The sequence below is a fragment of the Heloderma suspectum genome, chromosome 6, assembly GCF_057233095.1.
Source record: "Heloderma suspectum isolate Gila_16-S chromosome 6, 16-S_ref, whole genome shotgun sequence".
NCBI classification, from domain to species: Eukaryota; Metazoa; Chordata; class Lepidosauria; order Squamata; family Helodermatidae; genus Heloderma; species Heloderma suspectum.
In genome coordinates this window covers 50166323-50454680 of record NC_139463.1, presented here as the reverse complement: position 1 = coordinate 50454680, position 288358 = coordinate 50166323, and the positions used below count along the sequence as shown (strand labels likewise).

General features: G+C 49.2%; 1 protein-coding gene across 1 annotated transcript; it reads right to left on the bottom strand.

Moving 5' to 3' along the window:
- Window positions 1-150503: 150503 nt before the first annotated feature.
- On the bottom strand, window positions 150504-276354 carry GFRA2 (GDNF family receptor alpha 2). The gene is made up of 9 exons (XM_084804253.1): window positions 275904-276354; window positions 262026-262340; window positions 259970-260053; window positions 230875-231223; window positions 176460-176569; window positions 169403-169543; window positions 167695-167873; window positions 157141-157194; window positions 150504-151934 (listed from the first exon to the last, which is right to left on the bottom strand). Exons 1-9 carry the CDS (start codon window positions 275941-275943, stop codon window positions 151806-151808), a joined length of 1401 nt encoding a protein of 466 aa, XP_084660379.1. The 5' UTR covers window positions 275944-276354; the 3' UTR covers window positions 150504-151805.
- Window positions 276355-288358: the final 12004 nt, after the last annotated feature.

Below are 288358 nucleotides of genomic sequence, written 5' to 3'. Positions count from 1 at the left end.
CTGGGAAACGGGGCTCAGCGCTTGGGCCGCCAGAGGCTTCCCGGCTCGGCCCTCCGGGAAAGGCCAGGGGCGACGAAGCCTCCCCCCGTGGGAGCTGCTGCCTCCGGGTGCCCGGAGCATCGCGGGATGGCGCTCCCACGCAACCGCCCCCTTTGCCGCTGCTCAGTTATTTCCAGGGCAGCGGGGGGGGGGGGCTGCTCTGCCTCTGGGCTCCCGCCCGCCCTGCGCAGCGCGGAGGCAACGCGGTGCGGTCGGGGAGGGGAGCGCGCCGCCACACCATTTCTCGCTGCGCCGGGAGCAGGGAGCCCGGCCTCGCCCAGCGCAGGAGCCAAAGGAGGCGGGGGCGTCCGCGTTTTGGCCTCAGCCACCTTTTCCTCGGCTGCCCACTTTTGTTTGGCCCCACTCGCTAGCGGTATGCAGCCCCCACCGCTTACTCCTGAGGGATGCGGCCTTTGGGGAAAGCGTGGCCCCCACCCCGGGTATATTCTTGAGCTATCTTCGGTGTAAATAAAAAACAATATAGTATGTGAAGTGACCCCGAGTTCTTCAGAGGAAAGGCAAAGAAGGCAAGACACAGGACTGAGGTACATTCGGGCAACATTTATTCAACCTTAACACAGATCTGCAGCAGCAGACAGCGTGGGCTTCGCTGAGGGCAGGGGCGAGCGAGCCCCCTCCCCGCAGTCAGGCCACCTGGTTGGGCGAGCCCCAGCCCCAGTCCACAGGCAATGCGTTAGCTGCCCTCTGCCTGGCTGGACCCGCGCTTAGGTGCTGAGGGAGGCCCCTCCGCGCGCAATCCTCCGCGCTCATGCCTTTAGACGCGTGATCAGATAAGGCCTGAATGGGGGGGTCCTTTCCCGAACCAATGGGCCCTACAGTGCTGAGGGGCCAGCCCCATAGATCCCTCCCCCTGCAGGTGCCTCGGGCCTGGGACACTCCCCCTCTCCCTCAAGCTGACCATTTCCTGCTCTGTGCGCCCACTGCAAAGGACCGGTCTCACCCCTGAGCAGTGATGTGGGGCAGAACATTTTCCAAAACAGATTTTTTTCCAGTGTATTAGGCCCTGCTGCAGATCTCTTAAAGCCGGGGGTGGGCAGAAGGTAGATTTCCAGATGTGTTTGGACTTTAACTCCCAGAAGCCTCTGCCAGCATGGCCAATGGTTAGGAATGCTGGGAGTTGAAGTGCAAAGTGCCAGGAGATCTACTTTCTTCCCACCTGGGTCTTCTGGAAGATGTTGTTCCCTAAGTCAGGTAAATGGATCCATCCTGTCAGCCCTGAAAAGCTTGTTATGATCAAGGCTGATCTCTCAGTAGGTGATCCCACTCCCTAGCCCTTGGCCTTAGCAATGCGAAGTTCCCAGTTATCTTTCTCACATGTGCTGTTGAGGCAGCAAGATCCCCCCTCCTGGCACCACACGCTCTTGGGCAGGAGCGCCACCAAATTCTGCGCTACGGTCTGCCAAGCCCTGAAGCAGCCATGCGTTTCCTGGCCAAGGCCATCCCCTTCCGAGTGCACTGCTGGCGCAGCAAAGGACCTTCGGAGATCCGTCCTTCCCCTGCTCTGCCCTGGGAGAGACTCCCTTTCTCACTGCCTAGCAAGGGCCGGCGGGGAGCGGAAGCGCTCATCTCCCAGTGGCTGGCGGAGAGGCTGGGGCCGGGGAGGAAGCTGCTGAGTGATTCTGGCAGAGGCTTGTCCTGCTTCCTTCTGAGCAGATGTGCTTCCTACTGTAAATGGGTACCAATGGAGGGGGGAGGTATCTTTCAGCCCACTTTTTGCTTGTGGCTGCTTTTATCTTTGGCCCACCCACCTTGGGATATGGCCCTCAAGAGCTTCTTCAAATTGGAATCCAGTCATCGGACCAAAAAAGACTCCCCACCCCTGCTTTGGTGCTTTTGCTGGTGGTGCTACTGGTTAGGGCTCAGGGCTAATCGGAGGGTCTTCGCTTTCCCCCCACTGGTCTGTTTTGGCCCTTCACAAGCTGGGGTGGATGCCACTCCTGCAAGGTGTATGCCACTATGCTCCAGAACACGGCCTGCCATTCTTAGACCCTGCCACCCATTCACTGACTGCCCCCCCATGCAACAGGCGTGGCTGCATGGGACATCTGTCCTACAAGTTCTAAACAGCAGGTGGACCCGCAGTGGCACAGCAGGCCTCAGCGTCTTGGGCAATACGAGCCCCTTTTGTCTTGTCGATGTCCACACTCTCCAGCCCAGCCCACTATCCTTCTGCATACCTGGAAATAAGCCATCACCTCCTCATACCCCCGCGCCATTCGAAGGGATGCCACAGCTGACCACCTGCTGTCCACTGATCTGTGGGCTAAGCCCTCCTGCCACAGTGACGGACAGATCTGCATCAGATGTGCCACTAGGCCAGGCCAGGTGCCCTGCAATGCCATCTGGGCCCTGCGTAACTGGAAGCCCCTCCTGGCCCTGGCGTGACTCACCTGCAGCAACCTGGCTGTGGCCCTCTGTGCTTTGCTCCTCTGATCAGCCGCAACTCAGCTAATGTGGCCTCGCCTCTGCCTCCGCTCCAGCCAGGTGGTGAAGCCGCTCCCTCTGGCTGTGAGGCAGGGCATCGGCAATGCTGTTGTCCAGGCCAGGGGCATGCTGGGCAAGGAGGACTTTGGTGAAAGGCAGGCACCGCAATATAAAGACCCTTGCTAACCTCACTATTCTCTAGGATTTTGATGCCAAGGCATGAATCATGTAGACAATAGTGTAGCCAGAGTGTCATACCAATATTGCCAGCTGAGTTTGTCAACTCAGGAACCCAGCCCCGTGCAGCCACTGCAGTTGGGCAAGACTCTGAAGCCATGCGTGAGATCTCCAGCCCGAGGACCAGCACTCTGCACACCACTGTCAACCGCAATGTGTTCCAAGCTGTGGGCCCCTGCCATGTCAGGACTGACCTGCACGCTTGCCTCTGTTCTGGCATCCTTTCGCCAGAAGGAAACCCACTGTACTGGCCTAGGAATTCCTGCCACGCATGTCCACTGGCTTTCATACCCTGGGCAAGCCTAATTCTGTGGTGGGGCTTCTCCCCCTGTTTGGTGGCCTCACATGAGCAGCATAAAAATGCTCGCCCCACTTTGCATGTGACACTGAGATGCCCCAACGACATCTGTGGGCCCCTTTGGGTGAAACAAACTCTGCTACTGTTTGCCACAGGGCCTTAATTTTACCATCAGGCAACCTAAAGAGCTGGACCCCATATCCATTTCAATGCCCAGAAAATCGGACTCAAAGAGTGCTTATCAATGGGACCTTCTCAAACTGGGGAGAGGTAACGAGTGGGGTACCGCAGGGCTCAGTCCTGTGCCCAGTGCTCTTCAACATTTTTATTAATGACTTGGAGGAGGAGGTGCAGGGAATGCTGATCAAATGTGCAGATGACACAAATGATCTGGATAGACTGGAGCGCTGGGCAGAAAACAACAGAATGACATTTAATAGGGATAAATGCCAAGTTCTGCACCTAGGAAAAAGAGACCAAATGCACAGTTACAAGATGGGGGATACGTGGCTCAACCACACTACAAGCGAGAAGGATCTTGGAATTGTTGTCGATCACAAGCTGAATATGAGCCAACAATGTGATGTGGCTGCAAAAAAGGCAAATGCTATTTTGGGCTGCATTCATAGAAGCATCGCTTCCAAAGCCCGGGAAGTACTAGTTCCCCTCTACTCAGCACTGGTTAGGCCTCATCTGGAGTACTGTGTCCAGTTCTGGGCACCACACTTGAAGAAGGATGCAGACAAACTGGAGAGGGTTCAGAGGAGGGCAACAAAGATGATCAGGGGACTGGAAACAAAGCCCTATGAAGAGAGACTGAAAGAACTGGGCATGTTTAGCCTTGAGAAGAGAAGACTGAGGGGAGATATGATAGCACTCTTCAAGTACTTGAAAGGTTGTCACAGAGAAGAAGGCCAGGATCTCTTCTTGATCATCCCAGAGTGCAGGACACGGAATAATGGGCTCAAGTGACAGGAAGCCAGATTCCGGCTGAACATCAGGAAAAACTTCCTGACTGTAAGAGCAATACGACAATGGAACCAATTACCTGGGGAGGTGGTGGGCTCTCCCACACTGGAGGCCTTCAAGATGAGGCTGGACAGCCATTTGTCAGGGATGCTCTGACTTGGATTCCTGCATTGAGCAGGGGGTTGGACTCAATGGCCTTGTAGGCCCCTTCCAACCCTACTATTCTATGATTCTATGACCAGCGACTAAGCAAGGAACAGCAGAGTAGCCTATGCTCCGGGTTAGGCAGTTGGTCCCCGTTTGAAAGAGAATCACTTGCAGACCCTGAACTAATGGGCTAGGGAGAGATCCTCCCTCTTTCCCTTGGGTCCATGGGACACGACCGTTGCTTGCGCGCCAAACGGGCACTATGCCTCCTTTCCGCGCCCTCCATCGCTCGTCGCTCCTTGCATCTACGTTAAGCGTTCAGCAAGCCCCCCTCCACTGCTCTCTCACTGCCAGGGTCACTATGTCTCTCAGGAATGCCAGCAGGAAGAATCTCTGCCAGCTGCTGTGCCTGTGAGGGATGAGCGGGCTCCTCTCCCACGGATTGCTGTTCCTCCTCAGAATCAGAACTACTCTGGGGCTCTGTCGGCTCAGTTTCCACCCTGACAGTTCCATCAGTCCATAAACTTCCATTAATTCATAATGTGGCTGCCACAGTTTGCCAGGGGTCAGTAGGTCATATCATGCCAATCCTTCTTCAAAGGTGCTCAAAGCCAGACTATTTCCAGGGTCAATTCAAGATGCTGGCTTTGACCTTTAAAGTCCTGAATGTCCATGGCCACAGGAAGGAACTTCTCCCAATCTGCCTCAGTAAGAACTTTACTTCTGAGGGTTTCTCTTGGTTCCCCCTCTGATGGATGTCAGGCAGAAGGGTACCAGAGGGAGGGCTTCTCTGGTTTTGGCCCACAGATATGCAGTGGCCTCCAAGAGAGGTTATGGGTGCTTCCTTCATTGCCTGTTTTTAGGCCAGCTTTGAGGGAAGTCATTTCCCAGCCAGCAATTTTCTAGCCAGCCTTTTAATGTGCTTTTATTATGCTGGTTTTATTGACTTAAATTGTTTGATATGTTGTTTTTATTGTGTATAGTATTTGACTGTGAACTGCACTGAGCATATTTTAAAATAGAAGGGTGGCATATAATTTATAGAAATAAAACATTGTTGAGATCTTACTTTCAGCTCTCCTTGTTCTTGGCCTCCAGTTACAATAAAAATGGTTGGATAATGTAGAGAACTTGAAATTTCTGGTATAACTTTCAAAAGCTCTTTGGAATGGCTTTGATGATGCCTCTTGTATACAAGTGCACCATCTGGAATACAACATGAAAGAAACAGTCTGTTTTCCACCATGGCAGAATTTGGAACCCACACACTAGTCCAGAAAAGCTCTTGCTTCCTAAAGGAAACGAATCCCCCTCCTCTTTGGTGCCTGAGACCAACTTCAAAACAACCCCACTAAGGGAATTTCAAGCAGCTCCCTGCAAGTCTCCCAGACATCAAGCTCCTGGCCCAGAATAGCTCAACTGATTGGCACATCTTCATTAGCAATTCTCTAGCAATTAATTCCTCTCATGATGGCATCCGGTCATTTTCTACACAAGGGGTCTCTTGCTGATCTCACTCACTACCTCCTTCAATAAACAACCAAACATTTCATTGCAATGAAGAGACTGAGCAAACATCGGACCTGTGTGGGCCCCGGGAGGGCACAAAGGGGGCACATGAGCCCTCCAGTGTAGGACCACAGGGGGCAGCTCAGAAGACGCTTCTGCTCGTCCTGAATTGCTTCCTGTTCTAAATGCTTCAGTTGGGGCCGTTGGACACAGGAAGAATATTCTCTTGGAGCGGGTGGGGTGGGGAAGATGACTCATGAATGCACAGGCCCATATCTGGGCAGCAGACTGGACTGGAGGGCGCTGTGGTCTGTTCAGTTCTCTGATCCTATAACCACAAATCTGGTCTGCTGCTGGCTAATTTTATATATTATAATTTCCCATACACACCCCTACATTGCTGGCTCCACAACGCCTCCCTCCTCCCTCACATGAAATTAGCATTTTGTGATCAGTTTCACACACCCAGCTACTATCTTGTGTCAGGCTCCTGTTGATGAACTCTGAGGATCTAGCAGCAAACAAAAGTAGATCATACAAACTGAAGTGGCTAATGCATGATCTAAAGAAGGGATCATAGAATCATAGAATAGTAGGGTTGGAAGGGGCCTACAAGGCCATCGAGTCCAACCCCCTGCTCAATGCAGGAATCCAAGTCAGAGCATCCCTGACAAATGGCTGTCCAGCCTCGTCTTGAAGGCCTCCAGTGTGGGAGAGCCCACCACCTCCCCAGGAAATTGGTTCCATTGTCGTATTGCTCTGACACTCAGGAGGTTTTTCCTGATGTTCAGCCGGAATCTGGCTTCCTGTAACTTGAGCCCATTATTCCGTGTCCTGCACTCTGGGATGATCAAGAAGAGATCCTGGCCTTCTTCTCTTTGACAACCTTTCAAGTACTTGAAGAGTGCTATCATATCTCCCCTCAGTCTTCTCTTCTCAAGGCTCAACATGCCCAGTTCTTTCAGTCTCTCTTCATAGGGCTTTGTTTCCAGTCCCCTGATCATCTTTGTTGCCCTCCTCTGAACCCTCTCCAGTTTGTCTGCATCCTTCTTAAAGTGTGGTGCCCAGAACTGGACACAGTACTCCAGATGAGGCCTAACCAGTGCTGAGTAGAGGGGAACTAGTACTTCCCGAGATTTGGAAGCGATGCTTCTATGAATGCAGCCCAAAAGAGCATTTGCCTTTTTTGCAGCCACATCACATTGTTGGCTCATATTCAGCTTGTGATCGACAACAATTCCAAGATCCTTCTCGCTTGTAGTGTGGTTGAGCCACGTATCCCCCATCTTGTAACTGTGCATTTGGTTTCTTTTTCCTAGGTGCAGAACTTGGCATTTGTCCCTATTAAATACCATTCTGTTGTTTTCTGCCCAGCGCTCCAGTCTATCCAGATCACTTTGAATTGTGTTTCTGTCTTCCAAAGTATTAGCTATCCCGCCCAATTTTGTGTCATCTGCAAATTTGATCAGCATTCCCTGCACCTCCTCCTCCAAGTCATTAATAAAAATGTTGAAGAGCACTGGGCCCAGGACTGAGCCCTGCGGTACCCCACTCGTTACCTCTCCCCAGCTTGAGAAGGTCCCATTGATAAGCACTCTTTGAGTCCAGTTCTGTAGCCAACTGTGGATCCACCGGATCGTTGTTTCATCTAGCCCACTTCGAGCTAGTTTGCTCATCAGGAGATCATGGGGCACTTTGTCGAAAGCTTTGCTGAAGTCGAGGTATATGATGTCTACAGCATTCCCACGGTCTACAAGGGAGGTGACTTGATCAAAAAATGAGATCAGATTTGTCTGGCAGGACTTGTTTTTGACAAATCCATGTTGGCTTCGAGTAATCACGGCATTGTTGTCAAGGTGCTTCCAGATGGATTGCTTTATGATCTGCTCCAGAATTTTCCCAGGGATTGATGTCAGACTGACTGGTCGGTAGTTCCCAGGTTCCTCCTTTTTACCCTTTTTGAAGATAGGGACAACGTTAGCCCTCCTCCAGTCATCTGGCACTTCCCCCGTCCTCCATGATTTCTCAAAGAGAATAGACAGCGGTTCTGAGAGTTCTTCTGCCAGTTCCTTTATGACTCTAGGATGCAGTTCATGTGGCCCTGGAGATTTGAACTCATTCAAAGTAATGAGTGTTCCTTGACCGTATGCCGGTCGATCTCAAGTTTCAATCTGCCCCTTCAGCCTGTACTTTGCCTTTGCCAGGGGGGTCATAGACCCTCTTTTGGGAGAAGACTGAGCCAAAGTAGGAATTGAGCACCTCTGCCTTTTCTTTGTCATCTGTTATCATTTTGCCATCCTTATTTAATAGCTGAACAACCATTTCTTTCCTCTGCCTTTTACTATGCACATAGCTGAAGAAAGCCTTTTTGTTGCTTTTGGCATCCCTCTCTAACCTCAGCTCATTCACAGCTTTAGCCTTCTGACGCCATCCCTGCAATTCTGTGCTACCTGCCTGTACTCTTCCTTTGTTACTTGGCCTTCTTTCCACTTCCTATATGTGTCCTTTTTTGTTTTCAGGTCATCCCTAAGCTTTTTGTGAATATGTTGTGTGTCTACTGTTGATTATAAGATAGAATTCTTAATAGTTTTCCCCCCCACTCCATATTTTGATGCAGTTGATTGCATTTAGATTCCTATTTACATATTTAAAATAGGCACCCCTTGACCACCTTACTTGCAGGTCACAGCCAGGTCACAGTGGCACGCCCAGGATTTAATGCGGGGGGAAAGAGCACACTGCTGCCGAACCTCTCCAGAGCCACATCTAAGAAAAACAACAGAGTAAAAGGACTTTCTGAAAATGCACATTTTTGAGCTGGATGCTGCAGGATGGCAGCGGTTTGGTGACAGCATCGTCTGTCACAAACAACCCCAATGTGCTCTACCACTGCATTTATTAGGTCTTGTAGATTGGCCCCAGGACTATCTGATAACCAGGGGATATCTGTCCATGGCTTGAGGGCACTGCCTAGGTAGATTGTGCAACATACAGTTCAGTGACGCGCCACGTGCGGCAGCCAGACACAGATCCCAAGACCATCCATTTGAGTCCTGAAATCTCCTGATGACAGCCTACAGACAGCACTTACCAACAGAGCTTTTACAGATGGAACTTTCCTCATGTCGTTTAAAGCTGCAGTTCAACCAAGAAAGAACTTTACATGTGATTTTGTGACAAAATTGGATGGGACCCTAATGAAAGACATTTCTTGTAAAAATTGTCTGATGTTGCATTCTGTTAGAACTTGTCTCTGGGGTGGTTCTCCCAATCTCTCTCTCTCTTCTCTATTCTTGGATCATTTTGAAATATAAGCAATGAAGTCACCTAGCGCAGGATTGTCCCCTACCTGGCAGTGCTTTCCAGGTGCTCGGGTAGTGTGGGCTTTCCCCAGTAATGATGCCTGAGGCCTTTTTGAAGTTTCAAGCTCGGATCAGGGTGTGCTCCAACACTGAGCTTTTATTCACCCACTGTACTTCTATTTGGCCATTCGCATGTATTCTTTTGATCCTCTTCTAGATCCTGTGGGGGGTTGTTGCTGTGAAAGATGAACCAATTTAGATCCTGTCCCTCCCATTCTGCTCCTGGCCTGGCAATTCCAAAATTAGGAGATGCTTCTAGGAAAATGTGCAATGGGAGAGTTCTGAGGAGTCTAACATAATGTTCATGCTCTCCTTCCTTCTCCCAATCACTTTCATCCCAGCCAACTTTTCTGGCCAACTTATATAGCAGTTCAACATATCTTCTGTGTGCAATAAATGTTATTTTCTTGCTCACCTAAGATCAATTTATTTTCCTGTCAAGGAGAATCAGAGAGAGAGGAAGCAGCAGCAGCAAAAAACCACTTATTGCTTACATACAGCAAAAGGGATAGCATTTCCATACTCTCTCTCTGTCTCTCTCCCCCCCCCTCTCTCTCTCACACACACACACACCCCTACACCTGTTTCCTTGTTTAATCAAGTTGAAACAGGGATTATATGAGGTGGAAAAAAAGCGACCTTGTTCAACACAGTAATACCTTTGTTCTGTCCAGAGCTATAAAACCCTTAGTAATTATTATCTTTTTCATAAACTTTTATTGAATCTGATGTTACAAGGGCCATAGAATACAACTCAATTAAACTTCTGCATAATCCCATTCTGAACCCCAGTGAGCTACACTGATGGGAGATTAAAAACTAATAAAGATGACATGTGTGAGCCAACAAACCAGGCAGTCATAAGGGGAGGGGAAGCTGGGGTGAGAGGCAGTAAGAGGCACCAATTGCTGGCTTTGATTATATGCATCACAAACCCCACTAAACTCACTTTGAGTGCAGAGTATATACTGCATTGCACAGGGTCACTTGAACCTTCAAGAAAGACCTAAAACCCACTGCAGCTGCCCTCCCTCTGTGCCCCTCTGCCCTGGACCCACTGAAGTTTTGCTTCCAGCTAGGAAAAGTTGGTTGGGAAAGAAAGAAAGAAAGAAAGAAAGAAAGAAAGAAAGAACTAGACTTAGCACTTTGTTCAACTTCCCCTGGAGGAGGAAAGAAGGGTAATTTCTCTCTTTAACATAAAATTAATAGTTTATTTGGCCTCTTTTATTCCCTAAAACCTTTTGTTTCTTAAATTATCCAAATGATGACCCCCTTGGGAACTCAAGTGTGTGTGTGGGTGTGCGCACGTGCGTGCGTTTAAAAACAGTTCTGAGTGTGCAGGACAAGGTGGGCTAAAATATCAATAAATAACCCCAACAGCACTCAGCAGTCAAAATAAGAATGTAAGAGCTATGCTGGATTAGACCAAGGAAGGATCCATCTACTCCAGCATTCTGTTCACGCAGTGGCCAACCAGCTCCCCACAGAAATCCCACAAGTAGGACATGAGTGCAACAGCAGTCTCCTGCCCATGTTCCCAACAACTGGTGTATGTAGGCATACTGCCTTTGATACTGGACGTAGCATATAGCCATCAGGACTAGTAGCCATTGATAGCCTTCTCCAGGAATTTGTCTAACCCCTTTTTAAAGCCACCTGAATTTGTGGCCATCACTATGACTTGTGGTAGCGAATTCCATAGTTTGACTACGTACTGTATGAAGAAGTCCTTCCTTTTATCTGTCTGGAATCTCCCACCACTCAGCCTCATGGGATGACCCCTTTGGGTTCTAGTATTTTGACAGAGGGAGAACAATGTCTCCCTATCCACTTTCTCCTCATAATTTTGTACACCTCCATCATGTCTCCCCTTACTCGCCTTTTTTGTAAGCAAACCATAGAATCATAGAATAGTAGGGTTGGAAGGGGCCTACAAGGCTATCGAGTCCAACCCCCTGCTCAATGCAGGAATCCAAGTCAGAGCATCCCTGACAGATGGCTGTCCAGCCTCGTCTTGAACGCCTCCAGTGTGGGAGAGCCCACCACCTCCCCAGGGAATCAGTTCCATTGTCGTATTGCTCTCACAGTCAGGAAGTTTTTCCTGATGTTCAGCCGGAATCTGGCTTCCTGTCACTTGAGCCCATTATTCCGTGTCCAAGAAGAGATCCTGGCCTTCTTCTCTGTGACAACCTTTCAAGTACTTGAAGAGCGCTATCTTCCCTCTCCAGTAATGGAGGATCAGATCTGATGAGCGTTCAGGCGGGCATCAAGACACAAAGAAATGGTTAAGGGAGACTTTGCAGTTTGAACTGGGACAGAGTCGGACAAAGAGAGCTGTGAGATTGTGGCTTGGGAGGGTAAAGCTGACCATTTCTCTTTGGGACTCTGATGGGAGGGCAGCCGATGCGCGGCCTTCAGCAGCCTGTTTGCTTCTGTTAGGCTCTTCATGTGTATTTCCAAATAAAACAATTTCAAAGGCCCCATCCAGCTCCGGTGCAACACTAAGCGCTACAGTGCTGTCCCTGAGATGTCTCAGTGCTCAGGGAACGGGGAAGCACTTGACAATATGCTCAACTAAATCATTGGGTTGGATGTAGATCTGTGTGATGCCATTTGAGCTGGGGTGAATTGTTTGAGCTGGGGTGAATTGTTTGGTGCATTCCCCATTCATCCTCTGTTTCATATTACCTTTTTGTTTAAGGGCCAAACTACATAGAATCACAGAATAGTAGGGTTGGAAGGGGCCTACAAGGCCATCGAGTCCAACCCCCTGCTCAGTGCAGGAATCCAAGTCAGAGCATCCCTGACAGATGGCTGTCCAGCCTCGTCTTGAACGCCTCCAGTGTGGGAGAGCCCACCACCTCCCTAGGTCATGGGTTCCATTGTCGTGTTGCTCTAACAGTCAGGACGTTTTTCCTGATGTTCAGCTGGAATCTGGCTTCCTGTCACTTGAGCCCATTATTCTGTGTCCTGCACTCTGGGATGATCAAGAAGAGATCCTGGCCTTCCTCTCTGTGACAACCTTTCAAGTACTTGAAGAGCGCTATCTTATCTCCCCTCAGTCTTCTCTTCTCAAGGCTCAACATGCCCAGTTCTGTCAGTCTCTCTTCATAGGGCTTTGTTTCCAGTCCCCTGATCATCTTGGTTGCCCTCCTCTGAACCCTCTCCAGTTTGTCTGCATCCTTCTTAAAGTATGATGCCCAGAACTGGACACAGTACTCCAGATGAGGCCTAACCAGTGCTGAGCAGAGGGGAACTAGTACTTCCCGGGATTTGGAAGCTATGCTTCTATTAATGCAGCCCCAAATAGCATTTGCCTTTTTTGCAGCCACATCACATTGTTGGCTCATATTCAGCTTGTGATCAACATCAATTCCAAGATCCTTCTCGCTTGTCGTGTTGTTGAGTCATGTATCCCCCATCTTGTAACTATGCATTTGGTTTCTTTTTCCCAGGTGCAGAACTTGGCATTTATCCCTATTAAATGTCATTCTGTTGTTTTCTGCCCAGCGCTCCAGTCTATCCAGATCACTTTGAATTGTGTTTCTGTCTTCCAAAGTATTAGCTATCCCGCCCAATTTTGTGTCATCTGCAAATTTGATCAGCATTCCCTGCACCTCCTCCTCCAAGGCATTAATACAAATGTTGAAGAGCGCTGGGCCCAGGACTGAGCCCTGCGGTACCCCACTCGTTACCTCTCCCCAGTTTGAGAAGGTCCCATTGATAAGCACTCTTTGAGTCCGATTCTGCAGCCAACTGTGGAACCACCGGATCGTTGTTTCATCTAGCCCACTTTGAGCTAGTTTGCTCATCAGGAGATCATGGGGCACTTTGTTGAAAGCTTTGCTGAAGTCGAGGTATATGATGTCTACAGCATTCCCACGGTCCACAAAGGAGGTTACTTGATCAAAAAATGAGATCAGATTTGTCTGGCAGGACTTGTTTTTGACAAATCCATGTTGGCTTCGACAATCCCAGCTGTTGTAACCTTCCCTCATAGAGGAGATGCTCCAGCACCTTAATTGTTTTACTTGCCCTTCTCTGCATCTTTTTTCAGCTCCACAGTGCCTTTCTAATGAAGCTGTTGTTCAGGCTGCTGTGCGCTTCTAAGCCAGATTTAGCTGGAGCCACTCGGCAGCAGGCAACAACAAGTTCCCAGTTGTGGCAGGTAAGTTAGGTACAAGTTCCAGCCAACAGAAGTAGGATGAAACAGCAGACCATGTAGGAACTCCCAGGAAAGGCAGATGCTCCTGGCTCAGTGTCCTCTTATTTATTTATTTATTTATTTATTTATTTCATTTCTATACCGCCCAATAGCCGAAGCTCTCTGGGCGGTTCACAAAAATTAAAACCAAACAACACACAATAAAACAATTTAAAATATATAGAACATTAAAACCACAATATAACAATACAACCACAATAAAACCTAGCAGCAGTTTTTGGGCCTTGCCCACCACACTGACCATTCTGACCCATCACTAGGAACTTAAAGTCTTCTTGTCACATAACATGGGGTCAACTCATCTGGAATCAGGAATAGGGGTTTGGACTCGATGGCCTTGTAGGCCCCTTCCAACCCTACTATTCTATGATTCTACTATTCTATGATTCTATGAATCAGAAGAAAGTGTCCCTAGAGAGATACTGAGACACCTAGGGGCCCATCTATATGGGAGGCTTTCTTCGATGTTACTGTGGCTTAAAATCATTAGGGACACATGACATCATGGCCACTCTGCAGCCACCCCGGAGTTTACCTGAGGGGAAGCCACATTTTTGCAGAGTACTTTTACTCTGTTGTTTTTCTTTAACTTGGTTCTCCTGCAGTTCAGCTGTTGTGTACCCATCCCTCCGCTTTAAATTCAGTATGATCAGGGCGTTCCTAGGGAGGTGTCTTTCACCTGGCCATGCCCTCAGTAACCTAGGTAACTAGAATAACTAGCCTGCTTTTCCAACACATCAAAGTGCTGGAGTGCTCTTTTGAGGCTTCAAAATCCCACTGCATTTCCTTTTTGCCAGTGGGAGTAATTAGCTTCCATGATTATGCACTTCTCTGATGTTTGCGTTACTTAGCTTCTGTGATGTTGTGTGAAGCTGCTTCTTTGATGTCTCATAACTTCGCTTCTCTGTGATGCTTGCAGTAAAGGCTTAATGGTATGATCCCTTATACACATAAGGACTTAATCACAGTAGCGATCTACTACCATCTCAGGATCATGGGAGCAGAGAAGCCTGTCATTGCAAGCAGGGAGAAGTGCCCAGGGAAGGAGAAAGGGGAGTTGGAAGCTATAACTCTGTGACAGTTTGCTGGAATGGGGCAAAATTGGGAGGTGGGGTGCTCTCATAGGGGCCTTCAGATGCTGCACTGGAGAATCGGGGATTTTGGCTTCTTCATGAAAAAGTGTGCACATTGGGGAAAGGGGAAGAGCTCTAACTCTCTGACAGTTTGCTGGAATGGAATTGTGAATTCGTTACTCTCCATTCATAATAATGTCGTAGCAGGGGGGAGCCTGGACAAGGGTGGGGAAACAAGCCTCTCTCATTGGTTGACCAGCCCCTGCCAGGTTGATAACATTCAGTTCTACTCCCCCCAACCCAGCTCGGAAGTATGTTATTTTCAAGTGCTGTGTGACCTGTGGAAACCAGATTTTAAAGGTGTGGTACACTCAGCTTTTCTTGCTTGCTGTGTCCCTGATGGACCAAAGCCAATTCCATGAAAATCAGGATAATTCTCCAAAGTGCTTCTCATTCCGTTGTCGTGAAAATTCCCCACACTCCTCAGGCCTTCTTTATAGGGCTGAATGGTCAGATGGCTGCAGGGAGGAAGTCTTATCCTCAGGTAAATTCTGATGCACCCATGATTAGGTGGCTGTGCTTGCCACACCACCTTCTTGGACAAAGGTGGCTTCCCATTTAGATGGCTCACCCTCCTTTTCTGCTGGGCTTCTCTATCCAACCCACCAGAAAGCAAACACTGCTGTCCATGCATTGATGGATGCTGGTTCACATTTAGCATCACAATGAGTTTTTTAAAAGTGTTAAAAACAAAGGAGATATAAAGCTGTGGAGCATGCTAGAGGGCAGTACAGTCAATGTGTGCGGAGGGGGGATTATGCCCCTTCTGTGCATTCAGCATAACTTGTGAAAGAAACTATGTGCATGAGTGATTATAGACATTTGCACAAGTTCTGCTGAACAAAGGTTGGAGGGAGTAAACTCACCTTTCCCTCTATGCAGAATGAATGTACACATATGTGACATGCACACAGTCCTAGGATTAAACAAGAAGCCCACAATGAAAATGGAAATGGAAGACAAGTTCAAAATATTTCATCAATATGAAAATCAAGGCGTACAGTGTGAAGGAGTCCGCCCACATCTCTCATGCCATCAGATAATATTCAACCTGTCCATGGAATTCTTTTCATCTGTCTTCACTGCAGAAGATATAGGACAGATATCTGTGCCTGAATGGATGTTTTCAGGAAGGAAATCTGAGGAACTGAGGCAAACGGTAGTGACAAAAGATGAAGTTCTCAACCTTACTGACAAATAAAAAGTTAAAAAATCACTAGGCCCAGATGGTATCCATCCTAGACTTCTTAAAGAACTCAGATAGGAAATTGCTGATCTTCTAACCAAAATATGCAACATGTCCCTAAGGTCAGCTTCTGTACCAGAGGACTGGAAGATGGCCAATGTAACACCAATTTTTAAAAAAGGGATCTGGGAAATTACTGGATGGTTAACTAAACATCTGTTCTGGGTAAATTGGTTGAAAGCATTATTAAAGATAAAATTAGTAAGCATATAGAAGGACAAGCCCTTCTGATAAAGAATCAACAGGGCTTCTGCAAAAGTAAGTCCTGTCTCACCAGCCTTTTAGAATTCTTTGAGAGTGTCCATAAACATGTGGACAGGGGTGATCTGGTAGACACTGTTGTCAGAGCCCAGCTTCAGCACTGCAGTGGGCCTTGTAGGTTATAGCTAAGACTTGATTAGAAGTAGCCTAGAAGGGCCTGGGCCTATTCAGCCTCTGGGATGTCAGTCTGTGTGACCTTCTCTCTGTCAGTGTCCTCAGAGCAGAGCCAGGGGGAGTCACCCCACTCCCTGTCCGCCTGCTGGTCTGGCCTTGGCAGGCAGGGAGGCTGGAAGCTGCCTGTGAGAACCTGGCAGAGGTGGGGTGGGGTTTGCAGAAGGGTTGGCCAGGGTGAAGCATCACTGCTGCAGAGCTGAGCAGTGATGCCCTGTTCAGACAGGGGCCTTGCTGAAAGGCCAAAAGCCCTTGTCTGTCAAGGGATCTGGAGGAGGTGTCTTACAGTCACGCCTTCGCCTTTGCATCAGCTTAAAAGGAAAGAGCCTTTGCTAGGAACATCTCATCTTCATTGCCCAAAGCCTTCTCTGTTTGGTTCCATCATTGTCTGGGCTTTTGGAGGCACTCTGCACATGGACTCTCCCTTAACTGGAACTTTGGATTGCTAAAGACTTGCCATGAAAAGTACTGTGAGGCTTTTCATAGACATAGGCTGGACAGCCATCTGTCAGGGATGCTCTGACATGGATTCCTGCACTGAGCAGGGGGTTGGACTTGATGGTCTTACAGGCCCCTTCCAACCCTAGTATTGTATGATTCTATGACTTCAACTCTCATTTGCTGTGGATTGTGTCTCTTTTCATGTTGTCAGCTTAGCGTACTGGCAGGCTGAGTTTGACCTACGACTTTTGGGCTTTCCTCTGCCTGGATGCGTGCAGTGTGGAGTTACCAATGCGAAAGCGGTGGCACGGATCTCCTTGCATGTCTGGGTTTACCCTTTCCTTGATCTTGATAGGCCTTGACCATGTAACCTGGAGTTATCAACAAAAGATTCAAAGTTGGACTCTCCATGGGTGTGGTTTTGTTTAGGCCTTTCAAGAATTTATCCCTTGATTGCCTGATGGGGTCATTCCAGGAATCATTCCTATTCCTTGTCCAGGGTTGGAACCCTGTGTATGGATTCTCTGGGTTAGATACACCAGGAATCCTGAGTCCCTTCCTTAGTGTTCAGAACCGTGGAGATGGCAACGTGGAAACCACATTGATGAGGATCTCAGTCATGGTAGCAGTGTTTAGTTTTGGACTATTCTGGAATTACATAGAGTATAGCTACTGACCATCAGCTATATGATTTCTGATATATGATTTCTGCAGGATTTCCTGTAATAAAGAAATCTCACTGATTTGGGTGTCCGGTGTCAGATTGCCTGAGCATGTGCACTGGGGGAATTGGGAAATGTGATCATTGTTTACTTGGACTTCCAAAAGGCTTTTGACAAAATCCCTCACCAAAGACTCCTGAGCAAACTTAGCAGTCATGGAATAAGAGGAGGGGTCCTCTTATGGATCAGTAACTGGTTAAAAAACAGAAAGCAGAGAGTAAGAATGGTTAATTCTCTCAATGGAGGGATGTAAACAATGGGGTCCCACAGGGATCTGTACTGGGACCAATGCTTTTCAACTGTTCATAAATGATCTGGAATTAGAAGTGAGCAGTGAAGTGGCCAAGTTTGCTAAAACACCAAATTATTTAGGGTAGTTAAAACAAAACGGGATTGAAAGGAGCTCTAAAAGGATCTCACCAAGCTGGGAGAATGGGCATCAGAATGGTAAATGCAGTTCTGAGTAAGCAGGTATAAAGTGATGCACATTGGGTCAAAAGATCCCAACCAAGTATAAGCTGATGGGATCTGAGCTAGCGGTGACCGACCAAGATAGAGATCTGAGGGATGTGGTAGACAGCTCATTGAAAATGTCAACCCAGTTGAGGCGGCTGTGAAAAAGGCAAATTCCATGTTAAGTATAATTAGAAAAAAAATTCAGAATAAAACTGCCAAGATCATCCTGCCCTTATACAAAACCTGTGGTGCGACCACACTTGGAACACTGTGTACAGTTCTGGTCACCACACCTAAAAAGGTTATTGTAGAGTTCGAAGAAATGCAGAAAAGAGCAACTAAAATGATCAAGGGGCTGGAGCAACTCCCCTATGAGGGAAGGTTACAGCAGCTGGGATTGTTGAGCTTGGGAAAAAGGCGATTAACGCAATTAATTATCGCGATTAGCAATAATTAGGTTGAATTGCACAAGCAAGGCAGCTTCTAAAAAGCAAGAATTCTTCAAATCTGTGTATTTTTGGAGCTTCTCATGTGAAGATCATTCTCATTAATGGAGCTACTCTCAGCTCTGCTTTCAGAAGCTCCACAGACAGACAAAAGCTTTCCAAGAGAGGATACTAACTGGAGCAGATAAATGGTTTGAGCTGAACTTTGATGCTGTATGAAAGAAACAGAATTTCTACTCAGATCCTCAAAAACTCTGCCAATACAATAGTAGAATCATGCAACTGGAAGGAGCCCTTTGGGCTATCCAGTCCAACCCCCTGCACAGTGCAGGAATCCAGTTTAAAGCATCCAGTCTCTGCTTGAATAACTCCAGCGGCGGAGAGCCCGCCACCTTCCTAGGCAGTTGGTGCCATTGTCTGACTGCTGTGGCTGTTAGGAAGTTTTTCCTGATGTTTAACCAAAATCTGCCATGCTGTAACTTATGCCATTTATTGCTCATTCGCTCGCCTTAGTGAGCCTTGTGCTGCTGAAGTGCTTGGGGGACACTCCACACATTACATTATATTGTGTGGCTGAAATGCTTTAGTTGATTAATCACTTTAAATCCATTTGATCAGTCCAAAGGTTAATTAATCAAGCCACAATTTATTATTAATATTAATATTTGTAGAAACATATAAAACTTGTGGTCACCTGGCCCTATTTTAGAATCTTCAGCTCAACACACTGCCCTGAGTACTCACATGGCCCTGCAATAGGCCAACATCATCATAGCTGACAGAATGATGCTCCAGCCCTCTGGACCTCCAGCTCCAACCCCCAAAAGCTGCTTCTCTGCCCTTATCATCTGGAAACATAGACAGGAGGCCCTGGAGAAGTTCCACCAAGACTTTCACCCCACCATCAACCTGAGCTTAAACCAGCTTGCGCAGCAGGTTCACTTTCTGGACACAACTGTGCAACTCCATAATGTATATATAAGCACTTTGTTGTTGTTCAGTCATTCAGTCGTGTCTGACTCTTCATGACCCCGTGGACCACAGCACGCCAGGCCTTCCTGTCCTCCACTCTCTCCCGGAGTGTGCTCAAGTTCATATTCATTGCATCGGTGATGCTATCTAGCCATCTCATCCTCTGCCGTCCCCTTCTCCTTTTGCCTTCAATCCTTCCCAGCATCAGGGTCTTTTCCAGAGAGTTTTCTCTTCGCATTAGGTGGCCAAAATATTGAGCTTCAGCTTCAGTATCTCTCCTTCCAAGGAGCACTCAGGGTTGATTTCCTTTAGGACTGACTGATTTGACCTTGCAGTCCAGGGGACTCGTAAGCGTCTTCTCCAGCACCACAGTTCGAAAGCATCGATACTTCGGCGCTCAGCCCTCCTTATAGTCTAGCTCTCACAGCCATACATTACTACTGGGAAAACCATTATGCAGACCTTTGTCGGCAAGGTGATGTCTCTGCTTCTGACTATGCTGTCTAGGTTTGCCATAGCTTTCCTCCCAAGGAGCAAGCGTCTTGTAATTTCATGGCTACAGTCACCGTCATGGCTACAGTCACGGTCTGCTATTTGCGTTCCCCTTATTTTCGCCGTAGTCTATGTAAATGTTTACGTAGACTACACATGCCAAAATAAGGAACGCAAATGGCGGCGCCCATGGGCACCGCCATTTGCATACGCGCAGTTTGTTTTTTTTCCACTCAGCCGTGATAGGCTATGTTTTTTAAAAATCTAGCCGTGATAGGCTACGTAAAGATTTACGTAGCCTATCACGTGTTTTTTTTTTTTACTTGGAAATGGCGGCGGCAGCCGGTCGGAAGATCGGCCGCCGCCACCGAACCGCCGCCAAACCGCCACCAAACCACTGCCGAACCGCTGCCGGAGCCGCTGCCGCCAGGGACATTCGCACAAGGTAAGTCCCGTCCTGGGGGGGGCGGGGGGCAGACCGTTTCTCCACCAATTTCAGGGGGCCGAATGCGCTGGCATTCGGCCTCCCCGAGATTCGCGGAGAAATTCTCTGACATCCCTAGCAGGGCGACAGTATGCAGCCTTGTCGTACTCCTTTCCCAATTTTGAACCAATCGGTTGTTCCATGTCCGGTTCTTATTGTTGCTTCTTGGCCCTCGTACAGGTTTCTCAGGAGACAGGTAAGGTGGTCTGGTACTCCCATCTCTTTAAGAATTTGCCACAGTTTGTTGTTATCCACACAGTCAAAGGCTTTAGCATAGTCAATGAAGCAGAAATAGACGTTTTTCTGGAATTCTCTTGCTTTCTCCATGATCCAGCAAATGTTGGCGATTTGATCTCTAGTTCCTCCGCCTCTTCAGAACCCAGCTTGTACTTCCGGTAGTTCTCGGTTCACATGCTGTTGAAACCTAGCTTGTAGGATTTTGAGCATAACCTTGCTGGCATGTGAAATGAGCGCAATTGTGCGGTAGTTTGAACACTCTTTGGCGTTGCCCTTCTTTGGAATTGGAATGTAAACTGACCTTTTCCAGTCTTGTGGCCACTGTTGAGTGTTCCAAATGTGTTGGCATATTGAGTGCAGCACTTTAATAGCATCATCTTTTAGGATTTTAAATAGCTCAGCTGCTATTTAAATACTGTCATCTCCGCTAGCTTTGTTGTTAGTAATGCTTCCTAAGGCCCACTTGACTTCACTCTCGAGGATGTCCAGCTCAAGTTCAGTGACTGCACTATCATGGCTATTGGGGACATTCAGATCTTTCCTGTATAGTTCTTCTGTGTATTCTTGCCACCTCTTCTTAATCTCATCTGCTTCTGTTAGGTCCCTGCCTTCTTTGCCTTTAACATGCCCATCTTTGCACAAAATGTTCCCTTGAGAGCTCCGATTTTCTTGAAAAGATCTCCAGTCTTTCCCATTCTGTTGTTTTCCTTGATTTCTTTGCATTGTTTATTTAAGAAGGCCTTCTTGTCTCTCCTTGCTATTCTCTGGAACTCTGCATTCAGTTGGATATATCTTCCCCTTTCTCCCTTGCTTTTCGCTTCCCTTCTTTCCTCAGCTACTTATAAAGCCTCATCAGACAGCCACTTGGCTTTTTTGCATTTCTTTTTCTTTGGGATGGATTAAGTTGCTGCCTCCTGAACAATGTTACGGACCTCCGTCCATAGTTCCTCAGGCATTCTGTCTATCAGCTCTAATCCCTTAAATCTATTCGTCACCTCCACTGTATATTCATAAGGGATATGATTTAGGTCATACCTGAATGGTTTAGTGGTTTGCCCTACGTTCTTCAATTTAAGCTGAAATTTTGCAAGAAGCAGCTCATGATCTGAGCCACAGTCAGCTCCAGGTCTTGTTTTGACTGACTGTATGGAGCTTCTCCATCTTTGGCTGCAAAGTACATAATCAATCTGATTTCAATATTGACCATCTGGTGATGTCCATGTGTAGAGTTGCCTCTTGTGCTGTTGGAAAAGAGTGTTTGCTATGATCAGCGTGTTCTCTTGGCAAAACTCTATTAGCCTTTGTCCTGCTTCATTTTGTACACCAAGGCCATGCTTGCCTGTTATCCCGGTGATTTCTGGACTTCCTACTTTAGCATTCCAATCCACTATGATGAGGAGGGCATCTTTTTTTGGTGTTAGTTCTAGAAGGTGTTGTAGGTCTTCAAAGAACCGATCAACCTCAGCTTCTTCGGCCTCAGTGGTTGGGGCATAGACTTGAATTACTGTGATGTTGAATGGTTTACCTTGGATTCGTACTGAGATCATTCTATCGTTTTTGAGATTGTACCCCAGTACTGCTTTTCCCACCCTTCTGTTGACTATGAGTGCTACTCCATTTCTTCTAAGGGATTCTTGCCCACAGTAGTAGATATAATGGCCACCTGAATTACATTTGCCCATGCTTGTCCATTTTAATTTGCTGATTCCCAAAATGTCAATGTTCAGTCTTGCCATCTCATGTTTGACCACCTCCAGCTTACCTTGATTCATTGATCTTACATTCCAGGTTCCTAAACAATATTGTTCTTTACAGCATCGGACTTTCTTTTCACCACCAGACACATCCACAGCTGAGTGTCCTTTCGGGTTTGGCCCAGCTGCTTCTCTCTTTCTGGCGCTACTTGGAAATTCCCTCTGCTCTTCCCCAGTAGTATATTGGACACCTTCCGACCTGAGGGGCTCATCTTACAGCGTTATATCTTTTAGCCTTGTGATATGTTCCATGGGGTTTTCTTGGCAAGAATCCTGGAGTGGGTTGCCATTTCCTTCTCCAGTGGACCACATTTTGTCAGAACTCTCCACCATGACCTGTCCATCTTGGGTGGCCCTGCATGGCATAGCTTATGGCTTCACTGATATAAAGCACTACTTTATATCAAAAACCTACTGCCCACTACACCTACTTACATGCTTCCAGCTTCCACCAAGAACATTCTACAACATCAATTCTCTACAAGTAGCCGTGCAGAGAAATCCCTGACCATTACCCATGCTATATGGAACTGATGGGAGTTGGAGTCTAACAACATTTGGAGGACCACTGGGCCACCCCCGCTTTACAACCACATCACTTTAGACTCCTTGAACAGAGATTCACAGCTGAAGGATTCCCAAACTAAAATACCCACCCAACTAAGGGGGGAAAGCCAGATCAACAGGGTCAGACTGGTACCCAAGAATAATCTACTACACGGAGACTCAGAAGAGAAAAGAACACAAGGCCACTTGTTGTCACCTATAGTTCACAGTGATGACCACTCAAACATATCATCAGGAATCTACAGCCCCTCCTGGACAATGAGACAACACGGGCTTATCTTCCAATGGGATCTGTGCTCTCCTTTGCCAGCAATGCCCTTCTGCATTCTACATGGGACAAAGTGACCAGTCTGTACATAAAAGAATACACAATAGACTCAAATTGGACATCAGAAATGGCAATATTCAAAAATCAGCTGGGTGAACACTTCAGCCTCCCAGGACACTCTGTCACTGACCTCAAACATTGCCGTTCTTGAACAAAGGAACTCCAAAGACAGATTTCAGTGCAAATCTGTAATCTTTGAGAATTCCCGGAAAGCAGTTGAGGTTCTGGAAGACTGGAGACAGGCAAAAGTTCTCCCCCTCTTCTGAAAGGGGAAGAAGCTGGATCCAGGAAATTATAAACCAGTCAGCCTGATGTCAGTAACAGGCAAAATCCTTGAACAGATGGTTAAGCATCTAGGCAATAATGCACTGATTAGTAGGGGCCAACATAGTTGTCAGGAATGTCATGCCAAATGAACCTTATCTCCTTTTTTGATAGAGTTGTTAGTTTAGTGGATTGTGGAAATGCTGTGGACAAGGTATATAGATCTGACAAGGTTTCCCATGTCATCCTTGTTGACAAGATGGTAAAATTTGGATTGGGTGCTACTACTGTTGGGCAGATCAACAGCTGGTTGAGCAACCACACTCAGTGGGTGCTCATTAATGGCTCTGCATCCTCTTGGTGGGAGGTTTCAAGTGGAGTGCTGCAGGGCTCTGTCTTCTAGGCTCTGTGATGTACAACATTTGTATAAATGAACTGGATGAGGGTGTAGAGGGGCTGCTCATCAAATTTGCAATGACACAAAGCTAGGAGGGATAGCCAACCCCACAGAAGTCAGAATCAAAAGAGGATCTTGATAGGCTGGAACTCGGGGCTGAAACTATCAGGATGGAATTCTGGCTTGCCTGGCTTGGCAACAACATATGTGAAAAGGACTTCAGTGTCTGAGTGGGTCAGAAACTGAGTATGGGCCAGCAGTGCGATATGGCTGCTGAAAAAGGCAATGCAGTCTTAGGCTCCACTGACAGAAGCATCATGTCATGTCCACATTGCTGGTGGTAATTGTTTGTTTGTTTTATATCCCACCTTTCCCGAAAATATGGTTCTCAAGGCAGCTAACAATGATCTGGATTGTCTAAAAATCAGATTAAAAGATTAAAAACAAAATCATAATTAAAACGCAACAATAAAAGAAATGGACAGCCTCCAACCCACTAAAAACCCCTTCAGCAACAGACCAGCAAATCCGCCAAAGGCTTCCTGGGTAAAAATACGTTTGCCTGCCACAGGAAGCGCAACAAAGAAGGGGCCAGCCGACCCAAGTTCCCAAACAGTTTTCAGAGGCAGCCGCACACAGAGCACACTGCAGCGGTCCAAATGGGATGCGACGGAGGCCTGGGTGGCCACGGCCAGATCAGAGATCTCCAGGGATGGGTGCAGTAGGCGCACTAGCCTCAGCTGTGTACCCCCCCCCCGGCCACCGCGGGCACCTGGGGCTGAATCCAGCAGGGCACACTGAGCGTGAGCCTGAGAACACACTGAAGCTTCAGCGAGACGAACAGAGGCGCTCCTGGTTCGTTGAAATGCAGACCAAGGAACTGGAATTCAATCTGTGCCGCATCACCCTGAATTCTTTCAACGAACCAGGAGCGCCTCTGTTCGTCTCGCTTAAGCTTCAGTGTGTTCGCCCTCATCCAGTCCATTACCAACATCAGACACCGATTTAGAACTAGAACAGTTTCCTTGGATTCAGATGGAAAGGAGAGACAGAGTTGGATATCATTCGCATACTGATAGCACTGAGCCCCCAAACTCTGGAAAGCTTTCCCCACGGTTTCATATATATGTGAAATAGCATGGGGGACAAAACGGAATGCTGAGGGATCCCACAGGCCAATGGCCATGGCCTCAGGCAGGAATCCTCCAGCAGGGTGGGATTGGCATCACAGGCAAGCAGAAAGGGAACTTTATGAGGAAGGAGGAATGCAATGACACTGGATTGGGAGCGGCTGCCTCTAACTCCCTCCCGCCGCTGGCTGGCTCAGGCTGTATTCCCCAGCTCCCTGACACTAAATGCTTGTTGAATGGCGCTCCAGTTTAACAAAGCTGTTTTGATGCACTAAGTAAATATCCATTGAGTGCTGTTTTTAAAAAGGACTTCTTTGAGGGGCTTAGTGTGCATGAGGCAGCTGCAGGTTTGTAGTCTTGGCTCTGAAACACAGTCTTTGTTCAAGCAACTGTCCATAAAACATTTATTTGACAATCACTTGGTCATCAGGCATGCTGCACACAACAGCTCTCTTTAGCACGCATTAACTAAGTCCAAGAATATCCTATTCATCCAAATGGAGGCCTGCCTGAGGCACAGCTCTAGGGGTGGAAGGGTCTTCTTGAGCACACTGTGGATGAGTTTGGGGAACAGAAGCGAAGATCATTTGTCCCACTTCATTCACTTGGAGCAAATGCAGCCTGGTGTGTACTGGAGACCAGAGACCAGCTGCCTCTGCAGGGTTACACCACATCAGGCACTGGTCCAGGCAGAGCGGCACCCAGAGCTTTGATCCTACAGGAATTGCATGAATTTTGAGGGGTCTTTCAGTGTGGAGATGTCATGAGGAATGGGAGTGGGTCACGCAGGAATAGCCATCTTAAGGGGCACTGATGTCAGTTATTTTTATCAGAGCCAATATCTTATTGTAACTGTCTTAGCTGTTTACATTGTTTAATTTTTGTATGTTGAAGATTTTATATTATATTTTTATTATCTTGCATTTGTATTTGTAGTTTGTAATTTTTGTGAACCGCCCAGACAGCTTTAGCTATTGGGCAGTATAGAAATGAAATGAAATGAAATGAAATAAATACATAAATAATAAGGGAATGGCTTGGATGGAGTTCCTTCCCCGAACTGACTTTGCATCTTACAGTGGGCGTGTTGTAGGTGTGTGTAGTGCCTGCATCACTTTGTGATGCCCCTTTACTCCCCCATCCCTTCTCAGCTGCACAGTTACAGAGCGGCGTTTTCATTTATTTAATCACACTTTCGCACATTTTTGCAGCTTCATATCTTCGCAATGGTTGCTTTTGGACTCAGTGCCCAAGGGCTGGGGAGGGTCTTGGGGGAAGGAACAACATTGCTCCGGGCACCATTTCGGAGTGATGGCTAGGCACATAGCGCTCACACTTGTGAGTGTGAACCATCACGAGAGACTCAGGCTGGGGAACTAACAAACTGATGGTGTGGAAATGAAGGAGCACAGAACACCCATTTTTTACCTAAAACAGGGTCAGAAGACACAGCAGAGCCCCTGAAATACAAAACAGCCACTGAAGTGTCGCACCCCACACTCACAGGACTGCACAGCTGCGCATTTCAGTATAATGGCAAAAAAAGGGCATGGCGAGTCTCTTAGGGAAGTGCACAGTACATCGCAGGGCATGCTGATTCGAAGCCACATTGCTGCGCAGTTGCAACGGGGTGGGGGGTCAAAGCAGTGTCATATAGATGGGGCCCTGGGGTGCTTTTTAAATTTGCATTATTTACAAAGGTATAAGCAGAGTATAACTGGAGGGAGAGAGGTAGTCCCATCATGCAGCAAGTCTGCTCCTCCATGCCAGACCCCCCCACCCCTGGGAAAGATCGATATCTGCCCTGCAATGTATCTTCAGTCTCTTTTCTCAGCTAACCCTTTTCTCTCTGCCCCTCTCTCTCTATCCATCTCTTCCAAACAGGAAAACTGCTGTTTTTCACACGTGCATGCAAGTGGCAGTGCCAGGTTTGAGGGGTCCCTGGGCAAGATGCCATGGGGGGATGTCACCTCTCCTCTAGGGAGGGGGGAACTAGGGGCACTTGAGCTCACTGGAATTCACCGAACATCACTTCAGAGCTCGGCTTGCTCCATTAATTTCTCTTTGAAGTCCATGTTCTGTGAATGTGAATGCAAGCTTGGGAAGTTGCAAACATTTTCAGAGAACACACACCCTGTTCACATTCGCCTTCAGGGTTGCGAAGGGGGCATTGTTTTGTGGACTGAAGGGAAATGATTGTACATCCCTGCTCTCCTCCAACACTACTCTGGACTTTTTCTTTTTTCCTCTCCTCCCACGTAAAAAAAGCAAAGAGAAAGGGCTCAGAGGCACTCTGGGAAATGGAGCTAGCGGGTACAACTTTCTGGAGCTTTGCTCTGCAGTGAGCCACGTACCCGCCATGAAAAAAGGTCGAATGAATGAATGAATCAATGAACAGGAAAGAAATTGCAGTGGCAGCTGCTGCTGCTGCTTTTTTCCCACCAACGACCTGGCAAGCGGGGGGGGGGGGGCAGGGAGAGAAAGCGTGATCCATCAGGTGGTGCCACATGAAAGGACTGAGCAGGTCCTTCTTTCCTCATTTCCCAACTTTTTACACAGATTGTCGGATGCACTCTTACTAGTAGGAGGAAACAAATGGGTGCCTTTTTCTTTCTTCTGTTAAAAGAAAAGGGACAGGTCTGTTCCCTCCCCACCCCTGCTTACCAGGTAGCAAAAAAGGGAACAAACAGGCCCCGTTCTCTTTGATTGTTATTATTTTTAGTGGTGGAAGTGAGTGAGATACCAGTGTGGCAGAGGGGAAGGTGAGGCACACCCCCAGAGGGCACTTCAGTCAGGGCCCCTTCAAACCCGGCAGTGCCACTATTAGGGGCAGTCTGAAAGGTGGACCTGTGGGGAAGTGCATGGCTGCCAGGGTGTGCAATAGTGGTGCGCGAAGCAAAATTTGTGGCACCAAAGTTGTAATTGTAATGTGTCTAGCTGTGAGTTCTGGGCCACTATACAGTACATCTGCCTTGCTAGATTAGGCATGTTATGTTTGAATCCTTATTTAAGGAACATGTCAAGTGAGTTGCCCATTTAGCACTTGTAAATTTGGTCCTGTTTAACTTCAGAACCTACAACAAATGGGTTCTAACACCCCAGTGGGTAATCAAGCTAATCCGAACAAACATCACTGCAGACAATATTGTAAAATGAAAGCTATTTAATGCTTTCCTCAAGATTTCCCTTATGAACTGGGCCCCTTGAGCAACTCCTTAAGGATCTCTTGCTTCCTGAAGAGTCCCACCTTCCTTCTTTTACCTTCCTCTTTCCAGTAACGTGGGGTTTAGGCTGTAGACGTGGGGTGACTGACACTCTAGACGCAGGGTTTAGCCACAACAGTTTGCTGATAAATTAAAGCAAGCAAACACAACTAAAGGTATTTACACAATAGAGCTGAGTGATACAAAAGGCACTAGAAGAAAATAAAATTTGCGAAATGTAAGTTCATTTACCCTAGCTGTCCTTAGACTTTTCTAGGCTGCTTCTTCCTGCTCTTACTCTTCAGACTCTGCTCTCACTTCAGGCTCTGGCTGCCTCTCTGCTCTTACTCTGGCTGCAGCCTGGTCTTTCTGACTCTTACTGTCTCTCTCCCTCTCTTTCTGTACCCTCCTCCCTCAAAACCAAAAGTACCGCTTCAAACCTGAAGAGAGGAAACTTAGGGCGCAATGCTATGGCTGCTAGATGGCCATAGAATTGTCTGGTTCCTGGGAACTGACCTAGGAGCCTGAGCTCCAAGGTTGGTTCCTGGAAAACTGCCTGCCTGGCCCCTCCCCCACTGTCTCGTGGTGCTGCAGATTGTCCCCGTGCAGGGTGGAGCAGGGTGGAGCAGGGCAAAAGGGGGGGTTCCCAGGGTGGGGAGGGGAGTGCGGAAGCGCCAGCATGATGCTTCCTATGTGTCATCTGGTGCTCAGCCGACCCTGGATTGGATAGGCAGTCGCCTCCGAATTCGGAGGCGGACACCTATCCCAATAGGATTGCTCCCTTAAGTGGACACTTAATAGGAGAAATGAAACTACTCCTCTCAGGGTTACCCATTCCCACAGAAAACTCCAGGCCTCTAAGCCTGACCATTTTTCCCTTTGCCTCTGTAGGCCTCAAACCTTCACATCTCTCACCCCGCTCCCCACTTCTTTTAAAGTGGAACCATTTTTCTTGACCAAGAAGAACTGTGAAACGTCCAACTTAACAGAAGGCAACTAAACAGTCTTTACTTCCAAGAAAGAGCATTGGTGATGACATTCTCTCTCCCTGGAACATGTTCAATTCTCATCTGTAATTCCTGTAACTTCCAGGACCACCTCTGGAGCTTTGAGCTGGTATTTTGCATAGTCTGTATCCCTTGCAAGGCCTGGTGATCAGTCCATAAAGTAAATTCTTATCCAAGAATATAGGGTTTGAGCTTCTCCAGAGCCCACACCACTGCCAAACATTCTTTTTGGATGGTGGACAAGTTTCTTTCTCTTGGCAAGAGTTTCCTACTCAGGTAAGCTATTGGGTGTTTGACAGAGTCATGTTCCTGTAGCAGCACAGCTCCAATGCCGGGTTCTTAAGCATCCGTGGTTACAATAATTGTCTTTTCAAAGTCAGGAGCCTTCAACAGTGGCCTTGAAATTAAAATGTCTTTCAGTTCTCAAAAGCTTTCTGACATTCAGCAGTCCACACAAGCTTATCAGGTTTACATTTCTTTGTTAAATCAAACAAAGGACCAGCAAGTTCACCAAAATGTGGTACAAATCTCCTATAATACCCAGCAAGTCCCAGGTATTGATCTAACCTGTTTCTTGGTTCAAGGTCTGTCCCAGCTTTTAATAGCCTCAACCTTGTCCCATAGTGGAGTTATATAGCCATTTCCCACTTCTTGCTCCACATTTTCATCAGGTCCCCTGGGTACCTGTAAAACCACACCACCACTTGTATCGTACAGCTTTATCATATTTACGTGCACCACTTTGGGCTTTTTCTCAGACCTTTCCTTCACCACCACACATGTCAAGTCATCCAATTTGTCTCCAATTACATAGGGGCCTCTCCAAGCAGCTTTGAGGTGGGGGATCAAGTAATGATCTTTCTTCCCCTGCACAAAGACAAGCTCAAACACTCTGGAGCATGCAGTTTGATCATACCAGAACTTTTGCACCTCCTGGGCAATCGTTACATTTGTTTGAACCAGTTTACAGAGAGTATTTAGGGTCTGTCTGAGATTCAGCATGCACTCCACCACAGAAGTTTTGCTTTCCTCCAGTCTACCTTGGTGCCCTGCTTTCCCCACATGCTGACAGGTTTCACAAGACCTGCAATATTCAGCTACCTGTTTGGCAATACCAGGCCAGAAGAAATTTGCCATTAACCTTTGTTTAGCCTTGCTTTTCCCAAATGCTCTGCACATGGCACATCATGGGCCAGTTCCAGTAACTTTAGCTGGAATTTTTGAGGTACCACCAGTTGCTTTAGGAGCTCCCAGTTTAGCTCTTGGGTTTGGGGCAACCAGAGTCTATACAGCAATGCTTTGTCCCAAATAACCTGCTCCTTTTTTCCCCTCAGAAAAAGGCACCGTCTTGAGGGAGAGCAATTATTTTTAAAGGTTCCAAACTAAGGATCACTGAGGGCTTCCTGCTTGAACTACTCCATTCCTCTGAAATCAAAAACTTGGGTCTCCAGGACCTTCTCCTCTGCAGAACCACGTGCCTCAGTTACTTGACTGGGGTTACAGCCAGCAGATTCTTTGGGCAGCAGATTCATTCTGCTTCTTCCAGAAGTGCTTTTGCTTCTTTCTAGAGAGGTTCTGGGGTTTGGTTTAATCCCTCAGGGATCAATAAAGGTTGTATTCCTGGTTCTTTTCTTCAGAATAAATTTTCTCTGGCCCTCTCCTGGAGCTCCCCCACTTTTTTTTTGACTGCATGTCACCACACATATTTGAGCATCTGGCCCCATTACATCTTTCCCAATGATGATCGGGGCCAATTGGGCTTGAGGTTCGATCACACCAACCTCGCACAACCCTCGCCATCCCCTCCATTCTATGCACAACCTTGCCACTGGGACATCAGAAGAGGGGCCCTCTACTCCCTGCATTTCCATGTACCTTCCTGGTACTAGATCTTCAGGGGACACAAAATCAGCTTGGATTAAAGAACAATCTGCTCCCGAGTCCAGCATAGCGATAATGGTCTTATCCTTAACGTAAACAGGTTCTTTAAACTGATTATTAATCTCTTCAGCTAGAGATCACAAACCCACATTCATAGGACTGTTTCACACTTGCTACACCTTGGGACTTGTTTTGTTCCTGTTTGGGAACACCCATTTAGCTGGCAAAGGGGTTTGTAACCTGGGACAATTGCTCCTGATACAGCCTGCCTGGCCACATAAAGAGGAAGCTCTTTTCTTGGGGTAAGAAGAATCATTTGGTGGTTTTTAAAACTCCCTTTTGGCTGGGGTTTCTCCTTTCCACCCTTTCTTTTCAGACTCCAACCTTGGGCCCAGCCCTTTCCGGTTTTCAATCAATTTGTCAGCCATTGCAGCAGCTTGGCTTATATTGTCAGGATCTTTATCCTTAACCTTCAGCTTTATTTCCCTGGGTACCTGAAAATAAAACTGATCCAGAGCCATTAATTCTAACACTTCCCCCTTTGTATCAGCCTTAGCTTCCTCTACCCATTTCAGTAGCAGGTTCTTTTAGCTTTGTTCCAAATTCTACCATAGATTTACCAGGCTACAGACATTCTATACTTTTAAACTTTTCTAAACATTCTAAACTTTTCCCTAAAGTGGTCAGGACCCACCCTAAACCTATTAAGCACATCCTTTTACTGAGTGTAGGAAACAGCCGCACCCTCTGGCATGCTATTTTAAATCTCTGCCAGCTCCCATTTTATTAAACTAGGCACAAACATCATATATTCACCCTCCTGTAGTCCTCACTTCTGTGCTGCCCATTCAAAGGTGGTCAGGAACATGTGTGGGTCTTCTCCTGGGTGTAAGCTGTGAAATCCTTGGAGGGGACCTTGGCTGGCTGCTCCTGCCTCAGCTGTGTGATCTTTTCCTCGTATCTGCATTGTTTCTTTGGGGTTTTGAGTTGTTCCTCTTGAGCTTTCATTTACTCAGTCTGCATATGGATCTGCTCCCACTCCAGTAGGGATGGCAGAGAATTCTGCCATGGATTTCAGTGAGGCCGAATGCACTGGCATTCAGCCCCCCCGAAATCCATGGCAGAATGGCCTGCCACCCCCCGCCCCCTGCGGATTCCCCCCCCCCCCGGGACAAAGCTCACCTGGGGCGGATGTTCCGGCAGTGGCTCCGAGACGGCGGCAGCTGGTCTTTCATTCGGCTGCCACGGCCGCCATTTGCGCCCTGGTCTTTGCCATGATAGGCTACATAAGTATTTATGTAGCCTATCACGGCAAGCCAAGCAACAAAAAACAAAAAACAGTGTACACAAATGGCAGCGGCTACAGCGGCCGCCATTTGCGTTCCCTATTTTTCGCCATTTTAGCCTACGTAAATATTTACGTAGGCTATTATGGCGAAAAAAAAGGGGAATGCAAATAGCGTAGTGGGCGCTATTTGCGGTTTTTTTTTCGCCATAATAGCTTACATAAATATTTATGTAGGCTAAAACGGCGGGGGGAAAAGGAACGCAAATAGCGCCCACTACGCTATTTGCATCCCGCCCTTTTTTTTTTGCTGTAATAGCCTACGTAAATATTTCCGTAGGCTAAAATGGCGAAAAATAGGGAACGCAAATGGCGGCCGCTGTAGCCGCCGCCATCTGCATATGCTGGTTTGTTTGTTTTTTTGCTTAGCTTGCCGTGATAGACTATGTAAATACTTACGTAGCCTATCACAGCAGCCTGGCTGGATGCAAATGGCGGCCGCTATGGTGGCCGCCATTTGCGTCCGCACCAGCAAGTCCGCGGCTGGAACTCCGGCTGTGGACGGCCCTGGCCAGCTGCTCTGCGGAGCTGCCACGGAGCAGAGCCGGCCTGGCAGAATTCCGGGGGGGAGGACCAGATCGCCTCCCCCCCGTCGAGGATTCCGGGGGGAGGGACAGAGCACCTCCCCCCCACCGCGAATCACATCCGCGAAAAGGTAAGTGACTTTCGTACATCCCTACACTCCAGCTTGTTTTCCTCCTCCTCCTGCTTGGCCAACAACTGTAGTTCCCTTTCTTTGAACTCCTGTTCTTTTGCTTGGGGCTCAGCAGACTTATGGACCGCCCTGCTCCAGTTGCTGCATTACTTTAATCTCTTCCACAGTTTTTCTTCCCATTGCAAATTGTCCTTTTTGCATTGCTCAATCAGGGCAGTGTTGTTCATAGACAGATACTGCCTCATCTTGCTAGCCTATCCATTCCATAATCCACACACCTGAAAATAAAATGCACGGCCTTTGTCAGCTCTATTCGTAAAACCTTAAACATTTTGGAGTACCAAATTTCACCTTTGTTAGAGACTTCCACTTTGCCACCATCTGTCAAGGTTCCCATTATGATCTGGACCCCTTGAGCAACTCCTTAAGGATCTCTTGCCTCCTTAAGAGTCCCACCTTCCTTCTTTTACCTTCCTCTTTTCAGTAACGTGGGGTTTAGGCTGTAGACGTGGGGTGACTGACACTCTAGACGCAGGGTTTAGCCACAACAGTTTACTGATAAATTAAAGCAAGCAAACACAACTAAAGGTATTTACACAATAGAGCTGCGCGATACAAAACGCACAAGAAAATACAATTTGCAAAATGCAAGTTCCTTTATCCTAGCTGTCCTTAGACTTTTCTAGGCTGCTTCTTCCTGCTTTTACTCTTCAGACTCTGCTCTCACTTCAGGCTCTGGCTGCCTCTCTGCTCTTACTCTGGCTGCAGCCTGGTCTTTCTGACTCCTACTGTCTTTCTCCCTCTATTTATATACCCTCCTTCCTCAAAACTGAAGTACTGCTTCAGACCTGAAGAGAGGAAACTTAAGTGGAGAAATGAACATGACTCCTCCCAGAGATACCCCTCCCAACAGAAAAACCCAGGCCTCTAAGCCTGACCTTTTCCTAGGGCTGTGCACAGACCCCCTGCCCTGCTTCGGATCTTCTATTCAGACCCCATCCACTTTGACTCAGATCCTAAGATTCAGACATCGGAATCACTTGTTTTTGGCATTTTCCCATTGACTTGCATGGGAAAACACAAACAGCCATAACTTTTTCAGTTTTTATTATACATACATGAAATTTGGTAACCTCTCTGCCTCCCGGATGGGGCTCCACCTGCCAAATTCCAGGCAGTTTGGCCAACTAGTTTTTGTGCTAGGCGAGTTAAAATCAATTTTTTTCCCACAAAAACTCTCAAAGCAAAAAGCTGTAACTTTTCACTGTTTACGCAGAAGTGCTTGAAATCTGGCTGCCTCTCAGCCCCCCCCCCCCCCGGAGGGCATCCCAGCTGCCAAATCTCAGACAGTTTGGCCCAGTAGTTTTTGTGGTATGCACAGGTAAAATGTGCTGTTCTCAGAAACTCAAACCAGAGTTCATCAGGGATAATCAAGTTAGGTGTTGAAGCAGTGAGGAGGTCACTCTCCCTGAACTCTGCTGTAGGTTTCTTGAAGTGCAAATAGTACCACTTTCCTATTCAGTCAATAACCTCAGGGTCTCTTTGGCTGAATTGTCTGGGAAAACACTGGCTGGAGTTTTCCCAGAAAGAAAGGAGGTCTGATAATGAACTGGATGTGGAAATACAAAGCTGAGCTGAGAGGAGAACCAACTCTGTGCATGTCTACTCAGAAGTAAGTCTTACTGAGTTCAATGCAACTTACCCCTACACATGTCAGCACCCCACTTGCCCCCAGCTCAGCTTTGTATTTCCACATCCAGCTCATTATCAGACCTCCTGTTAGTTATCTCAGAAGACCCTTGGGTGAATGGGGGGGGTTTTTTTTTCCAGGGAACAGCTGGATTGAGGGAGATTCACACACACACACACACACATAATGGAAGAATATAGTTCTTCATAGTCCCTGGTATGTTTATTCCTCATTTTGTCCATTCCCTGAGCATGTGCAGAGTGTGCTTTTTATTCAAAGAGAAGGTTGCTGATCTTTCCCTTCATGCTGCATTTGTACAAGTGAAGTGTGACTGCTTCAGAAAGAACTTTCCATTATACTGTCACTTTTTCTTCATGAGTTTCATAACAGAAGTATGGTGTAGTGGTTAGAGTCCAGCCCAAAGTCACCCAGTGAGATAACTAACAGGAAGTTTGCTAATGAGCTGGATGTGGAAATACAAAGCTGAGCTGGGGGCAAGTGGGGTGCTGACATGTGTAGGAGTAAGTCGCATTGAACTCAATAAGACTTACTTCTGAGTAGACATGCACAGAGTTGGTTCTCCTCTCCATTTTTGCCTCAGAACGTCAACAACAATGCTGGATGTGGAAACTGAAAGCCTAGCAGGGGGAATAATACTCGTGCAGGGCTCCAGACCGGCATGGTCATTTTAAAAGGTTCTTTCTTTCTTTCTTTCTTTCTCTTTCAAACAGCGTTGCTTTAAACCAAGAGTGCATCCCTCAGGCACACCTAGGGCAGCCTTGTTTTGGGAAGCCCCGAGGAGGAGGAAGTGTTTTGGCTGAAAATAAACAGAGACGGAGGATTTCAATTGAAAAAGAACACCCACAAACAAGGCGGTGAGCACAATTCATTTTTTTTAAAAAAAAAACTTACATATTTATGATCGAAATATACTACCTTGCATTTTTATTTACGAAAATTTCGCGACTCTGCGGATGACCAAAAAAAAGGCCGCATGACTGCTGGCTCCGCAGGACCTTGTGGTGCCATTCCGCAGAGGATTCCGTGGCACAGACTGAAGGGAATTCAATCCCATTTCAGTCCGTGGCGGAATTCTCTGACATCCCTATCTTCCGTTCGTCTCACTCTGTTCATCTCGCTACCAGCACACTGTGGCCTCAAACAAGCTGTGTGATGCCGCTTGTATAAACAGTTGCACTTTTCTCCCTTTCTTCAAAACCAGTCCTGCAAAATCTTAAGATTCTTAGTGAGATAACATCAATCAGCATAAAACCAAAAATTCAAGGTCTTTTTGTTCAGAGGCCAAGGGTGTGGAATATAAGTATGAGGTCTTCTTAAATTTGAGTCTGGGTTCTTCAGGGGGGTCTTCTTGTAGGTCTCCCTAAAACCTTCATTCAGGTCGTTCAACCATTCCAGATCAAATTAGCCTTCTTCAGTTTGAGGTATCCTTTTCAGAGCAAAATTATTTAACCCTTTTTAGCACCAGATTAACAGCACTTCTGTGACCTGCTCCAAGGAACTAATCCCCTCCCCAACCCCTGCTGCCGCCACTGTCCCAAAACCACCATAGCACAGAACAGCCACCCCCAAGGATTTGGTTTTGTCTAGGAGGGAAGCTGTGGCCATGAGATGCCTTCTCATCTGAGGGAAAATGCTACTAAAAGCTAGTTCTATGATCTGTCCATGACTTGGGCAGCCAATGATTCTGGGTGCTGAGGCCAGGAGAACAGCTCCCCTGGCCACCCTGAGTCATCCAAAAATAACCTCTGGGAAAGATGAGGGGGAAAGGTCCCCAACTGCATAGCTGAGTTCAGGGATTAGAATGCATCTGGGGATAACTCATCTCATCCTCAGTGACCGGGCAATTAATGACAAATGACCCCACAGTCTCTTCAAAGCACTTCTGATTACTCCTGCTAACTGGCCAGCCATTTCTCCCCTACTTTCCCCTTTGCCCCTCCCCTTGTCATTGACAGAGCAGCACTGTAGGCAGCCTGTGTGCAAAAGAAATGGCCCTTTGAACCAGCAGCAGCCACAGCAGTATCTTTCACTGATTAATCACTCTTCCCAGGGCATTAATGCTGACCCTTGGCCAATCCGCCCCCCCCCCCCCCGTGGCCTCTTGTGAAACAGACCTTGCCCAGGCAGGCTGCTTGCTCTGGCCTCCAGATTCAGTGCAACCCGTGTGCGAGGGATTCTTTCAGCCAAATGTCCTTCTAAGAGATGGCACATTGTTCCCATTCCCCTTTGCCATGAACATGAACTCAATACACCCTTCATGCCCTGGACATAAACAGGCTAACTGGCAATGCTCTTTTTGCAGAACAAGCTTATTCTTCAGGCCACAGGGAAGTCAGGTCCCACTGGCATCATGCCCTTGTTTGGAAAGCCCCCCCCCCCAAGCTGGGTGGCCTGGGCATCTGTTTGATACTCATGAGCTCTGGCGAGAATGCAGTCATGCAAGGGACTGGGTTGTTATCGGGAATCAGTAAGGCTGAAGGCACCTGAATTTGCATGGCTCTCTGTAGAATGAGTGCACATCCCACAGTGGGTTCCAATGGGGGGTTTAATTCCCATCAAAGCACATCCCAGCTCCAGAGGATGGTTCTTCTCCAAGACCACAGTGGGGGAGGAAAGGGTTAAATTTTCCTTCCACATCTGCTGTGACCCTGATCATTATCACCTCCACCCTAGTTGATGCTATTTCCATTTTTTTAAAACCTGCATATTAAATGTAAAGACGCAATTAACAACACAGTTTTCTTTGAGGTGTCTGGAGATCTCTCCAGTGCAGTTTTGGCAGCATTTATTTATTTTTTATTTATTATACAGTTTATAAACCACTTCATTATTTGAGCTTTGGACTGTAGCAGTGCACAGCCCTAGGTGGGAGCAGAAACTCCATGGCAGTTTGCTGGGATGTGGTGAAATTGGGGTGGGGGGAAGCTCTCAGGGGGAGCCTTCAGATGCTGTACTCAAGAACTGCAGATTTTGGCTTCTTCAGGGAAATCTGCACACATGGGGAAAATTAGTTGCTCTCCATTCATAATAATGTAGTAGCGGGGGGAGCCTGGACAGGGGCAGGAAACAAGCCTCTCTCATTGGTTGAGCAGCCCCTGCCAGTTTGATGTTTAGTTCTATTCCCCCCACCTCACCTGGAAGTATTTTCCTTTCAAGTGCTGTGTGACCCCTGAAAATGAGATTTTAAAGGTACGCGACACTCGGCTTATCTTGCTTTGTGTGGCCCTGACAGACCAAAGCCAATTCCATGAAAATCTGGGTAATACTCCAACACACTTATTCCGTTGTTGGGAAGTTTCCCCCCACCCCCACGCCATAGTTCTGTTCTATTCTGCATTACCCAAGCTGCATTTGAAATACTGTGTCCAGTTCTGGACACAACATTTTAAAAAGGTAGGGATGGCGGAGAATTTCTCCACGAATCTTCAGGAGGCCGAGTGCCGACGCATTCGGCCCCCCGAAAGTGTTGAGGAAATTCTCCGCTGCCCCCCCCCCCGGGATGGGACTTACCGTGGCCGAATGTCCCTCTCGGCGGCGGCTCCCGGCAGCGTTTCGGTGGGGGCGGGGGCGGCGGCCAGTCTCCCGACCGGCTGCCGCCGCCACCATTACAAAATAAAAAAGTAACAAAACAAACAAACACACACACCCGTGATAGGCTACGTGACGATTTACGTAGCCTATCACATGGCTAGATTTCCAAAGTCAGCCGTGATAGGCTACGTAAATCGTCACGTAGCCTATCACGGGTGACTTTGGGAAAAAAAAAAAACGCGTACGCAAATGGCGGCGGTCCATGGGCGCCGCCATTTGCGTTCCTTATTTTGTCACGTCTAGTCTACGTAAAGATTTACGTAGACTATGGCGAAATAAGGGCAACGCAAATAGCGTTCCCTTATTTTCGCCATAGTCTACATAAATCTTTATGTAGACTAGACGTGCCAAAATAAGGAACGCAAATGGCGGCACCCATGGGCCACCGCCATTTGCGTACGCACTTTTTTTTTTTTTCCAAAGTCACCCGTGATAGGCTACGTGACGATTTACATAGCCTATCGCGGCTGACTTTGGAAATCTAGCCAGGATAGGCTACGTTAATCGTTACGTAGCCTATCACGGTTTTTTGGGTTTTTTTTACTTTTTCTTTCACGGCCGGGGAGACGGGGCGCTTCTCCCCGGCCTGAATTTCGGCCGGGTGAGGTGGGGCGCCTCCCCCCCCTCGCCTGAACTTCAGGTGGAGAAGGAAAGCGCCTCCCCCCCACCACGAAGCAAGCTGCGGGACAAGGTAAGTCCCTTTCGTTTTCTTGAACATGTCCAGAAAAGAGTGACCAGGATGGTGAGAGGTCTGGAAAACATTTCCTGAGAGGAACAGTTGAAAGAGCTGGGTATGTCTAACCTGGACAAGAGAAGAGGAAGGAGTAATTTCAAGACATGACAGCAGTCTTCAAATATCCGAAAGGCCCCCATGCAGAAGATGGAGCAGATGTGTTCTCTGTTGCTTCTCAGGTCAGGACTACCATCAATGGTTGGAAGTTGCAGGGAAGCAGTTTTTGGCTAAACATTAGGAGACCCTTCCTAACAGCAAGGGCTGTTCAGCAGTAGAATGAAGTGCCCTGGGATGCGGTGGGTTCACCGTCTCTAGAGGTATCTCAGCAGAGGCTGGGTGGCCATCATCCGGGATGCTACAGCTGCATTGGCATTGCAGAACCTGCCTTGAGCAGGGGGTGGGAAAAGAATCACTAGATGATCTCCAAGGTCCTTCCCAGCCTAGGATTCTAAGTAAGTCAGTAAAAAAAAAAAAAAATCCATCGAGTTGTGTGCCTCTTCAGGCCAGTTCTGTGTCTGATCTCCTTATTCCCTCATCTTGGTGCAATGGGCCTGTTGCCTGCCTGACAATCTTGGTGAGTGGTCAGGAACTCAAATGGTCCTTAATGGCCTGGAATCCCTCTCCAGTAATGGAGGATCAGATCTGATGAGCGTTCAGGCGGGCATCAAGACACAAAGAAATGGTTAAGGGAGTCTTTGCAGTTTGAACTGGGACAGAGTCGGACAAAGAGAGCTGTGAGATTGTGGCTTGGGAGGGTAAAGCTGACCATTTCTCTTTGGGACTCTGATGGGAGGGCAGCCGATGCGCGGCCTTCTTCAGCAGCCTGTTTGCTTCTGTTAGGCTCTTCATGTGTATTTCCAAATAAAACAATTTCAAAGGCCCCATCCAGCTCCGGTGCAACACTAAGCCCTACAGTGCTGCCCCTGAGATGTCTCAGTGCTCAGGGAATGGGGAAGCACTTGACAATATGCTCAACTAAATCATTGGGTTGGATGTAGATCTGTGTGATGCCATTTGAGCTGGGGTGAATTGTTTGAGCTGGGGTGAATTGTTTGGTGCATTTATGCATTCCCCATTCATCCTCTGTTTCATATTACCTTTTTGTTTAAGGGCCAAACTACATAGAATCATAGAATAGTAGGGTTGGAAGGGGCCTACAAGGCCATCGAGTCCAACCCCCTGCTCAGTGCAGGAATCCAAGTCAGAGCATCCCTGACAGATGGCTGTCCAGCCTCGTCTTGAAGGCCTTCCAGTGTGGGAGAGCCCACCACCTCCCTAGGTCATTGGTTCCATTGTCGTACTGCTCTAACAGTCAGGAAGCATTTCCTGATGTTCAGCCGGAATCTGGCTTCCTGTCACTTGAGCCCATTATTCCGTGTCCTGCACTCTGGGATGATCAAGAAGAGATCCTGGCCTTCTTCTCTGTGACAACCTTTCAAGTACTTGAAGAGCACTATCATATCTCCCCTCAGTCTTCTCTTCCCAAGGCTCAATGTGCCCAGTTCTGTCAATCTCTCTTCATAGGGCTTTGTTTCCAGTCCCCTGATCATCTTTGTTGCCCTCTCCTGAACCCTCTCCAGTTTGTCTGCATCCTTCTTAAAGTGTGGTGCCCAGAACTGGACACAGTACTCCAGATGAGGCCTAACCAGTGCTGAGTAGAGGGGAACTAGTACTTCCCGGGATTTGGAAGCGATGCTTCTATGAATGCAGCCCAAAAGAGCATTGGCCTTTTTTGCAGCCACATCACATTGTTGGCTCATATTCAGCTTGTGATCGACAACAATTCCAAGATCCTTCTCGCTTGTCGTGTTGCTGAGTCATGTATCCCCCATCTTGTAACTATGCATTTGGTTTCTTTTTCCCAGGTGCAGAACTTGGCATTTATCCCTGTTAAATGTCATTCTGTTGTTTTCTGCCCAGCGCTCCAGTCTATCCAGATCACTTTGAATTTTGTTTCTGTCTTCCAAGGTATTAGCTATCCCGCCCAATTTTGTGTCATCTGCAAATTTGATCAGCATTCCCTGCACCTCCTCCTCCAAGTCATTAATAAAAATGTTGAAGAGTGCTGGGCCCAGGACTGAGCCCTGCGGTACCCCACTCGTTACCTCTCCCCAGTTGGAGAAGGTCCCATTGATCAGCACTCTTGGAGTCTGATTCTGCAGCCAACTGTGGATCCACTGGATCGGTGTTTCATCTGGCCCACTTTGAGCTAGTTCGCTCATCAGGGTATCATGGGGCACTTTGTCGAAATCTTTGCTGCAGTCGAGGTATATGATGTCTACAGCATTCCCACGGTCCACAAGGGAGGTTAAATGTTGCATTAGTAGCCTGTTCACAATAGCATGCCTAGAACTGGCCACACCACTTTCTTAACAAAAGCCAGCTGGGCGGGGTGGGGGGTGGGATCCAGATTGGGACCTCCCCTTGCATGGCTGTTTTCCATTAAGAAAGAGGCATGAGCACACTTAAACATGCTATTTCGAACATGCTATTAATGTAATGCATAGTTTTGCCCTCCATTTTCTAAAAGCCAGTGTGTAAGCCTTCCCCACAGTCCTGAGTGGGTTTGTTCTTCTGCCTTCCTCATTTGCAATACAGATCTTAAGTTGCTACATATAAACTGTATCAATTGTGGCTCCCAACATCTTGTTTCCATCATGTACACCTGGTGGGAAAGAAAACCTCATATATGAATGCGGCAGAAACAGGGACATGAAAAATCTTTATAAAACGTTTGACAAATCATTGCCAAACAGAAGCAAATCCCTGGTGCCAACCAAATTAGGTTGTTTAGAAGCCCACATCGACCAACCAGCTTGCTTCAGCATACTGCTACTGGCACAGGGATTGAGAGGGACGGTGGAATCCTTTTTCAAGGAAACGTTGAGAAGTCGGGGGAGGACAAGGTGGATAAAGCCAGGGAAGGCCATGGGATATTTGTCCTGGCTTTGTGCCCAGGGCCCCCTGGCTTGGGATGGACCACAGCCTCCTGACACATACTCATCAGCCCAGTGGAAGTGCTGTGTGTCATGAGTGGGAGGCTGGAGGAGTCCCAGCTCATCTTGCCCTCCTCCCAGCCTCTTCTGCTCCCTGCAGCTGCTCACAGCTGGGACTGTGAGAATCTCTGAGTGAGAAGGTTAACCAAACTGTCAGAGGAAATGTTTTTTTAAGATAGCAAAACAGTGAAATGCGTTTACAGTTCAAGGTTGGAAAACTAATGAGAAATAGATACTCTGGCTGTGTGATGCACTAACTGCCTTCGACACAAATGATGGCTGTTTGCTTGGAACCAATTCATCCAGTCTCTAAATGCATTATTTCCAGTGTGTGTTGTGCTGACAGCACCACTTTGCAGATATTCTAATGCTGGCACTGGCTTCATTTGTTCTATTGGATATCAGCCATATCTCATTTGGGGAGGCACTGTGGGGCTCTGTTGTGGAGGGAGAACAAGAGCCTTGCTCTGTGAAGGGTTCTTCCTCCTCCCGCCAAGCTTTTGCACAGACCTGTGGCTTCTGAGTTCGACCACAGTGTCGAACTCAGACATCCATGACATCCTTAATGGCTTATTAACTCCAACAGCATGTCTTAATAACCATTTCTGTAGCACTACCTTTGATCTTTCCTTCCTCATTTCAGGTGAAGTTGAGAGATGAAGACATGACCTAGGTTACTTAATCAGCATTAGGGCTAAGCAGGGATTTGCACCTGGGGCCCATCTACATGGGAGGTTTTCCCTGATGTTGATGTGGCTTAAAGTCATTAGGGACACATGACATTGTGGCCACTCTGCAGCCACCCCAGAGTTTACCTGTGGGGAAGCCACATTTTTGCAGCATGCTTTTACTCCATACTTTTCTTTAATTCAGCTCCCCAGCAGTTGAGCTGTTGTGTGCCCATCCCTCCACTTTAGATTCATTATGAATGGGGCATTCCTAGGGTGTGGCTGTCACCTGGCCATGCCCTCGGTAACTCGCCTGCCTTTCCAGCACACTTTCAAGCCTTTGGAATCGCCCTGCACTTCCTTTTCACCAGTGGGACTAATTAACCTCTGTGATGATGCACTTCTCTGATATTTGCATTACTTCACTTCCCCGATGTCGTGTGAAATCACTTCCCCAATATTGTGTAAAGTCGCTTTACACAATATTGTGTAAAATATTGATGCATAAGATATATTATATCAAAATATTGATGCTGATGCATAAGAGCTTTATCACAGTAGTGATCAGATGAGGTCTCAGGGTCAAGACAGCCTGTCCTTGTAAACAGGAAGAAAGAAGGGGAAGGGGGGGGGAGAGAAGCTATAACTCCATGACAGTTTGCTGGAATTGGGTGAAATTGGGGTAGTGGGATGCTCTCATAGGGAGCCTTCAGATGCTCTACTGGGGATTTTGGCTTCTTCATGGAAATTTGCACACATTGGGAAAAATAGGGTGGGAGCAATAACTCCATGACAGTTTGCTGGGATCAGGCGAAATTGGGGTGGCAGGCTGTTCTCATTGGGAGCCTTCAGATGCTGTACAGAAGTGAGGATTTTGGCTTCTTCATGCAAAAGGGGCGAGAAACAAGCCTCTCTCATTGGTTGAGCAGCCCCTGCCAGGTTGATAACATTCCCTTCTACTCCCCCCCCAACCCAGAAGTATGTTCCTTTGAAGCACTGTGTGACCATGAAAACCAAATTTTAAAGGTATGGTAAGCTCGGCTTTTCTTGATTCATGTGTCCCTGACAGACCAAAGCCAATTCCATGAAAATCCAGATAATACTCCAACATGTATCTCAGTCCATTGTCATGAAGATCCCTCCCCCCCAGGCTGTATTTCCGCCAGAGATTTACTGGCTGCATGGTGAGGTCTCTATGTTTCCATGACGTCATGGCCATTCAGCACCAGCCCCGCATTTTAACGCAGACGAACTGCTTCTTCTGAGACTGGTTATAGTCCGACTGTTCCAGCTTAATTCGGCTCCATTACTGACTGGTTTCCACAACCGCACTGGGTTCAGTATCATAGTCCTGCCCATGGGGCATGTAGCCTGGCCCTTGTGGGTGTGATGTTCTGACCTCAGTGACCCAGCCCTTTCCCTCCCTGTTTTCTGGAAGTTTCATCACCATTTTGGAGCAGGATGCCGAGGGACCAACTTTTAAAACATCGTTGGAAATAAGCACTAGAACACAGCCCGTGACCCCAGTCAAGGGGTGTTTTCTCCTATTGTGCTGAATGAGGCTGGCCCTCTCAATGACCACAGAAATAACAGAGAAGGCCCTTACTTGACACAGCATATATCAAAGCCCAGTTCCTTAAATGCGATTCAGTCTGTGATCTCAAGTCCATTGCCTTAGGACGTAACTCCTTCACAGCTTCCATATAGAGATCCTGTGCATTAAAATGGAGGCTCATTTCCATCTCTTTCCCACAAGAAACCCATTGGTGTCTCCTCACAAGTAACTCCCATTGTGGCTGATGAGGCTTGCCTTTGAATGCCCACATCAGAATTCCCCCTCAATTGAAATGGCACGCGTTAAAGCCCAATTCCTTACATGCGATTAAGTGACCAAGTGGGATTATGATGCTCCAATCAATTGCCTTAGGAAGAAGGTACTTCACAGCTTCCTTATAGATATCTTGTTGGTTAAAATGGGGGCTGGATTCCGTCTTTGTGTTTACTGCTCTCTTTCCCACAACAAACCCATTACAGTCTTGTCAGAAGTAACTCCCACTGTGGTCAATGAGGTCCTCTGGGTTAAAATGAGAGCTGGTTTCCCTCTTTGTGTTCTCCCCCCCCCTTTCCCAGCACAAGCATGTGTGTGTCTACTCAGAAGTAACTCCCATTGTGCTCAATGAGGCTTGCTCCTGAAATGCAGGTGCATCTGGACTTTCAGGGGAAAGGAGAAAGGGGGGGGGGAGAGGGGGGAAGCCTCTCTTCACAGCAAAGCTGATTCCTTTTTAAAAATCCGGTACTCCTCCATTAGCTTCTCCTTCCATTGTCCTGGAAACACAGCCGAAGAGGTGCGAACATTGATGAGGTCATCAGACCCAACCCAGACTCCACTCAGACTCCAGCCAGCCGTCAAGAAAATAATCTGATTAGAGCTCAGTGGAAACAGCACAGAGCCCCAGGCTACAGCGATAAGCTGGGTCTCTAAGGGCTGTGGAAAAAGGAAAAGGAGAAGATGCGATTGGGGAAACATCGCAACAAAGTTGCAAGCAAAGTGGAGCCGACAGCATGGAAACATGCTGGTAATCAGCTCACATGTAAGCTCACCAGCAATCAGCCCCTGGTCTCCCACATCAGCTTAAAGCTCAAAGACTCTTCATTGCTACATTTAGATCATCCATCAGCAGTACTCTGGACTTCCCATTGTCATGGATTCCTATCTTGCTAGACTTGCCATTTTGGAATGAGATACTCCAGCAGGTAGTCGTTTTTAGGTAATTCCAGACTCTCTTGGATAAAGCTCACTATCTAGATCCGCATCAACCCAGTTGGTTATGGAAACAGTCATGGTCGGCATGTAGACAATTTGCATCAGGAGAGGGACAAGCAGAGTGTGGCCATGCTAATTCCCCTTGATCTCTCAGTGGCTCTTGATATCATCCCTTTGGATTGCCTGCATGGGTTTTAAGGGTGGCTTGTCAGGGTTGGATCAGAGCCCATAGAGCCCCAAAGCAGTTCTGATTTTGAGGAAGAGATAGAAACCGTGGGAGAGGAACCCGTGCGCTGTTCAGAGGCGCCGCCGGAGGGAGAGTCCCTCCCTGCTCACATTCCTGAGAGTGATAGCGACGCTGGCAGACAGGGGGAGGGACAACTGGAGCTTTGGGACACTAGGCGCCGGCGCAGGGGCAAGCAGGAGATGGAGGGCGCCAAGAGGAGGCGCTCAGCCCGCTTGGCGCAACGGCAACAGCTGCGCCCCGATGCCCCACAGGAAAGGGGTGGACTTTCGCCTCCTAGCCCTTAAGTTCAGAGGCTTCCTGCCTTTACCTCCAAACGGACATCAACTGATTCACTAAGGCTAGAAACCCCAAGTAGGCAGCTCTCTTGAGTTTCCCTCATTAGGCTCATGCAATTAGCATCTGTAAGCATCATTAGGTTGAATGGAAATAAAGCCTTGGAAAAGAGCCCTATCGTCTGCGTGTTGATTCTGGCTACTTAAGGATTTCAGAAGGCAGCAAGAGCGCTCCTGACATGGCCAAAACTGCGACCCTCAATTTGCCACCCCATTTGGAGGTGGCTAATTGGGGGCAATTCCCCTTCATGGATCACTGCCTTGTTGTGGCGAAGGGGCTTGCGTAACTCAGTGAAGCCATAAGCTATGCCGTGCAGGGCCACCCAAGACGGACAGGTCATGGCAGAGAGTTCTGACAAAATGTGGTCCACTGGAGAAGGAAATGGCAACCCACTCCAGGATTCTTGCCAAGAAAACCCCATGGAACGTATCACAAGGCTAAAAGAGATGATGCTGGAAGATGAGACCCTCGGGTCGGAAGGTGGCCAATATACTACTGGGGAAGAGCAGAGGGTATTTCCAAGTAGCGCCAGAAAGAGTGAAGTGGCTGGGCCAAAGCCGAAAGGACACTCAGCTGTGGATGTGTCTGGTGGTGAAAAGAAAATCCGATGCTGTAAAGAACAATATTGTTTAGGAACCTGGAATGTAAGTTCAATGAATCAAGGTAAGCTGGAGGTGGTCAAACATGAGATGGCAAGATTGAACATCGACATCTTGGGAATCAGCGAACTAAAATGGACAGGCATGGGCGAATTTAATTCAGGTGACCATCATATCTACTACTGTGGGCAAGAATCCCTTAGAAGAAATGGAGTAGCACTCATAGTCAACAGAAGGGTGGGAAAAGCAGTACTGGGGTACAATCTCAAAAACGATAGAATGATCTCAGTACGAATCCAAGGTAAACCATTCAACATCACAGTAATTCAAGTCTATGCCCCAACCACTGAGGCCGAAGAAGCTGAGGTTGATCGGTTCTATGAAGACCTACAACACCTTCTAGAACCTTCTAGAAAAAAAGATGTCCTCTTCATCATAGGGGATTGGAATGCTAAAGTAGGAAGTCAAGAAATCACCGGGATAACAGGCAGGCATGGCCTTGGTGTACAAAATGAAGCAGGACAAAGGCTAATAGAGTTTTGCCAAGAGAACACGCTGATCATAGCAAACACTCTTTTCCAACAGCACAAGAGGCAACTCTACACATGGACATCACCAGATGGTCAATATCGAAATCAGATTGATTATGTCCTTGGCAGTCAAAGATGGAGAAGCTCTATACAGTCAGTAAAAACAAGACCTGGAGCTGACTGTGGCTCAGATCATGAGCTTCTTGTTGCAAAATTTCAGCTTAAATTGAAGAACATAGGGAAAACCACTAAACCATTCAGGTATGACTTCAATCATATCCCTTATGAATATACAGTGGATGTGAGGAATAGATTTAAGGGATTAGACCTGATAGACAGAGTGCCTGAGGAACTATGGACGGAGGTCCATAACATTGTTCAGGAGGCAGCAACGAAATCCATCCCAAAGAAAAAGAAATGCAAGAAAGCCAAGTGGCTGTCTGATGAGGCTTTATAAGTAGCTGAGGAAAGAAGGGAAGCGAAAAGCAAGGGAGAAAGGGGAAGATATATCCAACTGAATGCAGAGTTCCAGAGAATAGCAAGGAGAGACAAGAAGGCCTTCTTAAATGAACAATGCAAAGAAATCGAGGAAAACAACAGAATGGGAAAGACTAGAGATCTCTTCAAGAAAATTGGAGATCTCAAGGGAACGTTTTGTGCAAAGACGGGCATGATAAAGGACAAAGAAGGCAGGGACCTATCAGAAGCAGATGAGATTAAGAAGAGATGGCAAGAATACACAGAAGAACTATACAGGAAAGATCTGAATGTCCCTGATAGCCATGATAGTGCAGTCACTGAACTTGAGCCGGACATCCTCGAGAGTGAAGTCAAGTGGGCCTTAGGAAGCATTACTAACAACAAAGCTAGCGGAGATGACAGTATTCCAGCTGAGCTATTTAAAATCCTAAAAGATGATGCTGTTAAAGTACTGCATTCAATATGCCAACAAATTTGGAACACTCAACAATGGCCGCAAGGCTGGAAAAGGTCAGTTTACATTCCAATTCCAAAGAAGGGCAATGCCAATGAGTGTTCAAACTACCGCACAATTGTGCTCATTTCACATGCCAGCAAGGTGATGCTCAAAATCCTACAAGCTAGGCTTCAGCAGTATGCGAACCGAGAACTACCGGAAGTACAAGCTGGGTTTCAAAGAGGCAGAGGAACTAGAGATCAAATCGCCAATGTTCGCTGGATCTTGGAGAAAGCAAGAGAATTCCAGAAAAACGTCTATTTCTGCTTCATTGACTACGCTAAAGCCTTTGATTGTGTGGATCACAACAAAATGTGGCAAATTCTTAAAGTGATGCGAGTACCAGACCACCTTACCTGTCTCCTGAGAAACCTGTACGAGGGTCAAGAAGCAACAGTAAGAACCAGACATGGAACAACCGATTGGTTCAAAATTGGGAAAGCAGTACGACAAGGCTGCATATTGTCACCCTGCTTATTTAACTTATATGCAGAGTACATCATGAGAAACGCCAGGTTGGATGAATCACAGGTTGGAATTAAGATTGCCGGGAAAATGATCAACAACCTCAGATATGCAGACGATACCACCCTAATGGCAGAAAGCGAAGAGGATCTAAAGAGCCTCTTGTTGAGGGTGAAAGGGGAGAGTGCAAAAGCTGGTTTGAAACTCAACATTCAAAAAACGAAGATCATGGCATCTGGCCCCATCACTTCCTGGCGTATAGAAGGGGAAGAAATGGAAGCAGTGACAGATTTTACTTTCTTGGGCTCCAAGATCACCACAGACGGTGACTGTAGCCATGAAATTAAAAGACGCTTGCTCCTTGGGAGGAAAGCTATGGCAAACCTAGACAGCATAGTAAGAAGCAGAGACATCACCTTGCCGACAAAGGTCCATCTAATCAAAGCTATGGTTTTCCCAGTAGTAATGTATGGCTGTGAGAGCTGGACTATAAGGAAGGCTGAGCGCCGAAGAATTGATGTTTTCGAACTGTGGTGCTGGAGAAGACTCTTACAAGTCCTCTGGACTGCAAGGAGGTCCAATCAGTCAGTCCTAAAGGAAATCAACCCTGAGTGCTCATTGGAAGGACAAATACTGAAGCTGAAGCTCAAATATTTTGGCCACCTAATGCGAAGAGAAAACTCTCTGGAAAAGACCCTGATGCTGGGAAAGACTGAAGGCAAAAGGAGAAGGGGACGACAGAGGATGAGATGGCTAGATAGCATCACAGATGCAATGAATATGAACTTGAGCACACCCCAGGAGAGAGCGCAGGACAGGAAGGCCTGGCGTGCTATGGTCCATGGGGTCACGAAGAGTCGGAAACGACTGAACGACTGAACAACAACAACAACAACAACAATTGGGGGCAGCCCTTCCTGGGCAACTTTGGGGGCTGTAATTCAACCTCCAAAACTGTTTTGGGCAAGGGGAGAGGGCTTGCGTTGGTGTCTGGGAGGCTTTACTTTGTTTCTCCTTTTTTAATGTAGCCGGCAGAGCAGCAGCAGCACTCAAACTCTGGCCACGGCCACCCTTCCCTTGCCTCTGGGAAGGAGGGTGTGGTGGCGGCAGTCCAAACCCTGCTGGTGCCTCACTGCCAGCATTTAAAAAGGGAAGATGAAATAGAACGTACCAACCCCTCTCGCCCCCATTGCAAACCTCCATCTCTATTTCTTTATTCATTTTATTTATTTATTATACCACCCAATAACCGAACCTCACTGGGCGGTTCACAACAATTAAAATGGTAACATACAACATGATACAACATGAAAGTTTACAGCTACAGTATAAAACCAAAATGAAAAAAACAAAATAAAACCTAGCAGCAGTGCAAAGATTTAAAGCAAAGATTTAAATTTAGAACAACAGAAGCTGAAAGACTAAATGCCTGAAAAAATAAGGTTTTCACCAGGTGCACAAGACCACAACAAAGAAGCCAGGTGAGACTCTCTGGGGAGCTCATGCCACAGCTGGGTTGCCCCAGCAGAAAAGGCCCCCTTCCCGGTAGCCACCCACCTGGCTTCCTTTGGTGGGGGCTCCTGGACAAGGACTGCTGAAGATGATCCTAGGGTCTGGGCAGGCACATATGAGAGGAGGTGATCCTTCAGGTAACCTGTCCACAAGCCATTTAGGGCTCTGAATGTTAATCCCAGCACTTTGAATCGGGCCTGGAAATGGACTGGCCGCCAGCGCCACTGGAAAAGTACTGACATAATATGGTCACGTTGGCCTGTCCCTGTTCACAATCTTGCTGCTCTGTTTTGGACTCTACTTCCAAAATGGTAAGGATCTTTTTGTGCCAGCTCCATTGTTCACTCTCAGTTCATTTTGGAATTCCTTCCCCAAAATGTGCGCGCGCGCATGCGCACACACAGCCATCAAAAAACTAGGAAAGGAAAGGAGACCAGCCCTCACTGGCAGATGGAGGGGCTTCACTTTGCGGTGGCTCCGCTCCCTGCCAGATTCCTCCTCTCCCTGGGCAGATCCCAGGAGGTCGTGCTGGGAGGCTCTTCTCCCCCACTCACCAGCGGAGTTCCTTTGGCTGGCATCTTGTTGTCTCCCATTCTTTTTAGCATCTACATTGGGGGTCCAAAGAGCTCCAGACAGCTTGATTGGCCCAAAGCAGTCCTCTGGACTGCGGCTGCCTCAGAGAATTAATATCATATGAGAGATATAGCAGGTCATCTTCCCTTCAGGTGGAAAGAAAGACTTCTGGGGTATTTATGTCCAGAGTTCTGGCAAGAAAGGTGGCTTCCGTAGAGTTTCCAGAGACATTTAACTGAAGCCATGTTCAAAGTAAACTTGGGGTATTTTTCTTCAGGAAAATCATCTGAATCATCAAAAGGGAGCTTAAGCTGCAGTCCTATGCACACTTTCCTGGGAGTAAGCCTTGTTGAGTTCAGTGGGGCTTACTTCTGAGTAGACATGCATGTACGGTACGAAGAGGACATTTCCCAGAAACATTTTTCATATCCCCAGTTTCTAGGAGTTGTTCCAACTACTACAGAGCCCCTCAGAGCATCACAAGAAGTCATGGTTTCTTGTGGTTGTGGCCTGCAACATCCAGGACAGAAGTGGCCAGTGGCTTCCTTGTACAGCAGAACCCATACGTAGCGTCATTTTACTGCAGCTGTCCTGTACCTTTCCGAAAAAATCTCCCTCTCCCCAGTCTTTCTCCCTCTCTCCCTTTGTGTTTTTGAGAACTGGCCCCACTGGGATGGCTGCTTTCATCCTGCTCCATGCAGGTCCTTGTCACAGCTTGGTAGAAGTGCTTTGTACTTCCCTTTGAATCCTACATGGAGGTCAGGGACACTTCAATAGGGGTCTGAGCTGCTCAGAGACAGGAATTTTTTTACAGGAAATAAAAACTCCTCACAGAGCAGCTGCCACCAGCTCTCTTCCTAAACGAGCCCTGTTCCCACTTTGCTGTTCCTTTGAATAATGTGGAAAGTGGATCCGTGTGTGTGTTCTTCAGAAAAGGAGGAAGCTGCACCTGGCGGTGGAACTCATGGAGACCAGCAGAAGCCAGCAGCTTTGGGCTTTGTGGGTGCACAAACTGCCCTGGCAAGCCTCCTCTCTCCCTCCTGCCCGCCCCCCGTGCTGCTCCTACTTCCCGTTCCCGCTCCTGGGGCACCTGCCAAAGACCTCACCTCCAGGCACAGTTGGCCACAGCTGACCCAGGTGGGCTCCTCCAGAGACCGGGGCTGGGCACAGGCAGGTGAGCCCCCACTCCCAGCCCACTCCTCACCTGGTGCGTTTGGTTTCCCTACATGCAGTAATGGTTGTGTCCCTTTACTATCAGTTAACCTAGATGAGCATGAATTGCAGCACAACTGCTAAAGCAGTTGCAAAGTTTTTGGCTTCTTATGGTACGTGAGAGGGATATACATGTTTGTTGTTTATTTTGAAGATATATAAGCCACCTCTTATGGTGGCCCCTCCCAAGGCCGCTTGCAGCAACACTTAAAAGCACAAAACATAATAAAACAATGATAAGATCAACGTTGGCAGGTAAACCCATACGCACCACGGTGCCCAATAAAGCCCTAACTCACTGTAAAAAAAAAAAAAAAAAGGTAAAAGGCCGCAGTGGCTTAGTGGCTAACTCACTGTAGGCCAAGGCAAATGGGAGAGTCTTTAGGCTCTGCTTGAAGTCCTGAAGTGTGGGTGGGCAGGTTGGCATGGGCAAAGGTGGTCCTTCATGTAACCAGGCCAAAACCATTCAGGGTTTTCCAGGCCAATACCAGCACTTTAAATTGAGCCTGGAAATGTGCTGGTAACCAATGCAGCTAGTACCATGCAGGTGTCATTTGGACTGACCACCGAGCACCTGCTAGCATGCGAGTGGCTGCATTTTGTACCAGGTAAGGTTTCCTGCATGGGCACCTTCTCTCCTTTCACTGAGTTTTAAATGAAGGTCAGAAACCACATGCCAGCCTTTCCCACCTGGTGCCCTCCAGACATTTTTGAACTACAAATCCCAGCATTTCTTACCATTGTCCATGCTGGATGGGGTTGATGGGAGTTGAAATCGAAAACAGTACGAGGGTGGGGAAGGCTGCCACATTCAATACCTCATTCCACTTTGATTCCTGCCAGGTCATTAATATATATTGCATATGTATATATATTCTTTAACACAGCCTGCTGATGGTCAATTTAAAATTAGTGATGGTGCCCTCAGATCAAATGCAGTTCCCAACTTATGCTCCTGTTCAATGTCTGAAGAAACTGTAACAGGTTCAGTACCAACCCATAGTGTGCCCCTATGAACAGCTGGGAATCCCAAAGGCACAATTGTCTCATCCAGCATCCTGTTTCCCACCGTGTCCAACCAGGTGCTTTTGGAAATCCCAAAAGCAGGACACAGGGATGCTTGCCTTCTCCCACCATCGTTCCCCAGCAGCCAGGGGAGGGCCATCATGCTTAGTAGCCAATGATAGCCTTATCCACCCTGAATTGGTCTAGTCTCCTTTTAAAGGTGTTGCAGGAACATAGGAAGTTGCCTTATCCTGAGCCAGACCATTGGTCCATCTAGCCCAGTATTGTCTACACTGACTGGCAGCAATGGCCCTCCAGGGCTTCAGGCATGGATTTTCCCAGCCCTGCCTAGAGATGCCAGGGATTGAACTGGGAACCTTCTGCATGCGAAGCAGGGGCTCCGCCATTGAGCCATGGCCCCTCCCCTAAGTCAGTGCCCATCATAACATTTTGCAGAAGTGAATTCCATAGTTTAACTATGCACTTTCTTTTATCTGTCCTGAATCTCCCATCATTCAGTTTCACTGGTTCAAGCGTAACCAAGGAGAAGCTTGGGCAATAGATTGCCTACTGCTTTTGAATCTTACTTCCAATAATCGGGGTAGACATCCTTGCTAGAATCTTGGTTCTTCTCAAACAGATCACATTATTGGCTTATTCACCATGGGATGCAAGATGGATATGCACCAAAGGCCTTAATTTACAGTGAGACAACCCCAGAGGTTGCCCAAAGTTTCAGTATGAGAACATTTGTGACTTCAGTGACTTTGACATCAATGATCAGGAAGCTTTGGCAAGTGCAAAGAACATCTGGCATCAGAGACACTGGACTGGCACACACAACTATGACAAGGAATGGCTGCTACAGCTCCATTTGAAGCAAATTGTGAAACATCTGTACCCAGACTGCTTCTTCAGACAGCAGAGGGAGTGCCAATCAGGTTAAACCATGCCAATTCAAAGAGAGGTTGCAAGCCCATCATCTTACAGAGATGGATGGTTGCTTCATCTTTCCAATGATTACAAATGACCATGAATCATGCAAAACCCACATTGCAGTTGTGAAATTCTTACATGCTGTGAAAGTCAATTTGCAGATGGCACTTGCACTGAGTGATCAATGCCACAATAAATGATCCAAAATGATTCATCCAGGTGTATAAGATCTATTTCTTCTCTAAATGACCTATTCATAATTTAAAATATATGCCTTCTGCAAAGCGTGGCTAACGAAGCTAAATATATTCATAATAATTCCATGCATACGTCCCTATAACATATTTGGACAGTAAGAGAAGATAGAAGTAAAGGGTCAGGATGGGTGATGGAGGAAAGGGGATATGATCCTGAAGACATGAAGATGGGGAAGAGACCTGTGCAAACAACAAACAAAAGATCTCTTCCGCTCACCTGCAAACACCCCTCACCCCCACTTCACTTTGGTTTCACAGCAGATGGGGCTTGTAACTAGGAATGTATGAGAATGTTGTTCCTGTTTGCAAATCATATAAACATGTCCTGTTTGCACACCCGAACATGACCAGGAACACAGTTCTCAGGAAATGATTGCAATTCCCCAAAACTTCATTCTGAAAGTGTGCACTTCTAGAAATGCACGTTTGTACAAGTGAGCACTTGTGCCAATCCCCCTAAGATCTGCATTCGGGAATGCAAACGAGGCAAAATTAGCTTTGAGGAAGAATTTGGAGAACCTCAACAAGCTCAAGCATGTTTCTCCCCCCCCCCCTACTTGCAGCTTCAACTTTCTTCTGTATGAATGAGAAGGAATTAACGTCTTAGGAGAGGTGAGATTCTCATAGGGGTGTACGAAACCCACTTACCAGTCCTCTGAAGGGGTCTGCGATCCCTCCCTCCCCCCGGAATCCTCCCCGGCCCGCTCCGCTCCGCAGCGAGTCCATGGAGCCACCGGCTGAGCCTGTCCGCAGCCAAACTTCCGTCCACTGCCACGCAAGTGCCATCCAGCATAGCGGACGCCATTTGCGTCCCTGCCCTTGGCCGTGATAGGCTATGTAGATATTTACAGCAAATTTGCATCCCTGCCCTTGGCCATGATAGGCTACGTAAATATTTACGTAGCCAATCACGAAAAGGGCAGTGCCGCAAATGGCGTCCGCTACACCAGACGCCATTTTCTTCCGCAACCCGGCAGCAGATGGCTGCGGAACGAAGACAATGGACCTGGACCAGCCGGCGCCAGGTAGGGTCCGTCCCGACTGGGCTTCGTGGGGTGGCGGGGGTGAGCGGTCCATTCCGCCACAGACTCCGGGGGGCCAGATTCTTCAGAATCCGGCCTCACTGGAGTCCATGGCAGATTTCTCCGCCATCCCTAGATTCTCAGCAAGTAGAGCTGAAACAGAATTTTCAACTGGCAAATTTTCAAAATTACTGAAATGCTAATTTCATCTGACATTTTGAAATTTCAATTTTGTTGAGCAAATTAATGAAACGACTGAAGTCAATGAACTGGCTATAGAATTTTCTAAATTTTATTTTAAATCATCAGTCAGATAATGTCAAATATTGGCTGCTACATGTCAGATTCTGCCAGAAGCTTAACATTCATGTCAAATGCCATCAGAAAGTGACTGCTTTTTGGTATCAGACCTTCAAATATTAATGTAAAATGCTGGAAAATTATCGGACGTCAAATACAGCTGGAGTGCCAGATATCTGATGAATATTCAGAAAATATTCACACACCCAGGGAATATTCACTATCAAACTCACAGGGGAGAATTTGAGGGACAAAAGCATGTCAGCTCTTGTCAGGAAGTAAGACCCTGCACCATGCAGGGGTGAAGAATGGAAAGCCAATTTTCCTATCCAAGGGAGGAAGTCCTTTGCAAATGCAGAACTTGGAAGACGAGAGTGTCACTCTCCAGCCTGCCTCGAATTCCGGGGTACTTCAGATTTCGGCCATTCTGGGGGTATTCTGCCCTCCTCACAGCTTTTCCAATTTTAAAGTTTCATTTCAAGAATGTCTATGCTGCCTTTCAGAGCATAAGGTTTTCTCCTAATGGCATGCAGTCAGTATTAAAGTGCTGCAACATAACATCTGAGGCTGGAGGGCCATCAGACATTTTACGCCCAAGGGACTGGAGCTGTCTGGGCAGGTTCCAGGCCAGTGCTTCAACGGGCTCTACTCTTTCTGCTGGCCACCTGAGTAGGGAAGCCTCCTAGACGATCTGCAGACCGCCCACTCTTGAAGCAGTATAAAAGACTTCAAACCAGCAATCCCAACAACAAACTTTTAAAGCAATTTAACACAAGAGCAAAACCAATTTAAAATCCTACCTACCCTCTTTAAAGGTGAATTGAAATAAAAAAGTTTTTGAGGAACACCTAAACTCGGGGGAGGAGGCGAATGTACCTCTCAAAGAAGGGTGTTCCAAAAATATGGAGCCACCACTGAAAAGGCCCTGCCTCTTCTGCCCTGCAGTCTGCTGGCAGGCCTGCAAGAAGGTCCTCAGTTAATCTGGTCCCAACTATTAAGGGGTTTAAATGTCAATACCAACACTTTAAATTGGGCTTGCAAGCCAATGGGCAGGCAGCGTAGCTGACACAGAACGGATGTAATGTGGCCTGAACACTTTGCTCCTGCACGTATCCAGGGAGCTGTACTGGCCAAAGCCTTCAAACTATCTTTAGAGGCAGCCTCATGCAGCATGCATTGCAAGCACTCAGCCTAGATGTGACCAGGGAGTGAGGAACCGAGGCACAGTTCACCATCTCTGGGTAGGGCCACAAGTGGCGTACCAGTCTCAGTGGACTGAAGGCATGCCCAGCGGCTGCCACACTGGCATTCCTGAGTCCAGGAGGGCTCCCAAGCTGTGAATGTGGCCTTTCAGGAGTGTAATCCCATCAAGACCTGGCTGAACACCTCCACCAAAAGCCAGCGGAGTTCCATGCCCATGGCAGCGCCACCTCATCTGGGTTAGGTTGCAGCTTGTTTGCCCGCATTCATCCCAAAACTGCCTCCCATTACCTGCTCAAGTATTCTGTAGCCTTCCTGGGATTCGTGGATGGAAAGAGGCGGTAGCGCTGTGCATCACCCTATGCTCCGGGCATTCTGGCCGCAGTCCCTGCGACGGTCCTGCTACCCCAGCAAGTAACATGAGTGCTTCCTCTGGCGCGAGAGAAGGCTGGCGGTGCCCACGCAAGCGCTGCAGCAGCAGGAGGAACGAGGGCAGCAAGCGTGGGGGCCATCTGCTTCTCCGAGGGAAGCGGGACCATTCTGGGTCTATGCTGGACAGCGGCACCGGTGGCCTGCTAATGCATCGTGAGCTGTGGGGATGCCGTGAGAGGAATGGCTGAGCTGAGAGGACGCTCCCTTGGCACTTGGCACAAATTCAGGGAAGACTTTCATAAAGGGCCTGATGTCATATCAGAAGCAGTTGCCTTCTTAGAAGACAAGAAATACAAATCAGAAGGGAGATTATTCGGGATCACCACCAGGATGGGTAGCAATTGTTCAAGGCTCAGCAGTCCCCTTGGGTTTATCACTCAGTTCATTGATTTCATAGAATCATAGAACAGTAGGGTTGGAAGGGGCCTACAAGGCCATCGAGTCCAACCCCCTGCTCAATGCAGGAATCCAAGTCAGAGCATCCCTGACAAATGGCTGTCCAGCCTCGTCTTGAAGGCCTCCAGTGTGGGAGAGCCCACCACCTCCCCAGGTAATTGGTTCCATTGCCGTATTGCTCTGACACTCAGGAAGTTTTTCCTGATGTTCAGTCGGAATCTGGCTTCCTGTAACTTGAGCCCATTATTCCGTGTCCTGCACTCTGGGATGATCAAGAAGAGATCCTGGCCTTCTTCTCTGTGACAACCTTTCAAGTACTTGAAGAGCGCTATCATATCTCCCCTCAGTCTTCTCTTCTCAAGGCTAAACATGCCCAGTTCTTTCAGTCTCTCTTCATAGGGCTTTGTTTCCAGTCACCTGATCATCTTTGTTGCCCTCCTTTGAACCCTCTCCAGCTTGTCTGCATCCTTCTTAAAGTGTGGTGCCCAGAACTGGACACAGTACTCCAGATGAGGCCTAACCAGTGCTGAGTAGAGGGGAACTAGTACTTCCCGGGATTTGGAAGCTATGCTTCTATTAATGCAGCCCAAAATAGCATTTGCCTTTTTTGCAGCCACATCACATTGTTGGCTCATATTCAGCTTGTGATCGATGACAATTCCAAGATCCTTCTCGCTCGTAGTGTGGTTGAGCCACGTATCCCCCATCTTGTAACTGTGCATTTGGTTTCTTTTTCCTAGGTGCAGAACTTGGCATTTGTCCCTATTAAATGCCATTCTGTTGTTTTCTGCCCAGCACTCCAGTCTATCCAGATCACTTTGAATTTTGTTTCTGTCTTCCAACGTATTAGCTATCCCTCCCAATTTTGTGTCATCTGCAAATTTGATCAGCATTCCCTGCACCTCCTCCTCCAAGTCATTAATAAAAATATTGAAGAGCACTGGGCCCAGGACTGAGCCCTGCGGTACCCCACTCGTTACCTCTCCCCAGCTTGAGAAGGTCCCATTGATAAGCACTCTTTGAGTCCGATTCTGTAGCCAACTGTGGATTTACTTGCTGCTTTGCCATGTATACAGCACTGGAGCATCATCTTTCATGGGCAACATTTCAGCTGACCCTGCATAGTTCTCCCTCAAAGTGGAAGGGAGGAGAGGCCACGTGGAGTCTCCCACCCACCCCAGAAAACATGAGTTGTGGGAAGACTCACAGAGGCGTCCTGCTCACCTCTGCACAGGCAGTGGCAGCATGACACGCAGTCCCACTGTCCTGTCATCTGGATCCCCCAGCCTGGTTCCCACCTGGAGGAACTAGGCTGTGCAGATTCCCACATCCCCCTGGAGCTGACTCAGCAGCACACCATTCCCTGGGGGAAAGGCATGTCTGGGAGGGCACCGACTGAAAGTCGTGTTGTTATGGGAAGTTGAATTGCCTGACATTAATGGGAACCACTGTTGGGGCAAAGGGGGGGGGCTGTTCTGATGAGATTGTGCCTTCACTGCTGCCCCAGCAAAAGGCAAGGATTACGGATCCCCTTCCTTCTTGTTGGCAAGCTGCTCAGGTGCCGTGTTAAGGGATTCCCCGAGGAGCAATGCAAGGCCACGAGCCAGAGATCCTGCCAGAGGCAAGGCAACCATGAGCCACGTGCATATGGCTGTGCTGAGTAGGGATGTCAGAGAATTCCGCCACGGATCTTGGTGAGGCCGAATGCACTGGCACCCGAAATCTGTGGCGGAACAGCCTGCCACCCCCTGCGGATCCCCCCCAGGACGAGACTTACCTGGGGTGGATCTTCTGGGCAGCGGTGGCTCCGGCGGCTGGTCTTCTGACCGGCTGCCGCCGCCATTTGTCTTGTAAAAAAAAAAAAAAGACATGATAGGCTACATAAAGGTTTACATAGGCTAAAATGGTGAATCAAAAAGGGACGCAAATAGCGCCCGCTACGCTATTTGCGTTCCCCTTTATTTTCGCCGTCATAGTCTACGTAAATATTTACGTAGACTAAGACGGCCAAAAATAAGGAACGCAAATGGCGGCGGCTGTAGCCGCGGCCATTTGGGTACGCAGTTTTTTTTCCCCCAGAGCCCTCCGCGGCCAGAAATCCGGCTGCAGACAGTTTGGGGTGGGCTGGGCCTGGCCAGCTGCTCCGCGGAGCTGCCGCGGAGCACAGCCGGCCATCAAGGATTCCGGGGGGGGAGGAACGGATCGCCTCTCCCCCGTCGAGGATTCCGGGGGGAGGGACGGAACGCCTCCCCCCATCAACATAATCCACGGAAAAGTGACTTTCTTACATCCCTAGTGCTGAGCACAAGCGGTCAAGCCCAGCAGCGCTTGATCGGGGGGCCCTGGCTGGGCTTGACCAGGATCTTCCACAGGTCCGCAAAGAGGAGGTGGCCCTGCCAACACGCCTTGGCAGGCCAGGCCTCAATCTGTGGGTATCCTTGCTGCCACCCGCGCAAAGGAGATAGCGTTGCACTCACCCTCCCCTCCTCCTCGTCAGAGCGGAGCAGCACTGCCCTCGCCAGAAGCCCCAGGTGGGACCATTCAGAATGACTCCGGCCAGAGATCGCCACAGGGATGGCCCCGAGCACTGCACACTAGCAGCAGTACCCTCACCAATGACTCCCGTCCGAGAGCAGAGACAGCGGCGGGATGCCCTCTGGGGGAATCCCTCCATAGGATGGGGCGTTGAGGCTAAGCCCACCCTCGGAGGAGCCCAGGAGGCTCTGTGGGCCAGAGTGGAGTGCCCCGCAGGCTTGATCAGGTTCTGCAGCCCTGGCTTCCAGAACAGGATCTACAGAGTCCACCCATATCTGCATCTAGTGTTAGAAATTGCACTGCAACTGCTTTGAGGACTTTGGTTGAAAAGCAGGTTGTTATCAGCATTGCACTAACTAAACTATTGTTCTTTGAATGGTGGAATGATGCCAGCTTTAGAAGAAGGGCATTTAGCTTTCTTCCCCATCAGATCTGGATTGCTGTTCCAAATAATAGACCCCAATCTTATCATGGGAGAAGCAGCAACTACTGAAACTCTCACTTCACATCTATGTAAGGCATGCAAACTCTGCTCCATCTCGAAAGTAGCTTGTTCTCCAGTAGCTGGGCAGATTCCACAAAGAGAGGATGGCAGGGAGAGGTCTTTGCTCCTGCATGCAAAGCGGGCAGGTTTGGACAAGGCCATCCTGGCCGCTCCACTGTCCATCACAGTTTGTTGCACACTCAGCTGGACAGAGGAGGAGGGGCAGAGAGGCAGCCGGGCGCATGATTTGCTGTGTCTCACAGTGCTTAATGCTGTGCTGGAAATAATGTCTTTATTCTTTAAGTCTGCAGTCCCAGCAGGGACAGTTTGCCCGGCAGAGCGCTCCTCGCTTCGTGATATTACTGAACGGAATGAGCTTCTGTTATGAAATTGTTAAATTAATAATTTGGTAATATAGGCAGACATATAAAGCAATCTGTTCAGAGAACAACAGAAATTACCACTTCCCAAATATTCATAATTTAACAATGAATTAAAGCAGCATAGAGGATTTCAGCCTCAAAAGGTCAATAGAATTATGTAAGTATAATTTATAGAATCATAGAATAGTAGGGTTGGAAGGGGCCTACAAGGCCATCGAGTCCAACCCCCTGCTCAATGCAGGAATCCAAGTCAGAGCATCCCTGACAAATGGCTGTCCAGCCTCGTCTTGAAGGCCTCCAGTGTGGGAGAGCCCACCACCTCCCCAGGTAATTGGTTCCATTGTCGTATTGCTCTTACAGTCAGGAAGTTTTTCCTGATGTTCAGCCGGAATCTGGCTTCCTGTAACTTGAGCCCATTATTACGTGTCCTGCACTCTGGGATGATCAAGAAGAGATCCTGGCCTTCTTCTCTGTGACAACCTTTCAAATACTTGAAGAGTGCTATCATATCTCCCCTCAGTCTTCTCTTCTCAAGGCTAAACATGCCCAGTTCTTTGAGTCTCTCTTCATAGGGCTTTGTTTCCAGTCCCCTGATCATCTTTGCTGCCCTCCTCTGAACCCCCTCCAGTTTGTCTGCATCCTTCTTAAAGTGTGGTGCCCAGAACTGGACACAGTACTCCAGATGAGGCCTAACCAGTGCTGAGTAGAGGGGAACTAGTACTTCCCGGGATTTGGAAGCGATGCTTCTATGAATGCAGCCCAAAATAGCATTTGCCTTTTTTGCAGCCACATCACATTGTTGGCTCATATTCAGCTTGTGATCGACAACAATTCCAAGATCCTTCTCGCTTGTAGTGTGGTTGAGCCACGTATCCCCCATCTTGTAACTGTGCATTTGGTTTCTTTTTCCTAGGTGCAGAACTTGGCATTTGTCCCTATTAAATACCATTCTGTTGTTTTCTGCCCAGCGCTCCAGTCTATCCAGATCACTTTGAATTGTGTTTCTGTCTTCCAAAGTATTAGCTATCCCGCCCAATTTTGTGTCATCTGCAAATTTGATCAGCATTCCCTGCACCTCCTCCTCCAAGTCATTAATAAAAATGTTGAAGAGCACTGGGCCCAGGACTGAGCCCTGCGGTACCCCACTCGTTACCTCTCCCCAGCTTGAGAAGGTCCCATTGATAAGCACTCTTTGAGTCCAATTCTGTAGCCAACTGTGGATCCACCGGATCGTTGTTTCATCTAGCCCACTTCGAGCTAGTTTGCTCATCAGGAGATCATGGGGCACTTTGTCGAAAGCTTTGCTGAAGTCGAGGTATATGATGTCTAAAGCATTCCCACGGTCTACAAGGGAGGTTACTTGATCAAAAAATGAGATCAGATTTGTCTGGCAGGACTTGTTTTTGACAAATCCATGTTGGCTTCGAGTAATCACGGCATTGTTGTCAAGGTGCTTCCAGATGGATTGCTTTATGATCTGCTCCAGAATTTTCCCAGGGATTGATGTCAGACTGACTGGTCTGTAGTTCCCAGGTTCCTCCTTTTTACCCTTTTTGAAGATAGGGACAACGTTAGCCCTCCTCCAGTCATCTGGCACTTCCCCCGTCCTCCATGATTTCTCAAAGAGAATAGACAGCGGTTCTGAGAGTTCTTCTGCCAGTTCCTTTATGACTCTAGGATGCAGTTCATCTGGCCCTGGAGATTTGAACTCATTCAAAGTAATGAGGTGTTCCTTGACCATATGCCTGTCGATCTCAAGCTGCAATCCTGCTCCTTCAGCCTGTACTTCGCCTTTGCCAGGGGGGTCATAGACCCTCTTTGGGGAGAAGACTGAGCCAAAGTAGGAATTCAGCACCTCTGCCTTTTCTTTGTCATCTGTTATCGTTTTGCCATCCTTATTTAATAGCTGAACCACCATTTCTTTCCTCTGCCTTTTACTATGCACGTAGCTGAAGAAAGCCTTTTTGTTGTTTTTAACATCCCTTGCTAACCTCAGCTCATTCTCAGCTTTAGCCTTCCTGACGCCATCCCTGCAATTCTGTGCTATCTGCCTGTACTCTTCCTTTGTTACTTGGCCTTCTTTCCACTTCCTATATGTGTCCTTTTGTTTTCAGGTCATCCCTAAGCTTTTTGTGAAGCCACATTGGCTTCTTCTGTTGTCTTCCACCTTTTCTTCTTGTTGGAATTGCTTGTGATTGTGCCTTGAGAATTTCCTTTTTTAAAAGCTCCCACCCATCTTGGACTCCTTTTCTCGCTAGCATCGCTTGCCATGGGACCTTACTGATCATTGTTCTGAGTTTATGAAAATCAGCTTTCCTAAAATCCAGGGTACGCGTTTGACTACACTCGGCTTTTGCTTCCCTTAGAACCAAGAACTCAAGTACAACATGGTCGCTTTCCCCCAGAGTTCCTGTAACTGCTACTTTATCCACTAAGTCATCTCTGTTGGTTAGGATCAAGTCAAGGATAGCCGGTCCTCTAGTTCCATCCTCTACTTTCTGTAGGAGGAAGTTATCCGCCACACAAGTCAGGAATTTCCTGGAGGGGCCATGTTTTGCAGAATTTGTCTCCCAACAAATACCGGGGAAATTGAAGTCCCCCATTACTACTACATCATGCTTCCTTAAAACATTGGCTATTTGCTTTTCAAAAGTTTCATCCTTGTCTTCTCCTTGATTGGGTGACCGGTAGTAGACTCCGACCACCAGGTTCCTTTTATTCTTTGCTCCATTTATTTCAACCCAGATGCTCTCGATGGGGCTACCAAGCTCCTCCTCCTGTATTTCTGTGCAGAGATATGTCTTTTGCACATACAGTGCAACCCCACCTCCCTTTCTGTTCCTCCTGTTCTTCTTGAACAAGCTCTATCCTTCAATTGCTGTATTCCAGTCATGAGAGTCATCCCACCAAGTCTCAGTTATACCTATCAAGTCATAATTTCCCTCTTGTATTAAGAGTTCAAGTTTGTTCTGTCTGTTTCCCATACTCTGGGCATTAGTATATAGACATCGAAGACCATGTGCTTCATAGTCTGGCTTTCTTCCTACATGTGTCTGAAGACTATTATTGGGCGCTATCAGAGCTGTTCTATTACAGTGCATGTGCCTATGTCCATTGTTACCCCCAACATTACATCTCCCTTCCCCGTAGGATTCAGTTTAAAGCCCTCCTGCTGAAGTTCTTCATGCTGTGGCCAAACACAGTCTTCCCAGCCTTTGTGAGGTGCAACCCATCCCTCGCCAACAGCCCATCTTCCAGGAAGTATAGCCTGTGGTCCCAGAATCCAAATCTCTCTCGTCGGCACCACCTTCGTAGCCAGTCATTCACCCGGAGTATTTTTCGTTCCCTTTCTAGCCCTCTTCTAACTACTGGAAGGATGGATGAGAAAACTATTTGTCATTCAAATGCTGTGTGTGTGTGTGAAGAGAGACACAGGCAGGCAGGCAGGCAGGCAGGCAGGCAGGCAGACAGACAGAGAGATGGGCATGCGTATCATTTTGAAGATCCCATTGTGGGGGCACTTCTGGTTCAGCACTGTGAACCAATTGACAGAAATAGACTACATGGCTGCCTTTAATTAAGAATTAAACATTCAAAGCTCTCTACAAAAAAGGGGGGCAGATGGGATTTATTCTGTTTGTAGGAATTATCACAAAGGCTAACAAGGGAACTTGGGTGATAGCTCGTCATACAGTTGGTGATTGTAGACTCCAGGACTTGCAGACAGTGGCGGGGAAACATCAGCCCCAGAGGAAACAAGCGTGAGCCCGGCTGGGTTCAGCAAACCATGATGGTCTGACCTTGCCCCCACCCCGGTGAGGAAGCCCTTCTTGTCCATACTCTTCTCGCCAGCTCTGAATACGGCAGATGTGGGTGCAAATTAAATAGCGAAGGGGAAGAATGCCACTGTCATCTCTTGGGATTACACATCGCGTGCTGCGCCTGAGCATGCCTGTCTTTGCCTTAGGAGAAGGCAGCCATGCCAGTTCTGCCAGTGGAGGAATTCTGGACAGATTTGTGGGATCCCACACAAGATGTGCAGAGAAGAGCTGCCTGGTGCAATACTCCCCCTGAATTCACTACCACAAGATTTATTTTATTTTAGTCAAATGCCTCTGAAAATATTTCTAGACTTTTTGCAGTTTAAAACATAATGATACAAATAAATCCCAATGAAAACAATGAATAATGTAAAACTAATAAACACGGCAAGGCAGATGTAGTAACGGCCTACAATTTGGTTAGCTTTAAAGAGGGATTGCACAAATTCATGGAGGAAAAGGCGATCTGTGGCTTCTAGTCAGGATGGCTATGGGCCCCCTCCAGCCGTAGAAGCAGGGTGCTTCTCGAGACCAGTTGCTGGGGAACAAGTGGGGCGGGCGGGTTGCTGTTTCAATCGTGTCTTGCTTCTGGGCTTCCCACTGGGGGATCTGGTTGGCTGCTGTAGGAGCAGAATGCTGGGACAGACAAGCCCTCCCCAGTCTTCCAGATATTTTGGACTACAGCTCCCAGCATTTCTGATAGTTGGTCATGCTGGCTGGGGTTGATGGGAAACGAAGTCCAGAACATCTAGAGGGCACCAGGTTGTGAAGGGTGAAGGCGGGTCTTTGGTTTGATCCAGCATGGATCCTTCCATGTCCTTCTGCCACTGCTGCTAGTGACGTGAAAGAGGTCCAAACTGCCATGGACGGTGCAGGAGGCTTTTGCTGCCATACATCCTCGTTCATGTGGACACACAACGGTCGCCTAGGCAGGCCTCTGGAGGCCTTTAGCCAGCAGTGTGGTGTGCACAGGGCAGACTTACGCTCTGTGCTCTTACTGAACTGGGGAACTACTGCTGATGCTGCTGAATTGGGGAAATGAGCTCAAGCACTCACTCAAAGCCCCCAGACCTGGACTTCCCTTTTACAGCATTTTGTTGTCAAAAATGCATGCCCACACATTCATTACAGAAGAGAAAAACTGGCTTGGTTAGTATATCCACCCTCTAGCACATGGGTCAGAATACGAGTCATAACAGGCTGAGCTTTGAAGACAGAAAAAGATGAAGCCTGGGGAAATTAGCCTTTACCAAACAAGGAGTGGGGAGGCAGTGCCACGGAAATGTTGGGACAGGGGCTTGGAAGGCTGGGCGAACAAGATGCTTGGGTGCCAGTGGAAATGGTGGGCCATGGAGTCAGACATGTAACTGCAATTATTCATATGCCACCCTTCAGGTGAAAGATGGGCCTGAGGGGAGGGAGCGTCCATCTGGAACAGGAGCAGAGGTCTGGTGTGATCCTCATCTACCTCCCACTCTCTCCTAGAATCCTTCTCACAAAGTGGTTGATGGTAGGTGGCCCTCAAAGGGGTGGGGGGAATGCGGCCGGAGCACACTCTGGGGTCTCCTTCACCTCTCTCTCCCCCCTGAGATTCTTCCCACAGGACAGCTGATGTTAGATGTCTCGGGGGGGGGGTCCATCACTTGGGGGAGTCCTCATCAGAGGAAGAGCCAGAACCTTCGGCACCAGAGGGCCCCAGGGAACAGGGCACCTCAGAGGGCCCCAGGGACACCTAAGTCGGTCCTGGGCCCTCAGTAGCGGTGCCTTTGGATCTGCCTCCTCGAGAGGCAGAGAAGGATGCCGAGCCACCACCGAGCCCCCGTGGACGCCTGCACCTTAGGGTTCAGGCAAGGGTGGGGGCCAGGCAGAGGAGGACCCACCTGCTAAAGAGGCCTCCTCAGGATGTGTGAGAATTTCATCTTTGCTCACAAAACATGTGAGCAGGCCCCAATGGAAGCTCTGAGTGTGAGACGTCTCCACCAAAAATATGTGTCAGTTGTCAAACACATGCTCACATTCATCTTGTTCCCAATTCCCCCTTCAATTACCACAGACATGCTAATTCGTACAAATTTCCTCCAGAGACTGAATCAGGCCTGCTTTAGTCTTTGAAGGAAAGCTGCACAAATTAGGAAACGTGCACAAATTTGGGGAAACTTACATAAATCTCCCATTTGGTCACTGCACAAGTTTTGATTTGCACAGGTTTCCTGCACACACAGCGTGAGCTGTGATTGCACACGGGAATTGGGCAGAGACTTGCAGAGGGACACTGCTCAAAGAATCCTGGCGATCTCAAACTTCGATTGTTCACCCCCTCCCTCAGTAAAGGCCTCCTCATGAGCCAGGCTCTGCTCCAGAGTAGACTTATGATGGAGCCTCTGATGTGCTACAGCTGAGTCCTGGGTGAGGCTCTGGAAGCGCGGCTTATAAGCTGTCCCTTGAGATATGCCACTTGTTGGGACACCTTCACTCAGAGTACCTTGGAATTTTGCTGCTCCTTGGCCTGATCCCTCATGCTGCTGACCCCTGGGCTCCTGAGAAGACCCTGTTTTTTTTACCCACCCACCCTCTATCCTGGAATGGTAATACTGTGCTTTGACCACGTGGCTGCTGATTTCACCAAATGGGTTTGCTCCAGGGTCCAGGCTAAGCCTGACCCACCCGAAGCAGGACCGGCAGGCCCTGAGGTCTTCTTCATCTACCTCTCGCATTCTCCTCCAGAAATGGATAGATTTACGAGAAAGGGAGAAGAAATAGAGCAGGAGCAGCTATACCTACCTGCTTTCAGAAGAAGGGGACATCAAAGCCATCTCAGTTTACTTCCAAATCACAAAAAAACGGTGCAACAGCCTTAAGACACCCTGGCCTTGTTGAAGAAGAACATACTGCACCCTGTTGTCCACCGACATCCAAAGGAAAATGAATGCGCATGAGGAGCCAAACGGAGGCTGTGCTGTGATTAGGGCCCCAGAGTCACCTCAGTGTTGGTTGAAAACAGTGTTAGATGGAGAGCCTCCCTAATGCAGCTTCTCCTTAAAGCTTCCAAAAAAATCCAGAAATTCCACCTTGAAACGCTTTGGCCACTGCTTCTCCATGCTCTGGACTTCCTGTGGAACCAACTCCACCCTTTGGACTCAGAAACAGCTCCTCACGCATGGGCAGCCATTCCTTGCCAGCCAGCAGAATGGTTGCACAGAGCTGGCATTGTGCATGGAGCCCAGCTTTGGGCTCGGTGGGGTGCTCTGCCCAGTGGTGCACTTAAGGCTGGACTCTGAGGCCAAAGCCAAGCCCCCCTAGGACCACCCAGACAGTGGCAGGGGGTGGGAGGCAAAGAGGGTGGCACCTGGGCTGGCTTCACAACTGGTGTAATACACATCACGGTCTTGCTGGTCTAAAGGGTCCCTGTAAGACTGCTCGGTCCAGGGCCTAAAAGTGAACAGCCCAGGGAGCTTCCTTGCCTCTTGATTTGTTTTCCATTGAGCTGGCTATGCAGAGCAGTATGGCCAATGCTCCCAACTGGGGCCATCAAGCATGCTCAGGCACTGCTGGACCTGGCTGACCTGAATGGAAGGTGGAGACACATCAGGATTGGACCATTTCTTCTGCCAGAGCTTCTGAGTGGCCAATTCAACAGCAGCCTCATGGGCCAGTCAGCTGGGTGTTGACATGGCAGGCAGGCCTTTGTGTGTTTTATTTGGACATGGGGAACAACCACCTTTAATTTAACCGCAGAGGAAGTGCGTACATTCCATGGCTCCTTTGCCTCGGTGGTGGTTTCAGAGCCTTAGCAGCATTCCTGACAGTTCCCTGGCTATGCCTTCCAGAACAAAATGGATTCTTGAGCCAAGGTGTCAGGGTAAGACCAATTATGTGCACACACTACACACGTCAGAGAGTTGTGAGCACAACTGGTGCTCCTGTGTAACATTTTGGTGGGCCTTGGTTGCTCATCTCCACGCAGGATGCCGCATTTCCCATGTTCCCATTTCATCCTTTAACACACAGCCAGAATTGCAGGGGTCCAAGGCACAGTAAGGGACAAGGAGCATTCTAAGGCCTCCTGTGAGGCCTTGGCAAGGCACTTTGCAGATAAAATTGATCAGATCAGGAGTGCTATTCCATGCGCTGTGGATACAGTTAGTGAGCAAGAGGTGGTCTGTGGCAAACCAGTTTTGTGGGATCGGTTCCAGCTTCTTCCTTCTGATGAAGTGGACAAGGTGCTGTCATCTGTAAGGCCGACCACCTGCTTGCTTGATCCTTGCCTATCTTGGCTCATTATGGGCTGCAGAGAGAGACTGGGTGAGGGGATCAGGGCGGCGGTGAACGCCTCCCTTGAGGAGGGAGTGGTGCCATCAGCCCTCAAGGAGGCAGTGATAAGACCACTCTTAAAGAAGCCCTCCTTGGATCCCCAAGTTCTAAACAACTTTCGCCCAGTCTCAAATCTGCCATTTTGGGGCAAGGTGATTGAGCGGGTGGTGGCGATGCAGTTGAAGGCACACCTGGAAGAAGCCGATTATCTAGATCCATTTCAGTCGGACTTCAGGCCTGGGCATGGGACAGAAACGTGGATGATATGAGGAGGGCTCTGGATAGGGGCAGATGCTCCTTCCTTGTTCTCCTCAACCTCTCAGCAGCTTTTGATACCGTTGACCACGGCATCCTCCTGGACCGCCTGGAGGGGTTGGGCATTGGAGACACTGTATTGTCGTGGTTCCGCTCCTTCCTCTCCGGCAGGTACCAGAGGGTAGCAGAGAGGTGTTGGACCCATGGCCTCTCATGTGTGGGATGCCACAGGGTTCCATCCTCTCCTCCATGCTATTTAACATCTATGTGAAGCCGCTGGGAGCTATCATCAGGAGGTTTGGGGTGCAGTGTCATCAATATGCGGATGACATGCAGCTCTACCTCTCATTCAAATCTTCACCAAGGTTGGCCATAGAATCCCTGTCCAAATGTCTGGAGACGGTGAGTGGCTGGATGGGGAGGAATAAGCTGAAGCTGATCCCTGACAAGACTGAGGTACTTTTGGTGGGAGACAAGAGGAGGCTGGGGGATGTTGACCTGGTGTTGAATGGGGTACGGCTACCCTTGAAAGACCAGGTCCGCAGCCTGGGAGTCATTTTGGGCTCCCAGCTGTCCATGGAGGCTCAGGTGTCAGCGGTGAGCCAGACAGCGCTGTACCAACTCCATCTGATACGGCAGCTGCGCCCCTTCCTTCCCGACTATCTGCTCCCATTGGTAGTACATGCCCTGGTCTCCTCTCGTTTAGACTACTGTAATATGCTCTACATGGGGCTACCATTGAAGACGGTTCAGAAGCTGCAGCTGGTACAAAACGCGGCGGCTCACCTAATTAAAGGCAGCCGCCAGCGAGATCACATCACTCCAGTGCTGAAGGAGTTGCACTGGTTACCAGTTGTTTTCCAGGCCAAATTCAAGGTGTTGGTTTTGACCTTTAAAATCCTATATGGTTCCGGCCCAGCAAGGACAGCTAGACTGGTGGGGACGAGGGAAAGGGCCTTCTCTGTGGTGGCCCCCACTCTGTGGAACTCCCTCCCTAGGGAACTCCACTATGCCCCCTCTTTAATTAGCTTCCGCCGTGCATTAAAAACGTGGTTGTTCAGGCAGGCATTTGGGTAATTTTAGAAATGTGATGTTTGTTTTTAATGTTGAATTTCATTGTTTTGAACTGTTCTATTATACACTCTGTACATCGCCCAGAGTGGCTGACCAGCCAGATGGGTGATTGATAAATTAAATAAATAAATAAAGCCGGGGGGGTGAGTCATGTTGTCCTTTGTTGCTGTTTATGGGCTCCTGTGTACAGCTCAAAATTTGTCAGCAGGACAGGGGTGTTGGCCATTCTGTACACAGATGTTGTGTGGCTTACAGGTTTGGGGAATGTTGAATGAACACATCCAAGAAGAATGAAAGAAGCCCCCCTATCCAAGCCCACCTACATAAGCCAACTCCGCCTCTCTATTAAGACAGCTTCTGGAGACAGCCTGGAGTTAAATCTCCCTTTCTGTTGTGGTGGCTGCCACAACCACTCCCCCATTCCCTCATCTTCCACTGCTCATGTCATGCAGAAACCCTCCATGCCTGGGAGGGAGCCATTTCCAGCGCCCTTCTCCTCTGCCCCTCTTGTCGGAAGCTTTCCTGAGAGGTGCGTGGGGGATCCTTCAGAACTGACTATTTGCAGATGCTTACAGATCGGACTTTACACCCATGTCTTTTTATTCCCATTTCAGCTACCTAATATTTTTCCTTTGGGTTGAAATTAATTTGTTATGTGTGCATATTTTGATTGCTTTTGATTAAGTTTAACAAGCTGGAAAAAAAATCTGCTGAATTGAACATCAGAGTAAACAAATCCATTTTCTAGGCCTGCTTGTGTATAATTAATACATGCTGTCATTTTGGGTGCAGTGAATACGTCTATTATGTTACAATAAAATGTGTGTTGTAATTACTACATGCAACCAAAATATGCTCTGGATAAGTTTGCAACCATCTCTAGACACAAGTTGCATGCCAGCTAGTTCCCTTATAGACCGTAACTAAAGACATCTGTGAGTCTGGAAAAAAAAGGATGCAGTTAGTAATTAGAGCAGGCGCCAAATTTCAGCACCGGGGGTGGGGGTGATTCACAAATGAACTCGTGTGTCTCAGAAAACCTGAGCTACCTCTGAGGGGAGCCCAGCCCCCACCCTGTGCTACCTGTTGAGCCCCTGCTATGAGATTCAGGCTCCACACAGCTGTTAGTAACTAACTGATTGAACGGGGTACAACTCTCTTGCAGACCCTAAAGCACATTCCTGCAGCAGACATTCTCCTGGTCTATGGGTAAGAGTGAAGAGGCTGTCTGGCAGCTAGGTTGCACTGAAGGGGCAAAGCACAGCTCATTCACTGCGCCTGAACACAGCACACCTCCAAAATTCGGAACAACTCCTACATCACCTGTCTTGACATCGCCAGCCTTCCGTGCCACTGCTCCATCTCCTTGGCCCTCTGGCAAGCGGAGAGGGAAACTGTCCAGAGAGAAAGCCCGCTGGGGGGGGGGCTGTCTGTTGGAGCCCAGCATTCCCGGAAACACCCTGACGGCTTCTGAGCATGCCTGGGAGCTTCCGCTGCTGCTGGGAATCCTGAGCACTACTGTTTTAATTCCTTCTGCCTGCATGCATTGAGCCAGGAGGAATTAAAAGTACAGCTCCCAATGCCTCAGGCCTAGTCTTACCAAACAAGTTCAGAAAGCCTGGGCCTATTCTGAATTGAGGGGTGGAGTGGCGCAGGGGGGAACAGTAACTAATACTGCCATCTGTGCGCTTAAGTTGATTAGAGTAGCAATAACTTATGGACACCAGTTGCCACAGGGTGACTGCCATCTCTACTGCCTTTCTCACGACCTCACTACTGACTACACAAGGGATGCAGGCTGAGAATCCAGGAGGATTGTGGCAAGCCAGCAATTTCTGGACATCACCTTCCATCTGGGCCTCTCACTTGTGTAATTCCCAGCTCAAGTTAAACCAGACAGGAGGGGGCACATCGAGTAATAGAATCATAGAATAGTAGGGTTGGAAGGGGCCTACAAGACCCCCAAGTCCCACCCCCTTCTCAATGCAGGAATCCAAGTCAGAGCATCCCTGACAGATGGCTGTCCAGCCTTGTCTTGAACGCCTCCAGTGTGGGAGAGCCCACCACCTCCCTAGGTCACTGGTTCCATTGTTGTATTGCTCTAAAGGTCAGGATGTTTTTCCTGATGTTCAGCTGGAATCTGGCTTCCTGTAACTTGAGCCCATTATTCCGTGTCTTGCACTCTGGGATGATCGAGAAGAGATCCTGGCCTTCCTCTCTGTGACAACCTTTCAAGCACTTGAAGAGCGCTACCCTATCTCCCCTCAGTCTTCTCTTCTCAAGGCTAAACATGCCCAGTTCTTTCAGTCTCTCCTCATAGGGCTTTGTTTCCAGTCCCCAGCTTGTCTGCATCCTTCTTAAAGTGTGGTGCCCAGAACTGGACAAGTACTCCAGATGAGGCCTAACCAGTGCTGAGTAGAGGGGAACTAGTACTTCCCGGGATTTGGAAGCTATGCTTCTATTAATGCAGCCCAAAAGAGCATTTGCTGTTTTTGCAGCCACATCACATTGTTGGCTCATATTCAGCTTGTGATCGACAGCAATTCCAAGATCCTTCTCGCTTGTAGTGCTGCTGAGCCACGTATCTCCCATCTTGTCACTGTGCATTTGGTTTCTTTTTCCTAGGTGCAGAACTTGGCATTGATCCCTATTAAATGTCATTCGGTTGTTTTCTGCCCAGCGCTCCAGTCTATCCAGATCACTTTGAATTTTGTTTCTGTTTTCCAAGGTATTAGCTATCCCGCCCAATTTTGTGTCATCTGCAAATTCGATCAGCATCCCTGCACCTCCTCCTCCAAGGCCTTAATACAAATGTGGAAGAGCACTGGCACAGGACTGAGCCCTGCGGTACCCCACTTGTTACCTCTCCCCAGTTTGAGGAGGTCCCATTGATAAGCACTCTTTGAGTCCGATTCTGCAGCCAAGTATGGATCCACTGAATCGTTGCTTCATCTAGGCCACTTTGAGCTAGTTTCCTCATCAGGATATCATGGGGCACTTTGTCGAGAGCTTTCCTGAAGTCGAGGTATATGATGTCCACAACATTCCCACAGTCCACAAGGGAAGTTATCCAATACAAAGATGAGATCAGATTCATCTGGCAGGATTTTTTCTGGACAAATCCATGTTCACTTCGAGTAATCACTGCATTGTTTTCAAGGTGCTTCCAGATGGATTGCTTTATAATCCGCTCCAGAATTTTCTCACAGATTGATGTCAGACTGACTGGTCTGTAGTTCCCAGGTTCCTCTTTTTTGCTCTTTTTGAAGACAGGGGCAACCACAGCCCTCCTCCAGTCATCTGGCATTTCACTGGTCCTCCATGATTTCTCAAAGAGAATAGACAGCGGTTCTGAGAGTTCTTCTGCCAGTTCCTTTATTACTCTAGGATGCAGTTCATCTGGCCCTGGAGATTTGAACTAATTAGGTGAACTCATTCGAAGTAATGAGGTGTTCCTTGACCATATACCTATTGATCTCAAGCTGCAATCCTGCCCCTTCAGCCTGTACTTCGCCTTTGCCAGGGGGCTCATAGACCCTCTTTGGGGAGAAGACTGAGCCAAAGTAAGAATTGTGCACTTCTGCCTTTTCTTTGTCATCTGTTATCATTTTGCCATCCTTATTTAAAAGTTGAACCGCCATTTCTTTCCTCTGTCTTTTACTATGCACATAGTGATGAAAGCCTTTTTGCTGCTTTTAGCATCCTTCACTAATCTCAGCTCGTTCTCAGCTTTAGCTTTCCTGATGCTATCCCTGCAATTCTATGCTACCTGCCTGTACTCTTCCTTTGTTGCTTAGCCTTTCTTCCACTTCCTATATGTGTCCTTTTTTGTTTTCAGGTCATCACTAAGCTTTTTATGAAACTACATTGGCTTCTTCTGTTGTCTTCCACCTTTTCTTCTTGTTGGAATTGTTTATAACCATAGAATCATAGAATAGTAGGGTTGGAAGGGGCCTACAAGGCCATCGAGTCCAACCCCCTGCTCAATGCAGGAATCCAAGTCAGAGCATCCCTGACAGATGGCTGTCCAGCCTCGCCTTGAATGCCTCCAGTGTGGGAGAGCCCACCACCTCCCTAGGGAATTGGTTCCATTGTCGTATTGCTCTAACAGTCAGGAAGTTTTTCCTGATGTTCAGCCGGAATCTGGCTTCCTGTCACTTGAGCCCATTATTCCATGTCCTGCACTCTGGGATGATGGAGGACAGATCCTCTCTGTGACAACCTTTCAAGTACTTGAAGAGTGCTATCATATCTCCCCTCAGTCTTCTCTTCTCCAGGATAAACAGACCCAGCTATTTCAGTCTTTCCTCACAGGGCTTTGTTTCCAGTCCCCTGATCATCTTGGTTGCCCTCCTCTGAACCCTCTCCAGTTTGTCTGCATCCTTCTTAAAGTGTGGTGCCCAGAACTGGACACAGTACTCCAGATGAGGCCTAACTAGTGCTGAGTAGAGGGGAACTAGTACTTCACGGGATTTGGAAGCGATGCTTCTATTAATGCAGCCCAAAAGAGCATTTGCCTTTTTTGCAGCCACATCACATTGTTGGCTCATATTCAGCTTATGATCGACAACAATTCCAAGATCCTTCTCCTTATGGTTGAGCCACGTATCCCCCATCTTGTAACTGTGCATTTGGTTTCTTTTTCCTAGGTGCAGAACTTGGAATTTATCCCTATTAAATCTCATTCTGTTGTTTTCTCCCCAGCGCTCCAGTCTATCCAGATCACTTTGAATTTTGCTTGTCTTCCAAAGTATTAGCTATCCCACGCAATTTTGTGTCATCTGCAAATTTTCTCAGCATTCCCTGCACCTCCTCCTCCAAGGCATTAATACAAATGTTGATGAGCACTGGGCCCAGGACTGAGCCTTGCGGTACCCCACTCGTTACCTCTCCCCAGTTTGAGAAAGTCCCATTGATAAGCACTCTTTGTAGAGTGTAGCCAACCGTGGATCCACCAGATCATTGTTTCATCTAGCCAACTTTGAGCTAGTTTGCTCATCAGGATATCATGGGGCACTTTGTCAAAAGCTTTGCTGAAGTCAAGGTATATTATGTCTACAGCATTCCCACAGTCCACAAGGGAGGTTACTTGATCAAAAAATGAGATCAGATTCAGCTGGCAGGACTTGTTCTTGACAAATCCATGTTGGCTTTGAGTAATCACTGCAATTGCTAATTGTGCCTTTAGAATTTCCTTTTTGAAAAATTCCCACCCATCTTGGACTCCTTTTCTCATTAGAGTCGCTTGCCATGGGACCTTACTTATCACTGTTCTGAGTTCATTAAAATTGGCTTCCCTAAAATCCAGAGTATGCATTTGGCTACACTCGGCTTTTGCTTCCTTTAGAACCATGAACTCAAGTATAACATGGCCGCTTTCCCCCAGAGTTCCCATAACTGCTACTTTATCCACTAAGTCATCTCTGTTGGTTAGAATCAAGTCAAGGGTAGCCGATCCTCTAGTTCCTTCCTCTACTTTCTGTAGGAGGAAGTTATCCAACACACAAGTCAGGAATTTCCTGGAGGGGCCATGTTTTGCAGAATTTCTCTCCCAACAGGTATCGGGGAAATTGAAGTCCCCCATTACTACATCATTTTTCCTTGAAACATTGGCTATTTGCTTTTCAAAAGTTTAATCCTTGTCTTCCCCTTGACTGGGTGCCTGTAGTAGACTCCAACCACCATGTTCCTTTTATTCTTTGCTCCATTTATTTTGATCCAGATGCTCTCGATGGGGCTACCAAGCTCATCCTCCTGTATTTCTGTGCAGAGATAGGTACTTTTCACATACAGTGCAACCCCACCTCCCTTTCTGTTCCTCCTGTTCTTTTTGAACAAGTTATATCCTTCAATTGCTGTATTCCAGTCATGGGAGTCATCCCACCAAGTCTCAGTTATACCTATCAAGTCATAATTTCCCTCCTGTATTAAGAGTTCAAGTTCGTTCTGTTTGTTTCCCATACTCTGGGCATTAGTATATAGACATCAAAGACCATGTGCTTCATGGTCTGGCTTTCTTCCTACATGTGTCTGAAGACTATTATTGGGCGCTATTAGAGCTGTGCTCTCCGTTGCAGTGCATGTTCCTACGTCCATTGTTACCCCCAACATTACATCTCCCTTCCCCGTAGGATTCATTTTAAAGCCCTCCTGATGAAGTTCTTCACGCTGTGGCCAAACACATTCTTCCCATCCTTTGTGAGGTGCAACCCGTCCCTTGCCAACAGTCCATCTTCCAGGAAGTATAGCCCGTGGTCCCAGAATCCAATCTCTTGCGCCAGCACCACCTTCATAGCCAGTCATTCACCCGGAGTATTTTTCGTTCCCTTTCTATCCCTCTTCTCACTACTGGAAGGATGGATGAGAAAACTATCTGGGCCCCAAAGTTCTTGAGTTTCCTTCCCAAAGCTTCAAAGTCTGACGTGATTTCGTCGTAGCTCCGCTTGGCAGTATCATTTGTTCCCACATGGATGAGAAGAAAGGGATGCCTGTCAGTGGGCTTTTTGAGTGTAGGCAACCTTTCAGTCACGTCTCTAATCCGTCCTCCCAGGAGGCAGAGTGCCTGGTGAGTCCACAGGTCTTCGTGACATACTTGGGTCTTGATCCCATGCAGCAAGGAGTCTCCCGCTATTACTACTCTTCTCTTCTTGTTGTAGGCCTGGGTTTCATCACCTCTGCTTGACTGACCTTCAGCCTATTGCTCGGTCTCATGCGGGGTCCCCTGTAATTCTTCCCCTGCAGGCTGTCCTCCAGTCTCATCCTCAAGTACATGAAAGCGGTTCCATAGCTCCACTGCTTCCACTGGTGTACAGTGGCTTCTAGTTCTTCTGCTCCTAACTGTCATCCTTTCCCAAGGAGTATCCTCTACTTCACATTTCCTCACCTCAACATTTTCCTCTTCTGCCTCATCTTGCTGTTGCTCTTCTAGCTCCTGTACTTCACTTTGCTGCTATAGTTCCGCTGTTCTGTCTAAGAACTCGTCTTCTTTTATTCCCTGGAGGGTCGCCACTCGCCACTCTAGTCCACTTACTTTTTCTTCCAGCAGCGCGATCAACTTGCACTTGTTGCAGGTGTGGGCCATGTTGATCTCAGGCAAGAAAACAAGCATTGCACACACCTTGCAGTTCACCACCACTGGAGAGTCTTTTCCTTCCATAGTCTCTATTCCCTTTTTGTTTCTAACTTTCTGATTGTCCTGGAATAGCCTGTGCTTTGTCCGTATTCACTGGAGGTTAATAACAGATTCCCACTGGTATACAAGTGTGTTAGAGGGAAAAGAATAGCATTTGCCTTTTTTGCAACCACATCACATTGTTGGCTCATATTCAGCTTGTGATCGACAACAATTCCAAGATCCTTCTCACTTGTAGTGTTGCTGAGTCACGTATCCCCCATCCATTTCCTGCAGAAAGCACATGGGGGGATGTTTCCATGACAATGGAATGGAGTGGTGCCAGATTTTTTAAAAGGAATCAGCTTTGCTGCGCTTTGGCCCATGCAGGGCTCCACACCAGAAAAAATCACAGATCATACTACCAGGTGGGGGTTGGTGTGAATATCATCTGACTGGCAGGGGCTGCTCAACCAATAAGCGGGGGGGCAGGCTTCCCCCCCTTTCTCCTTTCCCTGAAGCTCCAGATGTGCCTGCTTTTCCGGACCAAGCCTCATTAACCACAATGGGAGTTACTTCTGAGTAGACACACACATGTTTATGCTAGGAAACAGGAAACACTTTTTGTCTTGATAAAAATCACTCCTTCTCTCTCTCTCCCATTGACTGGGGTCACAGTGAAAGGCACACCCCTAGTCTGGGCTAGCCTACCCAGGCTAAATGCAGGGGTTGGGGCACACAGCAATTATACCGTGGAGAACCGGACTTGAGGAAAAGTATCGGACTTTAAGCAGTCTCAGGAAATCCGTTTTTTCCCTGATAAGCTCCAGGGTGGCTGCTGGATGGCCACAACACCATGTATCCCTAATGACCTCAACACGCTGCCGGCGCGGAGTAAATCGCTGGTGGAGACACCCCCACCCCCGGCTCTCTACCTCCTTTTCAGATCCAGATCTCGGCACTCCTAGCCAGGGGAGTTTGGCAGGGGAGGTCAAAGGGGAGGCCCCTAACATTTTTTTTTCTTCTTTGCTTAACAAACTTTTTTTCCCCATTTATTTGTCTTGTAACAAACACTTCCACACCAGTGGGACTCTGCTTTTAACTGCTGGAAGAAAAAGTAAGTGGACTGGAGCGGCGACTGTCGACCCTCCGGGGAATAAGAGAACACGAAGAGTTCTTGGACAGAATGGGGGAACTACAGCAGCAAAGGGAAGACCAGAAGCTTGAAGAGCAACATCAAGCTGAGGCAGAAGAGCGAAATGCTAAGGAGAGGGAAAATGCAGTAGAGGAAACCCCTTGGGAAAGGGTGACAGGAGAAGAACTAGACGCCACTCTGCACCAGTGGAGGCAGTGGAGCTGTGGAACCGATTCCAGGGACTTGCGGATGAGACTGGAGGACAGCCTGCAGAGGAAGAATCACAGGGGAACCTGCATGAGAATGAGCAATAGGCTGAAGGTCAGTCAAACAGAGGCGATGAAACCCAGGCCTACAACAACAACAAGAGTGGTAGTAGTGGGAGACTCCTTGCTGCGTGGGATCGAGACCCAAGTATGTCGTGAAGACCCATGGACTCGCCAGGTATGTTGTCTCCCGGGAGGACGGATTAGAGATGTGACTGAAAGGTTGCCTGCACTCATAAAGCCCACTGACAGGTATCCCTTTCTTCTCATCCATGTGGGAACAAATGATATCGTCAAGCGGAGCTATGAAGAAATCACGTCAGACTTTGAAGCTTTGGGAAGGAAACTCAAGAACTTTGGGGCCCAGATAGTTTTCTCATCCATCCTTCCAGTAGTGAGAAGAGGGATAGAAAGGGAACGAAAAATACTCCGGGTGAATGACTGGCTATGAAGGTGGTGCTGGCGCAAGAGATTGGATTCTGGGACCACGGGCTATACTTCCTGGAAGATGGACTGTTGGCAAGGGACGGGTTGCACCTCACAAAGGATGGGAAGAATGTGTTTGGCCACAGCATGAAGAACTTCATCAGGAGGGCTTTAAAATGAATCCTACGGGGAAGGGAGATGTAATGTTGGGGGTAACAATGGACGTAGGAACATGCACTGCAACGGAGAGCACAGCTCTAATAGCGCCCAATAATAGTCTTCAGACACATGTAGGAAGAAAGCCAGACCATGAAGCACATGGTCTTCGATGTCTATATACTAATGCCCAGAGTATGGGAAACAAACAGAACGAACTTGAACTCTTAATACAGGAGGGAAATTATGACTTGATAGGTATAACTGAGAATTGGTGGGATGACTCTCATGACTGGAATACAGCAATTGAAGGATAGAGCTTGTTCAAGAAGAACAGGAGGAACAGAAAGGGAGGTGGGGTTGCACTGTATGTGCAAAAGACATATCTCTGCACAGAAATACAGGAGGAGGAGCTTGGTAGCCCCATCAAGAGCATCTGGATCAAAATAAATGGAGCAAAGAATAAAAGGAACCTGGTGGTCGGAGTCTACTGCAGGCCCCCCAATCAAGGAGAAGACAAGGATTAAACTTTTGAAAAGCAAAAAGCCAATGTTTTAAGGAAGCATGATGTAGTAGTAATGGGGGACTTCAATTTCCCCGATATTTGTTGGGAGACAAATTCTGCAAAACATGGCCCCTCCAGGAAATTCCTGACTTGTGTGTTGGATAAGTTCCTCCTACAGAAAGTAGAGGAAAGAACTAGAGGATCAGCTATCCTTGACTTGATCCGAACCAACAGAGATGACTTAGTGGATAAAGTAGCAGTTACAGGAACTCTGGGAGAAAGCGGCCATGTTATACTTGAGTTCTTGGTCCTAAGGGAAGCAAAAGCCGAGTGTAGTCAAACACCTACCCTGGATTTTAGGAAAGCTGATTTTCATAAACTCAGAACAATGTTCAGTAAGGTCCCATGGCAAGTGACTCTAACGAGAAAAGGAGCCCAAGTCGGGTAGGAGTTTTTAAAAAAGGAAATTCTCAAGGCACAGTTACAAACCATTCCAACAAGAAGAAAAGGTGGAAGACAACAGAAGAAGCCAATATGGCTTCACAAAAAGCTTAGGGATGACCTGAAAACAAAAAAAGCACACGCACAGGAAGTGGAAAGAAGGCCAAGCTACAAAGGAAGAGTACAGGCAGGTTGCACAGAATTGCAGGGATGGCGTCAGGAAGGCTAAAGCTGAGAACGAGCTGAGGTTAGCGAGGGATGATAAAAGCAACAAAAAGGCTTTCTTCAGCTACATGCACAGTAAAAGACAGAGGAAAGAAATTGTGGTTCAGCTATTAAATAAGGATGGCAAAACGATAACAGAGGACAAAGAAAAGGCAGAAGTGCTCAATTCCTACTTTGACTCAGTCTTCTCCCAAAAGAGGGTCTATGACCCTCCTGGCAAAGGCGAAGTACAGGCTGAAGGGGCAGATTGAAGCTTGAGATCGATCGGCATACGGTCAAGGAACACCTCATTACTTTGAATGAGTTCAAATCTCCAGGGCCAGATGAACTGCATCCTAGAGTCATAAAGGAACTGGCAGAAGAACTCTCAGAACCGCTGTCTATTCTCTTTGAGAAATCATGGAGGACGGGGGAAGTGCCAGATGACTGGAAGAGGGCTAATGTTGTCCCTATCTTCAAAAAGGGTAAAAAGGAGGAACCTGGGAACTACAGACCAGTCAGTCTGACATCAATCCCTGGGAAAATTCTGGAGCAGATGATAAAGCAATCCATCCTTGAAAACAATGCAGTGATTACTCGAAGCCAACATGGATTTGTCAAGAACAAATCCTGCCAGACGAATCTGATCTCATTGTTTGATCAGGTAACCCCCCTTGTGGATTGTGGGAATGCTGTAGGCATAATATACCTTGACTTCAGCAAAGCTCTCGACAAAGTGCCCCATGATATCCTGATGAGCAAACTCACTAAAAATGGGCTAGATGAAACAACGATCCAGTGGATCCACAGTTGGCTACAGGATTGGACTCAAAGAGTGCTTATCAATGGGACCTTCTCAAACTGGGGAGAGGTAACGAGTGGGGTACCGCAGGGCTCAGTCCTGGGCCCAGTGCTCTTCCACATTTGTATTAATGCCTTGGAAGAGGAGGTGCAGGGAATGCTGATCAGATTTGCAGATGACAAAAAATTGCGTGGGATAGCTAATACTTTGGAAGACAGAAACAAAATTCAAAGTGATCTTGATAGGCTGGAGTGCTGGGCAGAAAACAACAGAATGACATTTTATAGGAATAAATGCCAAGTTCTGCACCTGGAAAAAGAAACCAAATGCGCAGTGACAAGATGGGGGATACGTGGCTCAACCACACTACAAGCTAGAAGGATCTTGGAATTGTTGTCAATCACAAGCTGAATATGAGCCAACAATGTTAGTGGCTGCAAAAAAGGCAAATGCTCTTTTGGGCTGCATTCATAGAAGTATAGCTTCCAATCATATTAAGTACTAGTTCCTCTCTACTCAGCACTCGTTAGGCCCCATCTGGAGTACTGTGCCCAGTTCTGGGCACCACACTTTAAGAAGGATGCAGACAAACTGGAGAGGGTTCAGAGGAGGGCAACGAACGTGATCTGGGGCCTGGAAACTAACCCCTATGAGGAGAGACTGAAAAAACTGGGCATATTTAGCCTTGAGAAGACCGAGGGGAGATGTGATAGTGCTCTTCAAGTCCTTGAAAGGTTGTCACAGAGAGGAAGGCCAGGATCTCTTCTTGATCATCCCAGAGTGCAGGACATGGAATAATGGGCTCAAGTGACAGGAAGCCAGATTCCGGCTGAACATCAGGAAAAACTTCCTGACTGTTAGAGCAATACAACAATGGAACCAATTCCCTAGGGAGGTGGTGGGCTCTCCCACACTGGAGGCGTTCAAGACAAGGCTGGACAGCCATCCGTCAGGGATGCTGTGACTTGGATTCCTGCATTGAGCAGGGGGTTGGACTCGATGAACTTGTAGGCCCCTTCCAACCCTACTATTCTATGATTCTATGATTGTTACATGCACAACTTGTGGCTGTTGTTCTCCCAGACCTCTGAATTACCACATTCCTTAGGGAGGGGGAAAGACGACTTAAGCCCCTTCCGAAAGTTCTACCTGTGGCCTTCTCTGAGGAGAGCTATCTTTTAACTGATCTCCATCAGAGTAGGGAATGTGCTAGGCTAAACTTGCCCAACAAGTTTGACCCATTCTAACACTCTCTTATCACAGTCAGACTCACAATGTTGGGGGGATCCTTGGGGGAGCATTCAGACGAACCTCAAGCCCATAACAATACATATGTTAAGACTCAGGATTGGATGGGCCAAGGAATGGATTTCCTGTGTCCTTCAAATGTTCCAAAATCTTCCCAAGCTTCCCTGAAATAGCTTATCAGTGGGATCAGCATTTAAAATAATAAATAAGGGATGGATGGAGGAGTCTGTTGCTGTTTCTTTACAATCCGAACAGGGAAAGCCTTGCTGGAAAGACTGAGCATTTGTGGAAAGCTCCTAATATATTTCTTGAAATTAGTCTTTTCCAACCTAAATCAACCTTTCCCAAGGTGCGTGTGTGAAATAGTGAGAGAGAGAAAGAGATGATGACTGGGATTCTGATGGAAATTGTTCCCCTGAAGCTGCTATGTGCATTGGGAGGAAATCCCTCATTGGTGCCAGGACTGCTGCAAGGGACGAAATGGTTAAACCCCCCTTCCCTGCCTGCTCTGATCCTGCTCATGGTCAACAGATGCTATTTGCCTTTCACATTACATTAAGTGCAAAGACGCATTTAGCTTCATGGCTAGTTTGGTGCCACGAGCAGGTTCCTTCAGCCAGTTCCCTGCAGCTCCTGGGAGAACTCAAGTAGCACAAAGCCAGTTCACAACCATTTTGTGAGCTAGATTTTGCTATCAGTAGAGTGTGCAAGCAAAGGAAATGGGGGAGGGGGCATTTATTTCTGTTCATTTCTATTTAATCTTAGCCCAGGCTATACCATCATATAGCTAACTGACATTTTTGGTGGTGGTTGTTTTCCATTTGGCAGCCAAGCCCAATTTTTAATACCTCCCCCCCAACCCCTTTGTTATCAACATTTGTTGTATTTAGGGGGAAAAGAGAGGAAAATGTGTGCTTTCAGAAGCAAATTAGCCAATTACCTTTCCTTCCTTGAAGACCGCCCCCCCCACACAGCTTCAGAGAATGGGAGAATTAATGACTAAAATGAAGGCAGTTAACAACAAAAGAAAGCCAGGCACTTGGTGCAACTGCATTGTGCAGGCATTTAATATTTATGGCTCCTGGTGTCAAATAAGCTGCAAATTGAATGAGGTTGTTTGGAAAGTAATTAAAAAGAGGCAAGGCAGGAGAGGGAAAGCCTCCTGAATAGAAAGCCATAAAACCACTGGAATTGGGGATGTGGGTACTGAGGCAGGGAGGGGGGCACAGGGCCATGCCCCAGACCCAGGTGTGTGGAGAAGCAAGCTGAAGGCGAAAGGCTGCAGCAGAGCCAAGCACTGGTGGGCCTTTGCGGAGGAGCACCTTCTGTCCATCCCGGCCGATGGGAGGACAGGCACATCTAAAGATGTCGGGCTAACAGCAGCGTTGCTTAGACAGCACTGGTGGTTCTGCACACAGCAGCAGTGCAGCGAGAGGAAGGGCGCTGCAGTGGGCTCTGCTCACCCCCAGAAACAGGCCAGGCCACAGCTGCGGACAGCGGCAGCTCATGGCAAGGGAGTGCCCCTCCTTGCTTCATCAGTCAAGGGTCCCTCCCATTAAACACAGTGCAGAAGGGGGAAGCAGCAAAAGATTGCCACACACCCCACCAGCCGCCCTGCCCACATCACCATCATGGAGTCGAGGACATGGTGAAGTTCTGCACCCAGCGACAGCACACCAGTGCCCAGCAGCGGGACCACGGCTCCAGTGACGAGGCAAGCAGCATGGGGCTGCATCGCCCGGGCTCCACGTTGCGCACACTCAGCAGACGCGAAGGAGAACTCTGCTGATGGGAAGCATGACAAAAAGGGCGCGCTTTGCACCAACAGCCTGCCACAGAACACACATAGCAACTTGAGAACCTTTATCTGCCTGACACCCTAACCAGAACCCTGCAAGACACAACCGCCCAACAGCACTCCCCTCCATCGACTGGGGTGCATCAAGCCACAGAATGGGGAGTCCATGCCACGAGACCGGACTGCTGCAACTGCTTCCCACCTCTTGCGGTGGTGAACAACTCTGTGTTCCCCACAGCTGGGAGCAGGGTCTCCTGCGCAGGGTGAGCCCCCTCTGCCACGGGCAGAGACGCGCGCTCTTTGGCAAAGACCAGGCACGCCACTCCCACCTGGCCTTGGCTGGCAGGACACGCCACTTGTCCTGCCAGCCAAGCACTCATGCACACCTTTGCCTTGCAGCAGGGCTGGGGTACATCTTCAGCTCAAGGATCAAATTCCATTTGGCAGAAGAACTTCGGGACCCACTCCAGTGGCAGGCAGCGCCAAAGGCAACAGCGGGGGTGAAAATCCAGCCAACCCCACCAATTCCACTGTTACGAATTTACAGTAGGAAGCGTCTCTACTCGGGAATATGCATGAGCATGTCTACAATTCACCAATAAGCAGGCCAAGCCTCTGCATGTCTGCTTAGGAGCAAGCAGAAAAGAATAATTCAGCAGCACTTTCAAATAGCATCCCAGGCACCAAGCTTCCACATGACTCTTTAGCAGTAAGCATGAGCACTATGTCTACTCACATGTAAGCAGGGCCTCTGCATGAGTGCTCCAAAGCAAGCAGGACAAGGCCCAAAAGGAAGCAGGGCTGAATCACACTGCAGCTCTCTCCCTAGTGCCACCCCACCCCACCCCACCCCACCCCACCCCCAGGGAAAAGCTCTCACTTCCCATCAGCTGCTGGTCAGAGATGAGAGCTTTCCCAGCTGTGGCAGAGGGAGCAAGGCCAGGGCAAGAAGCAGCTGCCAGGACGGCTGGGGAGCTCCCAGGGCCTTGTCAGGCCTGCATGCCAGAGGTCCCTATGCCTGCCTTTCCGGATCACAGCCCAGATGCACGGAGCAGAACAGGTTGTCACTGCACCCCCCCGAAGGGGAAGAAGACGCAACTCTTGTCATGGATAACAGAGAAACTCTGGACTCAGTGTCACTTTTGCTGTTCTTATTAGATTCATTTTTGTCCCAGAACCTTTGCACAGTTGTTTTCAACATTCTTAGGGATCCTTCACACTGAGTTTTTATCCTGCGATTGAGAATGCTCCTTCACAGAAGTTTGCGGGCTCTTTACATGACGCTGTGATCATTCACGTCATCTCCTGCACTAAATGCCCTCTGTTCCGTTTTTAAACAGGTCGGAGATAACAAGCTTTCAAATTACCCCATTGTGTTCTGCTTCAGTTTCCTCCACGGATAGAGTAAAAGCGGCAAGAAGAGGAGGGAGATCAGTGAAAAATAATGGAAGACTTGGATACAGGGAGAAGGAGAAGGGGGTCAGGGAAAAGGAAGTGCGTAAAAAAGCGAGGAGTTGTGATCCTGCATTTAAAACAGAAGCAGAAAGCCCAGTTTTAAATGCAGGATTTTAGCTGGTGTAGAGATGCCCTTATTCTGACATTTTGTCCCTTCCTGAACTGAATGATTCTTTGCACTCTGTAAAATGTGTTGCTAATAATCTTTACCTTATTGTTGTTGCCCATATCTTGTAGCAGATGTTACAGGAAATATGAAAATATGAAAGAAAAAAAAAGATTCACTAGCAAATGCATCCCCTTCATGGATCACTGCCTTGTTGTGGCGAAGGGGCTTGCGTAACTCAGTGAAGCCATAAGCTATGCCGTGCAGGGCCACCCAAGATGGACAGGTCATGGCAGAGAGTTCTGACAAAATGTGGTCCACTGGAGAAGGAAATGGCAACCCACTCCAGGATTCTTGCCAAGAAAACCCCATGGAACGTATCACAAGGCTAAAAGAGATGACGCCGGAAGATGAGCCCCTCAGGTCGGAAGGTGTCCAATATGCTACTGGGAAAGAGCAGAGGGTATTTCCAAGTAGCGCCAGAAAGAGTGAAGCGGCTGGGCCAAAGCCGAAAGGACACTCAGCTGTGGATGTGTCTGGCGGTGAAAAGAAAATCCGGTGCTGTAAAGAACAATATTGTTTAGGAACCTGGAATGTCAGATCAATGAATCAAGGTAAGCTGGAGGTGGTCAAACATGAGATGGCAAGATTGAACATCGACATCTTGGGAATCAGCGAACTAAAATGGACAGGCATGGGCGAATTTAATTCAGGTGACCATCATATCTACTATTGTGGGCAAGAATCCCTTAGAAGAAATGGAGTAGCACTCATAGTCAACAAAAGGGTGGGAAAAGCAGTACTGGGGTACAATCTTAAAAATGATAGAATGATCTCAGTACGAATCCAAGGCAAACCATTCAACATCACAGTAATTCAAGTCTATGCCCCAACCACTGAGGCCGAAGAAGCTGAGGTTGATCGGTTCTATGAAGACCTACAACACCTTCTAGAACTAACACCAAAAAAAGATGTCCTCTTCATCATAGGGGATTGGAATGCTAAAGTAGGAAGTCAAGAAATCACCGGGATAACAGGCAGGCATGGCCTTGGTGTACAAAATGAAGCAGGACAAAAGCTAATAGAGTTTTGCCAAGAGAACATGCTGATCATAGCAAACACTCTTTTCCAACAGCACAAGAGGCGACTCTACACATGGACGTCGCCAGATGGTCAATATCGAAATCAGATTGATTATGTCCTTTGCAGCCAAAGATGGAGAAGCTCCATACAGTCAGTAAAAACAAGACCTGGAGCTGACTGTGGCTCAGATCATGAGCTGCTTCTTGCAAAATTTCGGCTTAAACTGAAGAACGTAGGGAAAACCACTAAACCGTTCAGGTATGACCTAAATCATATCCCTGATGAATATACAGTGGAGGTGAGGAATAGATTTCAGGGATTAGACCTGATAGACAGAGTGCCTGAGGAACTATGGACGGAGGTCCGTAACATTGTTCAGGAGGCAGCAACGAAATCCGTCCCAAAGAAAAAGAAATGCAAGAAAGCCAAGTGGCTGTCTGATGAGGCTTTACAAGTAGCTCACGAAAGAAGGGAAGTGAAAAGCAAAGGAGAAAGGGGAAGATATACCCAACTGAATGCAGAGTTCCAGAGAATAGCAAGGAGAGACAAGAAGGCCTTCTTAAATGAACAATGCAAAGAAATCGAGGAAAACAAAAGAATGGGCAAGACTAGAGATCTCTTCAAGAAAATTGGAGATCTCAAGGGAACGTTTTGTGCAAAGACGGGCATGATAAAGGACAAAGAAGGCAGGGACCTAACAGAAGCAGATGAGATTAAGAAGAGGTGGCAAGAATACACAGAAGAACTATACAGGAAAGATCTGAATGTCCCTGATAGCCATGATAGTGCGGTCACTGAACTTGAGCTGGACATCCTCGAGAGTGAAGTCAAGTGGGCCTTAGGAAGCATTAGTAACAACAAAGCTAGCGGAGATGACAGTATTCCAGCCGAGCTATTTAAAATCCTAAAAGATGATGCTGTTAAAGTGCTGCATTCAATATGCCAACAAATCTGGAACACTCAACAGTGGCCACAAGACTGGAAAAGGTCAGTTTACATTCCAATTCCAAAGAAGGGCAACGCCAAAGAGTGTTCAAACTACCGCACCATTGCGCTCATTTCACATGCCAGCAAGGTGATGCTCAAAATCCTACAAGCTAGGCTTCAGCAGTATGCGAACCGAGAACTACCGGAAGTACAAGCTGGGTTTCGAAGAGGCAGAGGAACTAGAGATCAAATCGCCAACATTCGCTGCATCATGGAGAAAGCAAGAGAATTCCAGAAAAACGTCTATTTCTGCTTCATTGACTACGCTAAAGCCTTTGATTGTGTGGATCACAACAAACTGTGGCAAATTCTTAAAGTGATAGGAGTACCAGACCACCTTACCTGTCTCCTGAGAAACCTGTACGAGGGTCAAGAAGCAACAGTCAGAACCAGACATGGAACAACCGATTGGTTCAAAATTGGGAAAGGAGTACGACAAGGCTGCATATTGTCACCCTGCTTATTTAACTTATATGCAGAGTACATCATGAGAAATGCCGGGTTGGATGAATCAGAGGTCGGAATTAAGATTGCCGGGAGAATTATCAACAACCTCCGATATGCAGACGATACCACCCTAATGGCAGAAAGCGAAGAGGATCTCAAGAGCCTCTTGTTGAGGGTGAAAGAGGAGAGTGCAAAAGCTGGTTTGAAACTCAACATTAAAAAAACTAAGATCATGTCATCTGGCCCTATCACTTCCTGGCATATAGAAGGGGAAGAAATGGAAGCAGTGACAGATTTTACTTTCTTGGGCTCCAAGATCACCGCAGACGGTGACTGTAGCCATGAAATTAAAAGACGCTTGCTCCTTGGGAGGAAAGCTATGGCAAACCTAGACAGCATAGTCAGAAGCAGAGACATCACCTTGCCGACAAAGGTCTGTCTAATCAAAGCTATGGTTTTCCCAGTAGTAATGTATGGCTGTGAGAGCTGGACTATAAGGAAGGCTGAGCGCCGAAGAATTGATGCTTTCGAACTGTGGTGCTGGAGAAGACTCTTACGAGTCCCCTGGACTGCAAGGAGGTCAAATCAGTCCATCCTAAAGGAAATCAACCCTGAGTGCTCATTGGAAGGACAGATACTGAAGCTGAAGCTCCAATATTTTGGCCACCTAATGCGAAGAGAAAACTCCCTGGAAAAGACCCTGATGCTGGGAAAGACTGAAGGCAAAAGGAGAAGGGGACGGCAGAGGATGAGATGGCTAGATAGCATCACGGATGCAATGAATATGAACTTGAGCACGCTCCGGGAGAGAGCGCAGGACAGGAAGGCCTGGCGTGCTATGGTCCATGGGGTCACGAAGAGTCGGACACGACTGAACGACTGAAAAACAAGCAAATGCATTCTCTCTGGCTTTTACTGTACGATCACCCTGCCTCATTCACGGACTTTTATGGGGGTGTAGACAACATCATCTTTCAATTTTACCCCCCCCCCATGTTTTCCCACCACTTCTCTGTCTTTTCCTTTATATAAAAAAATCTGTTAAGGAGGAAATGACGTAATAGTTGCACAATGTCCTTTGGTAGCACAGGGAGCCCTCTGGCAAGAAGCACCGCTCTGATTCATGCAGTAACCTTTCGCTGTACTTTTCCCCTCTGATCACTTTGCCTACTATTATTAACTCAAGTGACAAAGAAGGCCACACCTTTCCTGACCTAAACTCAAGCAAAAACAACATAAGGTTCAGATGAGTTCAGAGGAAGTCTGGCTGGTTAGGTAATAAAGTTAACATGTTCTGCTTATGACATACATGAGTGAAGATGGGATGAAATATTTGGGGGAGTACAGAGAATTCAAAGCAGTTCATGGCTAAGGTGATTAAAGACAGGAAAAGGAAAGGTTCCTCCTGTGCAAGCACTGAGTGATTGCTGACTCCTAGAGGGACACCGCTTGCACTGGCGTTTTCATGGCAGACTATAGCGGGGTGGTTTGCCATTGCCTTCCCCAGTCATGACCACCTTTCCCCCAGCAAGCTGGGTACTCATTTTACCAAAGTAGAATCATAGAACAGTAGGGTTGGAAGGGGCCTACAAGGCCATCGAGTCCAACCCCCTGCTCAATGCAGGAATCCGAGTCAGAGCATCCCTGACAGATGGCTGTCCAGCCTCGCCTTGAACACCTCCAGTGTGGGAGAGCCCACCACCTCCCTAGGTAATTGGTTGAGCAGGTTAAGCAGGCTTGGTTAAGCAGGGCGAAAACATGCAGCCTTGTTGTACTCCTTCCCCAATTTTGAACCAATCGGTTGTTCCATGTCCGGTTCATACTGTTGCTTCTTGGCCCTCGTACAGGTTTCTCAGGAGACAGGTAAGGTGGTCTGGTACTCCCATCACTTTCAGAATTTGCCACAGTTTGTTGGGATCCACATAATCAAAGGCTTTAGCGTAGTCAATGAAGCAGAAATAGACGTTTTTCTGGAATTCTCTTGCTTTCTCCATGATCCAGCGAATGTTGGCAATTTGATCTCTAGTTCCTCTGCCTCTTCGAAACCCAGCTTGTACTTCCGGTAGTTCTCCGTTCACATGCTGCTGAAGCCTAGCTTGTAGGATTTTGAGCATAACCTTGCTGGCATGTGAAATGAGCACAATTGTACGGTAGTTCGAACACTCTTTGGCATTGCCCTTCTTTGGAATTGGAATGTAAACTGACCTTTTCCAGTCTTGTGGCCACTGCTGAGTGTTCCAAATGTGTTGGCATATTGAGTGCAGCACTTTAATAGCATCATCTTTTAGGATTTTAAATAGCTCAGCTGGAATACTGTCATCTCCGCTAGCTTTGTTAGTAATGCTTCCTAAGGCCCACTTGACTTCACTCTTGAGGATGTCCGGCTCAAGTTCAGTGACTGCACTATCATGGCTATCAGGGACATTCAGATCTTTCCTGTATAGTTCTTCTGTGTATTCTTGCCACCTCTTCTTGATCTCATCTGCTTCTGTTAGGTCCCTGCCTTCTTTGTCCTTTATCATGCCTGTCTTTGCACAAAGCGTTCCCTTGAGATCTCCGATTTTCTTGAAGAGATCTCTAGTCTTGCCCATTCTGTTGTTTTCCTCGATTTCTTTGCATTGTTCATTTAAGAAGGCCTTCTTGTCTCTCCTTGCTATTCTCTGGAACTCTGCATTCAGTTGGATATATCTTCCCCTTTCTCCCTTGGTTTTCGCTTCCCTTCTTTCCTCAGCTACGTGTAAGGCCTCATCAGACAGCCACTTGGCTTTCTTGCATTTCTTTTTCTTTGGGACGGATTGAGTTGCTGCCTCCTGAACAGTGTTACGGACCTCTGTCCATAGTTCCTCAGGCACTCTGTCTATCAGGTCTAATCCCTTAAATCTATTCCTCACCTCCACTGTATATTCAGAAGGGATATGATTTAGGTCATACCTGAATGGTTTAGTGGTTTTCCCCACATTCTCCAATGTAAACACAGAGATTCTGAAAAATAGGGGTGGGAAACCATGTTTGTTTGTTTATCACATGTCTAACCCGCCCAATCACTAATGTTACCTGGGTGGATTAGAAACAGTTAACAAACTAAAATGCCATAGAAGAATTAAAAATATAAAATACAATACAAATATTTAAAATAATAAAATACAATAAAAAGCAAAACAATAGACAGCACAGGAATGGGTAAGACAGGCATAACAATCTAGAACTCGGTTCCCAGCCAAATCTTTGCCCTGGGCACAGACATCGGAGGCCACATGCCAGCCAGCAGTGGCCCTGCAGGCCCAACGTCCGTGGAGCCCCCCGGCCTGCACCTGTCCCCCACACACAAGATGCGCCCAACTGGCGCCACTCACGCTTCTCTCTCCCGCCTTCACTAGTACCTACTTTGCATCCAGGCCCAGGAACTCTGTGGCAGCCAGCTGCTGACCATTGTCTTTTGGTGCCTCCCTTCATTCTCCACAGGCAGCTCTCCAACTGGTACAGCCAACGGCATCTGCATGTCCAGCAAGGGAGGCCCACCCCCTGACCCGAGCACTGCCACCTGTCCCTCTGTGAGCTGCCAGCCCCACTTCCTCCGGTCAGGCTCCTGTGCCCTTGCAAGCTCCGTCCGTGACAGATGGCTTCGCAACAGGTGAGGGGACCCTGATCCCGGAGATGGAGCCTTGAGGTGCACACACCTGCCTGCCAACTGCTGTCGCGGTCGAGGCTCCCTGCCAGGCGCTCGGCAGGCATCCCCTCCCTACAGGTGTGTTTTATTCCACCCGGTCCCGTTCAGTCGAGGCTATGTCTGTGCCACGCGCTCCCTCGCTGCCAGGCTCAGTCGGCAGAGGCCCCTGCCCGCGTCCTCGCGGGCCCAGCTCCACACGGCCTTGGGGCGGGATTCGAGGGGCCGGAGCGCGCGCGTTCAAGCGTGGCGAGCAACTCCGCCTGCAGCTGCTCCCACGGCGGTGCCAGCGTGGGGCCCCGTCCAGAGCGGCGTGGGGCCGGGGCTTCCGCCCATCCCCCCGCCGCGGCCCCGATCTGAGCCGGCCCCGGCCCTGCGACGGCAGCCTCACGCCGAGCAGCGACCATCGGCGAGCGGAGCCGGCGACTCGCGCGCTCCGGGCCAGGGACCCCCTCCCGCTCGTTTGCGGCCAGGGCACAGATCGGCGGCGGCCCCGGGACGGCGCTGCGGCCAGGGTCTGCTGGGGGCGCGAGAGGCCGGCCGACCAGGCGGGGCGGGGCCCCACGAGGGGGGCCCCGGGGAGGGCGAAGGGGCGCCGCCCGCGCAGCGCACCGCTTGCCCCGCGCGGCTGCAGCCCTGGGCCCCCGCAGGCGCCCCCGAGTCGCTGCTCCGGAGCCGCGCGGGCGCCGTGGGCTGCCCAAGCCGGGCCACCGCATTCGCCTGGCGGGGCAGGCGCGGCCAGGCGGGCGGGGCGCGACCCCCCGCCTCCGGCTCCCCAGGCGCGCCCGTGCGCTGAGCTCCGGCCGGGGGCCCTTCCGGGAACGCGCCCCGCGCTGCCTGGCGACGCAGCCTCCCCGCCCGGGGCCCCGCACCCTGTTCCGAGGGGCGCGAGCGCTCCCGGCCGGCCCTGCCGAGGGCGCTCCTGGGCGCTCCGGCCCGCGGCCCCGCCCTGCTTCGCACGTCCGTTCAGGCGCGGGCCTCGGGCGAACGATTCCTGGGATCGGGCCGGGCGGGGGCTGAGGGATCCAGCAAGGGAGTGGAACACAGCTCACGGCGGCTCGGCCCGCGCTGCTGTCTGCGGCCGCTGCGGCGGCGGCGGCGCGGTGGGGGGCGAGAAATGGGCTAGGGCTAGTGCATGGCTCCCTCTGCGCCGGGGGGGGGGGTCGCCGGCACGGCACGGCACTTAACTGGCCGGCGCTGGCGGGGTGTCGAGGGACCGGGGGGGCGATGGTCCCGTCTGCGCCACGTGCCCTCCCGGAGCGGCGCGCTCCCCCGCGCCTGGTCGAGGCCTTTCTGTGAAGAGCGGCCCGCGCCAGCTTGGCGAGGTCCGGTTCTCCTCCCGCCCACCGGCCCAGAAGCGCGCTCCTTTCGAGCGCCGGGTGACCCCTGAAAACCGGGTTTTGGAGGCGCAGCACCCTCGGCTTAGCGCGCCTCGTGCGCCCCTGACGGGCCACCGCCGAGTCCGCGGAATCCGCATAACGCGCCCTCGCTCGGCTGTGGAGGAGGTCCCCGTCCCGCAGTGCCGCGCCCAGCGTGCTGCTCGAGAGGCGGCGGTTGCCCGAGACACAAGGCGGCCGCTCAGCTCGGAGTCCAGCGCTGACTCTGCTGCACTGGCGATGGCGGGCGACCCCGCCCGGAAAGAGGCGCGCCAAGGGGCGACGTGCGGAAGGCCTGGAAGGCACCTAGCCGGGGCCACGCTTCATCTCCCCGGACGCGCAGGGGGGCCGAGCCAGGGAAGTTGCCTGCCAGGCAGGTGGAGCCGAAGGCCTAGAATCACAGAACAGTATGGTCGGAAAGGGCCTGCGAGGCCGTCGAGTCCCACCCCCTGCTCAGTGCAGGAATCCCAGTCAGAGCATCCCCGGCAGGTGGCTGTCCAGCCTCGTCTTGAACGCCTCCGCTGTGGGAGAGCCCACCACCGCCCCAGGTGCAGGGAATGCTGATCATATTTGCAGATGACACAGATTTGGGCGGGATAGCTAATACTTTGGAAGACAGAAACAAAATTCAAAGTGATCTTGATAGGCTGGAGCTCTGGGCAGAAAACAACAGAATGACATTTTATAGGGATAAATGCCACATTCTGCACCTAGGAAAAAGAAACCAAAGGCACAGGTACAAGATGGGGGATACGTGGCTCAACAACACGACAAGCGAGAAGGATCTTGGAATTGTTGTTGATCAAAAGCTGAATATGAGCGAACAATGTGATGTGGCTGCAAAATAGGCCAATGCTCTTTTGGGCTGCATTAATAGAAGCATAGCTTCCAAATCCCGGGAAGTACTAGTTCCCCTCTACTCAGCACTAGTTAGGCCTCATCTGGAGTACTGTGTCCAGTTCTGGGCACCACACTTTAAGAAGGATGCAGACAAACTGGAGAGGGTTCAGAGGAGGGCAACCAAGATGATCAGGGGACTGGAAACAAAGCCCTATGAAGAGAGACTAAAAGAACTGGGCATGTTGAGCCTTGAGAAAAGAAGACTGAGGGGAGATGTGATAGCGCTCTTCAAGTCCTTGAAAGGTTGTCAAAGAGAGGAAGGCCAGGATCTCTTCTCAATCATCCCAGAGTGCAGGACACGGAATAATGGGCTCAAGTGACAGGAAGCCAGATTCTGGCTGAACATCAGGAAAAACATCCTGACCGTTAGAGCAATATGACAATGGAACCCATTCCCTAGGGAGGTGGTGGGCTCTCCCACACCGGAGACGTTCAAGACAAGGCTGGACAGCCATCTCTCAGGGATGCTCTGACTTGGATTCCTGCATTGAGCAGGGGGTTGGACTCGATGGCCTTGTAGGCCCCTTCCAACCCTACTATTCTATGATTCTATGATCATTGTTTTCAAGGTACTTCCAGATGGATTGATTTATCATCTGCTCCAGAATTTTCCCAGGGATTGATGTCAGACTGACTGGTCTGTAGTTCCCAGGTTCCTCCTTTTTAACCCTTTTGAAGATAGGGACAACATTAGGCCTCTTCTGGTCATCTGGCATTTCACCCGTCCTCCATGATTGCACAAAGAGAATAGATAGCGGTTCTGAGAGTTCTTCTGCCAGTTCCTTTATTACTCTAGGATGCAGTTCATCTGGCCCTGGAGATTTGAACTCATTCAAAGTAATTAGGTGTTCCTTGACCGCATGCCTATCGATCTCAAGCTGCAATCCTGCCCCTTCATTGACCCTCTTTGGGAGAAGACTGAGCCGAAGTAGGAATTGAGCACCTCTGCCTTTTCTTTGTCATCTGTTATCATTTTGCCATCCTTATTTAATAGCTAAACAACCATTTCTTTCTTCTGTCTTTTACTTTGCACGTAGCTGAAGAAAGCCTTTTTGTTGCTTTTATCATCCCTCGCTAACCTCAGCTCGTTCTCAGCTTTAGCCTTCCTGACGCCATCCCTGCAATTCTGTGCTACCTGCCTGTACTCTTCCTTTGTTGCTTGGCCTTCTTTCCACTTCCTATATGTGTCCTTTTTTGTTTTCAGGTCATCCCTAAGCTTTTTGTGAAGCCACATTGGCTTCTTCTGTTGTCTTCCACCTTTTTTTCTTCTTGGAATTGTTTGTAATTGTGCCTTGAGAATTTCCTTTTTTAAAAGCTCCCACCCATCTTGGACTCCTTTTCTCGTTAGAGTCGCTTGCCATGGGACCTTACTGATCATTGTTCTGAGTTTATGAAAATCAGCTTTCCTAAAATCCAGGGTACGCGTTGGACTACACTCGGCTTTTGCGTCCCTTAGAACCAAGAACTCAAGTACAACATGGTCGCTTTCCCCCAGAGTTCCTGTAACTGTTACTTTACCCACTAGGTCATCTCTGTTGGTTCGGATCAAGTCAAGGATAGCCGATCCTCTAGTTCCTTCCTCTACTTTCTGTAGGAGGAAGTTATCTGCCACACAAGTCAGGAATTTCCTGGAGGGGGCCTGTTTTGCAGACTTTGTCTCCTGACAAATATCAGGGAAATTGAAGTCCAAGTCAAATTTGCTTTGTCACCCATTTGTGGACTCAGTTACTCAGCCTCTGACGCCAAGAGGCCACCTCTCCAGGCAGTTCAGTATTACGCCAGTCAGGGCTTCACCCAAAGAGCCCTGGGGACCCTTGTTTGGGGAGGGTGCAGGGAACCCCTATCCCCCTCACAGAAGCACAGGCCTGTGGACTGATTTAAGCCGGCAGTGTCTGAATTTCCACTCCATCCCTGGAGCTGGGAGCATCCTCCTTTCCCCACCTCGTCCTGCCGCACCAGCTTGCTCACCCTTGTGTGGTCCCTCCCAAGCACATGCCTTGCTGCTATTCTTGTTTAATGGAGCCACCCACCCTTGGATCACTGTCTATAACAACCTTGTTCAAGCACAGCGAAGAATCATTAACTTCCCACTCCTCAGCAAGGCTCCGGTTCAGACTGTTATTAATGTCAGCTTTGATGCAACCTATTCCTGTTCAGATTAATTCTGGAGGCAAGCCTGTGGCAGACACACACAGCACACACTGGCCTGGCGGTGGTGCAGTTCGCGTTCTGGTTTCCGAGCCAATCTCTTCTCGAGCATGATGGGATACCACAGAAATGGGGGGGGCAGGAGCTCTTTGTGCCGAAGTGGGAGGAGCAGAGTACGGAGTGGGGAGACGTTTTACATTTTCGTAAGCCCCCTGAGGACTGCTGCATGTGAGGGATACATTTCCCCCCAGTAAGGATCTTATTTTGCCCTTATAAAATAATTTTTCCACACAATGGGAGTGGGCTTGGGGAGACCACTGTCACTGATCACCTGTGACATGGGCACTCTCGAACGGCTGTGGAATGATCAGCAGCAGCTATCCACAGCGCAGCCACCTTGTCCTGGGAAACAGCCAGGCCTCCCATGCACTTCTCACGTTACTAACCATTTCCACTTTGAAAAAGACCTGCATTACAAGACAGAGTAAATGATATTTGAAGAAAGTAACCATTATGAAGACATGAAGGGCAGCATTAACAATATTAAACATTACGTTCATTTGCACTTTCTTTTGAGAGAGAGCATTTCTCTAAGCAGCTTCTTCCTCCCAACCTCCATTTTGCCCAGAATTTTGTATTTATTTATTTATTACATTTTTATCCCCCACCCCGTGACTTCCACCATGGATCTCAGAGTGGGGAACAAGGTTCTCCCCATACCCATTTTATCTTCCCAGCAATCCTGTAAGGTAGGTCAGGCCAAGAGGGGATGACTGGATCAAGGTCACCCAGCAAGAGCTTCATGGCTGAGGGGCGATTTGACCCTAGGTCTCCCCAGCCCTAGTCTGACACTCATACCTGAAACCATCTCCATGTGCAACATCAGCAGAAGAGTTCTGTGGGTGCACACGCATGCAACATAATCCCACAGGTGTGCAGAAGAAGCTTCTTCTTGAAAGTCATGAGTCCATGAGCCACGCCTGCCAAAATCACAAAAGCCAGGTGGGGGGATGAAATAAGTTGTCACGCGGCTGGGGCCTTCTGGGCTCCCCCCTGGCCTGCAAGAGCGGACTTAAGCAAAGCCATAATGATTGCAGCAAACGTTATGCCAGCTAACTGGAACTACGTGGATTTTCACAATTTGAATCATTTGTTCAGGTTGCAGAATCTGGATTGCCTGGGTGCAGAATAGCAAGGACTGTGCTACGGGAAACGGACATTAACAAACAAGTAAGCCACCCTCCTCGAGTCATCAGCAAAGGCTACAAAACAAATTAAAGTTGTTATAGCAACTGGAATGTGCGGGCAGCAACTCGTGTCTCCCAAGCATACAGAATTGGCACACAGGTTGCATTTAGTAGCTAATTAAGTGATCCCTTCAAAGCCCTCCCTTCAGTATTCCAGGCCAGGGAGCCAACTGTGAATCCGATCTCGCTGAAACCAGCACAGTGTTGTTGATGCCCGCATGAGAGAGGGCGGGGTATGGCTGTTTTGCATGACAGCGAGAAGAGTTCTCTGGATGCTGTGCAGTCCCTTCCTTTGTGGTTCCGCAGGACCGGATTGTGTTCTGGGACACCAAGCGGGCTCAGGCCACCGGGTTCTACCACTGTCTACCATCCAGCTGGATCTGGAGCAACATCTCTTTGCTGCTGTATGCTGGGAAGTCTCATCAGCGAGGCCTCCTAACCTTCCACCCCCCTCCTGCTGCAGCACACACCCAGCTCTTCTGCACCCAGACTCCTGGGATGAAGAACAACGCAAACTAAGGGATATTTTCAAGGACACAACCTGGATCCAGAAATACTACTTAACTAGGGCAATCTATCCAAAGGCATTGAACTAGAGGAGGAGCAGCGAAGACAGGGGAAGGCAGGAATTGATGTCTGAATGGTGCAGCAAGGCCTAGCCCATTTGGGCTCCCCTTCGAGTCACAAGAAGTTCTGGGCCAGCACTGTGCCCAATTTCCTTAAGCACTTTCCCGAGGAAGACAAGCCCCGGACACAGTCGCAAGTGGATCAGTCCTTCTACGGCACAGAGGGGCAGCCCGTGGCTTGTATGCGGTCCACAGAGGCCTTCTGTGTAGTGCGCTGCGGGTGCCCACAGCCACTCCATGTCGCTGTGTCTCCTCGTTCACAGGGAGGTGCAAACATCCGTGTGGCCAGGCGTAATGGCCAACGTGCGCTTAAGGGGAGTGGTGTGGACAGCAGACTTCTACACTGCTCTTACAAATGGGAACAACTGCTCTAAAATGGGGGAATGAGCTCAAATGCTCATTAAAATCCAAATGCATATACTTTAATTTCAGAGATTTTTGTTCTCGAAACACTCAGATGCCCATCTGTTATGCAAGTGCACCCACCCCATAGCACCAGGGCCAGAATTCTAGTTCAAATAGACCTAAGAGACCGAGAAAGACAAAGATATAGCAATGTAACAATTGAATACATCCCTGCTTCCCAATCCATCATATGGCCTGACTGTCCTGCCACCCCCAGTGGATGTAGCCCACGAGGATGCCTCTGAACTGGCCACTTAGAAGTCCGGGTGGGAAAAATGGCCTGATCCCCTCCTCCCATACAGGCCAGCAAGATCAAGCCCTGCCTGAGCACCCTTGAGGACCCTTTTTGCTTCAAATATTATACTATGCTGCTCTGTACAGCCTAGATGTAAATTAACCAAGGGACAAGGTGGTTCACAAAACAATTTAAAACCGGACAGCATCGGCCTTTGATCTGACCCAGCACAGTGCTTGCCTGCACACTGCCCATCCCCACAAGGCCGTCCACCCTTGTACTAGTGTTGCACAAATTACGCTTAAGTTCGTTCCCTCTAGGAGGGGAATGCCAATATCCCCTTAGAGACACACAGAACTCTGAGATTCAGTCCAACGCAGTTTTATTTGGCAGGAGACAAACAGCGCTGTTCGGGTGGATTCTCGTGGCTAACGCCACAAAGGAGAACCACACCCTAGATGTTTTTGGTACAGCTTATATACATTCAGTATAATGACCTCATTAGCTATGCGGGGTGGGCCACATAATATTCATGAACTTCATTAAGCATGCGTAGTTGACATGTCTCCACGGCTGACCTGTCCTTGCAAGCTGGGCAGGAAGCAATCTAGCTGGAACTGATCCTAACCAGCTGCAGGAGTGGTGGCTACTGGGGGGGGGGGCTCTTCTGGCTGTACCTGATATGAAACAGACCGTTGCTGCTGGTGTCAGCAAGGCAGTTGATAAGACTATCCTCCTCTGGGACTTTCCACTGTAGGAGGCTGCCTCGGATGGCTACCATTACTTTAAGATGGTGCCTCTTTGGTTCTATCACTACGGCCTGGGAAGTCCTCAGTGACAGTAACAGGCAGGAAGTGCCCCCTTCTCCCAACTTCTGGAAGTGAGGTAGGATTTCTCATTGGAGAGTAAGGTTTTAACAAAAGATCTCAGGTGCTGAATGATCCAGATCTGGGCCAGATTTTCCAGAGGCCATGTTGCCACATTCTGGTGTCAAGCTTGGATTTCGACTACCTGAAGCACTAAATCTCAGAGGCTCCTTTGATCCTCACAGACCAGTCTGAAATGTTCAGAAGCATGGAGTGGAAGTTGACATTGTACTGGAGGAGACCTGGCACACACACATACACACACACAATATAAAATACAGAGAGAGAGACACAGTAAATTTGATGTGCTCCTGTAATTCCATTTGTTCTGCAAGTTGTGTGTCAATTTTTAAATTAAGGTACATCAAGGCCAGTAATTGCAGGGAGCAAAGATTTTCCATTATGCAAGTGACAGCAGAAAGCCAGGCTTCTACTACTGGTGTTTTTTTATCTGAGCTCCCCAAAAGTCCTTTGATTTGTAGAAGGAAGGAAGGTAGTTTTCAGTTTGCCTGTTAGGTACATTCAGACCACGCAACGCACATGCGTGCGCACACCCCTGCACAGTCCAGCTCCCTGGTTAATCTCTCCAGCAAGCCTCCTGCAGCCCCCCGCCCAGAGCCCCCCCTAGTGCAACCGACTAGGTGCAGTGCTGGGAGAGGAGGGCCCCAATGCTGGGAATGGAATGTGGCATCTCAGTGAGCCCTCCCTGGGGAAATAAACACTAGTCCCAAAGCAAACATACCGAATAGATGCTGCTTTCTATGCTGGAGCCACATCTCTCCTGGGAAATAAATTCCAAATTATAGAGAAGGCCTATTTTAAAGGTTAAGTGGGAAAGAACGCAGGAAGCCAGCTCTCCCTGATTGTTCCTGTCTCCTCAAATCAGACTAAGTTCATCTGGCTGCCCAACCCAGAGAGGGTGAAGGTGATGTGTGAAAAGGAACCTGGCACAAAGCAGCGATACGTGAGTGGCATGAATGAAGCACTGGAACAGCTGACGGTGTGAACAAGCAGTTGCGGCCACAGTGGGAGAAGACGAGGAGCCCTCCAGAGGCAAAGGGGGCGGAGGAACAGTGGTCCGCAGATCCCCGGTCATGGGGAAGTGTGGAGGGGGCTCTTGGGCCATAGATCTGGGCGGGGTGCGGAGGCCGGCTGGCTGCCCTGCTCCTTCTGAATGGGCTCTCAGCTCCAAGCAGAAACAGCCTCGTGGGTCTGCTGGAGTAAGGTGCAGCCTTGGCCCTGGCAGGTGCCGCCCCATCCCTCCCGCCAGTCTCTCCCACACTCAGGCCAGAGGCACCGCTCCGGATGGGGAGGGTGGAGGGCAGCATGCTGATGTTCACGTGTGCGCAAGGCACATCAAAGGGGCACAAGTGCAGAGGTGGGGCAGGGGAGGCCGTCGGCAGGCCAGCTGCCTGACACAGCCGATCCAGGAGTGCTGCAGGCCTTGCTGCCGCATCCCAGCCGATGAGCCGGGGGGGGGGGGGGGCTGCAGGGGTTAAAACCCAGGCATTCGCAGGAACTGACCTAGGAAACACCTGGAGGGTTCTTGACCATGCCAAACTGTGTCGGGGTGACATGCCAGACATTATTTAAAAGATCGTTATTCCTCCTAAACACATGAAACAGCATTTCACTAATTGGGCACACGATCAAACAGACCCCAGTTGTCATAACGCTGAAGATTCCAGCGGGGCAGCCAAGTCAGCCTCTTGCGGGAAGACAGTGAGGAGTCTTGTGGCCACTTGAAGACTAACGGACGTGTTGCGGCAGACGTTTTTGCTGCCTGAGCTCTCCTGGAGGCATGAATGCCAGCAGGATTTCTGCAGGAGCAGGCAGCCTGGATCAAAGACATGGCCATGATCCCTCGTTCTATAGTTGATTCTTAACTGGGGCAGCTGGTTCCAGAACATGGAGCTCCATGAGGATGTTCAGCCAAACGCACTGAATAGCACCTCTGCAAATCTCAAACGAAGATCTAGAAGCCAGCTGGACGGACAGGGCCGCTGGGCTCACGTGTTTGCCCACATCCCCCCACACTTTAGCCTTACTCGTGTACAGGTGAATGTCTGCACAGGGCTATGCACTCTCTGCTCCTAAGCACCCTTTTGATGGCACAATAGGAAGGGAAGGGAGAGGAGCGTCACAGCACAGCCCCTTGGGTGGGGGACTGCCTAGAGAAAACACAGCCCCCCTGGGACCCACTGAGGGTGAAGGAGCCTTTGCCAGGGAGGCATGAGGACTGACTGCAGACCACAAGGGAAGGCACAGTGGCCTCTCCCAGGAGTTCGAGACTCGCCGTGGGGAGCGGGAGGGGGGAGGTCCTGCTCCTCCTTGACGTGCCTGGCCAGCAATGGTTATGTCAGAGGCGAACGAGAGGGAGCTGCCCGGGCTTGAACCCGCTCTGCCAAGGCCAGTGAAGGTTGCGACCCAGCTAGCCACAGCAGCAGCCAGCAGCCCGCTCCATTGTGGGGCACCCCTCAGCCCAAGCTGCTTGCCCACAGACCCTGTCCACAGCAACCAGAGCAAGAGGTTGCGGGGTCAAACTCGACAGTGGCGGAGAAGTTGGGGAGGGCCCGAGCCACGCATGCAAGCGTTACAGCCTCCGCCAAGCCATGCGGGGGGGGGGGGGGCTTCATGGCTCATGACCTGGCTCTGGCATGGCCCAGCCCTTCTCCTGGCAAGCCACGCCATAGTTTATTTCTACAAGGCCTTGCAGCCAGAAAGGCCCCTGGGCCCCCCTGAGGCAGCTCACACCCACTTCTAAACTGCCAAATTCCAGTCAAACGGGTGCAGGAGAGGTTGTGCTGCATGCTTTCAAATCCAGAATGTTAGTATTATTATTTAAAGGAACTACCAACATCTCTTTTTATTTCTTGGCAGAACTGGATAACGTTTGCTGGGATAGCTGCCCCTCCTCAGGGGATCAATGCTGACACGTTTCAGACAAATAGCTGTAGGGAGCTTTGTGCAAGAGCAGCATTTACCATTTGTGGGTTTCTAAAAAAAATGGATGTGGGCCATTGTTATGAAAATGACAAACAGCACAGAGGTGGCCCCAGTGAAGAGACCTACACAATTTCCAAAGAATAGTTGCAATGTTTTCTGTGATTCATTGACACTGCCCCCTTCATGGGTTTTTGAAAAATGGTATGGAAACAGCATAAGTCACAGAGGTGTCCCAGGCAAGAAACTTGGAAAGAATTCAGAAGGACGGCTGCAGTGGCTAGGGAGTTATGATGACTGAGAAACAGTTACAGCTTTCTTTGACTTCTGCTCAGTTGGTGCCAGAGCCACGAAGGTGCGGCAGAACAGCGATGGGTGATGGGTGCGGCGCAGCGGCAGAGGCAGGAGGACTGGCGGCATTTTCCAAGCATGCGCCCGGCTGCACCCTCCCGGGTCCCACAGAGCCCGCCACGCCCTTTTCCCTGCTCTGCCCCCAGGACCGTGTCACGGGGAGTCACGAGGCCCTTCTGCATGCAAAGCTGACATGTTAACAGGCACCCTCGATCGCATGCTCGCATGCACCCAGATGTGTACACACGTGCTTGATGGGCTTTGGGTCATGGGCTTAGGGTCATGGCCATGGGGAGGTTTCCCCTTACACTTGTAACTGGGGGAAATTAGTAATAGGCCACAGACCAAGGCTCAGATAAAAAAGAATCTGTATTTTATTACAAAATATAGAGAGGTTAAGGAATATGTACATTCAGTTCAAACAGGTATGAAGACTATACAAACAGAGTGCAGCTTGGACCAGCAGCTTACTCAATTTACCCTATAAAGAGAAGAAGGAAATGAGGAGTCGGGGTCTAGTGAAATGGAGAATAATGTAAGCATGTAAGGAACTGATCACTAGGAATGGACAAATCACTCCATTTCAGTGTCTCAGTTTTCCAATCTTACATTTATTTCATCCTGTTTCCACATCAGCTTATGTTTTAAAAATCCATACCCAAAATGTGTGTTTTGTGCACATTTCTCCTACCATATGCATTTAACACAATTTTCTCTAATAAATATGCAAGCAGTGGCCTGGAACCAAGGAGTATTTTTGCAAGTAGTTTCCCCGTATATACATTTTTGTGTGCCTTTTCTGATTGCAGAACTGCATCGCAAGATTTGGGGAAGCGCAAACATCTATGCATAGCTGTGCTTCTGTTCAGGTATTGATTCAGAAAGTGCAAATTAAAGAAGTTGGCATTAGAATGTGTAAGGAATTATTTTCTCCCCCACCCCTGATCACCAGACAAGACAGCAGGGTGACACCAGGGGAGTGCACAGATGCCCGGGGGCCTAAGCACAATGGGGCAAACTCGGGATTTTCTGGCTCAGAGTCAGGAGATGTGGCGGCACTTGCAGAGAAGGCTGCAGGTTAGAGGAGCACAAGTGGGAGAGACATAGATCATTATTTTTATTATTGTTTAATACATTTCTGTGCTGCCTTTCTGCCAAGGCATCCAAGATGGTTTACAATGTGTAAATACTGAATAGGCAAGCAAACATTACCACCACCACCACCCCCACACACCAGAATATAGTTCTCTCAGGCCAGTGATGGTCCCTCCAAGAGCTGATGGCCTGAGCTTCCTCCCAGAGCAAGGGAGGAAAGGCAGTTGTTTCGCTGGGGAATGCTTGTGGATCAGGAGGTCTCAGCCCTGTATCCGGCCTTCCTTGCTAGGTGCAATAGCCCCATTTCTACATGGGAGATTTTTGCTGGGTGGATTTTTCTGCCCAGAAACCCTGAAAAGGCCTCATGCTAGCTGCACACGCTGGAAAAATCAGAAATTAGCCGACTTGCAGCCTAGGGGGCTGGCCCGCCAACCAACTGTAGCGAGCGCAGCAGTGTTTCTGTTCCTCTAGGGCTGTTTCCACCCTTTGCCATCAAGTACTCAAGAAAAAGAAGGAAAACAGCCCCTGTGCCTGTGAGCGTGTTGAGTGCTTTAAAAGAGCAAAGGGTAACTCAGGGAAGGTATTTTTCCAGATCTCGAGTGATCTCTTTATTTCACCCTTTAGCAATAAGCACCCAATGCTGCTCTACTCATCATCATAACTGCAGAATAAACAAACTCTTCCTTCTTACTGCAGGCAAACAAGCATGCTTCTTTATTGCTGGCCAGGCGGAGAACACAACCGAGACCGAGACCGAAAAGCAGAGCAAAGGAAAGCCCAAGGCGTGGGCTCTACCTCTAGCCCATAATACAAAGTTCTAATATGGAACTCTTCAAGGGTCATGTTACTATACAGGCTGTTTTTTTCAAGATCACTCTCGTACGTAATTATAGGGTGACTGTGGTCATGAAAAATCCACGCTCAGTCAGGGAGAGTCTTGAGTGAGCAGACTCTTGGGGGCTCTTCCAGATGAGGCTGTTGTTGTGCACTGAATTTTTCAGGGGCTCCTATTCTTAAATTGCTCCTGGACTTAAAACAAGTTGTCATTCTTTAAATGGAGGCTGCCCTTGTCTGTCGTGTCACAAATTAAAATGACAATTTCCCCCTAAAAAAAAATTTGGTGGGGGGAAGCACAGCTCTAGGGGGCAGTGCACCCATTTGCTCCACCCTGGCTACAGAGCTGGGAGGCCTTCCTTGGTCCAGGTGGTCTGCGGCAATGGGGAGTTGGGGCAAATGGAGCCCTGCAAGTCCCTGGTGACTTCTATGCCAGAAGGCTCCCTTGCAGGCATTGAGGGGGAATGGCGAGCACTGCATTCCTGTGGGCCCCTAACAAACTTAACGAAAAATAACAAACCTGAGTTGGGAGAGGAGACTGGGGGGGGGGGAATGGGGGGAGCAGAGCTTGCTAGAGATAGCGGGTGGTGGGCAGAAGTCCTGGGAGAAGAAGAACCTAGGGGAGCTTTTTGAATTCCTTTGTGAAACTTTGGCTTTGTGGGGAAGGCTTTCTTCTAGAGGAAAAAGAACAAAAGGGGGTCTGCCTTAGGCCTGTTCTATACCATGGTAGTGGTGTGCAAATCTGAAAGTAATATCTCAGTTCTCTTGCCCTAGGTGCCTTGTGCTAAATTGGGTTGGGCATCATAGAATCATAGAATAGTAGGGTTGGAAGGGACCTATAAGACCATCGAGTCCAGCCCCCTGCTCAGTGCAGGAATCCAAGTCAGAGCATCCCTGACAGATGGCTGTCCAGCCTCGTCTTGAACGCCTCCAGTGTGGGAGAGCCCACCGCCTCACTAGGTCATGGGTTCCATTGTCATATTGCTCTAACAGTCAGGACATTTTTCCTGATGTTCAGCCAGAATCTGGCTTCCTGTCACATGAGCCCATTATTCTCAAGCATCACTCTGGGATGCTTGAGAAGAGATCCTGGCCTTCCTTCAAGTGCCTTCTTCAAGTACTTGAAAGGTGACATCCTTTCAAGTCCTTGCAGAGCGCTACCCTATCTCCCCTCAGTCTTCTCTTCTCAAGGCTAAACATGTCCAGTTCTTTCACTCTCTCCTCATAGGGCTTTGTTTCTAGCCCCTGATCATCTTTGTTTCCCTCCTCTGAACCCTCTCCAGTTTGTCTGCATCCTTCTTAAAGCGTGGTGCCCAGAGCTGGACACAGTACTCCAGATGAGGCCTAACCAGCGCTGAGTAGAGGGGAACTAGTACTTCCCGAGATTTGGAATCTATGCTTCTATTAATGCAGCCCAAAATTTATTTATTTATTTATTTATTTAATTTCTATACTGCCCAATAGCCGAAGCTCTCTGGGCGGTTCACAAAATTTTGCAGCCGCATTCCATTGTTGGCTCATTATCATCATTATATCCACAGCATTCCCACAGTCCACAAGGGAGGTTACCTGATCCAAAAATGAGATCATATTTGTCTGGTGGGATTTGTTCTTGACAAATCCATGTTGGCTTCGAGTAATCACTGCATTGTTTTCAAGGTGCTTACAGATGGATTGCTTTAGAATCGGATTGGCCTGTTCAAAGAGGTGAGAGCGGGCTGGCTGTGTGAGAAGGAGCGCGGCTTCCAGTAAGGCATCTGCAAATCTCCAGAGCTCCTGCCTCTCTATAAGATGAAGGTCAGCCATTCCTAGGGAACACTGTGAAATGTGGGCAATTATCATGTACTGAGCCTGCGTACCCTGGATCCTCAGGACTCTGCTCTATTCGCCTTTCCTTGGGCAAAGTGTAATTTTCTGTTTAGAGCAGACTTGCAGCGGCAAACAGAGCCTGAGATGCTCCTTGTAACACAGCTCGTGCGCTGCCCCTGAGCTACGGGACCTCGCTTAGGCAGAGCTTGGGGGACACGCAGGCTCTGTCTTGTCAGGGCCCCCTGCTTGACCTCTCCGAGAGCTCACATTCTGATGGGGAGTGGATAAGGCACCTCTCCAAGATGGCTCAGTGATGGAGCTTTTTCACATGGAACTTTTATCCTGCCATTGAGATTGTCACTCATGGAAGTTTGTGGGTCCTCTTCATGATGCCATCAACCTGCAGGGCACATCCAGAGGTATTTCCTGGTTATTCCATCTCAAAAAGTTCCGGAAATAATGAACTATCTATTTAAATTGGATTGTTATACTATTAAAACAACCACTAGATGGCGCTGTTTCATTGATCTCTATGGAACCTTGAAAATTAAAAACTCCCCCTCTCAGCAATCATGTAGTCACCGTCTGGGACCCCGGAGTAAATGTGGAAAGGCTCCACAACGGGAGGACTGTGGGTTTTTTCTTTAATGTAAACCCCTGGTGAGGCATGCTGAGAAGGCAATGGGCTAAATGAATCAGAAAGCCTCCTCTCTCCCTGGAGGTGTTTTAGGTCACCAGTTTTATGCAGAAATTCCTGCAGAAGAGTAAACTGTTCTCTCTCTGGTTGCACTGAACCATGTTGGCTGACCATTGATTTAAAGGTTTAATTTGCCACCTTGGAGACTAGGTAGTGTAAAGGCAGGATACCAGTGTTTAAAATAAGTAGCGATGAAAATAATGTCAGTGCACTAAGAGGCAGCTTATTCAACTGATCTTTGGCACATCGGGCTATGGTGAAAGGCAGTGTTGCCCATCGGAACATGAGCAGCCACTACAAAGGACACGAGGGGGATGTGCTCCGGAGTACAGCAACGGACATCAGCCGTGACGACTGACACGGTCCTCCAGGGGACATGCATTGCGTTTCGCTTCTCTTACCGTGATGTGTCACTTGCAATCTAATGAGGACACAAAGCAATCTGCAGAGGATACAAAGAGGCCTTCTACAAGCACAGGTCCCTCTTTGGGCCATGAAACCATCACAGCCCTGGATAGGAAGACATTCGTTGGAAGACTCTTCTCAGTGACATGGGCAGCTTCCTATCTATGTAGCCCATGATTCAAAGTGATCTTGGCATCAAGTGGACCCAGTGTGTGTTTAATTCAGGAGCACTGAAAGGGGGCAGAGAACCAGACACAGCAAAACACCATGGGTGCGTCTCCACCAGCGATTTACTCCGTGCGGCAGCGTGTTAAGGTCGTTAGGGATACATGACGTCATGACCATCCAGCAGCCACCCCGGGGCTCATCAGGGAAAAACTGGATTTCCTGAGACTGCTTAAAGTCCCATTCTTTTCCTCAAGTCTAGTTCTCCACAGTATAGTTGCTGTGTGCCCCAGCCCCTGCATTGACCTTGGGTATGCTGGCCCTGCCCAGGGGTGCACCTTTCACCATGCCCCTGGTCAAGGGATGTTTCCTGTGTGTTTCCTGTCCCTGCACAAACCCATTAGTGTCTCCTCAGAAGTAACTCCCATTGTGCTGAATGAGGCTCACCCTTGGAATTCCCACTCAGAACTTACAGAGATCCCCCTCTATTGACATGGTACAGCTTAAAGCCCAATTCCCTAAGTGCGGTAAAGCGTGAGGTTGAGGCTCCAATTCTCCACTGTTTGGTTTATTGCCTTAGTAAGTAACTGCTTCGCTATAGAGATCCTGCAGGTTAAAATGGGGGCTGGTTTCCCGTCTTTGTGTTCTCCCCCTCTTTCCCAGCACAAGCATATGTATGTCTACTCGGAAGTAACTCACATTGTGCTCAATGAGGCTTGCTCCTGCAATGCAGGTGCGTCTGGACTTTCAGGGGAAAGGGGAAAGGGGGGGAGAGGGGGGAAGCCTCTCTTATTGGCTGAGCAGCCCCTGCCAGTCAGGTGACGCTCACTCCAACCCCCACCCCCACCAGGAAGTGTGTTCTGTGAAGCAATTTTTGCTGGTACGGAGAACCTGCTCGTGGAGCCCTGCATGGACAGAGCCCTGCATGAATCAGCGCAGCAACGCTGATTTCTTTTAAAACATCCAGTACTCCTCCCTTTGCTTCTCCTTCTGTTGTCGTGGAAACACGGCCCACAAGTCTGATGTGACCCAGCAGTGCAGAGCAGCCACGTCAGAATGGACCTGCTGTAACTGGTGCACATGGAGTCTGGACAGGGCTTAACTTAGGGATCAGCAACTGGACTAGTTCTGGCCCCAAGGGGAGTGCGAGCTTCCCTTCTGCCCGGCAGTTGCTACCCCTTAGCTAGCCCTTGGGTTTAGAGGCTAGATGCATGTTGCAATGGGATTTGCTGGTGGTGACTCTGGGAAAGGGGGTTGCTGGTCCACCACCCTCTTTCTGTCCCTGAAAGTGCCCCCCTCCCATAAAACAAATTGTGGAACTCAGGCTTTACCTGAACCTGGTTTTCAGGGCCAGGACAGCCATGAGGCATAAAGAGAGTGGCTATAACCATTAGGTGAGCCCATTTGAATAACCAGACCCCATTGCCACACATAGAGCCTGAGGAGGACAGAGGGCTTCTGGGACAGAAGGCAGAGCACTCACTTCTGGGAGTCTTTTTTTCTTTTTGTAGAACACCATTGCTGTGTCTGATGAACTGGAAGTTACCTAACAGTGTCAGCCAAGTCCCCTCCCCTCGATGTCAGGGTCTTCCTCTTGTTTAGCTGTCTTTCTCTTTGGTTTCAGCAGTCCTACAGGCTCTGAGGGGGGACCACCTCCTCGACACCAGGTGAAGAAGGAGATCCCCAGCTCTTTTCTGGTCCGCAGGCCGCTTACCAGTCCACACAAGCTGCTTGCCATTTTGTTTCCAGATTTGCTTCCCCATTAAATCTCCACAGAGAGGATTAGAACTGAGAGCCGGCCAAGCACACAGCCGTGCCAGCATAAGCCCATGGCTGCTTCTGTTCATGGCCTGGTGCAGCATCTTGTGTCCCTACACCCTCCCCACCTCTTGCTGGGTACATGAGCTACAGACATGTGCTGGCAACTTGTTTCAAGCCTGCCAGTCACCCAAGGGTTGCAGTCCTTTCGGCAATAAAAGCTTTGTCAAGAATGGGTTGGAATTTTCACACTACTAATTTTCCCTCCAGATCATATGATTTCTTTGCAAGATTCTACTGGAAAATGTCAATTAAGATGAAATGTTTCGGTTTAGAGTCCAGAGGAAAATGAAGCAGCAAAGGGTCATTTCACGAGATTAAATCATTGTGATTCAGTTGAAAAGCTGGTTGAAATGTACAAAGTTCTGCTGGGTTTTAATATTCGGTGAAATTCTCTGACATTTTGGCTTCTTATTGGATGTTATTTTTTTAAAAGCTGATTGACTGTGAGGTTGTTGGGTTTTTTGCATGATCCATCAGAAAACAATGTTTGCAGTGTTGATTAAATCAAATCAGTCAACATTTTTGAAACAGTCGTGCCAGATGTTAAAAAAAAATGTGGCCTCCATTCTTCATATTGGGTTTAACTTTTTCCTCTGAGATTAAAATTTCCTTTTCCATTTTGTAGGCTATTATTGGTATAAGACCTTTCCTCAGCAGAGGAAGTGCTTTACACATATTAGATCATTTGCCCATGTAGCAATTTCCCCTATGATTTAGCTTATACCAAGAGATAGCAATTTGCAAAGGCCACATAGGTTGCTTCCACACTAACATTTAGTCTGCAGTTGGTATGTTTTGTTCACCCACTTTTTACAGAGAATCCAGAAGACAATGTTGTCAATCCATTTAGTATTTCTGTGTTGTCCTCCTGTCTTTTTTCAGCTGAAAATGCAGCTGCAGTACTAGCCTGCATACAGACTGGTAAAGCATTGTCTGGGCTTTTCAGAGCTACTATGCCTTGAATTATTTGGATGTTAGTTGGTTGGATGTTAACTGGATGTTAGTTGGTTGGAAAACCACTAAACCATTCAGGTATGACCTAAATCATATCCCTTATGAATGTACGATGGAGGTGAGGAATAGATTTAAGGGATTAGACCTGATAGACAGAGTGCCTGAGGAACTATGGACGGAGGTCCGTAACATTGTTCAGGAGGCAGCAACGAAATCCATCCCAAAGAAAAAGAAATGCAAGAAAGCAAAGTGGCTGTTTGATGAGGCTTTACAAGTCGCTGAGGAAAGAAGGGAAGCGAAAAGCAAGGGAGAAAGGGGAAGATATATCCAACTGAATGCAGAGTTCCAGAGAATAGCAAGGAGAGACAAGAAGGCCTTCTTAAATGAACAATGCAAAGAAATCGAGGAAAACAACAGAATGGGAAAGACTAGAGATCTCTTCAAGAAAATCGGAGATCTCAAGGGAACGTTTTGTGTAAAGACGGGCATGATAAAGGACAAAGAAGGCAGGGATGTAACAGAAGCAGATGAGATCAAGAAGAGGTGGAAGGAATACACAGAAGAACTATACAGGAAAGATCTTAATGTCCCTGATAGCCATGATAGCGCAGTCACTGAACTTGAGCTGGACATCCTCGAGAGTGAAGTCAAGTGGGCCTTAGGAAGCATTACTAACAACAAAGCTAGTGGAGATGACAGGATTCCAGCTGAGCTATTTAAGATCCTAAAAGATGATGCTGTTAAAGTGCTGCACTCAATATGCCAACAAATTTGGAACACTCAACAATGGCCACAAGACTGGAAAAGGTCAGTTTACATTCCAATTCCAAAGAAGGGCAATGCCAAAGAGTGTTCGAACTACCGTACAATTGCGCTCATTTCACATGCCAGCAAGGTGATGCTCAAAATCCTGCAAGCTAGGCTTCAGCAGTATGTGAACGGAGATCTACCGGAAGTACAAGCGGGGTTTCGAAGAGGCAGAGGAACTAGAGATCAAATCGCCAACATTCGCTGGATCATGGAGAAAGCAAGAGAATTCCAGAAAAACGTCTATTTCTGCTTCACTGACTACACTAAAGCCTTTGATTAGGAAGAAAGCCAGACTATGAAGCACATGGTCTTCGATGTCTATATACTAATGCCCAGAGTATGGGAAACAAACAGAACGAACTTGAACTCTTAATACAGGAGGGAAATTATGACTTGATAGGTATAACTGAGACTTGGTGGGATGACTCTCATGACTGGAATACAGCAGTTGAAGGATATAACTTGTTCAAAAAGAACAGGAGGAACAGAAAGGGAGGCGGGGTTGCACTGTATGTGAAAAATACATATCTCTGCACAGAAATACAGGAGGAGGAGCTTGGTAGCCCCATCGAGAGCATCTGGGTTGAAATAAATGGAGCAAAGAATAAAAGGAACCTGGTGGTCGGAGTCTACTACCGGCCACCCAATCAAGGAGAAGCCAAGGATGAAACTTTTGAAAAGCAAATAGCCAATGTTTTAAGGAAGCATGATGTAGTAGTAATGGGGGACTTCAATTTCCCCGATATTTGTTGGGAGACAAATTCTGCAAAACATGGCCCCTCCAGGAAATTCCTGACTTGTGTGGCGGATAACTTCCTCCTACAGAAAGTAGAGGAAGGAACTAGAGGATCGGCTATCCTTGACTTGATCCTAACCAACAGAGATGACTTAGTGGATAAAGTAGCAGTTACAGGAACTCTGGGGGAAAGCGACCATGTTGTACTTGAGTTCTTGGTTCTAAGGGAAGCAAAAGCCGAGTGTACTCAAACGCGTACCCTGGATTTTAGGAAAGCTGATTTTCATAAACTCAGAACAATGATCAGTAAGGTCCCATGGCAAGCAATGCTAGCGAGAAAAGGAGTCCAAGATGGGTGGGAACTTTTAAAAAAGGAAATTCTCAAGGCACAATCACAAACAATTCCAACAAGAAGAAAAGGTGGAAGACAACAGAAGAAGCCAATGTGGCTTCACAAAAAGCTTAGGGATGACCTGAAAACAAAAAAGGACACATATAGGAAGTGGAAAGAAGGCCAAGTAACAAAGGAAGAGTACAGGCAGGTAGCACAGAATTGCAGGGATGGCGTCAGGAAGGCTAAAGCGGAGAACGAGGTGAGGTTAGCGAGGGATGCTAAAAACAACAAAAAGGCTTTCTTCAGCTACGTGCATAGTAAAAGGCAGAGGAAAGAAATGGTTGTTCAGCTATTAAATAAGGATGGCAAAATGATAACAGAGGACAAAGAAAAGGCAGAGGTGCTCAATTCCTACTTTGGCTCAGTCTTCTCCCAAAAGAGGGTCTATGACCCCCCTGGCAAAGGCGAAGTACAGGCTGAAGGGGCAGGATTGCAGCTTGAGATCGACAGGCATATGGTCAAGGAACACCTCATTACTTTGAATGATTTCAAATCTCCAGGGCCAGATGAACTGCATCCTAGAGTCATAAAGGAACTGGCAGAAGAGCTCTCAGAACCGCTGTCTATTCTCTTTGAGAAATCATGGAGGACCGGGGAAGTGCCAGATGACTGGAGGAGGGCTAACGTTGTCCCTATCTTCAAAAAGGGTAAAAAGGAGGAACCTGGGAACTACAGACCAGTCAGTCTGACATCAATCCCTGGGAAAATTCTGGAGCAGATCATAAAGCAATCCATCTGGAAGCACCTTGACAACAATGCAGTGATTACTCGAAGCCAACATGGATTTGTCAAAAACAAGTCCTGCCAGACAAATCTGATCTCATTTTTTGATCAAGTCACCTCCCTTGTAGACCGTGGGAATGCTGTAGACATCATATACCTCGACTTCAGCAAAGCTTTCGACAAAGTGCCCCATGATATCCTGATGAGCAAACTAGCTCGAAGTGGGCTAGATGAAACAACGATCATGTGGATCCACAGTTGGCTACAGAATCGGACTCAAAGAGTGCTTATCAATGGGACCTTCTCAAGCTGGGGAGAGGTAACGAGTGGGGTACCGCAGGGCTCAGTCCTGGGCCCAGTGCTCTTCAATATTTTTATTAATGACTTGGAGGAGGAGGTGCAGGGAATGCTGATCAAATTTGCAGATGACACAAAATTGGGAGGGATAGCTAATACTTTGGAAGACAGAAACAAAATTCAAAGTGATCTGGATAGACTGGAGTGCTGGGCAGAAAACAACAGAATGGCATTTAATAGGGACAAATGCCAAGTTCTGCACCTAGGAAAAAGAAACCAAATGCACAGTTACAAGATGGGGGATACGTGGCTCAACCACACTACGAGCGAGAAGGATCTTGGAATTGTCGTCGATCACAAGCTGAATAAGAGCCAACAATGTGATGTGGCTGCAAAAAAGGCAAATGCTATTTTGGGCTGCATTCATAGAAGCATCGCTTCCAAATCCCGGGAAGTACTAGTTCCCCTCTACTCAGCACTGGTTAGGCCTCATCTGGAGTACTGTGTCCAGTTCTGGGCACCACACTTTAAGAAGGATGCAGACAAGCTGGAGAGGGTTCAAAGGAGGGCAACAAAGATGATCAGGGGACTGGAAACAAAGCCCTATGAAGAGAGACTGAAAGAACTGGGCATGTTTAGCCTTGAGAAGAGAAGACTGAGGGGAGATATGATAGCGCTCTTCAAGTACTTGAAAGGTTGTCACAGAGAAGAAGGCCAGGATCTCTTCTTGATTATCCCAGAGTGCAGGACACGGAATAATGGGCTCAAGTTACAGGAAGCCAGATTCCGACTGAACATCAGGAAAAACTTCCTGAGTGTCAGAGCAATACGGCAATGGAACCAATTACCTGGGGAGGTGGTGGGCTCTCCCACACTGGAGGCCTTCAAGACGAGGCTGGACAGCCATTTGTCAGGGATGCTCTGACTTGGATTCCTGCATTGAGCAGGGGGTTGGACTCGATGGCCTTGTAGGCCCCTTCCAACCCTACTATTCTATGATTCTATGATTCTATGAAACTGTGGCAAATTCTTAAAGAGATGGGAGTACCAGACCACCTTACCTGTCTCCTGAGAAACCTGTACAATGGACAAGAAGCAACAGTAAGAACCGAACATGGAACAACCGATTGGTTCAAAATTGGGAAAGGAGTACGACAAGGCTGCATATTGTTGCCCTGCTTATTTAACTTATATGCAGAGTACCTCATGAGAAATGCCAGGTTGGATGAATCACAGGTTGGAATTAAGATTGCTGGGAGAATGATCAACAACCTCAGATACGCAGACGATACCACCCTGATGGCAGAAAGCGAAGAGGATCTCAAGAGCCTCTTGTTGAGGGTGAAAGTGGAGAGTGCAAAAGCTGGTTTGAAACTCAACATTAACAAAACGAAGATCATGGCATCTGGCCCCATCACTTCCTGGCATATGGAAGGGGAAGAAATGGAAGCTGTGACAGATTTTATTTTCTTGGGCGCCAAGATCACCGCAGACGGTGACTGTAGCCATGAAATTAAAAGACGCTTGCTCCTTGGGAGGAAAGCTATGGCCAACCTAGACAGCATAGTAAGAAGCAGAGACATCATCTTACCTACAAAGGTCCGTCTAATCAAAGCTATGGTTTTCCCAGTAGCAACGTATGGCTGTGAGAGCTGGACTATAAGGAAGGCTGAGCGCCGAAGAATCGATGCTTTCGAACTGTGATGCTAGAAAAGACTCTTACGAGTCCCCTGGACTGCAAGGAGGTCAAATCAGTCCATCCTGAAGGAAATCAACCCTGAGTGCTCCTTGGAAGGACAGATACTGAAGCTGAAGCTCAAATATTTTGGCCACCTAATGCGAAGAGAAAAGTCCCTGGAAAAGACCCTGATGCTGGGAAGGATTGAAGGCAAAAGGAGAAGGGGATGGCAGAAGATGAGATGGCTAGATAGCATCACCGATGCAATGAATATGGACTTCAGCACGCTCCGGAAGAGAGCGGAGGACAGGAAGGCCTGGCGTGCTATGGTCCGTGGGGTCACGAAGAGTCGGACACGACTGAACGACAATGCAATGCAATGTTAAATGCAATGTTAATTTCACTTAGTTTAAGACCCATTAAAATAAATGGGACTACAGAAGTCCCTTTTGTTTTGGTGGACACAAGGAAGACTAACTTTGAATCTAACCCCTTGTGACTTCTGTCCCTATAATTGTTTCCTATTAAATGTAGCATGGCATTGTTGATGAATTGATCTCTTCATTGACCCTGGATTATTGGTTTCCTCACAGTTTTTTTTCTTTTTAATTGACTTTTTACAGTTATGAAGTAGTCTTGTACATTCCAAAATAGCACTATTTTGCAATTCTTAAAACAAAAGAGAAAAGTAATGTGGGGAAACAAGTAAATAAGCTATTCACTCTGTGAACAGGAACTGGCTGTTTAAAGGTTAATTGAAGCAATTGATCACAATTACTGACAAAGCATGGCACTGAACAAGCAGAAATTAGAGGCTGAAGTCAGGAGGAAGAAACTAATTAAAGTTGCAGGGGACCTTACTTCCGAATAAACGTTAAGAACGGAAGAAGAGCCCTGCTGGATCAGACCCAGGGTCCATCTGATCCAGCATTCTGTTCACACAATGGCTGACCAGCTGCCCACGGGAAACCCACAAGCGCCCTCCTGCCCATGTGCCACAGCAACTGGTGTACACAGGGGTGCTGAACCCCAAGGACAGAATTCCATTTCGGAGACGCTCTTGGGGGTGCATTTCAGTGGTGGGTGGGGCCAAAGCAAAAAGGGGTGGGGCCAAAAAACCAAAAATGCTATCCTAGTGTAGCTTGCTGCGTTTCCTGCCAGGAACTCGGCCTCTGGAGGTGCATTGCAGTCTTTTAGGATAGAAGGGAAAACTGCACAGAAGCCAGGAACCTCCCCCCCCCCGACTGGCTGAGGGGGAGGGGGCAGGGGAGGGGGGCCTTCTGTGGACCCCCAGCAGTCTTGGTTTGGCCCTGGACCTGAGGTTGTGCACCCAGTTCTAGAAGGGCCTTGGCTGTGGGAACAGGCGCTGTTGAATAATATCGACGTAAGTGCCCTTCCAGCTGATTAATGATATCGCACACATGCATATACATTGCCCTCCCAGCTGACTGCGGAAAAGTGGTGCCTCTATGCCCGTGTAGGAGTCCCCTGGCCACCCGTTGTTAGCACGGACGCTGAAGGAGGAGCCCACTGGGGCTTGTCTGCACTTTGCCGCCACCGGTGAGGCCTGGCCGGCCCAGGAGGCTGAGCTCCAGGGGCGCGTCGGCAGGCCCCAGAAGCACAGGCCTCTGTCGTACAGTTCAGCTCAGTTCTGCCCTGGGGCACAGACACGGCGCCCCCGGCCCCCGGCACAGCACTGTTGCTGCCCTCCCGCACAGCCACTCTGAAAGTGGCCGGGGGTGGACAGGCCCCCACGGAGAAGGCCCCCCACAGAGGGGCTGCCTGGGGCTACGGAGGCCGCGCCTGCGCCCCGGGAAGGGCGGCTCCACACGCGGCTCCAAGGGCCTGGGCCAGGCGGGCCAAGCCTCAGCTCCAGATGCAATGGTCTGGAGTGCTCCTCAGGCGGCCCCACCGAGGGCGAGAGCAGAATTGGGTGAGTGACGAGGGAAGGTGAACCGTCGTGATGGGACAGGGATGATGGAAGTGTCGATGAGGGTAAGAAGGGATAGCGGGGAGGCATTCATGCAAAGTGGGGGGAGGGATTTCATTCTGGGGGTGGAGGTGGAATTGACTTCCACAGGATCGGCCAGTCCTTCCGGTGGGGACAGACTTCCTGATGTCCACAACAGGTTTTTTCTTTCTCCCTGTAGGAAAAACTGCCCTGCAATCTTAGGAGGGAAAAGACCAGCACCAGCTGCCTGATCATGGACAGACTTCTTCCCACCCCAGCCTTCTGCTTGTCTCCAGGGGTGCTGCCTCCTCCCATTCCTGGCACCCCACAGATCACATCAACAAAGGCAGGTGAGAAATGCATCTACTTCCACTCCAGAGTCCGGGGGGGGGGGGGGGCACATCACTTGGCAACTGTATCTCCAAAACACTTGACAAGATGTCCTGCCAGTCACAGTTGGAGAAGCCATAGCACGGAGGAGGAGGCGGGCAGACAGGCACGCCGCAGGCCCTCCGTTCAGCTAGCGCTGCACATGGCAGTGAACAGACAGGGCATCTAGACTGGGAATGGAAAGCAGGGGTCTCTGGGCTGCTTGCAGAAAGCCAGGAAGCCCCTGGGGACAGCATCAGCACAGGACAGTCACATCACGCCCCTCCACAACTCTTTGAACAGCAGCCGTTCGTCAGGTTCCCTTCTGCGCCTTCCACGTCTGCTCTTCCCAGTCGCCTCCCTGCACCAAGACTGCGGGAAGACAGAACATGGTAGCCAAAGCTGGCATGAGCAACGACTCTGTGACCTGAGCGGAATGTCGTCTTGCCACTACAGAATATGTCCATTTTCTCTAAAGGGACCTGGGAGAGTTTGAGCTGAAATAGCATATTCGTTGGTCTTATGTGAATGTTGAGCACACATATTCAAAATGCATTGGGACACTTGGAACCCAGCTTGTTCCTGATCCCCCTCTTTTGCCTTGTCATCATTCTACAGGCAGTCTAAAAAGAGAATGCAACTCTGGGCTCAAAGGGAGCAGGGGCTCCAATTTCCACACCTTGCTAGCTGACCCTAGAAGAGTCATATGGAACTGATGCTAGATCAGACGGTGGTTTCATCTCAGCTGTATGTAGGTGGGCGCTGATAGTCCACCATCCTATGATCCTGTCTTTTCTGTCAGGCAGTGGCAGTGGCTTGCCTGGGCCTAAAGCAGAGACATTTCCCAGCTTCTGTGCCTAAGATCCTTTTTGAAGCCTGGACTGGAGATACCAAAGACTGAAACTAGAACCTTCTACATACAAAGTATCTGTTCAGTCACTGAGCTTGGTTCCCTCTCCATCATCAAGTCACCTTGTCTCTTTCTTTGCTTTTTGGAAAAGAAAAATGTTCTCAGTTTCAGGCCATCTGCCCAGCATAAGGCCTCCACTGCTGAACCAGGAATCACCTTTGGGACCTCTGATATGAATACTGAACATAGACAGAGTTCATTTCCATCAACTTTGCAAAATGTTAATGCTTTTAAAGAAACAACTAAACTTCCAGACAGGCTTAACTTCCAGCACGTCTCTCATTCATCATTCCTAACATTTTTATCCTAGGAGCTAAGATTGATCATTGTACTTTGCACCCAGTCCTGACAAACCTTGTGGGGCAAGTTAGGCTGACTGGCCCAAAAGGACCCACTGACCTTCATAGCTGGGATTTAAACCCAGGTCTCCCCAGTCTTAATCCAACATTTTATCCACTACACTGCTCCGGCTCTCTTGGAAGTTAACAAATGCCTGATGCTTATGAGGATGCCTGCATTTGGAGCAGGAGAATGGTGCTTGGACTCAGCGAGCAGAGCCTTTTTCTTTCCCCCCACAAAAAGGGTCCACATCACAAATCCACCACAAAGCTCTTTTGTGCAAGCCACACAAGAGCTGGATATTTTCTTTCCTTGAAGCAAGACGCGCACACAGCTGCAGTCTTCATCAAAAACCAGCTTCCTATTTTTCACATTTCAGGCCACTTGTTTGATGGCTGGAAGCAAAGACATCCAAAATTTATGCACAACATTAGGTGAGTTGCCTTGGTCTCCAACTAGCTGCAATAAATTTGCTAGGCACTTCGAGGAGAAAGTCGCTTGCATCTGCTCAGAACTTGGTGCCACAGTTATCGCTGAGTCTGGGGCGGTATCCAGTGTTCTGTCTGGTTGTGTTTCCTGGGACCAGTTTCAGCTGTTGCAGCCTGAAGAGGCCCTCCCTGGACCCAGAGGTGTGTGAGCACTATCGCCCCATTGCCAATATCCCCTTTTTGGGCAAGGTGCTTGAGCGTGTGGTGGCTGGGCAGCTTCAGATGTTCTTGGAGGAAACTGATTATCTGGACCCATTTTAGTCTGGGTTCAGGCCAGGGTACGGCACTGAAACGGCTTTGGCTGCTCTGACTGAGGACCTACTCTGGGTGAAAGACAGGGGGAGTGCGACCCTGCTGATCTCCCTGGATCTCTCAGCGGCTTTTGACACCATTGATCATGGTTTCTTACTGGATCGGTGCTGCGGGATGTGCGTTGGGGGCCCTGTGTTAAAGTGGTTCCGCTCCTACCTGCAGGGCCGATTCCAGAGAGTAGTATTGGGGGATTCCTGTTCTGCCCCATGGCTATTAAGTTGTGGGGTGCCACGGTCCTATTCTATCCCCCATGCTGTTCAACATCTATATGAAGCCGTTGGGTGAGGTCATTAGGAGTTTGGGGGTGGGGTGTCACCAGTACGCTGATGATGCTCAGCTGGGTACTGGAGCTGGGTACGCGACCTGAACCGGATGGGGTTGCACTCCTCCTGAAGGAGCAGGTGCGTAGCTTGGGAGTACTCCCAGATCTATTCGTGTCACTGAAGCCCCAGGTGGACTCCGTGGCTTGGAGTACTTGGGGCCAGTCTTGGTTGATCCACCAGCTACGGCCTTTCCTGGACACGGATAACCTAGCCACAGTAGTACATGCGCTGGTAACTTCCCGATTAGACTACTGCAATGCACTTTGCGTGGGGCTGCCCTTGAAGACCACTTGGAAGTTGCAGCTAGTGCAAAATGCAGATGCTAGACTACCAACTGGGATGTCTTATAAACATCATAAAACACCAGTTTTAAAGGAATTACACTGGCTGCCAATACACTTCCAGTTGGAATTCAAGGTCCTGGTGATGTCATTTAAATAGGGATCTACGAAAGGCACTTACCTTTCGCGGATTATGTTGATGGTGGGGGGGCAGGCGCTCCGTCCCTCCCCCCGGAATCCTGGACGGGGGGGGAGGCACTCCGTTCCTCCCACCCCTGGAATCCTGGCCAGCCAGCTGTGCTCCACAGGGATTCTGCGGAGCCGCCGGCTGGCTCCGCCAGCAGCCAGACATCCGGCCGCTGGCTACCAGGGACACAAATGGCGGCGGCTGTAGCCGCCGCCATTTGTGTCCCTGCAGTCAGCCGTGATAGGCTACATAAATGTTTACGTAGCTATCATGGCTGACTTAAAAAAAACAACAACGCGCGTACGCAAATGGCGGCGGCCATAGCCGCCGCCATTTGCGTACGCGCGTTGTTGTTTTGTTTTTTTAAAGTCAGCCGTGATAGGCTACGTAAACATTTACGTAGCCTATCACGTTTTTTTTTTTTAAGTTAGCCGTGATAGGCTACGTAAACATTTACGTAGCCTATCACGTTTTTTTTTTTAACTGGAAATGGCGGCGGCGGCAGCCGGTCAGAAGACCGGCCACCGCTGCCGCCACCGCCGAACCACCGCCGGAGCTGCCGCAGCCAGGAAGATCCGCCCCAGGTAAGTCTCGTCCTGGGGGGGGCGGTGGGGGCAGACCGTTCCACGACCGATTTCAGGGGGCCGAATGCGCTGGCATTTGGCCTCCCCGAGATCCGTGGCGGAATTCTCTGACATCCCTACATTCAAAGCCCTAAGCAGCTTGGTGGGACGAGGGAGAGGGCCTTCTCTGCAGTGGCATCCTGGCTGTAGAATGCCCTCCCCTTGGAGGCCCGATTGGTGCAGATATTGGTCTCATTTCAGCACCAAGTAAAAACATGGCTTTTTACCAAAGCCTTTGAGGGCTAAATGCATTCCCTGAGTTTGCACACTGTTTTAACTGTTTTATTGTTTTAGATTTTTAAATTAGTATTAGCTTGTGTTTAATATGTTTTAGCTGTTTAAATATTTATTGTTTTATACTGTTTTATACTGTTTAAAATGATTTTATCTGTACGCCACCCTGAGATCTTAATCATAAAGGGCAAGATGCAAAAGTTTTAAATAAATACATAAAATAAAAATAGGTGAAATGACATTCTATATTTAACTTGCCTGTAACTGGACTATGAGCTCCACAGCTGAGAAATTGACAGCTCCATCCGGTAAACAGGGGGGTAAGTCATAAAGGCTTTATCCATTATAATTAGACAATTCAGCATAACCTCAGCACAATAACTAGTGTAGAACGGAAGAGAGCCTGGCCAGCAAGTCATAATGTTGTGACTGAGCTGAACCTGGCAAAAGATGCAGGATGGCTCTGAATGCTAGATATTTTTCCCGCCTCCTAGCTGAGCAGAGCAGAGGAAGCTGCCCCAGCTGGTCTAGGGGCTATACAAGCAAGCAAGCTCCCAGAGAGTGAGTGGTCAGAGCGAGCGAACAGGGAGAGCAAATAGGAGATTGCCAGGGGAGGACAAGGGGGAGGTCCCTAATTATTTTTTAAAAAATTATTTTTCTTCTAACACACATGTATAGCAGTGGGAATCTGTTGTTAACCTCCAGTGAATACAGACAAAGCACAGGCTATTCCAGGACAATCAGAAAGCTAGAAACAAAAAGGGAATAGAGACTATGGAAGGAAAAGACTCTCCAGTGGTGGTGACCTGCAAGGTGTGTGCCATGTTTGTTTTCTTGCGTGGGATCAACATGGCCTACACCTGCAACAAGTGCAAGTTGATTACGCTGCTGGAAGAAAAAGTAAATGGACTGGAGCAGCGACTGTCGACCCTCCTGGGAATAAGAGAACACGAAGAGTTCTTGGACAGAACGGCGGAACTACAGCAGCAAAGTGAAGACCAGAAGCTTGAAGAGCAACAGCAAGCTGAGGCAGAAGAGGAAAATGCTGAGGTGAGGAAACATGAAGTAGAGGTTACTCCGTGGAAAAGGGTGACAGTTAGGAGAAGAAGAACTAGATGCCACTCTGCACCAGTGGAGGAAGTGGAGCTGTGGAACCGTTTCCAGGTACTTGCAGATGAGACTGGAGGACAGCCTGCAGAGGAAGAATCACAGGGGAACCTGCATGACAGCGAGCAAGAGGCTGAAGGTCAGTCCAGCAGGGGTGATGAAACTAAGGCCTACAACAAGAAGAAGAGAACAGTAGTAGTAGTGGGAGACTCCTTGCTGCGTGGGATCGAAACCCAAGTATGTCACGAAGACCTGTGGACTCACCAGGCACTCTGCCTCCCAGGAGGACGGATTAGGACGTGACTGAAAGGTTGCCTGCACTCATAAAGCCCACTGACAGGCATCCCTTTCTTCTCATGCATGTGGGAACAAATGATACCGCCAAGTGGAGCTATGACGAAATCACATCAGACTTTGAAGCTTTGGGAAGGAAACTCAAGAACCTTTGGGCCCATATAGTTTTCTCATCCATCCTTCCAGTAGTTAGAAGAGGGAAAGAAAGGGAAAGAAAAAGGAACCTGGTGGTCGGAGTCTACTACCGGCCACCCAATCAAGGAGAAGACAAGGATGAAACTTTTGAAAAGCAAATAGCCAATGTTTTAAGGAAGCATGACGTAGTAGTAATGGGGGACTTCAATTTACCCGATATTTGTTGGGAGACAAATTCTGCAAAACATGGCCCCTCCAGGAAATTCCTGACTTGTGTGGCGGATAACTTCCTCCTACAGAAAGTAGAGGAAGGAACTAGAGGATCGGCTATCCTTGACTTGATCCTACCCAACAGAGATGACTTAGTGGATAAAGCAGCAGTTACAGGAACTCTGGGGGAAAGTGACCATTTTGTACTTGAGTTCTTGGTTCTAAGGGAAGCAAAAGCCGAGTGTAGTCAAACGCGTACCCTGGATTTTAGGAAAGCTGATTTTCATAAACTCAGAACAATGATCAGTAAGGTACCATGGCAAGCGATGCTAGCGAGAAAAGGAGTCCAAGATGGGTGGGAGCTTTTAAAAAAGGAAATTCTCAAGGCACAATCACAAGCAATTCCAACAAGAAGAAAAGGTGGAAGACAACAGAAGAAGCCAATGTGGCTTCACAAAAAGCTTAGGGATGACCTGAAAACAAAAAAGGACACATATAGGAAGTGGAAAGAAGGCCAAGTAACAAAGGAAGAGTACAGGCAGATAGCACAGAATTGCAAGGATGGCGTCAGGAAGGCTAAAGCTGAGAATGAGCCGAGGTTAGCGAGGGATGCTAACAGCAACAAAAAGGCTTTCTTCAGCTACGTGCATAGTAAAAGGCAGAGGAAAGAAATGGTGGCTCAGCTATTAAATAAGGATGGCAAAACAATAACAGATGACAAAGAAAAGGCAGAGGTGTTCAATTCCTACTTTGGCTCAGTCTTCTCCCAAAAGAGGGTCTATGACCCCCCTGGCAAAGGCGAAGTACAGGCTGAAGGGGCAGGATTGCAGCTTGAGATCAACAGGCATATGGTCAAGGAACACCTCATTACTTTGAATGAGTTCAAATCTCCAGGGCCAGATGAACTGCATCCTAGAGTCATAAAGGAACTGGCAGAAGAACTCTCAGAACCGCTGTCTATTCTCTTTGAGAAATCATGGAGGACGGGGGAAGTGCCAGATGACTGGAGGAGGGCTAACGTTGTCCCTATCTTCAAAAAGGGTAAAAAGGAGGAACCTGGGAACTACAGACCAATCAGTCTGACATCAATCCCTTGGAAAATTCTGGAGCAGATCATAAAGCAATCCATCTGGAAGCACCTTGACAACAATGCCGTGATTACTCGAAGCCAACATGGATTTGTCAAAAACAAGTCCTGCCAGACAAATCTGATCTCATTATTTGATCAAGTAACCTCCCTTGTAGACCGTGGGAATGCTTTAGACATCATATACCTCAACTTCAGCAAAGCTTTCGACAAAGTGCCCCATGATATCCTGATGAGCAAACTAGCTCGAAGTGGGCTAGATGAAACAACGATCCGGTGGATCCACAGTTGGCTACAGAATCGGACTCAAAGAGTGCTTATCAATGGGAACTTCTCAAACTGGGGAGAGGTAACGAGTGGGGTACCGCAGGGCTCAGTCCTGGGCCCAGTGCTCTTCAACATTTTTATGGATGACTTGGAGGAGGAGGTGCAGGGAATGCTGATCAAATTTGCAGATGACACAAAATTGGGAGGGATAGCTAATACTTTGGAAGACAGAAACAAAATTCAAAGTGATCTGGATAGACTGGAGCGCTGGGCAGAAAACAACAGAATGACATTTAATAGGGACAAATGCCAAGTTCTGCACCTAGGAAAAAGAAACCAAATGCACAGTTACAAGATGGGGGATACGTGGCTCAACCACACTACAAGCGAGAAGGATCTTGGAATTGTTGTCGATCACAAACTGAATATGAGCCAACAATGTGATGTGGCTGCAAAAAAGGCAAATGCTATTTTGGGCTGCATTCATAGAAGCATCGCTTCCAAATCCCGGGAAGTACTAGTTCCCCTCTACTCAGCACTGGTTAGGCCTCATCTGGAGTAACTGTGTCCAGTTCTGGGCACCACACTTTAAGAAGGATGCAGACAAACTGGAGAGGGTTCAGAGGAGGGCAACAAAGATGATCTGGGGACTGGAAACAAAGCCCTATGAAGAGAGACTGAAAGAACTGGGCATGTTTAGCCTTGAGAAGAGAAGACTGAGGGGAGATATGATAGCACTCTTCAAGTACTTGAAAGGTTGTCACAGAGAAGAAGGCCAGGATCTCTTCTTGATCATCCCAGACTGCCGGACATGGAAACATGGGCTCAAGTGACAGGAAGCCAGATTCCGGCTGAACATCAGGAAAAACATCCTGACTGTAAGAGCAATACGACAATGGAACCAATTACCTGGGGAGGTGGTGGGCTCTCCCACACTGGAGGCCTTCTAGACGAGGCTGGACAGCCATTTGTCAGGGATGCTCTGACTTGGATTCCTGCATTGAGCAGGGTGTTGGACTTGATGGCCTTGTAGGTCCCTTCCAACCCTACTATTCTATGATTCTATGAAAGTTGCGGGTGACAGTGGACGAAGGCTCATGCACTGCAATGGACACAACAACAGCCTGGAGTATGGGAAACAACCAAGACAAACTTGAACTCTTAATATTGGAGGGAAATTATGGTTCGATAGGTGTAACTGAAGCTTGGTGGGATGACTCCCATGACTGGAATACAGCAATTGAAGGATATAACATGTTCAAAGAGAACAGAAGGAACAGAAAGGGAGGTGGGGTTGCACTATATGTTAACAATACATTATCTCTGCACAGAAATACAGGAGGAGGAGCTTGGTAGCCCCATCGAGAGCTCCTTCTCCCCCTTATCTCATCTTCCATATGTTCCATTGATCTATCTCCTCTTTGTGCTGCTTTTCCTCTTTTCACAGAGGGAACTCAATCGGAACCCAAGCTGGATAATTTGCTACTGCATTATCTCCAATCTATTTAAAAACGGGATAAAGGCCATTTAGTGTGGGAGACGGCCTAGAGGTTAACGGTGTCATCTAAATGGCCTGCAAACTTCCACAAGTGAGCAATCTCAATAGCCGGATAAAAGCTCCATGTGAAGAAGCCCGAAGTCTCAAGATGTTGAAAAAAAAAAAGTGCTTTTATTCCAAAAAGTAGCCCTATGCGTTCAGCATACTCCAAGAGAATATCTTCCTGCACTGAGGAGGGGGTTGGACTCGATAGCCTTGTAGGTCCCTTCCAACCCTACTATTCTATGATTCTATGATCTCCAAAGTACTGAACTTTACAGAAGAGGCTGAAACTCCAGCTCTTCATTAAGTCTCCCCTCCCCTCCGGAGAGTCAGAGTTTTCAAACTTAGGATCCATTCAAGTTCTTTTTTTAAAAGGATCCTATTGTCAGTTATGAAGACTTCACCCAAAGCCCAGAACCTTATATCTTTTGCAGAGTGGTTTTGTTCTACAAAACGCTCTGCTGAAGGAGTGCCGTTCCTTTTTTCTAATATTGCACAGATGTTCACCTATTCATATTTTAAGGGGTCTGAACATTTTACCCTCATAGAGTCTGTTACAGGAGCAGCAGATGACATAAATCATCCAATTTGTGGTGCAAGTAGTGAATTGTTCCAGGGTATGTGTACGAGGGTCAAGAAGCAACAGTAAGAACCAGACATGGAACAACCGATTGGTTCAAAATTGGGAAAGGAGTACGACAAGGCTGCATATTGTCACCCTGCTTATTTAACTTATATGCAGAGTACATCATGAGAAACGCCGGGTTGGATGTATCACAGGTCGGAATTAAGATTACCGGGAGAATTATCAACAACCTCCGATATGCAGATGATACCACCCTAATGGCAGAAAGCGAAGAGGATCTAAAGAGCCTCTTGTTGAGGGTGAAAGAGGAGAGTGCAAAAGCTGGTTTGAAACTCAACATTAAAAAAACGAAGATCATGGCATCTGGCCCCATCACTTCCTGGCGTATAGAAGGGGAAGAAATGGAAGCTGTGACAGATTTTATTTTCTTGGGCTCCAAGATCACCGCAGACGGTGACTGTAGCCATGACATTAAAAGATGCTTGCTCCTTGGGAGGAAAGCTATGGCCAACCTAGACAGCATAGTAAGAAGCAGAGACATCACCTTGCCGACAAAGGTCCGTCTAATCAAAGCTATGGTTTTCCCAGTAGTAAAGTATGGCTGTGAGAGCTGGACTATAAGGAAGGCTGAGCGCCGAAGAATTGATGCTTTCGTACTGTGGTGGTGGAGAAGACTCTTACGAGTCCCCTGGACTGCAAGGAGGTCCAGTCAGTCAATCCTAAAGGAAATCAACCCTGAGTGCTCATTGGAAGGACAGATACCGAAGCTGAATCTCAAATATTTTGGCCACCTAATGCGAAGAGAAAACTCTCTGGAAAAGACCCTGATGCTGGGAAAGACTGAAGGCAAAAGGAGAAGGGGACAGCAGAGGATGAGATGGCTAGATAGCATCACCGATGCAATGAATATGGACTTGAGCATGGTCCGGGAGAGAGCGCAGGACAGGAAGGCCTGGCGTGCTTTGGTCCATGGGGTCACGAAGAGTCGGACACGACTGAACGACTGAACAACAACAACAACATGTGAATGCAGTGATCTTACAAGTTTATTTGCAATATACCCAGTGTCCTGTGGGATCGTACACCCCATGGGAGGACATTGTAATATATCTGGTTGTGCTCCCTAAACTCACACCTTATTAGCATGTACTTAATATCCAGTTCTGATGAAGTAAAATCTAACCCGGAATTAGGGACATGATGCCTAATGAATGTCATGAGCTGAGCTCTGTATGTAACATGCAGTAGTTGGAATGGCAGGATCAAAAGTAGGGCTGTGCACGGCCCCCCTGCTCCCTATGGACCGATTTGGACCCCAAGCGCTTCACTTCAGATTTGGATCCGAAGTGAGATTCGGATATCCAAACCATTTGGATTTGACATTTTCCCATTGACTTACACTGGAAAATAGAAACGGCCATAACATTTTCAGTTTTCATAATAAATACATTAAATTTGTATTTGATACGTCAGCCCCCATGGAGAGGATTCCAGCTGCGAAATTTCAGACAGTTTGGTGCAGTAGTTTTTGTGCTAGGTGGAGTTAAAATTTGATTTTTTCCCAACAAAAACTTGAAAAGCAAAGAGCTATAAATTTTCACTGTTTCCACAGTAGTACATGAAATCTGGGCACCCAGCAGCCCCTATGCAGGTGACTGAACTTGCCAAACCTCAGACAGTTTGGCCCAGTAGTTTTTATGTTAGGCACAGATAAAATGTGCTGTTCTCAGAAACGCAAACCAAAGGGCATTAAGGCATAATCGGATAAGTTAGGTGTTTAAGGGGTGATTAGGAGGTGGTCACTATCCCTAATCTCTGTTGTAGGTTTCTTTGAAATGCAAACCCCTCTCCCCTAGACCTGCTTTCCTATCCAGCTTCACATTGACTTGAACAAAGAACAGCGACGTTGGTCTCTTGTGTGACTGAGGCAGGAAGCAACACAGCAGCCCGGCCAAGCGGGCACATTGACTTGAACTAACAACAACGACGGTGGTCTTGTCAGACCGAGGTAGGAAGCAAACACAGCAACCCTGCCTCTGGACACTGCAACTGGCCTCCGCACTCTGCTGCCCTACACCAGGATGCACTATCCAGATTGGAGGCGACCCAGCTTGGCTACTGATGCTGCTGGTCCCACCAGCACCTCACCCACCTCTGCCCCTGCCAAGGCCCCGAAGATGCCTCATATTGGGCTTGCTTTGCCACACAGTCTCATATAAATAATATATGTTGTATAGTGCTTTGCCCACTGTTTTTTGAAATGTGGGCTGTGTAGTGCTTTGCCACGCACTGTTTGCTTGTCCACAACACAAGCATGCACATAAACACACACAACAGCAAAAGAAAAGCAAACACTGAACTACCTACAAGCAAGGAGGGAGGAGGACTATCTATAAATCTAACAGAAGAGAAAGGGGGTTTTATTGGGGGAGGGGAGATCCAAAATGGGAAGGGAAGCAATATAGGAATTGAGAACAGCAGGGTGGTGGTGGAAGGGAGCCAAGAACAAGGAAAGGAAAGGTAAAAACCTATTAGAGAAGTGGGTGGGGGGAAAGAGACAAAGAACTAGGCAAGAAAAGGAGGAAACTCAAACTAAGTACTTTTAAAAAAAATTGTTTTTTAAATACAAAAGAAAGAGAATAGTTGAACTGGGAAGAAGGAAGAAAGCTGCAGTAGAAACACACACACACCACACACAGATCTTGCCAACTAACTAACCAACAGCTCTCTCCAATAACCACCTCCTTTTCTCGCAATGAAACGAAAGAAGGCTGATCTTGCCAATATATCCAATATCCCCCTCCCCTCTTCCTCCATCACTGTCACTGATTGGAGACTGCTGAGTTAAGTTCAGCCCTAATTTGTCAACTAGAGTTGCCATTCGCCAAGGCTTGCCATGTCCCCCTCCCTCTCTCCTTCCCCTCCTCTCCCCTCCTCCCTCTGTTCTCATCCTCATCCCCTCCCTGATCTTTCACAAGTTGATACAGTGAGAGACAGGCTGTCTGGGAATGGATTCAGTAGCTCCAAAGCTCCAAGGCAGACCAAGGCACCTCAGCGATGAGCCGCTTCACTTTGTGGCACTTCGTGCTGTTCTGATCCACTTCTGATCACGCTGAGGCACCTCCAAAGCAGCCCGCTTTACTTCAGGATTTGGGACTCGGACCGAAGCGGTGCACGGCCCTAGTCAAAAGAGTGCACCAATCAAAGCCATTTTTGGAGTTGCTTTACAGCACGAACCAAATGACAGAACTACCAAGCAATGCTTGAATCAGATGAGGATCAAAAAGTTTAACAAGTAAATTCAATTATCTATTTGCTTAAGTCACATAAAATACATATTTGCTGTACATCATTCTTCATTTTACAAACAGGACAATATTGTTTGTTTCCCAGTATGTATCAGAGCAGTTACTGAATCAAAATGGAAGCAAAAATAACTTCAGCATTAAATAATTTAGAAGATAGTATTTGTTACATTCCTGGACTTTTTTCTTTTTTTTACCAGTCCCCCTATGCAGTTTAGAGTAACTCTGCATGTTATGATAAATTTTCATCTCTATAATTAATTTACTGGAAATACATCAAAGAAACTAAAACTGCCCTTTGTTTTTAAAGAATGTGAAGATCCATCACAGATTAGCAAGGTATTCTTGCTACCAAGCAAGCAAACGATACAGTAGAAAACAAAACACACCATGTACAGTTTTGAAATTATGAGATGAATACTTACTTGCTGGCTGCTTTCAGGGTTTCTGCACAAAGCTGTTGTGCATGTTGGCTGCAACCCTGTGTGCAGTTAGGATTAGGGATGTCAGGGAAATCCGCTGTGGATTCAAATGAGGCCAGATTCTTTGGAATCCAGCCTCAGGAACCTGCAGCAGATCGGGTCCGCTTACATCCGCTCCAGGAGGACTGGAGGCAGAGCAGCACTAAGCTGCTTCTTGCCAGCCAGATCCGTTCTCCTCCTCCCTGCCAATCGCCATGTCTTTTTTAAATAATATAAGAAATGGCGATCAGCAGGATGTGCCCATAGACTTAGACGCAAAATAGAGCCGTGAATCTTGCGTATAAGCCTATGGACACATAGACTTAGACGCAAGATTCATGGTTCTATTTGCGTCTAAGTCTATGGGCACATCCTACTAATCACCATTAAAAAGAAAAAAAGACACGGCGATCGGCAGGGAGGAGGCGAACGGATCTGGCGGGCAGGAGGGAAGGTAAGCAGCCCCCAAGCCAGTCCCCTCCCCCCAGAATCCTCACGGAGTGGAGCCACTCTGGAGGATTCTGGTGGGGGAGGAACGGATCACCTCCCCCCGCCCACAGATTCCCTACTGGAATGGCCGGTGGGGAATCCGTACACCCTAGTTAGGATGACTCAATGGGAACAGGGTTGTGTAACTGTGCGCAAGGCAGCAATATTTCCATGTTCTTAACAGCTTACATTAATTTCAGTGGAGCTTGCGCAAGGCTGCATGGGAACTGTAAAGCCCTTTGGCTCATTTATGTATTGTTACATTTATATCCTGCCTTTTCCTCCAAGGAGCCCAAGGTGGCTTAAATGATCCCCCCCCCTCTCCATTTTATCCCCACAACAACCCTGTGAGGTAGGTTAGGCTGCAAGTCAGTGATTGGCCTAAAGTCACTGGGTGAGTTTCATCATGGAGTGGGAACTCAAATGCAGGTCGCTCCAGTCCCAGTCCAACCCTGATTAAAGCCTGATTACAGGCAGCCGCCGGCGAGATCACATCACTCCAGTGCTGAAGGAGTTGCACTGGTTACTAGTTGTTTTCCGGGCCAAATTCAAGGTGTTGGTTTTGACCTTTAAAACCCTATATGGTTCCAGCCCAGCCTATCTTAAGGAGCGCCTCCAGCAGCACCAGACAGGCCGCTTAACAAGATCAGCCTCGGATGGCCTCCTCTCTGTCCCATCAGCCAGGACAGCTAGACTGGTGGGGACGAGGGAGAGGGCCTTTTCTGTGGTGGCCCCCACTCTGTGGAACTCCCTCCCTAGGGAACTCCGTCATGCCCCCTCTTTAATGAGCTTCTGTCGTGCATTAAAAACGTGGTTGTTCAGGCAGGCATTTGGGGTGGGTTAGGGTATTTTAGAAAATGTTTTTATTGTAGAATTTTATTGTTTTAAACTGTTTTATTGTATGTTGTACATTGCCCAGAGTGGCTGGGTGACCAGCCAGATGGTCGATTAATAAATTTAATAATAATAATAATAATAATAATAATAATAACCCAGTACACCATACTGGCTCTCATTTCAAAGAATCATAGAATCATAGAATAGTAGGGTTGGAAGGGGCCTACAAGGCCATCGAGTCCAACCCCCTGCTCAATGCAGGAATCCAAGTCAGAGCATCCCTGACAAATGGCTGTCCAGCCTCGTCTTGAAGGCCTCCAGTGTGGGAGAGCCCACCACCTCCCCAGGTAATTGGTTCCATTGCCGTATTGCTCTGACACTCAGGAAGTTTTTCCTGATGTTCAGTCGGAATCTGGCTTCCTGTAACTTGAGCCCATTATTCCGTGTCCTGCACTCTGGGATGATCAAGAAGAGATCCTGGCCTTCTTCTCTGTGACAACCTTTCAAGTACTTGAAGAGTGCTATCATATCTCCCCTCAGTCTTCTCTTCTCAAGGCTAAACATGCCCAGTTCTTTCAGTCTCTCTTCATAGGGCTTTGTTTCCAGTCCCCTGATCATCTTTGTTGCCCTCCTTTGAACCCTCTCCAGCTTGTCTGCATCCTTCTTAAAGTGTGGTGCCCAGAACTGGACACAGTACTCCAGATGAGGCCTAACCAGTGCTGAGTAGAGGGGAACTAGTACTTCCCGGGATTTGGAAGCGATGCTTCTATGAATGCAGCCCAAAATAGCATTTGCCTTTTTTGCAGCCACATCACATTGTTGGCTCATATTCAGCTTGTGATCGACGACAATTCCAAGATCCTTCTCGCTCATAGTGTGGTTGAGCCACGTATCCCCCATCTTGTAACTGTGCATTTGGTTTCTTTTTCCTAGGTGCAGAACTTGGCATTTGTCCCTATTAAATGCCATTCTGTTGTTTTCTGCCCAGCACTCCAGTCTATCCAGATCACTTTGAGTTCTGTTTCTGTCTTCCAAAGTATTAGCTATCCCTCCCAATTTTGTGTCATCTGCAAATTTGATCAGCATTCCCTGCACCTCCTCCTCCAAGTCATTAATAAAAATGTTGAAGAGCACTGGGCCCAGGACTGAGCCCTGCGGTACCCCACTCGTTACCTCTCCCCAGCTTGAGAAGGTCCCATTGATAAGCACTCTTTGAGTCCGATTCTGTAGCCAACTGTGGATCCACCGGATCGTTGTTTCATCTAGCCCACTTCGAGCTAGTTTGCTCATCAGGATATCATGGGGCACTTTGTCGAAAGCTTTGCTGAAGTCGAGGTATATGATGTCTACAGCATTCCCACGGTCTACAAGGGAGGTGACTTGATCAAAAAATGAGATCAGATTTGTCTGGCAGGACTTGTTTTTGACAAATCCATGTTGGCTTCGAGTAATCACGGCATTGTTGTCAAGGTGCTTCCAGATGGATTGCTTTATGATCTGCTCCAGAATTTTCCCAGGGATTGATGTCAGACTGACTGGTCTGTAGTTCCCAGGTTCCTCCTTTTTACCCTTTTTGAAGATAGGGACAACGTTAGCCCTCCTCCAGTCATCTGGCACTTCCCCGGTCCTCCATGATTTCTCAAAGAGAATAGACAGCGGTTCTGAGAGTTCTTCTGCCAGTTCCTTTATGACTCTAGGATGCAGTTCATCTGGCCCTGGAGATTTGAACTCATTCAAAGTAATGAGGTGTTCCTTGACCATATGCCTGTTGATCTCAAGCTGCAATCCTGCCCCTTCAGCCTGTACTTCGCCTTTGCCAGGGGGGTCATAGACCCTCTTTTGGGAGAAGACTGAGCCAAAGTAGGAATTGAGCACCTCTGCCTTTTCTTTGTCCTCTGTTATCATTTTGCCATCCTTATTTAATAGCTGAACAACCATTTCTTTCCTCTGCCTTTTACTATGCACGTAGCTGAAGAAAGCCTTTTTGTTGTTTTTAGCATCCCTCGCTAACCTCACCTCGTTCTCCGCTTTAGCCTTCCTGACGCCATCCCTGCAATTCTGTGCTACCTGCCTGTACTCTTCCTTTGTTACTTGGCCTTCTTTCCACTTCCTATATGTGTCCTTTTTTGTTTTCAGGTCATCCCTAAGCTTTTTGTGAAGCCACATTGGCTTCTTCTGTTGTCTTCCACCTTTTCTTCTTGTTGGAATTGTTTGTGATTGTGCATTGAGAATTTCCTTTTTTAAAAGTTCCCACCCATCTTGGACTCCTTTTCTCGCTAGCATTGCTTGCCATGGGACCTTACTGATCATTGTTCTGAGTTTATTAAAATCAGCTTTCCTAAAATCCAGGGTACGCGTTTGAGTACACTCGGCTTTTGCTTCCCTTAGAACCAAGAACTCAAGTACAACATGGTCGCTTTCCCCCAGAGTTCCTGTAACTGCTACTTTATCCACTAAGTCATCTCTGTTGGTTAGGATCAAGTCAAGGATAGCCGATCCTCTAGTTCCTTCCTCTACTTTCTGTAGGAGGAAGTTATCCGCCACACAAGTCAGGAATTTCCTGGAGGGGCCATGTTTTGCAGAATTTGTCTCCCAACAAATATCGGGGAAATTGAAGTCCCCCATTACTACTACATCATGCTTCCTTAAAACATTGGCTATTTGCTTTTCAAAAGTTTCATCCTTGTCTTCTCCTTGATTGGGTGGCCGGTAGTAGACTCCGACCACCAGGTTCCTTTTATTCTTTGCTCCATTTATTTCAACCCAGATGCTCTCGATGGGGCTACCAAGCTCCTCCTCCTGTATTTCTGTGCAGAGATATGTATTTTTCACATACAGTGCAACCCCGCCTCCCTTTCTGTTCCTCCTGTTCTTTTTGAACAAGTTATATCCTTCAACTGCTGTATTCCAGTCATGAGAGTCATCCCACCAAGTCTCAGTTATACCTATCAAGTCATAATTTCCCTCCTGTATTAAGAGTTCAAGTTCGTTCTGTTTGTTTCCCATACTCTGGGCATTAGTATATAGACATCGAAGACCATGTGCTTCATAGTCTGGCTTTCTTCCTACCTGTGTCTGAAGACTATTATTGGACGCTATCAGAGCTGTTCTCTCCATTGCAGTGCATGCGCCTACGTCCATTGTTACCCCCAACATTACATCTCCCTTCCCCGTAGGATTCAGTTTAAAGCCCTCCTGATGAAGTTCTTCATGCTGTGGCCAAACACATTCTTCCCAGCCTTTGTGAGGTGCAACCCATCCCTAGCCAACAGCCCATCTTCCAGGAAGTATAGCCCGTGGTCCCAGAATCCAAATCTCTCTCGTCGGCACCACCTTCGTAGCCAGTCATTCACCCGGAGTATTTTTCGTTCCCTTTATATCCCTCTTCTAACTACTGGAAGGATGGATGAGAAAACTATCTGGGCCCCAAAGTTCTTGAGTTTCCTTCCCAAAGCGTCAAAGTCTGACGTGATCTCTTCGTAGCTCCGCTTGGCGGTATCATTTGTTCCCACATGGATGAGAAGAAAGGGATACCTGTCAGTGGGCTTTATGAGTGCAGGCAACCTTTCAGTCACGTCTCTAATCTGTCCTCCCGGGAGACAACATACCTGGCGAGTCCACGGGTCTTCGCGACATACTTGGGTCTCGATCCCACGCAGCAAGGAGTCTCCCACTACTACCACTCTTCTCTTCTTCTTCTTGTAGGCCTGGGTTTCATCGCCTCTGTGATGGAACATGATGATATTCTACTATCATAGTAGAATATCATGATATTCTATAATAATGATATTCTACTATCATAGAATAGTAGGGTTGGAAGGGGCCTATAAGACCATCAAGTCCAATCCTCTGCTCAATGAAGGAATCTAAGTGATGTTCTTAGTTAATATGGGACTGGAAGGCACTGGAAGCTGCCATTCCCAATGGCATCCTGGATCTTAAGGATGAGCCTAAGGACCATAGCAGAAAGATGCACATGCCAGAGACATCATCATGGGAGGGACACCATGCATAGAGTTGGAGTGCCTGGTTTTAAAGGAGAACCTATATATAGTGGGCATAAGAGAAATCTGATGGAATGGAGAGAACCAGTGGGATACAGTAATCTCTGGATATAAACTCTATAAGAAGGACAGGGAAGGACAGGGAGTGGTGTTGCTCTGTACATCCAATAGTGTTACGCAGACTAGTAACCTTAAAAGCAGCAGACTCCTCCACAGAAATGCTGTGGGTGACACCGGGTTCCAAAACTAATTTAGTGCGAGGAACGTGCTATTGTCCCCCAGACCAGAAGGCTCAGGGTGGCCTTGAGATAGAAAACTAAATCAGGGGGGCCTCCAAATGAGGAAGTGTTGTAATAATGGGTACCTTCAATGCATGTTCCAGTCATGACAAAAAGATTAAATTTCTTGATGCCCTAAATGACTGTGCCCTAGAGCAGTCATGGAACCAACCAGAGGGGAGGAGACCCTGGATTTACTTCTAAGTGGTGCCCAGAGCCTGGTACGAGATGTAAATGTTGTTGAACCAGTTGGAAAAGGTGACCATGGTGCTATCAGATTTAATATAGATTTGAGTGAGAAATTGCCAAGCAAATCCAACACATTTGACTTTAAAAGAGGAAACGTCTCTAAAATGAGGAAACTAGAAAAAGGAAGTTGAAAGGGGAGTCAAGAGGGTTAAAGCCCTTCAAAAAGCTTGAAGGTTATTCCAAACCACAATAATAAAAGCTAAGGAAAAAGAAACCAAATGCACGGTTACAAGATGGGCTCAACAATACTACAAGTGAAAAGGACCTTGGAATTGTGGTAGATCACAAACTGAATATGAGCTAACAGTGTGATGTGGCTGCAAAAAAGGCAAATGCTCTTTTGGGCTGCATTAATAAAAGCATAGCTTCCAAATCCCGGGAAGTACTAGTTCCCCTCTACTCAGCACTGGTTAGACCTCATCTGGAGTACTGTGTCCAGTTCTGGGCACCGCACTTTAAGAAGGATGCAGACAAACTGGAGCAGGTTCAGAGGAGGGCAACGAAGATGATCAGGGGACTGGAAACAAAGCCCTATGAGGAGAGACTGAAAGAACTGGGCATGTTTAGCCTTGAGAACAGAAGACTGAGGGGAGAGATGGCAGCGCTCTTCAAGTACTTGAAAGCTTGTCACAGAGAGGAAGGCCAGGATCTCTTCTTGATCATCCCAGAGTGCAGGACACAGAATCATGGGCTCAAGTGACAGGAAGCCAGATTCCGGCTGAACATCAGGAAAAACGTCCTGACTGTTAGAGCAATACGACAATGGAACCGATGACCTAGGGAGGCGATGGGCTCTCCCACACTGGAGGCATTCAAGATGAGGCTGGACAGCCACCTGTCAGGGATGCTCTGACTTGGATTCCTGCATTGAGCAGGGGGTTGGACTCGATGACCTTGTAAGCCCCTTCCAACCCTACTATTCTATGATTCTATGTAGATGGGGTGATCCAGTAGAAATTGTTTACTTGGACTTCCAAAAGGCTTTTGACAAAGTCCCTCACCAAAGACTCCTGAGCAAACTTAGCAGTCATGGAATAAGAGGAGAGGTCCTCTTATGGATCAGTAACTGGTTAAAAAACAGAACGCTGATAGCAGAAATAAATGGTAACTTCTCCCAATGGAGGGATCTGAACAGAAGGGTCCCACTGGGAACTGTATAGGGACCAATGCTTTTCAACTTGTTCATAAATTATCTGGAATTGGGAGTTAGCCATGAATTGACCAAGTTTGCTGATGACACCAGATTATTTAGGGTGGTTAAAACAAAAAGGAATTGCAAAGAGCTCCAAAAGGATATCTCCAAATTGGGAGAATGGGTGTCCAAATGGCAAATGTGGTTCAATGTAAGCAAGTATAAAGTGATGCTTGTTTGGGCAAAAAATCCCCACTTCAAGCATAACCTGATGGGATCTGAGCTAGTGGTGACTGACCAAGAAAGAGATCTTGGGGTTGTGATGGACAGCTCAATAAAGAAGTCAACCCAGTGTGCGATGGCTGTGAAAAAAGCAAATTCCATGTTAGGCATAATAAAACACATACCTTGGTCTCTTCAGCAACTCTCTGCTCTACACAATGGAGGCCGGCAGTGCTGCCTTTTGCAAGAGGATGCTGCACTGGTCACCCATGTTCACTTCTGGTCCTTTGTGTTCGGCTAACTGATTAGCAAAAGCAGCGCGATTGCCTCTCCTTGCTTGTGGAGCAATTTCCAGGGATTTGCGGGCCGGGGTGGGGGGTGCTAACAGAAGGCTGTAGGTGAGCAAGAGACATTCCAAGTGCTTGGAGGCACTATTTAAAAAAATTCTGAGCAACCAGCTTTGTTTACTGAGTCCATAAGGAGCTATTTGAACACTGACTCCAGGGGCCTTCGCTTAGAGTCGAAGACTTCCACACTCCAGCAGGCAAATAATTCCCTTTGCACAGATGTGTGAGAGGGAGACAGGCCAGGCAATTAGTGCAGCTTCTGTCTCACCACTTACAGTTCGTTCCTTGCCAGGCTTAAGGAAATTTGATTTATTTATTTACTTCAATTATCAGAACGAATATGTTCTGCTTTCTCTAAATTCACACTCTCACATGTAGCTCACAGCATATCACCATTTGAGTATGAAGTGGGAGAATTGTGGGTGGGGAGGAGTCAAATCATGCGTGCATGCCATGCTGGGGTGAAACAAGACCACTGCCACTTTACTGGCGCAGCACAAGGAACTGGCCTGGCAACCACAAAAAAAGCCAAGGGCACGAGGCCATTTCCAGCCCAAGCATGGCTTGGCCAAGCTGGGGGGCCGGGGAGGCCAGCTCCTCCCCTGTTGTGGGTTTGCAATTTGAAGTACCTGCTCTGCCCTGGTAAAGGTCACAAATGCCAATGGGGCAATCCTGTGCCCGCCTACCTGGAGTAAGCCCCATGGAATTCAATGGGACTTACTTAGGAGTAAGCATGTATTGGGCTGCGCTGTCCAGCAGCAGCCCCCTCCAGGCAAGGTGTGCCACGGTACTACAGCCAGGCTCCTTGGCCGTTGCCCATGCAGCCGCTGCCACCCCCTCTGCCCCCTCCGCCCCCTCATCTGAGCCAAGAGGCTTCTCCTGTGGAGACTATGGAGCTTGGCTTGCGAGTCCACACACAACCCTGACCCCACAAATATTCCCATGTGGTTTTGTTGTTTATTCATTCAGTCGCTTCCGACTCTTCGTGACTTCATGGACCAGCCCACGCCAGAGCTTCCTGTCAGCCCTCACCACACCCAGCTCCCCCAAGGTCAAGTCCGTCACCTCCATCATCCATCCATCTTGCCCTTGGTCGGCCCCTCTTCCTTTTGCCTTCCACTTTCCCTAGCATCAGCATCTTCTCCAGGGTATCCTGTCTTCTCATGATGTGGCCAAAGTACTTCACTTTTGCCTTTCATATCCTTCCCTCAAGTGAGCAGTCTGGCTTTATTTCCTGGAGTATGGACTGGTTTGATCTTCTTGCAGTCCAAGGCACTCCCAGAATTTTCCTCCAGTACCACAGTTCAAAAGCATCTATCTTCCTTCGCTCAGCCTTCCTTATGGTCCAGCTCTCGCAGCCATAGGTTACTACGGGGAGTACCGTTGCTTGAACTATGCGGACCTTTGTTGTCAGTGTGATGTCTGTGCTCGTCACTATTTTATCAAGATTTGTCATTGCTGTCCTCCGAAGAAGTAAACGTCTTCTGATTTCCTGGCTGCAGTCAGCGTCTGCAGTAATCTTTGTGCCTAGAAAGACAAAATCTGTCACTGCCTCCACATTTCCCCCCTCTATTTGCCAGTTATCAATCAAGCTGGTTGCCATAATCTTGGCTTTTTGAGGTTTAACTGCAACCCAGCTTTTGCACTTTCTTCTTTCACCTTTGCCATGAGGTTCCTCAGCTCCTCCTCGCTTTCAGCCATCAAAGTGGTATCATCTGCATATCTGAGATTGTTAATGTTTCTTCCAGCGATTTTAACTCCAGCCTCAGCTTCATCAAGCCCAGCATGTCGCATGATGTGTTCTGCGTACACTCCCATGTGGTAGCAATAAAATATAATAACACACCATAACAATACTGATCATTATTTGTTTTATTTATTTTCTGCTTTTGTAACAAATATTCGAAGTGGCTTACAATCCAGACAATGCACAATGATAAATACAAAACCAATCAATGCAACCAACAGCATTGCTTTTAAAAAACTGTGGGAGCAGTCCTGTGGCCACTAGACCCTGCCTAGAAGGCCATAGGATTGTTCAGTTTCTGGGAACCGAGGTTGGAGCCAGGGCACGGTTCTCTCCACGCTGGCTACATCTCCACGCTCAGAGATGGGGGAAAGGGGGCAGTCCTGGGGGCAAGGAGGGGAGGAGACTGGGGAAACTGCATTACGTAGCCTCCTATTGGGTCTCCAGGGCCCTCCCCCTCCCTGAAGCCATGCCCAGACAGGCAAAATTGCCCATCTAGGCAAAAATGCAGGGCGGCTGGAACATGGAGGAGAGGGTCCCCCCTGTGCGCCACCTACCCTGCATAAGAGAGTTGGCCGCCTCCGATTTTGGACGCTGGTGACCGTCCAGATAGGGTTGTGCCCTATGGCTGCAACCCTATGGACCCTGGGAGAGCATCACCAGGGCCATGGGATATATTGGATCTCCCCTACAAAGGCAGAGAGAGAGGTCCACCCTCAAAGGGCGAGATCTGCTCTCAGATTCCACTTCCAGCCCCTGCAGAAAATGTTGCCTCACTTACCCCCTCAATGCTGGAGCTACGGCATCAGGAAGGGTGGGAGGGGCAGAGTGTGGGCATGGCACAGCCAATCAGAGGAGGCTTTGGATCCACGGGAGCCAAACCACCCCAGTCCTGGACCGCCCCACCATCATGGGGCGAAATCTGCACCAGTCCAGGAGGTGCAATAGGGGGAGGTCAGGTGCCTCCTGATGAGGCTTTTATGGTGCCACTGTGCTGCCTCACTAACAAAAGTTTAGGAGGGAGGGAGAATGTCATCTTCCACTTGTAACCTTCCCATGTTTTCTGATTGCGTTTCCTGCCTTCTTCCTTGCCACAGAAAATCTGTTCAGGAAAAAAGACAGAACTCCTGCACACGCCTCCTTGCTGGTAGTGCTCAGAGCCCCGCACCTGAAGCCCCCAAGTCAACCCAGCCAAGCCAAGGAGACGCTCCACCCCCCTCACCTCTGCCCTGCCAGTCAGGGCCTCACAAGGCATGCTGGGGGCTCCACTGCTGGAGCCCTCTGAAGCTAAAGGCGGGATTGCCTTGTGAAGGCGCACAAAGCAGCCTCAGGCCAGCTCAGGATGAGCAGCTCAGTGAAACAGAGCGGCCTTCGTTATCCATGCAAAGGTGAGCAGTGAAGGGCTGTTCGAGATCATGGGTGCCACCGCTGGAAAGGCCCTGCCTGGCTATATTTCTGACAGCACTTGGACCAGAAGTTGCCAGACAGGCTTTGATAAAGGAAGGTGGTTCTTGGGATATTCTGGTACCAGGCCATTTAGAGCATTAAGGTCCAAGCATTAAAAGCTTAAATTGAGCCTGGAAACAAATTGGCAAGCAATGCAGCTGGGATAAGGTTGGTGTGAGATGATCTGGCCAACACGCTCTGATCATCAAAACCTGCCAGCCACCTTTTGAACCAATTGAAGCTCCAGTCTGTCTTCCAGGGAAGCCCCACATGAAGCATGTTGCCAGAGTCCAGGCCAGCACAACCTGTGACCCAGCAAGTGGCAAACACTTAGCAGGCTGTATGGCGCTCCATCAGGAGCTCAATAAACCTCATAGTTTTGCTCCCTGCCCAGGTCAGCAAACATGGGGTGCAGCCAGAACATAGGTAGTCACAATATACTTTTATGTGGTCCACAATAAAAACTGACAATGAGGCCCCATTAGCTGCCAGAACTGATTCTGGTAAAGCCATAGCATCTGGGCCAGAGCAGATGTGAGTGATTTTATCTGCAAAGTGGACAGTGAAATGGCTACAGCAGGCTTCTGAGGGACCCATCATATCCTGTTGGCCAGGTTGCACTAGGCTGCCAGGCCTCACCCCATTATGGGAAACAAAGCCCTATGAAGAGAGACTGAAAGAACTGGGCATGCTTAGCCTTGAGAAGAGAAGACTGAGGGGAGATATGATAGCACTCTTCAAGTACTTGAAAGGTTGTCACAGAGAAGAAGGCCAGGATCTCTTCTTGATCATCCCAGAGTGCAGGACACGGAATAATGGTGACAGGAAGCCAGATTCCGGCTGAACATCAGGAAAAACTTCCTGACTGTAAGAGCAATATGTCAATGGAACCAATTACCTGGGGAGGTGGTGGGCTCTCCCACACTGGAGGCCTTCTAGACGAGGCTGGACAGCCATTTGTCAGGGATGCTCTGACTTGGATTCCTGCATTGAGCAGGGGGTTGGACTTGATGGCCTTGTAGGCCCCTTCCAACCCTACTATTCTATGATTCTATGGCTTTAGAGCTAGAATCTGATTCAGACTTGGAGCAGGATGATTGGGAACCCAGCCCAATCATGGAAAGCTCGGGGCCTGGGAGCCCAGCTCTGCCTAGTTTCCCATCTGATTACAGGCCAAAAGAGGGTGATGCTCCCTATCAGCCACAGCTGCAAGATGCGGCCTTGGAGAATGCCTCTGATTACAGCCTGGGAATGTGAGATCCATGCAGGAGGAAGACTCCAAAGGGAAAGGGAGCTCAGGGATGTCACCCAGGTTACGATGCCAACTGAAAAGGGTGGAACAGAGATGCCCCCTCAGACATAATGATCATTACAGGTCAGATTCCTCTCTCAGGAGAGATCGTCAGAAGGGGAGCTTTAGCAGCACCTCCCCTGTATCTAAGCTGGTGCTCAGGCTGGAGAGCTTTTCTTGCCTGGACTTATTGTGAATTCTTGTCTGGCTTGAATCTTGTGTTATTAAGACTTATTAAGTTGCAATATATTGCTGGGACTCTATATGAATTCATGCCTTGGGACTGTCTGTTGAACAAAGCCATGTGCCAATAGCCTCTGCCTAGGCTATGTGATTTATTGGGGATTATACTTGCTGTAAACTCTGCCACAAGTTCTGGAAAGCTGATCTGTGTAACCCGATCTACTGCAATAAAGAGCTTTGTTGTAATCTATGATCTGTGTCAATTTGCCAGAGGGTGTCAGAAAACCAAGCCTGAAGTAGACCTCTCTTCACCAGGAAACCTCTGAATAACACTGAACAGACAGAGTGGTGGTGGAGAAGTAAGATTTCTTCACAGCCATCACCTCAACAAAATAGATCCACATTTAAAACTCAAATAAAGAGAGGGGGGAAGTGTCATGGGTTGGGGGGCTCAGCATCACCCCAAAAAGGACTCTGAGCCCAATAAGTTCCTGGTCACCCACTCCAGGTACAACCCTTTGGAATCCCTTATACATCCCCCAGACCCAAGGACCCATCAACCTCAGCCTCCAAGAATGGCTCTCCCAAAGCCAAAGCCTGGGGGACCTGAGCTGACCAGCCTGCTTAAGCCCTCAGTTGCTACTAGTCCCTTGCTGGAACCACAGCTCCTTCCCTGAGGATCTATCCCAGCCTAGCAGCTCCTGCAGAGCTCTGCTGAAGGTGCTCATCATCTCTGCCTTGCTGTGCTTTTGTTTACCTAGCATAAGTGCTGCTGACTGTGCGTGGCCCTCGCCTTGCCAGGCATCGCTTCCCCCGACCAGAGCCCCCTGGGCGCCTGATGGACTATGAGCACTGACCAGTATCAGACAGGGCGTAAGTATGAAAATGTGACCACTCGGTAGAGGTGCTTCCCCGTGTTATTTTGTCATCGCTGGGTTCTGCTCACAGATGTATTCCCCGGGGTGGGGGTGGGGGAGTCATAGCAGGGGAGAGCCATAGAAAGTCGACTGATTTAGTATTCCAGCAAGATGACTTCTCTCCACTGTAGGCAGGATTGCTACTGACCCTCAATTTTAAATTGTGTCCATCGTAGCCTCTGCCTTGACCCCCTTCAGCCCCAAAGTAATTTTCTTTGTCATGCAATATCTTATAGGAATGCCTTCTCTCTCCCCACCCCATCTCCACCTGCAGGTGGAACAGGTAGAGTAAGACAAGTATCATGAAGGAAGCTGCAAAAGGCAATTTTATGAAGTTGTGTTTGTTTGCCAGGCACATCAGAATCTTTCAGTTTCATTGCCCTCCCGAGATTGCATCTATTTCCGTACCCATTTGGAGAGGCAGCTGTTGCGCACATATAGATATAGATATAGATATAGATATAGATATAAATAAAATAAAATAAAATAAAAATGGGCCAGGTTATTTCTAAGCACCACTTCGGTTCTTCCACCAAGCCCCTTCCAATCAGTCCCCTGAACAAGCAAGAGCACTGATCTGTTGTTTTCCTCTTAGTAAATGAAACCATTCAGTTCCTCTTGCACTGCACTGGCCCCTATTTTTAACCCTTTAGCTGCCACAGTGATGTTTTCAAAGCTGAGTGGAGAAGATGGTGTTGAGGGCTGTGCCACAGGCAGAGGGGAGATGGGTCACATTCTGTGCATCCTGCATATGCTTACACACACACACACACACACACACACGCACGCACCTATGGGCGTCCACAGGAATTTTTCCAGGGGAGGGGACAAAGCTGCACAGTGGTGTGTGATTGCAATGCTGCTCCTACACAGCTGTGCATTTTGTGTGTGTGTCTGGACACACGTTGTTGTGTAGAATCATATTCCATTACATTTAGAAGCCTATACAGATTGACAGAAAATTCTGGGAGTTTGGCAGAACTAACACAGAAGAGCATTTTAGTGAAGTTTCACACAAGAGGCATCATGAACTCCAACTAAACTTTATTTATTAATAACTAAGAACAAGAGTGGGAAAACAAATGCAGAAATACAGGACAGCAGTCTTAAGAATGTCATACTGGATATTTTCTGGCATCACTATCCTTATCTTAACATCAGCAACATCACATGAGCTGTCCTAGAATTATTTCTTTCATCTTGGAAGCAGTAGTGAACACGCACGCAGGGGAATCGGTTGAGAGTGTCTTTGGCCGGGGGAGGAGAAATGGGTATGTTTGATCAGGGTTTAGGTTTCTACAGGAGCCTGAACTACTCCCCTTATTTTTCACATTGTTATCAGCCACTTTTACATCAACATAATACAACGTTTGCATGGCTTGAGTTTTGAACTGCAGGAATGCATTATATTTCCTGGAACTGCACATTTTGTGTGTGGTTGCCTATTTTGTGTATGTAAAAAAACAAAAACAAAAGTAGCTGTGCTGGTCCATGAGAAAAAAATCCAAAATCCACAGATGGGACCAAATTCCACAAAATTGTGCAAGCTTTTGAATTCTCCAAAACTCTTCATCAGGCTAGGTGGTACAAAAAGCAGGGGATGGGGGAATAACCAAGCTCCAAAACTTTGGCCAGTTATTGTGGACGTGACATCTGCAGTTCAGATAGACCCAAAGTCTTTCTTCTTCTTCTTTTTGGCTGATAAGGATAAAAATACTTCAAATAATAAATAAATGGGAGATTTGAAGTCTGATTGAATTAGTTGGAGTAGGAATGGAAGCCGAAGATTTCCCACCTCTTGAAGGGAGACTTTGCACTAAGGGTTCCATCCCCTCCAACCATTTGGCCTCAGTTGACTTTTTGACCTAGTACACCACCTAAACTTAATCTCCAGCTTTGTTGATATAAGGACTGTCATGTTTCTCTGCTTTATGTCGCTTCGGGAAGCTGTGTTTCACCGAAGGCAAGAGGCAGGTTAGTTGCAGCCAGTCTTCATATTCTCAGAAATGGAGATCAGTCACTGCATCACCTTCCCTGAAGGAGAGGTATCGTAGCTCTGTGGACAAGCCCCTGCTTTGCAAGCAGAGGCCCCAAGTTCAATCTCCAGCATCTCTAGGCAGGGCTTGAAAAACTCCTGCATGAAACCCTGGAGAGCTGCTGCCAGTCAGTGTAATGGTGGGCTGAGATGGACCAATGATCTGACTCCGTATACTGCAGCTTCCTATGTTGCTCGGTGTAATCTGAAACCTGTAACATCTGGTACACTGACCAATTCATTCACCCTGCAAACTTCCATTTCAAGACTGGGTCTAAACTGCAAACCTTATGGCCATAACACCTGGCCGCAGTTTTGGACTTCGTTTCTTCCCCTGGGAACAATTTCTTGCAGAAATTTCTTGATTTTCACTGGAACCCTGAGATCGACCACTTGGAGCCTGATGCAGAAGACATACACTTAGAATTAAAAGATGCTGAGCCCAGGACCTTGTTTTGAGGACCAGGACACAAAAATCCAGTCTGCAGCCATCCCAGAGCTTACCTCTGGGGAAGCTGCATTTTTGCAGAGTACTTTTACTCTGTTGTTTTTCTTTAATTTGGCTCCCCTGTGGTTCAGCTGCTGTGTGTTCATCCCTCCGCTTTAAATTTGGTATGACTGTATCTTTCACCTGGCCATGACCTTGGTAAGTAACTAGAGTAACTACCCTGGCTTTCCAACTCATCAAAGTGCTAGAACGCTCTTCCATGCCTTCAGAATCGCACTGGACTTCCTTTTTGCCACTGCGAGTAACTAGCCTCCATTTCCCAGCCCGTCTCATTGAGAGCCGTGATTATGCGCTTCTCTGATGCTTGTGTAATTTCGCTGCCTTAGAAAGGATTGCAGCCTTAGAATGATGCACATTCTCTTTTTCTTTCAAGTGTTGCTCCTTCCTGCTCCACTCTGTCTCTTGGCCCAGCCTTGACCTCACAAGAAAGAAAGCAGCAAAAACAGCAACCTCAAAGTGCCCAAAGCAATAGTTAGGGGGCAGGGACAAAAATCCAATTTTTTAATATTTAAAAATCTGGTTGGGGGGGATTTTTTAAAACATCCATTTTTATCCACCCTACTATATTGTCTTTCTGTCGTAACTGACTCCTCTGCCTTGCTTGACCCAACTCCACCACCACATTAGCAGAGAACAGCAATCCCATCTTGCCCATGTCTGTGCACATGCAACTTTGTCAGAGAAACGGGAAGCCCAGAACTTCCCAGAAGCAAGGGCTAGTACTTAGGCTGGACAGAGCCGTCTTCATCAGATGAAAAAGTGAACTGCATGCCCATGTTCGACAGGCAGCTTCATTTTTATGAGGCTGTAAGTGTAGGTCTAGCGTGTTTATGATGAGATTTAATTGTGGCTACGTGGTTTTTAAGTGAGAATTCGCTAGTTTATTCAAGTATTTATTTTAAATAAAAGCCATTTAAATTTTTTTAAACCTGCATTAAATGAAAAGAAACGCTGGCACAGATTTTTATCCGCTCTGATCCATGCTGGGCTGGCAGGGCGGGGGCGGGCGCGCTGACGCTTTGGAGGCGCAACAGATCCTAGATGCGGGCGCCCTCCCCAGGGAGCGAAGTCTCGCCGCAGCGCAGAGGCAGCGCCGACTTGCGAGCCCCAGCAAGGCCCGCGCGAAGCGAGGGCTAGCCGCCCAGGCCTCGCGCGAGAAGTGGCCCGTTCTCGCACAGCTGCGCGCACGTTCCCATGCGCCCCGCAGCCCGGGCTGTCCCGGCGCGGGCTGCTTCGCCCACGCCGCGTTCCCCAGAGAAGCCCCGCGGCAGGGGAGCGGAGGGGAAGCGCGGGCTGCGCCGCAGGGCGGCCCTGCTCTCCCCGGGCGCCTTCGCACGGCTGCCGCGACCCGCAGCCCCGACCCCTGCCAGGCAGGCCCGGCCTCGCGCGGCTTTGCCCGGGCTCCCGCGCCGCCCGCCGGGCGGACACACGGCTCTCCAGGCGGAGCCGCGCGGACGCCGGGGGTCCTGGCCCGGCCCTCGAGGAAGCGGGCGCTCCCCGCCCGGGGAGGCCCGCCCCGCTCCCGCGAGGCCGCGGACCGAGCCCGGGCGCGCCCGAGCGGGTCGGCTGTGCTCACAGCGCGAACGGGCGGGCTTGGGCCGCGCGCGTCGCCTCCCCGCTCGGCTTCCACGGGGACTCGCGCTCTCGCCCCTTCTGAGCCAGAGCGGGCGGACGCGGGGCTGCGGCTGCCCGGGGGAGTGGGACTGTCGCGCTCGCCCCGCCGCGGATGCCCAGGCACCCCCACCCCGAGACCGCGGCAGGGCTCTCCGCAGGCCGCCCTTTCGGGCAGCGCCGTGCGCAGCCCCTCCCCGTCCCGGCCAAGGCACCGGAGGAAGCCCGCGTGCCCCGGAAAGACGCCAGCGCCGGCCCGGCCTCTGCTCCCAGTGACACCCTCCAAGCACCTGGGCGTGATGGGCCATATGGCCATGAAGGGGGCTACTCTCTCCGTAGGTGACGTGCCCTGCCTCCCCTCCCTCATACATTCAATGAAGTCCAAAGACAACCTGCAGTGAGCATGTCTGTCTGGGGGAAATTCCTGGGCAATATTTCAGATCTCTGCTGCAGAATTTGTAATGTGAAGGAGGTGTTCCAAAATGCTGTGCTGGAAAGAGCCAGAAAACTGGTTGCAGGTTTATCAAAACTGTGAATATAGTAGCTGGTTGCACTGGAAAGGTTTCAGCTTCTGGGAACTGAACGAAACAATGCTGATCAGGTTGAGGGGGGCTCCACCGCCCATTATACTTTTAAAGGCAGGCTGGGATTCTAGTCTGATCTAGCGCGGAGCATCTTTCTGGGGCAAAGGCAATGGGAATGTTCCTCTTGTGTGACATCTAACAGAGCCATGCTGGATTAGACCTAGGGGCTGGCCTCGCAGGAGATTTGCTGCAAATTGGGAGCATTTCGAGGTGGCTGGCAGCAGATGATGTCATGGCCAATCTGCAGCCATCCCCGAGATTTCCAGCGGAAAAGCTGGATTTTCTGAGACTACTTTTACTCTGTTTGATTTCTTTACTTTGGGTCCTCTGTGCCCCTATCCTCCGCATTTACTTTGGCATGGTAGCCCTGCCCAGAGGTGTGTCTTTCACCTGGACGTGACCTTGCTGAGCCTTTCCAGCCTTCAGAATCACCTTGCACTCCCATTTCACCAATAATTAGCCTCCATGATGATGCACTTCTCTGATGCTTACTTCACTTCTCCATTGTTGTGTTAAATCGCATCACCGGTGTTGTGTAAAGTTGCTTCCTTGATGTTATGTAAAATCACTTCTCCTATCTGGCAAGGCCTCTGAAGCCTGTCATTGCAAGCAGGGAGAAAGTGTCCAAAGAAGGAGAAAGGTGGGGGGTGGAAGCAATAACTCTGCAACAATTTGCTGGAATGGGGCAAAGGGGGGGCTGCTCCTTCAGATGCTGCACTCGAAAACCAGGGATTTTGGGTCCTCAAGGTAAAGGTGCTCACATTGGGGAACAGGGGAGAATAACTGGCAGATTGCTGGAATGTGCTGAAATGAGGGAGGGAGATGCTGTCGGGGAGAGCCTTCAGATGCTGCACTCAAGAACCAGGGATTTGGGCTTCAGGGAAATTTGCACAAATGGGGGCGAAACAGTTACTCTGCATTCATATTAATGTAGTAGCGGGGGGAGCCTCAACCTCTCTCATTGGTTGAGCAGCCCCTGCCAGCTTGATGAGGTTCAGTTCTACTCCCCTTACCCCACCCGGTAGTATGTTCCTTTCAAGCACTGTGTGACCCCTGAAAACTGGATTTTAAAGGCACAGCACACTTGGCCTTTCTTTCTGTGTGCGCCCCTGAGCGACCAAAGCCGATTCCATGAAATCCAGATGATGTTCCGATGCGCTTCTCAGTCTGTTGTCACGAAGCCCCCGCCCCCCAACATCTCCCACGGTGGCCAGCCAGGCACCTCAGCACCAGCCGTTTTTGGTCGTATCAATGTCACTCTGCAGTCCCAACATACTCAGCAGTTTGGTGGCCTCCAAATATTAAGTTCTGGCAGGCACTGGTCCAACTCCCTTTTTAGGCCCCCAACCTCCCCCCCCTCACTGGTGCTGATGCTCCTCCTCCAATTCTGGTGCCTGCCTGCCTCTATCTTAGCTGTTTGCAGGTTTGATTAACACACCCAATTCTGGACCAAGCCTAAGGTTCCCTTTGACCAATTCCCACACTGGACTTCTGGATGTTTACATAAGGAGGGGTGCATCTGCTTCCACTGCCTGGCTCCTATGCAGCCTTGGGGTTATTGTGGGTCTTCTCATTGCTTTCACTGTGTGTTCTCATTGTCCACAACGGGGCGCCAGAGGAGAGTGGGAGATGGAGTTTTGTGGCGCTAGCGTGAGTGGCAGCAGCTGCTCTGTAATGCTGGCAAAGCACTGGAGAGAAGCGAAGGGCACATGTGAGCGCCGCTGACAGAAATTCCCACTCAGGGCAAGCTCAGCTAGGTGTGAACTTCCTTGAGGGGTCCAAACCGTGAGCACGGCACAGCCTATTGCCTGTGCCTAGACTATTCCAAACATCCATTCCAGGGTATCACAAGCTGGATTCCTTTACTTGGGGCTGCAGCCTCAGTCTCTGGCAGAGAGCGTGTCTACAGCATAGATTCACCCATTGTTTCATGTGCAGCAGCCTGGTTTGTAACTCTCTATGATGGTCACAGCCAAAGCTGCATTCACACAGAGAAAGACAAACAGGCACTGACTTTGGGCAAGACTGTCGAGGTCAGGCCTGATTCCTGTCCCATCCACATGGGGGGATTGTGCATCATGGGATGGGTGGAAGGGCCAGTGAACAAAACAGCACACTGCTTGCTTCTTGGTATGTTTATTTTAGTTATTGATTACGCGCTCCAGCTGCTCTCGTTTTGCCAACTCCCCACTGACCACGGGACTGTTAAGATGTTTGTCTTGTCCCTGGGGTGGGGTACATTGTTCCCCATTGTAGACATGGTTAAAAAAAAGATTTTACAATAATACATATTTGTTATTTTGCTCTTGTTTTTATCCTTAAAAAAAAAACCCCAGGAAAAGGAACAGGAAGCCATTCAGTGTATGTATACAGTTAGGTATATACGTATGTATGTGGAGATGCAGATCTCTCAGTATACATATGCTAGATGTGTATATAATCAACGGACAGCAAGGTGCACTGGCTGCTCCCATCCGACCAGAACCCCAAGGGGGAAACCTGCTGCCCCAAAGACATCGCGTGGGTGCAGCCTCACAACAGGGGACGTGTTCTTTTTCTCTGGCATTAAAACCCTAGAAAGGGAGGGGGGACGGGAATGAGAAGAAATGGTGGAACCCGAATCTCTCTCAGACCTGGCAAATACCCTCCTTGTTCCACACGGCATGGCTGTCTTCACTGCCCAGGTGGCCAGCCTGAAGGCCACCACAGTCCAGGATAACTGGGGAGCCCTGCGGAAGTTACAGGGCTTCTTGCCTGCCATCTTACTGACACACACACACCCCACTGCCCCCCAGCTGCATAAGCATCTCCTCCACCCTCCACTTGAGGAGAAAGTTAAGACACTTCTGTGGGTCCTCTGAGGATAATGGTAGCCAGACTTGGTTTAGGGCAGAAATTAAACAGGACTCTCAAGCAGCAAAAATCCTGGAGGGGGGGTCCCTGCCCCTTGCCCTGCATAGTGGCGTGGCGACCTGAGGTTCATCAGCCACACTTAGGCCAGTCTCTCCACACTGTGCCATCCTCCACTGGATCGTCCAGCTGCTTCCAAAGGCAGGCGCATTTCTGCTGAGCACAGCTTGTGATCCCTTTTGAGCCAGCATGTAAAATGCAATGGGAGCCTCAGGCTCTTGCTTTGGACACCCTGAAACAGCAAAAACTTCAAACGAATTCCCAGGCTGGGCAGGTTCACTAGTGACTCCCTCAGCTCACCGTAGCTTTCCCTGCACAATTACAGTTGCCTTGCAGAAGCTTCTGCAAGTAGCATTTTGCCCTCTTGAAAACAGAGACTCCAGAAAGAAACAAGTCCTGGCAGGAGCTTGGCCAGTCGGTCCGTCCATCCATGTGTGTGTATGTGTGTGTGTGAGAGAGAGACTCTGCTGCACATCCCTCCCCCCCCACGGGCAGCCTGACTCCGCTTTTCTTCTATAATGCCACTTTCACAAGGAGGAAGAGGAGAGCAGAGGGGGTCGCCATGAAGCTGTGCCGGCTGCCCGATCCCTTTGTGTCCACAAACGTCTTCTGTTCCGGCATGAGAGCTGTGGTCAGCGATTTCTGCAGGGTGGAAGTGGGAGAGGGCAAGAAGAAAGGATCAGTTCAACCCTGCAGCCTCAGGGCTTGTGCACTGACTGAAAGGGCTGCTTCTGTCCTTCCAAGAGAAGAGAGAGTGTGCCCTTTGGTGGGTGGTTCCGCCGCCTGGAAATTGGCAGCTGTCATTATTTTGCATGATATGGGGGTGAGGGGTGGGCATGTGAAGAAATAAAGCAATCTCTTAGAGCCAAGGCTGTGATTGTGGAAGCTCTCATCAGGGAAGTCCCTACTCCAAATAGTACCTTAGCCACAAACTCATGCAATGTCCTTAGAGAAGCCCATTTCATCATTCGGCCCTCTCACCCCCCTCACCCTTCATACTGTACATTCCATACTGTTTTGCATGCAGACAGACCCAAGTTCAGTCCACAGCATCTCCAGTTCAAAGGATCTCAACTACCAGGGCATGTAGAAGACCTTTCTCTATGCTGACAGAGCAGACAGCTGAAGGGACACAGGAGTGCCCCGTTAGTTAAGGTGAATTGCAAAAAGAAAAAGACGGAAAGACTCCACCGTTTTGTCTCCGAATTCTACTGCTTATAAAAATAACACCCGTTGAGCTAATAATGTGAAACTTGTCATCTACCCAATGAGTTCTACAACTGTGGAAAAGGTCAAGCAATGCGATAAAAATTACCACAGGTACAGCAAGTTAAAAAGTGCTGAGAACTGACACACGTGGACTTTTTTACTTCAAGCTGCGGCTTAGCATATCCTCCATTTCTTTCAAATTTTGGTGTGAACTACTGAGGTACCTTACTCGGTTTTATCAGCGATATGTGCCTTTCATTGGTTTGGTGAAGTTCTGAGCAGTGGTTCAAAAGATATTAAGGTTCTTCTGCCCTGTGAAAGCCCATGACAGCAACTGTTGGCAAGGTTATGTTAGGCATGCTCAGTTTCACTTTGAAGCTAGAATGCTGCCAGTACTCCAGGGAAGCCTATTAGAGAGGGCTTCTATGTGCAATGCCTGATCCTTTAGTTATGGCATGTGACCTCACTGGGTGTGAAACACCCATGGCTTGGGACCCTAGCATGTGTGTGTGTGGGGAGACTTTAATCCTTCCCTCCACCACTGGTGTGGTCCCATTCTGGATCATCCCCTCCCCTCCATGCCTCCAGTTTACAATGCAAAAAATGCATCCAGTTGTACTGTAAATTGCAGGCATAGGACAAAGGGTTAAAGCCCTACCTAGTTCCACTCTAATGCCCTGATCCATATAAGGTTCCATGAGCTTACTTTTGAGTAAAAAAGAAGAAAACCTAGCTACACCTTTAAAGTAACATGCAGTTTGACCCTCAGAAAATTTGGGAGTGGTGGGGACGGAATGCGAGGGGGGATCAGAAGGATCAGGGCTTCACACCACCTTTCTGAAAGCAGACATGCAGCGCAAGGGCCCCGATCCTTCCTCTTACTTTCTGTGTGGTGGGAAAAGGACATGCAAGGGTCGTGTCTCACACTAGGGCAATACTTGCACATTACACTGAACATGCATTTACACTCTATGTATGCTTATTATGATGGTTGTGAGAATCTAGCCCTATTCAGTCATTCTCATCACGTGTAAGCTCTACATGCAAAGAAGGGAAGTGGGGATGAGCTCACTAGCTCCACCCCATCCAATGCAGTTATCTTCGCTTTCTCTGCAGAGGAGAGCCTCCTCTGTCCATGGAAGTCCTGATTCTTGAAACGAAATCATAATTGGTTAAGTATTTATAATCCAAATGATCATATAGGTAAACCTGCAAGAAAGCAGATTCAAATTCATTGGGGAGAGGTAGGATTGCCAACACTGTAATTATACATTTCCTTTTCAAAAACAAGGGAAAATCAATTATCAAAAAACCTGCCAGTGTAAGACCAGAATTAAAGCTATCTCGCTTTGGGTCAAGCTCCAGAAAGCCAGGGAACTGGAAGCTAAGGCTGATGTTTAACTGACATGCCCCGTGATCAGTGAGGATGTTCTGCAATGTCACGAATTGTGCTTGCTTGCAACTTGCGCTCCATGCACCCCAACTTTTCCTTAGTTAGCAAAGATGTCCCATGTTGTCCTGGTCCTCTATTGCCTTATGAAGCATCTACCCCCACTGCTAGAAGAGGGCTCCTCTCACTGTTTAACCCATCCTGCCAATTACTGATGGGTCAACTCACAGGAGAATCCCTCTAGCAAAACAGTAAGGCTCAGATGCTTCATAAGGCAAGACAGGACAACGACAACATGGGGCATCTGCGGGTCCCGGGCACTCCATCCTCCCCATCTGGACTTGGGCCTGAAAGACCGAGGAAAAGCGTGGGTGGTTTGTGACATTGCACAACACCATTACTGATCAAGGGCACCTCTGTTAAGGCATCAGCGTAAGCTTCCAATTCCCTGGCTTTGTGGTACATGAGCCAACATGAGACAAACTTAACTCTGGTCTCAAACCAGCAGGGTTTTTCATCACTGAATATATACTACGCTAGATGGACAAATAGTCTGAACTGGCATAAGGCAGCTTTCTATGTTTCCTTTGCTATCTGCAGTAGGATAATAACAGTTGTCTACTTTGCAGGTCTATTGTTGTAAGGATTACAGACAGCATGCACATGGACTCTGAGAAACTGAAATGTGCTATGTTGGTGTTATTATGCTCAGATACAGTCAGGGCCAGAAATATTGGAACAAGGATAACTGTTTTGGCAGTTGGCCTCTGTACACCAGCACATTGAAGTAGAAAGTAGGGATGTACGAAAGTCACTTACCTTTCACGGATTATGTTGATGGGGGGCGGGGAGGCGCTCCGTCCCTCCCCCCGGAATCCTGGACGGGGGGGAGGCGCTCCGTTCCTCCCCCCCCCCAGAATCTTGGCCAGCCGGTTGTGCTCCGCAGGGATTCTGTGGAGCTGCCGGACGGGTCCACCAGCAGCCGGACATCCGGCCGCTGGCTAGCAGGGACACAAATGGTGGCGGCCATAGCCGCCGCTGTTTGCGTCCCTGCAGTCAGCCGTGATAGGCTGCGTTAATGTTTATGTAGCCTATCACGTTTTTTTTTAAACCTAGCTGTGATAGGCTACGTAAATCTTTACGTAGCCTATCACATCTTTTTTTTTTTTAAATGGAAATGGCGGCGGCAGCCACCGCCACCAGGAAGATCCACCCCAGTTAAGTCTCATCCGGGGGGGGGGGGGCGCAGAACATTCCACCACCAATTTCGGGGGGCCGAATGCGCTGGCATTCGGCCTCCCCGAGATCCGTGGTGGAATTCTCTGACATCCCTAGCAGAAAGGAAACACACCCAGATGGGAGCAAAGTCGGGACTGCCAACTGTAATTCAAGGGGTTTGGCAGAAGTGGGGCACTAGCCATTCAGGAAGTACAGCCAGTGGCATACACAGACACCCATCGTTGGTGGCTCATAAGTAATGGAACAAACCAACATCATTTCAAACTTAAGGATCGCCTTTAATATCTGGATGAAAATCCTTTGCAGTCAATGAGTGCCTGAAGTCTGGAACCCATGGACATGACCCAATGCTGAGTTTCTTCCCTCAAGATGCTTTGCCAGGCCTTTACTGCAGCTGCCTTCAGCTGCTGCTTGTTTGTGGGTCTTTCTGCCTTCAGCCTTGTCTTCAGTAAGTGAAAAGCATGCTCTATTGGGTTGAGATCAGGTGACAGACTTGGCCAGTGAAGAATATCCCACTTCTTTGCCTGTAGAAACTCTCGGGTAGCTTTTGCTGTATGTTTTGGGTCATTATCCATCCGCAATATGAAGCGGCTTCCTATCAGTTTGGTGGCATTCGGCTGAATCTGAGCAGAAAGTATAGCCCTATACACTTCAGAATTCATCCTGCTGCTTTTATCAGCAGTCAGGTCATCAATAAACACCAGTGACCCGGTTCCATTGGCAGCCATACATGCCCATGCCATAACACTGCCTCCACCATGTTTGACAGATGATGTGGTATGCTTTGGATCATGAGCTGTCCCTTTCCTTCTCCATACTTTCCCCATCATTCTGGTACAAGTTAATCTTGGTTTCATCAGTCCAAAGAATCTTATTCCAGAACTGGGCAGGCTTTTTTTAGGTGTTTGCTGGCAAAGGCTCATCTGACCTTTCTGTTCTTGAGCGTTACCAGTGGTTTGCACCTTGTGAAGCCTCTGTATTTACATTCATAAATCCATCTCTTGACTGTAGATGTTGACAATGATATGCCTACCGCCGCAAGAGCGTTCTTGCTAGAAGAACAAGCTCTTCTTGTGAGTGGCTAGATGTTGTGAATGGGTTCCTCTTCATCATGAGAAGAATTCTGCGGTCATCCACTTTGTCTTCCGTGGTCTTCCAGGCCTTTTGCTGTTGCTGAGCTTGCCAGTTAATTCCTTCTTTTTCATGTCCCAAACTGTTGTGTTGGCCACTCCCACTGTTTTTGCTATCTCTCTGATGGGATTATTTTGTTTCCTCAGCCTAACGATTGCCTCCTTCACTCGCATGGACACCTCTTTGGACCTCATGTTGGGAGTTCTGGTGAACAGCTACCAAATGCAAATGTAACACTCAGAACCACCTCCAGGCCTTTTATCTGCTTGATTGGTCATGGGGTTCCCAGGAAACAGGCCACACCCGGCCATGCAGCTGCTTGTCAGCCATTCGTTCCATTACTTATGAGCCACCAACAATGGGTGTGTGTGTAGGCCACTGGCTGTACTTCCTGAATGGTTAGTGCCCCACTTTTGTCAAACCCCTTGAATTACAGCTGAAAGTCCTGACTTTGCTCCCATCTGGGTGTGTTTCCTTTCAACTTCAGTGTGGTGGTGTACAGAGGCCAACTGCCAAAACAGTTATCCTTGTTCCAATATTTCTGGCCCTGACTGTATTATTAGGCCGCCCTAAAACACTGGGGCCACAGCTTATGACACCCTGATACAAAGGATCCATGTGCTGTTTGCACCTCTGTAAGCAGCAGCAGCCACTTGGCAGGAGAGGATCAGGCGCGATTCCACCACGAAACCCCTGGATGGCAGTTGTGCCTCTTCGCCACTGCCTCCCCCACCCTCATCCGAAGAGTCCGGGAGGTGGTCCTCTGCTGGGCTCTGTCCTCCAAAGGGAACCATAAGCTGGTTGAAGAATGTCCCGCTGGAAGTGCTGTGGCGCCTCACTTGGACTGGGCTTCAGTCACGGTGGGTACCTGCCACATACCTCTGAGAAGCAGGGACTCTGCTCTTTGGACTGGTTCAGCTTCGGCCCGCGTTCCTGTGGAGACAGAATGAGACCCACATTTAGGAGTACAAGTGAGAGATCTCCAGTTCCCCAAGGGTGGGGGTACAAGCGACACTTGCTGTGTGAAGAGGTGTCAAGGCTGCTCCCAACCTGCTGCTCTCCCTGCCCCACCTTTGGAGCTGCGACAAAGAGGATGGGTCTGCCTGCACCGCCTAGCAGCACTGCCACTGTTTTCCAGGCCAGGCTCCTGAACACAGGCTTCCGGTTGGCCACTGTGAGAACAGGAAGCTGGATGGGATGGGCCTTTAGCCTGATCCAGCGTGGCGCTCCTTATGTCCTTATGACTTCACTCTCACAAGCCCAGCATCAGCTTGGGATCTTGAACTGCCTTTGAAATGCAGGAAACCAAACTGGGGAAACTGGTGCAAATAAACACTTCATTCGAGGAAAACCCTTTAAAGGGGTTGCACACTTCATCATTCAGGACAAAGCTCAAGAAATCAGAAATGTGCCTAAGCATAGCACATGACTGAGTTAATTCCTCGCTTTTTAATTCATCCAACTGGCACAAAAAGATAAAAAACAATATTTACAAATTAGCTGAAAATTACTTCCACTCCAACCTTTAAAAAGAGCTTTATGCCAACGTCAGCCAGTCGATGGACACTTGTTCCTCCCCTGGAAATTCATTTAGGGAATGAACTGTCAACCCAAGAGTGCCAAGACATCTCTTTCCACAGTACCTGCACTGCTATGAGGACCATCTGTTTGGTTTAACTATGACCCAGTTCACAGATGCAAGACGAAATGATAGTGCTGAATGAATTGACATGCAATGGAACCAGACAAAACTCAGCACGGCAGCTGCACTGTTTGCAGAAATCTCCCACCCCCATCGGAACGGACAACTGAAACGCTGCGCCCTTTCAGCAGGGCTTGCCCAGGTGCAGAGGAGGGGTGTGGCAGCCTTTCCAGTGCCCCGTCAGACCCCCCTGCCCACCCCATCACTCACCTTTCCCTGCTCTTTCCCAGTGCCCCCTCTTTGCTGCTGGCTGTGCCCTTCTCACGCTGACCTCCAGCCAGGGTCCAGCGGAGCCCCTCCTGCTGCCCAGGAAGGAGCTGCAAAGCCTCCTGGAGGGAGAATCCCAGCTGTCCTGGCTTAGATGGGCGGGCGAGGGCCGGCCTTCTGCGCTGCTCCCATGGGCCAGGAGCAGCATTTGCGGGCAGGGTAGTCACGGGACCGCAGTGCTCTGGTCCCAGGGAAGCGGAAGGACAGGCAGGCACAGCACACAATGACCTACCTAGGGAGCCAGTGCTACTCAGCACAGCCATGGAGGAAAATGACACCGCTGGGATATGGGCAATGGGAGGAGCCAGAAGGGCAGGCCTGTGCGCCGAGTGCCAGTCGAAGCATCATCACACAAGATGTGATGCTCTTTGGGATGAGTGGGTGACTGGGGCTCCACTCTCACCACACCCTCAAGTTGACCCCGTCAAGACTAGTGGCCCCTACTTGAGCTTGTTGTTGTTGTTGTTGTTCAGTCGTGTCCGACTCTTCGTGACCCCATGGACCACAGCACACCAGGCCTTCCCGTCCTCCCTACTTGAGCACTGAGTGGGAAATTCCTATCTGCAGTACTAGGACCTATGTTGGCATAAATGTGTGTCAGGGATCTCGTTGTGTCTACATCTTCCAGCTGAAATCTCTGAGCGTGGAAAGAGCAAGGCAAGCTTTGAAGATGCTCCTCTCAAGGCCGGGTGAGAAAGAATGTGTGTGACTCAGACTCAAAGACCCTCTTATGTTTTCAAATCAGGAGCCATTTGCGTAAGTGGTGATCACAGCAACATCTGTTTGCGTGGAACCATCAAAGACGTGTCTCTTCCCCTTCCCCTTTTGAACCCGGAGAGGCACGCCAGTTTCAAAACACCTCATTCAACCCTCCAAGTCCGGTATCCCTCAGGACCTCCTCAAGCCACAGAGAACAAGAATATGGTATTGTGTTATCAGTACTTTAACGTATTGTGCTGTCATACATTAAAAAAGTAAAATCTTCCACTTGACATGGTGCAATTTTACCGGAGGAAGGGGAAATCCAGTTGCCAGATAATGCACAGCCGAGAGAGGAGGGGCAAGAGGAGGGGAGGCTGCCTTCCTTGGCAATGCCACATCCCCTCCCCTCCAAGGACGGAATGCCTGTCCCAGCATCACACTGAGATGCGGGAGGCGGCGCCCTTCCTCCGATGCTGGCACTGCTGCTCTCCTCATGTGCCGCGTGTGCCCAGCCAGGCCCCCGGAGCAACCCTGACACCCTCCCTGGGAGCCTGGATCAGATCAGCCCAGTGAACTGCTGTGGCAGCAGCCCTTCTGCCAGGGGCTGCACAAGGGCACCAGCCCAGTTCTCATTCCCACCACAGGCCTGCAATTGCACCACACCTGCGCTGCCCAGGGCGGGGGGAGGCTGGACGCAGGCTGCTTGTTTAAACATTCAGTCTGTTTCCGTCTGCCTGGCACCACACAACTGTCAGCAGAGGTTTGCAGGGGAAACAAGAAGGAAAATGCTCCCATCTTTAGCTCCCTGGGTGCCTCGCAAGATCCTCCCACTCTGCTGGATTCCCACATCTGAGGGGAAAGAAAAGAGACATTCATGGCACAAACCTTACAAATTCTTCATGAATTCGCAAGGGTTGGGTAGGGCTGGCATTAGAATAGAATAATAAGGTTATGAGAGAGCAAATCATCATCAAGCTCGGGCAAAAAGCCAAACTTGGTCTTCTTGGGGGCCTCACTACTTGCCAGACAGATGGCCCAGAAGTCAGCAACACAAGAGCTTCACAAGAACACTTAAGCATGGCTGGAGTGATACATGCAAAACCCAAAGAACTTGTTTGCACCTAATGGTGGTGTTCAGTGGCAAATCAGGGGTTGGTTAATCCACAAATTGCAAGGATGCATGCTGTGTGTGAGACGCTTCCTGTTTCCTATGCATTCATAGGTTGTTACCGTGACATCTGGATCCAGGCACTTTGGGTTGTTTGTGGGTTAAACAACCCAAGGTTGTTTGAACAAACCTACAAACAACCCAAAGTGTCTGGGTTCAGACGTCACAATGCCACATTCATAGGTTGTTGCTGGAAACCAGAAGTGGCTGGTGTGTGGCGCACATCCTCACAAGTCCTGGGTTAATTAACCCATGATTTGCCACCAAACGTCACAGAGGGGCTTTAAATGAATCATGGCATATCTCCCTCTTACACTACAGGTCCTTGCCATTGCTTTGCCTGTCAGAAAGCCTCCAGCAAGAAGATGGAGAAGCTTTTGCCACTAACCATGCTGGGTGAGGATGATGCATGCTCTAGTTTAACACATTTAGAGGCCGCCAAGTTCAGCAAGGCTGCTGCACATACTCAAGGTAATAGAACTACTACATTATCATAACAGTCTGACTTGTTCAGTGGTGGATTTTGCCAACCTTTCAATTTCCTGCTTATGTATGAAACTTGGATTCTATCTCAGTGACTGCCTGTACCAAACTGTGGGTGGGAGTTATTCTGAATCCAGAAATGTGGAGTGCAAGGTATGATTTTGTGTGTGTGCCATGAATAAGCTACATAGCATTATCCTCATTTTTTCCACCCAGGAGGGTGGAACCAGAAATAACAGATGCAGGGGATGGCCCCCTCTTTCCAATGGACTAACCTATTGCCCCCTCATTAAGACCTTTATGGACATACTGGTAGACATTGGACAGAAACCATTCAGTCCAACATCAACCAACATATCCACAGAGGCAAGCAGACATATTTTTGATAGGGCATGCTGGCTGTGGTGGGCGGAGTGGGAGCTAGGTAGTTTTGAGCAAGTCCTTGTCAATGTCCTATACAAAGGAGCCTTTCCTTGAGCAAGAGGCAAAACCATGGATGTCGGGGTTTGACCCAACACAATCCGCTGATAACAACCTCTGGTAATAAATGCCTCCATTTCCATGGCAGGCAGTGAATCAAGCAGCCAATGGAGCAAAAGATGTGCTAATGGATAGAACAGCGTAACTCTCCCCCACCCCCAGCTCACGGCTTCCCATTTAGGAATGGACCAATTCTGCCATGGAACGCAGTGGAGGTGCCCACAGAAGCAGTATTGGGCTTCTGATGCGCTGCAACTCTAGCATGAAATTGAGCTGCTGATTGTCTCATGCAGCGGTAACGAGAAACATAAGATGTAATTTCTCAGGCATGCCGGATCTAATTAGAGGCTGCCCAAGGGTGACATTGCTGCTTTTGCATCTGCTCGCTGGGCTGAGGGGAGACTCTGCTCCAGCAGCAGATGAGAGACTCTAAATGGCCAACAAGACCGCAGAGAGCAGGAAAAACTTCTCCAGACAATTCCTGGTGGGTTGCAGTGACAACCTCTTCTGGCACATTTGTGCACCAGACAGCAGCAAGGAATTTGTGCTTTGGCCTGGAGCTTATCAGAGCTGCTACACTGCAAGTATAAATGTCCCCATTGTTCATTCTCACTCTTCGGTGTCCTCCTGCATTCTGAGCAAGGCACCCTCTCGTCCTTGGATGGCAGGGCCCCATAGGAAGCAGGTGCTTTTTGTTGTCAGGGCAACAACACCACTTCTAGGGCTGGCCACAGAAACATGGTTAAAGCTGCTGTGCTGATATAATTCTAATTCCCAAGTGGCTATTCCTATCAAAGGGTAGGACCCCAGAGTAGGCACAGAAGCAGAAGGGACTTTATCTTGTAAGACAAGTGAGAAAAAATCACATACTGTTTGAACCTCACACATCGTAAAATTGTTGAGTTGAAAGGCCCCTCAAAGGCCATCTAGTCCAAACTCTGCCAATGCAGGAAATCTGCTGCTACAACATCCCTAATAAACAGCCATCCAAACCTCTAACAAAGTAGAGTTCACCTTCCACTGTCAAATAGTTTGTACAGGCAGGAAGTTCTTCCTAACATTAAGTCAACATCCTCATTTTTGTGATTTGAGCCCACTGGTTTGGGTCCTATCCTCAGTCTGGAGCAGCTGTCATATTACTTCTTAAGCATCTCTTCTCCAGGCCAAATATACCCAAGTTCATAACCTTTCCTAACAGGACTTAGTCTCCAGGCTCTTCACCATTTTTGTCACTCTCCTCTGGACTCATTCCCTTCATTTAATATCCTTCTAAAACTGTACTGGACACTAGTCCATGTGAGGTCTGACCAAAGCAGACTAAAGTGATACCATTACTTCTCATGATATGGACACCATTTGATTGCGGATGCAGCCTAGGTAAGCGTTGGATTTTTTAGCGACCATAGTTTGGGCTCTGCTAAAAACTCTAAAACCTCTTTTTTTTACGAGTACTGCTATCAAGCCAGATGTTATGCATTATGTATTTGTACACCTCCCCTTCATGGATCACTGCCTTGTTGTGGGGAAGGGGCTTGCGTAACTCAGTGAAGCCATAAGCTATGCCGTGCAGGGCCACCCAAGACGGACAGGTCATGGCAGAGAGTTCTGACAAAATGTGGTCCACTGGAGAAGGAAATGGCAACCCACTCCAGTATTCTTGCCAAGAAAACCCCATGGAACGTATCACAAGGCTAAAAGATATGACGCCGGAAGATGAGCCCCTCAGGTCGGAAGGTGTCCAATATGCTACTGGGGAAGAGCAGAGGGTATTTCCAAGTAGCGCCAGAAAGAGTGAAGCGGCTGGGCCAAAGCCGAAAGGACACTCAGCTGTGGATGTGTCTGGTGGTGAAAGAAAATCCGATGCTGTAAAGAACAATATTGTTTAGGAACCTGGAATGTCAGATCAATGAATCAAGGTAAGCTGGAGGTGGTCAAACATGAGATGGCAAGATTGAACATCGACATCTTGGGAATCAGCGAACTAAAATGGACAGGCATGGGCGAATTTAATTCAGGTGACCATCATATCTACTATTGTGGGCAAGAATCCCTTAGAAGAAATGGAGTAGCACTCATAGTCAACAAAAGGGTGGGGAAAGCAGTACTGGGGTACAATCTTAAAAATGATAGAATGATCTCAGTACGAATCCAAGGCAAACCATTCAACATCACAGTAATTCAAGTCTATGCCCCAACCACTGAGGCCGAAGAAGCTGAGGTTGATCGGTTCTATGAAGACCTACAACACCTTCTAGAACTAACACCAAAAAAAGATGTCCTCTTCATCATAGGGGATTGGAATGCTAAAGTAGGAAGTCAAGAAATCACCGGGATAACAGGCAGGCATGGCCTTGGTGTACAAAATGAAGCAGGACAAAAGCTAATATAGTTTTGCCAAGAGAACATGCTGATCATAGCAAACACTCTTTTCCAACAGCACAAGAGGCGACTCTACACATGGACGTCACCAGATGGTCAATATCGAAATCAGATTGATTATGTCCTTTGCAGCCAAAGATGGAGAAGCTCCATACAGTCAGTAAAAACAAGACCTGGAGCTGACTGTGGCTCAGATCATGAGCTGCTTCTTGCAAAATTTCGGCTTAAATTGAAGAACGTCGGGAAAACCACTAAACCGTTCAGGTATGACCTAAATCATATCCCTGATGAATATACAGTGGAGGTGAGGAATAGATTTCAGGGATTAGACCTGATAGACAGAGTGCCTGAGGAACTATGGACGGAGGTCCGTAACATTGTTCAGGAGGCAGCAACTCAATCCATCCCAAAGAAAAAGAAATGCAAGAAAGCCAAGTGGCTGTCTGATGAGGCTTTACAAGTAGCTCACGAAAGAAGGGAAGCAAAAAGCAAGGGAGAAAGGGGAAGATATACCCAACTGAATGCAGAGTTCCAGAGAATAGCAAGGAGAGACAAGAAGGCCTTCCTAAATGAACAATGCAAAGAAATCGAGGAAAACAACAGAATGGGAAAGACTAGAGATCTCTTCAAGAAAATTGGAGATCTCAAGGGAACGTTTTGTGCAAAGACGGGCATGATAAAGGACAAAGAAGGCAGGGACCTAACAGAAGCAGATGAGATTAAGAAGAGGTGGCAAGAATACACAGAAGAACTATACAGGAAAGATCTGAATGTCCCTGATAGCCATGATAGTGTGGTCACTGAACTTGAGCCGGACATCCTAGAGAGTGAAGTCAAGTGGGCCTTAGGAAGCATTACTAACAACAAAGCTAGCGGAGATGACAGTATTCCAGCCGAGCTATTTAAAATCCTAAAAGATGATGCTGTTAAAGTGCTGCATTCAATATGCCAACAAATCTGGAACACTCAACAGTGGCCACAAGACTGGAAAAGGTCAGTTTACATTCCAATTCCAAAGAAGGGCAACGCCAAAGAGTGTTCAAACTACCGCACAATTGCGCTCATTTCACATGCGAGCAAGGTGATGCTCAAAATCCTACAAGCTAGGCTTCAGCAGTATGCGAACCGAGAACTACCGGAAGTACAAGCTGGGTTTAGAAGAGGCAGAGGAACTAGAGATCAAATCGCCAACATTCGCTGCATCATGGAGAAAGCAAGAGAATTCCAGAAAAACGTCTATTTCTGCTTCATTGACTACGCTAAAGCCTTTGATTGTGTGGATCACAACAAACTGTGGCAAATTCTTAAAGTGATGGGAGTACCAGACCACCTTACCTGTCTCCTGAGAAACCTGTACGAGGGTCAAGAAGCAACAGTCAGAACCAGACATGGAACAACCGATTGGTTCAAAATTGGGAAGGGAGTACGACAAGGCTGCATATTGTCACCCTGCTTATTTAACTTATATGCAGAGTACATCATGAGAAATGCCGGGTTGGATGAATCAGAGGTCGGAATTAAGATTGCTGGGAGAATTATCAACAACCTCTGATATGCAGACGATACCACCCTAATGGCAGAAAGCGAAGAGGATCTCAAGTGCCTCTTGTTGAGGGTGAAAGAGGAGAGTGCAAAAGCTGGTTTGAAACTCAACATTAAAAAAACGAAGATCATGGCATCTGGCCCCATCACTTCCTGGCATATAGAAGGGGAAGAAATGGAAGCAGTGACAGATTTTACTTTCTTGGGCTCCAAGATCACCGCAGATGGTGACTGTAGCCATGACATTAAAAGACACTTGCTCCTTGGGAGGAAAGCTATGGCCAACCTAGACAGCATAGTCAGAAGCAGAGACATCACCTTGCCGACAAAGGTCTGTCTAATCAAAGCTATGGTTTTCCCAGTAGTAATGTATGGCTGTGAGAGCTGGACTATAAGGAAGGCTGAGCGCCGAAGAATTGATGCTTTCGAACTGTGGTGCTGGAGAAGACTCTTACGAGTCCCCTGGACTGCAAGGAGGTCAAATCAGTCCATCCTAAAGGAAATCAACCCTGAGTGCTCATTGGAAGGACAGATAATGAAGCTGAAGCTCCAATATTTTGGCCACCTAATGCGAAGAGAAAACTCCCTGGAAAAGACCCTGATGCTGGGAAAGACTGAAGGCAAAAGGAGAAGGGGACGGCAGAGGATGAGATGGCTAGATAGCATCACGGATGCAATGAATATGAACTTGAGCACGCTCCGGGAGAAAGCGCAGGACAGGAAGGCCTGGCGTGCTATGGTCCATGGGGTCACGAAGAGTCGGACACGACTGAACGACTGAACAACAACAACAAAATTTGTACACCTAATTTTTCCTGCTTAAATGCAGAACTATGTATTTATTTTGGCTAAAGTTAATTTTGTTAGTTTTGGCCCAGTTCTCCATTTTGTCAAGATCAACATCTTGTTGTCCCTATCTTCAAAAAGGGCAAATAGGAGGAACCTGGGAACTACAGACCAGTCAGTCTGCCACCAATACCTGGGATAATTCTGGAGCAGATGATAAAGCGATCAGTATGTAAGCACCTTGAAAACAATGCCGTGATTACTCGAAGTCAGCATGGATTTGTCAAGAATAAATCCCGCCTGACTAATCTGATCTCATTTTTGGATCAAGTAACCTCCCTTGTAGACCGTGGGAATGCTGTAGACATCATATACTTCGACTTCAGCAAAGCTTTTGACAAAGTGCCCCATGATCTCCTGATGAGCAAACTAGCTCAAAGTGGGCTAGATGAAACAACGATCTGGTGGATCCACAGTTGGCTGCAGAATCAGACTCAAAGAGTGCTGATCAATGGGATCTTCTCCAACTGGGGAGAGGTAACAAGCAGGCTACCGCAAGGGCTCAGTCCTGGGCCCAGTGGTCTTCCACATTTGTATTAATGACTTGGAGGAGGAGGTGCAGGGAATGCTGATCAGATCTGCAGATGACACAAAATTGGGCGGGATAGCTAATACTTTGGAAGACAGAAACAAAATTCAAAGTGATCTTGATAGACTGGAGTGCTGGGCTGAAAACAGCAGAATTAAATTTAATAGGGATGAATGCCAAGTTCTGCACCTAGGAAAAAGAAACCAAATGCACGGTTACAAGATGGGCTCAACAATACTACAAGCGAAAAGAGAGAGACTGAAAGAACTGGGCATGTTTAGCCTGGAGAAGAGAAGACTGAGGGGAGATAGGATAGCGCTCTTCAAGTACTTGAAAGGTGGTCACAGAGAGGAAGGACGGGATCTCTTCTCGATGATCCCAGAGTGCAGGTCATGGAATCATGGGCTCAAGTGACAGGAAGTCAGATTCCAGCTGAACATCAAGAAAAACCTCCTGACTGTTAGAGCAATATGACAATGGAACCCATGACCTAGAGAGGTAGTGGGCTCTCCCACACTGGAGGCATTCAAGATGAAGCTGGACAGCCATCTGTCAGAGATGCTTTGACTTACATTCCTGCATTGAGCAGGGGGTTGGACTCAATGGTCTTATAGGACACTTCCAACCCTACTATTCTATGATTCTATGAACTTGAATCCTGGTTCTGTCTTCTAAGGTATTAGCTACCCATCCCAGTTTGGTATCATCCGCAAATATGATGAGCATCCCCTCTACTCCTTCATCCAAATCATTTATAAAGATGTTGAACAACACTGGATCCAAGACAGAACCCTGCACTTGTCACTTCTCTCCATAGCTGATGATGAGGAGCTGTCAGCAACCTTTAGGTAAGCTTCATCAACAGCTACAAATCCACCTAACAGTAGCATCACTCAGCCCACATTTCACCAATTTGTCAACAAAAATATCATGGGGGAGCTTGTTGAAAGCCTTGCTGAGATGGAGATATACTACGCCCACAGCATCCACCTTATCACCCAAGCTAATAAATTAACAACTGTATCCAAAAAGGAGATATGGTTAGTTTGGAATGACCTGTTCTTGAGAAATCCATGCCGGCTCTTTGTAATTATTACAGCATTGTTTTCTAAATGCTCACAGGCTGACTGCTTCATTATCTCTTGTAGAACTTTTCCAGGTATAAATATAATCCAGTTGACTGGTAATTGGGGCTAAGCCTCATCCAGACAAGAGAAAGGGGAGTTTCTCGGCCTTGCAAGACCCAGGGCTTCCTGAATAAGAAAGCCGGTGCCTTTTTGTGTTCTTGTACCTCGAGTGGAATCGCTTTAAGGCATACCTTTGCAGTGGCCCTACCTGAATGGAGGTGCAAGCGGTGATCACGCTTGTGTCGTAGACAGTGTTGCTGTCATTGAAATCGTATGGCAAAGGAGGGCTCTTCTCTGTCTTAGGCGGCGCAGTGATGGGGGGCGCTGGGGGGGCCTTGGGGGAGAAGCTGATGTCTGTGCCATTGCCAAAGGCCTGCATAGCATTTCCTGATCACAGGGAGGGAGCAGACAGAAAAGGCAGCTTTAGCAAACAAACAAACAAAGAATTACTGGTACAGGACTGACCCACCAGGGTCATCGTCGTCATCGTTATCATCGTCATCACCTCCACCCTCATGCTGCACTCATCGCCTTCTCCCAAGTAGGGAGCTGAAGGCATCTTGCTGCTCTTCCAGATCAGACACACCAAACTGCTTTCACAATGTAGAAGAGGAGGTGGACACCTCACCTGAGGTGGTCTCAGTGGAGATACCTGCTGGCTTCAGCCACTACACAGTTGTGCTTCTTAATGCAGGGACTGGTGCTATGACTCAGGCACACCCCTTCCTCCTCCCTCTTCCTCTCTCTCACACACATGCATTTCACCACACCATTCACCCTGTACAGCCCTCTAGGAGCCACGGTGTGCAAGGAAACAATGGACATTCTACTGTCTGCTTCCTCCCCTGGCCCCATATTCACCATTGCTCTCTAATCCTGGTCATGATCACTTCTGGTATCTCAGGAAGCCTTCCGTTTGCCAGTTTGGCGCTTTCTTACCTGCTGCTCAGCCCTACAGGTGTTGGCAGTTTCCTCCCTCCCCCCCTCCCTCCCCAACTGACCACTGTCCAGAGTGGCTGCACCAGGAGTGCATGTGAGCAGCCCCTCTGCTCTGTCCAGGCCACACTGCAGACCTCATCACCCTTCATCAAGCCTGGGGCAGAGGGGAGAAATGATGTCCACTGAGAGCAGCACCGCCAGACCAATGGGTGAAAACAGGAGGCTGCAGGATCAGTTGGGGCGGGGTGGGGGGGAGCAAGACAGTAAGCACAAGAAATGGCCACTGCAGGAATGGGGTCCCTCCCTCTCCCCCGCCCCAGAACTGCAGCAGAGCTCCCTGGAGCCCATTCTTACAAGCGAGGACTTCCGCGGCATCCCTTCTTGCTTACTCTGCCAGTTCCAAGCAGGTCTGCAGGGCACATTGCCTAGGAGGGGAGCACCTGCTTTGCCTACGGAAGGCCCATCCCAGCCTCAGTCCTGGCACTGCCAGTTCAAAGCGTCTCAGGCGGCTGAGAAGGAAGACCTCTGGGTGAGGCCTCAGAATGCAGCAGTTAGGGTAGATCAATGCTGCTCTCGGTTCCTTGGACCAAGGGGTTGACCCGTAACACTAATAAGAGCAGCAGCATCAACAATAACAGTTAATGTTAGATGTTCATATCTTCCAATATGGAAAACTGAAATGACAACTCCTCTGCATGCTCACCAAGCAGTCGCTCCCCACCCCCCAATGTAACGCACCCGTAGCTCCTGATTTCAGCCACTCTTACTAAACTGGAGTGGGGATGAATTAAAAAATAGCAAATGCAAACGCATCAGGCTCACTTCCATCCAGATATGCGCACGCTCTTGCTCTTGCTCTCGCTCACACACGCACACACATGATGGTCTGAGAGCAGCTGCACATTCCCTGCAGTGCCTCCCACCCCAGCCAGACCCAGACTGTTCAGTTTGGCCCTGGGAACTAGCTAGTGCCTTACGGAGACACAGGTTTTCCGTGAAGCCCCTCAGGAACTTCTCACACTCTTCCTCCATGTTGCCGCTGCCCCGGCAGGAACACGATGGGGACACCGTGAGGCTGGCAGTGCTCGAGTCGACATAGTTGGGTGTCATGTCAAACCCTGTGTGGGAAGGGGAAGAGCAAAGCCGGGTTATGCAAACCACCCCGTGAGGAGCAGCCCTCCCTCCCCAGCCCTCCCCTGCTCGCCCTCCTTGCCACGCCCTGATCACTGCCAGACGCCGGTCCGCCGGGGCATCGCATCCTCTGCACTGGCCTTGTCCCTCCGCGGGGGGCGCCCGGGCACCCCAAGAAGCACCAGGGCAGCGTGGAGACTCCCTCAGCTCATGTTGCAGCCGAGATGTCCTGGAAGAGACACGCTTGCCCAGGGACGGCAGTCCCATTTCTGGCCCCAGGGGTCTGGATGAGGGGAGAGCTGGGCCAAAGCACGGCACACAAGCTGGGCTCTGTCCCTGTTCTGGGGAGACCCATCCCTCCCTTGCACCTGCTGCTCCAGCCTGACCAGGGCTTCTCCCCCAGCTCAGCAGCAGCAGTGCCATGTCCACCTTCAGCCCACCTGGGTGGCCAGTCCAGCTGCCACCCTTCTGCATTTCCCAGGCTGCCCCTCCAGGGCCCTCTCTTGAGGAACACGTGCATCTGTAGGGGTTCAGTAAGGAACTGTGAATGATTTCCCCAGCTTCTCGTATGAAACAAGTTTTCCAGGGAAAACAACCAAATAAAAAACCACTATGAAGGCAGAAGAGCAGCAGGGGGTGGGGGCTGTCCAGTGTATTGCACTGAGTGCCACAAGTATCTGCCTGCTGGACCGAAGTCATGGGCATGTCCTCAGAGTAAGGAGCTCCTGGCTCTCAGGGAACAAACTTGTTCCCTTGAGGCCAAGGTTGCTGACTGGAGAAGCTCAGAGAGGCTGGTGGATGAGACCTCGGTCCCTTTAGCTGTGTCCCACTCCCAGGGTGACAGCTCCTCTGCTGTCACGAAGAATGCGGGTCTCGGGGAAGGAGGGCGTCAATCTGAGGAAGAGGGAAAGGATCCCTTAGGAGGGACCCATTCCTCGGAAGATGAGCAAATATCCTCTCGCACAGAGGATGTGCCTCTGGGGGAGGGGGGCTTGTGGTAGTGGGAGATTTGATCATTAGACACATAGACAGCTGGATTTGTGATGAGCGTGTGGACTGCATGGTGAATTGCCTGCCCAGTGCGAAGGTTGCGGACATCACGTGCCATCTAGATGGCCTAGCAGATAGTGTAGGGGTGGAGTCAGTGGTCATGGTCCATGCTGCTACCAACGATCTGGGGAAATGTAGCCGTGAGGTCCTGGAAGCCAAATTTAGGTTTCTAGGTAGGAGGTTGAAAGCCAGGACCACCAAGGTGGCTTTCTTGGAAATGCTACCTGTTCCACACACAGGGCCAGCTAGACAGGTGACGCTGAGGAGTCTCAATGCGTGGATGAGACGATGGTGCAGGGAGGAGAGGTTCAGATTTGTTAGGCACTGGGGAACATTTTGGGACAAGTGGGGCCTGTACCAGAGGGACGGGTTCCACTTGAACCAAAATGGGACGAGACTGCTGGTACTCGACATAAAAAGGGTGGCAGAGCAGCTATTAAACTCAACTCTGGGGGAATGACAGAAGGAGCTGGGAAGCATCCTGTTTGGATTAAATCATCCCAGGGGATGAAGATGAAAATGTTTTTGATTGCTCAAATGTAGAAGGGGAGGAAATAGGCCAGGAGTACATGGCAGAACGTAACGGCCATTCAAGGGGCCAACGTCCCATAGCAAAAGAGGCACATGCCAGAGGCATCTCAAGAGGGACACTGTGTATAGGTGTTTCTGTGCAAATGCTAGAAGCCCCTGGGCCAAAATGGGAGAATTGGAGTGCTTGATTTTGATTTTAAAGGAAAACCTGGATATAGTGAGCATTACAGAAACCTGGTGGAGCAGAGAGAACCAGTGGGATACGGTCATCTCTGGATTTAAACTATAGGAAGAAGGAAGGGCGTACTGTGGGAGGTGTTGCCCTGTGCGTCAAAGAAAACATAGTGTTGAGCGGGCTAGAACACCTAAAAGGGACAGACTCTTCCACAGAAGCGCTGTGGGTGACAGTACCAGGCTCCAAAACTAATTTAGTGCTAGGAACATGCTATCGTCCCCCAAACCAGAATGCTTAGAGTGACCTTGAGATGGAAAACTAAATCAGGGAGGCCTCCAAACAAGAAAGTGTTGTAATAATGGGCAATTTCAAGTACCCCCACATTGACTGGATAAATGTATGTAAATGTTGTTGAACCAGTGGGGAACAGTGACCACAGTGCTATCAGATTTAATATATATTTAAGTGGAAAATTGCCCAGGAAGTCCAGCAGAGTCACATTTGACTTCAGAAGAGGAAACTTCTCCAAAATGAGGGAACTGGTACAAGGGAAGTTAAAAGGGGGAGTCAAGAGGATTAAATCCCTTCAAAATGATTGGAGATTACTCAAAAACACAGTAATAGAAGCCTAGCTAAAATGTATACCACAGGTTAGGAAAGATAGCACCAAGTCCAAGAGGTTGCTGTCATGGTTAACGAGCAGCGTCAAGGAAGCTATTAGGGGAAAGAGAGCTTCCTTCAGAAAAAGGAAGTCTTGCCCAAGTGAGGAAAAGAAAAGGGAGCACAAGCTTGCACAAAGGCGATGCGAGCAGACTATAAGAGATGCAAAAAAGCATTTTGAAGAGCATATTGCTAACAACATCAAGGCCAACAATAAAGAATTCTTTAAATATATCAGAAGAAGAAAACCAGCTAGGGAGGCAGTTGGACCGCTGGATCACAATGGAGTTAAAGGAGTACTGAAGGAGGACAAGGAGATTTCATAGAAGCTGAATGAATTCTTTTCATCTGTCTTAACTGCAGAAGATATAGGACAGATACCTGTGCCTGAACTGATATTTTCAGGAAGGGAGTCTGAGGAACTGAGGCAAATAGTGGTGACAAAAGATGAAGTTCTCAACCTCATTGATAAATTGAAAGCAAATAAATCATAGGGCCCAGATGGTATCCATCCTAGAGTTCTCAAAGAACTCAAATATGAAATTGCTGATCTTCTAACAAAAATATGCAACATGTCCCTAAGATCAGTCTCTATACCAGAGTACTGGAAGATGGCCAATGTAACACCAATTTTCAAAAAAGGATCCAGGGGGATCCAGGAAATTACAGGCCTGTTAGCTTAACATCTCTTCCTGGTAAATTGGTTGAAGGCATTATTAAAACCAAAATTAGTAAGCATATAGAAGGACAAGCCATGCTGAAAAAGAATCAACACAGCTTCCTCAAGGTAAGTCCTGTCTCACTAACCTTTTAGAGTTCTCTGAGATTGTCAATAAACATGTAGACAGGGATGATCTGGTAGACATTGTTTACTTGGACTTCAAAAGGCTTTTGGCAAAGTCCCTCACCAAAGACTCCTGAGCAAATGTAGCAGTCATGGAATAAGAGGAGAGGTCCTCTTATGGATCAGTAACTGGTTAAAGAACAGAAAGCAGAGAGTAGGAATAAATGGTAAATTCTCCCAATGGAGGGATGTGAATAGTGAGGTCCCACAGGGATCTGTATTAAGACCAATGCTTTTCAACCTGTTCATAAACTATCTGGAATTAGGAGCGAGCAGTGAAGTGGCCAAGTTTGCCGATGACAATAAATTATTTACGGTGGTTAAAACAAAAAGGGATTGTGAAGAGCTCCAAAAGGATCTCTCCAAACTGGGAGAATGGGCATCTAAATGGCAAATGCAGTTCAATGTAAACAAATGTAAAGTGATGCACGCTGAAGCAAAAAAAACCCCAACTTTAAGTATAGCCTGATGGGATCTGAGCTAGCAGTGGCTGACCAGGAAAGAGATCTTGGGGTTGTGGTGGACAGCTCAATGAAGATGTCAACCTAGTGTGCAGCTGCTGTAAAAAAGGCAAACTCCATGTTAGGCATAATTAGGAAAGGAATTGAGAATAAAACTGCCAATATCATACTGCCCCTATACAAATCTATGGTGCGGCCACACTTGGAATGCTGTGTCCAGTTCTGGTCACCACACCTAAAAAAAGACATTGTTGCACTGGGAAAAAGTGCAGAAAAAGGCAACTAAAATGATCAAGGGGCTGGAGCATCTCCCCTATGAGAGGTTACAACAGGTGGGATTGTTTAGCTTGGAAAAAAGGAGGGTATGGGGGGACATGATAAGAGGTCTACAAAATGATGCCTAGTGTAGAGAATGTGGATAGGGAGACATTTTTCTCCCTCTCTCGTAATACTAGAACGCAATGGGGTCATCCCATGAAGCTGATCGGTGGGAGATTCAGGACAGATAAAAGGAAGGACTTATTCATAAAGCGCATAGTTAAACTGTGGAATTCACTACCACAGGATGCAGTGATGGTCACCAATTTGGATGGCTTCAAAAGGGGGTAGGACAAATTCATGGAGGAGAAAGCTATCGATGGCTACTAGTCCTGATAGCTTTGTGCTACCTCCAGTACCAGAGGCAGTGAGCCTATGTACACCAGTTGCATAGGGTGCTGTTGCGCTCATGCCCTCTTTGTGGGTTCCCAGTCGACAGCTGGTTGGCCACTGTGAACAAAATGCTGGACTAGATGGACAATGTCTGATCCAGCATGGCTCTTCTTACGTTCTAAAGTTCCCTCCAGCCCATAGAATTTATGGTGATGCATCCCAGCCTTGTACAGGACATCAGCTGGTGCCTTATTGCTTCATGGAGGAAGCCTCCTCATTCCTGGGCCCCTCCCAGGGCCTGAGGCAGGCTGCTGCTGCTCATCCTGCAGCCTTTTCTTCCTATCAGCCAGCAGTGCCTGGGTCTGTCCCTCAGACGTCACAGCCATGATCTTGTTACTCATGCAAGTAGTAAAATGGGCCACATGACAAACTGATGACATTTGCTTGTCTCCATGGCCGCTGTGCTTTTCTCTACAGAGGAGGGTTTCCGTGCAGGAAATGTGTCTTGTGTGAAGTGGCCTTTGCACCCTCCAAGACACATCTAGGGCATCTATCAGCTCGCTCTGCTGAATAAATGTTGAAAGGGGGGTGCAGAAAGCTGCACGCAGGGGCATCTTTAAGCAAGGGCTTGGATAATTGTCCCAGAGCTCTTTGCTGACCTTGTGATGCCAAATGGTAATTGTGTGATGATGAAGGAACAGCAGGCCAGATAAAAACCCACCTGGCTTCACAGTGGAGAGTGCCAAGGAAAAGCAAGCCACTGCCCATGTGGAAAAGGCACCTCCCCGTTGACTGGCACTCTGTGGTGCACCCCGATTTTTGCCTGAAGAAGCTCCACTTATTTGCACTGCAGCCCCCCATCTGGTAATCTCTTGGGAGCAGATTGAGGGCTTCAAGCCCACCAGACAGCCAGAGTCAAGGACTCAAAGAAGGATCATGGTCTTGCCAAACCTTCCTAGCACTTACATTGTACCACCCCAGCAACCAGGGAACCCTGGTGTTTCACAGTCAGTGGACTGCACCCCACAGACTCTGCTTTCCAAACAAACTGAAGTTTTACTTAAACACAGCCTTTTCCACAGAGCACTCTCAGGCGATGGCCTCTCTCCCCTTAGGCCAGAAGCAGTGGGTGTTGCCTCAACTAGTTCCTGGCTCCTCCCAGGAAGTACATCCCACTCAGGCCGAATCCAGCAGCTCCTTCATATTGGTAGCAGTACTGTGTGTGTCGGGGGGGGGGGTGCTTGCCTTCATGCCCTGCCTGTGGGCTTCCCAGCGGTGTCTTGCTGGCCACTGTGGGAAACAGGGTGCTGGACTGGATGGACCCCTTATTGTCTCCCAGCTTCGGGGCACTTCTTATGATGGAAGTGAGCTCAGTCCAATGAGGCAGAGATGCTGATGGTGGGGGGTCTTTGTCAACCTCCTTCTGGGTGTTTGCCTGTCCTGGATGTGGTCTCTGTTTGGCATCAGGTCTGCAATCTGGGAGTGCTCCTGGATCCAGCCTTGCGCCTGGACGCCCAGTTAGTGTCTGTGGCTAGGAATACTTCTTACCAGCATTGGCTGGTAGGCCGGCTGTGCCAGCTTTGGGAAACCCAGCCCACTATGACGTATGCTCCCGGCTGGGTTATTGCAATGCACATTATGCGCGGCCCTTGAAGATAGTCTGGAAACGTCAGCTGGTCCAGCATCTACTGGCACATCTATTGTCTGGTGCTAGCTGCACAGGTAATATCACATGTATTCTCTGTTAACGTTACTGGTTATCCTTTTGTTTCTGATTTAAGACGCAATTTTTAACTTTTAAAGTCCTAACCTTTAAAGTTCAGGATATTTAAGGACACCACTTCTCCCATATATACCACCCACCTATTGCAGAGATGATGCACAGGGTGCCATGGTCATCTGAAGTAAGACTGACCCCTACCAAAAAGAACACTCCAAGCCTCATGTAATACTGGTAAAATGCTTTCTAATTTCACAGGAACTCCAAACAACTTCTTTATACGTTTATGAATTTATTTATTTTTGACATTTTTATCCTGCTCTTCCAAAACATTTACCCAAGGCTGTGTCCCTCTCCCCTCCCTCACACACATAACCAGGTTGGTCCAATACATTTCAGTAGCAGAACATCCAAACAGCAACACGTCCACAGGCACAAATGCACACGAACACTAGTGGGGCACAATCCATTGTTGCAGAAATCTCCCTGAAATAAACAGGAGCTGTACAAGAACAATCACTTTTCAGTGCATAGGAGAACATCCTGACGGATTGCACCACATGGCTCAAGCCTCTCCATCTCCCATCATGCTGCCCTGAATAGCCCCAAGCTCTCCCGCTGCACCCTGTCTCCTTGGAGGGCTGCTGCCTTGGCACACAACACACTGCCCTCCAACCACCTCCCTCTCATCATGCTCCTGCTCCCACAACATCAGTGCCAAAGTCTCGGCCACTTTTCTGCTGCTGACAAGAAAAGGTTGGCTTGTTCAGCACCACTTTTGGCTCAAGGAGGACCCAGCAAAGACACTCACCTATTAGGCCTGCATAGGAACCCAGACATGCCTGGTAATTATCCCCGGGGCAGCTGGTAAGGGACTGGAGGGAGGCTTGACAGTTTGTGTGAAAATCTGCCAGTCTTGACCTGGTTACAAAAGACAACACAGAGAGTGAAGGGTGGCTGATACATGTAATTAAACAAACAGAGAAAACCGATTGTCTGATCCAGCAGGGTTCCTCTTATGTCCATATATTTCACCTGAAAAAGAAACCTTGACAATGGGCTTTTCTACATGAAGCATTTATCATGTGCTCGTCATTCCCTACTCACAGATGATGTGACCCTCCAGTTTCACTTCTGTGTCTAACTAGCACTTTCGGCGATATTTTTTAGAGCAGGGAAAATGCAGCATTTAACTGTGAAAGCAAAAAGCATGATTTCCGTTTGTGTATTTCCACTATTCCGCTATACCACAGTGCCACCTAGAGGTTATGTAGCGGAAAAGCAGAAAAGGAAACACTCTTCATGTAGTGCTAGTATCTCAATTCTGCAATGAAACCAAAAGTAGATACAGCTTATTAACAGCAGATTAACAGCCTCATGTAGAAAAGCTCAATAATATTTGGCCTACTTATAAATTAAACCTAAAACAGAAAGTGCAGGCATCAGGATGGAGGTGAGAACCACTCTCTTTTTTTAAAGGGGGGGGCTTGTTTCACATCTGCCTCCTGTGAAGACACATCTAGGAAGACTAGAAGTAATTGCAAAATAAGTATGGGTGAGCAGGACTGTGCAGTTATGGAGAGATAAAGCAATAATTTGGAAAGGCCCAGTAAATTATACGTGATTCCTGGATCATTACAAATATTACAAGCAGAAGAACAGTAAATATGGACTATGTTGTGACCATCTCACCAGGTACTGAACTCTGTATAAATCCACTCATTCAGCTGGTACCTTCAACATGCAAACTGGGTTTTGTAAACTGGCTTTCAAAGCCATGTCCAAGGAAAAAAACCTGCCCTGGCACATCAGAACCAAGAGGGGCAACAGAACTGGGCTGTGCTTTGCAATTCAAATGACAAGAAATTGGTTTTACCCAGGCCTGAAACTGCCTACAAATGTGCATTTTCCAGTACAGAAAAGTCGTTATTTATCTGAAAAGAGATGCGTCTCCTAGGACTTCCGTATTTTATTTTGCTCACTTGTTAATTAAATGTCACTTTTCTACAGCCAGAGATGAATTATCCAACACCGGTTGCCTAAAGCCATCAGAATGGATCAAAAAAGAAAGGGTGAAAATTGTGTTGTGTTTAAAAGGGGGGGGGGAGCATGATTTGATTCCAAACATTTCTGATCAAATTAAGTGGAAGAACAAATGAGTTTGTGATTAAATGGAGTGGAAGGCTTGGCTGCCCCCCTTCTCATTAGTTCCAAGCCTCTTGCTGCCACAAAAAGGCATCAAGCATGAAAAGGTGGACCGTGGCCACTTCCTTCATGTGACCTCCACACTGAGGTTCACAGTTCAGGAGTGCATGTGCAAAACTGGGAGCAGATTTTCCTGCTTAGGACATGGAGCTCACCTGACTGCTAAGCTAGCGTTGCAGTAGGCTGGTGGAAGGGGGTGCAGTTTAGCTGCACATGGAACATATCTGCAGTACAATCACCACACCAGGCAAAGCACAGCAGAGGAAAGGGAAGAGGAGACCAGAGTGGAGGGCAAAGGGGAATGGGAGCATTCATCATGGCCCCTGGACAGAGGAGTCTTCAATCTGCTTTCACAGACTCAGGAAGCACCTGCACCCATTGCACTTTGCTGCCACTGGGGTGTTCATGATCCATGTCAATGGAAGCATGGGAGTGGGGGTACATCACACTTGTGCACATATACTCCTGGCCACTTTCCATGTGTGGATCAGGGTCTGATCCCATGCAGCAGCTAGTTCTCCTAGAGAGCAGCTCTGAGAAGTAGGCATTGGGAAAGGTGGACCCACACCAACAACCTTAGTTTCCACAAGACACTACTCACTAGTCCACAGTTCCATCTCCTCCTGGTTGGCAACTGGTGGCTCAAGTGGGGACAAGTGGAACTCTAGTCATCGACCTGAATTTAAACTCACTGAGTCAGATTATTCCTGTGACAACACCTGGAGTGGCAGGAAAGAGAATAGGAATCTTTCTAGTCCATCTTTGCCACTACATCTCTAAATGGCTGCCTTGGGCAGCACAGTGAAGCAGGAAGCATTTTTGCTTTAGTAGCCACTGGAGAGAACTCTCTTCCTGCATAAGAGCACAGGAAGAGCTATGCTGGATCAGACCAAAGGTCTCCCTAGTCCAGCATTTTGTTCTCACAGTGGCCAAACAGCTGTCCAAATAGGAAGCCCACAAGTAGGACATGAGTGCAATAGCACCTTCCCACTCATGTTTGACAGCAACTGGTATACAGAGGCATACTGCCTCTGCTACTGGAGGCAATATATAGCCATCATGACCTGTAGCCGTTGATAACCTAATCCTCCATGAATTTGCTAATCAATGGTCACTACTATATTTTGTGGAGGCAAATTCCTTACTTTAACTATGCACTGTGCGAAGTACTTCCTTTTATGTGTCCTGAATCTCCTACCATTCAGTGTCAAGAAGAAAAAGTTCTCCTCATTCACTTTTCCCAGGCCATGCATAATTTTGTACACCTCTGTCATGTCTCCCCGTTGTTGTTGTTGTTCAGTCGTTAAGTCGTGTCCGACTCTTTGTGACCCCATGGACCACAGCACGCCAGGCCTTCCTGTCCTCCGCTCTCTCCCAGAGTGTGCTCAAGTTCATTGTCTCCCCGTACTCACCTATTTTTCTAAACTGTCCCCGACAATGTTACCTTCCCACATAGGGGAGATGCTCCAGCCCCTTGATAACTTTGGTTTCCTTTTTCTGCACTTTTTCCAACTCTACAATATCCTTTTGAGTTGCAGTGACTATACCAGTACACAATATTCCAAGTATGGTCACACCACAGACTTATATAAGGACAGTATAATATTGGCTGTTTTATTTGTGATTCTTCTCCCAGTTATGCCTAACAGGGAATTTGGCTTTTTCACAGCAGCTGCACACTGGGTGACATTTTCACTGAGGTTTCCACCACAACCCTCTTTCTTGGTCAGTCACTGCTAGCTCAGGCAACATCAGTGTATACAGGAAGCTGGGATTTTTTGCCCCAACATGCATCACCCTTGCTTACATTGAACCGCATTTGCCATTTGGATGCCCATTCTCCCAGTTTGGAGAGAACCTTTTGGAGCTCCTCACAATTCCTTTTGTTTTTAACGACCGTAAATAATTTGGTGTCATCCGCAAACTTGGCCACTTCACTGCTCACTCCTAATTCCAGATCATTTATGAACAAGTTGAAAAGCATTGGTCCCAATACAGATCCCCGTGGAATCCTACTATTTACATCCCATCATTGGGAAAATTTACCATTTATTCCTACTCTCTACTTTCTGTTCTTTAAGCAGTTACTGATCCTTAAGAGGACCTCTCCTCTTATTCCATGACTGCTACATTTGCTCAGGAGTCTTTGGTGAGGGACTTTGTCAAAAGTCTTTTGGAAGTCCAAGTAAACAACGTCTACTGGATCACCCTTGTCCACATGTTTATTGACACTCTCAAAGAACTCTAAAAGGTTAGTGATACAGGCCTTAACTTTGCAGGGAAAGGTGTGATAAAGAGAAAAGAGGGCCTGATCCACACATGGTGCTTAGGGATGGCACGGGTGCCCAACTCGGTCCCGGCGTCCAATGGTCTCCCCCCACTTGCACGCACCTCCAGGCTGCGCCCGACCAGCTGCCCCTGCCCACTCCCACCCCTGTGCTTGCCTACCCGCCCTCACTTACCCTGAGCCGCCCTCAAGCTCCCGTCATTCCCGCAGTCGCCATTTTGCAGGAAAAAATGGTGCTTTGGGAACTTCCATAAATCTAATATTGCACACATAGAGGCATAAAGGCCCCAACAAAATATGAGGAGAGAGAGAAAGAGGCTGAAAATGGAGGGCTTGAAGCCACCAAACAAATTTCACCTGCATGCTCAAAACTTAGCCCAAGCATGGAAAACCTGGAAAGAGGAGTTTAATCTCTATGTGGGCATTGCAATGGCAGATAAACAGGAGTCTGTGAAAATGAAACTGTTTCTATATTTGGTGGGAGAAAGGGGGAGAGAAATAAGTGAGACACTGTATGCAAACATTCCCCAAGCACAGTCTACTTTGGCTACAATAGTAGGTTGTTTTGATGCCCACTGCAACCCCAGAAAGAATGAAACAGTGGAAAGATAGAGCTTTTTCACGTGGGACCAAGCAACAGGGGAAGGCATTGAGGAATATTGCACCAGGGGCCAGTCTAAACGGGTCAAAATCCGCATTTTCACAGAAATGAATTAGCTCTTGCCACAGTACCTGCAGTGCTGTATTCCTCCACTTTTGCAGCGCAAACGGGAACTGAAGCTGCATTAGTTGGGGTGGGTGGGCAAGTAGAAATGGGTGCAGGGTAGCCATGAGCGCAGGTTTGCTCCACCTCCCTTCCTCCCTCACATGTTCAATGAAGTGCAGTGGAGGACTTGCTTACGAGTAGACATTCCTGACAAACCCCACCTACCCCACATATACACACACTTATGAGGTGGGCAGGCAGGCAGGCAGGCAGGCGGCACTGCCCGGAGACTGAGCGGGGTGCGAGAGGTGCTGAGAGCAGAGAGCATGGAGCCCGCGAGGAGGGAGAGCAAGTAGCATGTTGCCTTTGGTGCATATTAACTGCCCAATCAACAGCCCCCCCCCCATGAGCTCGATGAAGTGCTTCTGAGTAAATGTTCATGAAAATTATCCGCCCTGGCATCCACCCTTTCTGAGCTACGCAGCTTCGAATCAGCAGGCCGCCACCATTTCTTAGCTGTGCTCCTTCGCAGCTGCGCAGTTTCAAAACAGCAGGGCTAGCTCCCCTCCCCACTCCCACACTCAGTGAGAGGCAGCAACTGCGCCCACATTTGCAACAGCGCAGTTTCAAAGCAGCAGGGCTGCTCCTACTAGGCAAAGTGGAATTGCAGGCAATGAGTTACCTCTGGGTAGACATGTTTACCCCTCTGCTCTCCCCATGGCCCTGCCCCACGTAACTTTCCCTTCTGCCAATCAGCGTCGCTTCCACCAGCCCATGCCAAAACCAGCTGAGGTCACACAGACCCCTGCACTGCACTGAAGCCACTGTGACAGGAAAATCTGACACAAAATGGGTTTGAAAAAAACCCAGATTTAGGGCTAGAAATGCCGAGCTGGCTGCAGGGAGTGGCGTGCATCATCTGACACCATTGACTTGGAGGTGGAGTAGAACCAGAGTAAAAGCCCCATGTAGATGGGCCCCAGTTTAAAGATTTAGCAGCCAGTTGCAATTTTGGAGAAATTAAAGACTCCTTACTAAAGGACCAGATAGTGTGTGGAATACAGGACACACAAGTACAAGAGAGATTGCTGATGGAAGCAGACTTGACCTTAGAGAAAAGCTTGAAGACTTGTGAGGCAGCTGACTCATCCAAAGACATGATTAGAGCCCTGGAAGGACAGACAGTGGAACCTGTCCATATAGTACAGAAGAGAGGGAAAAACTGTACATAAGGCCAACAGTGAACACCATAGAGCAATGCAAGTACTGTGGGGGGAAACATGCAAGACAAAAAGAGAATTGCCGAGCATATGGGAAGAAATGCCACAAAAGTGACGAACTTAACCACTATGCATCCAAGTGTCTATCAAAACAGCAAAAGCCCAAAGCTGGAGTGCAGACTGTAAATATGGAAAATGACAGCGAATGTGAAAACACCTGTGGGTAATAGATCAAGTAGTGCAGAAAAAGCCAACAGGACAACATAAACAATTATATGCAACCACGTTCCTGGAGATAAAGCATTACCATTTCAATTAGACTATAGTGCCAGCTGCAACATTATCCCCATCCACCTAGTGAACCCCAATATTCCACTGGAAGAGACTAATCAGCTTTTAAAAACATACAGTCATGCTACATCAAAACCAGTGGGAAAATGCAAACTTGGTATTTCTAACCCAAAAACAAACAAGAAACAGGTTAGAGTTTGAAGTTGTAGATAACCAGAGAGCAGTGCCACTGTTAGGCCTTAAGGCAGTTCAGGTTATGAAACTGATAAAGCCCTAATTTAAAAAATCTCATATTGACAGTGGATAGTGGAGTGATGGAAAATTCAGATGAAGCTGGAATCCAGAAAGAATTCAAAGGGAAATCAGAGATGTGTTTGAGGGAAATGGACAGCTAGATGGAGTGTATAAACAAAAGATTGATTCAAGAGTGTAGCCAGTTAAGTTATCCAAGTACCAGTAGCTTTAGTACAGCCTCTGATAGAAGAGTTGTGAAGTCTATAATGACAGGAAATTATTCAACCAATAGAGAAAAGTCCAGACTGGATAAGCAATCTGGTGGTGATCTGAAAACCATCAAGGAAACTCAGGATATGCATAAATCCTAAGGCTTCAGCAGTAAGAAGTCATTTTCCATTGCCCACTATTGAAGATATATCGCCAGATCTACCAAAAGCAAAATCGTTTTCCATCTGTGATGTCAAAAAATGGATTCTGGCATGTTGAGCTGGGTGAAGAATCCAGTTATTTGACAACATTCTCCACACCCTCTGGGAGACATCACTGGCTAAGAACGCCAATGGGCATCAGCCCTGCACCCGAGGTGTGTTCAGAACAGGTTGATACAAGCCTTGGAGGGTCTGTAAGGAATGTGGCAATAGCTGATGATGTGCTGATAGTGGGAGAGGATGATGACCAAGCACAGCAGGACCATGATCATAAACTAATAGCATTTCCAAAAAGATGCAGAGAAAGGAGTATCAAGTTGAATAGGGACAAACTCAGATTGGGGGTCACAGAAGTACCATATACTGGCCATTTACTGACCTCAAGGGGCCTGAAGGTAGATCCAAAAAAAGTAAGAGGCATGCCACCACCCCAAGATGCCAAGGGAGTCCAGAGATTTCTGGGAATGACCAACTAAGTTTTGTAACTGAGAGAGAACTGTGAGTTCCTGAGGCAGCTGACACATTGAGAGACACTGTGGGAGTGGACAGAGCAACATGAAGATGCTTTCCAAAAGGTAAAGGAAATGATTGAAACAGCCCCCATCTTGGAAGTATTACAACCCAGAAGAGCTATTAATGCTTCACTGTGATGTATCAGAAACAGGTGTAGGGACTACCATGCTGCAAGGACAGCCAGTTACATTTGCAAGCAGAGTCTTATCAGAAACAGAAAAGGGCTATTCCTAAATTGAAAAAGAACAACTTGCGATACCTATTGGAATGGGAATTGGGAATTGAAGGATGTCTATGATGAGTCTACTAGCCAGGAATGAATGAGCAACTGAAGACATTCATGGAGAAATATGAAGCGTGGAGATCCTGAGAAGACCGCAAACCAAAGAAACAGTATTTCAGCATTACATTCCTGAGAGACCTTGGGCAAAAGGAGGTATGGATTTGTTTAGTTAGGCAGACAAGGAATACAAGATCATTGTAGACTTTTCACGTTTTTGGGAGACAGACTACTTATCAGATGTTTCTGCCAGAACAGTCATGCATAAGATAAAAGCATACTTTGCACTATATGGAATACCAGACACTGTGTACTCAGATAATGGGCCCCAGTTTGTTGCAGCAGAATTCCAGAAACTCAGCAAGGACTGGGATTTTGAACACACCACTTCATCACCTGGGTATTCTCAAAGTAATGGCAAAGCAGAATCCAAGTAAAACAGCTAAGACACTTCTGAGAAAAGCAAAAACAGCAGGGACAAACCCATATCCAGCACTTCAAGGTCATCGGAACATTCCATTCCAAAGCCTAAACTCATGTCCAGCACAAAGGTTAATGAGACAGAGAACAAAGACACTTTTACCAACAAGTGTCAGGGGTTATACGAGCATCACATGGTGAACTGAGGAGGCAGCACTGACAGAGACAGGCCCTGTGTTACAACCAATCGGCCAGATATCTTCCAAGCCTAGAGGTAGGGGACACAGTGAGAGTCCGACCACTAACAAAACGGGACAGAGTCTGGCACAAGGCAACCATAATTCAACATGACAACCTACAATCATATAAGGTACAGATGGGCAGCAGATGAATACTGAGATGTAACAAATGACATCTAAGGAAAACAACAGAAGAATCAGGTGATGTCATAAATTTGAATGAGGGACAAGCAAGCAGAGGATCCTGTGGGATGAGACAAGAAGGGAATCCTTGCCATGTGCTAACCAGGGCAGAGACATGCCTGAGGATAGTCCAGGGGCGATGGATGGACTGCAGCCAGGACACACCCTGAGTCAACAAGGAAATAAAGGATGGCAGCTGAAGGATGTTGTCACTGAACTCAAGCACACTCGAAGTGGGCAAGTTATTAAGAGATCTGCACACCTGAAATACTATGTGTAAAGTTCCAGTTTATTTTTTTATTTTAGTTTTTTTCTTTCTCAAAAGAGAAAGGATGTAACAATATGAAGGGACTACTGGGTTCAGCCTCAATGGGTTGTGCTTCCTGGTAGGTACCAGGAAGTAGTTAAGGGCAAAACCCACTGCTTCGGGCCTGGGGAGAGATTGGCCACAGCCTGAGAGCATTCTGTGGAAAAGCTTCTTGTTTAAATAGAACTTAAAAGTCTGTTTATATTGCCAAGTGCCTGATTCTTTAAGGTGCAACCCACCAACTTTGAAACAGGCTTTAGTTTAAATACTTGTTTGGGACAAAAGTTGTTGTAATGAAACCATACTGTGCTCAGACCATTTTTCTGCATTTCATTACATCCCAGAATAATCTTACAGGTCCACTACAAAATTCTACCCAGCACAGACAGATATGTGTAGAACTGAGAAATCCCCAACAACTAAGAAAGCATCAAGTTCTTAAGGAGTTGGAAGACCATCTTTGTATATTTGTGTCTGATAAATAAAATAACAACTGTATTCTACAATTCCCTTAACCCCCTTTCATTATGTTATTGGGATATCAAGAGAGAACTGTTCATGTTGGGCATTAGGAGCTGTATGGAACTGATTAACAGTGGCCAAATTATTTTATTGATTTTATTTATGTATTTATTTATATCCCATCTCTCCACTAAAATTAGTGCTCAAATGTCATACTTTCTTCTCCAGCCCCCTTTTTCTTTTTGAAACTTTTCTATGTCTTTAGAGTTTTATAACCTTCTTGTTATCTCCTTAACAATTCCTACTCATAGCATTAATATTCGTATTCTGCTTTTATGTACCTTCTTAAACTTCTGTAGCTGGTATTGGGTGGTTTACATTCTTTATCTCACTCTGTGAGATAAAGTTGAGCTTAGGAATGTACAAAACCCCCCTTACCTGGCTCCGCCGGGTTCCGCTGGGGGGGGGAGGCGCTCCGTCCCTCCCCCAGGAATCCTGGCCGGCCGGCTCTGCTCCGCGTGGATTCTGCGGAGCCGCCAGCCGGCTCCGCCAGCAGCCGGACATCCGGCCACCGGCTAGCAGGGACGCAAATGGTGGTGGCTGTAGCCACCGCCGTTTGCGTCCCTGTATTCAGCCGTGATAGGCTACGTAAAGGCTTACGTAGCCTATCACGTCTGGGTTAAAAAAAACAACACCCGGACGCAAACGGCGGCAGCTATGGCCGCCACCATTTGCGTTCCCTATTTTTGGTTGTCTTAGTCTACGTAAATATTACGTAGACTAAGACGGCGAAACTAAGGGGGAACGCAAATAGCGTCCGCTACGCTACATAAATATTTACATAGACTAAGACGGCGAAACTAAGGGGGAACGCAAATAGCGTCCGCTACGCTATTTGCGTTCCCCCTTAGTTTCGCCGTCTTAGTCTATGTAAATATTTATGTAGACTAAGACAACCAAAAATAGGGAACCGCCGCCATTTGCGTATGTGTTTTTGGTTTTTTTTTTAACCCAGATGTGATAGGCTACGTAAGTCTTTACGTAGCCTATCATGAATGGGGGGGGGGGGAGACTGCAAATGGTGGCGGCAGCAGCCGGTCGGAAGTCCAGCCACCGCCTCTGCCGAAGCCGCCGCTGGAGCCGCTGCCGTCAGGAACATCCACCCCAGGTAAGTCTCGTCCCGGGGGGGATCCGCGGGGGGCGGGTGGCAGGCTGTTCCACCACGGATTTGGGGGGCCGAATGCACTGGCATTCGGCCACGCCGAGATCCGTGGCAGAATTCTCTGACATCCCTAGTTGAGCTGTATCAATCTGCTGGTTCTGGTCTCTTTATTTATTGCATTTATAGCCCGCCTTTTTTCCTCTTGCAAGGAACCCAAGGCAGCTTACATTATCCTCCTCCTCTCCATTTTATCCTCACAACAACAACCCTATGAGGTGGGTTGGGCTGAGAGTCTGTGACTGGCCCAAAGTCACCCAGTGAGTTTCCATGGCCGAGCGAGGACTAGATCCCAGATCTCCCAGCTCCTAGTCCAACACTCTTGCCACTACACCATGCTGGCTCTTCCGTGCTTAAAGAGCCTTTTCCCATTTGAGGACTTTCCGGAGCAATGCATGTCTAGGCGGTCTCTGGGGAAACAGTGAGTCCTCTCCCCTTAGGCATCTACAGGCCTCCTTACCCAGCAAGAAGTGAGACACACAATCAGAACATCCTAGAGTCCTTTGCCAGATGACCCATACAAGCAAGCCATGGCACAGACCAATAGATAAACAGACATCACCTTACAGGATGAAGTAAACACCAGCTTTGCTCATCTCCATGCCACACCTGTGCAGGTGTCACACCCTCACTGAACTACTGAACATACCTACATAACATCACACCTTTAAGTTCCACGTGACTCTAAAACACTACGCTGGATCCATACCCAAAAGCACTAATGGAGATCTGAATCCCCATATGCTTTGGAAGTGTGTAAATACCCCCCCTCCCAAAACAGCCCTCTCCCCTGTCACCCTAAGTCAGCCTTCTCCAACCTGGCACCCCCCAGATGTGTTGGACACATCCCCATACTGGCTGTGGATGATGGGAGATGTAGTACAACACAACTGGAGGGCACCAGGTTTGGGGAGACTACCCTAACTGTACAAGGAGACAGTTAATAAGCCCAGTTTAGACTGGTGGGAAAGCAAAAGCCTCTGCACAATGACTGTGTTTGAAGGCTTCCAACGTACTCAGTGAGGTCCTGCCTCGCTACCCTATGGAGCGGGCCCAGTCTCCTGCGAGTGCTTCAGCACAACAGACTCCTGCCAGGGAGCAGAGCTTGTTGCCCCAGGGGCCTCCCCCTGGAGATGCAGTGTCTTGCAGGTGCTCTGGCCACAGGAAGTGATTGCAAATGAAACCATGCTACTTTTCTCCTGCTTCAGACCCAGCATCCTCTCCTCGCCCGAGTTTCCCTCTCAGTTAAGTAGTGTGAAAAGCAACTGATTCTCCTGCTTCATTACCTGCCAAACAGACACAAGGTGGAACAAGTGAGCTTTCCAGAAGGATCTGCCTCAACGCCAATGTGCATCAGCTCCAGCAGGCCTCCAAGAGGTAAAGGTAACACCTGCCGGTCTCAACATTCTAAGCCTGGACTGCATCTCCACAAAGCCCCTAACCTTGAAATTCATGGGTTGTTTTAAAACAACATCAAATACACCCCCAAAACGCATGGGAGCTGCTGCTCCCCAGCTGTATTTTATGGTGTTCACAAGTGAAAAAAGTAGATATGCATGTGCTGCAATACATACAGGTTGTGTATATTGGAGAGAGTCAGTAAAACCCGAAGCTGATTGAAGGCTGACTGGGAGCATCTCTATGCCAGCCTAAAATCCCGCATCTAAAATGGGGCTCCCTGGCTTCTGTTTTCACTGCAGGATCACGACGGACTCCCTTGACAGCCCGTCTTTCCCCCTTCCCTGAGTCTTCCATGTGTTTCATTATACAGCCGCTAGATGGCGCTGTGGTCTAGCTCCTCTTATTGTGCCTTTTCCTCTTTTCACAGAGGGAACTCAAGTGAAACTCAAGCATGGTAATTTGATAGCTCATTATCACCGAGCTTTCAAAAAATGGAATAAAGGTCATTTAGTGCAGGAGATGCCCAGGAGATTGACAACATCCTTCGGTGAGTAACCAATCCCAACAGCAGGATAGAAGCTCTGTGTGAAGGAGCCCTCTAGCTCCAGACTGTGGCTGTTTTCTCCCTCCTCTCCCCAGTAGCATGAGGCCAGTGCTTGGCAGAGGCACAAGGTGAAGGGCAAAACCACGGGGCTTTTTTGGCTGGGGCGTCCAAAGAGCACAGGAGAGGGCAGAGAAGGACCAGCAGTTGTTGGGGTGCACAGAACAGCAGCCTGGTAAGGAATTTCACATCTGGTTCCCCAGACTCCACGCAACCGTGACAGGAGTGGAGGAAAATAACGTGCAGCCTCAGGAACAACACATTGAGCCCATGAGGGCGGCAAACACATCTGCTTGCTGACAGTTTTGGGAGTGAGTGGGCCATTTCTGTGGGCCTGTCGCAGGGGCGAGCCAAGGGAGGTTGTCTCTTTGGGTCGCTCCTTCAGGTGGGGAGGGTGAGAACCCGTCCTCTTCTGTCAGAAACCCAAGTGAGAAAGGGGTTTCTGGGTGGGAGCGGGGAGGCTCTAAACAGGTGGCTCAGGCGCAGGGTGGGGCGGGACCAGTACCTGTAATTGCGAGCTGAGTGAGACGGCTCTCTGAGCCGTAGATTGTCGCTTAGTCACTCTTCCTCTGAATTGCATAGGGGAATGGTTGCAGGGTGGGACTGGAGGGAGACTAAAACTCAGTAAGTAGGAACTCAGTGAAACAGTGCCTACAAAAAATCAGACTGTCTTCTACTCACTCTGCTACTCTATTAAGGATGTACGGTACCTGCTATGTGTTTGGGGGGACAAAATAAGTTGGGAGGGGGTTGGAGCCACTGCTGAGGCTGACAGGGCCAGGGGGCACGACGGCAGCGGGAGGCGAAGTGGAGCGCAGGTGAGCCAGACGCCTGAGTGCCGCTTCTGCTTCTAGCCTTCCCCAGCCTTGACCACTCTGGTGGCTTAGCTATGGGCTTCTTCACACGGAGTTTTTATCCTGCTCCTGGGATTGGCTGCTCACAGATGTTTGCAGGCCCTTTAGATGTCGCTGTCAATCTCCAGGGCGTCTCCTGCACTAAATGACCTTTATTCCATTTTTTACAGGTCGGAGATAATGAGCTATCAAATTACAGTGCTGGCATTCCGCTTGAGTTCCCTTGTGAAAAAGGAAAACCCGCAATGAGAGGAGCTAGACCACAGCACCATCTAGCGGCTGTATAATGACACACACGGAAGACTCAGGTAAGGGGAGAGGGGGGGTCCGCTGTGATCCTGCATTTAAAACGGGAGCAGAAAGCCCCATTTTAAATGCAGGATTTTAGTAGTCAAGATGCTGAACTGCAGACCGGAAGGTCGGCAGGACAGCAGTTCGAGACCCGAGTGCCACGTGACGGAGTGAGCTCCCGTCTTCAGTCCCAGCTCCTGCCAACCTAGCAGTTCAAAAGCAAAAAATTGCAAGTAGATAAATAGGCACCGCTTCGGCGGGAAAGGTAACAGCGTTCCATGCACCTCGGTGTTCAGTCATGCTGGCCACATGACCACGGAAGCGTCTTCGGACAGCGCTGGCTCTTCGGCTTAAAAATGGGGATGAGCACCGCACCCTAGAGTCGGACACGACTGGTTGGGGACACCTTTACCTTTTTTTTAGAGGAGCTCTACGCAAGGTCAGCCAGTGGAAAGGCAAGGACAATCTATGACTCAATCCAGGAAGCACATGCTGACGCGGCATGCATAACTGAAACCCGGCTGGAGGGAGGGGGAGGAGTCCATCCCTCCCGGATGCGTTCACCAGGTTATAAGGCACGACACCAACCTTGGGCTGAGAGGCAGGGGGAGGGATTACCTTGGTCTGTGAGAACTCCATCTCTCTGGTCAGAAACCCTATCCAGTGGTCAGTCCATTTTGAATATCTGTACCTGGGACTGGAGCCCAGGACTCTGTGGTGTGTCTTCTACCCTCCTGCCCAGCCCTGCTGAGGCTGAGGGAGGTGGTGCTCAAGACCCCAGGGCTTACAGTGCTGGCGCAGCTCAAAGTTCCGCAGCTGCTGTGACAACCGTGGGCCTGCCTCAGTCCGTATCTGGCCCAATGCGTGTGGCAGAACATGCACTGGATGGGTTTTCTGTACTGGCTCAAAGGGAAATAGTCTGTGGGCGGGAAACTAGAAATGGATCTGCTGTCATGGATGATCAAGCTTTATCTACTGGCCACATTCAGCCCTGGCAGGGGTGGTGGGTCAATGATAAGGGCCCACCACCAGAGGCTGCTGGGTCTGGACACTTTATAGAATCATAGAATAGTAGGGTTGGAAGGGACCTACAAGGCCATCGAGTCCAACCCCCTGCCCAATGCAGGAATCTGAGTCAGAGCATCCCTGACAGATGGCTGTCCAGCCTCGTCTTGAATGCCTCCAGTGTGGGAGAGCTCACCACCTCCCTGGGTAATGGGTTCCATTGTCGTATTGCTCTAACAGTCAGGAAGTTTTTCCTGATGTTCAGCCGGAATCTGGCTTCCTGTCACTTGAGCCCATGTTTCCATGTCCTGCACTCGGGGATGATTGAGAAGAGATGCTGGCCTTCCTCTCTGTGACAACTTTCAAGTCCTTGAAGAGCGCTATCATATCTCCCCTCAGTCTTCTCTTCTCAAGGCTACACATGCCCAGTTCTTTCAGTCTCTCCTCATAGGGCTTTGTTTCTAGTCCCCTGTTCATCTTTGTTGCCCTCCTCTGAACCCTCTCCAGTTTGTCTGCATCCTTCTTCAAGTGCGGTGCCCAGAACTGGACACAGTACTCCAGATGAGGCCTAACCAGTGCTGAGTAGAGGGGAACTAGTACTTCCCGGGATTTGGAAGCGATGCTTCCATTAATGCAGCCCAAAAGAGCAATTTGCCTTTTTTGCAACCACATCACATTGTTGGCTCATATTCAGCTTGTGATCGACAACAATTCCAAGATCCTTCTCGCTTGTAATGTTGTTGAGCCACGTATCCCCCATCTTGTAACTGTACCTTTAATTTCTTTTTCCTAGGTGCAGAACTTGGCATTTATCCCTATTAAATGTCATTCTGTTGTTTTCTGCCCAGCGCTCCAGTCTATCCAGATCACTTTGAATTTTGTTTCTGTCTTCCAAAGTATTAGCTATCCCGCCCAATTTTGTGTCATCCATAAATCTGATCACCATTCCCTGCGCTTCCTCCTCCAAGTCATTAATACAAATGTTGAAGAGCACTGGGCCCAGGACCGAGCCCTGCGGTACCCCACTAGTTACCTCTCCCCAGTTGGAGAAGGTCCCATAGATAAGCACTCTTGGAGTCCGATTCTGTAGCCAACTGTGGATCCACCGGATCATTGTTTCATCTAGCCCACTTTGAGCTCGTTTGCTCATCAGGATATCATGGGGCACTTTGTCGAAAGCTTTGCTGAAGTCGAGTAATATGATGTCTACAGCATTCCCACGGTCTACAAGGGAGGTTACATGATCAAAAAATGAGATCAGATTCGTCTGGCAGGACTTGTTTTTGACAAATCCATGTTGGCTTCGAGTAATCACAGCATTGTTTTCAAAGTGCTTACAAATGGATTGCTTTATCATCTGCTCCAGAATTTTCCCAGGGATTGATGTCAGACTGACTGGTCTGTAGTTCCCAGGTTCCTCCTTTTTACTCTTTTTGAAGATAGGGACAACATTAGCCCTCCTCCAGTCATCTGGCACTTCCCCTGTCCTCCATGATTTCTCAAAGAGAACAGACAGCAGTTCTGAGAGTTCTTCTGCCAGTTCCTTTATGACTCTAGGATGCAGTTCATCCGGCCCTGGAGATATGAACTCATTCAAAGTCATTAGGTGTTCCTTGAACATATGCCTATCGATCTCAAGCTGCAATCCTGCCCCTTCAGCCTGCACTTCGCCTTTGCCAGGGGGGTCATAGACCCTCTTTTGGGAGAAGACTGAGCCAAAGTAGGAATTGAGCACCTCTGCCTTTTCTTTGTCATCTGTTATCGTCTTGCCATCCTTATTTAATAGCTGAACCACCATTTCTTTCCTCTGCCTTTTACTATGCACGTAGCTGAAGAAAGCCTTTTTGTTGTTTTTAGCATCCCTCACTAACCTCAGCTCATTCTCAGCTTTAGCCTTCCTGACGCCATCCCTGCAATTCTGTGCTACCTGCCTGTACTCTTCCTTTGTTACTTGGCCTTCTTTCCACTTCCTATATGTGTCCTTTTTTGTTTTCAGGTCATCCCTAAGCTTTTTGTGAAGCCACATTGGCTTCTTCTGTTGTCTTCCACCTTTTCTTCTTGTTGGAATTGTTTGTGATTGTGCCTTGAGAATTTCATTTTTTAAAAGCTCCCACCCATCTTGGACTCCTTTTTTCGTTAGCGTCGCTTGCCATGGGACCTTACTGATCATTGTTCTGAGTTTATTAAAATCAGCTTTCCTAAAATCCAGGGTACACGTTTGACTACACTCGGCTTTTGCTTCCCTTAGAAATAAGAACTCAAGTGCAACATGGTCGCTTTTCCCCAGAGTTCCTGTAACTGCTACTTTATCCACTAAGTCATCTCTGTTGGTTAGGATCAGGTCAAGGATAGCCGATCCTCTAGTTCCTTCCTCTACTTTCTGTAGGAGGAAGTTATCCGCCACACGAGTCAGGAATTTCCTGGAGGGGCCATGTTTTGCAGAATTTGTCTCCCAACAAATATCGGGGAAATTGAAGTCCCGCATTGCTACTACATCATGCTTCCTTAAAACATTGGCCATTTGCTTTTCAAAAGTTTCATCCTTGTCTTCTCCTTGGTTTGGTGGCCTGTAGTAGACTCCGACCACCAGGTTCCTTTTATTCTTTGCTCCATTTATTTTGATCAAGATGCTCTCGATGGGGCTACCAACCTCATCCTCCTGTATTTCTCTGCAGAGATATGTCTTTTGCACATACAGTGCAACCCCACCTCCCTTTCTGCTCCTCCTGTTCTTTTTGAACAAGTTATATCCTTCAATTGCTGTATTCCAGTCATGAGAGTCCTCCCACCAAGTCTCAGTTATACCTATCAAGTCATAATTTCCCTCCTGTATTCAGAGTTCAAGTTCGTTCTGTTTGTTTCCCATACTCTGGGCATTAGTATATAGACATGGAAGACCATGTGCTTCATAGTCTGGCTTTCTTCCTACATGTGTCTGAAGACTATTATTGGGCGCTATCAGAGCTGTTCTCTCCGTTGCAGTGCATGCGCCTACGTCCATTGTTACCCCCAACATTGCATCTCCCTTCCCTGTAGGATTCAGTTTAAAGCCCTCCTGGTAAAGTTCTTCATGCTGTGGCCAAACACATTCTTCCCATCCTTTGTGAGGGGCAAAGGTCTCCGAATGTTCCTTGGGGAGTTTCCTGAAGTTTTAGCTGGCAGCTCTGCCAAGGACATTAAAACCGTACAATATAAAAACCTAATAAAATATAATGTAAAAAACTATGAATGTTTAAAACAACAACAGAATAAAAACAAAGTAGAAAATAAAGTAAAAACGAGAAGCAGTGCAACATCTATGAAATACTAAGACAGTTTTTAAAAACTGAATGACTAAAAACTCTGGGATAGTTTTTTTTAACAGTCTGGTACCAAATAGACAACAGCATAGGCACCAAATGAGCCTCCCTGGGGAAGGCCTTCTACAGCTGGATGCCACCACTGAAAAGGTCATCTCATTTGGCAGAGGCACCCAGAGGAAGGCCTCTGAAGTTCATCTTAGGGTCCAGGCAGGTATATATGGTACAATGCACAGACAAAATCATTCACATTCATTCCAACTTGGATGCCATCATTTTGACACAGATAGAGATGGATGTGATCAGGGTTCTGTCAGATCATATGGTTTTAGATAGGTTTCAGCTTGTGCAGCCTGGTGATGTGGATGAGTTATTTGGCAGTTTGAGACCCACCACCTGCTCTTTGGATCCATGCCCTTTCTGGATATTAAAAGTTGCCAGGGCTGGACCTCAGAGGTGATTAATGCCTCCCTGAGGGAGGATGTGGTTCCCATTGTATTTAAAAAAATCAGCAGCTGAAACCTTGTTTTGTTGTTGTTGTTTTTAATGGATCCTTGATTCTGGATAATTATTATTCAGTAACTAATGTACCATTCTTAAGAAAGATACTAGAAAAAGTGGCAGCTTCTCAACTCCAAAACGTCTTGGATGATACTGTTTGGATTGGTTCCAATGTGGTTTCCAGTCTGGCTTGCTTTGGTCACCCTAGGTAATGTCCTGTGTTGGAGAACAGGTGGGGGGAGTGCAACGCTGTTAGTTTTCCTGGCCTCTAATAACATCAACCATGGCATCCTTCTGGGTCACCTAGCTGGTGGCTGCAAGCCTTTCTGGAGGGATGTACCCAGAAGGTGTTGCTGGGGACTCCTGTTAGGGGCAGTGCCCTCTGGAATGCCTCAGGATTCTATTTTTTCCCCCAAGCTTTTTTAACATCTACATGAAGGTTTGGGCTAAAGTGCCATCAATATGTGGATGGCATGGAACTCTAGTGAAGCCCGTACAAAGTGACCTTGTACCAAGCCAGACTACGGGGCCATCTAGCTCAGTATTGCCCAAGGCCTCCAGGAGAGGTCTTTCCCCACCCCAGCTACTCAGAATCCTTCAGAGATGTCAGAAGAGGGTTGAACCAGGAACCTTCTGCATGCAAAACAGGTGCTCTACCAAGGAGGGAGTAGGAAGAAAACCTTCTCCCCATGTTCCTGCCTCTCAGCTTTTGAACCAAGGAACTGAACTGTTGCCACAACCTGAAAAAGGTTGCATTGGATTGCTAGAAAAAGTACAGGCAAGGACAACCGAGCCATCCCGAGGTTTCAAGCACCTTCCTTACAAGGAAAAGTCTGGAAGGGCCATGGCTGAGGTTTATAAAAAGTCTACATGCTGTGCAGAAAGTGGACAGACACTTTTCTCCCTCAGTCATAAACCTAGAACTCAGTGTGCTGAATTATCCAGCATTCTGGGCTGTGTGGGGAGATATCCACACCCAGAGGAAGCGCTCTGCTTCAGACAGACACCCTCTACGTGTTCAGCGTGATGAGAGCAATGAAGGAGAGGGGCGGGGCTGGAGCACGTGTGTTTAAACACATCCTCACGTGCTTAAATAATATGTTCCAAGAACACCCAAACAGAGCTCAGGTTATCCCGTGAAACAGACAATCGACGTCCCCCTCTTCACATGATGCAGAGCAGAGGAGGGCTTTGGGCTCCACTTGCAGGCTTCCCAGAGAAATCTGCTTTGGCCACTGTGGGAAACAGGATGCTCATCTAGAAGAACCCTCCTTGGCCTGATCCAGCTGCAGGGCTCTTCTGCGGTTCTTTTGGCAGGCCTGAGTCTGGCTGGCTCTACCATTCCGACAGCGGCCTGAGAAGAAGCCGGAGCTCAGGATAAGAGAGATGACGTGTCCCCACCTCTAGACATGCTGTCCGAGATGCTGCCAGGGCCAGGGGAGCGAAGGAGGCGGGCCAGGTGTCCGCCACTCCCTTGCTGCTGCTCAAGCACGACACGCCAACTACTCGTGGAGACAGGCCGCGCCCTCAGCAACAACTCCTGGCAGGGCCAGGCCTGCCCTCACAGGCTTGCGGGGTGCCCAGCTGAACCCCGTCCTCTGCATGCTCCATCCTTCCTCCCTGTTTATGAGGAGCCCCTGCAGTCAGCAAGGGCGCTTTGGGAGGGAACTCACTTTGCTGCCGCAGAGAAAGTTCAAAGAAGCTCAAAGTGAACTGGAAACGCCGGCCTCCTTCCAAAGCCAGCCCAGCTCTCGTGGGCCCAGCCCTGCTTCCTCAAGGCAGCCTGGAAACCCTGACAGTCCTCAGGAGAGAAGCCAACGCACAGGCAGGCAGGCAGCCAGCTAGTCGGCTCCTTGTTGGAGAAGGAGGTCTGGTTCCAACATTGCTCTCTCCACGGTTTCCTTTTCCACCCCCCACCCTTCAAATGGAGATGCTATGTCTGAATGAACATCCAAAGACATGCAGCCCCTGAAAATTTTCTGCTGGATGCAGTTCAAGGGTTCAGATAATAAGGGAAGCTCTGAAGAGCAGAATGAACCCAGGTCACCTCACTACTGGAGGATTATGGAGACAAGGTCACTTCCACAGCTGGCAAGTTATCAGCATCTGCCGAGATCCTTGCTTTGAAAGGCATTGACCTCGCGATCGATCATATATCCGAACAGGGTGAGTCGTGAAAGGCACTGATGTCACCCAGAGACCACCTTGGAAATGCCCCCCCACACACACACACACATACACCTTCCTTCAGCCTTGGGTCAGTTTTGCAGGGGACCAGCTAGAGGTGGCCAACCTGACAAGGGGCCATGCACTCCTCTCCCATTCCTGTCATAATGCTCTGCTGGACCACGGCTAAGGATGAGCATCAGGTATGTCCCTGGCTACTGGATCAGAGGGAGGTGGGGCTGTTGCTGGCCTCCTCCTTGGGCACTTTGAGCTGATGGGCAAGCAGCTACAACATCCCCTTCCACCATGAGCAGTGCAAGTCTGTTTCCCTCCCCGAGTCTGCGTGGGTGGCCACCCTCCAACCACAAGGCCAAGCAGGTGTCTTTGCTGCCATCAGGGAAAGTGATCTGGATAGACTGGAGCGCTGGGCAGAAAACAACAGAATGACATTTAATAGGGATAAATGCCAAGTTCTGCACCTAGGAAAAAGAAACTAAATGCACAGTTACAAGATGGGGGATACGTGGCTCAACAACACTACAAGCAAGAAGGATCTTGGAATTGTTGTCGTTCACAAGCTGAATATGAGCCAACAATGGGATGTGGCTGCAAAAAAGGCCAATGCTCTTTTGGGCTGCATTCATAGAAGCATCGCTTCCAAATCCCGGGAAGTACTAGTTTCCCTCTACTCAGCACTGGTTAGGCCTCATCTGGATTACTGTGTCCAGTTCTGGGCACCACACTTGAAGAAGGATGCAGACAAACTGGAGAGGGTTCAGAGGAGGGCAACAAAGATGATCAAGGGACTGGAAACAAGGCCCTATGAAGAGAGACTGAAAGAACTGGGCATGTTTAGCCTTGAGAAGACTGAGGGGAGACATGACAGCGCTCTTCAAGTCCTTGAAAGGTTGTCACAGAGAGGAAGGCCAGGATCTCTTCTTGATCATCCCAGAGTGCAGGACACGGAATAATGGGCTCAAGTGACAGGAAGCCAGATTCCGGCTGAACATCAGGAAAAACTTCCTGACTGTGTTAGAGCAATACAACAATGGAGCCAATTACCTAGGGAGGTGGTGGGCTCTCCCACACTGGTGGCGTTGAAGATGAGGCTGGACAGCCATCTGTCAGGGATGCTCTGACTTGGATTCCTGCACTGAGCAGGGGGTTGGACTCGATGGCCTTGTAGGCCCCTTCCAACCCTATTATTCTATGAAAGGGAAGGGTTCAGTGGCGGGGGCCATGTGGGCAGCCACATCAAGAGCCAAAGGACACAAGAGCCCTGCAGCGGAAGCAGAGCCTGGCAGGTCCAGCCTGCCTCCTGCTTCCCACAATGGGAAGGCGCTCAGGTGTCTTTGAGAAGACCAAAAGCAGGAAGGCAAAGCGAGGAGCATGCAAAACAACAGCAGTGGGGGGAGTCAGGATGGCGGAGGGAGTAGAAGCAACAGCAACTAAACCAAGGGTGCCAGGACAGACATGCACAATGCCAGCTGCATGAATGCCACTTTGCATAATGCTGCTGGAGCTGCTGGACCACGTCATGAAGCTGGCAATGGCATTGAGAGCCAGAAATACCCAAGTGTGAGCTCTGGAGTGAAGCGTCCCGAGGAGGAAGGCCTCGATGAGGCTAGAGAGGATGAAATGCAGCTCTGGCAATCTCTGTCACCAGAACTTCAGACACCTCAACCAACGGGTTGCAGGTTGGTGTGCTGGAGGGCTGCCTACCTACAGGGGGAGCTGTGGAGCTCTACTTGCAGTGGGTTGGTGCTAGGGGTGGACGAAAGTCACTTACCTTTTCTCGCAGCTTGTTCGTGGTGGGGGGGAGCGCTTCGCTGCTCCCCCCGCGAAGTTCAGGCCGGGGGGGGGAGGCTTCCCGCCTCGCCCGGCCGAAATTCAGGCCAGGGGGGGGAGGCTTCCCGCCTCGCCCGGCCGCGAACACGAAAGTAACAACAACAAAAAAAAAGTCCCCTGCTAGGCTACGTGACGATTCACGTAGCCTATCACGGCTAGATCTGGAAAGTCAGCCATGATAGGCTACGTGAAGTTGCTGTAGTCTACGTCAATGTTTACGTAGACTACGGCGAAAATAAGGGCAACGCAAATAGCGTTGCCCTTATTTTCGCCGTAGTCTATGTAAACATTGACGTAGACTACAGCGACCAAATAAGGAAGGGGAATGGCGGCTCCCTATGGGGGCCGCCATTATCCGTACACACTTTTTTTTTTTTTTTAAAGTCACCCGTGATAGGCTACGTGACGATTCACGTAGCCTATCACGGCTGACTTTGCAAATCTAGCCGTGATAGGCTACGTGAATCGTCACGTAGCCTATCAGGGGACGGTTTTTTTTTTTTCTTTCATTGCAATGGCGGGGGCGGCAGCCGGTCACAAGACCGGCTACTGCTCCCGCCCCACTCGAACACCGGACGAACCGCCAGCCGGACCCGCCGCCGGGAAGGACATTCAGGGAAGGTAAGTCCCGTCCCGGGGGGGGGTGCGGGGGGCGGGTGCGGAGGATTTCTCCCCGAAACTTGTTCGGGGGGCCGAACACGTTGGCGCTCGGCCCCCCGAAGTTTCAGGGAGAAATTCTCCGCCATCCCTAGTTGGTGCCTACAAGGAGAGCAGATCCATGGGCTCAGGGGTCTATTCTTCACCCAGTTAGTGGCTCTTGAATTAGTCACATCCCCATACATAAATTAAATTTGCCTGGCATATTAAAAGGGGAGACAGCGCTCTCCAGATTCACTAGGTGCTCCAGCATGCCTTCCTGGGTGAAAGCAGAGGCGGCTGCAAGGTCAAATCCAGCCAAAGGAAAGATACGAGTCAGAAGGGAGGCAGGAATCAGATTGTAATAGTGGTCTACCTTAGAGGGTTGCAAGGATCATGTTCATGAAACATGCTAAGCACCCACTTCTGACTAGGCTAGAGAAATGCCAAGTATGGTTATTATTCCACCCGCAGGCCTGAGTCGTAGCAAGGATGTTTTGCCAAGCTTCCTACAGGCAGGTGGATTGAATTATGAATTCTTATTTGTTTGTTTAAAGCCATAGGCCATCATCAACTAAAGGATGCATGAAATAAATAAACAATATTCCAGATGGAATGTGGGATCCTCTGGTATGAATTATACGATATAGCTCAGGACATTTATTATATATTACATCTCCCTCTAATGTATCCACCAGGCAGGTAGCTAAATGCTAAAGTTCTGCTACCTCCCCAACCCCAGGATCAGAGTCAGAGTCACATCAATGGCCCAGAGGAAGAGCGGCATGTTCACTGCCAATTCAGATGGAAATTTGTCACTATCCTGCTGCTGGCTTGCAGCATCCTCCAAGGCAAATGTTATTTCTTTCACAAGACATGACAAGCCAGCTGGTAATCTTTTCATAATATCCAAGCCAGATGTCGCTCTTTCCATTCGGCACAATGAATCCACGGTTATTGGATGAGATTTTAACTGCCAGGAATAAGGCTGGCTGGATCAGTCCCACAGCTTCTCAGATTTCTGTCTTAAATGCCTTGATAGAGAGCACCCTCGCAGCCAAGTCCTTGGGTGCAGTGGCACCCAGGAGTCAGGCCAAGCTGCCACACACTGCTCCGGGGGCAGGCAGGTGGTCCTGTCCAGCCTCCAAAGTTGAAGAGAGATCTGGCTGGGGCTCTGGAAAACAGGAGGGAGGAAGAACATCCAGGGGAGACGAGTCCAAGGCTTGACTGGGTTCCTGTCCTGAAATACTTCAAGAAGGGTATAAATAAAAACAGATGAAAACGAGCCCCCACCCCCTCAAAGGGCTCCGCTTCATTAAACCTCCCAGTTGTTCCTCTTTGATGAATTCATCACATCAATGCACTTTCCTTCTGGATAAATACATTTGACTCGACGGGGATTCTTGGCGTAAGTCTCATTGGCAAACAAGGAGCACAAATTGTTCAGGCACAGTTGGGTCCCCGGCCTCCGCCCCAGGACATGGTCATCTTCTAGAGCTAGCAGGAATACACAACACTTCATCTTGTAAAACCATCCTGGGCCTGGCATAAAAGGAGCATGCAACATTTGCCTGGATTTGAGACTCTGCCTTCGCATGTGTACATGGACACCGAGAAAGGACAACTAGATATTGCAATCACAGAATGGAAGAGTGAGTCTAGTGCAGAAGGATCAAGGTGGAAGAGATCTGGAGAAAAAAGCAAGAGCTGCACAGCAGAGACCCCCATGTCGATCAGTTACTGTTTAAGAACTTGTCAGCACAATCAGGGTAGTAAAAATGGGTGAACTTTCCAGGGCTTTTAGCAGGGATCGTGCGCTCTCTCAGTGACTGTGGGCGGGAGATGGGTGGAGTTTGTGGAGAGAGCCAGTGTCCCTCCTGCAAGGCAGTGGCTGCCCCATCAACTGACTCGGCAGCTCTGTAGATCAAGAGAGGGCAGCGTTCTGGAAGGTGGGAGTGGCAGGCAAGGCCTCTACGCATGACTGTGGGCAAGGATGGGGCCTGGTAGGAAAGAGGCGACTAGGGCTGGTTGGCAAGGAGGAGAGGGCCATTGCAGTGCAGCTCTTGCTTCCAAATTTAGGCCAAAGAAACTGCAACGACGGGGCGGGATTCAGTGGTCCTAGCGGAGCCACTCCGTTGAGCCCTGAAGAGCAGCCCCGCATCCAAGGTTCAGGCAGGGGTGCCGTGAGGGCTGGGCCTGGGGCCAAAGTCCAGGGCCTGCAGCCCAGCAGGATCCAAATGGCTGCCCAGAGAGCAGCAGGTGAGGCGCGCATCAGGGCAGCAGAAGCAAGCCCCACTTCATGCCGGGAGTCACGCCAGAGCTGCAGGTGGCTTGAGTTTAAAATGCAAAACTGCACCAGCTCGGAGGGAGCACGTGTTTTGTTTTTAGATCGATGTTGGCAAACAGTTTTACTGTTCTTCTAAGCAGTTGTAAAGCACAGAATGGTGGCTGTGGGGTGGAGAAGAGAAATGTTAGTTGTGTGCCTCACAGCTGAAGTCATGCCTGAAGGGGCCTCCAGAAGAGCAGGACGTCCAGGGTCCAACAGGACCGGGCTGCACCACTAGGTTCAGGGAGCACGAGCGCTCCTGCAGCCTGAGGAGGGGCTGCACATGCTGCCTCCGCAACACCCACCCCGTGTCCCCCTCCCATGGCTGCCGCCACTGCTCTCTCAAGGGTCGTGGCAGCTGTGAAAAGCAGCTGGTGTGGCTCTTCAGAGAGCTGGTGAGGCCCAAATGCTTGGCTCCGAGGAGGTCCTTCCACCGAACAAAACATTGTGGGAGGTGGTGTCCCAGCCTCACCAGCTCTCTGAAGAGCCACACCAGCCACAAGGCGGGAGGCTGAGATTAGCTGCCCATCCTCTGCTTTGGCCAGAGAAACAGAGGGTGAGTGGCTGCTCTGGAGAGCCCTGCCAGCCACTCTGTTGCTGCAACAGTTGCTGCAGTGGGAGAGCAGGGCTGGCAGGGCTCTCTGGAGTGCCTGCTGGAATCACTGAGCAGGAACTACTCCAGAGTGCCCCACCAGTCCCTCCCTCCTGTTGCGGCAAATGCTGCGGTGGGTGAGCGACTGGCAGGGCTCTCCAGAGCACCTGCGGGAGGAGGCTGCAGCTCTCCTGGCAGAGGGGGAGAGGGGAGCAGTTCACCACTCCTCCCGTTCTGCCGCCTGAAGCTGGGGCTTCACCCTGCGTCATGGGAAGGCCAGCCCTGGCTGAAGGATTGTCTCTGTTCTTCAAATGTGTATTTCACAAAGTGAAAGGAATTCTGTATGTTCTTTAACATAGTTTGGGCCTTTTTTCCCTCGGCAGCAAAGGTATTTTGCATATGCTAAGAGGTTTTGAAAACAAAATGTAATGCCCCTTGATTAGGGAGAAAGCACTTTGCACGTGTTCAGAGGCACCTGCTGTGGGGCGCCAGAATTACTGAAAACAAAAGTTGCTTATCCTAATTACATAGTCAGCATTAGGTCTTTACACATGAAAAGCTGCACAAAAGTTATCCTAGACTGTGTTAACCTGCACTGCTGATACTTTGGGGGGAAGCTTCCAGGAACAGTCCAGTGTGGAGTACTTTCCTTGACTCGACTTCCCTCCCTCCTTCCCTGACTGCATAGATGCAATTTAAATGTGGTCCTTGAACCAATCCAGGCCCAGGAACCAAGGCCATTCCATCTCTAGAATCTGGATTTCTGGAGGGATCCACCACCTGGCACCTCAACGTTCCCATTTTAACACTGGTGGAACTGGCCAATGTTACAGCATGTGCATTTGATCGGCTGTGAACCAGACAAGCTTCTGCCTGAAGCATGCAAGCATCTTTGAATTCTCTGATGGACACTACCCCGGCTCACTTCATCCAATGTCTTTGTTGTTGTGGGGGTGGGGGCTTTTAGAGACCATGGCTCTCTTCACACCTGGCATTTTATCCCACTACAAACTGGTCCTTTTGATTCCAGATCCTTTCCAGGATTTACACTGGCCCTGTGTACAGGGATCTCTCATAGCCCCCTCCACATCATATCTTTTCATGGCTGGGACTAGCTGCTGGCTCCATGCCCCCTCCCCTCCCCTGATCATTGGTTCCTGTAACATGATTGATGTCTCTGCCTGTCCCCCACTCCTCCACAGGAGGAGGGAAGTCAGAAGCCCTTCTAGTGACTGGGATAGCAGGCTATGGGAGCTCGTCCCCCCTTCCTCCGAGTCTTCTCGGTGGCTTACCCCGAGGTTGCTAGTGCTGCTAGTCCTTCTCTGCTAAATATGTCAGTGTGTGATGGAATTAAATGCAGCACATTGCTTGCACTACTGAGTTGGAAGGGTATACCGATTTCCGGGTTCCCAGCTTCAGAAGTAAGGAATCCACAAACGGACTTGTATACAGTCAGTGCACCAAGCCATCCCTAGCAGCCCCACCGCCCTCGGCGACCGCTTCACGGGGGACACCTTCATTAGACCCGGCTTGCTTCCCGCCCCCCACGCTGTTGTTGCCCTTCCCCCTTATTCTGTCTTCCCACCAACCCTGCAAGGTGGGCTAGGAGAAGAGATCGTGGCCGGCTAGGTGGGAGGGAGGACTATGGGAAACCACCTCAGCATTACTGCCTTATCCAAAACAACTCCACACCCCAGAAGGAAACTATTAAAAATGACCATTCCAAGCTCTGCGTGATGAATTTATTCTGGGGAGGAGAAAAGGCACCTTTAATACCCATTGAATCCTAACTGTCAAGCCTTCCTCCCGCGTGGCTGAGAAGGAAGTCTCCCCCATCCCCCTGGGAGGAAAAAAGCCCATCGCACTGGAAAGTGAAAGAGAGAACAGGCAGTCAGGGGCTCCGGAGGATGGCCTTCCCCTCATGAAAAGTCCCATGAAGTCGGGGGGGGGGGGGGTTTCCAAGCACATGCCTGAAGGGGATGGGAGGCCTCAAGACTGCTACTCTAAGTAGACTTACAGTGCGCTCCTATGCACGCCTACTCAGAAGCAAGCCACACAGATTTCAATGGCAATTGCTCCCAGGAAAGGAAAGCCTTACAGCCAATGAGTTTACTCAGAAGTAAGCACTGCTGTGCTCAGGGGGACCTCAGGGAAGCATTTGGGATGGTTAACCACTTTACAGTTCAAGGGGATCTCGGAGCCCGTAGTGGAATGGGGGAGATGCAGAAAGCGGTCAGTGGCCTGCCCTCACCCTCCCACCGATTTGTTGTCATGACAATGTTATTCAACACCGCACACCAACACCCCCCCAGCACAAAGCGGGACAAAGCGCTAAAGGGGAAATACACAGGGGGCAAATGACAATTTCAATCGCAAGCACAGAAAATGCCAGGTTTTCCCTGTCCTCAGATAACACGGGAAGAGGCAGGCTAAGTTGTGAGACAGCAGCAGGAGAGCAGCGTCGCCGTTTAAAGCTCCCATGAAAACCAGTGATTAAAGAAGAACGATCCTGCTAAAAAAAACCAAGGTGTGAAGAAAGCCCATGATTCTTTTCAGTCCCTGGTGCCTTAAAAATAGAGAGTGGGTAGGAAATGAACCATGTATGAATGTTGATTTGCCCAAATCTATTTACTCCTGTTGACTTACTGGACCAAATTTGGAGAAGGCAAACATTAAAATGTAGCAATCTCACTTCTTACCCTGAGGTGCAAAATCCACCCTTTTTATGAGTTCCTATGGAACATTCCACAGCAAATGAATGATGCATTCACCTTTTTCTCTCACAACCCAAGCCAAAGAGAGAAGAATTAAAACTGCAACCAATAAAAGCAGCTAGAAAATCTACAAGGGTCTTTAAATGAGCTTTCTTCTTTTTATGGAAGAAAGGAATCGAACCAATTGTTCAAATGGAAGTTTTGGGAGCCTCAGAAATTATAGAAAGAGAATCCCTGTTGAGGGGACACATACAGAACCCCAGAGTCTGGATCCAGTGGATCATTGATTCGGAGAGCTAATGATAGCCTGGTGATAACACTGAAGGCGCTTGCAGATCAGGCTTGGATTGAACAAGTGCACTGCCTCATTTATGGAATTTCAGTGGGTGGGGCAGATGGAACCCTCCTGTGTATTTCCAACATTTCTTCCATCTTTTTTCTTACCACAGAAAATCTGTTAAGGAGGGAAAATGGAATCGCTACACAATGTGTTTGATCGGCAGAGCTGGGAGCCGTCCAGCTGGAAGCAACCAGAGGGGTGATATCTCCAGTTCAAATCTCACGTTCACTGTGAATTCAGCAGGTGACCTCAGGCAAGCTGCAACTTGCACTCCCACCCCATCCAGGCAAGATGCAGCTCAGAAAACTAACCAGTTGAATGGGGCTTTTGGAAGGGTTACAGAGATCATGCAGCCCCAAGGAGCCAGACAAACGCTAAATATGCTGACCCTCCCTCCTCGCTAACCGATGCTTGTCCAAGAAAACTTGATATGCACCTTGTCATTGGCCTGGTTTGCACAAAATGACAATTCCTGGATTGTTTAACCCAGGAATTGTTGGAGCCAAGAGGTAGAGAGCAAGCATGCTATTTCCTGCGCGTTCACTGCTTCCGTTTTTAATCAACAACCCAGGAACACTGCGTTCCTGGGCTGTAGTCGTGATGTCTGAACCAAAACTCTGGGTTGTTTAGGGGCTAAATAATTCAGATTTAGCTCAGCCACAAACCATGGGTGATCGTTGGGTTAATTCTGGCTTGTTTAACCTATAAACAACTGAGAGTTCCGGGTTCAGACAGCACAGTAACAACCCAGGAACAGAGCATTCCTAGGTTGTTGACTGAAAGCAGCAGTGACAAGTACACAGGAGGTAGTATGCTTGCCCCGACAACTCATGATTTAAACAACCTGTGAGTTGTTTTTATGTGCGAACTGGGTCACATTGCTCATGAACTGTAATCTAAATTTACCTTCTTGGATTAAAGCAGTTGCTTCTTTCCCTACTAGTGCGTCATAATACTTAGGCACGTATGTAGCACTAGTGAGTATCCCTGCAACCCTTACAACAGCCCTGTCAGCTTAGTCAATTTCCCGATCCCCATACTGTGGGGAGGGGGCGCTCAAGGGGAGAGGCCTTTGTGAATCACAGAAAAATCATCACAGACAGAACTTTCATGCCCCCCTCAGAGGTGATGCTTTCCAATAGTGTTGATTCCCACCAGTCATCAAATTCAGTGTAACCAAGAGAAAATAAATCATGTGGTCTGCAGGCAAGTTTGAATCTGGCCTAAATATAGCATGAAGGACAGGTTTTTTTCAAGAAGCCAGAGGAACATAGAGCCCAACTCCCATCCCAAAGTTATCCACTCACCACCCCATCCCCAAAGATCAAACTGGGCTGTCTAAGCAGGTACCCTTCAAAAGGATCACCAAGTACATAAGCCAAATTTCATGTTACAGCAGAAGATGTAGACCAAATCAGGATTAACAGACCATCTCCTCTATGGGAAGATGTCTTCTTGGCCCTAATGTGGCTACTGGTCAGAACCTGAGGGCAAGCAAAGCCCACCCAGAATGGTTGATGTCTGTCTTATTAGACACCATTCCATGCACACCAACAGTCTGTCTCAATATATGAAAGTCATCCACTCTACTGGTGGAGCGGGGGGTTTCTCCTGTGGAAGCATCACTGAAAGGAATGGGAGCAACAAGAGCAGCCCACATAGCTCCAATGCACTTCACAGAGGTGGGCCAGGTGGGCTGTGCTGCCCAAAGATTTCTGTTCCAAATCCCAACTCTGTGTTGGGTTGTTCTTCCTCTACTGCTACAGAGTCCATGTGCAATTCACTGTGGTTCAGTGCACCTGAAGGCAAGTTCCCTTCCCCTCCCATGCATCCCCTCACCTGTGTCAAAAGGCTGTTATTACCTGAGAAGAGAAGGGAAGAATTAAAGGCACGCATCATTTGATTTTAATTGAAGGAAGGTTCTATCCCATTGAACTGCTAACTAAGCTGAACAAGAGATTGTGTTTACATAAGCAAACCCAGGGTTGTTATAGACTTGCTGTCACATTAAGTCAATACTTATGAAAGTTCTTGATTTAATTATTCAGCAAGAATTGACTTATTATTGTGTTAAAATTGTGGTTAGCCTTGAGAAAGGTGGCTGGAAAACAGATAAGACTTCTTTCAACCAGAGTCTGAAAGGATTCTGCTTGGAGATTTGTTGTCTCTTGTATTCAGCTTCCGCAGGATAAGGAATCCGAGTTAGGACAGAAGGAGCAGCCATTGGGGTTGTTCCATTCTAGGATCTCCACACACATCTATTCTTTAAATCAAAAGGCAGACGCCACAGTCCTTGTAGCTGACAGTTGTTCTTTTGGCCCCTAAGCCCAGTCAGTCCCTCTCCCTCCCTCCCTCCCTCCCTCCCTCGCACGCACGCACGCACGCACCACTCACAACACTTTCGGGGTGGACCAGAGAGCCACACAGACATCAGTGCACTGAACTGCCTTGCTCTCCCAGAACTGTGCCTGCATTTCTAGGAGAGGTGAGTTTGCCACCACCTTCTGAGGAAGAAAGAAGCCCGGGGTCACAGGATAAGCGCCAGAGGAACGTTCGGGGGCCTCGAGAAGACCCTCCAATTGGGGAGGCACGGGAGGGCCTCTTCAGGGCACCTCCACCTCCCTCGTCAGCACTGGGCTTTCAGCCTGGGCAGTGGCTGCCCCCCCCCCACTCCTTACAGTGAAGGATGTAAGGACCATCTGGGACCAAGCCGAGATCACATTCCACCATTAGCCTGGTGGAGTTCATAGAATCATAGAATAGTAGGGTTGGAAGGGGCCTATAAGACCATCGAGTCCAACCCCCTGCTCAATGCAATAATCCAAGTCAGAGCATCCCTGACAGATGGCCGTCCAGCCTCATCTTGAATGCCTCCAGTGTGGGAGAGCCCACCACCTCCCTAGGGAATGGGTTGTATTGCTCTAACAGACAGGAATCTCTTCCCTGATCTTCAGCCGGAATCTGGCTTCATAGCTTGAGCCCATTCTTCTGTGTCCTGCAGTCTGGGATGATCAAGAAGAGATCCTGGCCTTCCTCTCTGGGACAATCTTCCAAGGACTTGAAGAGCGCTATCCTACCTCCCCTCAGTCTTCACTTCTCAAGGCTAAACATGCCCAGTTCTTTCAGTCTCTCCTCACAGGACTTTGTTTCCAGTCCCGTGATCGTCTTTGTTGCCCTCCTCTGAACCCTCTCCAGTTTGTCCTTCTTAAAGTGTGGTGCCCAGAACTGGACACAGTACTCCAGATGAGGCCTAACCAGTGCTGAGTAGAGGGGAAATAGTACTTCATGGGATTGGGAAGCTGTACCCAATGCAGCACAAAATTAAATTAATGCAGCACAAAAGAGCATTTGCTTTTTTTGCAGCCACATCACATTGTTGGCTCGTATTCAGCTTGTGATCTACAAAAATTCCAAGATCCTTCTCGCTTGTAGTATTGTATCCCCCATCTTGTCACTATGCATTTAGTTTCTTTTTCCTAGGTGCAGAACTTGGCATTTATCCCTATTAAATTTCATTCTGTTGTTTTCTGCCCAGCACTCCAGCCTATCAAGATCACTTTGAATTTTGTTTCTGTCTTCCAAAGTATTAGCTATCCCACCCAATTTTGTGTCATCTGCAAATTTGATCAGCATTAGGAAAAAAGATCTGGCTCTTTAAAAATAAGACGGTGCTGCTCATAACCCTTCCATGGGATGTAATTTCACTCCTTAAAATCAAAATTAATCACACACACAAACAGCCCACCAGCTCCCTCAGTATACAATTTACACAGAAACATAACTTTAGAGATATTACCTACAGTTTCTTACTTTAAAATAAATTCAAAATGGCGATGTTTGCATATAACACTAAACCCTAATTTAGCTCTAGGTAGCGCTGGGCTTGCACGCGCCCCCTCCTCTCTCTTCCTCTCATATGACTGGGAGGAGGAACAAGCCAGAATTCAGTTTCTCTTTAGCAGATTCCTGATTTGTTGTTATGTATCAAACAAGAACTATGGTTTAAAATAAGTTCTTAAGAAGAAAGAAAGAAAAAGAACAGCAAAACAACAGTGTTTGTTGTTGGCTTGCTTAGCAATTGACTAGAGTTTCTTTTAAACCAGTGTTCTTGGTTTACACATTACGAAATTCCTGGTTTGTTGCCAAGTAAAACTGAATTCTGGTTTATTCCTCCTCCCCGCTGTACAGGAGAAGAGCGGAGGGAGTAGCACATAAGCCCAAGATGTCATGCAGACATCTTCCAGCTTGTGCATTTAGCTCTAGACCAGGGGTGTCGAACCTCAGGCCTGGGGGCCAAATCTAACCCCCCAGCAGTTGCGAGAAGGCCAAACTCCTTCCCCCAACCACCAATCATTCGGTGGTTTCCTGGCTTTTGTAAAGATTTTTCCCCATCTAAAAGACTGAGATGCTTCTCCCACAGCACTGAGAGCTTCCAGATAAAATAAGCTGATATGTCTAGGATTTTGCTCCTGCCCCCTTTTGCATTGGGCCCCTTTGCTCCCTCTGCCCGCCGCCAGAATACAGCCCCTGAGAGCTTCTCCAAAACAGAATCCGGCTGTCAGGCTGAAAAGGGCTCTGCAGCCCTGCTCTACACTTGGCCCAGTGCAAAAGTTCCCACCATCATCAAGCCATATTCAAGACCTCATATTCTCATGGAGTGGAGCCAGACTCTGCCCTTCTGTTGCCTTCCCCTGCTCCTTTAGGGTTCTGTCCAGTGCCAGCAGCCTACAATAACATGCATATGAGTTTTACTTATGCATTAAAATCTGCTCCTGTACAACACACCAAACTTGAGTTAGAATTAAAATATTCTAGAATTAAATAGAATTAAAGAATACATCACAGAAACTGTAAATATTTAAATCTTCTTAAAATGTGAAAGCAACACTTGGAATAGAAATTAACAATGCCGTGATTACTCGAAGCCAACATGGATTTGTCAAAAACAAGTCCTGCCAGACAAATCTGATCTCATTTTTTGATCAAGTCACCTCCCTTGTAGACCGTGGGAATGCTGTAGACATCATATACCTCGACTTCAGCAAAGCTTTCGACAAAGTGCCCCATGATATCCTGATGAGCAAACTTGCTCGAAGTGGGCTAGATGAAACAACGATCATGTGGATCCACAGTTGGCTACAGAATCGGACTCAAAGAGTGCTTATCAATGGGAACTTCTCAAGCTGGGGAGAGGTAACGAGTGGGGTACCGCAGGGCTCAGTCCTGGGCCCAGTGCTCTTCAACATTTTTATTAATGACTTGGAGGAGGAGGTGCAGGGAATGCTGATCAAATTTGCAGATGACACAAAATTGGGCGGGATAGCTAATACTTTGGAAGACAGAAACAAAATTCAAAGTGATCTGGATAGACTGGAGTGCTGGGCAGAAAACAACAGAATGGCATTTAATAGGGACAAATGCCAAGTTCTGCACCTAGGAAAAAGAAACCAAATGCACAGTTACAAGATGGGGGATACGTGGCTCAACCACACTACGAGCGAGAAGGATCTTGGAATTGTCGTCGATCACAAGCTGAATATGAGCCAACAATGTGATGTGGCTGCAAAAAAGGCAAATGCTATTTTGGGCTGCATTCATAGAAGCATCGCTTCCAAATCCCGGGAAGTACTAGTTCCCCTCTACTCAGCACTGGTTAGGCCTCATCTGGAGTACTGTGTCCAGTTCTGGGCACCACACTTTAAGAAGGATGCAGACAAGCTGGAGAGGGTTCAAAGGAGGGCAACAAAGATGATCAGGGGACTGGAAACAAAGCCCTATGAAGAGAGACTGAAAGAACTGGGCATGTTTAGCCTTGAGAAGAGAAGACTGAGGGGAGATATGATAGCACTCTTCAAGTACTTGAAAGGTTGTCACAGAGAAGAAGGCCAGGATCTCTTCTTGATCATCCCAGAGTGCAGGACACGGAATAATGGGCTCAAGTTACAGGAAGCCAGATTCCGGCTGAACATCAGGAAAAACTTCCTGAGTGTCAGAGCAATACGGCAATGGAACCAATTACCTGGGGAGGTGGTGGGCTCTCCCACACTGGAGGCCTTTAAGACGAGGCTGGACAGCCATTTGTCAGGGATGCTCTGACTTGGATTCCTGCATTGAGCAGGGGGTTGGACTCGATGGCCTTGTAGGCCCCTTCCAACCCTACTATTCTATGATTCTATGATTCTATGAAATCCGACATCCATGGAGAAAAAGCAGGGAAAGCAAGCTGCTCCTGAAAAGACACCTTGAGCCAGGAGATGGTTGCTTGGGGAAAACCCTTCCCACTCAGTGTCACCTGGCATGGATTGCTAATACAGACAGCCCACTTACCATCTGGTAAACATGGAGGAAGCCTTATTACTTGATAAGGGCCCCAAACATTTATGCGCATTAGAATAATACAGACGAGGAAGCAAAACCACAACTGAAAACCTGATCAGTTGTTGAGTTGCCCATCTCTACCGGACCCAACTCCCTGCAAGACCACTAACTGATTGTGATGTGCTCTGGAACCTCCTGATGAGTAGAATACTGAGAGCAATCCTACAAATATCTGGTATGTCTTGAAGTCCCGCCACTAACGCATTGTTTCCGCAACGTCAAATGCCACTGTGTGATTAAACGGGGTAAAAATGCAATTTTCCATTGATCATCAAGGAGTGAGAGGTGAATGTGAGGTGCCGTTTAGTGGAGGAAGCATGCTTCCTCCCATTAAGAATAGTCTTCAACCCCTTCCTTCCCCCCGATCAAGAGGCAATCCTTGGTCGCGGGTTGTTTTCTTTATTCCCCGGCTAAAGCTTAGACCTGTGAACAGCTAGTCCGAGCCCCTCTCATTACACAGTGGGATGAGGAAGCTGAACCACACTGCTGTCTCACCAGAGATGCACCTTTTATAAATGGCATTTTGCCCAGAGCAGCAGAGGGTGTGAGGCTGGGGGTAAAGGGCAAGAAGTCCCCATGTGGAAACTCATACTCTCAAAGTCTGTGCATTTCATAATCACAAGCTATTATGGCTATTTCCCTTCAGAGGTTTCTTTTGGTGGGCAAGAAGAACAAGTCAGAAGTGGAGGAAGAAACCAATGAAAAATGAAGGTCTCTCCCTGCCTCTGGAGACTGGGGGAATACAGCTTTGCAGAAGATTGGAAATTCTTCAGAGCCAGCATCAGCCAAGCATGTGAAGACCAGATTATTTGTGGTCCTGACTTGCTGATGCAAGATGAAAAATACAGCAAGCTGCAGCTGCTGAAATCAGCTCTTTTCATCCTTTCCCTTCTCTTTCCCCTTAGCTGAGTGTTTTGCAAAAGGTTTTATATTCTGGGAGCTAAAACCTGTCCACTGCAATCAGAGCCACAGTGCAGGGAGTCTGTCAGAAAGCTCAGCAGCTGCAGGGAAGACGTGAAAAGCCGTACAAAGGGTAACAGCTGAGCAAGGATGGGGAGGGGAGGGGAGGGGAGGCATTGCTCCTTTCCCCTGCCACCTTTTGCCATTCGTTCAAAGAGGACGGGGACCTGGACTAGGCACCCTTGAGGCCTTTCCTTGTCTCAGTCAAGCCACCAAGGGATACACTACACATTACATTCAAATGCATGTCATAGGCCCCAGCCAGTTGGGGTTTGGCAGTAGTTGCGTTAGGGAAAAGCAGCCCTGGGAAGGCTGTGATTTTGAACAGAAGAGGGACAGTATGTGCTTAACCCTTTCCCTGCTCAAAATCTCCAGCCCACCTCCAAGCTGTTTCTCCCCCATAGGGTCCAGGGGCCTGTTTATCCTTGCATCTAGAACCCACAGAGCAGGGGGGAAGCAGCTGGGATGGGGGTTGAAGGGAAAAAGGTTTGGTGTGGAACGCAAACTGCTGCTCCTTTGTTCCAATTTGCAGCATCCTGAGGAGCTGCTTTTCTTTATTTTTTAAGAAAACAGTTGGGATTTCATGCCATGCTTTGACACATCATGTGCCGTTTGTCCCTAACTGTGACTTCCAAGTAGGGAATAACTCCTGCCAACAAATCTGGGGACACACTTCTGGTGCACAATTAGATGAAAGGCTCCTGCAGGCAATGGGTTGCCAATCACCCTCAGAATGGGCACAAGGGTTCAAGCAGGTTAATTGCTACTTGCAGGTCTATGAAGGAGCAAATTTCTGTTTGAGTTACTCCATGGAGCAGAGGACAGTGGCAATGGGAGGCTGGTGAGGGACATTGGGGGGTGGGATGACCAGAAACCAAGGAGAACAGCGGGGGGAAAGGGACACAACCTTAAGAACATAAGGAGAGCCATGCTGGACCAGACCAAGAGTCCACCTAGTCCAACATTCTGTTCACACAGCGGCCAACCAACTGTCAACCAGGAACCCACAAGCAGGACAAGAGCGCAACAGCACCCTCCCTCCCATGTTCCCAGCAGTTGGTATACATAGGCTCACTGCCTCTGGTACTGGAGGTATCACACAGCCATGAAGACTAGTAGCCATTGATAGCCTTTTCCTCCAGGAATTTGTCCAACACCCTTTTAAAGCCATCTAAATTGGTGGCCATCACTGCATCCTGTGGTAGTGAATTCCATAGTTTATACGCTGTGTGAAGAAGCCCTTCCTTTGATCTGTCCTGAATCTCCCACCAATCAGCTTCATGGGATGACCCCAGGTTCTAGTATTTTGAGAGAGGGAGAAAAATGTCTCCCTATCCACATTCTCTACACTAGGCATCACTTTGTAGACCTCTATCATGTCACCCCTCACCCTCCTTTTTTCCAAGCTAAACAATCCCAGCTGCTGTAACCTCTCATGGGGGAGATGCTCCAGCCCCTGGATCATTTTAGTTGCCCTTTTCTGCACTTTTCCCCAGCCCTACAATATTCCTTTTTAGGGGTGGTGACCAGAACTGGACACAGCATTCCAAGTATGGTAGCACCACAGATTGTATAAGGGCAGTATGATATTGGCAGTTTTATTCTCAATTCCTTTCCTAACCATGCCCAACATGGAGTTTGCCTTTTTACTCGGCGGCTGCACACTGGGTTGACATCTTCATGGAGATGCCCACCACACCCGCAAGATCTCTTTCTTGGTCAGTCACTGCTAGCTCAGATCCCATCAGGCTATACTTGAAGTTCAGGTTTTTTGTCCCAATGGGCATCACTTTACACTTGCTTACATTGAACCGCATTTGCCATTTAGATACCCAGTTTGGAGAGATCCTTTTGGAGCTCCTCACAATCCCTTTTTGTTTTAAGCGCTCTAAATAATTTGGTGTCATCGGCAAACTTGGCCATTTCACTGTTTCCTCCTAATTCCAGATCATTTATGAACAGGTTGAAAAGCATTAGTCCTAAGATGGATCCCTATGGGACCCCACTATTTACTTCCCTCCACTGGGAGAATTGACCATTTATTCCTACTCTCTGCTTTCTGTTCTTTAAGCAGTTACTGTTCCTTAAGAGGACCTGTCCTCTTATTCCATGACTGCTAAGTTTGCTCAGGAGACTTTGGTGAGGGACTTTGTGAAAAGACTTCCTATTCCCACCTGTGTGAGAAGCTGCTTTCACTTAAAGTCACTGTGGTACAGATGACGAGCCCTGACTGCCTCCCCCTTTGCATCTGGGTCTCCTCACGATTGTAGGTGGCCATAATCCAAAGGGAACCTGTGGGCAGAGTCCGTACTAAAGAAATCAGAGCAGACAGGCAAAGAGCAGGCAAGCTGGCATGATTCAGAGCAGCAGGAAAGGAATGTGGACAGGGCAAAGAGACAGAGCAGCAATGCCAACCCATTCACCAAGGCACCACATGGGCTAAGGCCAAGCCAAGAGCTTCCAAGAAGAGTAACATGTTCAAGGAGCCACTGGGAGCAGGAGGCTTTGGACAAGAAGGACACTGGCTGCCAAGAGAGATCGCCTCCAACCTCTCTAGCTCCAAGGGACCAGCACCTCCCCGAGCCTCTCCCTTGGAGCCGTCATGCTATTCACACGGGAAAAGAAGCAGCAGTTGTCTATTCCAGGAACTGTGGTGAAAAACCGATGTCATTATTTATAAAAAACACTCAGGTTTAATGGAGGTTTGCAACAACATTCAAGGCACGGCAAAACAGCAATTAATACCAAATTAATTAATACTCAAAGGCCAACTGAAATCAAACAGTTTTTGCTCGTCTGCAGCCAGTCAACAAGGCAGAGAGTGTTTGAACTTCTCCTGGAAGCAAGTTCCAGAATAACAGGCCTGCCCCAGAAAATGCCCTGCTTCTGGCACCCATACTAGCCTCCCTAGGACACTATCCAAACCAGGGCCGCATCAGGAGGCAGAGCGTGCCAGGGGAAGTGACATGCCCTCAAACCATCAGAATCCAAGCCCTTTAGACTTTCAGGCAATTGATGGGATCATGCAGGCTGGTGACTGTATAAAAGCCAGACCAGTGCGGTTGGAGAACAGCAGCCGCAACGGCTGGAGAAAGAGCATCAGGCTAAAGACCCCTCCAAAAATGGAACAACCACAGTGAAAATCTCCCCACCAAAACCCAGCATTTACAGAAAGAAAAGAAAGGTCACTCCAAGATTGGCCTCTCTGACAAAGTCATGGCTGTTTAAGGAGGGTGGGAAATATCAGCAGGGCAGGTCTCAGCAGGACAGCAGGGGCCTCTGGGAGCACAGCGTCTCTGAGCCAGAGTCTCTCCCCTGGATGCTTTCCTCCACTGCCCATCTGCTCTCTTCTCCTGGGAGCCACATGGCTCCAATGTTTGCAAAGAATTGACTCTGCCCTGTTCATTTCTGCCCTCTTCACATATTAACATCACTTTGGACCTGCTGCTGTAAGTAGCATGCCTGCTTTTTAAAGTTTCCTCTTGTTCATCAGACTTTGTCCTGCACTTGAGTTAACAGTGAAAAAAAATCTCTCTTTGGCTTGGAATCATAGAATAGTAGGGTTGGAAGGGGCCTACAAGGCCTGCTCAATGCAGAAATCCAAGTCAGAGCATCCCTGACAGGTGGCTGTCCAGCCTCGTCCTGAATGCCTCCAGTGTGGGAGAGCCCGCCACCTCCCTAGGGAATGGGTTCCATTGTCATATTGCTCCAACCGTCAGGAAGTTTCTCCTGATGTTCAGCTGGAATCTGGCTTCCTGTCAATTGAGCCCACGATTCCGTGTCCTGCAGTCTGGGATGATCGAGAAGAGATCCTGGCCTTCCTCTCTGGGACAACCTTGCAAGGACTTGAAGAGCACTATCATATCTCCCCTCAGTCTTCTCTTCTCAAGGCTAAACATGCCCAGTTCTTTCAGTCTCTCTTCATAGGGCTTTGTTTCCAATCCCCTGATCATCTTTGTTGCCCTCCTCTGAACACTCTCCATTTTGTCTGCATCCTTCTTAAAAGTGTGGTGCCCAGAACTGGACACAGATAAGGTACTCCAGATGAGGTACTCCAGATGAGGCCTAACCAGTGCTGAGTAGAGGGGAACTAGTACTTCCCGGGATTTGGAAGCGATGCTTCTATTAATGCAGCCCAAAATAGCATTGGCCTTTTTTGCAGCCACATCACATTGTTGGCTCATATTCAGCTTGGGATCGACAACAATTCCAAGATCCTTCTCGCTTGTAGTGTTGTTGAGCCAGTCACTGTGCATTTGCTTTCTTTTCCCTAGGTGCAGAACTTGGCATTTATCCCTATTAAATGTCATTCTGTTGTTTTCTGCCCAGCACTCCAGTCTATCAAGATCACTTTGAATTGTGTTTCTGTTTTCCAAAGTATTAACTATCCCGCCCAATTTTGTGTCATCTGCAAATTTGATCAGCATTCCCTGCACCTCCTCCTCCAAGTCATTAATACAAATGTGGAAGAGCACTGGGCCCAGGACTGAGCCCTGTGGTGCCCCACTTGTTACCTCTCCCCAGTTGGAGAAGGTCCCATTGATAAGCACTCTTTCAGTCTGATTCTGTAGCCAACTGTGAATCCACCTGATAATTGTTTCATCTAGCCCACCTTTAGCTAGTTTGCTAATCAGGATATCATGGGGCACTTTGTCGAAAGCTTTGCTGAAGTTGAGGTATATGATGTCTACAGCATTCCCACGGTCCACAAGGGAGGTTACTTGATCAAAAAATGAGATCAGATTCGTCTGGCAGGACTTGTTCTTGACAAATCCATGTTGGCTTCGAGTAATCACGGCATTGTTTTCAAGATGCTTCCAGATGGATTGCTTTATCATCTGCTCCAGAATTTTCCCAGGGATTGATGTCAGACTGACTGGTCTGTAGTTCCAAGTTCCTCCTTTTTACCCTTTTTGAAGACAGGGATAACATTAGCCCTCCTCCAGTCATCTGGCACTTCCCCTGTCCTCCATGATTGCTCAAAGAGAATAGACAGCGGTTCTGAGAGTTCTTCTGCCAGTTCCTTTATGACTCTAGGATGCAGTTCATCTGGCCCTGGAAATTTGAACTCATTCAAAGTAATGAGGTGTTCCTTGAACATATGCCTATCTATCTCAAGCTGCAATCCTGCCCCTTCAGCCTGCACTTCACCTTTGCCAGGTGGGTCATAGACCCTCTTTTGGGAGAAGACTGAGCCAAAGAAGGAATTGAGCGCCTCTGCCTTTTCTTTGTCATCTGTTATCATTTTGCCATCCTTATTCAATAGCTGAACAACCATTTCTTTCCTCTGTCTTTTACTATGCACGTAGCTGAAGAAAGCCTTTTTGTTGTTCTTAGCATCCCTCGCTAACCTCAGCTCGTTCTTAGCTTTAGCCTTCCTGACGCCGTCCCTGCAATTCTGTGCTATCTGCCTGTACTCTTCCTTAGTTGCTTGGCCTTCTTTCCACTTCCTACATATGTCCTTTTTTGTTTTCAGGTCACCTCTAAGCTTTTTGTGAAGCCACATTGGCTTCTTCTGTTGTCTTCCACCTTTTCTTCTTGTTGGAATGGTTTGTAATTGTGCCCTGAGAATTTCCTTTTTTTAAAACTCCCACCCATCTTGGACTCCTTTTCCCATGGCAAGCGACTTTCTCGAGTCGCTTGCCATGGACCTTACTGATCATTGTTCTGAGTTTATTAAAATCAGCTTTCCTAAAATCCAGGGTACGCGTTTGACTACACTCAGCTTTTGCTTCCCTTAGGACCAAGAACTCAAGTACAACATGGTTGCTTTCTCCCAGGGTTCCTCTAACTGCTACTTTATCCACTAAGTCATCTCTGTTGGTTCGGATCAAGTCAAGGATAGCTGATCCTCTAGTTCCTTCCTCTACTTTCTGTAAGAGGAACTTATCCACCACACAAGTCAGGAATTTCCTGGAGGGGCCATGTTTTGCAGAATTTGTCTCCCAACAAATATCGGGGAAATTGAAGTCCCCCATTACTACTACATCATGCTTCCTTGAAACACTGGCTATTTGCTTTTCAAAAGTTTCATCCTCGTCTTCTCCTTGGTTGGGTGGCCAGTAGTAGGACTCCGACCACCAGGTCCCTTTTATTCTTCGCTCCATTTATTTTGATCCAGATGCTCTCGATGGGGCTACCAAGCTCATCCTCCTGTATTTCTCTGCAAAGATATGTCTTTTGCACATACAGTGCAACCCCACCTCCCTTTCTGTTCCTCCTGTTCTTTTTGAACAAGTTATATCCTTCAATTGCTGTATTCCAGTCATGAGAGTCATCCCACCAAGTCTCAGTTATACCTATCAAGTCATAATTTCCCTCCTGTATTAAGAGTTCAAGTTCGTTCTGTTTGTTTCCCATACTCTGGGCATTAGTATATAGACATGGAAGACCATGTGCTTCATAGTCTGGCTTTCTTCCTACACGTGTCTGAAGACTATTATTGGGCGCTATTAGAGCTGTTCTCTCCCTTGCAGTGCATGAGCAATGAGTCCATTGTTACCCCCAACTTTACATCTCCTTTCCCTGTAGGATTCAGTTTAAAGCCCTCCTGATGAAGTTCTTCATGCGGTGGCCAAACACATTCTTCCCAGCCTTTGTGAGGTGCAACCCGTCCCTTGCCAACAGCCCATCTTCCAGGAAGTATAGCCCGTGGTCCCAGAATCAATCACGCTTCTCCAATTACAGCTCATCTTTTGCCCATTAGCACTCATTGGAGGCCTAATTACCTCCTATCCTAGTACAGAAGCCTTATCTCACCCTGTATTGCAAGGCAGTTTCTTGATTGCCAACGGAGTGCCATCACTTGTCTTAGCCCTATTCCAAGACCATCAGGATATCACTCACACACACACACACACACACCCAGGCCCCATGTACATGAGCCATTTGCCCCGGGGCCACTTTGAAGGGAAGATCTTGCGACAGATGATGCAGCCACCACTTCACAGCCCAACTGTGATTTTCACGGAAAAATTTGGATTTTCACAGAGTCCATTTGCTGCAAAGTTTTCACTTGCTTTTGGTTCACTGCAGGGGGTTGAGCTGTCTGTCCCTTGCTCGGACTGAAAACGCAGCGTCAGCGTTAGTGATGCCCCTTCCCATTCCTCCTTTGCAGCTCTGCAGTTACAGAGGCATGAAGGAGCGGGCTGGTGGAAGCTGGGCTGACTGGTGGAAGGGAAAGTAGCCTGGGGCAGGTTGGGGGAGAGCAGAGGGGCAAACATGTCTACCAGGAAGTAACTCATTGCCTTCATTTCCGGTTGCTGCCTCTCTCTCTTGAAGCAGTTGAGCTTGAGACTGGAGACGTTCAGCTACAAAGGAACACAACTGAGAAACGGTGGATGCCTGTTGATTTGAAGCTGCGCAGTTGAATAAGGGTAGGTGCCAGGGCAGAGGATTTCCATAAACATGTACTCAGAAGCACTTCATTGAGCCTGTGTTTGTGCAAGGGATTGGGGGAGCCTGTTGACTGGGCAGTTAATAGACTACGCGCTACTCTCTCCTCCTCCCCAGCTCCACGCTCTCTGCTCTCAGAGCCAGCTCAATCTCCGGAGGCAGGGGCTGCCTGCTTGCCTGTCTGCCTCAGAAATGTGTATGTGGGGTTTGTTAGGAACATCTACTCGCAAGCAAGTCCTACATGCTAGTCGCACACCCTCCTCCCCAGCTCTGTGCTCTCTGCTCTTCTCGGCTTGGGAAGTCCGCATTAACCCTCCCATCTACTGCCTCAGCTGTTAATTCGCAGCACTAATCCTGTGCAGCTCCTACCGAGCAAACAATGAAATGGGTGCCATGTAGATGCAGCCCCAGAGAAGCAAACGCAGCCAACACCTTCCGTGGGTCTGTCTGTAGCTTGTGTGTTCCTCTGTTTCCAGTTCAGCAAGAGTTGCTCCTTCCGTCAAGGAAGATGCATCTCCATCTGGACCATGTTCTCAGGAAGAGTCACTTCAGTTTAATGCTCTCAGGAAGGGTCACTTCAGTTTAATGAGCTCCTGATGCTCTTCAACTTCCTGCCTGCGATCTTTGCTCCTCTAGCTCTGCTCCATCACCCTCAGCTGCCAAAGTGCTCCTGCTCCTTCCAGTGACTCCATTCTTTCCCCTTTCTGCTCCTTATGCCTGGCCTGCTTCTGCAATCAATGCCTCTCTTGCCTCCTTCAAACCCTCCCCAAACCCACCTATTTGACAAACAAAACACTTTTGACTTTCTTCCTGAATTGCAGCACAGCAGAGAATCTTTGGGTTCCAGAAGAAACATACAAATGTCACATGTGATGCTAAGCAGCATATCTGAACTTCTCTGTTGCTCTTTGTGTCACATATAAATGCTGTTAATAGGCGAGAGATGAAAAATCAAATATCCCAGCTATTACAGGTTTCACAGTAGTGTTGGCAGCCGATTGAAAACATGTGTGCAGAAATTCTCTCCAGCATTGTCCTCTTGTAAATTGACCCTTAAGGGTTTGAGCATGACCTTTTTGGCACCCAGCTGAGAATCCTACCTTCCTTGGGCCTTACACTGCACTGTTCCTCCAGCCGTTCTCAGGACGCTCAGGCAGCACCACGTTATTTATGGACACAGTGAATGCCACTCTGTGCTGGAACTGCAGATTTTCAGGGCCTAAGGGCATTTCAGACATGAGTCAATCGAAGTACCTCTGAGTACCTCTTTCTCTCACTGCTTGCACCCATGTGCAAATGTTGTGAATGGAAGACAGTGAGTGGAAGGAATGTACATGCATATCTAGCCAACGTGGGACGTTCCAAAAATAAATATGCCTTCAACTTGTGAAAATGGCCCAGCACTGGGCACCTTTGATGGATCCCTGTCATTCAACACCTATTCCAGCTGTCCCACGCCCCATCCAGAACTAATTGCTCTCAGTTCCCCATTAGGAAGAACCTCTGTAAGATAAGTCAGGAACTGCTTGATCCCCTGAACTGACTTCCATGGGATATGAGGAGGAAGCTGTAGGCACAACGCAACCAGTGCCGACAATCCTCCCGTGGCGAGTGTTTCTTTGGGCAGCCGGAAGGCGTGGATGTCCAGCACAGAGCACTGGAAAATGCCAAGGCATCTCCATTCGTCACTGCAGGAGCGCGGGGCTGCCCCAGCCTGCCTTCCACCACAGCAATGCCGGTGGGCCTCCTGAAAGGGATGCTGCCGAGCCAGCTGATGAGACTGCCAGGGGAGGTCTGGCAGTCAGACAGACAGACAGACAGAACTGGATAGACAAGGCAGAGCAGGAAGCCCAAACACACCCAGGCAAGTCTAGCGCTAGTGATGTTTTCCCCTTGGCCAGTAGTTTGACACCTCCTTTTAACATCATTTGTGACTTTGGCCTCTCTGATCTCCTCAGACACACGCCACTGCCTGTGCTCCGCCCCTGCTGGGCATCACATGCCTTCCCCTGATGCCCCCGGCCCGATTCCCCTGCCCTGCCCCGCCAAGGCTCCAGCACTCCCTGCCAAACAAGCCCTTTGGCTGCTTCAGGACGAGGCATTCATCGTGCCACTGCCTGCCACATCCACATAATTTTATGGGGAGTCCAGCCAACATTGTCTTCCACTTGTAAACCTCCCATGTTTCCCCCTTGTTTTTCTTTCCATAAAAAATCTGCTAAGGAGGGAAAGACAGAATAGCCGCACCAGGCCTTTTAACTGGCAGTACGAGAAGCCCTCTGCCGGGATGCCACCTTTTCCTACTGTCAGCGTCCAGCCTGCAGTTCCAGGAGGCCTGGCCCCTCGTGGCCACACTGCTGCTGGGGCCCCCAGAAGGGGACTTGGCAGGCCAGCCTCCCTCGGACTGCCGCTCTCCACCCCCACACACACTGTGCCCACAGGTATAAGGCCAGGGAACAGCAGGCCAGTGCAGTGTGCCTGTGAAGAAAACCAGAGGGCTCAGGGACATGTGAGGGGAGCCACACGTGTAAAGACACATGCTTTTATTCTGGAGCAAAAGCAGTCCTAGAGCGAGATCCCACACCTGTTTTCTGCTGAAAATGACCTCAACTGGTTGTGAATTGCCCTTGGGAGCAGCCGGGGGGGGGGGGGAGTTCCCAGCAGGGGGCCCTGATCTGGGTCTGCAGCTCACTCTGGACTGGGGCCCCATGTGGCTTTGGCTCCAAAATGCAGGCTGTAGAACCCAACAGCCCTGTGAGGCAGGCCGCTCTTATGCCCATTTTACATATGTGAATGAGGACCAAGGCATTAATGACTTGTCCTTGAACCCAGGCCAAGGTCCACACTATGGACCAAGCCGGATGTGCCATTAAATTTGTCTTTGCATTTAATGTGCAGTTTTTAAAAATGCAAATAGCAGCCGCAAATAGCTGAAGGGGGGTGATAATTATTCAGACTGCAGCAAGAGGGAAGTGGGCGGGCTTAATCTTTTCTGCTCCTCCTGTGGACCCGATCAGAATAATTCCTCTGGCGCTGCTATTCGTAATGGCACCAACAGGAGCTTTCCTCCCACACTAAACAGCAGCATGTGGAGGATTTTTGTTAAGAAGGGTTAAACTCCCTTTCCTGCTGCAATCCTGATCATTATCAGCCTCCACCCATTTTTTTAATAGGCACATTAAATTAAATTCAAGGTGCATTTAATGTCAAGTCCAGCCTGGCCCTATGTGTACTAGTGCACAGCAGCCAGCCGCCACTGCCAGCCGCCCCGCACTTTTGCTCCAGAGCGGCTCATGCAGGCCAGTAATAAGACCGCATCGCCCTCAGGCTTCCAGAGGGGCCATGAGCCAGGAGGGAGAAAACAAACTCCAGCACAAGTTCTTAGTTAGGAAGCCTTTGCAGGTGTCCTTTCTGTCACGCAAGGGGCAAGGCGCACGCTCTGCAACTGCTCCTTCTCCAGCCAACCGTGGAGCCAGGCTGCTCTCCCGTTTGCTGGGACAGTGCTGCTCTTTACTGGCTGGTGCCGGGGCCAGCCTCACGTGGGTCAGGGGCCTGCCAAGGGCCCCCGAGCTGCTGCTCCTCCTCACCCGTGCAACCTGCTTGGTGACCTGCCTCTTGCGCTGGCCCAGGTGGCGGCGGGGGGGGGAGCGGCAGGCGCCACGGCCAGCTTGCTCCCCAGCTCTCTGCCAGCCAAGCAAGCAAGTGGAAGCCACGATGAGAAAGAGGAGGAGGGGCAAGAGCAGCAAGAAGACACTGAGGGAGGGGCCCACTAAGGGGCCTTGCTCCAGAGCCCCCAAACCCTGAGGCCGGCATGGACTCGCTCATTCATAGCCGCTCCTAGTGATGCTGCCATGTTGTGTACTGTTTCTTGATATATTCAAAAGATTAGCTGCCCCCAAGTTTAACTGCATAAGGAACTACTGTTGACATAAATCTTGGCTCAGGACCACAATACTTGGTGGAGCGCCTCTCCTGACCTGAACCTACCCGGACACTATGATCAACATCTAAGGCCTAATGGGGGTTGGACTCGATGGCCTTGTAGGCCCTCGAGATCATTGGAGAGATCATTACAGAATGATCTCCCACTGAGGTCTGCCTGGCGCCAATGCTGTCATCTTTTTTGTGCCAAGTTTACACTGTCCTCTACTCCCAGGCATTTGACAGCATACGATGGGGCACTTATGTCAGCTGTCTTTATTATGTCCAGTATCTTACTGAAATTGTTTTAGGTGTTTATGTTAAAATTTTTATACCATGTTTTATTATAGGGTGTCTCTACTTTAGCAAAAAAACCCTGCATCCTTACCAGGGCTTTCTGCTTTCGGTTTCTTTGCGTGACTAGGAGGCTCTTCTTTACACAGCAGACACGTGGCTTGCGTCAAGGGAGTCAAGCTTGCGTCAAGGGAGTCAAGCTTGATGTGGCTTGCGTCAAGGAAGTGCCTGCCTCCTCCCTCCCTCCCTGGCAAAGGAGAGGGGTGGGGGGAGTCTTGCTTTCATCGCTCAACTTGTTCTGTGGTGTTTCCTCGCAGCCCCCAGGAAAGCTATGACTTACTTCTGGATAGACATAAGATCATGCTGTAAGTCTGCAATCTTCAGCACACTTACTTGCAAGTAAGCCCCATTTAACTTAATGGGGTGCTCTGAATCAACCGAGGATGTTGTGTCTGAGCTTGGTGGGGTGGTGGATCAGATCTGTCTCCGTTGCAGGGAGGCATTTTACCCTCTTCTCCCTCTGATCGAGAAATGTGCTCAAACCTTTACATGGCAGACATGTGGTTTGAACTGAGGAAAGTCCTTCCTTGGCAAGTTCATAGCACAACGCTGGCATTTCACACTACCGATATCTCATGTTGTCCTTCTATTCCAGCTTATCTCCAATCTTTCTGAAAGTGGGATAAATAGGAAATGGCACAGGAGACATCCTGGAGGTTGATGATATTGTATAAAGGGCCCACAAACTTCCGTGAGTGGCCAATCACGAGCGTGGAATGAATCACTTGTGTAGAGACACCCATTACGTTGTATCTGTGGTTTAGAATTTCTGTGAATTGCCAGTGTGCCACAGGGAAGGGCCCAGAGCACAGACAGTCAGCCTGTCATAGTTCGCATCCATGTATGCAAAGTAAGCACAGTGATCGCTGAAAGCAGCGGTATTTGGCGGGAAGCAATCATCTGGGAAGCAATCATCTGAGCATGGCTGAGTAAATTAACACTTGCAGCGGGCTACTGTCTCTTTTCAAACCCAAATGAGTGAAATAGAGACAATGGGTCTGAAAAGAGGGAATGGTTTCCTGTCCCACTACCGGTGTGAATTTACTCAAGTCATTTGTGACTGACACTTGTGTTATCACCACTACTGCTGTTGCAAATGGCCACTGTGACCATTTGTGCATAAATCTTTACATACATTTACAATCCAACTGAATCATCACACAGACTGTACTTTGCGTCAGCCATCAGCACAATTGCTCCTGAGTGCCCTCTCTGACACCATGGAACTCGGGTGGCTCCTGGTTTTCAGGAGAACTCCAAGCGTGAAACAGGCTGGATGATGGCTAGAGCACAAGTGGCATAAGACTCGCTGTCAAGACGATCAAACACAAGGAAAATCGCATAAGCGTGCCCATGCTGTGGCAGCAAGGGCAGCGAAGAAGGCTGACTTTGCTGCCTCCACTGCGTCCTCAAGCAGCCACCCATCAGAGCTATTTCAGGTGGTTCAGGAGTTATTAACAACTACCCCTGTGGAATGGCATGTTGAAACCCACAGGGGCCTGTTGTAACAATTTTGCAAGGTACTGTGAAGATAAAATCACCCATTCATTCATTCTATTTCTATACCGTCCCATAGTCGAAGCTGTCTGGGCGGTTCACAAAAATTTAAGACCATTAAACTACATTATATAAAATATAAAACCATTCACAGAATAACACAGAACAAATAACACACACGACAACATGTATATGAAACAAAAACATTCAGCCAGAGACTATCAAGAGACTCATTCTACGCTGCCAAATGCCTGAGAGGAGAGAGCAGTTTTAACCTGGTGCCAAAAAGATGACAATGTTGGCCCCAGGTGGGCTTCATCAGGGAGATTATTCCATAAACAGGGAGCCATAAATAGAAGGCCCTCTCCCTTGTTGCCACCCTCCAAGCCTCCCTCAGAGGAGGCTCCCGGAGGAGGGCCTTGGATGCAGAGCACAGTGTGTGGGTCAGTTCATGCCAGGAGCGGTGTTCTCTCAGATACTGTGGTCCCAAGCCATGTAGGGCTTTATAGGTCAAAACCAGCACTATAAATTGGGCTCAGAAGCACATAGGCAGCCAGCGCAAGTGGGCCAGAATCGGTCTTATATGTTCAGACCTTTTGGTCCCCGTTATCAGTCTGACTGCCACATTTTGCACAAGCTGCAGTGTCCGAACTGTCTTCAAAGGCAGCCCCACGTAGAGCACACTGCAGTAATCTAACTTGGAGGTTACTAGAGCATAGACAACTGAAGCCAGGTTATCCGTGCCCAGATAGGGGTATAGCTGGGCCACCAACCAAACTTGGGAGAAGGCATTCCGTGCCACTGAGGCTACTTGAGCCTCAAGTGACAAAGATGGCTCCAGGAAGACCCCCAAGCTACGGACCTGCTCCTTCAGGGGGAGTGCAGATCAGGTTGAGCACCCTCCATCCGGTCAGTGGAACCACCCACCAACAGCATCTCCGTCTTCTCTGGTCTGAGTTTCAGTTTATTAGCCCTCATCCAGTCCATTGTCACACCCAGGCACCAACTTGGCACATCCACAGCCTCACCTGAAGATGGTAAGGAGAAATAGATGGAACATTGGAGCACCAAGACCTAATAGCAGCATACTGATGGCAACACACCCCAAAACTCTGGATGATCACACTCAACAGTTTCATGTAGCATGGGGGACAAAACCGACCCCCTGTGGGGAGAATTCACAGGGCCGAGCAATATCCCCCAAGTACCACCTTCTAGAGCCGACCACCCAAGAGGAGTGAAACCACTCCAGTGCCTCCCACTCCTAACTCTGACAATTGCCCCAGAAGGATACCACCGACAGATCAAGGAGAATCAGCAAGGTCACACTCCCCCCTCTCTCTCGTTTTCATAATGATCTTAATGCTGCTATTAAGTCTTGGTGCTCCAATGTTCCATCTTGTCCAGTTTTCTGGGATCGGTTCCAATTGTTGTGGCCTGAGAATGGGGACAAGGTGCTTACACTGGTTCAACAGATCACATGTCCTCTCGACTCTTGCCCTCTTGAATCATGGCTGATTTAAACTAGCTGGGGAAGGTGGCCAGATGGGTCCAGGGAATGGTAAACACACAATTGTGTGAGGGAGTGGTACCTGCTGCCCCTAAAAAGGCAGTGGGGCAACCACTCCTGGAAATTGCTTAGCAATCACTAAGCACGCCTACCCCACGCCCACCGCAAACTGTGAAGCCAGTTTGAGGAAGGGACAGACAGCTCAGCAACTACAGTAAACCTGCAGCAAGCTGAAATATCACAGCAAAATGCCTCTGAAGAAATCCGCATTTTCCCTGTGAAAACCACAGTTAGGCTGCGAAGTGGCAACTGTGTCGTATGTCCCGAAGGTCCTTGGATCATAGCAGCCCTGGAGTAAATGGCTCATGTAGACGGGGCCTGAGATGGAGGGGTTTCAGTGTGCACAGTTTGTCCAGGCAGACTCTGTGATAGGGAACATTCTCTCTCTCTCTCTCTCTCTCTCTCTCTCTCACTCACTCACTCACACACACCATCCCTGATATTGTATTTATTTATACGTATATATACACAAAACTTCAATGACTGCAGTGAACAAAGAGCTTCGCTATGCAAACAGGGGGCTCATAGCAGCCCCTGTTGACTGAGCACAAGGAGCATGCTTGGCCCCAATGGAAAAGCAGCAGCCTCTGAAGCACCAGCCTGCCCCCGCCCCCCACATCAACGGAGGGCGAGCGTCACTCTCCAGTGCTCACATGAGCCTTATCAAACCGTGTTAGCAGCCTGGGAGGGGGAAAGGCCTGCCCGCCCCAGGAAGATTTCCCATGCAGGGCTTCTCCACCTCAACCCAGGTGGCCTCTGCCAACCACGGAGAGTTACAGAATGGCTCTGAGGACCATCTCGTGGTCAAGATATGGCGTATCCTTTTCAACACGGAGAAGCCATTTTTAATTGTTCCCTGAAATGGAAGAGAGAGCTGCCCATATCAATCCCTGGAGGAATCAAAGATGTTATCATATCTGTAACTAGGCACCTGTGAATCTACCCCTGAAGAAATGAGATCAGCACAGAGAAGAGCTCATGGTCTTCCTAACTCGGTCCTTTTTTCAAGTTTGTCAACACGTAAAAATAGCTCTGCCATTGCCAGTTCTAATGCAGATGCAGCCCATTATCCCCATACTGTCGGTCAGAAGAGTTTGTGGCCAGAGAGAGAGCTGCCCAGCATTGTAGCTGACTCTGAATATTGCATGTTGGAGGTGAGGCTGAGGTGGAGCGATTTACAACTCTGAAATGTAGTCTTATACCCCTACTGCAGGTTGCAGGCTGGGGTGAGGCTGAGAGAAAGGAAACAACACCCCTGCTGTGTATTCTACCATAAATACTGATGGCCAGAGGTGGGTCTGAAGCCGGTCTGAATTGCCAGCCCAAACTGCCTCATACAAAACACCTTCTTGTTGCAGCGAAGGGCTCCGTTTCCCCTCAGGCCTCCTCCCGGCCAAATCTAGGGTTCAGTTGCACACACTGGCCTTCTGCTCCAGGGACTGAATTGTGAATGGGAAGCCCACGAGCGTGTTTGCGTGTGCCTTTCTTCACACACAAACTGAGAACTGAGTTAGAAGCAGCAGGAGCCCTTCTCTTTGCTGGTGAGCCTTTGTTTCTTGGAGTGTAGAGGGGGGCATCTGTTGCCCAGTTACAGCTACATTAACATCTTGGATTTCTCCACTGATTTCTGCAGACAGCTTTCCCTTCTGTCCAGTGGGAGAGAAAAATGAAAAATTCTTTTGAAACTGGAAACCCACCAAGTGGTTCAGTCTGAATATTTTATAAGTCTACAGTCCACCACTGAAAGAAGCAACTGCTCCCTCTCTGGAATGCAGCACAAGGAAAGCTCTGGGATCCTGCCTCCCTCTCTTCATGAGCAGGAAAGAAGCAGCCAGGCCCCTTGTCCTCCGCATGCACAGGGCCACCTCAGCGGCTTTACCAGGAACTGGCCTGAACGGTTTCATTGCATTCACTACATTTCCATACTGCCTAATAGCCAAAGCTCTGTGGGCGGTTTACAAAGATTAAAAACCTTAAAATATAACATGTACATAATGTTTACATGCAAATAAACAGACAATGAGCTCACACATATACAGATACATGTGAACAATTTTAACAATCAACAGTAAGAAATCCCAGGACCAGATTTAACATTCTCAGAGACAAAGCAGGGAGAAGCAAGTATAAACCAACTCCCCAAGGAGTGCTGGCCAGAGCTGTGGAGCAGGCAGAGCTGCACATGCGCTGACGTGGCCTGAAGAGAATTGTGAGACAGCCAGCCACCAAAGAGAGCTGGGGTACAGCAACCATTCACCCTCCAGGCCACGCCTGGCCTGGTTGCCAGGGCCTGAAGCCAATGGCAGGCGGGCAGCTGCTTTAACTTGTTGCGGCAAAACCAACACCGAATTTCCTGCGGCACTTTAAAGACTCTGGGATACATTTCTTCTGGCACGAACCGTCATGAGCCAGAGAACACTGTTGCGGGGGGGGGGCGGGGGGAGAGATTTTCCCAGTGAGAGACAACACAGACAAGGTGAAAGGAAGCCTCCCAGCAAGCACCCAAACACACAGCAGACCGGCATGGCCATTGCTCAAAAGCGTGGCATTTCCAAACACTCTGGGGCCTCAATTTGGAAACAACAACAGCGAAGACTCAGAGCTGCAAATGTGCCTCACAAGCAAAGCACGGCATCAGTGAGATTTTCCTTGTTTTGCTAAATTATAATTTGCCTTGGAAATAAACCTCATGGTTCAAGAGCTTCCCAGGTATCCTCTCCTGCATTTGGAAGCTTTGCTAAGAAAGCCCACGTTTTGCAGCCCGTGTGCGGGCCACAGGAGCTCTGCCATCAGAAGCCGGGATTAGCAGCTGCCCAGGGTGGCCCCCTGCTGGACCTCAACCAGCTAAGGAAAGGGGGGGCTGGAGGCGCTCTTGTGCTTCCCCCGCAAACGTCCAGCGCCCTCAAGCTCCAGATCAGCACAAATTTACCAAAGCAGGCAGCCTTTGGCTCCCTGGGTGTTAGCAGCAAGGGACAGAAGGGGCCTCTCCGCCCTCCACGCCACACGAGGGAGTCGGGGCCGAGGCCAAGAGGGAAAGAGCCCCTGCCTCGCTCCACACGTGCGAGGCTTCGGAGCCGAGAATGCAACCCCTGCCTGGAGCCTGAGTTTTGAGGGTGGGCCGTGGGAGGGCTTGGTCTGGGGAAGGCTCTGGCTTCCACAAGGGGTGCTCTCCATGGGCTTTCTAACTTCCCAGACTCTCCCATGTCACCACCTCAGGGGGCAGAACCGAGGTGGGACTGCTGGCTTATGAGCAGCACTGGTGCCTCACAGCCAAGCAAGACCGGCATGTGGGTCCCGCCCAGGAAGCAGAAGTGCTGTGTGTCTGCCCGAGACGGCTCCCAGTCCACGCCACGCCTTCTCTGCCAAGGGGACACCCATCCCACCTGTCATGGCCACAGTCTAGGGCATAATATGAGCCTAACCATTGCAGCAGGCACGGTAACTATTCTACCTTGCAGCAAAAAGGCCCAGATCCAATCCCGCCAGCACTGCATATGACCAACCCAGAACCTCCTGCTCAGACCCAGAACCTCAGAACAATGCATCTGTCCATGGGAGATGAAAGACAGGCAATGCTCACCGACAGAGGTTGTCTGACCGGCACTGGTTTCGGAGGTCCAGGCAGTTGGGCTTCTCCTTGTCCTCGTAGGAACAGTCGGGGACAATGGTTTGCCGGCGGCGCTCAGCACAGGCATGGTCCTTGCAGGAGCAGAACAGCAGCCGGTAGGTGTACTCGCTGGGCACTCGGTCAAAAAACTGGCGCAGGGCTTTGTGGCACTTGCGGCGGTTGCAGCGCTCCGTGGCGGAGACCCCTTTGTTGCAGGTGGAGATGTAGCCTGAGCGGAGCTTCTTGCAGTTGTCGTTCAGGTTGCAGGCTTTGGCTGCGTCGAGGCAGTGGTTGCTTTTAGGGGTGGCAGTGGAATCCATTCCTGCCCAAGACAAGAGAGGGGTTACAGAGGGCAGCAGGACTGGACTGATTTGGTCAGTGCCAGGGGGCAGGGCAGGGCGGGGCAGGGGGTGTCAAAACGTGGGAGGTGCTATGGCCTGAGAGGAATAGGCAAGGGCTACAGGAGGGATCTTATGGCTACCCCAGGCCCTCCAGCATTTCACAGATGGAACACGGGACTCTCCTGTACGTGAAACATGCATTTCATGTCTACATGGAAGCTGTTACATGTCTGTGTGCTAGGGTCCAGATACATCTCTCTTACGCTCTGATGGGGCAGGGACAGAGCCACAATGTGTGTGTGTGTGGGGGACGACGACACTACAGACTCCCCAGTGGTGCAGCTAGGAAATTTTAGACCCTGGACTTAATGGTCCGGGGGGGGGGGGGGGGCTTTAGAAGGCCATGTGTAGTATTTCAGTTCTGAAGCACACAGCTGACATTGCCCTTCCCCCTCCCTTTCAACCACCATTCCATGATTTAAAACTGCTTCTACATTCCTGATCTGTTAGAACAACAAAACTCTGCCAAAACAAAAAAAATCCGGCAGATTTGCATGCTAAGCTCAATTACATCATAGCACCATCATGACTATGGGAATAAAGGGGAGTTTGCTTCTGCACCTGCTGCTCTCTGGGTAGTCACGGGGGGGGGGGGGGCTTTGGCCCCTAGCTGCACCACTGAGACAAAACCTACAACTAGGTCTATGTGTCAGCACACCACATGTACTCCAAACTTCTCCCCAAAAGGCAAAATAAGAACCAAAATTGTGACAGTGATTAACCAGGGACAGAGACCAGAAAACTGGAACTGTCCCTGGTAAATTAGGGCAGTTGGAGGATCTGCTACTTCATGGCCAGCAATAGCAGGAGGGCTGAATTTCATGGATGCAGTCAAATGTTGGGAAAACCTTCTTAGCAATCAGTGAAACAATGGCGCAGGTTGTGTCAGGAGGTTCAAGGCTGGATAAGCAGCTCCCAGTTGAACTCCATCTGCAGTTCTCTGATCTGCTGAGAACAGCAGGCCATGACTCTTTGGGAAGGAGCGAAAGACATGTTCCCCCCCTCATGTCCTAAGGGTGTACAGAGGTAAGATTCAACATAGTGAAGTAATACCTGTAGCCAGCTATAAGATCATCAGGTCCAGGGTCAGAAATGACTAAGCTGCCCAAGTGAGTGCGTGGGGCTGATGCCAGCAGAGCACTGTGCAGCCACAGCATATGTACTGGAAATACATTTTGTAGAACTATCAGGCCAGCATACAAAGACAATAAGGGGGCGTTGTAATTTAAAACCAACACAAAACTGAACAAGACCATACAATTCAGCAGAGCAGAATAAAAACATCATCAGCCACCCGTGATTCCTGCAGGGCTCCTGTCCCTCACTCTACATTTATGGTGTGAGGTGTGGCTGAAATAAGGCAGGACTGGGCAGAAGGGAAGCCACACTCCACCGGTGGATACCTTTGCTCCAGCTGTGGCTGGGATGGATTCTTGCTAAGAACACTGGGCACTTTTTCGCCTTCTGACGCAAGAGCGCCAGGACTGTTCGGGATTTAGTCCAGGAGTCCCCCTCGCCTCCCTGCTCCAGGAAGTGCCCTGAGCAGCAACTCTCAGTCCAGAAAAGAGACAGCGCAGAGCTGAGCTGGGCTCTGTGTGTGTTCTAAAGGGGAGAACTGAGCTAAAAGGTGGAAAATCCTCTTTTGCCAAGTAGAGTTGGATTCACAGCATTTGACCTGGATCATCACATAGCAGCACAAAAAGAGGAGGGAGGCAAAAACGGAAGCTGGCTTTTTCCTTTCCCTGTTTGGTCAGAATGAGGCATTACCCTCTCAGAGCCTGCTCGGGCTCATGACAAAGCCACCCAGCCTCTGCAGTCATTCTTCCAAACCTCACCAGCCCTCCAGGCTTTGGACTCCTCCACCTCGCAGGTTCCTGCTAGGAACATTTCCCAGCAGGATGAGCTGTTGCCTTGCACTGCACTAATGAGCAAAGAGTAGGCAGCAGCTCAGGCATTCATCGGAAACTGCCCGATTCCAACTCAGACCCCCCTTGGCCCATCCAGCCTGGCATGCTGACTCTGACTGGCAGCAGCGGCTCTCCCACTGGTCTCTCCCAGCCCGTCCTGAAGATGCTGCCGGGGACTGAACCGGGGAGCTTCTGCAGGCAAACCATGTGCTCTGCCAGAGCTTGGGCTGCTCATTTGTCGCGGTTCCTTTAGTGCTCACAGATGCCTCCTGGATTGCAGAAAGAAGAGGCAGTGGGGTGTTCTGTCTAGACCCAGTGGCCCTGGAGGGCCTGGCTATACAGCTAACAAGAGGCTAGTGCCAGCTTTCCCCAAGAAAAAGCAGCTGTGGGAGCAAAGTCGGAGACATTTGGGCCTGCTGCAGTGCCAGTCCCCCGAGCTTCTTCCCAGCCTCCTGTAGTTCCATATGCATGTTCGGAAGGCAGCCCTTTTTGGCTCTCATTTGGACATCTGTCCCATTATAAGTCTAAGAGCCTCGTGTGGCACAGAGTGGTAGGCGGCAGTATTGCAACCGAAACTCTCCCCAGGACCTGAGTTCGATCCCAGCGGAAGCCGGGTCTCAGGTAGCCGGCTCAGGTCGACTCAGCCCTCCATCCTTCCGAGGTCGGTAAAACGAGCACCCAGCTTGCTGGGGGAAAGGTAGTCACAACTGGGGAAGGCAATGGCAAACCACCCTGCTACAGTCTGCCATGAAAACGCCAGCGAAAGCGGCGTCCCTCTAGGGGTCAGTAATGACCCGGTGCTTGCACAGGAGGACCTTTCCATTCCCATTGTAACTCACCTACCAATGTAACTTGATTCCCTGGTTGCCACATCACACCCACAACCAAGATGCGCAGGGGCAATCCTGGGATCCTCTTGTGTGGAATTACTTTTTGGAGGTGCTTGCTTATTTATTTCTGCATTTACATAGCCACCCCATAACAGAAGTTCTCTGTGTGGCTCACAATACATTATCAAAATACAGTATAAAACAAAAATGAATACAACTAAAGACACTGTTAAAAATGCAGACTTTTAAACTGAGGGGCCCAGGCTAAAACAGCATAAATTCTTTAAAAGGTCCAGATCAATAAACACAACATTTGTTAACATTTACTTACTGTAAAGGCAAGGTAGGTAAGACATCCCATGCTTATCCCATGTAAGTGCATTACTATTGCCAAACATATGTCCACTGCTTTCCATCACATCAAGAAATGAACATCTGAATCTTGACCGGTTATGATTCAGAACCAGCTCAGCACAAGACCCCCACCTCCAGATGCAGAGAACAGGGATGGAGAAGAGAGGCGGGCAACTGCCCTCTGTTCCCCATTTCTGGGATGCCCCACACACTTCGATGCCTCCCACCTCTCTGTGCACTTACCAATAAAAATCCTCTGCCGTTCCGAAAGCTCAAGCCTGACTAGAGACAGCGGTGGCAATTCTTTGCCCCTGTGGCCCAGAGGGGTCCTTAGCAGTTAGAACACGTGCGGTCCAGTGGAATGTGCCCCCCCCCCCACAGATCTCCATTCCCACCTCCCTCCTGGAGCCTTAACAAGAATAAACAAGAGTACACAGGCATTTATTGGGCTTTGGACGGCTCAGATCTGCTCCCACGCAGTGCTTCCTCGGAGTCCTTGCGGGCCCAGCAGGGCAGGCTCGTCTGGGGGCCGGGGCCGCGGCCCTCGTCCTCGTGCCCCCCTGCCCCGGAGTGCAGAGAGGGCGGCTTGCCGCGGCCAGCGGATGGTTCTCGGCAGGAGCGAGAGTCGCAGCCGCGGGGGCGCCCTGGCTGGGGCCAGCCCTCGCGATCCACAGGGCAGCCCGGCGATGCGCGTGGCGGGCAGGAGCCTGGCGTTAGCCCCCCTCGGACCTGAGCCCGGAGGCGTGCAGGCCCGCCCGCCGGAAATCAGGCGGCCTCCAGCCCACCCCCCTCGCGTTTCCGTTCGCCCCGCCTGCAGGGGACGCAGGCCCCCCGGCGCGGGGCCAGCGGTCCCGGGGCAGCCGAGCGCCCGTCCCGACGGGGCGCAGCCCCAGCCTCCCGCAGGCCCCGGGTCCCGCCGCCGCCTGCCAGGAGCCCCCTCTTGCTCTGGCCACGCCCGGCGCCCAGCTGGGCCGCTCGGGGCCCGGCGCCCCGGCCTAATTCTGTCGTGGAGCGGGGAACGCGGGAGATGCGCTCGGCCCGCCGCCTCGAGGCCCGTGCCCGCGGCAGAGGCTGCGCCTGGGGCGGCGCCCGGCGCCCGTCTCCGGGTCCCCGGGCGCCGCTGCGCCTGGCCCTGCGCACGCCTGCGGGGAGGAAGGGCCGCCGCGAAGGCCCCGAGGCTGCCCTCGCCTGGCCCAGGCACGCGGGCGGCGGACCCGAGGAGCCTGGCGGGCCTCCTCCACCCCCCGCCGCCCCCGTAGGCTCTGCCCGAGCTGCGTCCGGAACCGTCGCGGCTGCCTCGCTCGCCCGGTCCGGAGGGCAATGCCGCGGGGCGGCGGAAGCGGGGCGGCAGCCCCGGCTTGCCCTGCCGCGCCCCATGCGTCTTCTGCTCGCCCCTCCGCACAGGGGCGCCCGCGGCGACACGCAGGGGCAGCCTGCGAAAGCCGGCCTCCCGAAGCACCAGAGGGTGCCTGCTCCCCAGAGAACCCCTCAGAAGGGGCCTCAAAGAGATCTGAGAACGGAAGGGTGCTTAGCCAGCCGGCCTTCCCCTGCAGCAGGGCCAACCCTCTGCTGTGACTGGTGTCTGGCTGGCTCTGGGCTCACAGGGACAGAGCGGGAAGGGACCTCAAAGGCCATCTAGCCCAACCATGCAGGAAATCTACTGCTACAGCATCCCCGAGAAGTGGCCACTTCCATTCTGCTTAGACCCCTCTAACAAAGGAGTGTCCACCACCTTCTGGCAGGGTCAGTAATTCCACTGCTGAACAGCTCATACCATCAAGAAGTTCCTCCCAATGTTTAATTGCTTTTCTTGTCATTTGAACTCGTCACTTGATGTCTTGCCTCTCGAGCAACAGAAAGCTAATTTGCTGCTTTATCTACGTGACAGCTATTCAAATATATGGCGACCCCATGGCCTCTTCACTGACTCTTTTCCAAGCTAAACATGCCCGACTCACTCAAGCTTTCCTCAAGGAATTTGGCACAAGCCAATTGACACAGGACCAGTTTTGTAATTTCGAGCACACCCCCCCAAGCAAAATGCTCGTATGAGTACCAAAACAGGCAGAGGCACTGAGTTCCATGATCTAACAGCAACTTCAAGGACATGCCCGCACAGACCCTTTCCAGTTGTTCAGTGGGGACATCTGAGTCCACTATCAAACTGGGATGGGTCTGAAAAGCGGCTTCCTTCCACAATCCACACATTGGAATATCCACCACTAGCACTTCTCCACAGGCCTCACTGCAGCCCAGGCTGAAAGCACCAAACTGGGGCTGGGGGGGGTGTCCCGCCTCCAGCCCGTGAGCCAAAGTCATCACTTGCCAGAGCAGCTGCCCTTCCTCGGCATTGCTGCAGATCCCCATTCCCTGCTCCCCATTCCCTGCTCCCCCAAGGTCCTGTTTGCGTTGCCACAATGCCTTTCCCCGCTGGCAGCTTCTCTGAGAGAATGAAAACTGGCCAAGTGCTAATACAGCATCAAATTAAAGCCATACCCAGCAGAGCACGACAATATGCGAGTGAACGGGACGTTCCCACACAGACCCGCCACCTTCCCTGGAAGTCCTCATTAGCCAGACAGTTTTCATTGAAACCATCTTTTGCTATAATGGAAGACTGGATTTTCATCACTTACTGTACATGGATTCTTGCCATGCAAGCCCCTCTTAGGTTGGTGGGGCAGACAGGAGCTCTTACAATCAAAACAGTTATGCTAAACCCAGAAGTACAGAGTTTTGGAAGACAGAAAAACCTCTGTCAGTAGACCAACCAGAAGGGTCAGCCAGCATCAAGGGTGCCACACCAACATACCTGACATGCCACACTGGGCCATGCTGGTCCTTGTGCTGTAGCAGGGCAGGATAGCGGGGGAAGCACCAATGGCACAAAGCCCATGAGGATAGCATCCCCTCCCCCCACTGCTCCAGAGTGCTTCTTCTTGAAAGTATCCCCTATTTCACTACCGAATGGAAGTGACAGTAGAGCAAAACGGCCTCCTTCCATCCAAATGTGGAGTGCTTTGAGACAGCGGACTCCCAGCACCACCAATCACAAGGCATGGCACGACTATTCCACCTTTCCCTCCTTAAAGGATTCTTTTGTTTCATTTTGTGGTAATGGTGGTAAGAATAAAGAGTGGAAGACAGTGATGGCTGGACCCTTTGGTGTTTGAGGCAGGGCAACTAAGCAATAAAAGCCTCATAATCTAGAAGCACCTCTGGTCTCAGTATATCCCCCTTAACAGCTCTGGGGCAGGGAGGCAGTACAGCGGGGTAGCAAATGTTGCCTGCACTGCGGAGTGGCCAGCCTAGCAGAGAGGTAACTACACCCAGATTACCTAGACAAATATAATTGCTTTGGGGATCACTGGCCCTTGAGGAAGCAAGAACTATATAGGTCAAGCCACACCTTCATCCCCACCTGGTACAACGGAAAGAACAGCAGAGAATGCTGCCGTCCTCCCAGCACTCCTCTTTTGAGTGTGGGTCCAGGCAGCCTTGTTCCAACATGCTGGCATCAGGCTGGGATCTTTGCAAGGCAAGCGTGGTGGTCTAAGCCTCACAAGTCTCCACTGCTGCCCTGCCCAAAACCGTCAGGGGCCTGGGTGCACTGAAAGACAGCCAGTGCTTGAAGGGATCATGCTTTCTGTGGCACTCATGAATGAAGTACAAGCACAAACATTTCCTGAAGAAAGGGAGCAGTGGAACTGGACCTTTCAGAGGAGGACTGTACAGACTTGCCCTGATCTGTCCCCAGAGGGGCAAAGGGATATCAGCTGCCTGCCCCGAAACAGATCCTGAATGTACACATGCCCATATCTTATGCTCAGAAGGAAGGCATATTCTCCGCTGCCAGGCACTTCCCTAAGCAAGGATGATCCAGGGCGAGGAAAGATAAGAACAGGGACTCATTCTGCTTCTGAACATTTCGAGGGGCCACCTCCTACCAGAAACTAGTGAAACTGCCACAGGCCTTTCCCAGCCCAGCTCCTAGAGGTCCTCTGAACTGCCTGAGATACATTTGCATGCAGAAGGTCCCTGACAGGGATGGGCAAGCGAGCCAGGCCAGGATTCTCCGAACATCGCCGCGCCGCTCATCTCGTGCCTGACTCCTGTTGGCGTTTGCAATTGCTACTCGCCACATTTGTGCAAATTTCCGCAAATTAGGAAATATGTGCAAATCAAACTGGGGACTGGGAACGAGATGAATGTGAGCATGTGTTTGACAACTGGCCAATATTTTTGGCAGACATGCACTCGCAACTTCCATTCGGGGCTTGTATGTTTTGCAAGCAAAAACAAAATTCTCATCATCCCTAGTCCCAGGTGCAGGACCTGGCAAAGTCAGACCATGGCATTAGGGCCCCTCTAACATGAAACAGAAGGATCTCTTCCCCCCCACCCCTGCCGCCCCTGCCCATCCCAGATTGGCCCTTTGGAACCACAAGGAGGGAAGAAGGAATTCAAGGAGGGAAGAGGGAACATGGGGGAAAAACGCTCCAAGAGCGTTTCTCCCCCATGTTGCGTGCCTGCATGTCTCAATACCATTAATCTTTGGAAACTTGTACCACCAGCAATAAGCCAAGACTAGTAGGGCAGAGAACAAGGAATGGCTAGAGAGAGTTTTTACCCCATTTGTCACTTTGCCCAAGAAAGGCCAGTGCCTGGCACTACTTCTTCCTTCTGCAAGCAAGAGGGGGGCAGGTAGCAATGTTCAGCATAGCTGCACCCCTGTCCTGCTATGGCTGGATCAGGCTCAGCATTAGGTTAACCTAAGGGGCAATCCAAAAGAAAGTTAATGAACAGGCAATGGAAAAAGGCACAGTTTTACCAGGCAAGAGGAAGAGTTCCAAGAGAGAGGTCTGAGGAGCAGCCAAGGTCCAAACACAGGTAAGCGGTCAAATACAATGCACAGTCGAAGAAGCAGAGCCACACAGGACTCAGTAGCACAAAGGTTCAGTCACAGAGCAAGGCCAGAGGTACAAGGCACTGGCACTGGTAGATATTTCCAGCAGTGGCTAGACTGATACTGAAGGCTTATATTGCCAGCACTTCCTGGGCCCTACACAGGGCTCAGCTGCAGTTTGTTACAGGCCCTCTGGCAAAAGTCCTGCTCATGAGGAGGGCCTTGCTCCCAAGGAGGCCTTTTCTGCAAGCAGTCACTCCTTTGCCTGGCTATAGTTTTGAGCCTGTCCCTTCAGGCACCGGCGTCCCTGGGCGCTGGGTGGTGGCTCAACATCCCCCTCTGACTCAGAAGCAGAGCACACCACCTTCCGAAGGGGAAGATCTGACGCACGCTCTCCTGAGGGCCCAGGACCTTCTTGGTCAGCCCCAGGCACATCTTGTTCCCCAGGCACATCTGGCTCAGGAGGCTCCAGATTGTCATCTGAAGACAATTCCTCCAGAGGGGCATGGCAGCCTCTCAAGTAACACACATCAAGGGCAGGAGGAAAAGGAAGAGCCTCGGAAACACACAGAAAGAGAAGGGCTGTGGGCGGCTCCTGTGTCTCTGGCGGAACAGCATCCCCAGCAAGGCCTGCGCTGTGCCAGAGTTCCCCATCCAGACAATGGCTCAAACCACCCCCTGCCCCATGCTTTCATACTGTTCATGTAGGCCCCCATGCCCCCACCAGCAGAAGCATTTGGCAACTGGAGCTGTCCCCTCCTGCAGCGAGGAGAGGGAAGCATCCCAATGCGCTTGGCTTGCCGCTTCCAGACCGCTGTGGCTGGTCTCCCAACCGCGAGAGTGCTGTGCTTTGGATTTCCAAGCAGCCCCAGGCATTGGCTGCCTCCCATTTCCATGCAGAGAAGCCAACTGGACTGGCAGTTGGATCTTCCTTCATCTGTCGTGGCAGGACAGCCTAGTGTAAGCAGGGAGAGCGGGCCGCATGGCACACGCTGCCCCCTCCTCCACCAGAGGGGGATCCCAGGGAGCTCAGGAGGATCAGCTGTGTGTCCGTGCCACCCCCTCTTTGGGGCAAGGGAGAGCAGAGGCCCTGCTCTCCAGACACTTCTCCCAGCTTAGGAGGGCCAGTTCCAGGGTCCTGAGCAATGGGTCCTCTGACAGGGCCCCTTCTCCATTTGTGGGCCGGGGGGGGGGGGCACCAGGCAGCTGAGGGGAAACTACCATTTACATTTCCCAAAATGCCCCAGCTTGACATGAAGTAGAAAGTGGAAGTAGTGCAAACGTGACAAATGGCAGAGGAGGGAGGGAGGGCTTGTAATGGAGATGTAGAGGTCTCTTGCTTCCTGCATAGGGCAGACAGCAGTTTCTTATAAAGGAAACCCAAACACGTTATTTTGGGGATATAGTGTAACTGAGGCTTAAAGCCTCTATTTATTTGTTTCTTTAAAATATTTTTACCCTGCCTTTCCACCAAAAAGTGCTCAAGACAGCTTACAATATTTTTTTAAAAATTAAAAACACAACACAAAACAATACAAAACAATCACAGCTAAAGGGAGAAAGACTACTGAACAATTGCATCAGCTAATAAGCCAAATGCCTTCTGAAAAAGAAAAGGTCTTTGTGCCGCAACAGAAATCCGTCAAAGGGGGACAAGCTATGGCTTCCTTGGAAGGTACTTCCGAAGCCTAAGTACAGCTAAAGAAAAAGCCCTCTCCTGCAAATGCAATTCAAAGGGGCTTCTGCAGAATATCTTAACTGATGAGCAGCTTTGTACGGGGGAAGGCAATGCTTTATGTCTCCCAGGCCCAAGTCAGTACAGCAACTCCAACATCCAGCTGAACAATCCCAAGACCCTTCTTCCCCCCGCACTCCACCAGGAGGAAGGAGCCCCTCCAAATACCAACTCTCAGCTCTCTAGCAGTGCTGTTTGCATATTCTGTGCGGCAGGATTCTGCTTTCTTTGGAAGCCACACAGAGGAGTTGGGCACAGAAAACGCTCCCTAGAAGGGCAGAGGAGTGGGTCAGGAGCAGAGATGGGGCATGCAGGGACATGGATGAGAGTAAAAGTTGCCATGGGTCCTACTAAAGTCTCCAAAAGAACTGTGAGAGGCAGACAGAAGGAGACTGTTGACATTCCAAGCCCATCTGCGCCAGTCTCCTATTGCTCTACATTTCAGTGCCCGTTAATTTGCTCCTCCACACCAAAGAGCATCTGATCTGACATCATGGGTTTTCGACTTGGATTACCTGCACCCTCCCACTTGACTTGCTTCTGTTTTGATTTGGTTTTATTTGTTTGCTTCACAGGCAGGCTTCGTGATGTGCTGCTAGGCCTCAGGGTGGTTGCTAGGGGCAACGGCCACGCTCCCTACCCCTTGGATTGGGTTGTTTCAAACAGGATGAATCAGAGAGCGAGGAGGAAGGGGCTGCTGCTGCTCCTCCCGTGATGCCCTGCGTCTGGGTGGGGTGTGTGCGTGTGCAAGAGAGTGCGGGTAGTGGGTGGGGTGCAGCACCAGCACTATATTGGATGGCTCTGGCTCAGGGCAGGTGAGAGAAAGGCGACATTTTTTCTTCTCTCCCCTCCTGTATCACCTTTTGTTTTTCAGGGCTGGGTGTGGATGGGGGTGGGGCTTCTTAGGTGGGGGCTTGCAACACCCCCTTTCCCTGCAACAGAGAAGGGGTGGGCCTGTCTATGCTTTCTTGTAATGGGAGGGGGTTCTTACTGAAGGAGGGAGGCTAATTGTGTGGGTGAATGAGAGGGAGGGAGGTGGGTTGGAAGCCCCCATTTGCTATGGCGGGGGGAGGCTTGCTTTAATGTAGTGCGGGAGAGGCCATATTATTGAGGTGCTCACTGAAGGGAAGCTGATGTGGGATATAATTGGAAAGTAGAGAGAGGGAGAGGGAGGGAGGGAAAGAAGGACATGCCCCCTGAAAGTTGTTCCAGTCACAAGGGAAATGGGTAAACATATTTTCAACCTATCATTCTCAGACTGGAATCACAGAATAGCAGGGTTGGAGGGGGCCTATAAGACCATCGAGTCCAGCCCCCTGCTCAGTGCAAGAATCCAAGTCAAAGCATCCCTGACAAGTGGCTGTCCAGCTTCATCTTGAATGCTTCCAGTGCGGGAGAGCCCACCACCTCCCTAGGTCATGGGTTACATTGTCATCTTGCTCTAACAGTCAGGAAGTTTTTCCTGATGTTCAGTCGGAATCTGGCTTCCTGGAACTTGAGCCCATTATTCCGTGTCCTGCACTCTGGGATGAGAGCCTGGCCTTCCTCTCTGTGGCAACCTTTCAAGGACTTGAAGGGCGCTATCATATCTCCCCTCAGTCTTCTCTTCCCAAGGCTAAACATGCCCAGTTCTACTAGCACCCATGGCGATGCGGTCTTTACACTAGTTCATTAAGAGAATCCCCCAACAGGTAAGGGTGAGTGAAGCAAATAGAGGGTGTGCCAATGGGCCATGTGACTTGTACCAGAAAACAGTATGGATTATTTGCAGAGCAAACTCCATCACATAATCTGTCCCAAAGAATGCTCCACTTTCAGGTTTCTTTGTATGAAGGATGGCCTCATTACATGGGCACCAACTTTTCCACTACATCCCTTGTTTGTGTTTAGAAAAACCATTGTGTGAAGTTCTTGATTCCACCATTCCAGCCTCTTTTTCCCTGTGTTTGTTTCCTACCTCCTGATTTGGGGCATTCATCATGGCCATCTCTCAAATGTCTTTGCAGGATGAAGGAGAGGGTTGTTTTTGACCTTGCATGACTCCAGTCATTTCACAATGCCAAAGAGACACCCCAAGAACTCCCCGACCCACAACTGCCATCACCTAATGGCACATCTCAAAGTGTCTCCTGTGTCCAATGTGCACAGCTGTATTTGCACATATTTAGCACTATCTTTAAAAATACACAATCTCAAGGAAGGTAGTGCATCTGTTCAGCAAACACATGAGGAGCAGCCCAAGGGCAAGGAAGGAATTCAAGAGATAAACCAAATCAAAGACAAGAAAAACTACAGCAGAAATGCTTTGGTCTGGATGTCACATCTCCTGCCCAGATGTAGACTCTGCTGTCTCCATCTTTGGGCTCCTGAACACATGAACCTGCTCAGCAGGAGTGGCATCCTGGCCCTGCACATGGAACATGTCATCTGACCAGCCAGAAGAGGATGAGCATCTGCATGCCCCAGTAGTCTCCCTGCTGCTTGTCTCAACATTCCCTGCCAGTCCAGTTGCTGGTCCCAGCATATCCCTCGGGCTTGTTAGTTTTTCAAACAAAAGCTTTCAAAGAGGAGGCAGCATCTCTAACCTGCTTTGTGGTGAGACTTAGCAGGTCTGACAGCCATTAGGCAAGGAGTTGGAGTTTTTGAAATTTAAATAACATGTTTTCCACATCTGCCTTTTGATCCAACCTGAGGGTAATCGCTTTACATACCAGTGGAACTGGGAAAGTGACACTCTTCAGCATTTAGCATCTTCTTTCCTCCCACAGGGCCCCCCCGCCACCTTCCTGAAAACAGTTTTAGCATTGAGATCCAGAATAAATACATCCAAGAGCTAATGCTTCTTGATGCCAAATGCAGAACAATTCCTATTTTCCACTAGCTAAATAGTTTATCGATGGTGATTTAATTCAGAGCAGAAAAAGAAAACTATTGTCAACTAGAATCTAAGCGCTACATTTCTTGGAAAAGAGTTGTGCAGATTTGCTTCAGAATGTCAAGCCAGATTTCCTGTCCATAGAATTAGGAAGATGGAAGAGCCTCAAAGATTCTTCTGTCTAAAGGCAAGTCTATATATGGGGCATTCTTTGGAGATAGGATGTGCTATACGAGCACATCCAGTTCCCACTGCCCAGCATAAAACACAAGGAGGAGCCTTCAGCTGGGCCTGGTTTACCTCCCCAGCCATCTTCATGGTTGATGGATACAAAGGAGCCCACGACCCACACAATCCATGGGTCAATGACACTGCAACTTTGCCCTCCTGAACCACAGCATTTCCCAAGAACATTTCTGGAATGTCCACTTGGGTGCTAACTTGCATCCATGTGACATGTATCAAGGAAACTGCCTCCCACACCCCACCCTAAGACCAAGTATTGGCTATATTTCTTCTGGTTCCTGGGCAGTTTCATAATCAGCTCTCCACAGCTCTCTTTGGCTCATTTACAGAATGGAGTAAGGGCATTATTTATTTATGTTTTATTTTAAAATATTTATCTACCATGGTTGAACCAAAAATTCCGCAGCAGTTCACAACTTTAAAACAAGCAACTAACAAAACCATTGATAAAATAATACAAAAAACAGAAGCAAACAGTTACAGTAAAACAGCCATGCAATCCAAAAACAGCAGCAGTAGAATGAAGTATAGAGGTAGCCCATTAAGATCTCAGTCAGCAATTTCCAGAGGGTTTCTAAAATAAAGTTTAAATTAGATGCAGAAGCAAGTTGAGAGTTAGAGAAGCAGAGGTCTCAACACCCTATTTCATGAGGTAATAAATTATGGTGCAGGAGCTGAACAGGACTATTCTGTCTTTCCCTCCGTAAGTGTTTTTTGTGATAAGAATAAAGGTGGAAGAAGCTGAGGGAAAACACAGGAGGGTTACAAACAGCAGAAGTTGGCATCTGGACCCCTGTCCATGAAATCCCATGAAGGAGGCGCCCTTGCTTTAGAGTCAACATCTGGCAGCATTCATGCACTGCATCAATCCAGGCAGTTTCAAGAGGCCTCAGTCCAGAGACTCCCCTTTTTTTAAGCTAGCTGATATTTGCCAGTTTTATATGAAGCCATTGCCATAGGACCCTAAAGTTAGTAGTAGCTTTTATGGCCGTACAACCAGAGATATGTCAGTATACCATTGGAAGATGGGACTCCCAGGTCGGAAGATGGTCAAAATGCTACTGGGGAGGAACAGAGGATAAGTTCAAATAGCCCCAGATGTGATGACGCAGCTAGCTCAAAGCTGAAAGGACGGCTAGCAGCCTATGGTGCTGGTGGTGAACGACGAATCCGATGTTCTAAAGATCAACACACCTTAGGAACCTGGAATATAAGATCTATGAGCCAGGGCAAATTGGATGTGGTTATTGGGGAGATGTCAAGATTAAATATAGACATTTTGGGTGTCAGTGAACTGAAATGGACTGGAATGGGCCACTTCACATCAAATGACCACCAGATCTACTGCTGTGGACAAGAGGACCACAGAAGAAATGGAGTAGCCTTCATAATTAATAATAAAGTGGATAAAGCAGTGCTTGGATACAATCCAAAAAATGACAGAATGATCTCAATTCGAATTCAGGGTAAGCCATTTAACATCACAGTGATCCAAATATACGCCCCAACCACAGATGCTGAAGAAGCAGAAGTAGATCAGTTCTATGAAGATCTGCAGCACCTACTGGATAGTACGCCAAAAAAAGATGCTATTTTCATTACAGGAGACTGGAATGATAAGGTGGGTAGTCAAACGACACCTGGAATTACAGGCAAGCATGGTCTGGGAGAACAAAATGAAGCAGGGCATAGGCTGATAGAATTTTGCCAAGACAACTCACTGCATAACAAACACTCTCTTCCAACAACCTAAGAGACGACTTTATACATGGACTTCACCAGACGGTCGACATCGAAATCAGATTGACTACATCCTTTGTAGCCAAAGGTGGCGGACACCTATGCAGTTGGTAAAAACAAGACCTGGAGCTGATTGTAGTTCAGACTACAAACTTCTTATTGCACAATTTAGAATCAGACTAAAGAGAACAGGGAAGACCCACAGATCAGTTAGATATGAGCTCACTAATATTTCTAATGAATATGCAGTGGAGGTGAAGAATAAATTTAAGGTACTAGATTTAGTAGATAGGGTCCCAGAAGAACTATGGACAGAAGTTTGCAACATTGTTCAGGAGGTGGCAACAAAAAATGTCCCAAAGAAAAAGAAAACCAAGAAGGCAAGATGGCTGTCTGCTGAGACACTGGAAGCAGCCCAAGAAAGAAGGAAAGCAAAAGGCAACAGTGATAGGGGGAGATATGCCCAATTAAATACAAAATTCCAGAGGTTAGCCAGAAGAGATAAGGAATTATTTTTAAAAAAGCAATGCACGGAAGCGGAAGAAGGTAATAGAATAGGAAGGACAACAGACCTCTTCCAGAAAATTAGAAACATCGGAGGTAAATTCCAGGCAAAAATGGGTATGATCAAAAACAAAGATGGCAAGGACCTAACAGAAGCAGAAGAGATCAAGAAAAGGTGGCAAGAATATACGGAAGATCTGTATAGGAAGGATAATAATATCAGGGATAGATTTGACGGTGTGGTCAATGAGCTAGAGCCAGACATCCTGAAGAGTGAGGTTGAATGGGCCTTAAGAAGCATTGCTAATAACAAGGCAGCAGGAGATGACGGTATCCCAGCTGAACTGTTTAAAATCTTGCAAGATGATGCTGTTAAGGTGATGCATGCCATATGCCAGCAAATTTGGAAAACACAAGAATGGCCAACAGATCGGAAAAGATCAACTTATATCCCCATACCAAAAAAAGGGAAGCACCAAAGAATGTTCAAACTATCGAACAGTGGCACTTATTTCACATGCCAGTAAGGTAATGCTCAAGATTTTGCACGGTAGACTCCAGCAATTCATAGAACGAGAATTGCCAGATGGACAAGCTGGGTTTCGAAAAGGCAGAGGAACTAGAGACCAAATTGCCAATATCTGCTGGATAATGGAGAAAGCCAGGGAGTTTCAGAAAAACATCTATTTCTGTTTTATTGACTATTCTAAAGCCTCTGACTGTGTGGATCATAACAAATTGTGGCAAGTTCTTGGTGCTATGGGGATACCAAGTCATCTTGTCTGCCTCCTGAGGAATCTGTATAACGACCAAGTAGCAACGGTAAGAACAGACCACAGAAAAACGGACTGGTTTAAGATTGGGAAAGGAGTACGGCAGGGTTGTATACTCTCACCCTACTTATTCAACCTGTACGCAGAACACATCATGCGACATGCTGGGCTTGATGAAGCCAAGGCTGGAGTTAAAATCGCTGGAAGAAACATTAACAATCTCCGATATGCAGATGATACCACTTTGATGGCTGAAAGCGAGGAGGAGCTGAGGAACATCATGACGAAGGTGAAAGAAGAAAGTGCAAAAGCTGGGTTGCAGTTAAACCTCAAAAAGCCAAGATTATGGCAACCAGCTTGATTGATAACTGGCAAACAGAGGGAGAAAACGTGGAGGCAGTGACAGACTTTGTCTTTCTAGGCGCAAAGATTACTGCAGACGCTGACTGCAGCCAGGAAATCAGAAGACGTTTACTTCTTCGGAGGACAGCAATGACAAATCTTGATAAAATAGTGAAGAGCAGAGACATCACATTGACAACAAAGGTCCGCATAGTTCAAGCAACGGTACTCCCCGTAGTAACCTATGGCTGTGAGAGCTGGACCATAAGGAAGGCTGAGCGAAGGAAGATAGATGCTTTTGAACTGTGGTGCTGGAGGAAAATTCTGAGAGTGCCTTGGACTGCAAGAAGATCAAACCAGTCCATACTCCAGGAAATAAAGCCAGACTGCTCACTTGAGGGAAGGATATGAAAGGCAAAACTGAAGTACTTTGGCCACATCATGAGAAGACAGGATACCCTGGAGAAGATGCTGATGCTAGGGAAAGTGGAAGGCAAAAGGAAGAGGGGCCAACCAAGGGCAAGATGGATGGATGATATTCTGGAGGTGATGGACTCGACCTTGGGGGAGCTGGGGGTGGTGACAGCCGACAGGAAGCTCTGGCGTGGGCTGGTCCATGAAGTCATGAAGAGTTGGAAGCGACTGACAGAATAAACAACAACAGGCAAGGGACAAACATTAGAGTGTCTTCTGTTTCAGGAAGCTTTTTGAGCTTCAGTTTGTTGGTTATGCTATGAAAGAGGACTTGACTACAATACTACAAAAGAAAATCACACTCATTCCCAGCTCTCTCTCTCATGCCAATGCCTTTTTCCATTATCCTCAACATTCCAGTGGAGCTTTCTTTACACTTGGGGCTTAGGGTTGGGAACATGATTAAATAATCCACCCAATAAAGCCACCCCCACCCCATTCCATCTCACAAATATTCCTGGAAAAGACTTGTTCTCCTGCAAAAATTCTGATTTGGAATTTATGTTTTCCTTTTGATCCAGGCGGGTCCAAATTGTGAAGGCAAAATTTTAATGTCAATCAATATTGCCCTTTCAAGCTGTCAAAACTTCAAAATAACATTTTCACTCAGCTCTGCATTTCTGCAATGTTGAGAATGAAGGACCAGCAAATAACTCTCAACACACAGGTTGATAAAGAAGCAAATGCAATGACCCCAGCTGCTGCCACGCCTTACAACTGCAGGTCCGCTCTTGGAGCCCAGCATTGTGGCACAATCACACCCTGGACACGCCTGAGCTGTTTCTTTTCTGCCTATGTTTGCCCCTGGGCAATGAAGCCTCTGAAGCAGGGCCAGTGGACAGGACTGGCCAGGCCAGGCCAGCCAGCCAGCCAGCAGCAGGAGGTTATGGGCAATAAGCAGCTTCCCTGCCACGATGACTATCCCTTAACCTCTGGCCCAAAAAGGACAACAGGTCTCCCAATAACTGACACGAACAGTTGTTTGAGGCCTTCACTGGCTGCATGTGGACAAGAAGGAAGAGGCATCTTTCGTGTCATCTGTCCTGTCTTTGGGGGAGGGCTGTCAACGTAGCTTCGCATGCACACACCTGACAGCACATGGAGGTGTGTAATGCATCACCAGGAAGCTGCCCTTCCGGATGCACTCCTGCCATGCACATCATGGCATCCCAATTACCGTAACTGCAGTGACAGGGTGGCCAACAAGGAACGCAAGTATTAAAATGGGGAGTCCCCAAGGGCAAACTCATACGACACATGAAGGATGGCTCAAGTGCGCTCTGATCACTGTGCAAGTTCTAGTTTTAATGAGTAGCCTTGAGTGCCATTTTTTGGTAGAAAGGTGGGGTACAAATCAAATAAAGAAATACGTTTGGGCCACAGAACGCTCCAGCAGCCGATGGCAGACAGGAACAATGAAGAGATCCTCTCCCCTGTCTCCCTCAAGCACAGAAAAGCTACACTCAGGTGGTTACAGAAGGGGATAAATAGAGGAACTGAGGTTACTCTGTTGGGAACACTGCTCGGCCCCATGGATTCTCCAATATAGGGTTCCACAGGGGTCAGTTTTGTCCCCCATGCTGTTCAACATCTACATGAAATAGTTGAGTGCAGTCATCCAGTTTTGGAGTGCACTGTCATCAGTGTGCTGATGACACGCAGCTCTATTTCTCATCTTCTTCAGGTGAGGCTGTGGATGTGCTGAATCAGTGTCTTGCTGTGAAAATAGACTGGATGAGGGCTAATAAACTGAAACTCAGTCCAGACAAGACTGAGATGCTGTTGGTGCATGGTTCTGCTGACCAGATGGAGAGTGCTCAACCTGTTCTGGATGGGGTTGCACTCCCTCTGAAGGAGCAGGTCTGTAGCTTGGGGGTCCTCCTGGAACCATCTTTGTCCCTTGAGGCTCAGGTGGCCTCAGTGGCACTAAGTGCCTTCTACCAGCTTTGGTTGGTGGCCCAGCTACACCCCTATCTGGACAGGCTTCAGTTGTCTATGCTCTGGTAACCTCCAAGTTAGATTATTGCAAGGCACTCTACGTGGGCTGCCTTTGAAGACGGTTTGGAAGCTGCAGCTCACGCAAAATGCAGCGGTCAGATTGATAACGGAGACCAGAAGGTCCACACACGGCCTGTTTGCACTGGCTGCCTATATGCTTCCAAGCTCAATTCAAGGTGCTGGTTTTAACCTATAAAACCCTACATGGCTCAGGACCACAATACCTGACGGCACGCCTCTCCCAAAACGAACCTACCTGTACTCTGTGTACAGTGTCTAAGGTCCTCCTCCAAGTGCCTCCTCCAAGGGAAGCTTGGAAGGCAGCAACGACGGAGAAGGCCTTCTCAGTGGTGGCCCCCCCATCTGTGGAACAAGCTCCCTGATGAGGTCTGCCTGGCGTCAACATGTTTTTGGCGCCAGGTTAAGACCTATCTCTTTTCCCAGGCATTTGGCAGCACATGATGAGTTTTAATCAGTCCTGAATGTGTCTTTAGTTATGACGGACAGTTCAAAGTTGTTTTTAGTTGTATGTTCTTTGCATATATTGTCTGTGTGCTTTTATGTAAATGGCTTTTAAACTTTTTATAATGTGTTTAATGTTTTAACTTGTGTAAACCGCCCAGAGAGCTTCAGCTATGGGGCAGTATAGAAATGTTAATACTACTACTGCTACTACTACACAGGGATGTCTGGGTGATTCTCAGCAACAAGCAGAGGGAAATTTTTCCTAACCTCTTCCTTCCGTTGATTTTGACATTACATCCATTTTCCATGACTTGGTTTCATCTTCCTTTCCAAAAGCTGTCACTCAGGGACCCTCCTTTGCTGATGCCATTGGCAAGACCGAGGTGCTCAGACTTCTCCTCCACTTGGCCATGTGCCCTCGCTTGGTCTCCATCCCAAAGAGGGCCAAGATGGACTGCTGTGTTGTCATCAAGATATCCCTGAGGTCTCCGGGGCAGGGCCACCTGAACAGACAGGGGCAGGAGCGCAGCCGGGCTGAGACATGAGTCCATGTTCCATACACCCCTTGCTCTCCTCATGACAGCCCTGTTACTCATCCTTTATGTATTTGATTTAAAAGATTCCCTCAGCAAGTCTTCCGGGGCAATGTACAAAAAATTCCTCTTTGCCTCTCCTGCTCTCTCATTAGCAGGACACACAGTTTGTATTCTTTTTAAGCTTCCCAGAATATTAAACTTCTGACATGCCTGCCAGCAGGGAAAGTAGGTAGCCACTGCCCTGCTTTCTTGCGAGAGGGATGCAGCCACTGAATTTCAGGTTTTCTCTTTGGGGCTTTTTTTAAAGATGCTCCACGCAGAGAGCAAGGCAGTCATGCTTCCCATCACAGAGAAACTCCAGATAATGCCATCACTGCAGAAACACAAATGTGAGCAAACTGGTCCTACTCCAGGGAGCACTTGGCATAATCAGGGACCTGTTCCTGCCTGCAGGGGGCCAAGGAAGAGTTTGCTTCTGTGCCTAAACACCCAGAATTGCTATCAAGGATTTCTTTCTGTGAGATTGCACCAATTTACACCTGTGTTCAATCTGAATTTGTATGGTTTGCCTTCTCTGGTATGAGTAAGGGAGGGAGAGCCCTGTCAAGAGACCAATGAATTCTGAACAGCCTTCTCCCTATTTTGCACCAAAGGAAGCACAGAACAAGGGGATCAGCTATCCTTGACTTAATCCTGATCAACAGAGAAGAACTAGTTGATAAAAAAAAAACCTTGGGGGAAAGTGAGCATGTCACCTTGGAATTCATGATAGCAAGGGAAGTGAAAACTGAGCATAGTCAGACGTACCTTCAGTAAAGCCAATTTCAAAGAGCTCAGAGAAAAGTTCCCTATCTTAACCCTATGGCTGGAATTCTGCAGGAGAAAAGAGTGCAAAAGGGATGGGAGATTCTGAAAAGTGAAACACTGAAGGTTCAGTCACAAACTATTCTAATGAGAAGGGGAAATGGGAAATCTAAAGAAGCCAGTGTAGCTTCACAGGGAAGTCTCAGATGAGCTGAGCCTTAACACAGGCTCTCTTCACACCTTGGTTTTTTAGCAGGAGCGTTCTTCTTTAATCACTGGTTTTCACGGGAGCTTTAAACGGCGACGCTGCTCTCCTGCTGCTATCTCACAACTTTGCCTGCCTCTTCCCGTGTTATCTGAGGACAGGGAAAACCTGGCATTTTCTGTGCTTGCGATTGAAATTGTCATTTGTCCCCTGTGTATTTCCCCTTTAGCGCTTTGTCCCGCTTTGTGCTGGGGGGGTGTTGGTGTGCGGTGTTGAATAACATTGTCATGACAACAAATCGGTGGGAGGGTGAGGGAAGGCCACTGACCGCTTTCTGCATCTCCCCCATTCCACTACGGGCTCCGAGATCCCCTTGAACTGTAAAGTGGTTAACCATCCCAAATGCTTCCCTGAGGTCCCCCCAAGCACAGCAATGCTTACTTCTGAGTAAACTCATTGGCTGTAAGGCTTTCCTTTCCTGGGAGCAATTGCCATTGAAATCTGTGTGGCTTGCTTCTGAGTAGGCGTGCATAGGAGCGCACTGTAAGTCTACTTAGAGTAGCAGTCTTGAGGCCTCCCATCCCCTTCAGGCATGTGCTTGGAACCCCCCCCCCCCGACTTCATGGGACTTTTCATGAGGGGAAGGCCATCCTCCGGAGCCCCTGACTGCCTGTTCTCTCTTTCGCTCGCCAGCACGATGGGCTTTTTTCCTCCCGGGGGGATGGGGGAGACTCCCTTCTCAGCCACGCGGGAGGGAGGCTTGACAGTTAGGATTCAATGGGTATTAAAGGTGCCTTTTCTCCTCCCCAGAATAAATTCATCACGCAGAGCTTGGAATGGTCATTTTTAATAGTTTCCTTCTGGGGTGTGGAGTTGTTTTGGATAAGGCAGTAATGCTGAGGTGGTTTCCCATAGTCCTCCCTCCCACCTAGCCGGCCACGATCTCTTCTCCTAGCCCACCTTGCAGGGTCGGTGGGAAGACAGAATAAGGGGGAAGGGCAACAACAGCATGGGGGGCAGGAAGCAAGCCGGGTCTAATGAAAAAGGTGTCCCCCGTGAAGCGGTCGCCGAGGGCGGTGGGGCTTCTAGGGATGGCTTGGTGCACTGACTGTATACAAGTCCGTTTGTGGATTCCTTACTTCTGAAGCTGGGAACCCGGAAATCGGTATACCCTTCCAACTCAGTAGCGCAAGCAATGTGCTGCATTTAATTCCATCACACACTGACATATTTAGCAGAGAAGGACTAGCAGCACCAGCAACCTCAGGGTAAGCCACCGAGAAGATTCGGAGGAAGGGGGGACGAGCTCCCATAGCCTGCTATCCCAGTCACTAGAAGGGCTTCTGACTTCCCTCCTCCTGTGGAGGACTGGAGGGACGGGCAGAGACATCAATCATGTTACAGGAACCAATGATCAGGGGAGGGGAGGCGGCATGGAGCCAGCAGCCCCCTTCTCTCCTGATTGTTCCATGCAGCTAGGCCCAGCCATGAAAAGATATGATGTGGAGGGGGCTATGAGAGATCCCTGTACACAGGGCCAGTGTAAATCCTGGAAAGGATCTGGAATCAAAAGGACCGGTTTGTAGTGGGATAAAATGCCAGGTGTGAAGGGAGCCTAACATGTATAGGAGAGGGAAAGAGAAACATCTAACCAAGGATGAGTACAATAGAGTAGCACAAACCTGTAAGGATGGTATCAGGAATGCTAAGACCCAGAATTGGCTAAGGCTTATGGGGGATGCTAAAAAGAACAGAAAGGGCTTCTTTAGCTCTGTTCAGAACAAGAAAAACAACAAGGGTAGTTCTGCTGCTTGGGAAGATGGTGAAATGTTACCGGGTGACAGGGAGAAGGAGGAATTACTCAACTCCTATTTTGCCACAGTCTTCTTCCACAACTGGGATTGTGTTCAACCTATGAAAATTAGAACAAATAATACAAGAAGAGACAACCTAGGATAGCTAAGGAGATCGTTAAAGAACATCTAGCTAATTTAAACGAGATGAATTACATCGTAGAGTGCTAAAGGCACTTGTGAACTTTATTTCAGAGCCAATAACTCTAAACTTTGAGAATTCATGGAGAATGGATGAGGTGATGGAAGACAGAGGTGACCTTTTCCCATTTCCGGTCTTCAAAAAAGTGGGAAAAGATGGATCCAGGGAACAACAATAAGGTCAGCCTAATGTCACCATTGGACAAAATTGTGATCAGATTATTAAGACAAACTCCTTTTTTGATAGATGCTATTTTGGTAGCTCATGGGAATGCCATGGACATCATAGAATCATAGAATAGTAGGGTTGGAAGGGACCTACAAGGCCATCGAGTCCAACCCCCTGCTCAATGCAGGAATCCAAGTCAGAGCATCCCTGTCAGATGGCTGTCCAACCTCGTCTTGAACGCCTCCAGTGTGGGAGAGCCCATCGTCTCCCTAGGTAAATGTTTCCATTGTCGTATTGCTCTGACAGTCAGGAAGTTTCTCCTGATGTTCAGCCGGAATCTGGCTTCCTGTCACTTGAGCCCATTATTCCATGTCCTGCACTCTGGGACGATCGAGAAGAGATCCTGGCCTTCTTCTCTGTGACAACCTTTCAAGTACTTGAAGAGTGCTATCATATCTCCCCTCAGTCTTCTCTTCTCAAGGCTAAACATGCCCAGTTCTTTCAGTCTCTCTTCATAGGGCTTTGTTTCCAGTCCCCTGATCATCTTTTGTTACCCTCCTCTGAACCCTCTCCAGTTTGTCTGCATCCTTCTTCAAGTGTGGTGCCCAGAACTGGACACAGTACTCCAGATGAGGCCTAACCCGTGCTGGGTAGAGGGGAACTAGTACTTCCCGGGATTTGGAAGCGATGCTTCTATGAATGCAGCCCAAAAGAGCATTTGCCTTTTTTGCAGCCACATCACATTGTTGGCTCATATTCAGCTTGTGATCGACAACAATTCCAAGATCTTTCTCATTGTAGTGTTGTTGAGCCATATATCCCCCATCTTGTAACTGTGCATTTGGTTTTTTTCCTAGGTGCAGAGCTTGGCATTTATCCCTATTAAATGTCATTCTGTTGTTTTCTGCCCAGCGCTCCAGTCTATCCAGATCACTTTGAATTGTGTTTCTGTCTTCCAAAGTATTAGCTATCCTGCCCAATTTTGTGTCATCTGCAAATTTGATCAGCATTCCCTGCATCTCCTCCTCCAAGTCATTAATACAAATGTGGAAAAGCACTGGGCCCAGGACTGAGCCCTGCGGTAGCCCACTTGTTACCTCTCCCCAGTTTGAGAAGGTCCCATTGATAAGCACTCTTTGAGTCCGATTCTGCAGCCAACTGTGGATCCACCAGATCATTGTTTCATCTAGCCCACTTTGAGCTAGTTTGTTCATCAGGATATCATGGGGCACTTTGTCAAAAGCTTTGCTGAAGTCGAGGTATATGATGTCTACAGCATTCCCACGGTCTACAAGGGAGGTGACTTGATCAAAAAATGAGATCAGATTTGTCTGGCAGGATTTGTTCTTGACAAATCCATGTTGGCCTCAAGTAATCACTGCATTATTTTCAAGGTGCTTACAGATGGATTGCTTTATCATCTGCTCCAGAATTTTCCCAGGGATTGATGTCAGACTGACTAGTCTGTAGTTCCCAGGTTCCTCCTTTTTACCCTTTTTGAAGATAGGGACAACATTAGCCCTCCTCCAGTCATCTGGCACTTCCCCCGTCCTCCATGATTTCTCAAAGAGAATAGACAGCGGTTCTGAGAGTTCTTCTGCCAGTTCCTTTATTACTCTAGGATGCAGTTCATCTGGCCCTGGAGATTTGAACTCATTCAAAGTCATTAGGTGTTCCTTGACCAGTATATCTCTACATAGTATACCCATATACCAGTACATAGTATACAGTATACCAGTACATAGTATATCTTGATTTCAGCAAAGCATTTGATAAAGTATTTCATGATATCCCTGTTGACAAGATGGTAAAATGTGAGTTGGACACTACAACTTTTAGGTGGATCAACAGCTGGTGGAACAACCATATCCAACAAGTGCTCATAAATGGCTCTGTGTCCACCTGGCACTGTGTCTCGAGTGGAGAGCCACAGGGCTCTGTCCTAGGCCCTGTGCTGTTTAACATTTTTAGAAGTGACTTGGACTAAGGAGTAGAGGGGATGCTTATCAAATTTTCAGATGACATAAAACTGGGAGGGGCAGATGACACCACAGAAGACAGAATCAAGTTCCAAAACAATGTTGACCAGTTGGAATAATGGACTGGACCTACTAGATGAAATTCAACAGTGATAAATATAAAGCCCTGCATTGAGGTTCAAAGAACCAAAGGCAAAGCACAGGATGGGGAGCCTTGGCTTGGCAGCAGTACATGTGTAAGAATCTAGATGTTTTAGTTCATCATGAGCTGAACATGAGCCAGCAGTGCTATGCAGCTGCTAAAAAGTGAATGCAGTCTTACACTGCATTAACAGAAGCATAGCATCCAGGTCACGAGAAGTGATACTTATGCTGGTCAGGCCACATTTGGAGTACTGTGTCCAGTTCTGAGCACATTTTAAAAAGGACACCGACAAAATGGAGCATGTCCAGCAGAAGCAACCAGGATGGTGAGGGGTCTGGAAAACATTTCCTAAGAGGAACGGTTGAAAGAGCTGGGTATGTTTAGCCTGCGGAAGAGAAGATTAAGGGGAGACATGATAGCAAATATGATGCAGAAGACAGAGATGCAGACTTGACCTCTGTTGCTCCAGGGGGAAGGGTTAGGGCTTCTTCACATGGACCTTTCATCCTGCCATTGAGATTGTGACTCACGGAAGTCTGTGAGTCCTCTTCATGATGCCGTCAACCTCCAGGGCACATCCAGAGGTATTTCCTGGTTATGCCATCTCAACAAGATCTGGAAATAATGAACTATTTATTTAATTCAGCTTGTTATGCCATTAGAACAGCAACTAGATGGCGCTGTTTCATTGATCTCTATGGAATCCTGAAAATTAAAAACTTCCCCTCTCAGCAATCACATGGTTGCCGACTGAGAGCCCCGGGTAAATGCGGAAAGGCTCCACAACAGAAGGACTGCAGGGGGTTTCTTCAGTGTAAAGGCAGCCCTAGAACCAATGGGTGGAAATTGCAGGGAAGCAGATTCTGGCTAAACGTTAGGAGACATTGCCTAACAATGAAGGCTGTTCAACCGTGCAACAGATTGCCTTGAGAGGTGTTGGCCTCTCCTTCACTACACACATTTAAGCAGAGGCTGGACAGCCATCTGTCAGGGATGCTATAGTTATATTCTGCATTGCAGATCCTTCATGGAGCAAACTGGACTAGATCATAGAATCATAGAATAGTAGGTTTGGAAGGGGCCTATAAGACCATCAAGTCAACCCCCTGCTCAATGCAGGCATCCAAGTCAGAGCATCCCTGACAGATGGCTGTCCAGCCTCATCTTGAATGCCTCCAGCGTGGGAGAGCCCACCACCTCCCCAGGTCATGGGTTCCACTGTCGTATTGCTCTAACAGTCAGGACGTTGATGTTCAGCCAGAATCTGGCTTCCTGCCACTTGAGCCCATTCTTCCGTGTCCTGCCCTCTGGGATGATCAAGAAAAGATCCTGGCCTTCTTCTCTGGGACAACCTTTCAAGTACTTGAAGAGTGCTACCTTATCTCCCCTCAGTCTTCTCTTGTCAAGGCTTAACATGCCCAGTTCTTTCAGTCTCTCCTCATAGGGCTTTGTTTCCAGTCCTCTGATCATCTTTGTTGACCTCTTCTGAACCCTCTCCAGCTTGTCTGCATCCTTCTTAAAGTGCGTTACATGGCAGCAGCACTGGAGTGCCCCAAGGGAGGAAGTCCTGGTTAAGCTCTCAAGGGGGCTTTCCAGAAAGCACAAGCAGCCGGGGAGCCTGCAGAAGCACAGGATGATGAGACATATGTAGAAAAAGGAGCACAGGCACACACACCTCGGGGGGGGTCTCCACGAGCAATCTGCTCTGAGTTGGGTGCGTGTGGAGGTCATTAGGGATACACGAGGTCGTGGCCATCCCGCTGCCACCCTGGAGCTTATCACAGGAAAAACAGTTCTTCTGAGACCACTGTTCGTCCAACTGTTTTCCTGACAGCCCTGTCCAGGGGTGTGTCTTTCACCTGGCCATAACCTCACTGACCCCGGTCAAGGGGTGCTTCCCCAATGTCTTCCCCACCTGTGTTTCCCTGATGCTTCTGCCATTTCACAGCGGGCTGACAAAGTTCTGATGGCATTTACGTCACCTTGCCTACCACTAAATTCTGGTGGCTACCCCCCCAAAAGTATAGGTGTACTCCGGGCAGCCTATAACTTTTTTTAAAAAGTAGAGCATTAAAGCAAAATACCACTTTGGTCCACAATACCTGCACTCCATCTCACTCTCACTATTGCACATTTGTCCAGCAGTACCTATACCACCATCTCTCTATCGCACTATTGTACAATAGTGAGATAGGGGGTATAGGAATAGCTGGCAAATGAGAGATAGTGAGAAGGGGGGTATAGTTATTGCTGGACAAATACATGATAGTGACACACTGACATTCAAACCCCCTTTGTAGGTGTGATTTGTTTAAGTACTTCCTTTCAGGATGGGTGATTTCTTCCATCTCACTATGCTTCTATCACACAATTACGCAATTGTGTGATAACGGCATAGCAAGATAGGGGATGTATCTTGCTGGACAAATGCACGCTAGTGACAAAGCGAGATAGCACTTTGAGAGGGGAAGTAAAAAAAAAGAAATTGGCGGAATCAGGCATAGCTTGGGGAAGCAGGTGTCTCCTCAGAAGTAACTCCCATTGTGGTCAATGAGGCTTGTTCCGTAAATATCCATGCTGCCTGTCTTTACTGTTTGCTTTGTTGAAAAGAAGTAATTAAGGGGGGGGGAAGCGAAGGAGATTGATTTTTGGCAATAGCATTTCATGGGAGGAGACCTCCCAGGATTTTATTGAGTAACAAAGGATCTGCAGCTCTGTTTCCTTACTGTTTGCTTTATTGGTGTAAGGAAGTAATTAGTGCTAAGCTTCGATCCATCACATTACGGGAGTATCAATGGAAGAAGAAAGGAGAGCCTGGACGGGGTGGGGGAGACTCTCAGATTGGTTGGTCATCCCCCGCCAGTCTAATGACATTTAGTCCAGTCCCCCCACCCTACCTGGAAGTATGTTCTGTGAAGTGACTTATACTGGTGCGGTTCACTCACTTGTGGAGCCCTGTGGAGACCAAAGCACACCAAAGCCAATTCCTTGAAAAAATCTGGGTAATCTTCCATTTGCTTCCCTTCCGTTGTTGTGGAAACCACCACCACCACCACCACTACCCACCCAGCTTGTTTCAGTAAGGTAAGCCAAGCCCTGCACACTAAGACATTTCTCCAAAATTCTCACAATCTCTGCAAAGGAAGCAGAAAAACATCTGCCTCTTTCTCAGGGAAGCGAATACATAGGCACGATGCATGCATCAACAATCTCTGCCAGCAAATGTTCTCCACCAACAGCCATTTCAAATCAAAATGGGGTTCAGTTCAAGGAGGAGCAAGTGGCTGGACAGTAACAGTGGGAGAGACTTCACTGGAATGAGACACAACAGGTAATACAGGAAAACAAATGAAGCTCTCGGGTGGGGGGGGGCTGTTGGTTACAGTACACACAGACCCAGTACCATTCTGGCTCCCCTTCCCAGAAGAAAGGCTTTTGGAACTAGTCCATCAGATATAGACACAGGAAAACATTTTGTCAAGACGTCCCAGGCATGCAACATATTCAAAGGACTAGATAAATCAAGGCAGCCCCAATTCACAAGCCCCAGCTCTTCTAAGCTGCTGCCAGATTAAATGTCCAGGAGAATGAAAATGAGGCTGTTAATTCTCTTGGGGTTCTACAGTCACTTGACGCAAGAGGGAGAAAGCACACAGCATGACAAAGGGTTGCTTCATTTTTATTACCTGAGACAATCGAAGCGAGTCTGAATATATCAGAGAGACGAGAAGTAACCGGCTCATAGGGCGAAGCTTCAAAAAACTCTTCTCCTGGAGAGGAAAGGACAAGAGAGAAAGATTTGGCAACTGCATGAAACAAAAGAGCAGCCGGCGAGCGGGAGGGATGTGGCCACTGAGTGAGGCCCTGGGGGGTGGGGAGGCTTGAGTTTGTGGAAGCTGGATTTGGTTCATGAACTGCTATATTGTTGGCTCTCCCTCTCTCTCTCTCTCATCCTCAGTACCCTCTCTGTGAAATAGGACTAATGGCCTCCTTCACAGGGTGGTCATGAAGATGAAGGAGAGAAAGACCGTGATGCATTTCACACATCAACAAGGTTCGCAGCAATCATAAGCATCAGCCACTGAAGCATCTGAACCCTGAAAATGCATCCACTTGGGCGGTCGTTGCAATGACCACTTTTTTTCAGGAGTCCTTGGTTTTGCAAATGCTCATCAGCACTTAAGAATGCACAACTGGAACCCTGGTATGAAGGAACTCTCTTAGGGGAATTCACGAATGGAAGGGGACAGGGGCATGGTGAATCAGCAATGCCGGGCACAGCGGCTCATGTTGGGCAAGGAGCAGCTGGCAGCAGCTGGTTCCCCCTTTGTGATAAAAACTTGTAAACAGGCTCAGCAGATGTTTAAACAGGAGGTGCCCGTGGTGCCTGGGCTTCCCCCTTCCAGTCCTGCTGACTCACCAAAGACATTCTCAGTCTGAAGAGGGCTGTGTCTCTTTCAAGCAGGCACTTACTAGCAAGCAAGAAGCAGCCGGGAAAGGGCCAGCGCAGCCCTTCCACAGCAGCTCCTGGGTGGACAGTTATAAATGCATTTCATTACTGGAAATGGTTCCCAACTGCCAGACAAGATCAACCGTCAAGGCACTGGGCTTGCTTATCAAGGGCACGCGCATGTGCCCGGCAACACTTCCTCCTTCCCCGCCTGCAGGAACAGGAGGCTGAGGCACGGGAAGAATGGCTGGGGAGGGAGGGAGGGAGGGAGGGAGGGGAAGACTCTGCTAGGCAGGCAAAGGAGGCTTGGAACTTGCAGAGTGCGCCAGCCACAGGGAGCCGCCCTCAGAGGGAAGGGAGCTGCACAGTGGCAAGGACGCCTGGCAGGGGGCGGGCGCTGGGGCCCCTGGATCGGCAGCCCTGGAAAGCCCTGCTCTGCTTGCCCAGGAGCTGCCTGCAGGCTGGGGACAAGTTAAGCAACAGCAGTTGCCTCTTCCTGCCTGCAGGAAGGAGGCAAGTGAGGCGGGCCTCAGGGCCTGCTCCAGCTGGACCATCCCCCACTCCACCAGCCCAGGCCCTCCGCCAACAACGGCCCTGTGGGAGGGATCCCAGTGAGTTGGTAGGGTTCGACATTGCTATGTTGTGATTTCATTACTGCGTTTTGATTTTACATGTAAGCCATGGGGTCCACCTGGTGCCAACATCTTTCTGGTGCCCAGTCAAGGCTTTCCTGCACGCCCAGGAGTTTGAAGGTAGAGATGGGCTTGTTATGCATCAATTGCTTTGGCTATGGTCTGCACTGAAGTTTCAGTTTTATTACGTTTTGGTATTTTAATACTAATTGTTTTTGGCTATTTTATATTTTGTATGTTTTAATAATTTTGCTGTGAGTTGCCTTCAGCCTTTTTTAGGAGAAAAGCAAGTAAGAAATTCTAATAACAACAACAACAATGGTGGAAGGATATCAAAGCAGAATATAAACATAAATAAATAAAGCACATTTGAGTTCCCCTCCTAATATTTGTGCTGTGTGGAATTATTATTCATGTGGGAAGAGAAATGAAATCTCCATTCTAGCCAATGCAGGATTCACATTCCCATTTTAGACTGATCTACAGCTTATATGTGATGTTTCCCTAATGCCCTGGTGGAGGGGGGAAGCTCTGTGGTTCCAAACTCTCCCAGCTCAGGGTTTAATATGCACATGTGCATAAGCAGGTGCATGCACGCGCACACGCACGCACGCCCCTCAGGCAGCCTGGTAGCCCCACCTCCCCGTGCAACGTGCTTGCCTGCAGTCAGGCCCAGATGAATGCTCCAGTAGATCTGCAGGCAGATGAGCTCCTTCTTCATCCCGCGCTTGCAGTGGCAGTCATAGAGGGGGCTCTCCTGCAGCACCTCCAGCGCCGCCTGGCACTCCTTGTTGGCCAGCATGGTGCTGCGGTCACGGCCAGCCACGCACTGGCGCAGGGTCCGGTAACGCGAGCTGCAGCTGGACTCGGCGGCACACAGCTCGTTGGCTCGAACACAGTCTATGGGGGTCCGCCAGCCAGGGGGGTCCTGGGCAGCCAGGAAGGAAGGGGCAGCCCAGGCGTGGAACAGCTTGCCTGCACAGGAGAGGAGCAGGGAGGAGACAAAGACCGGAAGGGTGTGAGGGGAGATGCCCAGTGCAGCACGAGCCCTGCACAGGTTGTTCCTTGGGCTGCCAGTAGACCAGGGGAGCTGCTCCGCCCCAAACGTGCTCTCCCTGACGGCCCCATCGGAAGGCTCCGAGGAGGAGGAAGAGTTAGCGGGCCCAGCAGAGGAGGATGCCCAGGGCCTGTGCTGCTACAGGGAGCTGAGCTCGTGGAGGAGCTTGCTGAGGTCCCAGCCCTTGGGTAAATGGGGAGTCTGCCTCAGAGGAGGAGCTGAATGGCCCCCAAGTCCCACAGAGTAGCACCAGAGGATGCAGAGGCAGGCCAACTCAGAGGCACTTGACCAAGTCCCAGGCTGCAGCAGAGGTCTACTGGGCAAGAAAGGGCCTCCTCATGAGGAGGACTCTCTGCAATCGAAGTGAACGCCTGCAGCTGGGGCGGGGGGCAGGGTCTGTCAGCTCAGGACAAAAAGCCCAGTAGAAGCTTACAGAAGCTGTTGGAAATGATGACTGTGCTTGATTCTGGTGCTGAGTGACCTTGGCCTGGATATGACTACTCTCTCTGTGTTCTCTGTACTGCCTATTTGTTACTCCGGATCCGACTAGGATGGTTTGTGGACTCTGGCTCTGCTGGCTCCTCTGTGGTACCTTCAGCTGCTGATGCCAGCCCTCTGCCCTGCCTGAGCACCAGGGGACAGAGGACTGTAGCAACAGTAGTAGCTCTCTTCTGTGCACCATCACGTCAGCTCTGAACCACACTGCCCTCAAAGCCCCTTCCATTTCAGCCATCCCCCCACCGCAGGTCCTTGCATCCCAACCCTGAACCACCCGCGCTCGGCCAATGACTCTCAGCCCATATTGCACACTGGAGTTGGACCAGGACTGCTGCTGGCACAGCCCATCCCAAAGCCCCTCAGTTTCAGTCCAACTGCCACCACGTCTCAATTTACATTTGGTCCAGAAGAGGCAAAAGTCACCATCCGAGGAGGAGCAGCCATTAGCTGGCTCCTCTGTCACTGAGCCTACTGAGCACAAGCTCAGCCTGGCCTTTGTGCCTCTTCCAGAAGCCCCACTCAGCAAGATCTCAAAGCCACAGAGAATCACCATCAAGCTGCATCCAAAGGGATGTCTTCCTTTATTGTGGTTTATGTATTTGTTAGAAGCTGTCCTGAAGGACTTGTCTGGTCAAAAGACATCTAGTAAGAAAATAAAACAAGAGTCAGGGGACTGTTGGTTTCTACACAGGCCATGATCCATGCCACAGGTAGTGTGGCTGGCCACACGTGGAAGCAGAGAAACAGCATGCTCATGTCTCCTTGGCTGAGAGAAGGGGGCAACTGAAATGATCAAGGAGGGAAGTACAACAGCTGGGATTGTTTAGCTTGGAAAAAAGGCGAGTAAGAAGAGACGCGATAGAGGTGTACAAAATTATACATGGTGTGGAGAATGTGGATAGGGAGACATTTTTCTCCCTCTCTCATAACGTTGTTCATAATGAACCCCAGTGGGGTCCTCCCATGAAGCCGATGGGTGGGAGATTTAGGACAAATCAAAGGGAGGGCTTCTTCATGCCACGCAGAGTTAACGCTATGGAACTCGCCACCACAAGAGGTGGTGATGGCCACCCATTCGGATGGCTTTAAAAGGGGCTGGACAAATTCCTGGAGAAGGCTCTCAAGGGCTACTAGTCGTGATGGCTCTGTGCCACCTCTAGTATCTGAGGCAGTATGCCTACATACACCAGTTGCTGGGGAACATGGACAGGAGGGTCCTGTTGCACTCACATCCTGCTTGTGGATTTCTTGTCGACAGGTGGTTGGCCACTGTGTGAACAGAGTTCTGGATTAGATGGACCCTTGGTCTGATCCAGCATGGCTCTTCTTATGTTCTTAACCACCTATCTCCCAAGCCCAGAGCAGAAACCACACATGGTCTCCATCAACGCACCCTATGGGCTTTTGCAAACTCAGCCTTCTGGCTCCACTGAGTGCCACCCTGGATTGCCACACAGGTATCATGTGAATTTGCTAATCTCATCTCAGTCTGTCTGAAAGTTAAACTTTCCAAATGGGACCCTTTTTGCCGTCCTTCCCTAGAACGTCATGCACAGAGCTCTGAAGCAAACCAGAGGACCAACAGTTAACTTCCCTTTTTAAAAAAAGATCTCAAAAAATGTCAGGAAAGGAGGAGAAACCTCATTCTGCCAGACCTCCAGCACAATGGGGACAAAGACACATTCCTCATTGGCTCCCTCCCCTTCCCCAGAAGACAAGCCAGGGGTGTCTCTACAGGAGCGATTTGGTCACTCACAGAATTTTGCGTGTCCTTTACATAACATGGTCAACCTCCAGGATGCCTCGTGCACATTTTCCCCTTTATCACGCTTTCAAAAAGATCGGAGATAAACTAGTAATAAAAGTTAATGGTGCCATATCGGCAGTGTGCAATGCTGGCTTGGCGCCATGAACTTGCCGAGGAAGGACTTTCCTTGATTCAAACCACGTGTCTCTCAATCACAGATTAGAGCGAGAAGAGAGTAAAAGGTCTCCCTGCAATGAAGGGAGCCAGATCTCATCCCCCACCCCACCAAGCTCAGAATCAACATCCTCTGTTGATTCAGAGCGCCCTATTAAGTTCAGTGGGGCTTCCTGCCACGTAAGCATGCTGAGGTTGCAGACTTACAGCACAATCTTATGTCTACTCAGAAGTCCCACTGACTTCAATGGGGCTTACTCCCAAGTAAGTGTGCCTAGGGCTGCAGGGAAACAGTACAGCACAAGTTCAGCGACAAAAGCAAGACTCCCCCACCCCTGCGCTCCTTCGCACACATGCCAGGGAGGGAGGCGCTTCCTCTCTGCAAACCACGTGCCTGCTGTGTAAAGAAGCCCATCCTAATCCCGCAAAGAAAGTGAAAGCAGAATACCCGAGAAAGGATGTGGTGGTGGTGGGTTTTTGCTTAATGTCGAGACACCCCAGGTCAGGATGTCCACCAGCCAGCAATACCTCGGTGCCGTGACAGAGCTCATTTGTGCTGCCCATGCGTAGCGGGCAGGTGTGCAGCGCAGCTCTCGTTTGCACACCCTGCCGGGCCAGCCTGTCCTCAAGTCTCCTAAAGGGCAGCGGTGCTCACAGGACATTGGGGGGGGGGCGGGGGACAGCTTGGCTTAGCTGTCCTGGCAGATGGCAACAGCTGTCACCAAACAGCAGCACCTGTGTGACGGTTTGGCCAGTTATGTTTTTCTGTTAGTTGAAGGCCGCAGCTGCCAGGCCGCCTTTGGAAGGGAGGTCACGCCTGAATGCTAAACAGAAACCTGACTCCAACCTGCCTGCTGGGGGAGGGGGAGGGGCTGCTCCCCCTCCCCCAGCCCTCACCTTTTTGCCACAACTCTCTGGACTGTCCAAACTTGGGGGAGACTGAGGCATGGTGAGCAATAAGAACCCAGGAGGCTCAGTTTTCTGCATTCAAAGGCAGCTTCCCAATCCCGTGTTTTAAGTGCCTGTACAAGCCTGGCCTGCTCTTCTCCAAACCCAAGATCATTTCATTGAAATCCTGAGACTTTCAAGTCATTCTTTGGACTGAAAGGCCCATCTCTTGTAACTGCACGGCAGAGTGTTGAAGGACAGCACCTCCCAGGTGATCCACTTGCCTTCTATTTTCTGGCATCAAGGAAACTCCCCAGCAGTCGCTGAGAAGCTGCCGAAAGATCAATCCAAATGAAGCAAATGGACCAGAGAACGGCAGGTGAGATTCAGCTGAAGTGCAAAGTTGGGGACCACATTGGGGCCAAAACGAACTCTGACCCTCTAGCCTAGACATTGTGAGTGGCCTCTTTAAGGGGCAAGCCAGAAGGCCCAGGGGCAGCGTATAAGCAGAACTAGAGTAGCCCAGAATGGCCTTTTTAACTTAACAAAATGCTGCTAAAAACAGGGGGATGTGTTAGAGACACTGGAGTACAATAGTTAAGAAATGAAACCCTTCCAATATTATGCTTTTATTAACCCTTCAACAACTAGAAGCAATCTAGAACGGAATGGCACAGAACACCAGCTTCTGAGCTAACCAAACCTGCCAGGCTCTCTAGTGGGAGTGATGCAATATGCCACAAAACCTTGGCAGAAACCGTGTTCCATGTCCACCCCAGGCACAGGGCAGTCTGATGGGGGAGGGCCAAGAGTGCCGGCTTCCAAGTGAGCCAAACAAGCCAAATTCACCCACCACAGACGACTCAATCTGCTTTCTGTGGAAGTGCTGGGAATGTCAACTTCTGACTGAACCGAACCAGCTGAATTCACCAGCCACGCATGACCAGAAGAGACTAATGCAGTAAGCTACCAAAACCTGTGTGGAATTAATGTGCCAGTATCTGTTCAGAGCAAAAATCAAATGCCTTCCACCCTGCCCGAGAAAGTCCACGAAGGCCCCCTTTGCAGGAACCCAGTGGTCCAGCGAGAGGGAGGACATCTGACCCCAGCCCAAGTGAATGAATGGTCCTGCACAGAGTTCTCAGGGACCAGAACAACCCTGCATCTGGATGGACCAGCAGCTGTGATAGGGCCTGGGGCACTAGTTCTTCTTGCCTGCTCTTCATGAATGCAAAAACAAAGCAAGAATTCTGTGGTTTTGACTAGAATGTTTGCATCCATGGATTGATTGTGGCAAAAATCTGTAGCACCTGCTGGTCAATTTTTGTGTGAATTTTGCAATTAAACCACCTTCTAACCCTTCACGTTCATTAGCAGCCTTACTGCCAACATCTGTGATGGAGAATTAGCTCCCTTGTCATTTCTGCTTCGCAAAGAGTTCTATAAAACTCAAAGGCTTAGATGCTGCGATGCCGAGACTGAATAGATAGCACAGTCATACTCACTGCATCTCTTGCTCACTGGGACCAAGAGAATGCCCAGCATATGTCAGAATTCAAGCTGAGCAGCAGTGTGGGGTAGTGGTTAAAGTCTCAAACTAGGACTACAAAAAACCCAGGTTCAAATCCCCACTCAGCCATGAAACTCACTGGGTGACCTTGGGCAGGTCATTCTCTCTCAGCCTAACCAACCTCACAGGTCTGTTGTGAGGATATGCTGGGGGAGAAGCCCACGTACACTGTGCCCTGAGCTTCTTGGAGGAAGGGTGGGATTTTTAAAAAGCAATAAATGCATACATGCATGATCCAGCAGTAGTAGTCAAAAGGGAGCTGTCCCTTGGGCTGGGTTGTGAGCCAGGATTTCAACCTATGGATGGATGAATGTTGCCCAGACACCTGGGAACGAGAGGCAATTGGTAGCCTAAGGTCATAGAATCATAGAATAGTAGGGTTGGAAGGGGCCTTCAAGACCATCAAGTCCAACCCCCTGCTCAATGCAGGAATCCAAGTCAGAGCATCCCTGCCAGATGACTGTCCAGCCTCATCTTCAATGCCTCCAGTGTGGGAGAGCCCACCACCTCCCTAGGTGAAGCAGAGCTCAAGGCAACCTAGGAAACTGGGGGTCCGACTGAGCCCCATTTGGGACCAGTGTCAACACCTTGGTCAAAGTCAGCAGGAGGAATGGGGGTGGGCTGCTGCCTTTCGTGCGAACTTCATCACTAGGTGCTGAGTGCCTTGGCACACCCAGCCATTTAAAGTAACTGAACACACGCAAACAATGAACAACACAGTTTGTGTTTTGATTTTCCCTTCTGGAAGAAATGGACATGCGAATCCCCTTGCAGGATCAGACTAAAGAGCCACATAACCCCCTCCTCTCTTTCCCAAGAGTGGCCACCCAGATGTCTCTCAAAGCTTACAAGGGAAAAAAGGAGGTCAACTGCCATTCCTAGGCTTTCTTCACAGGGAGCTTTTATCCTGCATTGAGATTGCTCCTTCATGGAAGTTTGTGGGCATTTTACATGACCTGGAGACCCTCCAGGGTGTCTCCTACACTAAATGCCCTTTGTTTTGTTTTTAAATAGATCACAGATAATGAGTTATCAAATTATCCCATTGTGTTCCGCTTGAGTTCCCTCCTGAAAAGAGGAAAAGCAGCAAGAAGTGGAGTGAGATCAATGAAAGATAATGGAAGACTCAGATACGGGAGAAGGAGGGGGAAAGGGAACAGGGGAAAGGAAGCTGGTGAACAAAGGAGTTGTGATGCTGCATTTAAAACGGAAGCAGAAAGCCCTGTTTTAAATGCAGGATTTTAGGCTGGTGTAGCGATGCCCTTCATGTTTGTCTCCAGCATCCAACAGTCAGAGATGCAGGACCTCTGAGCAATGGGGCTTTCCCATCGCTATTCTCGGTCAAACTTTCTCCGTCTGCAATTCTAAATGTTGATGGAAGGGCAGGGGACACACACCAGAGCCAGATAGGACGTTTTCTAGATCAGGTGCCACATCTTGACTACAAAATAGGGAGACAGTAATGCCAACCAACGAGGAGGGAGCTGGAAGCCATGGCAGTACATCACCACAGCAAGGGATGAGAAGAAGCTGATAAGAAGCACAAAGATGCCAGCAGAGATCAAAGCCTGAGCCTTGGAAGACATTTTTTCACTCTGGGCATCTCTACACCAGCCTAAAATCCTGCATTTAGAACAGGGCTTTCTGCTTCCATTTTAAATGCAGGATCACAATGGCTCCTTATTTCACGCACCTCCTTTCCCCCCTCCCCTTTCCCACTCCTTCTCCCTGCATCTGAGTCTTCCATTATCTTTCACTGAGTTCGCTCCTCTTCTTGCTGCTTTTCCTCTTTTCACAGAGGAAACTGAAGCGGACCACAACGGGGGGGCAGGGGGAATTTGGTCATTATCTGCGATCTATTTAAAAATGGAACAAAGGGCTTTTAGTGCAGGAGACACCCTGGAGGGTCACGGCATCATTTAAAGAGCCCACAAACTTCCATGAAGGAGCCATCTCAACCACAAGATAAAAGCCCAGTGTGAAGAAAGCCTCTCTCTTACACTCAGGACTTCGTTGCTGGGGGACATGAGTACAATGTTAAGGTTCTCTAGACCACAGACTCTGGGAAGGGAGGCCACCAGGGACTTAGCAGAATCCCCTGTTGGGAACAGCAGCCTGCCCCAGATTAGTGCCCCTTAGATGTTTTAGACTACAGTTCTCGCCATTCTTGACAATTGGTGATGCTGGCTGGAGTTGATGGATGTTGGAGTCCCAAAGGGCCACAGGCTGGGTAAGGCTGGCTTAAAGGCACCTTAGGACCACACTGGCAGCTCCATCACTGGCTCTCAAGAACACCCTTGTGGGAGGGAGGGAGAGAGGGTTCTGTTCCAGTGGGCCAGCAGGGCCAGCGTGGCACCTCCTTTCTTTGCCAGAGTCACTTGTTGCTTCTGAGCCCAGGTCTCCCCGAGATCCTTCTCTCCCCCTATCAAACTTTTTGCTCACTGTACTATTTAATCTTGTGTGAAGAAGAAAAACGTTGCATGGATGCTGCTTTCGGCAAGAGCCCTGCTGGCTCCTTTGAACAGAATCCCCCCTCCCCCCTTTTGTGTTTGTTAGTACTTTTTGGGCCTAATCTGGAAGCAACATCCCACTGAAAGGAAAACTCTAGACCTTTCCCCTTTTTGGCTGAGGCCAGACCTACCCCCACCCCCATGCACACACCAACTGACTGGGGCAGAAAACCTGTGCATATGTTGGACGGTGCTGGGAAACTTTCCAAGCAGTTCCCTGGCTGAGAGACCTGTTCTGTGAGGAATGGGAGGAGGATCAGAAGGCAGCCCCACCTTCACCCCGCTGCCGCCAGGCCCCTGGCCAGCACACAGAGATTTGCTCGATTTGCAGCCCGAGCCCAAGAAGCTCTTGCCCCCGCCCCCACGTATCTTGTGCTTTGACATGAACAGGGAAAGACACAGGACTGCCTTCGCCCCCTGTTCAGAGAGACCCATTTGTCGGTCAGCCAAGTCAACTCCTGCCCATTACGGAAGTCAGACAACGACACCTGCAGGCGGGCGGAGCAGCCACTCCGCGGCTTTCCAAGGCAGCAAAGGCGGCTCTGGACATCTTTTGCCATCACATGCCACAGAAAGCTCTGCCCGAGGACCCCTCCAAGCCCAGCAGCAGCCATGCCAAGATGACAGCTTGGCCGGAAAAGCCCTTGCCAATGGTGGCCTCCTTATGCCTCCCGAGGCTCAAGGGGTCTCGCCACCTGGCGGAGCAAGCCCTGGACGGAGGCCTCCCTGCCTGAAAGCAGCGTGCAGACAGCCTCGACAGACCTGCTTAGCAAGACCCCTCTGCCTCGAGACCTGGCTTCGTGGCACAAGGTGGCCACAGGGCAGGCTGGAGTGAGAGGGCCAAGCAGCTGGGGCCAGCACCTCCAACTAGCCCACAAGAACGGAATTGAACATTGAAGGGCTCTACCAGTGGAGGTGAGGGCAAGACAATCCGGCCAGAGCTGCAAAGGACCCGAGGCTGTTCCTGTGCCAGGAGAGCAAGTGGGAGCGGCACCTCCTCCGCTGCCCAGGGAGCAGCACCCCCGCCTATTCCAGTGGCCACGCCTAGGGGCGTGCCAGAGATTTGCTTCAGTTCAATAAAAATCTTTTATTAAGATTTGGAAAATGTGCATGGAAAAAGGCACACTTTTTAAAAATGTAAACAAACATGCTTTAATCAATGGGAGGTGAATATGTACACTTCAAAGATGTGCACAACTGATGTGTATGCACAAAAATATACACACATTTTCATGTGAAAAGAAAAAAACAATGCTCACAATCTAATACAGACACAAGAAGTTTCAAGGTGGAATTTGGAGAACTTTGACAAGCTCAAGATTTGCTTGTACACACATCCCTAGACATTCCCAGTTTCAGCAACTTGTGCCTCAGTGCATCTCCAGACAGTGAAAAAGTGGCCACGTTCATTCTCTATGATAAAGGAGCGATAGCCAGCGCCAGGGACACATCCATTTCCTGTGCGCCTTTCTTCAGAAGGGAAAACGTGTTCACCAAATTATAAAGAAGGAAGCATTTACTCCAGGAGTGGAGAGTGGGAGCCTAACCCAGAACGAACGTTAGAATGATGGATGAAAATACAGGAGTTCAGTAACGCAGACACTTGATCGCTAAATTTAAAACACTAAAACATTCTAGAAAAGTTTCCCAAATTATATGAGCAGGGGGGGGGCACTTGACCTCACTACCATCATGATCACCAGTCAACAGCTCACCCCTCCCCCACAGCCACCATGCATTCACCTGATGAGGGGCGACGCGCATGTTGCCCGTTATTCTAAGTTGTTGTTTGTGTGCAGGAGAAATTAAAACAGTGTTTGCAGGGGATACATCATCTGAATGGCATTCAACAACTCAGCAATAGTTGTGTGATTGATTGATTGATTGATTGATTTGATTTATTCCCCGCCTTTCTCCCCCCGACCCAAGAAATGATGCTAGAGGCAGCTAGCGGTCATAAAACCAAGATTAAAATAAACTTAGTTTTAAAAAACCATAAAAACAGATTAATTAAAAGCACAATTAAAAAACACATAACGAAATCAATAAAAACAGCACCCAGCCCGGAGAGGTTGGAGGCATGTAAGCATGTAACGGCTTACATGCCTCCCTTTAGGCTGTGCAAACCACAAAGCAACTTCAGCCATCAGCTTCAACCTCACAATCACAGTTCACTCCCCATCTGGAAAAAGTCCCCTCTCTTGTGGGATTGGTGGAAGGACCTTGAGTAGCATCCAATGTTAGTTCTACTTAGAGTAAACCCATTGAAAAGAATGAGATTTAAGTTGGTCATAACTAACTTAAGTCCCATTCCTTTCAATAGATCTACTCTATATAAGCCAAATTAGCCCTGGAGGCCAACGAGGTACTTGTGTTTTATCGGATCTCTCTGGGTATCAGATCTGGGCAGATTTCCACCAGACCCTCATGCAGGGCAGCAGAAAGGCTGCAATGGCCAATTGTGTTGTGGCACCAGCTGCTTCCACGGTTCCATCACCAAATGACTCTCTCTGAAGCACCGAGCACAGGAGGAGAGCAGACACAGCACAGAAGCAAGATCATCTTTCCTTTAGGCTGTGGGCCCACAGAACAAGGCGGCAGCAGCAGCAACCACGACATTCCCTGGACCACATGAGCCACGTGAGCGGGGGGGCTAGGAAAAGCCACCCGCTATGGCAAGGGGGGGCTCCCCCATCCACTGAACTCCACAGGTCAAACCAGTAATCCAGTCCTAATCAGAGCAATATTTCCTAAGGCAGCCAAGTCTAGAGATAAACAGAAGCAACCTCCCCCCACCCCCGCAGGTATAAGCAACAGCATCCTCCTCAAAAGAAACCAGCTAGTTAAAGCTGAGCCAAAACGATCCATCCCATTCCAGTTTCAGTTTTACTGTGTCAAAGCACACTTCCTTTTTTTTGACAGCTCTTCTGAAATGTTCGCTATTTTTTATCCAAGTGCTGGACACAGCAGCGCATTGCTGATGGTGCGCTGAATCCAGGAAACCCCAGCGGGTGATTTCTTATGCTCCAAGAATGGCAAGGCTCACAGGCTGGGTTTCTGCATACCTGTTCAATGCCCAAAAAAATAAGTCCTGCTAATTTCAACATGAAATATCACAACCCAGCCTTGATGAGAGGGCCAGTCTCAATTCCCACTGCAGGCCCAACCTGGCCATTCTTCCTGTACAACTCCGTTCCAGCTGCAACCCCACTTAGGCCTGAGCCCCCATATCCAACTCCTCTCCATCCCCTCTCCCATCCCCATTGCCCCAAATCCCCCATGAAGCCCAGTGTCGTCTCTGAATGGACTCCTTGTGGCTCCCCCCATACACAGAGACATGGAGGCTCGTCCCAGGGCCAAGGCACGGAGGAAGAAGAAGGAGGGCCCCGAGCTCCTCCAAGTGAGCAAGTTCAATGTGGCAAAGCAGCAGATCGCAAGGAGACCCCTCTGGGACATGCAGCTGCTTCTCCTGGTGGTTGGGACAATGCAACTGTGACCAGCAATACGGAGGGCTGATACCCTGGGCTAACCAATATGCAGCCTAGAATTGCTCCACTTGGGGCATGGATCCCTTGAGAGAAAAGAAAGCACAACCTCTTGATTGACTCTTTGGTAGAGACATGGATCACTATGCTAGTCAAGAGCAAGAATCCAGAGAAACACCAGGGGTACTTCCAGATGGGGCTTTTATCCTGCCTTTACCCTGCCTCATTTACAGAATTTTATGGGAATCCAGGAGATGTCTTCATCACATAACCCTCCTGTGTTTTTCCACTGCTTCTCCCATCGTTTTTTGTACCACAGAAAATCCATTCAGGAAAAAGACAGAATAGCTGCACAATACCTCCTGACTGTTAGTGCTGAGACCTTCATCTGGAAGCAGCCCAGAATCCTCAGCACTTCCTGGATAAAGCCCCTGAATGACATGCCTATCGCATTCTTCCTCCTCTGAAATGCCAAAGTTCTGGACAAACGCTAGGATCTGTATACCAAGCCCCCTCCCACACAAGGCAGAGAAGGGCATCTTCCTCATCCAACCATGATTCCCCCTCCCCTCTCTGCTCAGATGCACAAGTTCAAAATGGGATGTTGCCCACAGAACCTGTCTTGCCCAGGTGGCCCTTGGCCAGGAGAGGGTCTGGCGCCCTGCTCAGGAGCATCTCCCGTTCCCTTCCAAATGCTCTGAACACCCGTCATCCCAAGCACACATCGAATTCCTATGGTCAGAGTCTCACAAGCAGCTGAAAGCTGGGCTGCAAAGCTGGGAATCTATATTAAAATCGGTCTGGATGCCAATTTTCTATCCCAAGAGTTACATCTGGGCTTGATTTGCCCCCTGCAGAGATTACCTTTCCTAGTGCCAGCCCAAGCATTGCTGCTGTATGGGGAAAGATACGGGAGGAGAGAGGGAGAGGCCTTCTAAAGAGATGCTGGCTTTGGCTGCAACTCTGCTCGAACGTGCACCGGCCTCCCTCGCCCGGGCGCCCTCAAGATGTTTTGGCCCAACTCCCAGCAGCCCCAGCCAGCGTGGCCAGTGGCCAGGGACGCTGGGCGGGCACCTCCTTGGGGAAGGCTGACGTGCGCACTCATAAACAGCCTGAGCTGCTCAGCTCGCCCTCCCCTCCGCCCGCTCCCCGGGGTCAGCACAGCAAGAGCACAAAGCGGAGGGCGGGAGACGAGCGATGAGCCGGGCACCGGCCAGGGGGCGTCCTGGGCCGGAAGCGAAGCGGCGGCCCGCCAAGCCCACTCGAGGCCCTCGCGCCAGCCGAGGGGTCGCCCGCCCGCCCGCCAGCCGCGGGCCATCGCCTGCCCTGTGCGCCGACTGGTCACGGCAGCTGCCCGCGGCCCGTCCTGGCCACCCCTTCCTCACGGTTCATCGCGCGCGCGCGCGCGCTTCCTAAGGCCAAGCGAGCACAGCGGCCGGCCCACGCTGGCAGCCTCCACAGGCAGGAAACAGCCGGGGGGCGCAAGGGGAGCGGCAGCCGGAGCGGCTCGGCAGGCCTGCACGGGGGTCTGCGAGGCAGCACGAGCCGCCGGCGCGAGCGGCGCATTAGGGGGCGGCAGCCAGGCCCGGCCAGCGTCTTGGAAGGCGCCGCGCCTCCCGGTCTCTGCCAAGAGCTGCCCTGTAATCCGGCCAGGCTGGCGACGGGGCGCGCGCGCCCGCGCACAGACAGCCCGACTCCCGGGGCCCCACGGGGCCCCTCAAGGCTCCCAGCTGGCGGGGCGCTCCTGGTCAGCTTTCTCCAGCGGCGGGGGAGTGTGGAGCTCCGCCCCCCGGGGAGGTCTCTTCTAGCCCGGAGAAGCAGTCCTGCGCTGCTGCTCACACCCCGCAGAGACCCTGGCCCGAGAGGAGTTGCTCAGCGCTTGGCCGTCCAGAATCTGGCCCGGGAGGGCGGGGGCATCTCCTGTCCAGGCGATCGCCATCTCCCGGGCGCCCGTGACCTTCCATCCTGACCCTTTTTGTCCGCGCCCCCCCCCCGGCGTCTGCTGTGACCCCTGCCCAGCAGGAACTGCCTTGCCGAGGGCTCCCACCACAGAGGACGGGCGCCTCGCTGGCGGCGCGGAGGAGCGGCTTTCGGCCTCCCGCTGCGCGGGCGGATTCCTCCGGGCGGGGGCAGAGGAGCCCCGAAATGCCGCCGCCGCCCCGGCCGCGAGCAACTCCAGCGGTGGCGCCCCGCCGCCCCAAGCGCGCCTTCGCCAACTCCAGTCTCCCAGCGGGAGGGGGCCCCTCCAAGCCGCCCTTGCGAGGGAGCAGCTCCGCGAAGGCAGGAGGCGCAGGCGGGCCCCGACGGGCGCCGCCGCTCCCCTGGCAGCCCCCGCCCCGCCGCTTCCGCGGCCGGGCAACTTCATGGCCAGCTGGTTCTCCCGAAGATGCTCCCGCTGTCCTTCCCCCACCCTCAGGCGCGCGCGCGCGCTACCTACACGCAGGGAGACCCGCCCAGGCGCCCCCCTTTGCGCTTCAGCCCCCTTCTGACTTGGCGGCATCGCCTCAGCCGCCTTTCCCCGCCGGCCCCCGGGGCTGAACTCACGCCGTCCAGAAACGGGCAGAGCCCGGCGGGCCATGCCCCCTGCCCGCCCGCACCTGCTCACTCACCCAGGGAGACCAGGAGGCACAAGGCGCCGGCCACGATCATGATAGGCGAATCCGGGCGGCGCGGAAGCAGCTGCTCGGGTCCTGGTTGCGCGCCCGGTGCCGGAGGGGCTCCTCTCCCGGGCAGCCGTAGCCCCGGAATCACCGTCCCGTCGGTCAGCCCGGCCCCGCCGCCGCCGCCGCCCTGGTCCTCAGCCCCTGCGCGGCGGAGGCGCGCTCCTCTTCGGCTGCCCCGGCAGCATCTTCCGCGCCTTCCTCGCGTTTCCCGGCGGCGGCAAGAGCGGGTCGACGACGGGGTCTGAGCGCCGAGGCGCCCTCTGGCGCCGCGCAGCGCCCTCCTCGCCTCCCGCTCCCCCTCCGCGGGCGCGCGTCTCCGTGGACTCCCTGCCCGCCCGACGAAGACCGAGCGAGGCGAGCTCCGGCTGCCGCCGCCGCCGAAAGCAGCTGCTGCTGCACCCGTGAAACTGGCCAGCGGGAGGGGAGGGGGAGGAGCCGCCGCCGCTGCGGCGCGCTCTCCGCGCGCTTCCACCAGCCACGCCGAACGGGCCGGACGTGAGGCGCCCCCCGGCGGAGGGCGCCTTTCGCGGCTCGCCGAGGGAAGCGCGCGGTCCGGCGGGCGGACGCTTCGCTGGCCTCGCCTGCGCGCGCCGCCACACCTGGCGCCGCGCTGGCCCGGCCCGCTGGACCCCCCGCCTCTGCCGCACGCGCGCCGGCGGCGCCCCTCGGAGCAGCAGGCCAGCAGCGCGGCCAGCGGAGCGCGGCTGCCTTGGCCCGCCCGGCCTGTCCGAGCTGCGCTTTGGCGGGCCCCGGGCCGGCCGCCCCCTCGGGCGGCACGGGCGGACCGGCAAGAGGGCCGGGGCGCCGCCCCGGGAGGCAGCCGTGCTTGGAAGGGGCGGGGAGATCTGCGCGGGCCTCGCGGGGCGCGCTCGCGTGGGGCTGCCCCGCACCAATAGCCGAGCGGCCCCAGTGGCATCCTTGGGGCGCGGCCGGGCCCCGCACCCTGCGCAACGCAGGGGAGTCCCGTGGACCCTGGCCAGCCCCGGAACGCACAGCAGATCTGCCACGATGCTTCTGTGTGCGTGCAGAGTGCGTTTTCCCTCTCCAGTGAGGTGCCGCCGCCTGCTCCCCAGTCGTTTTGGATGAAGGCAGGTTTCCGGCTTTCCCCGGAGCCCCCTCCGCCTGAAAAATCAGTGGGGAGGGGGTGGGCTGCAAGGCACTCCAGACCCCAGCAAAGGGGCGCATGCTTTCCAGTCCCCTCAGGTGGAAGCCCAAGCTGCGCGTCTGTGCGCCCCACTCCCGCCACCCCGTTTGCTTCTGGGCCCTCCCACTATCCAGAGGCAAACTTCACAGGAGAGAGAGCGGCTGCATTTGGGGACTGGCCTCACAGGTGGATAGGGCATTGCCGGAACAGGGGGAAGGGCTCTCCTGCCCCTTGCGGCCTGGCCAGAACGCCAGGCCCAGCAGCCCCAGAGGCCACGGGCTGGTTGCTGGGCGAGTGCTTGGCTGCGGCTGACCAGGTGCTTTGCTGTCCAGGGCTATTTTCAAATCTAGACAGGGTTGCTGCAGGGTGCAGAGAGAGCACCCTGAGGGGCCGCCTTCCAGTGACCCGTTGCCTGCTTCTGGCTTTTGCCCGGCCTCAAGAATGTGCCTTTTCCTGGCCACCCAGGACTGCTTGTTGCCCCCCACCCCCTATTCAAGGCCTTGTCTCTGCTGCTGCTTTTAAGACTGCATCCCTGTGGACAGAGGAAAACAGCCCCAATGGCCTTCTCCCACAATCTGCCTCCTACACCTTTCAGATGGGTCTTGTGTGTGGATGGATGTCTTGGTTGGCCTCTCGACCCCCAGCCTCACGAATCCCATCCTGGCCAGATGGACAACATGAGGGCCAGCCGGGGTGGACTAGCCTGACCCTGAGGCTGACCTGTCCCCTCTGCTCTTGATCTTTCAGGAGACTCTGCTGCCGGCATTGCGCTCAGCCCAGGAGAACGTTCCTCTGGGTATCTATTGATTAAATAGATAAATTTAATCAATAAAATTAAACCTATTGGCTTTGTCCTGCCACCTGGTGAGGTCTCCAAAACTATGGGACAAGCAGCAGCAGTGAAGTGAAGCAGAAACATGGGGGAGCAGAGCTCCATCCCTTTTTCCAGCCAGTCCTAAGAAACAGGGTACAATGCTATGATGGTCTTTGGGATTTCCATTTTTAATGGATCAGCGCACCTGCCTGAAGTCTGGACTGTCTTCAGGGATGTGACCATAGGGGCTGTCCTGATGACAGGGTTCTTCTGAGTGTCTTTTTCCCCTCCCCTGCCCTGCCATGGGCCAGGGCAGGAAAATGCCAACACTTCCACATGACAAAAACACAGCTTGGCATGACCGATGGTGTGCGTGGGTCATTGGGAGTCCCGAGTGTGGCAGGAAAGGGATGCAGAGGGCGGTGTCTGTCTGAAAGGGGGGGGCAGAACCGGACAGCCTTGCATTCAGTGCTGCTTAGTGCTGCTAGCGCAAGCCCACCCCACATTGCCAGGCAGGCTCAGAGGGCCACCCAGTGGAGCATTCGTACGGGGAAGGTGACAGTATGCATTGCGGGGGTGGGGGCATGGAATTAAGGTCAGAATGGGTATTTAAAGCTCAGAATACATTGTATCAAACATTAATTCTAAAAATAATGTCAAACTCAAAACCGAGGGATTTCATTTCAAGGTATGAGTTTGGGGTGGGGGTAGTATGATGAGTGGCTCAAATCTCACAGGACTGGCAACATATGCAACTGTGACATAAGCCGTTCTCCTGTGTTCGCATTTGACCATTTTAGATATACAAAGCATTGGGATACCAATGTTCTGCCCGAACCTTCAGCCTCCTTGAATGGTGACAGATTTGCTTGTGTTGCTGCCCTTCTCTCCAGTTGTCTTGGCCTCCCACCTTGCAGCCTCTGTAAAGGCAAGCTCTGGAGAAGCTCCTCGCAGACCAGAGTTCTTGGCTGGGCCTCGCACTGACTGGTGGTTTTGAGCAGTGCTGCTGCTGCCTCCCCCAGACCCAGGCCTTGCTTTGGAATTCTGCTGAGAGACCATGCTTTAACTGGAGGCGATCAGGTGCTTGGGTGATTATGGAACAACAGCATGGAACAACGTTGAGGTTGACCATGACTGGCATGAGGATACGGGGAAGATGGCTACACCCCAAGTAGTGTGGGGTTAATGCACAAGCATGTGTGGATCAATATATTCTGCTGTTGATCTTCATACCAGACTGTCCTGGGAGAAGCTATTACGGAGCATTACATATCACCTTTGTTTTTGAAGTGCTTCCATTCTATGGTATTGTGTTTCACTGGGCCTCTTCTGTCTCGAGCGCTACTTTAAAACAGGGTTTATTGTTCAGACCCAGGAAAGGACCGCCTGCCTCTCCACCTCTGCTCTCTCCGCAAAGTGAGTCCACCGCCCACAGCACCTTCCATTAGCACATGGTCACTAACGCTTGCATACCCGGCCTCAGGTAATGCCCGGAGGTGGTGTTGATTCTGCAAAAGGATCGTTCTCTGCAGAGGGAGACAAGCTCGTGCAAGCAGGGAGAGGAGGGCTGTACGGGGAAAGAGCGATGGCTCAGGTGCACGTGCAAGGGTCCCACCAGGGTCTGACCCAGGTAGGACTGAATCCCTGGACAGCCACCAACTGTCGGCACAGACAATGCTAGATGGCCTATTCCTGTGACAAGGTGTTTTATTGTGACAAGGTGTTTTCCTGCACTGAGCAGGGGGTTGGACTCGATGGCCTTGTGGGCCCTTTTCAGCCCTACTATGACTATGATTCTATTCTGGCGGCTTCAGTGCTGGGACATGTGTTTCAACAGGTGCCCAGGTCTTGCCTTGTGTATGCATGCACCTGAAGAAATGATGTGAGAACAAAGTCGGCGTTTCTGGCTGTACTCCTGGGATGCCAAAATCCTCATGATCCTGCTGGGCGTGGGAGGCCGGACCTGCCATTAAGCAGAGTGAGGCAGTTACCTCAGGCAGATGGTTTGGAGTGTCACAAAAAGGCAACACATGGCCAGTTATTTCATTTATTATTTCATTGACTGATTTATTTTTATTCCCCAGGAAAGAGGTGGGGGGTTTGCCTCAGATGCCAAGATAACTTGCTGAGTGGGGGCTATTATGCGCCTCGGCCTTGGAGGCGGGGAACCCTGAGGCTTTGGCCCGCCCTGTGGCTCAATGAATCCTGCAGGGTGGTTCTCATGGCATGTGGGAGGGGCTCAGTTTTTGCAGAGTGCCCATGGCTGGTTATGGCAGAGCACTCATCTGTCACATTTGGATCCACCAATCCATCTTCCAGGGTGCCGCAGGTGGGATGATTCCATCTTAACATCACAGTCATCCTGCCAGGTGGGTGAGGGTGAAAGAGGGGAACTGGCCTAAAGCCTTGTGGCTGAGGAGGAACTGGAACCTTCCCAGCCGAAGTCCAATATTCCGTTCATTGCACTAAGAGCATTTAATGCGTAACACTCAGATGATACTTTAGAGATTCTGTGGCTGTGTCCTCATCAAAGGCTAAATTGTCTCATGAGGTTTTGAGCAAGATCTGCATGAATCTCGCCACATGCATGGGTTTGAGCTGACAGTGCTATTGTGCAAAAGCATTTCCACCTCATCGTGCAAGCAACGTAGCTGGTTCTAAAAATAACGCCATTTGCACCTCAGAGAGCATCTGTGTTCTCAGCATTCTGACACCTTGGTCAGGCCAGCAGGGGCTAGTGCAGCTCAGGGCAGGGTTGGTGGGAAAATACCATCACTTCAATCCCACATCAGTGATACACATGAGGAAATGAGTTTCTACACATGGATCACCTACAATGGAGGGCAAAGGGGGATGCCCCCAGCTGTTGAAGGAATTATCTGCATCCAGAAATATGTCTGTACCTCTGATTCAGCTTTTGGGGGAGACAGCATCTAAGAAGACTCCCCAATAATCTATTCACATGTTGAGAAAAAGCATGTGTGGTACCGTTCTCCCAGGATTCTGCCAAGTACACAGATCGGGCCCTCCTTCCTCCTCCTCTGATTTCAGCCACTTAACCAGGTTCCCAATGGAGAGCTGTTGCTCCATGGGGTTCTGGTAAGAGGTTTTGCCCGAGAAACCATTTATTTTCCTGTGATAAGAGATTTTTTTCATCAAATGAGTGTATATGAAATGAAATGGACCAGCTCCAAGAGTATCTTTGATGCCACGTGGATTTTTTGCCTCAGCCACCAGCCTGCCTTTGCCCAGCTGCTTGTCATCTCTTATCGTTGAGTCCCTTTGTACACAAGCCAACCCATGTGGCAAAGGCAACAGGCCTTGTCTGTGTGACACAAGATCATCAGAGGACCTTTGAGCAGAACACATTCTCTAGATTAGGGGTCTCCAACCTTTTTGGGTTGGTGGGCGCATTTGGAATTTGAGAGAGCATCATGGGTGCACTCACAAAATGGCTGCCATGGGGTTGGGCTTGCCCATTCATAAAATGGCTGCTATGGTAGGTATGGCCAGTCACAAGACACCCATTTCCCAAAAGGGAAACTGGTGGGACTAAAAGAAAAGTAACTTCCCAAGAACCTAAGCACAAGGCAGAGCTAAGAGCTGAGCTCCAAAACATAGAACCATGCTTTCAAGTCCAAATAAAGATGGTGTTGGAGCCTTTCATGCTGCTGTGTGCCAGCCACCCAGTTTTTAAAAATCTAATTAAAAAAAAAAATCTTAAATACAATTAAAATTCAGAGAGACAGGGAGCCTGGCAGGCACCACAGGAAGTATGCATGGGCACAGTGGTGCCTGCAGGCACCACGTTGGAGACTCCAGCTCTAGATGGACCAGCAGAGATGGCCCATGGATTTCCCATTTAAGCTCCATTGGGACAAGTGGGATCTTCTCCCACTTTCTGAATCTCATTTAAAAAGGATTACCACATTATACAGTGCTGCCATTGTTAAAGTGATAGATTACTCATTCACACATAATTCTCAAGAGGAAAACATGGCTGAATTCTGACTGGATGCCACAAAATGGGCCTCTCTTACCTTTGCAGGCAGTTCAGAGCACAGTAAGTCAGACCCCCCCCCCATACACATACACACACCACCACCTCCCCCCTCTCATGTACTGAGAGGTTCATACATCTTGAATTTGTGTGTTGCTGGTGGGTGGACCTTCCCCTCCCTCCCACAGTGCTCTGGGTGGGAAGGTGCCATGCAATGGTGAGCCAGAGTTTCCTGCACTCTGTGGCTTTGGCCACCTTGCTCCAATCACCTTTGTTGGGGCTGGCAAAAGGAGAACAGACCCAACAGACCACAGAAGAACCATCAGCAGGCCAGCAATCACACAGCTCTGCCAGCGCCATTGATTTGGATCATCCCAGAACATTTGCCTGGACTCAAATCTGTGAGCTGCATAACTGTCAGGAGCACCCCTGCTGCCTTCGGAAATCCTCAAGTAGCCAGAATCAACATGCAGACAAAAGGGCTCTTTTCCAAGGCTTTATTTCCATTCAACCTAATGATGCTTACAGATGCTAATTGGCTGAGACTAAGTGGAAAACTCAAAGGAGCAGCCTACTAGGGGATTCTAAGCCTTACAACGTCAGAGTCAGTTGATCTCCGTTTGGAGAAAAGCATGGCAACTCTCTGAACTTAAGGAGTAGGAGGGGAGAGTCCCCCCCTTTCCCATGGGGCATTGGGGCGCAGCTGTTGTCGTCGTGCCAAGTGGGCTGTGCACCTCTTCTCGGCGCCGCAACCTCTCGCTTGTCTCTGCGCATCTAGAAGCTCAAGTTGTCCCTCCCTCTCCATGCCAGGGTCACTGTTGCTCCCAGGAGTGTGAGCGGGGGGAGGGCTCTCCCTCCAGCTGCGCCTCTGAAAAGCAAGTGGGTTCCTCTCCCATGGATTGTATCGCTTCCTCAGAATCAGAGCTGCTTTGGGACTCTGTGGGTTCAGATCCAACCCTGACAATAATGCTAGCAGAGAGGGACATTCTCTGGTGGGGAAAAGCCTGGAAGGGCAGAATGGCCCCTGAACCCACAATCCAGGACAACCAGAGTCGAGGAGAGCCCACAAGCAGCCCGCAGAGATTGGCACTTTCTGTGGCCTAGATGGGAGTCATGAGCAGCCCAGAGAGCTTCCAAGGGCAAGTGTCAGGTCCTCAACTCAACGTTGCTCTTTCCCTGCCCACTAGGAACTACGACTAGGAAGGGAGGGTGCTCTGCAGCCAGCAGGCAGGCCAGCTCTCTGACTGACTCCCAGCCCTGGCTGGGTCTCACTGGTAGGGATGGCAGAGAATTCCGCCACGGATCACGGTGAGGCCGAATGCCAGTGCATTCGGCCCCCCGAACTCCGTGGCGGAATGGCCTGCCCCCCCCTGCAGATCCCCCCCCGGGACGAGACTCACCTGGGGTGGATCTTCCAGCCAGCGGCGGCGGCTGGTCTTCCGACCGGCTGCCGCCGCCGCCATTTCCACTGTTGTAAAAAAAAAAAAAAAAAAAGTGATAGGCTACATAAAGATTTACGTAGCCTATCATGGCTGGCTGGGTTAAAAAAAAAACACAAAAAACCATGTACGCAAATGGCGGCGGCTACGGCCGCCGCCATTTGCGTTCCTTATTTTTGCCCTCTTAATCTACGTAAATATTTACGTAGACTATGACGGCGAAAATAAAGGGGAACGCAAATAGCGTAGCGGGCGCTATTTGCGTCCCTTTTGATTCGCCGTTTTAGCCTACGTAAATATTTACGTAGGCTAAAACGGGGAATCAAAAGGGACGCAAATAGCGCCCGCTACGCTATTTGCGTTCCCCTTTATTTTCGCCATCATAGTCTACGTAAATATTTACGTAGATTAAGAGGGCAAAAATAAGGAACGCAAATGGCGGCGGCCATTTTAGCCGTTTTAGCCTACGTAAATATTTACATAGGCTAAAACAGGGAATCAAAAAGGGACACAAATAGCTCCTGCTACGCTATTTGCGTTCCCCTTTATTTTCGCCGTCATAGTCTACGTAAATATTTACGTAGACTACGGTGGCCAAAAATAAGGAACACAAATGGCGGCGGCCGTAGCCGCCGCCATTTGCATACGTGGTTTTTTGTTTTTACCCAGAGCCCTCCGCAACCGGAAATCCGGCTGCAGACGGCTCTGGCCTGGCTGGGCCTGGCCGGCTGCTCCGCAGAGCTGCCGCGGAGCACAGCCGGCCGCGGAGGATTCCAGGGGGGAGGAACGGAGCGCCTCCCCCCCAGCGAAGATTCCGGGGGGGAGGAACGGAGCGCCTCCCCTCCCACCATCAACATAATCCGCCAAAGGTACGTAACTTTTGTACATCCCTACTCGCTAGCCACTCTCCCTGCACTTTGAGCAAACGTGCAGTCTTCTCCAGTGCTGACGGGGCGGCTGCACCGGAAGCCAACCATTCACCCCAGCTGTTATCAACAGTGCCATCTTTTGCCAGTCCAGATGCTCGCCATGCCTTCCCTGGGTGATCATTTTTTATTAGCAATCTAATTAATTGTGTGCTAATTACACATTTGTAATTGGCCAACATTTCCCATCTGCCTTGAATACAAGTCGCTGGACGTTTAGGCACTAGTGAGGCTCAGCCTGTGGGAAATGCAGAGCCAGCATCTTCCCAGGGCCCCCAGCACGCACGCACTCAGCACGGGGAGGTGAGGGCTGTGAGACATCCTCACCAGGGCCTGTGTTTTGGCTTCCACTCTGCAGCTAACCAGGCTTTGTTCTAGTGTCAGATTGTGATGGAGCAGGGAAGGGAAGGGTGATGCCCCTGTGCCTGTGTGTGCCTGCGGGACTACGGGAGGCCCAGGGCCTGCACAGACAAGCACCTCATGGCTGTGCAACTGTCTTCGGGGCGTGCTGTGGTCTTCTTCCCCTCTAGGAAAGTGCTGGGATGGTGTGCAGAGGAATAAAAGTCACAGCAAATCAGGAGTCCTTCTATGAATGCGTGAAAGTCACACGGGCTCCATCCCCAGCATAGTTGGTTAAAGAGGAAAGCTCACAGGCCAGGAGACCGACCCTCTTCTGCCTGAGACTGGAGGTGCAGCTGCCATCTTTCGGGGCAGGCACCTTCGGGCTCGATGGCTCATGGTCTGGCTCAGGATCAGGTAGCTTCACATGTTCCATGTTTGGAAAGTGCAGTGATGCCTCCATATGCATCCCAGTCCTGGAGTTAGTTGTGCAAATTCCTATGTCACTTTATACCAATTTTGGCTTTGGAGAACGCACCATTTTCAGACTCCAGTTAGCATGTGCCCTGGCATGCAAAATATTCAGAGGCTGCCAAAGCCCACAAGCCCCTTGATTCCTGCACAGGAGTCCATGAAGGCGCGGAAGTTGCCACACGAGGCGCGCTTTGCCGGCCCAGGGCTCCGCTGCCAGCAGGATCCATGGGAAGAGGTTCCCGCCTCCCTCTGGCGCGGAGGTGTGTCCGGGGCTCTCTTTTTAACCCTCCAGTGCAACTCCAAGCTGGGGCTGGATCCCACACCCACCTCGCAAGCAGCCTTGTCGCGCACAGCAGCACTGTGTGAATAGTGGCATCTCGTCTCAAGCGGCCTCTGCATCTTCCTGCGTGATCGTGTAACAGCTGAGAAACGCACACGCCGCCGCCACGTGCCAGGACTCGCACAGACCGACAAATGCATTCAGGCATGTACCCAGCCAGCTTTGTGGACAACTCCTGGCCACTTTCTATTTTACCTGCTCCTGACCTTGTGCAGGACAGACAGGATTCATTCCCCCTTCCCTCCCCCTCCCTACATCTGGAACAATGGGCAACTATCTTCTGTCTGCGCTCTTGTAAGCTTAGGACATTATGTTATTATTTAAGACAAAATGAGTGAACTTCTCACACTGAGAAGTGTCAGAAAATTTGATACTGTAGAGTACTTTCCATCCTGATGAATCCTGATCCGAGCCTGATGAAGCGCGCCTGCTGGCAGCCGGCTGGGGTCTCCCAGTCTGTGTTGCCTTGCTGAGGGAGGCATCCGGCCGTGGCTCTCCAGCAGTGGAAGCCCCCACGGGCTGGGCTTGGTACCGCCAGCACGTGCCTTGCTGGAGTGGCTGCAGACGGGGAGGTGAGCACTGTGCCAGGCATTGGGGAATCCTCTGAAAGCCAAGGCCCCCCTGGATAAACACAGCTCCACTTGTCAGGCCAGAAGCTGCCTGCACACAGAGGGGGCGGAATGCCAAGCACACCCTCAAAAATGTCCTTGTCTGGGGAATTTGCTCGCAGCAGCGCCTGACCAGGACAAGTTCCCATGATGAAATCCTGCCTCTTTGTGTCCTTTCGGCAGGACTGCAGTTAAGGCATGCAAACACAGCTCTGTGATGCAGCTCATGAAGCTGTCATTTGCTCACTGCCTAAGCAGAAGATGCCACTCGCTCAAGGTCACCCCAGGCGGGCTCGGCTCTCTTTTCTATCCACCAGATCCCTTAAATGCCCTCGTGTGGATCGAGCGTCAGAGAAGAGGATCTGGCTGGGACCATTATGGCTGGTTCGGCCACGGCTGACACCACTGGCACCGCCGGGAAGGGTCTGCAGCACCCTCGGGATAGGCGCAAGAGGCTTGAGGGCCTGGCTCTGCCCTACACCCCCCCACCTGCCCCCCAGGGCTGGGCTGCTGCCTGCTCCAGGGCTCCACAGGCTGGAGGCAAACTGCACCTAGGAAGCCACTCGACATGCAGTCAGACCATCAGCTCGCCGAGCGCCGTGTTGCCTCCATCAGGGATGGGGAACTGTTGGCCTCTGTGCCAAGCCCACAGCTCTTCTCAGCCACTGCACCCAATCTCCCTGCAGAGAGTGTGGCAGCTCACAGCCAGTTTTCATCCCATCCACAGTGTCATCCTGCTGTCTGAACACGGGCCTGGCCTTGTCTCTCAGCAGCACCCCTTCCGTCCTTCCATCCTTCCCTCATTTTCTTTCAAATACATGTGGGCTCCCATGAAGGGCAACAGCCTTCCCAAGGCGGCTTCCATAATGAAACCTCGTACAATCCCATCTCTATGTTTGTGAAAAGAGCATAACAACACAGTGAACACACAGAGAATAGACCGCGAAAAGTGGGGAGGAAAGCAAAGTGGACAGCAAGTGGGAGGGTGCCTTTACACCAGCCTAAAATCCTGCATTTAAAACAGGGCTTTCCGCTTCCATTTTAAATGCAGGATCACAACAGTCACCCTTTTTCATGTGCTTCCTTTCCCCCCTCCCCTTCCCCCTCCTCCCTGCATCTGAGTCTTCCATTATCTTTCATTGATCTCGCTCCTCTTCTTTTCCTCTTTGAGGGAACTCAAGTGGAACACAATGGGGTAATCTGATAGCTCATGATCTGCGAGCTATTTAAAAATGGAACAAAGGGCATTTAGTGCAGGAGACGCCCTGGAGGATCACGGCGTCATGTAAAGAGCCTGCAAACTTCCATGAAAGAGCCATTGCAATAGCAGGATAAACGCTCCATGTGAAGAAAGCCGGAGAGACTGAGAGAAAGGGGGAGCCCTGGATTTCTTTGATCAGAGAGAACGAAGAGTCAAAACTACACAATACATGAAATCATAGTCTGCTCGCAGACAGAGGGCTCCGGGCACTCCCAATGAGAACAGCCTGTGCGGCTATTCCAACTTTTTCTCCTTTACAGATTTTCCACACGAAGATGGAAGAAGTGGTGGGAAAACACGGGAGGGTTGCAAGGGGAACATGACGACATTTGGACCACCATAAAATTCAGTGAAAGAGACCAGGCAATGGCACAATAAAAGCCTTGCCAGGAAGCAGCCCCAGCTCACGAGTACATGTGTGGGCCTGCAATCTGGTTTGGGACCATCAGGGACTGGTAAGGGGGGTTTAAATCTCTCTCCCTGCTTATTTTTTGAAATTAATGGGACTAAACAAAGAAAAAAGCCTGTATTCCAAAAGGGAGGGGGTAAATTTCTCCTCCTCATGCACAGTGGTCCCAATCCAGATCAGGCCCTACACATTTATTTGCAAGTAAACAACAAACAGAGTCTGCTGCATGCTAATGTATTTAGCATATCATGTAGTTTCTAAGAGATGCCTTTTCTTTTCAAAATGCTAAAATGCTGTTTCTGATCTGTTCCCCAAACCTCAAAGAAGATCCACGCACATTTTGTGCTGGTTGCATTTTTTACCTGTTTCCTCGCTGAGCAAAGGCTCCCCTTCCTGGACAAGAGGAGAGGGTGATGAGGGTGGCAGCTGCAGGAGCAAGGCGGGGAGGGGGGAGGGGTGGCACAGGGAGCGGGGATGGCTCCACCCACGTTAAGCTCCCGCCCCACCCCCAGCCAGCACGTGGCCCCCGGCAATTGCCCCCAAGGGGAGAAAAAGCTCTTCTTCCCCGGTCGAGGCTGATGTGCAGAAGCTCTTCCCCTGCTCTGCAGGGAGATGCCGCCGGTTAAACCTGAGAGCAAAGCAGGAGC

Bases quoted from the DNA above. Each gene is read 5' to 3' on its own strand.
- GFRA2 (XM_084804253.1), bottom strand. From the start codon at position 275,943: ATGATCGTGGCCGGCGCCTTGTGCCTCCTGGTCTCCCTGG. The intron at 167,874-169,402 runs GTAAGGCACTAG...CCCTGTGATCAG, and splicing joins CACGGAAAACCTGTGTCTCC to GAAATGCTATGCAGGCCTTT. The intron at 151,935-157,140 runs GTATGTGGCAGG...TCCACCCTGCAG, and splicing joins AGAGTCCCTGCTTCTCAGAG to AAATCGCTGACCACAGCTCT.